At 29.1% G+C, this 288,358-nt stretch overlaps 2 protein-coding genes across 2 annotated transcripts; one reads left to right on the plus strand and one right to left on the minus strand.

Moving 5' to 3' along the window:
- Positions 1-57,415: 57,415 nt before the first annotated feature.
- On the minus strand, positions 57,416-182,653 carry side-IV (sidestep IV). The gene is made up of 17 exons (XM_065503064.1): positions 182,638-182,653; positions 175,011-175,143; positions 173,220-173,428; positions 143,547-143,657; positions 140,039-140,242; positions 135,537-135,688; positions 132,011-132,155; positions 113,935-114,065; positions 106,073-106,232; positions 89,694-89,863; positions 80,230-80,353; positions 79,911-80,071; positions 74,202-74,349; positions 68,132-68,255; positions 64,574-64,911; positions 62,245-62,510; positions 57,416-57,704 (listed from the first exon to the last, which is right to left on the minus strand). Exons 1-17 carry the CDS (start codon positions 182,651-182,653, stop codon positions 57,462-57,464), a joined length of 2,835 nt encoding a protein of 944 aa, XP_065359136.1. The 3' UTR covers positions 57,416-57,461.
- On the plus strand, positions 156,685-162,241 carry LOC135963984 (uncharacterized). Its single transcript, XM_065516018.1, has 9 exons — positions 156,685-156,847; positions 156,913-157,390; positions 157,454-157,555; positions 158,427-158,940; positions 158,997-160,563; positions 161,324-161,399; positions 161,458-161,696; positions 161,756-162,033; positions 162,098-162,241. Exons 1-9 carry the CDS (start codon positions 156,703-156,705, stop codon positions 162,227-162,229), a joined length of 3,531 nt encoding a protein of 1,176 aa, XP_065372090.1. The 5' UTR covers positions 156,685-156,702; the 3' UTR covers positions 162,230-162,241.
- Positions 182,654-288,358: the final 105,705 nt, after the last annotated feature.

The raw sequence follows: 288,358 nt of genomic DNA on the forward strand, positions 1-288,358 counted from the left end.
CCATTTCTCGCACGTTGAAACCCATTGCAAACATTCAGCATAAGCTTTGGTGAGTAAACGGTGTGCTCCAGCGGCACTTTTTTTCAAATCAAAGAAGTAAAGCTAAACTTCCCGCATAAAGCACTATACTGTTCAATAACTAAGTGAGAATAAAAGACAGATATGAGCAAAATTTGCAAAAAAAAAAGTCAAAAATTGTAAGTCTTGAGTTAAAAAATATTTATTTTGATAGATATCCCACTCGCATCCCACTAAGCGACCAAAAGGGTCTTCAAGGATAATATCTAAGCTTTTGTTTGACCTAAAAAAAAAGATTAAAAAAGGGTCCATTTTGAAAAAAAAAAGTCAACAAAGTTTTTGATTTTGCAAAAAAAGTCAAAAATTTGATGTTTTGAGTTACAAAATATTTATTTTGATAGATATCCCACTCGCATCCCACTAAGCGACCAAGTAGGTGTTCAAGGAAAATATCTAAACTTTATTTTAAGAAAAAAAAAAAAAAAAAAAAAAAAGGACGTATTTTAAAAAAAAGTCAAAAAAGTTTTTGATTTCGGAAAAAAAATATTAAAAATTTTTTATTTTTTTTTTTAAATATTTTTTTTCGAAAGATCGAAGAAATAGCTATCTATACTATTTGGGACACATTTTGCTAAGAACAATAGGTAATAAGTTACATGGATAAGAAAAAACCCCTGTTTGACCAAATTGTCAAAATTTTACCCCCTATAACTCAGAGAGTTCTCGACCGATGTTGTTGAAAAATTGTGTCTGAGTTACTATCCAATAGAGCTAACCTTGGTGCAAATTTCATCCCGATCGGAAGACATCGATTTCAAAAGTTGGTTCACTTGACATGAAATGCCCCATATTAGTTTAAGTTAATTGGATATGTATAATTAATTATAATTTTGCGACGCAATGCCCATGGAATGCGTTGTAATTGTTTCGAACGATTCTCTTTTGTGATTAAGATAATGGGTAGCAAAGAGAACATCATTCCAGTTGGGCATTTTTATTATTACTTTTGTGGTATTTTATCAAATTTAATATTTAATATTAACCTTAGAACTACTGGTTATTTATTTATTACATTGCAAAATAAATGCTGAGGAAATATATATGAAATAAATAGCTCAACTCTGATTGTTCTTTGAAATACTGCAACTATGGTGTAGTACTAAATTAGAATAATATAACAAATAATATTGTAAAGGTATACTTTGATTGTAAACATTAAAGAACAATTAAAAATAACACAGAGAATGTTCTTGATTATTAACTACTCGTATCCATGCTGCTGGATAGCAGCATTAAAATAACAACTGTTTATTTATACATACATATGTTGGTCACTGCGAGGCAAATTGCATTGTTGCAAGAATAATGTTTATACTAAAGTGATTCTACTATTTGATGTGCTGCATATAAAAATGTACACAGAAAAAACTATTTCTTAAACCGTTTCAATTCAAATATATGTATATCACATATTGAACTGGTTTCAATTATTTTATAATTGAATCAAGTATTCATGTGCTCAAAAACAAAATTTTTTGATATTTTCTATTGAATTTTGAGTTTTGAATTTGATAATTTTGACAATTGAATACACAATTTTCGTTATTGGTTGAATTTTAAATACAAAAATTATTTAATAGATAATTTTCGTAATTGAAAACACATTTTTGTTATTTTTTGTGTTTTCAATTACGAAAATTATCTATTCAATAATTTTTGTATTTGAAGTTCAACCAATAAGGAAAATTGTATATTCAATTGTCAAAATTATCAAATTCAAAACTCAAAATTCAATAGAAAATATCAGAAAATTTTGTTTTTGAGCACATGAATACTTGATTTAATTATGAAATAATTGAAACCAGTTCAATATGGGATAAATGTTTCAATTGAAATATAATTTTTTCTGTATATGTCATATTTTATTATATCACTCTACAATAACTACAGGGATATTTAAAAAACCGTTGACTTTCCAATATATGTTTACCTGACCATCCAACATCGAAATATTATGAAAAATTGTCAATTTTTCTGTTAGTAATAACTTAAATGAAAATTGTAGTCAAACTCAACAAGAGCTTGCAAAATTAGCAATTTCAAAAGGTTTTCAAGGAGCAGGATTCATCCAAAAGCAGGGAAATTGGGTGCCATACAAATTGAAGTTGAGAGACTTTGAAAGACGATTTTGTATATCCGAAATTTAGATTCAACGCTACAAAAGAAAATAATGTTTGCACCGAATCATTACTTGCGATGAAAAATGGATCCATTACGATAACACGAGGCGTAAGAGATCGTATGTGTTTCCCAGACAACCAGCCGAATCGCCACCAAAACCAAATATCTATGCTCTTTATTTGGTGGGACCAAAAATATCGTATCTATTATAAGCAACTGAAATCTAACCAGACCATCAGAGAGAACCTGAACCGAAAGCAACTCATTGAAGCGAACAGAATATATGGCCAGATATGAAACAGTCATCATGACAATGCTTGGCCACTTGTTGCGTTTAGAAATAAGTGGTTGGAAAGTTTTGTCTCACTCGCCTTATAGTCCAGAACTTTCGCCGTCCGACTAGTAGTTGTTTCGATCGATACAGAACTTCAGAATAGAGTATCCGAAATTGACTTGATTCCTTCTTGGTCTCAAAAGAGGACATATGGATTACGCGGCAAAAGAACTGCTCTTTTGCCGCGTAATCCATATGTTGCCAGAAAGATAGGAAGCTAAATATATTAAAAAATCACTAATTTTTAAGTCATATACTCAATACATAACAAATAATTAGCATAAATATTTTGCAAAAAGTTAAAATTCGAAAGCAGAAATTATGAAATTTTGTGGAAAATATGATAACATTGTTGATAGAGTGACCATAGTGACATTGTTGATAGAGTAGTTTTTGACCATGGATTTATAATGTTCAAAAACGGATTTATTGAGTAAACACAAGCATTCGTCAAATGTAACCAGATGGCATCACGAACAAATAGAGTTTTCTTTCGTTGCTTATATACCCTCATAAACATATTATACAGTAACTTATGTATGTGGTACTTGTTTACCCACTGACCATATATATGTTGATATTTGTGTAAAATAGTTGGTCAATTTCATTATATACTTGGCTATATTCTTTGTTTTTTTTTGTATTTATACTTTTAAGTTGGTGTAAATGGGATTCATTTCTCAAATGTTAAAAATAAAGTGCCACAACAACGTGAAATACTTTGGCAATTGTTGTTGACACTACCGCACAAAACTATTACGAAACTTATGTTGCACACGTTCAGACAGCAACAAAAAAAAAAAGAAATACTTAACCCCCAAACAAAAATACTGCTACCAAATTTATGTAATTTGTTTTGATGGTGGTCCTTTGTGTGAAAAAAAAAGAAGACCAACAACACAAAACTTTATTTGGTTTAAAAGTTTTAACTATTGTCTCCGCTGACCAACCCTAATACACAATACTTCTTGCTTTTTTGTTATTATGATGTTTGGGTTGAAGGTTAAAAAGCTTTTAGTTTATGTTAGACAAAGAATAATGAGCATTTGAACTCTGTAAGATTTTGTTTATTTTAATAGATGCTTGAGTGTTAAATGTTTAAATTTTAAGAAATTATAAATGGTTGTTTAAGCAGAAGGTCGCATATTGCAGATTTTAAGAAAATCAATTTGGTTTGTTACCGTATGTGCTGGAGAGCAAACGTAGCGTACACTCTCTCCCTTGTGGAAGACATGATTTGTATGCTGAGTTCCTGCTGTCAGGGTTGTCAGATTTTCTATAAATTGCTAAACGTACAATATAATATAATGATAAATATTTAAAATGTAAAAAAAAATAATAAAACAATAAATAGCTTGTAATAAGCAAGCGACAAAACATAATGGACATAACTAGTTAGGCATGAAAAAAAATAATAAAAGCAGCAGCTAGGGAAAATGTACAGATTGTGAGAGAGTTCAAGAATGATCCATACATATCAGCTTCTACAGTAATAAATTCTCTCAAGCTAGATTTAAGTAAAAAGACGGTGCAATGAAGAGCAGTTTCAGCAGGGCTCAAAAGATATAGAGCTTCGAAGGCACCATTTAAAAAATTGTTTTGCACAATTGAGTACCATTTTGTTTTCCGATGAATCTAAACTTAATTTCTTTGGTTTCTGACGTAGTGAGTAAAGTTCGACGACCTGTCAATAACAGACTAAATTCCAATTACTGTAGTGGACAAATTAAGAATTTTATGGTGTGGGGTTGCTTTTCTAGGAACTTTACGGTATTGTGATGGACAAACAAGTGTACGAAAAAATATTGCAGGAGAATATGCTGTTCCATTTCCATGATAAAATGCCCCACCAATTGATAATTTGGCATGACAATGACCCTAAATTAGGGTTTCCCGGATAATTTTATTTCCCGGGAAACGGGAATGAAAAATTTCATTTCCCGGGATTCCCGAAAATTTCTTTCAACTATAAAAATAAGTAAAAAAGAATATTATTTTACAAAAATGTTTCATTTACAATTCAATTCTACTAACATAAAACCAAAAAAAAATGTTGGATAAAATATTTGGAGATCATGATGTAGAGCTCTTGTCCTGGTAATAGAGCAATTAAGTGTCACAAAATTTTATAAATTGGGAATGTACCTTTATAATTCACTGTCGATCAATATTTCAATTGCATTTGTAATACAGTTTTTAGCTTCATTCTTTTAATTTTTCTGTTATACATATTTTTTTTATATTTTTTTTTTATAAAATATATTTTAAAATAAAACTTAATTCATTTCCAAAACAGTTTAAGGGCCATTATTACAACTTGCCGTTATAGTTATAGTTAACATTAAGGGTACCTTTTTCTATTGCTTAAAGTTACCTTTAACTATAACGGCAAGTTGTAATAATGGCCTTAAAAAGTGTAAATAAGTAAAAAAAAGTAGTTCTAATGTATTTTGTTTTTATATAAATAATGTTATATGTTCATCAAAAAACTTTTTTTTTAAATTGAGTTTTCAAAATGCATTCAGTAAGTCATTTGATGATTTCTTATTTTAGTGGCAAAGTTTCCAGACACCGAGAAAACTCTTTCGCTTTAAACAGGTGGTGGCTTTATCGTTAATAAAGCATTATAAAGACAAAAAAAAAAAAAATTTTCTACGATTGCTACTTGCTTCAAATAAAGCTAATTCCCGCTTAAAACGACTTTCAGCATTTGATTTTAAATGTTTAAGATTTTCTTTTTCAATATTGATAGAATAACACAGTACAACATTTTTCAGTTCATTGCTTTGGGACTCAATTCTGACAATTGCACGTGAAAGTAGCCCCAAAAATAAGAACTTCTACACGATTAGTTTTGTCAAGTTGGCTGCCGTAATAATTTAATGACCATACGAATTTTTTTTCCTCAAGGTGGATTTTTATCACTTTTTCTATATTTTAGCACGGTTATATCTCGTATAACGTACGGAATATCTCTTTTGTGGCTGAAGGAAAGTTGTAGATATTGAATAGTAGAAAAAAAGTACGGAACATGCCTACCCGAAAAAGATGCCTCCAGTGCCTCAAAATCGCAAAAATGCCCATTTTTTTAAAAAAAATTACCAATTTGTCACCTTTTTTGCTCAATAACTGGATTACAAATCCAATTATGGACCGATCACCATGAAATTAGGTCGCGTGATTTGTGTCTATATGAAAGTTATTTATCATGAATTTTGTATGTATACCATCATTTTTGACAGATTTATGCACTTTAAAGTGATTTCCGGAAGCGGGTCTTATATGGGAGCTATGAATAATTATGGACCGATCATAACAAAATTTTTTGACATGAATTTTGTATATACAAAACTTATTTGGAGCGAAATTTGTGTAGATACATATATAAACAAGTAAGAAAGTATGGTCGGTCAAGCCCGACCATATAATACCCAACACCAAGTAAATGAGTAAAAATATTTTTCTTTTAAAATATCAATAATTTATATTTTCTAGTGATTTTCGGAAGTGGGCCTTATATGGGAGCTATGACCAATTATGGACCGATCACCATAAAATGAGGTCGTGTGATTTATGTCTATATTAAAGTTAACAATGTTGAATTTTGTGTGTATACCAACATTTTTAAGCGATTTATGCACGTTAAAGTGATTTTCGGAAGCGGGTCTATATGGGAGCTGTGACTAATTATGGACCGATCGTAACAAAATTTGGTGACATGAATTTTGTATATATAAAACTTATTTGGAGCGAAATTTGTGTAGATACATATATAAATTAAACATTTATGACCGATAAAGTCCAATTTCGAGAGGACATTTGTATGGGGGCTAGGTGAAATAATGGACCGATTTCAGCCAGTTTCAATAGGCTTGGTCCTTGGGCCGAAAAAGTAATATGTACCAAATTTGATCGAAATATCTTCAAAATTGCGACCTGTACTCTGCGCACAAGGTTTACATGGACAGCCAGCCAGCCAGCCAACCAGACGGACGGACGGACGGACATCGTTTAATCGACTCAGAAAGTGATTCTAAGTCGATCGGTATACTTTAAGGTGGGTGTTAGACTAATATTTTTGGGCGTTACAAACATCTGCACAAACGCATAATACCCTCCCCACTATGGTGGTGTAGGGTATAATTAAACATTTATGACCGATAAAGTCCAATTTCGGGAGGACATTTGTATGGAGGCTAGGTTAAATAATGAACCGATTTCAGCCAATTTCAACAGGCTTCTTCCTTGGGCCGAATAAATTATATGTACCATATTTTCTTATGATCGGTCAATTAGTCATAGCTCCCATATAAGACACGCTTCCGAAAATGACTTTAAAGTGCATAAATCTGTTAAAAATGACGGTATACATACAAAATTCATGATAAATAACTTTCATATAGAAACAAATTATACGACCTAATTTCATGGTGATCGGTCCATAATTGTATTTGTAATCCAGTTATTGAGCAAATTGGTAAAAAAAATGGGCATTTTTACGGCAGCCAACTTGACAAAACTAATGATGCAGAAGTTCTTATTTTTGGGGCTACTTTCACGTGCAATTGTCAGAATTGAGTCCCAAAATCATGTGTTGTACTGTGTAATCTAATTCGTTTTTAAAATTTTGCTCAATTTGTATTTCGGAAACAGCTTTAAACTGATGAGGGAACATTGCGGTCAAATAGACGTATGTATGAACATTGTCTTTTTGTTTTATAATTTAACTTATTATGTTGTGTAGTTATTAGGAAATTTACACAAGTCTGCTGTTATATTGTTTATTAACTCTACATTCTATTGCAAGAACTATTTTTTGAGAAATCGTAGAATTTTTAGAAATAGTGTTCAAAAAGAGTGTTCATCATAGCAAAATGTCTGCTTAATGCTTCTACTGTATCCGTAATGGAGTTTAAAACCTCCACTAATATTTGGAACAAGTCATTCATCAAACAGAGATGATATATTTAAATGTATTAAAGTATTTTTAATTAATTTTTAATTACCCGTTTTTCCGGGGAAAAATATTTCAATTTCCCGGAAATCCCAGGCAATAATTTTACGGTAATTCCCTGACCCCAAACCCTACCCTAAATATACATCCATACTGGTGAAATGGAAGAGGAAGGCGTTAATGTCACCACATTCTCTCGACCTTCACCCTATAGAAAATCAATGGGTTATGGTAAATCGGGAATCGGCACATCTAGCTCCAAACAAATGTCAAGCTATGCAACAAAATATTATTATGTATCCTTCTTTTACTTTTTGTTAAATTTTTTAATAATGTCATTTTTTATAATTTAATACTGAGGATGCATTTGTTGTTTCTAAAATTGTTTTCCTGAGTGCTTCAAAAAGAATGTAACTTTTTTAACGGGGATATATCATAAGAATTTATACATTTTAAATATTATATTGAGTGATATAGCTGAAATATGCTGGACATTGTATGGTAATGAAGTGGAATTGCCTAGAGCTAAAAAAATGTAATTAATGAACACTTCCTATCCAAATTTGCTATCAAAGGTAAAATTATAGAGATATTAGTGATTCATTTGGGGTACTTTAAAATAAAATTCTTAATAAATGCGAAATTAACCCTCTCTTTTGTTGTGTCTTATTTTTGACTTTCTGGTTGAATTTTCCGTTTTGGTGTATTCAGGGACTTATAGTAGAATTTCTCGGGTAATATTTTTGAGGAACATTTTAACCCCTTAGATCGCAGTTTTAATTGTGTTTTTTGCTTTTTTTTTAAAAGAAGGACAAAAAAGACCCTCGCCTTTTGGATTTATAGGGTTAAAATATTCTACAAAAATGTTCTCCGTAACATTTTGCTGAACACATTTTATACCTAAAATGGTTTCTTATGCCGATTAACAATAAGAATGTTCCAGAGTTGGTAAACTTTAAAAACACCCCCCCCCCCTCAAATGAAATTCAGATGTAAACTTTTAAAACGCCGATACACGTGTCTTTTTTTTGTCTCCTCTATCAAAATTTATTGTTCGGATCTTGTAATTTTGGAAAAAATTTGATTTTGTTGTATAGTGTAATTATTTTATGTGTTATTTCCCTCCAGGTCTAAGTGGTGGGGTTTTTCGTCTCAAGTGACACATATTTTGATGCCTATGTCTTCTGATCAGGATGCATGTTTAGTCCTATTAGATTGTAGTTTAGACACAATTTTCAATCAATACACAACAAGATCGAGGGGCGTCAAAGTTTGATATTTTGGCCAAACAGTGTTTTTTCTCATTAATGTAACTTATTACCTAATGTTGTTAGCAAAATTTGTCCCAAATAGTTTTGATAGCTATTTCTTCAACCTTTCGAAAAAAAATGTTTGAAATTTTTTTGCAAAATCAAGTTGATTTTTTTTGCTCCAAAAGAAAGATTGGGTTTTGTTCTTTAAGAGGTTTTTGTGAAATGTGAGTTGGATATCTTGATGACAATATTAATGGGACAGTCGGCACACAAATAGGCTTGGGCTCCCCTTTAAAGACCCCTGTTGCAGCTGCAAGAACAAGGAACAAGAGGAAACAATTTCAACGTTTTATCCAACCTGTGCAACTACATACCTGAGCAACTACATATATATGTATTTCGGTCTAGACATAATGACCTATTGAAATATTTGACCACATTAGCATACATTAAGATGTAAATGACTCAGAAAAGTTTTTTTCGTTGAAATTTATACCACAAATGTGAGTTTTTTTGCTGAATATTTTGCCATCAAAAGCACATTTTAGAATAAGAAAAATTACAATAAAAACATAAAATACTTTATCGAAACCGAACTTATTTCCATATTCCAAATTATTGAAGTTATTTAATTTGTTTATTTAATCATATGTAGATTTCTGTTTTGGATGAAAAACTTCGTCCAAATATTTGAAAAATCTTTAAATTCATACAACTGTGCAAATTATTTTGTCGTTAGTTTTTAAAATTAATAAAAGTTAAACCATCAAATAAACACCTTTTGCCGTTAATATTAAATAAACGACACTAAATCCTTCCTCCTTGTATTTACACATACATACTCTTAAATACATAAATACAAACATGCAAACATTTTATGAAACATATGTTTAATGCTAATTAGTAAAATTCATTTCATTTTAATTTTTGCATTGTGGTCACAAAGTCATAAAAACACCGTGAAAGTGGTGTACGTAGTAGGGTGGTGTAGATGAGTTGAGGGGAACAGTGGTAAACATATTTATAAAATTTATGTAATACCAATGTTAAATGCAGATGTTACTGGTACTTTTGTATGATCATGTGGATAGTGTTGTAGTATGTTGTTGTTGCTGTTTATGTTGGTTGGTCTTGTTTTGCTGTAATTATATACTTGTTTTTAGCTTTTTACGCTACTTTAAACACAAGAGTGGTTTATAGATAATACTGTCATCCCAGCCACGTACACATGCATACACACAACCACCCACACATAAACAAGTATTGTTTGTACTCGTATTTTTTTAGAATTTTTCTGGTTTTATAAAATATATAACACTGTTTAAATATAAGGCATAATACATATGGTTAAATCCTGGAAAATTTTTACAAGAATGAAACTGACTTACTAGTACCGATTTTGAATAAATCGTGTTTACGCTATTGCTTTAGGGACACTTTCAATATTAAGTTTCGAAAAGCCGTTGGATTAAAAAGTTATAACACAGCGGAACAGACATTATGATGCCCGAGATTTGAACTATGTTTAGCAAAAGTTTTCTTTTTTTTGGAGTTTTTCTTAAAAATTTTGGGTAATGCAGATTAAAATGTGCAAATTGAAAATGAAATTTTTGAAATTTATAATTAGTTTTCTCGAAAATCGCAAAATTTAAATCAAAGGTGCGGAAAACCTATAGGAGGTATTGTCATACTTTTTTCATATTTTTATTCCCTATTATATTCTCTATAAATCCCAGTGAGATGATAAAAAAATTCTTAGATTTGTTAAACAAAATTTTTAAAAATTTGAAAATGGAGTTTTGAAACTGCCGTTAAAAAAATGTTATTTTTTTGAACATACCTGTGAATAGGTTAACGGTATCCTACGACGACAAAAACAAGTAAATATAGATATATTTTAAGTAAAATTGAGCTTTTATTTTAATAATTCTCAAAATATGTTAATTTTGTTCCTATATTTCTTGTTCTAGTGGCCTGAGACACGTTAATGGCCTGGGAAATTTTTAATAACTTTAAAATTTTCCGACAAATTTCTGTTTTTTATGTCTCATTAGAACGACAATTACGTACACATTTCTATTCTTTTAAACTAAATTGCAAAAGTAATTTTTTAATGGCAAAATTTTTACAAAAACTCATAAAATTGCATTTTTTCCCCTTGTAAAATCATCTCAAAACTTCAGAGGGCTTGCACACGTCTTAACCCCAACTGATTTTCCTAACATTTTTTCAGGATTATTTTTTTTACCAATCTTCACCAAAGACTACTTTCGTTAATAAGGACCACCCTCTAGTCCTCATACAGTGTTCATTTTTATTTTTTAACACCGCGATCTTTGATATTTATACCCTACACCACCATAGTGGGGAGAGTATAATGCGTTTGTGCAGATGTTTGTGACACCCAAAAATATTAGTCTAACATCCACCTTAAATTATACCGATCGACTTAGAATCACTTTCTGAGTCGATTAAACGATGTCCGTCCGTCTGGTTGGTTGGCTGGCTGGCTGTCCATATAAACCTTGTGCGTAGAGAACAGGCCGCAATTTTGAAGATATTCCGATGAAATTTGGTACATATTAATTTCCGGCTCAAGGACCGAGCCTATTGAAACTGGCTGAAATCGGTCCATTTTTTCACCTAGCCCCCATAGAAATGTCCTCACGAAATTGGACTTAATCGGTCATAAATGTTTAATTTTATATGTATCTCCACAAATTGAGCTTCAAATAAGTTTTATATATGGGGCATTTCATGTCAAGTGAACCAACTTTTGAAATCGATGTCTTCCGATCGGGATGAAATTTGCACCAAGGTTAGCTCTATTGGATAGTAACTCAGACACAATTTTTCAACAACATCGGTAGAGAACTCTCTGAGTTAGAGGGGTCAAAATTAGACATATTGGCCAAGCAGGTGTTTTTTCTAATCCAAGTAACTTATTACCTATTGTTCTTAGCAAAATGTGTCCCAAATAGTATAGATAGCTATTTCTTCGATCTTTCGAAAAAAAATATTTAAAAAAAAAAATAAAAAAATTTTAATATTTTTTTTCCGAAATCAAAAACTTTTTTGACTTTTTTTTAAAATGCGTCCTTTTTTTTTTTTTTTTTTTTTCTTAAAATAAAGTTTAGATATTTTCCTTGAACACCTACTTGGTCGCTTAGTGGGATGCGAGTGGGATATCTATCAAAATAAATATTTTGTAACTCAAAACATAAAATTTTTGACTTTTTTTGCAAAATCAAAAACTTTGTTGACTTTTTTTTTTCAAAATGGACCCTTTTTTAATCTTTTTTTTTAGGTCAAACAAAAGCTTAGATATTATCCTTGAAGACCCTTTTGGTCGCTTAGTGGGATGCGAGTGGGATATCTATCAAAATAAATATTTTTTAACTCAAGACTTACAATTTTTGACTTTTTTTTTTGCAAATACGATTTTTTTTCCAAATGGGCCCTTTTTTTAAAATTTTTTTTGTAGTCAAAAGAAAGCTTAGGTCCATTCCTTTAAGATATTTTTAGTCCCTTAGTGGGATGCGAGTGGGATATCTATCAAAATAAATATTTTGTAACGCAAGACATACAATTTTTTAATTTTTTTTTGCAAAATCAAAATTTTTTTTCCAATATGGGCCCTTTTTTAATTTTTTTTTTTGCTCAAAAGAAAGCTTAGGTCCATTCCTTTAAGATATTTTTAGTCCCTTAGTGGGATGCGAGTGGGATATCTATCAAAATAAATATTTTGTAACAATTTTTTAATTTTTTTTTGCAAAATCGAATTTTTTTTCCAATATGGGACTTTTTTTAAAAAATTTTTTTTTGCTCAAAAGAAAGCTTAGGTCTTTTCCTTTAAGACCTATTTTTTCACTTAGGAAGATGTGAGTAGGATATCTATTAAAATAAAAATGTTGTAACTCAAGACATTCAATTATTGACTTTTTTTTTGCAAATTCGAATTTTTTTTCAAAATGGGCCCTTTTTTAAAAATTTTTTTTTAGTCAAAAGAAAGCTTAGGTCCATTCCTTTAAGATATTTTAGGTCCCTTAGTGGGATACGAGTGGGATATCTATCAAAATAAATATTTTGTAACTCAAGATATACAATTTTTGATTTTTTGGCAAAATCAAAATTTTTTTCCAATATGGGCCCATTTGGAAAAAAAATCGTATTTGCAAAAAAAAAAGTCAAAAATTGTAAGTCTTGAGTTAAAAAATATTTATTTTGATAGATATCCCACTCGCATCCCACTAAGCGACCAAAAGGGTCTTCAAGGATAATATCTAAGCTTTTGTTTGACCTAAAAAAAAAGATTAAAAAAGGGTCCATTTTGAAAAAAAAAAGTCAACAAAGTTTTTGATTTTGCAAAAAAAGTCAAAAATTGTATGTTTTGAGTTACAAAATATTTATTTTGATAGATATCCCACTCGCATCCCACTAAGCGACCAAGTAGGTGTTCAAGGAAAATATCTAAACTTTATTTTAAGAAAAAAAAAAAAAAAAAAAAAAAAGGACGCATTTTAAAAAAAAGTCAAAAAAGTTTTTGAATTCGGAAAAAAAATATTAAAAATTTTTTATTTTTTTTTTTTAATATTTTTTGTCGAAAGATCGAAGAAATAGCTATCTATACTATTTGGGACACATTTTGCTAAGAACAATAGGTAATAAGTTACATGGATAAGAAAAAACCCCTGTTTGACCAAATTGTCAAAATTTTACCCCCTATAACTCAGAGAGTTCTCGACCGATGTTGTTGAAAAATTGTGTCTGAGTTACTATCCAATAGAGCTAACCTTGGTGCAAATTTCATCCCGATCGGAAGACATCGATTTCAAAAGTTGGTTCACTTGACATGAAATGCCCCATATACAAAATTCATGTCACCAAATTTTGTTACGATCGGTCCATAATTAGTCATAGCTCCCATATAGAACCGCTTCCCAAAATCACTTTAACGTGCATAAATTAAAAATGTTGGTATACACACAAAATTCAACATAGTTGACTTTGATATAGACATAAATCACACGACCTAATTTCATGGTGATCGGTCCATAATTGGTCATAGCCCCCATATAAGGCCCACTTCCAAAAATCACTCAAAAATATAAATTATTGAAATATATTTCATAGATTTCCGATTGGGTTTCATTGATTTGAGGAACCATATTATGTGTGGTAAATTTTATTAAAATCTGAGATGTCATTGTAAAAAAATATTTTTTATAAATAAATTTTTAGGTAGGTATTATAGTCTTATTTCATAATACACATTTAAATCTAACTGCAGCTATGGAAATACTTCATTTAACGTTTTTAAATATCGTGAATATTGTATTTACGTGATATACAGCGTTTTAAGTAAAAAGATTTTTAAATTTATTTTATTTAAAAAAAAATATTTTTTACACACATATACATAGATTTATTTCTACATTATATATCCAGCAATTGGAAGCAAAATACAATTGGATAACACTCGCCACAAATATAACAAAACATATTGGCACTGCACTCTTACTACACTTTTTCATGTCATCACTAACCATAATGAAATAATATCATAAAAGAAATTATATTTATAAAAAAAAGGAAATTAAAGCAATTTTTTATTTTTGAGTACTTCGCTATCAATTACAGAAAACCAGACCCTTACACAACAGAAATATTGATAGTTTAAGTAGTTTTTTCTAACAATTTAAAAAAAATATTCGGAGATATTTAAAGCTCATGCTAATCTACAAAAGAAAAACTTTAGTTTAAGTATAATCATGTAGATGTTAAACATTCAAGTTACGAACATTTGTATATTTTTTTTAATAGGAAGAACGTATGAAAAATATTGTAAAACTTCGAGTTATTTGCAAAATAGTTTAGTAATTTTTTTTAGCGAATTTTCATATTTTTATATAAATTATTTTATTGATATGTTTTTATTGTACATCGCGATGCATCGTGCAAAAAATTTTAAACTATTTACTATAGTTCAAACTTATAAGGATGAAACTGAAAAAAATCCTTGTGATATCAACAATTTTTCCTGGAAATTAGATAAAAGAATTGAATTGAGAAAATATAATTTTTTGTGAAATACCAGTACAAAAATGCTTCTATAATTTTGATGTCCATTTATGTAATATTCAACCAATAAGAAAAAAAATATACAGAATAACCAAAAAAAATTAAAACCACGATAATTTATAAACAAGAGATTTATATTTATATATTTTTATTAATTTATTTATTTTTAAAAGAAGGCGTACTCTAATTGGAATTCTTTGAGTGGTAGCAAACATTTTTCAAAGTAAATTTATGTTTACGAAATAATGTTTATTAATTAATTTAACATTTTTCCCATTGACCATGGATGCGTATGATTAATATATAATTATGATTATATAATTAAATTATATAATTATACTTTTTTTCTCGAATTTGCAAATACCACGAAGAATAATTATAATTAGATAATTATATACTCGAATCACACATTTTGATGTATAACGGCATCGATTTGTTGTGGCATATTATAAAAATTTGTATGAAATATATTAATTTTTGTCGTCTGTATGTATATAGTTTCGACAAAAATTTCTTTGTTATAAAAAGAATTTGTTATAGATATAGCATAAAATGATGTCCACATCTATAATCTGGCAGTAACTATCTTCATATCTCTATCAGCAATTGAAAATTGTTATTTCAAAATATTTTTTAAACGATTTTTTTTTATGTACATATCAAAAATTCATTAATAATTTCGATTTATAAATTCTCCAGCATTTATTACGAGATGAAAATTAAAGTTGTATTTAATTTTAATGGCAAATCGCATGATCGATGCTATAAAGATTACCCTGCAATTTATTAAACTAGATAAGCCGAATTTGTTGACCATTAATAACTACTACTATTGAATTTACCTTGGGAATATCATTGCAAGTAGCCGATAGCCAAACTCTGTATAATATTTCACTATTAAATTCAATAGTACTAATTAGGGTATTCAATTAACCGTTAATCGGTTAACCGATTAATTTTTGTCGGTTAACTGTTCGAATAATTTAAAATTGACGATTTTCAAATAACGAATAAACCGATTAATTTGTGTCGATTAACCAATTAACCGAAATGTCTCCTTTTTGCACTTTATACAGAATTATTTTTTAAAATTTAATTTCTTAACTCGTGAATATTCTCTTTTAGCAATAGTTATTTGAAGTATAGTACGGAAACTGAAACTAAGGAATTTGGAAATGATATTTTTTCTAGAATATTCTATGATGAACTTTGTGATAATGAGTTGAAGGACGACATGGTAATAGACGAAACTAAAGACATTACTGAAACGAGTCTTTAATCAGTACTTAACGATAATATTAAAGTATTCAAAATCTAAAAAAATATGCTTAGAAAAAACTAAAAAAGATCGTGCCTTATTTTCGATTTTTCCAAATCTACAATCAGTGAGATAGTTTTTTCAAGTCAAGTTTAATTGAAGCATTTAAATTATATTCTTTTTTAAAAAGATTATTTCAGAAGATCTCCTTAAAATCTAAAAAAAGAACTCACATGTGTATATTTTTATTTATTGTTTTGTTGAATTATTATGTTTTGTTTGTTTTTTATGTTTTTGTTCTTTTTAGTAACAAAATGCTTATATAATTCAATTTAAAATTAAAATAGAAATTATTCGGTTAATCGAATAATTTAATATTAACCGATTAAATCTAAACCCCGATTAATTATTTGCTCGATTAACCGATTAATCCAGAAACCCTATTAATTGAATAACCTAGTACTAATACTTCTGCATTAGAGAAAAAAGTTATCACATACTCATAACCTCTCGTTTTGATTTGATTTTCCCTTCCAAAAAAGTAAGATTTGTCGAGGTCATAAAAGTAGGTATTTGTTTGAGAGATAATCTCATCGTTGGTATCAAATCTCTTTCCGCTGAGCCATTTCATCAGGGTTGGAAACAAAAAATAATCACTCAGAGCCAAATCCGGAAAATAGGGCGGTCTTATTTGGCGTTGATTCACCCCTAGAATCCCAATGTTTTGAGTGCTGTGGTCTCTGGTATATTGTGGTGGCTCAACGTTTTGTTCAGTCCACGGTTATAAAAAGATGCAACAGCTCATTCATATTGCGGTTACACGATTACATTTGTGATCAATTGGAAGCAAACGCGGTACCCATTTAGCGGAAAGCTTTCTCATACACATGTGATTATTCAGAATTGAAACCAATGAGCCATGTGATATGCCTATTGCTTCTACAATTCCTGGCACTTTGAAACTCTGATGGGCCAACACCATATCTTGATTTTTTGCAATTATTTCGGGTGTAGAGACCTCAACTGGGCCTCCAGAACGTTCGGCATTTTCCGTGCTTATACAGCCACAACGATATTCAGTAAACCGCTCTTTTACCATTTAAATTGATGGTTTGATTAATGTTTTTTTCTCAAAAAAGAACACTTAATGAGCATATGAAATTCACTTCATTTCCTCCTGTCAAACACAAACTAAATGACGCAGATTAACCTTTCAATTAAGGGACGGGAATTTCATAAAGTCATGGACTTACTGACCCGACCTCGTAGCTTTTAAACTATTTGAGATAATTTCATGTCAATTTTTTTCATAAAAATGAATTTAACATGGTAAAAAAAAGTAAAGATCTTTGTGTCAATGAAAGTACATCAATGTGCCATTAAAAAAATCTCTATATTTCTCATACCCAAATTATTCAACAATTCTGGGATTTTGCCATATATAATCCTGTGTGTGATTGTGGAAATGTAACCAAACTGAAACCATTACTATAACATACACACTCCTTCCTTTACCAATTTACAATATTTAAACACATACGCTACAATAGCCACATTTCTATATAAATAAAATTGTTGTTAATACTTAAATACTGACGCAATCCACAGTAACAAAACACTGTTGTCGTATATTTTGTTTCTTCGTACAACATGAAAAAAGAGTGAGATAAAATGTACATTTCTAGGTAGTAAACAAAATAAAGCATGTGTTAATATGCAAATGAGGATATTAAATGACGGTAGATATGTACAAATTTATATTTTTAATTATGATTAAGCACAGTGTCTTAAATTATACAAAAGTTGCCCAACATAAATACTGGCCGAAATGTATATATTTCACTACAGTCGATATTAATTTAATGGCCTTGAGAGAAATGGAACCAACACAAAAATGGTCTTATATGAAGGAATTTTTTCTAATTCTAACAATTTACATGAAACTGGCTGGTCAATTTCACATGTGAAATTACTCCTTTTAGACAATATGTACCGGCTACCGGAACTGTACTAAAATAACTTGTCATGTTTTGAATATGGTCACAAAATTGTATTCAAATTAATGGATACAATTTTTTATATGGGACTTTTTGAGAAAAAACTTAAAAAATAAGCCATATTTTACATGTTCCAATTTTGGATGCGTGTAACTTTTTATAGGGACAAGATAACTGTTGGCAAGTTTTTCTATTTTATTTAGAATTTAATAGCCATTATAGCTGATATTTTAGAAATAAATTCCTCTTTAGGACCGCCAAATCTAAAAAACTTAAAAAGATGGAGCAAAGTTAAAAAATAAATCAATAAACCTAAATATCTCCTCAACTCATAGAGATAACCTACACATGCAAGAGTAGATCTTCTTAAATGGATTTTTGGATTTTTGACGATTTTTTATTTATTTTTAAATTGACGCACTGGTAACTATTAGAGCTAGGAAGCTGAACACCTGCAAATGAACTAGAAAGTACTTCAGCTCCAACCATGTGAGATTTCGTAACAATATCTCCAATAGTTCTCGATATACCGAATTATTTCCAAAAAAAAAACGTTTCTAAACCACTGTGCAAAGTAGAACGAGATTGTGGCTACATAATGAGTTTTAGATCTAGTTGAGGAACGAATACACTTTTTTATGGAAAGTTTCAACATAAAGACGATTATTAAAACATACTTGTCAACATTATAACGTATTTACCAATATATGATCATAAAATTAATCTTTGAAGATCCAGAATGTTGTATGATTTTTTGAGAAAAACAAAATGGGTATCATATGGACGATGAGACATACATGTCTTAACGCATTAACCGCCAAAATAAATCCAGCAGCGATAATTAACAAAAAAGTAATTTTTTTTATTCATTGTATACATAATTAATATAAAAGTTTGAAAAAATTAAAAAAACAAATAAATGGGAGGAGTGGGATGGTTGTACTCAACTGAGTACAGCGGCGGGATACAGGTGGGAAATTTAAAAATATTTTTGTTTAATGCATAATAATTTTAAACATTTCTTGCATTGCCAGCGAACTCTTGCATGACATAAAACACATCTTAATAGCTTTTACAACTTTTTGGGTTAGTAAACTATACCCTAGGAACAATGAAGATGAAAGTCGAGCTTTATTTTCGTGTTTTGGCGTAAATAGTACCTTGTAATGAATCGTCGGAATAAAATTTGATCCATGCTATCGCTGCATAGAGTCAACATATAACCGCCAAGCGTATGTAATGGCCATATCTTTTACATAGGTAAACAATGTCCCCACCTTTCATACCACGAATTCTGTTGAGTGAAATGGATTGGTACAGTTCATCTATTCCCCCCACACGTTAGTTATAATACTGAAACACTTTTCGTAAGTTGACATACATTTTTTGTCTTGGTGTAGAAGGCCACCGTTTTACAGCTCCTAATAGCTCAATTGTGTCATAGTTTGTTGCCATTGTACAGACGCTATTGTCTTTCCAATTTACCAAAAGAATTTCATTTTGTTTGTCAAATCTATAGTCATATGAAGCCAACTCTTCTTTATTCATTTCATTCGCAAATCTTAATGGAAACTTTATTGTTCCGTTTTCTCAAATTGTGCCAATAGCACGAATTCTATTTTCCTTGAGATCGACCAAGATAAAAACGTTATCAAAAAATACCTCTCCTTTTTCTCAAGTAATTTTTTTTACTACTTTTGATCCTAAGGGATCAATAAAATTTGCCTCCGATTTTCTACAATATAAATCGTAAGTGTAGCAATATCCGTTTTTTGACATTGACTTTAACGCAATTTCCATGCCAATATCTTTATCATAAGACCACTATAAATCCTCTCAGGGTTATTTGTTATATCAAATCAATATCAGTGCACCCATATATTTATTTAAGTCTAGTCTAAACACCTAAATGTTGTCTGTCACATCTCTCGGTAAGTTGTCAGCTGTCATGTTCTCATCACCACCATCTGTTAATTGATTGCGAAATCGTAAAAAGAATCACTGTCACTATCATCCAATATTGCTTTTATATTTCTGTAAACATAACAGTGTTGGCAACTTTGTAAAAGTAAATGGCAGACAATTTATTTTTACATACATATTTTATAAATAGAAAGCAACACAGTAAAAACTAAAAAAAAAAACGGAAAATCTGTTCTGTTCTTATCTCGCCACACCAATTTTCTATAAGTTTAAGAGTCTATTTTTTGACAGCTGATACGTATAAAGTCAGATTTTTTGTATTATTTTAGCGGAAGCAGGTTCCTTTTAAGCTAAAAACGCAAAAAAATCACAAAAACTTTTAAAATTTCAAAAATATCGCCTAATATTTAGCTGTACTCAATTGAGTACAGCGGCGCCAAATGGGTTAAAAGAGGCAATAGCACACTACAAATAAAATTGGAACACACAATTTCTCAAAATGGAAGAATGAGAAAATACAAATACCACGTATATGGTCGGAATTGGCAACAGACCATAATCATATTGAAGATGTTAAAAAATAAATAAATCCACGAACTGTCCGCTAGTATCGTCCCATCGAAATATATTGGTATGTAATGAAAATGAAACTATGAAAGAAAGACAAAAATCATTATCAAAAAATTCAAAAATTATAATTAACTTTAATTGACACAGAAAAAACTATTTCTTAAACCGTTTCAATTCAAATATACATATATCACATTAGGGATATAACTATTGACAATTTTTGCAAATATGCAAATTGGCATAGCATAGTCGAGTAGAGCATTAAAAAATATAAAAAACCACGGTATTATTTTTTCGCGGTTGTTAAAAAATTTTACGCACCAAACGCAATAAAGTTTTTTATGAAATATTTTCAATTATTTTGAAATACAATATATTTTATTTTAATAATAACTGCGAACATACTTCAAAAGATAATTTTTAAATAAGGGAAGTATCCCTCACACTTGCAAAAAAATTATGAAATTATTTATATAATTTTTCAGAGAAAAAAAAAGTTTGGTTTATTTTAGAAATTGGTGTTGGTGCGTGATGTTTTTGATTCCAAATGACCTAAAAAAATGATTTTGATTACTTATACAACATTGGCCATCACGTGGTGGTATGCCAAAAATTTCGCCAAAATCAGTTATATGCCTAATATCACATATTGAACTGGTTTCAATTATTTTATAATTGAATCAGGTATTCATGTGCTCAAAAACAAAATTTTCTGATATTTTCTATTGAATTTTGAGTTTTGAATTTGATAATTTTGACAATTAAATACACAATTTTCGTTATTGGTGAATTTTAAATACAAAAATTATTGAAAAGATAATTTTCGTAATTGAAAACACATTTTTGTTATTTTTTGTATTTTCGTATTTAAAGTTCAACCAATAATTGTATATTCAATTGTCAAAATTATCAAATTCAAAACTCAAAATTCAATAGAACATATCAGAAAATTTTGTTTTTGAGCACATGAATACTTGCTTTAATTATGAAATAATTGAAACCAGTTCAATATGGGATAAATGTTTGAATTGAAATATAATTTTTTCTGTGTATGGAAAACACTCAGTTTTTAAAATTCTTTCGAATAGTTTTCATACAAATTTGTTCGAATCATTTTTCTTTCGACATCGTGAAACAGGCTTTTAATGTTTAGATTAGATTGAATCAAACTTCCATTTTATTGCCGATCGGTACCATAGTGCACTGCAGCACCTACATTTGTCTCTACTCGTGTGTGGCAAATTGTATTTATGACAATTTCATTACAATTTCCATCATATTCATATATTTAAATATGTACATGAATTCAACATATGGCTTTAGTTGTTGGTATTACAAATAATATTGAGGTATCTGATAATGAATTTGTATTAAATGAGTGCGGGAGTATTTTTTATGCACAAAATTGTGCATGGTATTTAATCAAGTACACAAATTTGTCTTGCAAAAATAACTTTTACTAATTAATTTAAATATTTCTGCAAGCCAACTTAAATGTACTTTATGTTTGGGACCTGGACTAAAAATTACTGAACCTATCAAAAAAATAATCAAATGGTATCTAGGATTTTCCAAAATTAAATTTGAAAACATAATTAATACAGATTGATAAAATGTGGGAACTAGAACTTGACAAAGGAATAGGAATATCTTTAGAATCATAGCACTATATTTCAGATGGTTGACATGTGGATCGATGATAAAAAAATGTATTTAATATTTTAATATGCACTTTTATCGAATCTCATTTCGATAATCAGTTATTAAAGTTTCTCATACTCAGAAAGTTCTATATATGGGTGAAATCAAAAAATAACTTTCTGAGTATGAGAGAATTTAATAATTAAAATTTTAATTAGGAGTTATTTCATTGAAAATGTGTGATAGAAATGGCCAGAACCGCTTTCTTTTAAATGTAAAAAATCGATTTCACATGCTGAAATATTATATTTATGTGGTCGATATTACTTTACTCAATGGAGTCATGGACGTTAAAAACATCAGATATGAATAAAATCAAATGTTTGGAAAATGTTTCATGGAGAGCGGCATTAAACAGAGAAGAACAGAGAAGAATTTGCAAATATTATACTTAACCCTCTAACCGGCAAATTTTATTTCGAGGTAAAGTGATATACCAGGTTATTGTTTGAAAAAAAAACAGAAATACGTTGGAATAAGAACAAACAAAAGACAAGTGCACGTTCTTGTTTATCACAATAAGTAAATTGTTTGTCTCTTTACACATATTTACCGTTATAACGGGAAAAATAACCAAATAAAGCAGCCGCCTAAAGGCAGCCTTGCCGGTTAGAGGGTTAAATCGTAACTCGCTTACATCCCGAATATGATGTCCCTTAGAATTAAATTTTTTGAAATGTTGAAACGGTACCCGCTGAAAACATACGTAATGACCTCAAATACCACCAAAAAAAATGTTTGCTTGTTCTAAGAAGGGCAACCCGTGCCGACTTTCGATTTAGTTTTGAGGTGCATTTACAAGGTGAAAAAAATTATTTTTCTCAGTTTTTTTTTTAAATTTTGCTATTAAGTAATTACTTTTGCAATTTAATTTAAAAGAATCAAAAGCTTTACGTAATTGTCGTTCTAATGAGATATAAATGACAAAAATTGGTTAAAAAATTTTAAAGTTATTATAAAATCACCAGGCCATTAACGTGTCTCAGGCCACTAGAACAAGAAATGTAGGAACAAAATTAACATATTTTGAGAAATATTAAAACACAAGTTTATTCTTACTTCAAATATATCCATATTTACTTGTATATGAGTTTTTATCTTTATAGGATACAGTAAACCTATTCGCAGGTATAACAAAAAAAAATATTTTTTTTAACTACAGTTTCATAACACCAATTTAAAATTTTTAAAAATTTTGTTAAACAAATTTCAGAATTTTTTGATCGTCACATGGGGATTTATTTGCAACATAATAGGGAATAAAAATATGAAAAAAGTATGTCAATACCTCCTATAGTTTTTCCGTACCTGCGATATAAAATTTGCGATTTTCGAGAAAAACTCATTTTTTGGGAATATTTTGGAAAATAAGCTCAATTTCCTTACTGTTATTAATTTTAAGTAAAATCTGTTCAGAGAATTATAGTCCAGATAATTTTAAATATAGTCTGAAAGTTTTCCTAAAATCGAAAAACGTTAACCCTTAAATCGTGAAGGTCAAAGGTCAAATTTTTCAATATTTGGAATTTCTAATGGAAAGATAGTGAAATATTATATATTTTTGTTCCGATTTGGATGCAACTTAAGAAAAATATAACATGAAGTCTAGTATTTATAATAATAGCACAAAAATGGAAATTAACCCTTAAGAGCAGAGAGGTGTACAAATTGCATCTGTGATTTATAATTAGTTTTCTTTGTTCATAGGGAATTGAATACAAAAATTTTTCACCTGAAAATTTGTATGTATATTTGTTAAATTTATAATAAATTCATATATTCTTTTAAAAATACACATTATCCCTATTCAAATACTATTCGTTATTTGTTGTCTGAATACTTTTTGCGTATTTGAATATTTGTCTATATGGTTTACCTGAGCATTAAGCCGGGATATATAAATGTATTTATTATTTTTGGCATAAATTTATATTTATACCATTTGTTTTGTGTGTTTATATTTCTATCATGCGGTTATAACTTATACAAATATGACACTTTATTCATGTACTTGTTTTGTACATGTTACTAACAAAACAAACAGCAAACCGAAAAATAAAAACAAAATACCGCCGCGACAACAAATTCATGGACGTGCAAGTGTTGGGCTGGCTTATGCTACTGTTGACGGATTAGTGTTATTTGTTTTGTAAACATAAATTTTATTTTACGGCACAAGTTGGTCTCTAAGCCGTTGACAATAATGCGTATGCACATAAATAAACAAATACACAAGTAAACATATAAAAACCTAGTTGAAAATAGGAAATATATGTACTTTTATATTAGGTATATAATTATGAGTAATAGGAAAGTTAAACAAATTTTGTTAAATTTTATTTAATGAATCTGGTACATTGGCAGGTGAAATTTAATGTGAATAATACTCGTATACTCCAAAAGTAAAGTATTTTGTGCGTTTAAGTGTATAATATGATGACGCTTATTTTTCTCTTCTACTATTTTCGATGCTCCGTTCTCTTTCATCTCAAAAAGGAAATGCTGAACATTTGATGCTGAAATTAAATTTTTAGTTTAAAATTTGGGTCAAGTAGCAATAATTTAAAAAATATTAAATTCAAAAAATATTAAATTCAAATATGAGATATGACTTAAAAATGCGTGTTTCATCGGTATCAACGTACGAGAGATGGCTTGTGCTGTTCAGAAATGGTGATTTTGACACGGAAGACAAAGTTCACATAGGCCAGCCAAAAACGATTGAAGACCAAGTATTGAAAATATTGCGCCATGAATATTGTTCTCAAATTCAACACGAGCTTGCAAAATCATTAGGAGCTACTGAATCAGCAAAACGTTTGCGAGCAGCAGGATTCTAACACAAAGGGACCTATACCTTTGGACCCACGTGAACTGCTCTTCCTTTCTTCACTTCGCGGCTGCCTGGAATCCTCAGATGTCTACTAACAGAAACATTTTAAACACAATTATTTCGAAATGGCAAACAAATTATACACTATTGTTTTATTAAGGGGACGATATACAGTAAATATTTTCTGACACGATAACTCAATTGGGGAATTCACACGGTCTACTAATTGGTAATATTGTCATAATATCCTAATATATTATGATGGTTAAATCAAATATTTGTTGTGTTTCAAACAAAAAGTTCTAAACTAATAAGACTATTTGAACTATGTTTATTGTTTCGTCAAAAAATAATATTTTTTTTGTTTAAAACACATCAACAACTATTATAACATATTAGGACATTATCACAATATGACTAATAGCAGACCGTGTGAATACCCCAATTATAATTTTATATCAAAGAAAATCATAAAATGTCATACATAATTCAAATCACAAATTTTAGATTTTCAATCTAAATTTTAAACAAAATATAAAAAAAAAACAAATAATTTGTTTCTATTCCTATAAACGCTAAAGAAGAATTCAAAGTGAACGATTTGAAATTGTAGAATTTCGAAGAAATTTAGTTTTGGTTCACAAATTTTTTAAAATTATTTCTTAAAAATAAATTTCGTAACCTATTTTTATACACAATATCAAAAAAGATGGGGGTATAATGATTTTGTCATTCTGTTTTTAACATGTCGATATATTGGTCGTAGAACCAAAACCTATATGGGGGATTTCATGTCAAGTGAACCAACTTTTGAAATCGATGTCTTCCGATCGGGATGAAATTTGCACCAAGGTTAGCTCTATTGGATAGTAACTCAGACACAATTTTTCAACAACATCGGTCGAGAACTCTCTGAGTTATAGGGGGTAAAATTTTGACAATTTGGTCAAACAGGGGTTTTTTCTTATCCATGTAACTTATTACCTATTGTTCTTAGCAAAATGTGTTCCAAATAGTATAGATAGCTATTTCTTCGATCTTTCGAAAAAAAATATTTAAAAAAAAAAATAAAAAATTTTTAATATTTTTTTTCCGAAATCAAAAACTTTTTTGACTTTTTTTTAAAATACGCTATTTTTTTTTATTTTTTTTTTTTTCTTAAAATAAAGTTTAGATATTTTCCTTGAACACCTACTTGGTCGCTTAGTGGGATGCGAGTGGGATATCTATCAAAATAAATATTTTGTAACTCAAAACATAAAATTTTTGACTTTTTTTGCAAAATCAAAAACTTTGTTGACTTTTTTTTTCAAAATGGACCCTTTTTTAATCTTTTTTTTTAGGTCAAACAAAAGCTTAGATATTATCCTTGAAGACCCTTTTGGTCGCTTAGTGGGATGCGAGTGGGATATCTATCAAAATAAATATTTTTTAACTCAAGACTTACAATTTTTGACTTTTTTTTTTGCAAATACGATTTTTTTTCCAAATGGGCCCTTTTTTTAAAATTTTTTTGTAGTCAAAAGAAAGCTTAGGTCCATTCCTTTAAGATATTTTTAGTCCCTTAGTGGGATGCGAGTAGGATATCTATCAAAATAAATATTTTGTAACGCAAGACATACAATTTTTTAATTTTTTTTTGCAAAATCAAAATTTTTTTCCAATATGGGCCCTTTTTTAATTTTTTTTTTTTTGCTCAAAAGAAAGCCTAGGTCCATTCCTTTAAGATATTTTTAGTCCCTTAGTGGGATGCGAGTGGGATATCTATCAAAATAAATATTTTGTAACGCAAGACATACAATTTTTTAATTTTTTTTTGCAAAATCGAAATTTTTTTCCAATATGGGACTTTTTTTTAAAAATTTTTTTTGCTCAAAAGAAAGCTTAGGTCTTTTCCTTTAAGACCGATTTTGTCACTTAGAAAGATGTGAGTAGGATATCTATTAAAATAAAAATGTTGTAACTCAAGACATTCAATTATTGACTTTTTTTTTGCAAATTCGAATTTTTTTTCAAAATGGGCCCTTTTTTAAAAATTTTTTTTTTAGTCAAAAGAAAGCTTAGGTCCATTCCTTTAAGATATTTTAGGTCCCTTAGTGGGATACGAGTGGGATATCTATCAAAATAAATATTTTGTAACTCAAGATATACAATTTTTGATTTTTTGGCAAAATCAAAAACTTTTTTGACTTTTTTTTAAAATGGGCCCTTTTTGTAATTTTTTTTTTTGCTATAAAGAAAGCTTAGGCCTATTCCTTTAAGATGGTTTTGATCGCTTAGTGGGATGCGAGTGGGATATATATCAAAATAAATGTTTTGTAACTCAAGACATACAATTTTTGTGTTAAAACATTTATTTTGATAGATATCCCACTCGCATCCCACTAAGGGACTAAAAATATCTTAAAGAAATGGACCTAGGCTTTCTTTTGAGCAAAAAAAAAAATTAAAAAAGGGCCCATATTGGAAAAAAATTTAGATTTTGCAAAAAAAAATTAAAAAATTGTATGTCTTGCGTTACAAAATATTTATTTTGATAGATATCCTACTCGCATCCCACTAAGGGACTAAAAATATCTCAAAGGAATGGACCTAAGCTTTCTTTTGACTACAAAAAAAATTTTAAAAAAAGGGCCCATTTGGAAAAAAAATCGTATTTGCAAAAAAAAAAGTCAAAAATTGTAAGTCTTGAGTTAAAAAATATTTATTTTGATAGATATCCCACTCGCATCCCACTAAGCGACCAAAAGGGTCTTCAAGGATAATATCTAAGCTTTTGTTTGACCTAAAAAAAAAGATTAAAAAAGGGTCCATTTTGAAAAAAAAAAGTCAACAAAGTTTTTGATTTTGCAAAAAAAGTCAAAAATTTTATGTTTTGAGTTACAAAATATTTATTTTGATAGATATCCCACTCGCATCCCACTAAGCGACCAAGTAGGTGTTCAAGGAAAATATCTAAACTTTATTTTAAGAAAAAAAAAAAAATAAAAAAAAATAGCGTATTTTAAAAAAAAGTCAAAAAAGTTTTTGATTTCGGAAAAAAAATATTAAAAATTTTTTATTTTTTTTTTTAAATATTTTTTTTCGAAAGATCGAAGAAATAGCTATCTATACTATTTGGGACACATTTTGCTAAGAACAATAGGTAATAAGTTACATGGATAAGAAAAAACCCCTGTTTGACCAAATTGTCAAAATTTTACCCCCTATAACTCAGAGAGTTCTCGACCGATGTTGTTGAAAAATTGTGTCTGAGTTACTATCCAATAGAGCTAACCTTGGTGCAAATTTCATCCCGATCGGAAGACATCGATTTCAAAAGTTGGTTCACTTGACATGAAATCCCCCATATGTATATTAGAGTGACAGCCGATTTTTTTTTTTTTAGATTTCAAAGAGTGCCGGGTGGAATATTGTGACACTAGGCCTAAATGTTAAGTGCTGAAAATTTGAGCCAAATCGGGCAACGATTTCTGGACGCGCATCGAGGTCAAAGTTCAGATATATGCAAAATTTTACTGTTAATATGGAATAAATATGTGAAACTCGTTAACTTTCTGCATTGTTTTCTAGAAATATGTAGATTTATTTATATTAATGAATATTACATTAAAAAAAAATTTTGGAAATTAACCCTGTATCTCGTTTGGTTCAAAATTACCCAAAAACTGTATTATCGCCAAAATTAGAGAAAAATGCAATATTTTCAGTTTTTGAAAAAATTTTGCTACTAAATAAATACTTTTGCAATTGAATGCAAAAAAATCGAAATATGTACGTAATTATCGTTAGAATGAGACATAAATGACAAAATTTGATTAAAACATTTTAAAGTTATTACAAATTCGCCAGACCATTAACGTGTTTCAGGCCACTTGAACAAAAAATTTAGGAAAAAAATTAAGATATTTCGAGAAAAATTAAAATAAAAGCCCATTTTTACTTAAAATATGTCCATATTTACTTGTATATGAGTTTTTGTCTTCGTAGGATACCGTTAACATATTCGCAGGTATGGCCAAAAAAAATATTTTTTTTTAACGGCAGTTTCAAAACTCCATTTTAAAATTTTTAAAAATTTTGTTAAACAAATTTCAGATTTTTGCGATCATCACATTGGGGTTTATTGAGATCAAAATAAGGAATAAAAATATGAAAAAATTATGTCAATACCTCTTACAGTTTTTCCGTACCTGCGATTTAAATTTTGCGATTTTCAAGAAAAACTAATTTTTTATCCATATTTAGGCGAATGAGCCCAATTTCCTTACTGTTATAAATTTTAAGTAAAACTTATTCATAATATTATAATCCTGGAAATTCTAAATATGGTCTGAAAGTTTTACTAAAATCGGAAAACGTTAACCTTTAAATCGTGAAGGTCAAAGGTCAAATTTTTCAATATTTTGAATTTCTAATGAAAAGATAGCGAAATGTTACATATTTTTGGGACGATTTTAATGCAACTTAAGGAAAATTTCCAAAATTTTTTTTTAATGTAATATTCATTAATATAAATAAATCAACATATTTCTAGAAAACAATGCAGAAAGTTAACGAGTTTCACCTATTTATTCCATATTAACAGTAAAATTTTGCATATATCTGAACTTTGACCTCGATGCGCGTCCAGAAATCGTTGCCCGATTTGGCTCAAATTTTCAGCACTTAACATTTAGGCCTAGTGTCACAATATTCCACCCGGCACTCTTCAAAATTTTAACAAAAAATTTTTTCCATACAACTGATTGTCACTCTAATGTATATATTCTGGGTCCTCATAAGTTTCTAAGACGATGGGGCCCAATCGAAAGCATGTAGCCCCCATACAAATGTCCCACCGGAATACTGTTTGAGCAGTCATAAATATGTTGAATATGCGGTAATCCTGATAAATTTTTGCACAAATTAGTACTCTAAAATTATACTGTAACATATGGCGAAAACCAGACAAAATTTATCCCTAGTCCCCATATGAAGTACCCCTCAGAAAATGACTTGAACATTCAAATTTGTCTTATAATAATTAATATCGTGATGAAATGGGACATAAAAAAGTTGTATATGAACCTTAATCTTTCCACCATTAATTCACCTACCCCCATATAACCGCAATATCAGAAAATATTTTATTGTCAATAAATAAAAAAAAATACCCTCTTATTGATATTGTTTTCAATACTAAGAACCATTTACAAACATTTTTCAGAATTTAATACTTTACAGCACGTAAAACTTCGTACATGTATAACAATTAATATTGCTATGCAATTACATATGGGCAAATCCTGCGTGACGAACGTCTCAATCGTACACGTTTTCATATTTAAATATGAAATAAGATACCTCCAACGTATACTATACGCTATAGTGAGATTTAAGTGCAATTCCAAATGGCATAAGATATTACCTTTTAATTGCCATTTCTTGAGAAATAATTGATCGCAAAGTTTTGTGACTCACGTTACAAAAAGTGGAAGTAACATTAAAAGTTGAAGTGCACACAAAATCTTATTCCTAAAAGAAAGATGAATGAAAGAGAATTCTAATATAACTTATTTGCATGAACAAACATTTGCCGTTTTTATAAAAATCCGAGAACATTTAGTGACGCACGTTACGTAACGCTCGTTACAAATTATCGAGATGCTTGAAAAGTATCTCCTTTTCCGTGAGAAGTAGCGAAAAATTCCATTCAAAGTGAAATTACTCAAAATTTATTTGTATTTTTTTTTTTAAATAAAAACACAAACTGCGAAGCGTTTAGCTTGTCTGCAGTTACATCCAGAGTCTTTGGCGGGAATCGAACCCGCAACCCTCAGATTAATAGTTCAGCACACTATCGACTGGTCTATCGGGGCAACCTGATTTGAATTGAATGGTAAAAAATATAGCTGTCAATCGAACCATCTTGTTAACATTTAAGTAATGATAAAAACACATTAAAAAATTATTTTTTTTTTTTATAAAATTAAGATATCTGCGCTAGTGTTGGATTTGGTAATCATTTTTGTATGAATGACCATAGAAATACATTTTGTTTATATATAAAATATAATACACATATCTAGTCTAATATTACAATTAAAAATTTCGAGTTTGATTCATTTAAATTTTTTTTGTTGGTAGACTGTTTCTGGGATTTGACCATATAATTTATAATACCTCCAAAAAACTTTTTTACTATACCATTTTGAGTTTAAATTGAGAAAATACATCTATGGATAAATGAAATAAAAAATCTAGTTATAATTTGATGTTTTTCAACATTTAATTTATTAATTTCTTTTGAAATACTTTGAACTAAAATAAAAGATTGCAAATAAAATGTGCAACCTCTAAGCATTATTCGATTTGGCTCAAAATTTCAGCATTTAATTATTAATTGACAAATTAGACCTTGGGACCAAAATGAGGGACCATAAGGAACCATATATACTTTTTATTCAAAATTATAGAGAAAAGCTAGTCCATATTACATTTTAAAACTATTTTACTTATGAGTGAATATGTGTTAGTAGCGTACATTTCCCAGCGGTTAAGCAAGTTGCCTTATATAAATATCTGATTTGATACATATGTGCTTTAGTAGTGCAGAGAGGAGTCAATTGGTTACTTTATACATTTCAGGTAATCTAGTGGGAAGCCAATTGTCACTTAAGTGTCTATAAGTAACCGAATGTGTAGTCACTTTAAACGTTTATTCTGTACATCAGTTTAGAAAGTAGTTATATGGTTTGTTTGCAAAAAATTAGTTGTATTTTTAACTAACTATTTAGGGTTAATTAGAATCCGTACATGTTAAAATAACTAGTAACGTAACTGACTCAATGTGAATCCAATGCGTTGACTACTTTGGACCAGCTTTTAGACAGTCTCCCTGTAATTCAAATGGGTCAATTAGACAAGCACATATAAAAATAACTATTCACGAAGCTAGTTGTGTAAATAGTTGTAACCCTAAATGACTAGTTCAGGACAGTCTGCTAGAACTGCTGGGATTCATATCAATTCAAACGTTTCCAAAATATTCCATATTATCAGGCCTGTCACAGAATTCCATTCCGATCGAAAGTGAAATTAATTCCGTATTTTGCTTCTTTTGAAAAAGTAAATCGAAAATTATTTTCGGAATGAAACAACTTTCAGTTTTCAAAGTGGAATTGATATTTGATTGTAATTGTTTGGTTTTCTAAAATTTTTAATAAATTTCTGTACCAAAACCTTCACATTTTCTTAATATGAAAAACGCTGTCAAATTAAAATACAGAATTATGAAATATTTTCGGAATTAATAAATTACACGGAATCTGAAGAACGTAAAACGAAATCGATCGGAATAAAAACTACGGAATGAAACCATTCCGAACAAAATGTGTGACAGACCTGTATGATTGTTACGATAGATATAAGTATGTTGCTCATACGCATTGTTTAAGCACTAAGGAATCAGCTATTTTCAAATTGAATCAAGTTTTATTTTCTTTATAAAGGTTGTCTCAAAATTAACGCATGATTTTAATTAAATAGTTTTTTCTATAGATTTTTAGAAAAAGTACACAGAATAGGGAAGAGCACATTCTCATCTTTGCTGCTAAATGCGGATTTTTTTTTGATAGAGCGTTAAATTCCTTCCATCCTTCCTGTTCGGATAATTTTGACTTTTGATTTCGCTCAGGAGAAATCTCATACGGTAGTTGATTTGTTTAACGCTCGGTAATGTTGGCAAATTAGCCATTTTCCGGCTAGATCTTGTGATTTTATTTTCATTTAGCAATTTATATATTAAACTTTTATATTAAATTTTTGCAATTAACTTTTTGTCAAAGAACAACAACGAAGGAAATAAATATGTGATTTATAAGAAAAATTCCCAATATTCGTTTGAAAAGTTAGACAAAACAACATTCCTGAGAATTTTAAAATAAAGTTTCTTACGTGTTTGCCTGCCTACACATGATTCAAAGGTGCAAAATGTTATTAGTTTCACGGAAAAATTATATGATTCTGTGTTCATAGGAAAGCCAGCTGGGAAGTAAACATATTCAAAGCAAAATTTTGTATTTTCTTTTTCACTTTTCATGTAGTGCCTAGAAATAACTAATTAAAAATTTGGAAGCATCTGAATAAAACTCCAGTATGTAGTTCTTGAAATTTAAAAAGTGATGGTTTATTTGGCAATTTTTTTTTGCTTCTTTTACAATTTTTTATTCTAAGAAATAAAATATTTATTTGTTTAGACTGGTTAATTCTAACTTCTAACAATAAAATTAAATTCCAATTTATTTTCTTGTAAAGGCTGTTATTATTATTAAGCGCTTCCTATATTTAACTTTAACTAAAAGAAAGTGTGTGTGACATATCATCGAAAATCCTGTATTCGTTTGAAAGGCCAATCTATAGACCTGCGACTTAAAAAAACCTACAAGAAAAATTGTAACGGGCTCAAATCGTATGACCTCGGTGTCCACTTCACATCACATCCACGTGAGATGACCATGACCTCAAATCGCTTGTGCATAATGTCCAATGATGCATGAGCTATGTGTAGCGCCGTCATATTGAAACCACATGTCATTGGTATCAATATCATCCATTTCAGACCAAAATAAATAATCATCGACCAATAGCACTCGCAGTTGATGGTGATGGCCTGGCCATCGTCGATCTCATAAACATAAGGAACGATAACACCATCATCGCAAAATCCTTACCAAACAGCTACTTTTTTATAATGCATTTGACTGTCCATGGTGATTTGGTAGAAATAACTGAATAAATGACAGCCAATTATACAGATTTAGCTTCAACATTATGGCGGCTATTAACTTCCAAAATTTCCTATTGGAAGGTCCTTTATTTACTTAACTTACAAAAAATTCATTAATTTGCTCAAGTATCAAAACATATTTTCTTATTAATTAGTGTTTATGGTAATAAGACAATAAAACTTAAAGCTTCTCATACAAAACCTTCTAGATTAAATTCTAACAAAAAGCATGTCCTTTAATTAAATTAATAGACTCTATTGCATATTTGCAATGAAAAATAACTGCATAACTACAATACAGACATTTAACCATAAATACAGTAGAATCTCAATGATATAATTATTATTCATATTATTACATTGAGAAACACAAAATAAAGCTAGAAACATAACATTCACAGTGCTAAACAATCAGCACTCTTCTGTTAGCAAAAAGAAAGAACTAAACAAATATACCAGCATGTTGGAAGAAAATTTTGCAGCAATAAGAACAACTGTACACTTAATCTGTGTTAAATTTTGTTTAAAAAAATACTTATAGAAACTCTGAAAAACAAACTTAAATTTTTTTTTTACCAAATGCTCAATTGAATTCATGTTCAATTTATTTTACAACTTTTTTCTTTCAGATGTTGCATTTAGAAATTGAATTTGATATTTTGGTGTTTAAAGTTTATAAAATTAATTTAATTTAAATTCTAAAACATGTTGTGAGGAATGCGGTGGTTGCAAAGTCTTACCAAGTCTAGTTTTATTTGTTTTAAATATAAAATATTTATGTAGCTTATTGATATTTTAATAAACACTTATATAGAAACTTTCGATCCAAATCCCAAAGTGAAAAAAATGTTTGTGAATTATTAATGACAATCCCACAATTCGCTAAAAACTTTTGAAAAATAACAATTATTTTGCTTTTATAATATTTCCTGAAATATTACCTTTCAGAAAAATGTAAATACATTATTTATGTTCTTCGTATTTTCTGTATGATTGAAAATTAATGTAAGTACTTTTTTTTGGTAAATTTGAATGCACATAACTTCTGACTCAGTAGAGGTTTTTAAACAATTATTTCTTACGATTATTAATAAAGGTACGTAAAAAAACTAAAATTTTAATTTTAAAATCCGTGTATTTCGTAAACTAAATGAGATAAGAGATAGATTCCATATATATAAAAACCATTCAAATCGAATCGAATCGTGAACAATTTGGCATCATGTTTAATTTTTGATATACCCGAGGTGCCCCATTTTGGAGCATTTTGGCTCGGCCCAAATTCAAAACTTACACTTATCAACACATCCTCTATAGCCATGGGAAATTTTATTAAAATCGGTCTATTTCTAGTTTTCGGTCTGTTTGTTCGAACACTGAAAATCAGTCAACTCTGAAGGCCTATATCATCTGAACCAAAAATCTGATTTAATAATAGTATCAGATTGGAATTCGTTGAAATTTCTGAAACTCTTTAATTGACGCATCCTCTATACAAATATCTGGAAAAATATTATATAGATAAATTTGTTAACTAAAACTCAATGTAAACGAAAATACAACAGAAATAATTTTGCTTGCCAAATTGAAGCTTATCGACAACAAACATAAAATGGATTAAGTTCTTTTCGCCAAAAAAAAAACATTATATATAATTATATTAATATGCTTAATAATACTCCATTATACCAAAAAAAAATAATTACACCTACTAATTAAATGTATAATTTTTAATTATTGCATTGTTCTGTAGAAGCAATTACGTAGGTTGTTTTATGAAGCTAGGAAATTTTTACGAAAAATAAAATATTTCTTGGTAATCAGCTAAGAATCGGAGTCCTTGTATATTCTTTTTATAATTAGCGATATGTGATTAATGAGTCGAATAATAATTATTTTTGTAATTAAAAATGATCCCAATACTTTTATGTTGATCCTACTTATATTCAGTATTATAATTTTTAATGCATTGATTGCAAAAATTGTACCAAACTATAATCTTCCGTTGTACAATTTGTTTCAATATATACTACCTATACTTATACATAAGAAGGACTTACTGCAAAAACATGATATGCCATACTGATGCTAAATAATATATATTTAATACAAAAATAATATATAAAACAAATATTTATATAATTTTAGTATATTTAAAATTTAAAAAAAATGTTTGTATTTAAGTATGTGGTTTATAAGGATAATGCACTAAGCGCATTATAATATTTTGGATAATTACGTTTTTTATTTTACTTAATATATACTTATTATAAATAAGATTGGGTTTTTAATGTTTCTTGTTTATCAAAATCTTGATTTAAAACAACAGTAAGCAATTGATAAGGATTTTTTTATGGATTTTTGGCCGGAATTGACCACCCATGCAGCATAGGCTCAGAAGTTTTTATATGCTGCTAACCGCCATTAAAACGATGGGTGTAATGGGTTGTTACATATTTTTCCAAAAACCGTATATTAGTTTGTGCCGAATCTTGTATACCCAGCATCTGTAATCAGTTTTGGACTTCTATGAGGACACGAATCAGTTCTGGTCCAAACTGTACAGAATTTGATAGCGTGATTAATTTCTTAAAACTTTAAATGATTTATGTCGAAATTTATGTTACAGCCTCATTTTATAAAACGCAACGCCAAACGTTCAACAAATTTTATATAAAAACAATTCAAGTTTAAAACCTTTTTCTCAGTATTCGTCATACAAATCGCTTATGTTTCTGAACGCTTCGTTTTATAAAATGAGGTTCTTAATATCTGTATATATAAATTATTTATGGACAATAAAATATTTTTCTGATTTAGGGTAGGTCAATTATGGATCGATCATCACAAAAGAAAAGTTAGTAGATAGATTTAAGTATGGCATGGTGCGCTTTTAGCTAAACTTATTGCTTTTGGTGTCGGTAATAACTTCTCTCTATTTATATCAAGATTTCGCAGAGATCGCACTATACGAGTTGTTATAGATGGAATCTCATCAAACAAGTTCAAGATTAATTCAGGAGTATTGCAAGGCTCCGTCCTTTCTCCTATTGCATTTCTTATCTTTATAAACGACCTTCTACGTCAAACTTCCAACCATATCTACTCAACATTTGCCATTCATATGCATTCAATTATTGACCACGCAAGACTCAATGTTGTATGTTAACACACAAATGCACAACAAATCATGTTGCTCCATCTGTTTCTATGGGTGGTGTAAATATTAAGGAATCAGAAGCTCTTGATGTTCCAGGAATGAGTATTCATTGCCTAACTGCATTGGTAGGATTTTTAAAAGTTATTAAAACTTATTTACAAAATTTATGCAAAAATTGCGAAAAATTGTAATGTAGGGCATCTTTATGAGCCAATTCATTGCACACAAAAATGAAGCTTTGACATTCTTCTTTTAAAGTGTTTCTTCAAAAGTAAAGAAAATCTTGGTTTTGACAAAGTTATGAAGAAAAAAAGGCCGACAAACCGATTTTTGGCAAAAACTCGACTTGAGCGACCTCTAAACCAAATCCGAAAATTCCCTATAAATATTCAAATTATGTTTAAAAAAAAATAAAATTTTGGGGCACACTAATGTACATAAGCATCAAATTTAAAATTTGTTTTTATCACGTATTTCTAATAATTAAAATTTATTGTATGATAGTTTTCTAAAAATGCAATCATAATTTCATTATTTTTAAATTTTTTATTTACATTATTTAATGATTGTTTACAAATGATTACAAATATAAAAAAAAAAAAAACGTTTTAAATTAGACGCATTGTTTTGCATATTAACATATTAGGAATTAATATAAATTAAAAAAATGTATTGGAATTTTTTAATTTTAAAATAATATGCAATATGATAGAATAGACCAAATAAAGGTATTTGTTTTTTTCCTTCAATAGTGTATCATTTAGAGAACCATATGGGCAATTCCATGTCATCGTACGTGACATTTTTAAGCCTATAGAGTGGAATAGATTTTGCAAAAATAATAGAAATCTGAAAAATAATTTGGTCTTTATGTTTTATTCAGATTTAAAAAAAAAAAAGTTCTTTCGAAATAGTGTTGTCCAAAATATCGAGCGAAATAAGGGTATATCGTACGTGCCATAAAACGGAAGCCATTTTGAGGTACATGTATAAATATTCGAAAATTAGCGAATAGTGAGAAGAGTTAGTTTTCTTTTAATTTCTTACACTAAACCTTTACAATCCTTCATATTTAAATGAAAAATCTTTGGTTGATTGTACGTGACATACCGTACGTGACAGATTTTTATCTTATAGTAGAACAATATATGAGGAGCCGCAGAACAAAAGTTACTTTTTTGAATATATAAAAATTTTGGGAAATTGATTTGTTCTAGAAAATTTCAATCCAAATATTATAAAAATACCAAAAAATCAATTTGTAAAAAAATTCGAAAAAGTACCTTTTGTTCTGCGGTTCGTCATCTATTCTGTAAATATATGTATGTATGTATACAAAATCTTGATTGATTAATTCATTATAAAATAACTAAAACTAAACCGCTAATAATTAAATTGGTCTGATAACAGTTTATTGTATAAATTATTTATATTTCATCGCTTTGTTTTCTTTGCCAATTAAATTCTATATATAGATATTAGGGCGGGTCGATTGAAAAATCGCCCCAGTGACAAGGAAAATCGTACTCTAGGGATCAAAAGAAAAAACTTTGCCCAAGGAACCATAACTCTGAAATTAATTCTGATGTTCCTTATTTTGACCCAAAAGTCAAATTTTGAAAAATCCCACTATGACCCATTTAAAGTGCCCACTAATTAAGCCACCATGTAATGTTCACCCCTGGGGAGTCACCATACAAAAATTTCAAAAAATCACCATTTTTGTATAAATTTAGTTTATAGATAAATAATATTAATCATGCGTCTATGAGAATCAGAATAGCTTTATTATTAAGATTTAGTTTAAACTTTAACCCATTAACGCCGAATGGGTAGAAAAATACCCAAAAATAGAGCAATTTTATAAAAATTCTAGAAAAATCTACGACAGAGATATCAAAAATCTTTTTTCTGAAATAGATATAGTAAGAATCAAGCTACTTAAAATATTTTTTTCGGTAATATTAGGTCATGCGTTGGAGGGGAACAAGAGGGCCAAAGTTGAGCAATTTTACAAAATCACAAAATTCGAAAATAAATTGCTCTAGAAAACGGAGGGAGTGGAAGTCCCCAATGTCCTCCCTAGTCCAGTAGTCTTGAATGTCATCTATCAGTAAAAAAAATAACTAAGTGATAACCCCCTTTCCTAAGCTACAAGTACGATTTTGTGGATTGGGTATAAAAATACTCACTTCGGCATCGGAAGGTTGACACAACCTAACTAAATTTTTTTCGACGATGAAATAATGATGCCAAACTTGTTATTTTATACTGATGTGTGTGTGTAGGGGTTTTTAGACCCCACAGTTCGAGGTAGCCCGAAACTAGCAATGTCATCTACTTTCGGGTTACCACAGAATTAGTTAGGTGACATAGGCTTGCCCAAGGAGGAAGTCAATTGACTCTTTGGAGACAGCATCTGCATTTTGTCGATTGCAAATGGACAATTTATTCGATTTATTATGACAGGTTAAATAATTGATTTCTGAAGTACAATACATAAAAACAAGTTTCAAATGTCCCCATCTCTAGATTACTTAGGACCAGTAAAGTGACGCATGCCTCCGCCATGCAATACCTGCGAATGTTTAAGTAACAACTTTATTAGAACGAGTAAATTATTGACGAATGAACCAATACATACAAGTTAGAGTCAACCAGGCGTTTGATGTGATGTAGATAAACCTATATATTTTCTATAGAATGTTTCCTAGATTTTCTCTTCATTAACAAAAGTATGTATATTTTTATATTATGGAGACCAATATTTCCATTATTTTCAACGTCAAGATACAACTTTATATATTATAAATATACTCCATGTCTGACCTACCAGTCTTTTCAGTTATTTGAATTTCATTAGACATTATATATAATATTTTCTGAAAGTATCAATCTTATCTGATGGGCAATATCTGTGGTTGCTTGCACCATTATTTTCCTCATCCATTTATAATTGTTAGCAACAACTGTTAAAACTTTAAGATGTTGAAGAATTTTCGATAAATTTTAAAATTTTGTCAATTTTTAACGACTTATTATTGAATGGTGAAGACACAAGATTTTTTATCAAGCCAGACTAGATCAATTGCTGGTAAATGGTTAACATTATACAACTAGTAAGATATGTTGTTTCAACTTTTCACCATCTATATGATAGCAAGGCAAGCGCAGATCCTGGCCAACCATTTGGGGGGAAAAAATTCAAATTTGTTCTACTTTTTATTTTTTTTCCTTTTTTATATGAAAAATTTTTGGTTTAGGGGAGGGGGGAATTCCTATTTCCCCCTCTGGATCCTCGCCTGTAGCTAGGTGTTGATAAGTCTACAACGTAATCATCAAAACATCGAAAAAAATATGTTAAGGGTTTCCTTTTTCTAAGTAGCTAATTAAAAAAATACTTACATTTTAGAACCCATATATGCCGTAGGTAGAAAAATACTACCTGCAGGCCTTAGGTACTGTCTGTATAAAATTTCATCAAAATCGGAAAACGGATTCGGGGGTCAGGCATTAATGGCTTAAACCAACATAACTTTTGCTCGCAATGAGCGAAATGATTAACACGAGTAGTAGGGGAGGATTCAACAAACACAAAATGGCATTCATGTTATAACAAACAAATTTGGACAAATATGCTTAGAAAAATTCTAAAAATTTGACTTTGGGTCAAAATAAGGAACTCATTTTAGAGGTATAATTCTTTTGGGAAAGTTTCTTATTTTGATCCCTAGAATACGATTTTTCTTGACACTTGAACGATTTGTTTACATCCCTACAAATCGTATCTTCTAAACGCTTGGCCAAATTAATTTCATTTATATGGAAGTATTGCAGGCAAGGGGGAGGATTCAACAAACACAAAATGGCATTCATGTTATAACAAACAAATTTGGACAAATATGCTTAGAAAAATTCTAAAAATTTGACTTTGGGTCAAAATAAGGAACTCATTTTAGAGGTATAATTCTTTTGGCAAAGTTTCTTATTTTGATCCCTAGAATACGATTTTTCTTGACACTTGAACGATTTGTTTACATCCCTACAAATCGTATCTTCTAAACGCTTGGCCAAATTAATTTCATTTTCATTCAGCTAATAAAGTAATGCAAAATGGGTACTGCTACTTCAGTAGAATGAGCGGTAGACGCTGCTAAACTACACTACCTCGGAAGAAATTCTATATTTTCAATTTTAAGAAATTATTTTAATATATTTTTCAAAAAATTTAAATTTTATAAGTAATTTTATTTATAGCACGTAACTATTTAAATCTATAGATTTTGGACATTTACCCTATAGCTGGCATAGGTCGAAATATTCATATAAAATTAAACTTTTTTTAGTTTTATTAATAAGTTTATTTTTAAAAACGAATAACAATTACACTGTGCAACAACCAAAATCGGAATGGAGAAAATCGGGAAATATTTGGACCCGCTGTCATCAAAAAACTGGAGTCTGATGAATCACTAGGAAGTAATGGATCCAACAAAAGTTGCATAACATCTTTCGATAACGGTTCCACTTTTTCATAGCTTGCAGATGAAGTTCTGGACAATGTGGATATAACACAGCGTTAAAACAAATATATTAATATTGACATAAAACGCTTTGCAAATGTTATATTTTTAATCTAAATAAAGCACTACCATATTTAAAAGGACTCATAATTTTATGTCAAATTTGGTATATGGGCATTTGTTTTTAGCAACTTGTAAGTAGTTAGAATTACATAAATTTAATTTTTATATAATGTAATTACCAATAGCACTTCTTATATACAATCTTGAGAAATAAGGAACAAATTTAGTACGAGATTTTACATCGTCCCAACGATAATAATTTCTTAAAAAAATTATATAAATTCACCTCGCACTTTTTCGCAGCTGAATTTTTCACCATATGTAGTCTATAATATAGCCTTGATATTGGTAAAAAAATTAGGACTGCATCTCACAGCATTAGTAACTGGCAACCTTCCGAAAATTCAGAAAGTAAAAAAAAAAAATTCTATTAGAATATGGCTATTGGTTATCACAAACAGCGGAACATATATTTTTACTTTTCTGATTTATCAAGCCTCATATTCCATCTACATAAAAAAAAGTAAAAATACAACTTAAAGATAGCATTCGCCAATCCTGCTTAATAACAACTTTGAAAACAATTCTTCATAAAAAAAATTTCTGAAAAATTTTTTACATTTAACCCTGCTGTTAGGTTTGGACCATTTTGGTCAAATTTTTTTTTATTTTTTATATAAATTTGCAATGGCTTATCGTATCAACTTAAAACGTCTGCTCAGGTATTATTTTTCTATTTTAATGATTTTAGTTAGTTTTTAGCTATATAGGATAACATCGAACAGAAAAAAATTAAAATTTACAAATCTTAGGTTATGGACCATTTTGGTCCATGCAATATATTTTATTCTTTATATGAGTAAAAGTAAAAAAAACAATTAAGCCATAATTGTTATTTTCGCAGCAAGATGAAAAAATTGTTTTTCGATTCGATATGCATACAAATATGTTGGATATAATGCATTTGGCATCACATTTGAACTTACATCAATTGCAAATTCCCCATTTTCTAGTAGCTGAAATGTTTATATCAACTCTTGTAGATGGTACACTATTTGATGGCGATAGTTGTTGAGTCAATAGCTCTGCTGCAAATGGATTTTTAGGTTTGACTGTCCATTTCAAAACGTATTCTTCTGATAGGCACATATCTAACTGGCGTAAAAACCCGGATGTATCATCTATCAGGTATGTTCTGTAATCCACGTGATTTCAAATCACATACCGTTTTAAAATCACACATGTGATTTGTGCCTGTTCTGTAAATCACACTGTTATTATATTTTTCGGTGTGATTTTAAATTTTCGAAAGCACAAGAAAACAGCTGATTCGTTTATTTTAAATGTTTTGTTTTGCTAATAATTTTGTAGAAATATTAAAGTGAAAATAAAAAAATGCCTGGAGCTTCTGTTATATCTTTAATGGAATTAAAAAGAATGGAACTACATTTTATAAAAATTTTGCAAAAACTATGGCGCAAGCTCAACCACTATGTCAAAAAGAAAACAAAACAGTAAAGCTGCCACAGTACACAATTGCTTTTGGTTACCACTTGCTTCAACTTTGTTGCATTTTTTTTTCCAATTTGCGCAAAAAACTTAACGCATATTGATAACTTATAATATAATCTAACAAATATTATAAATTTTATGACGAATTCTATAATTAATTTAAAGATATTGAACATATTTTAGACAAACATTAAAAAATTTTAGTCCGGCAAGCTTCCATGTATTTTCGAAAATCATAAACAGCTGACAACTGAAAACAAACCTGAAACCACAAAAGCAAATAAACTTATTACAGCAGAAAAGGTGTCTCTAGATTTTTATTAAATTGTAGGTGTTTTTTTAATAAAACAAGTAATTCTATAAGAAAATTAATAAAGGACATATTGTTTAATTTATTTAAATAATTTATTTTAATATTTTCCATTCAATAGCCGCAGAAATAACCAAGTGATTTGAAAACATTAGTGACTTTGTTGAACATTTTAAAATCACAAAATTATGTGCTCAGAACACCATTTATGTGATTTCAAACCACTTTTATAAAATGTGATTTGCAGAACATACCTGTATATTTGAAAATACATCATTTTACCATATATTTAATTTTCTTTTAGTGTTGTAGTAGCTAATCGTTTGATCAGCAGTATCAACGCCTCCTAAGATAGATAAAGGAAATTTTGTACAGTTATAATAAGAAACGATTGCAGGTATCTTGTTATGATTATTGATGGAGCTCATCAATATAGTTCCTTTAGTTTTATGGCCGATATATATAGAAAACAAGTTCTGCGATTTCACTGAAAGCAAATGCGGATGTATATAAAGGAACTTTTTTGGACATAAACAATTTCGGTGGAAGTTTTGTTTTCCCGAATTGTTCCCATATATGTCCGTCTCCTTTGCAATATTTGTTTCCCTTACTCAAAAGATGAAGTTATCACCTGTTATCAGGATGTTATAAAACATTGAAAGAAGAGTTTCCCAATTGTCCCATAACTCAAACTTGTCACTACTTTTTTGTTGTCTTCTGTTGACAACATCATCCAAGCTGAGAGCACTTGTATCAATTAAAAATTATCCTAGCTCTTAATAGACCAGAAAATATGCCAAAACTTGCATCAAACTAATCTTCGTTTTTGCCACTGCAATATAAAATTATTATGATAACCTGATTACGTATACACAAGACCAAAATCCCAGCAAGAATTAGAACACCAATAAATCTTTCCATTTGCTTTCAAATTTAAGTCTACCACATTTATTCGTATTATCCATTATTATTTTCACACCACAAAGCGTTAAACCTGGTGGTAATGATGTAATATTCTCCGCTGAAGCTCCAATGTGACGTGGTAAAGGAATCCATTGCATTTTGGTTTTCGCAATGTATAATGCATCTACACCATAATCTGCTTCTTTTTCTTCACCATTGTTAATTTCACATTCTATGACTTTCTTTCAATATTTTCATCTAATATGGACGAAAATTAAATATCTGAATCAATTTCATTTAGAATTTCGGCAATAGCACTGATAATATTTCGTCGATTTTCCATTTTTTTTAAATTTTTTTCTATAAAAATTTATATATTCAGTTTTATAAATATTTAAAATGTCTGGTCAAAGAGTTTTATGTAAAATTTTTTATGAAAAATACAAAGAGGACCAAAATGGTCCCTTACCTAAGATTCGTAAGTTTTTTTTAACCTAACAGCAGGGTTAAATAGTTGCCAATACCAAACCACTGAAGCTATTAATAAATATTAAGTATTTTTAAGTACAGCAACAACTATAGATTGAAACTACATAACAATAAATCAAATATGCCAAAGTTTTATTTTTTTTATTTTGCGCCACTAAATTGTTGATTTCTCCCACAGTGCGTCCTAATAGATATGTATGTATTGTAAGTATTCATACATTAGAAATTATATTAAATAAAATGAAAATAACTACCATTTTTATATGCGAAGAATTAAATTATAGGCATCTGAAATAAAGCTAGTTTTAGAAGCTGGCGAAATGTATAATGTTTGTCATGTTCCTTTTTGGTGTCTGTATACACATGTGCTTGACACTAAATATTTAGCTAGATGGACAAATTTTTAATACTTTTCAACTTATGTATCACTAAAGCTCAAAAGAACTGGCAAATATGCACACAAATTTGTAGAAAATAACAACATTTTATTGTAATACAAAATTTGGTTATCAAGTAAAATCTAGTGATTTTACAGTTTTCAAAATGAAATTATCTTTATTTGTTACATCAAATGGAAAAACATAATGTTGTAACAAAAAATATTTTTTCTTTCAACAGACAGACAAACCAAAGGGTAGTGCTAGATCGTTTTCCAGTTTCATAAGGATATATAAGTTATGGAGTTCACAAACCAATATTCTATGTGTGGTGGGGTGTTAAAAATTCAATATTTATTTATAAAATTATTCAACCGAACAACACGTGACATGAAAATTCATGTACCCATTCATTATATCAAGAACAGTAAAGTACAATCAACTAACAACAAACAAAAATTCATTGTAAGGCTGTACAATCAAACTTATTCAAAGAGTCTGAAATATTTATATAAATGTCAAGAGGAGTGCGTAGAAACCACACATTTTGTGGGCAGACAAAACCGCTTCAAAAATTTACTCATTAATATTGAAAACTGTAGAGCCATTTTAGTTTTTTTTTTGGCATGTTTAAGGGTGCTGCATTCCAAAAGTATTTAAGTAACCCTACAATAAGTATAGTAATACGAACTTGCATTAGTTTTTTTTATAATTTTTAAAAATTATTTATTTTTGCAAGAATAGAAAAAGTTGTTTTATTTTATGTGTAACATAAATCTACAATCTATGATTATATTGTACTCAAAATTATAAATATATTTTATTTTGTTTTCTGTTCATTGAAATGTATACCCAAATAAAATTAATTTTATTACTTTCCATGACTTCATTAGGGGTTACACATAGTCGCCGTTAATCGCTTTTAATTTCTATAATTATTTTATTTTAAACTGTCAACTTGAACATATTTTTAGGTGTATTTTAGTAATTACTGTATATTTTGCTGACAGTTTTCTGTGATCACTATAATTAAATTGTTCTGATAACAGTTTATTGTATTTTAACAAATTGTTGATATTTCAATTTGTTCGTTGCTTTATTTACATTACAGTATGCATATGTCTATTAAATTCTATATATTTATATGTATATTTTGTAAGTATTTGCACATTAGAACTGCCCTTAAAATTAAGAATAAAAACTACCAGTTTTACACAATTTAATGTTTTTTGAACGACTACGACTTATCTTTATATGTACCACATAATGTATTCTCATTATTTTTAGATACCAAAGAATAAAGTTATACACATCTGAAATAAAGCTTGATTTTAGGAGCTGGTGTAATGTATACACATGTTTGTCATGTTTTTTTTTTTTGGTGTCTGCATGCACATGTCCTTGCCACAGCAATTGACACTAAATATTTAACTGCAACAATAAGCAAAAATATGAAAAACAAACAAAGTATATATTTGTTTATATAATAAAATCCTTTTATGTTAAATTAAAAATGTTTAACCAAATAAACGGCAGCATTTATGTATGTGTATTTCATTTCAGTAAGTTCCCAACAGTTAAGCAAGTAGTCAATGTATCCCTTATTATTATGTATATCTGATCACTTGGCTGACTCCAATAATGACAGGTATGTGCTCTTTGTAGTGCGGAGAGATGGCAATTGGTTACTTTATACATCCCATGTAATCTCGCGTGAAGACAATTGCCACTTTAGTGCCCCTAAGTAATCTAGAGTGTAGTCACTTTAAACGTTTTGTGAGTACCTATTTCGTACAAACTGGTTTTTTATACAATTCCCATAGAGTTTATTTTTATTATTACTTAAGTATACTGATATAGCGTGAAGTCAATAGTCACTTTAGTGTCTCTTAACCTATAGTGAAGCCACTTTAAACGTTTGTTTTGTTTTTATTACTTCAGAAAGTAGGTATCAAAGTATACAAGTAGCCCGACTCTCTATTCAACATCCTTGTGAAAGAATTAAACACATAAAAAAAATTTTGGAATTTTAACTATGATTTTCCGACTAAATATAGACCGAACCTCTTTATTACACTTCTACGCAATATTTGGAAACATTTTTGAATACTTTGCAGGACACTTTTATTTCCCAATCACGTTAATTTTGCTCAAATGAAAAAATTTATTTTTTATTAATTTTTGACACTGAATTTTATTTGTGGTAGAATTTAATTTATAGAACAGATTTTAAATATTTGGCATTGAAAATAGAAGAAAATTTAAATAAATTAGTTTCAGATGAAAATTAAAATGGCACCAACACATATACATTTTTGTTACTAACACATATTTAGACTGCTGTACTTTTTTATTAACACATGTTTAGAGTTAAGTACTGTTTCAAAGAGTCGTACTACTTGGTAAACTTTGATAGTTATTTTACCCACCAGAAGCAATCTATTGGAGAGTTGTTGTAGGATTGTACATGTTAAAATAACTAGTTATATAGCTGATCACGTAACCTGTTAGGTAGATAGTAAGGTAACTGACGCTATGTTACCGGTAAGTAATGCGTTGACTATTTTGGAAAAATTATGTTAAAATAATTATTCAGGGTAAAATCACTTGTTCGGGACTGCCTCCAGGAACTGCTGAGTTGTTTAAATGAAAACGTGTATAAATGCAAATACATGTGTATTAGAATGCCAGCCGAATGTATGAACAAATGGTTTTGTTTCATTTTAAGGAGAGCTGCTCAGAATATTGCAGTACTAGCTCAATTGCTAAAGGGGCGTGGTCAAAAGTGACTCATATAAATTCATTAAAACCGTTCCGAAAAATAACTTTTTTTATTGCAATTTTTCATTCCTACGCAATATTTTATTTCAGAGGTCCAGGTAGTCTACAATGTCAGGTAATCAAAGCAAATATTTTATTTATTTTATTATTTCATGATTATAATATAATAATTTTTTTTTTTATTAAGTTATGTGATTTAATGTAACCACATAACTCCTGTTATTTATATTATTTAACTAATTTACTTATTGTTTAAAGACAGATTGTAAATAAAGAATGAATTTATAAAAAAAATTATTTCATGATGATTGTGAAATAAATAAGCAATTTATTAGTGGCCTTTGACCGGTCTTGTCACATGTTTTAAATCATTACATACACAAATTTAAGCCACTATTATTGTCATTATTTTATTATATAAATGAATATCCTTAGAAGTTGTAATGTGAGTAATAAGTAATTACTGTAAAATCCTTAAATTTCAATTTATATTAAATCGAAATTTTATTTATTTAAGATCGGTAATCTATTCGAATTTTCGTGAAAATATATGTCAAAACCCATATAAAAATACTATCAATGAAATTGCTGTGAAATTTTAAAAAGTTGAGTGTCATTTTAACCCCATTTTTGTGCTGCTATTATAAATATTCGACTCAGTGTTATATTTTTCTTAATCTTCATCAAAAGCGGTCCGAAAATATATAACATTTAGCTATTGTTCCATTAGAAATTTCAAATATTGAAAAATTTTACTTTGACCTTCAGATTTAAGGTTTAACGTTATCCAATTTTAGTAAAACTTTCAGAGTATATTTAGAATTATCTGGTTTTATTTAGGTTTTACTTAAAATTCACTGAAAATTTATCTCATTCGCCAAAATATGGCCAAATAATTAGTTTTTTCGAAAATTGCTAAATCGCAGATACGGAAAAACTATAGGAGGTTTTTTCATAATTTTTACACATTATTATTCCCTATTATAAATTCCAATGTGACGATCAAAAAATTCAGAAAATTTGTTTTGCGTCAAAAAAATAAATATTTTGAAATTAAAACAAAAAAGTTTTGAACAGATTTACTGGAATTTTTTTTTAAGTAGAAATTTATAACCGGTTATGGCCAATAAGGCTAGGTTGTTGAAAATAAATAAATAAAATTTTGGTCGTAAAGTGCAAATTTTCGTTCCACATAATCATGTTTATTGACTGCGCAACATGAATAATCATTTTATAACTGAATGTAACAAAAATGCACTTACCACGCCTAATATACATATATCGCAATCTAAAAGTTAAAAAATCAGTTTTACACTTAAAATCACTTTTGCACAATTCTTGTAAACAGTACCAAAATCATAAATTTTCAAAGACAATAAAAAATAAATGCTGTAAACGAACTTGTAATCTAAACACATTAATAAGAGACACGTATACAAACTAATTAAAATTAAATATTTTTGTGTTGGGACCCCGGTGTCCCCGTTAAAAAAATTAAATTTGTTAGTTCATATACTACGAAGCCAAAAACTCACATACATGTAAATATTTTAAGTAAAAATTAGCTTTTATTTTAACATACACATTTCTATTCTTTCAAATTAAATTGCAGGAGTAATTTGTTAACGGCAAAATTTATACAAAAACTGAAAAAATTGCATCTCAAAACTTCAGAGGGCTTTCTGCACGTCTTAACCTTAATCGATTTACCTAAAATTTGTTCAATATGATTTTTTTAGCAAAATTCGACAGGCCACCCTAATGTACATTCAATGTAAGTAAATATTTGAATTTAGGCACAATCTGTATTTTTACGCTAAATATAATAGGAGAAAAGTTACCTACTATAAATGTAGTAAATTTACAAGAACATTTATTAGAGTGTAGTATAAGAGACAGATATAAATTTAAAGGAGTACAAAATAAACATAATCATAATTCAGTAAAAACTTTTTGTATGCATTCCTTTGTAATAATACTTGTTTACATTAATTACAGAAATTGCAGAAATGTCTATTGACACAAAAGTTAACGATAAATTAAGCCGGAGTTTTCATATAGAAATATTGTTTTGTTGGAGTCCATATATTATTGAAATACTTATAGTTTTTTTCGATCACTTAGTTTTAGTAAAATAGCGGTATTCTTAAAGTAACAACTTCAAAACATCATAAATATGTTCCTTTGAAACTTATTTTAAATTGGTATTTTAAATTGGTTTTCACTAAAATAAGAAACAAATATTTTGCTGCTTGAAGAAAAGGAAAATTTCTTGAAAAAATAGTTTTTTGATCTTAAACAAAACCAAAAGTCTCTTCTGTTTGAAATGTAAATCGTTTAAACAAAAGAACAATATGAACAACTTTGACTGATAGTCGATCGCAAAAACTTAGCTACGAACATCAACATACTTGCTAGAATACTAGATGCCCCGGAAAATATCAAAAGTTGGTGGTCATTTGTCAAAAGCCGATAAGACACCGGTTAACTATATTTGATTGGGCTCAGAGTTATAGATTTGAACTATTATATCAAGTGTACCCAGTAATATCAGATACTCACCGAAACTCCCAAAAAAAAAAATAACATCCAAAAAATTCATCTATTTTTGTCAAGTACTTACCAATTATAAATGAAAACACATTTATATTTATAAAAATTAACATTTTAAATCAAATGAAAATTTATAAAATTGTTTTAACAACATTAAAAATAAAATATTGATTGAAAATAATTTTAAAATACAATGGTAGCGTACCTGTGATATTTTCAAGTTTTTGACATTAAGTATTGATTAAGTTAATGTCAAAGACTTGAGGCCAAATAATTTTGCTGCTGCTTAAATTTAAAAACATTATCAATATTTACCACTACACCACCCACTGCGTTAAAAGTTAAATTTTTTGAATTATTAAAAATTAAATAATTTATGACCATACTAAATTTTTTGCACATACTTGCACCGAAGCAAATATTTTTCTTTTTTCTAGAATCATCATGCTGTAAATTGCTGTAAATTGCTGAAATTGAAAGCAAGATTTCTAATGATATATCCGATGATATTAAAAAACAAATCGCGAAAAACTAAGAAATTTTAAAATTTTGGGTGAGTTGTGCTGAGAGGGGGTTTATCTGAAATGTAGCAATAGGGGTGTCTACGCACTGTTTTATGTTGCTCCCTTGGAAATAATTTTTGCTTCAATTTTGGCTTTTGGACATATAGTGCATCGTAGTAAAAGTGTTCTTTATTCGGATGAGCCGAATCTTATATACCATCACCAAAGATAAATATTGTAAACAAGTTTTGGTAAAAACTTTTTTGACGTTTTATATGTTATTGACAGGGCATTTTATCAAGAATAATATGCTTTTTTTAAACAGAAGTACATAACAATTAACGGATATATATTAATTGTGTTCCTTTTTTTTTTGGAAACGGGATAGATTGTAGAAGGAAGCTGGTGAAAGGAGGAGAAAAGCTTGAGTCAGAAATTTCAGTAATGCTTTTGCATATTTTATAAGTTTTTAAAAAAAAAAATTGTTTTTTCTGAACCGTGCAGAAATGCCCGTATTTCGGATATCGACTATAACTTCTTTTGACAGTATTGGTTGTAGATCCTACAACATATAAATATATATTGGATCCTTATGACACTTAAAGACTTCTGAATTATTTTTTATAAAATTTGTTACAAAATAGAATATTTTGGCGTTTTATGTAAAAATAAAGATAGCTTTACTTTGGAAGTATTATTGTATTCGATAAAATTAATTTAAAGTTCAAGTTTTGATTTTTGAAAAGGTCTATGAACTTGTTCCTGATATATATTTAATTTTTTACCCCCATTTGCATAAACAATTTTTAAATTTATCAAAGGTTTATAAATCAAAATTTCCATACAAAATTTGATTTATAAACCTTTGATAAATTTAAAAATTGTTTATGCATATGGCTGTTAATGTTTTAGGCTAAAATTGCGGCGAAAACTACGCTCCCAATTAGCTTCTAGCATGAAATGTATTTGACTCTTATTGTTTTTTTGCTATTGTCAAATTGTTTATTGCAACCGAATGTATATTTTCTATTCACTTTTTTAGTTTTGTATACATATATTTACAGAATATATATTGTTTTATTATAAGACAAAAATCTGTCACGTACGATATTAAATTTTATTTATTATAAAATCATCCATATATTGTTTTAATTTACATATGACGGATTGTAAAGGAAAAATATTTCGTTTAGTGTAAGAAATTAAAAGAAAACATAACGCCTCTCATGATTCGAATATATTCGCATATTTCTACATGTACCTCAAAGTGAGTTCCGTTTTATGTCACGTACGATATACCCTTTTTCGCACAATATTTTGGACAAGAATATTTCGAAATAACTTTTTATTATTTAAAAATATAGTACCCTCTGAATGGAACATAAAGACCAAATTATTTTTCAGATACTCTTATTTTTGCAAAATCTATTCCACTCTATAGGCGTACAAATGTCACGTACGATGATATGGAATTGCCCATATGTATAAAAATCGAGCCATATATGAGGAACATAATTTGTTTTTTAAATTAATAAATACGATCCAATGAGACCGTTTTACGTAAGGATTGCTAAGAATAAAGTGTTCTGGTTGGGAATTTTTTTTGAGGCCACCTTAATTTTTACATGTTTATGTTAACCTGATTTAAAATAAAACACAATATTTTTATTATTTTCATTTCATTCACTTTAAATAATTTATTTTCATTTTTTTTTACTTAATTTATATATTTTTTTCTTTCTTTAGAATTAAGCTAACTTATAAACTATCTCATTAAATATATATATATATTTATATTTAATTAGCTTAAAATTAATTTCACTAAACATTTTTTTCCATTTTTTGTTTATTTTTAGGCAAATTAATAAATACATAATATAAAATCAATATCGAAATAAAAGTTTTGTACATAAAGTAACAAATATGTGTATATAGATTATAAATTTATATAAATAAAAAATAAAAGATGACAATATTAATTACACAAAATTGTTTGTTTGTATTTTTTATTTTTTTTTGTTAATAATTTAATTATTATGTTATAGATTTTTCAAAAAGATTCGTTTATTTGCTCTCGTTTTTTGTGTGTTTAATTTTTTTGTAGTTATTTTTATAATTTGGTTTTTTTTAAATATTGTTAGGTTTTCTTTTTGTATTTCAATTATTGTATAAAATTCATTAGTGGCTGTTTTTAGTTAAATTGGTTTTATTTTTTCTTTCATGTTTTTGTTAATTTTATAGTACTTGTTAATAATATTGATTACAAACTTAACGATTAAATATACATAAAAATCTATTAATATATTTAAATATGTTTATTTTATATGTAAATTTATTTATTTATAATTACTTACAAATGTACAAACACCATTTTTTTTTTTAAATAAAATTATATTTGCTTAAATTTACTTTATCTACAAACATTTACAGTGTTATTTAATTTTTTGTTTGTTGGTTTTATTAATATCGTTTTGTTTTTAATATTAATTTTTATTAACTAATTATTATTAAATTTTTTTTAAGCTATTTGTAGCTGTTAAATACTCTATTGTTGCTCACAGTTTGAATTATTTAATTTAAATTTATTAATTTATAATTAATTTATTAGTCTACATGTAAGTATTGTACATTAAACTTATTTTTATATATAAAACCATTTTTTATTTTTTAAAGTATTTTACACATACCTATATAGTTATTAATATATTTTATGTTAAATTTTTTATTTACAAATAATCCTATACAATAAAGAAGAAATAAATTATTAAAAATTTTAGCATAAATAAATAAAATATTGTAAATTCTTGAAAGATAAAAAGGTTTACGAGTTGATACGTTAATATTTCGTTTAAATAAAAAGAGAAAATAATACTGTTTAAAAGTATTTAATTTATACTTGTCATATACCTTTATTTCATATCATTTTATATTCACCTTGAATATTTAGTTTCGTTTAAATATATTTAGGCAAATAATTCAGGGAAATTTATTCGTTATGTATTTAGAGAATTGAAAACAGTAAATACTGTTTAAAATTGAAACTAATCGCTCATACTTTATTATACATAATTCTGATTTATTTATTTAATATTCCAAACGTTTCAGAAAATATACAAATATTGTTACTTGAAAGTGGTCAAAATGTATAGAAAAAAAACAAGTAAGAAAGTATAGTCGAGCAAATCAATTTTCTTTTAAAATTTCAATAATTTTTTTCATGAGTAATTTTCGGAAGTGGACCTTATATGGGAGATATGACCAATTATGGGCCGATCGCCATGATATTAGGTCGCATGATTTATTTTTATATGAAAATTGCATTTTTAAAAGATTTATGGAAAGAGCTTTTTTCGGAAGTTGGCCTGATATAGCAGCTATGGTCAATTGTCAATGGATCGATTCAAATTGAAATTAATGATATTCAACCGCCTTAAGATATGCTAAACTTCTTAATAATTGACTTATTAATGCATTAAATATGATATGGCATTTGCATTAACTGTGTTTAAATCTGTGTAAATATTTAGGTGTAACATAATAAACTGTTATTTTAATAATTATTGCCTATACTTATATAAAAAAAAATCAACAAATTGGCAGTTTTTTAATCTATGTATGTATATAAAAAACCAAGATATGTTTTGATATGTTTGTATAACTGTGTAATTATAAATGTGATTCCTGCAACATTTTTCTAGGTGTATAATAATAAGGTTCCTGTTTAAAATAAAATAATTAAAATAAAAATCATTTTATTATTTATAAAGAAATAATAATAACATAACTATTTTGCTTCATTTGAATATTATAGCAATAATAAAAGCCATGCAAATATAAAGAAAATCTGTTAAATTGAAAAAAATGGAAAAATTGCAAAAATATGATTTTAATTAAATGTAAATAAAACAAACAAGCAGGTAGAAAAAATATTTATAGAAAATTAAATTGAAAAAATAATAACATATAAAAAAAAACAATAAAAATGTCACATCAAAAATAAAGTGATTAAAATATATTGTTCATAATGAATATTGATAAAAATAAATTGAGCATAAATTAAATGATAAGTATACGTATGTGTATGATATAAACTATACATTTGTTAAAAATATGCACTAATATTTTATGAACATGGTTGAAATTATATAGTTTCTTGGAAAAATTTTAATTGTAAGGCTTTTAAAAAGGTGACATTTTAGTTTAAATGCATGAAATGTGTTTCTTTTATGTATATTTGTATGGTTTTATTTATTGAAATACAAAAATAAACTAAAAATTTATCTTCATTTATAAGCCATTGAAATGTTTGCAATTACCAGTAACACCTTAAAGTATGCTATGATATTTGGAGTTATTTTAATGTGTAGGTTAGTGTTGCCAGTAGCTACGAAAAAAGAGGCTAATCCGAACTTAAACGAAATGTTTAGGAAGAGTTAAGACTTCAACTTCAAAACTTGGATATTTGGAAATCGTTTAATATAATCTGCGAATTAATTATTATACCCTACACCATTAGTGGCAAGGGTATATATAAGTTTGTCATTCCACAAAGTATATATATGTATGCATTCTAGATCGTTATAGATAACGGAGTCGATATAGCCATGTCCGTCTGTGATTCATACATCAATATCTCCGAAATTCTTCCGGCTCGGTTGCTATTTAAAATCGGCCCACAAATGGCAGAGATATAAGGAAAAAACCAGGACAACCTCGATTTTTGACCTATATCAGGATTAATATAGACAATATGGATATCTATTGATAGATATTTCAAAGACCGACGGGTATTAGACCATGGTAAGTTGGACCAAATCGTAAGTCAAAATCGGAAAAAAATATTTTTTAACTCGAATTTTTTTTCACTAAATAATAAAAAAAAAAAATTAAAAAACAAAAAAATTTTAAAAGAAGAATGTTTTTGCTCTTTTACTTAGTGTAGGGTATTATATGGTCGGGCTTGACCGACCATACTTTCTTACTTGTTTATATATAGATGATATAAAAACTATTATTAAATAGCGTAGCCGTGGCGGTCAGCTATTGTTTTATAAAAACAGGCTGTAAATTCAAAATTTATATTAAATTTTGACCTAGGACTATAACCGATGTATGTAAGTTATATGGGCTCTTGGGGAATATAGACTCCGTACTTTATGTCTGGATATTACAAACGGAATGAAAAACTTATATATACCATTGCCAATAATGATGAATGGTATAAATAAATCAAAACATTTACATCTTTTTGTAAGCTTTTGAAAATACAAATATTTTTGTCATATAACAGCAAACTTTCGGCAAAAGAATTTTCAATTTTGATAGACCATAAATAAGTATGTTTTAAAATAAAATAGCTAGTTTTAATATTTATTTTGTTTTAATTTTTATGTCGATTAGAGCTATGTTTTCGTAGCTAATAGCAATCATGTTGTTACACGCAGAGAAAAAATATAATTGGCATGGTTACTGTAACCATTTAAATAGTGTTACAAGATTTTTAACAATATTATAGTCACAGTAACCATTTACATGATTGTGGTAACCATAATATGGTCAATTTACGATTCACATGATTTTATCAACCATATATATGGTTACAGTAAACAAATAAATGTTTGTGGCAACCATATTTATGATGAATAATTTTATCATAATATGTTGTTCTCAGATTATGATAAGCCTTAAGCCAAGAGCACCATAATATGATAAGTCCTTCATCATATGAATGGTTTTCACAAACATATATTTGCTTACTGTAACCATATATATGGTTGATACAATCATGTGAATCGTAAATTAACCATATTATGGTTACCACAATAATGTAAATGGTTACTGTGACTATAATATAGTTAAAAAACTTGTAACAATATTGAAATGGTTACAGTAACCATGCCCAACTATATTTTTTCTCTGCGTGTAGGGAATTATGTTTTTAAAAAATCATAAATAAAATTTACCTTTTTATAGCATTTCAATATGCTCCTAAAAATTTTGCAAATATAGAAAACTCAACTATGTACAAAAAAACCTAAATTTAAATAAGTGAAAAAACTAAAACTTGTTGCTTTTTTAATAATTCTTTAAACCAATTATTTCTTAATAACAAAACATATATTTTTTTTTCATGTATTATATTTAACAGTCGTATTGGCATTAAAGTAGTAGTACAACAAATACAACAATATTTGTTGATGTTTAAAGAATAAAAATTAAATTACATGTTAATATTACTATACAATTCATTCACTATTATACAAAATATATTTACCTACATATATACTATAGTTACAGTAATTTACATAATACATACAATTAAGTTGTTTGTTATTGTTTTTTTTTTAATTTTTTTTATATGTTAAATGACAACAGCAACAAACATTCATTATTAACAACAGTGAGAGAGGGATTTTATATACAACTTTCCTGTATGCGATTTGATGTTGTCACCACTTCCGGTCGAAATCTATATTCGCTTATGGACGATGTTACCGATGGATTGTTGGGACTTAATAGGCTAACTTCCATGGGTTGTGTGGTGGGATGATATGATGATAATGACGATGATGTCGTAGGCGTACTACTATAAGGCAAACCCACACCCAATGGTGGACTACACGTGGTAATGCCTTTTTTATTTAAGGTGGCATAACTCTGCAGCACAAGCAAGAAATTTAGGAAAAATTGTAGAAAGAAAAATAGAAATTTAAGCATAATGTGATGAAAGGGATTTTATAGTTTATAATGGCATTGACCAACATGATTAATGTGAAAAAACTGCAGTTTTATTGTATATACAAGCTAGGAAATATAAGAATATATATAAAATTTATTTTCTGCCAACTTTTGTTTCAACATATTATTACGTTTTTTTTGTTGTTATTATTATCCTTTTGTAGTATTTACTATTTAAATGTTTTATGTTTTTGTTTACTTGTATATGTATGTTTGTGTGTGTGTATGAGTATGTATTAAGGCTATTTTAATCAGTAGTGTTTGTGTACAACTATTTTTGTTTTAAAACATTATAACGAGTTTTTTGTTCTTTTGTTTCTCCTGCTCCTTTCTGGCTATTGTTGATTTGTATATGGGCAAAAACACAATTTCATTAAAATTTAATAATATTTTTGATTCCATGGTTATCGTGAAATAGCTCCCAAACTAAATAACTCCGCAGTTAAAAATTAAATAATTCCCACCAATTTTACCATAAAATTTGGGAGTTATATCATTATGAAATAATTCCCAATGGATTGGGATTTATTTAACATTTTTTATTGAGATTTATTTCACACAAATCCTCGATCAATAATTTTTGTTTTGTTTCCTCTCTGATGTTTAAAAACATCTCGAAACAGCTACGATCAGTAAAGACTTCTTGCATTGTCGGCCTTCGGCATTGTTCAAAGATTTTCTAATCTGGAGTGTATCAAAATCCGGCTCCGACCAGTAAATATTTACTTTACTACAGATATACATATTTTGAAGTGGTTCTTAAAACATTTTCGCACATCCAACGCAAGTTATCTATACAAACCGATGCCGGTTTGCAATGCAAGAAATTCTTACTGATACGGTTGTTATACACCCTAGAGGGGAAAACTTTTTGTAATAAATTGCTTCAGAATTGGGAATTATTTCATTATTGTTGGGAGATATTTGATAAATATTTTTATTATTATAAAACTGGCAATATGTTATGAGTAATTGCATTTTACTCATTCGAAATAATTTCACTCTTTAAGGTTAGCATTAGTTCATTTTTGTCGGGAGTTATTTGACTGTACCACAAAAAAGTATTTTAATAGTTCTTAAACTCTAGTTCTTCAGTAAGTTTCTACAAGTCTTCCACAGTGTTTAATACCTGCCTTGAAACATTTTTCTTTTTAATATTTCCATGGGCACCTCAGTCCATACTCAGCCTCTTGAAAAACTGTATTTATTTTGAATTTTTCGCTAATTGTTAGTGATGGCACATCAATAGCAAATATCGAGAATTTTTAATTAAACCATCAGTTTTTAATCATGATTATTGCAATCGAATTCGTTTAGGGGCTCACAATTAAAATGTTTTTAAGGAAAAAAATGTCTTTCATTTCAACCTTTTTTAATATTTTTTAAATTTAGGAAACATTGAATTCTGAAATTCTGTTGACCCCAAATTATTTACTATTTAGTCCAAATTATAATCCCTTAAGAAATAATTAGTTCGCTTCCATATATTTTAAAATAATAGTGTTTTTGCCCATATATACTATAGAAATATGTACGTACATAACAAGGACATAAAAAAGAGAGTAGCGAAAGGCAGGCAGTTTAGTAATAGAACAAAACTTCATACCAATGTGTATTGTTTTTTGTTTTGCTTTTTTAATTCCCTGCAGCTATTATATGGCAAATGAAATATGACCATGCATTTTACAACAAATGTATCTGGTTTCTTTTCATGTTTGTCTTGTTTAAGAGTATGTTTACTTAAAACAAAGAAAACTACTAATTTTTTAGAAAAACATTAATAAATACCATTTAAAACAGACAGATTTATTTCAGTTTTTATATTTTTTCCCTAAACCACACGTTTTTAATTCTAAAGCAACTAGTGGGCTGAAAGCATTTATTTATTGTTGAACAATGTGGTATAATTGTAATAAAATATACAAAAGAATTCTATGAATTCAATGTTATTATTGTAATATTTTTATTTAATGTGAAAACTATTTATCCATACAGTTTGCGTGGACATCAAATATTTCCTAATATTTTTCAAGCTAAATATACATTAGACGGCTCACCAAGAAAAATTACTCGGTCATTAACTAAAAAGAAGACACAATATTTGGTGGGAAATATGAGTGATCACAGATTATTGTCGTTTTTCTTCTATGAACAGTTTTATCGGGCAGCAAGAAGAGTATTTGTGGGAAATTTCAGGCAGATTTCTCCTTTCGTTTAGCCCCTATTGTGTTTTCAACAGACAGACGAACGACCGCACTAATCAATAATTATTGAGGACAAATATAAAGGCCCTTTCAAAATTCAAAAAAAATAATAACGAATAATATCTCATCATTTCGGTAAATTTGTAACGTTATTTTAATATCATATAGTTTAAGAATAATGAGCGTAAGATTCTAACGAAACGATATACCTATCTTTTAATTTATTTAAAGTTTGATATTTAACCCAGTTGTTTGAATTGACGTCAATTTATGTTATAAATAAGATTCTAAAGCGCATCACAATTTATTTGTCCGCTATATCCCTCATCTCATCTTTAAAAACACTAATCATCGTGTGTTGTTTTTGACACGTAGGTATTTTACACAAGCAACAACATTATTTTTAGTCAAAATCAATTTTCATCAATAACATATTTATTTTTATATTTTTTTGTATGTTGGTCATAAAATTTATTTATCTTTAGCATATTTTACACAAGCCCTTCGGTTATGAGTAATATGCTTACATAATTCGTCTTTTTGTCAGAAAAAGCACATTTGACGACAAATAATTATGTTTCTAGTTCAAAATACTTATAAATTATATACTATGTGTGGAAAAGCACGCATTAGGTTACGCAACGTAATTTTTAAATATCACGTTGTCACGAAATTTCTGAACATCGCTTAACAATTTTTAAAAATATATATAAAAGTTTAATCGTGTGTGGTTTCCCACATAGGGGTGGCATTAGTGTTATATTCATATTGCCACCTGACTTATCTAATTTTTTGAACATATCTGCTGACTCGATTGCTAATTCTGGTGTCGAGGGAAAGGAAAGGGTGTTCGTAATCTCTGCAACCTGCTCTAAAAGCTTTAACATCACAACTGGAAACTTTATAATGGGCAACTCCACCATTAAATCAAAAAAAGATCGCAAATAGTCAAGAATATTTCCGGCTGGCATAAGCGTTAGCCACAACCTTAAATTAGCGATGATATTTGAGAGGTAAGAAAACTAGAACAACCTGGAAGAAATATTGGTTTCTATTTACAGGGATAAGTAAAGGCAACCTACAACGTATTGAAATTATGAAAATAATTGAGATTATGAAGAAGAAAACAGCATGAAAATTAGTAGCTGCACGAAATTTGTGCATTTTAGAAAGTTGGTTCTCACTTATCGAATGCATTAAGGATGATGACGGATTCTAGGTCTAATACTGCAAAAACTTATTTTTTAAATTTTATTTGGGTAACTTTGGACCTATTGCAAACTATGTTATCCGTTATAAAGGTGACCTTTTATAAGATGATCTAGCTAAACAAATATGTTCAAAACTGTCCACAAGACTTAGAGTTGAGAAGGTGAACATATACCAAAATTTAGGCTAAACATTAATCTAAATAAATTTCCCCTACACGCAGTCAAAAAATATAATTGGGCATGGTTACTGTAACCATTTATATAGTGTTACCAGTTTTTTTAACTATATTATAGTCACAGTAACCATTTACATGATTGTGGTAACCATAATATGGTTAACTTACGATTCACATGATTGTCTCAACCATATATATGGTTACAGTAAACATATATATGTTTGTGGCAACCATATTTATGATGAATAATTTTATCATAATATGTTGTTCTCAGATTATGATAAGCCTTAAGCCGAGAGCACCATAATATGATAAGTCCTTCATCATATAAATGGTTGTCACAAACATATATGTTTACTGTAACCATATACATATATGGTTGAGACAATCATGTGAATCGTAAGTTAACCATATTATGGTTACCACAATCATGTAAATGGTTACTGTGACTATAATATAGTTAAAAAACTTGTAACAATATTGAAATGGTTACAGTAACCATGCCCAACTATATTTTTTCTCTGCGTGTATAATATTCCTGATATTTTTATTTATTTATATTTATATATATTGAAGTAGTTTCAACTAATTTAAAGTCATTAAACCGAAATAGTAATTTCACTAGTCATTGATAACTGCCTCAAAAACTATATATTTAAATTCACTCTGCTAACCAAATATTTAGGCTATTTTTATTTGTGTTTGTCTTTGTTTAAATTTTTCATCTATAGCAGCAGTTTTATATATATATTTATAAGTAGCACAGCATGTATATACAATTCAACTATTTGCACTTTTATTTTTATATACATAGTATCTATATATACTTATATAGCTTTTTGCAATTTTATTATTGTTATTTACTTACAATTTGTTTACTTGGCCTAAATGTGTAATGCAGCACCTCATTGCCAACACCAAGGCTACCATTATTACTTTTTAATGAACCTAAACTAGATACACCATCCGCACTACTTAAAGCTGAGCCATTTGTTATGCCAATAACACTCCCACTACCCATTGTTATGCTGCCGTCTGTAACAGCATCCGTTGTGCAATAGTCACGTTGCAGCAGTCGCGCTGATGGACTGCGGAATATAGGTGAAGCCAGCATTGACTTCAATGGACGTTTCTCTGTAATTAAATTATGTAAAAAGATACGAAAGTATATTAATTAAAAAATAAATTCTATATTATTTAGTTTATAGTATAGTGTGTTGCTATTATACATTTGTTTTTAAGCAGCTTTTCAATAAGCAAGACTGCTAAGTAGATAAAAGTTTATTATTGTTAATATTTTGCTCCTATAAAGGAGAGCTTTATATCAATTTAAGAAATTTAATTTAATTGACAACAAATTTAAGAATGCTTAGGCTGGAAATATTGGGCTAATTTTTTTTTATTTTTTAGTTATTAGAATTACTTTCCTAGTCGGCTCACTGATGTCCATCCGTCTGTCTGTCTATGTAAACCTTTTAATCAAACTTCGCAATTTTGAAGATAATACAACGAAATTTGACAAATGACTTTCTATAGGACCATGAACGAACTGCTTTAGAAATGTCCTTCCAACACCGATAAATATTTATCAGCTTTTAGTTAGTTCTTAATTTTAGTTGTAAACAATATGCTGAATTCACAAAACCCCTTGTATCGAGTGTATTATTGTAATCAATACAATAGTGTAAGCTTAGTGTTGGAAATTTTCATACAAAAATTAAATACACTTATACACTTTTATTTGATATGTTTTTAAAAAGTTGTATTGGTTTACAGCTATAAATTTGTTTACACATGTGAAAAAATTTGAGAGTCGGACTACATGTTATTCATACTACTCATTCAAAAACTTTCATACACAAACAAAAAGTGTATTTAATACAAGATACACGATACAAAATGTTGTGAATTAATACAAGTTTTTGTTTGCTTCCATAAAAAGTATCCATCTAATGTTGAATCTAATTTAACTAAAGAACTATGTTGTAAAATTTTTATTTTTAGCTTAATGATCAAATGTGTCTATTCCAATTTATATGAAAATTGAGATTTAAATACAATAGAATAGAAAAAGTAAAACTACGCTTTGATTGGTTATTGGTCAGTTAATTAAATTTTTCTGAAGAATTATATTTTTTCAAGAAGAACAATATTTGCTCATCATGGGGATATATTTAATTTTTAATGGGAACAGCAATGGCAAAACTGCCCTCATGCGTTGTTTTCCACACATACGGTATTTTATATTACTAACAATATTTTTTTTTTGTAGCCATCATGATTTGTTATCAATAACATATTTATTCTAATGTTTTGTTATCTGTTGCATAGAATTAGTTTATCTTACACAAACATATCGGTTAGGAGTACGCTTTTTGGCAGAAGCAGAACATTTCACGTGTGGAAAACCACACACTAGGATAAGCAACGTCACATTTTAAATTTGTAGTTATCAAATTTATATTTGAATCAATTAATATGTTTTCTGTTGTCAAGAAAATTCATGAACATCGCTTAAAAAATGTTTTTAAAGATATATAACAAATATTTATTTTGAGATGAAAATTAAGCAAACCTAAGTTATTAAATATAATAATAGTGCCAAACTTGGATTAATTATTAATTGTATGCTAAGTCCCAAAAAGGAACTATAAGTCGCCAATTCATTTCTAAAGAACTGTGTTTATAAATCATGTTAGTAAATCAAGTTAGTAAAAAAACTGCAATAACTACTTTAATTTAAAAAATATTTTAAGTTGAGGATATAGCGATTATATTTTTGTACTAAAAAGGTACTAATTTTCTTTACTATTTGGCATTAAATACAATAAATACAGTTAACTGTAACCATAACTAAAAAATATTGGCCAAAATTATCAATAAAATTCATAAAATAACTGAATTAAAGTTACATTAAACACAGAAAAAATTGTTTTTGGCTCAAAACTACTTGTGAACAAGCTGGCTGGCAATGAATGGTGTCAACAATGTTCACAAATATTTGCCAAATTTCCAGCAGCAACAATTACTCTAAGCAAAAAATGTGACAACAGTTATTATTTAATATTAAACGTTAAATAGAAATAACATTTAAATAATAATAAACAAAATGCCCTTAGCTCAAAAAATACCTTTGGCAATTATTAGCATTGATAATAAATTCAAAAACAAAATACAAAATAGATTATATAACTTACCATATTGATTTGGTATAACATCAGGATCAGTGTCATCGCCTTCGGGCGGATCACCCATTATTTGTGGCGACTGACGGTGATGACTTTGTGTTGTTGACCTTAATGTTGATGTATCCATAACACCAATACCAATACTGCCACCCGTTGGCGATGTACCGCCACCACCACCAATTTGTAATTTACCATCGCCATTTGCCTGCAAGAGACTGTGGTGGGCCTGATGATTATTTTGTTCATAGTGATTATGATGATGATTGGGCTGTAATGGATCCAACTGACAATCGGCGGGTATAGAAAGTTGAGTGTGTTTTGTTGGTTTTAAATTGTTGTCATTTGCTCTGTAGAGAAAAATTTTTAATATTAAAAATATCTGTAAATATGTATGTATGTAAGAATAGCAAATAACACAGCAACATAAATAGAATTGTTGTTGTGTATCTAATGGACTTTAGATATTATGCCAAAACAATATTCAAATTATATAGATTTTTATTTATTCTTATACTTATAGATAAGTAGGTAGCAAAAAGAAAATGTGACATCTTAAAAAGTTAAAAAAAAACAACTGAAAAAAGATATTCTATTCCAACAGCTGCCTCAACTTAAATACAACATGACGCCTACTCATCAAAATGTATAACATTAAATAAATTAACCCAAAATGAAAAAAAAAAAAAACAATAATAAATAAGTATGAAAAAATATTGGGTGTTTGGTCTGTTTGGTATAATGTTACACCATCATTACTTCAACAGACCCAATTTGACCCCAACCATTCTTCCAATGGCTGGCCATGTGATTGCTAAGCGTTGACAGGCCATGTCAAAAATATAACCTTAAAACATTAATATTAAGCAAATTATCCTTTTTTTGCTTTCATTTCATTTTGTTGTTATTATTGTTTTTGCTGCTTATTCTTTGCTAGCCATTGTAGCGTTAACTATAGACTATTAGTTTACGCTTTGGACCCGAAGCTATTTATGTTACGACTGTTTGGTCAAATGTTGTTATATTTTCTTTTTGAACAAAATATTCCTACGAATTATTAAAGGTTTCCTTTTGTTTTAATTTTATTTCCGTTCTGTTTTATGAAATTCGCAGTCAAGTATTCGATTACTTTTAATTAAATAAAATTGACCCCTAAAAACTTCAAATGTTTTGTTTTATATTTTCAACATGTAATTTATTTTAATATCAGGACTGTACAACATTTAAAATAATGAATGGGGTTTGATAAAGCAGGAAATACTAATAATAATAAAATGAACGAAAAGTGAATAACTAATATAGTTTATTTACATTTAATTATTAGATACTATCCCGTCAAAGGAAAATATTATTGCGTATGAAAAAAAGGTGATGAAAATCAAATTGTAAAAATATTCTGTCTTATGTTTTAGAATGGGTGCTGAATATCAAAATATTTTGGGTCAAGAGCCATAAAATTCGGTTCTTATACATCCTTTAGGTATAGAGCAATTACGTCCAAGCACGCATACATCAATATTTGGGTTTGTATTAAACAGCTTTGTAAGCTCTAATACTGATAGTTGTTTGTTTGCAAAAAAAAAAACAGCAAGCATTGTCCAGCTGTTCTAGGAGACAATATCGAACTAGTGATTTTACCCATCATTTAGGGTGGGAACTAGTTACTTAAATAGCTACGTGACTAGTTGACAGGTTTCACACTTTCTGATAACAATGAGACTGTCTGATAGCTGGTCCAAAGTAGTCATCGCATTGGATTCACATACTGCTTACTTGATCAGCCCAAAAACTAGTTATTTTAACATGTGCGGGTGCTAATTGAGCACATATTGACATATCACAGATAGCCCAACAAACCATTGCTTGTAAACAAACCTTCTTCCGACAACTCTCCAATAGATTGCTTCTGGTAGCTAAAATTACTACTCTTTAAAGTGCAGTACAAAATACTAACTATAGGTTACTAAGAGACACTAAAGTGACTATTAACTTCACGCTATGTTACATGAGATATCTGTATATTTATGAGAATTATATCAACACAATTTGTATAAAACCAGTTTGTACGAATTACACAGAAATCGTTAAAAGTGACTACACTCTAGATTACTTAGAGAACTTAAGTGACAATTGTCTTCACGCTAGATTAGCTGGGCTGTATAAAGTAACCAATTGTCTTCTCTCTGCACTACACAGAACACATACGTGTTAAATGATCCAAAATATATATTGGAGTCAGCCAAGTGATAAGTCATTACTACTGACAATTACTGTTGTCTTATTGCACTCTTGTCGGTGTGAAAGCACAAATGTTCTTTTGTAAAAGCTCGCACATTGTGCATATGAGCTGGACATAACAAGTTAAGAGAATGGTATGTTTATATCTTATGTTACAGACTTTTAAGAATACAAAATATTAGAAATTTGTTTCTAGCGTTCATCGCCCAAGGACGAAGAGTAACTTTTTGAAATTAAATTGTAATTTTCTCTGTATATAGAATTCCTAGGCTCTTGAATCTTTCTGAGAACTCTTAACTTTTATTTATATATTTTTTATAATGGACATTTTTGTGTCTCGACTTGGGAGGGTGTGGTAAATCATTTTACATTTTACACCCTTAACAGGGTGACAGGGCACCTGGGTACGACATACAAATTATATAGAAATTATTACTTACAATACAATATTGAGTAGTCTTTCTACTTGCTGAATATATTTGACTGTGTATATAAATGGGAATACCCATTTATCGAATTGACTTTAGGCCAAACTAAAACATTGTTCTTGCATTTAATAATATGGAGCATTCATATATATTGCGCAATAATATGAAACGCCATTTTTTCTGTGTATGGGTACCCGGTCACCCTGTTAAAGGTATTTTTTTGTTACACACATAAGGATTAAACTGCTCGATTATTTCAATAGTGCATAATTAGTCTTATCGCCCAATAAAAACTGCTCTCTCGTTGTGAAACACTTTATTACTCAAATGGAGGTAAATTCAAATCCGGTGTAATTTTTGAGACGCTCTAATTTTATGCCAATCTAGTTAAATAAATACTTTTAAAAATGCGAAATTTTATTTTTACACCTATTACTGCTTCAAAGGAATAATTTACAGTTTTCATAAATAAAATATCAGCTCATAAAAATGCAATAATAAATATGCGGTATTTTAGGAAACAATTTTGTAAATCTAGAAATCTCTTATCTACTGAGAATTATAAATATAAACTAAAAATTATGTCATCTCTCTCCTACTGATTCTAAAAAATTTCCCCTTTCTGCAACTGCTGTTTAAAATTGTTCTCCAACTCATACTTGAATATACATACATATTTCAGTTTAAACCCATACATAATTTCCATAACAACCAGTAATTTGAGAAGTTTTCTTTGTGATTGTTTTTATTATTTTTAACCACTTTAAAACCAAATTATGACCAAATGCTTTTGGTCACAGCCAAAGGCATTTAGACACAACTATATAAATAAAAGCTATAACTATGTGGTAAAATTTATAATGTTATATATTTAAAATATATATGTATGTATATGAAAACTTACCGATTTGAAAATCTTCTATAAATAGCTGCCAATATAATACAAGATATGGCAAATAATAAAGCACAAAATAATGTTAGACCAGCTAAAAATGGCGATAAAGGAACGGTTAGACCATTGGAAGCACCTGAAAGTAAAGATAGTTAAAAAAATAAAATTTTAGATTTATTATTTATAACAAGTATACAGTATATTTTAATTTAGTAGTATTGGACGGAAATCAAATCTGCAGCCTTTACATGGGGAGACAAATAGTCAACTAATTGATGAAATTCTAGAATAACAATTAAGTTATATATTTATTACTTAAATATCCTCATTTTATTTGTTAGTATTTAATGGCCATGACTTCCACAATCTCTCGCACATTCAATATCCGATCGGCTAACCCCAAATCATGATTTTTTTCAATTGTTTCGAGTGTAGAGACCACAAATGGGAGTCCGAAAGGTTCGGCATCTTCCATGCTTGTACGGCCACAACGACATTCAGTAAATCACCTTTTTACCATTGAAATTTATGGTGCAGAATTCCCATAGTATTTATCAAGCTTAGCCTTTATTTCAGTGATGTTTTTTTTCCGCAAAAAATAATGCATAATGAGCAGACGAAATTCACTTTTTTCCAATTTCTCCTCAAGTCACAAGGTGACGCAGCCTTTTAAAATTCTTGACAGGAGTAAACTGGCAGATGACTGTTGAGCAGTGCTGCCCTTTCAGTTAAGTGCCGGCAAATTCAAAAATTAGCGGACTTATTGACCCACCCTCGTCACATTTCAACTAATTAGTTAAAATTAATGCATTATAAACCTCATATAATTCCACTAAAGCGGTTTTTTCAATTTTTCGAAATTAATTATATTTTGTATTTTATGGATTTTTCAAAATCTACATATACAAGACATAATATTTTACCAGGAATTTTGAAAAACAGAAAAAAATGGTTCTTAAATTTCAACTTAGAACCCTTCACCAAATTATACTTTAAAATAAATTTTTTTTTTCAAAATTCTTTTTCTAAAATTTTTTTTTTCTAAATTATTTATTTTTTTAAAAAGTTTATTCCAATTTTTTTTTAAAATTTATAACAAAAAATTTCTTGGTGAAAAAAAAAATTCGGGTTAAAAAATATTATTCCCGATTTTCACCCATTGTAGGTCCAACTTACTATAGTCTTATATACATCGTTGAAATGGACTTTGAAATATCTATCATATCATATATCCATATTGTCTCTACTAATGACTTGGTAATCCATAAAGATAAAAAATATGCCAAAAATCATGGTTATCCCGGTTTTTTCTTTATATCTCAGCCATTTGTGGGCCGATTTCGTCGATTTTAAATAGCAACCGAGCCGGAAGAATTCCCGATATATTGATGTATAAATCATGTATGTAAGTTATTTGGAGGCTACGGAAAGTTGATTTCAACATATAGACGAACAGACGGACATGGCTATATATATACTTTGTGGGTGAAGGGTATAAAAACACTTCTTTATCCTTTGTTCCAGCTCACCTAATAACAACGCCAAGACAAACATTTTGAGAAATTCTCTTTTCGGATGGATAGAAAAATACCCCAATGTTTTAGAAAAGTTCTAACCAGGGCAAATAGAGCGTTATCGCAAACACGTTTTTGTGAATAATTAAAGGAAGAATAGCACTACTAAATCTATGGTGCTATTGCTTATCGTATAGGGTCATGGATTGTTGGGAAATCAGCGGGTCAAAAGTCGATAAATTTACAAATCCAAAAACATATATCGCTCTGGAAAATTAGGGGAATTGAATTCCAGAAAAACCTTTTGGGCCCTTATAGTTTTAGATGTCTTCTGTTTCAAAAGATATGGTTTTATGGCGTGGGTATTTAGATACCCACTTCCCTATGAAGGGGTTCTAAAACATATGAATATGAATTTTATTTTTTCCAGTAAAAATTTTAGAGTTTTTTTTAGAAAATCGTAGGAAATTCGATTTTATTATATTTATATTGAGACATTTTAGTTGGTAACATTGACAAATTATTTTTTCGCCATATACACCACCCTAATATGGTACCGTGAAATAGCTCCCAAATGAAATAACTCCCAGTGAAATAACTCCCAATGAAATAATTCCCTTCAAAAATGAAATAATTCCCAAACTTGAAATATGAAATAATTACCAAAGGGTAAAATGAAATTACTCCCAATAATCGGCGGTTTCATAATTTTAAAAATATTACTCCCAAAAAAGCGAAATAACTCCCAATGAAATAAATTCCAATAGAAATGAAATAATTCCCAATGTGAAGCTATTTATTTATTCTTCGCCTACCAAACATTTTTTGCATTGCGGGCCTATAGCGTAACACAAAGTTTTACTCCTCTGGGATGTGTCAAAAACTGGCTTCACTCAGAAAATTTGTTTTGCATTGTTTTGCAAAAGTTTTGTACATTGCCGGCCTTCGGCCGTGCGCTAAGTTTTTCTCCTCCGGGGTGTATAAAAATCTGGCTTCGCTCAAAAAAGATTTCTTTCATTGCAGAAAGGTTTTATAATATTTCAGAAAACCGATTCTCATTTCGCACCAGATTAAGTAATCGTTGCAACCTGACAAAGGCCGCCGATGTATAAATAATCTTTTCTGAGCGAAGCCTGTTTTTGAAACACCCCAGAGGAGAAAACCTTTGCGCCCGGCAAAAAACTTTTCTGAGTGAAGCCAGTTTTTTTATATTTATGGGTTCTGATATTGCAAAGTAGAACCCAACAAAAATTAAATAACTCCCAATACAGTGAAATAACTCCTAATTCCCAAAATAAAATGAAATAAAATCCAACAAAAATTGTATTGGGAGTTGTTTCATTGGGAGTTATTGCACTATGAAATAACTCCCAACAAAAAATTATGAAATAACTCCCTATGCGTTAGGAGTTGTTTCATAATGAAATAAGTCCCAAGTTGTATGGAAAATTTGTTGGGTGTTATTTCATTTTTTCGTGGGGAGTTATTTCATTTGGGAGGTATTTCACGGTACCCCCTAATATATCTATTTCATTTCTGCACTTTCTGAAGAAAAAACTAAATTCAAACACAATTTTAATTTAAGTATACTGACAACATTGTATACAGCAGTATAAGCGAAATAGTAGCTTCCTAGAGATGGCTAGGTGCTAAAATAATAAAGAAGCACCTTTACTTATAAACAACAGCTATGAAGCTGTAAAATAGGGTATAGAACTACATCCCTGACATTGCTTGTTTTTCGTATTTGAACTAAAACCAACCCACAAGGAACACAAATATGTCGTAAGATTTCATACATATGTATATAATGCAGTCATCCATAGAATACAAAAAGCAGTTTAGAAACGTACAAATGAATTTTTACCAAAGTATGTATTGTATTGCATACCATAAGGGATAGGAATAGAACTATGGAAACGGAAACAACGAATTAAAATACAAAAACGAAACTATTCCTACCAGAACAACTGCACAGCATAGAAAAAAAAATAATAAACAAAAGTCAATTGCATGTGCCTTGGAAAACAAAGGACACACACTGCTGCAAAATATTTTTAAGAAAAAGTGAAATTTTTTTCAGTTTCTCAAACAAACTAAAAACAATAGCACAACAGCAGCTCTGCTGGAAAATAAATAGTGGAAATAAATGAAAAAATTTTGAAAAAAAAGGAATAAATGCAACTTAGCTTAGAAAAATCTGTTGAAGTAGAAAGTTCTACGTAGCACACACAGTATGCCACCGAACAATAAAACGAACTAGAGATGAGTCTAACAGAGAGAAAAAAAAAGAAAAATTTTAACACAACAGCAGAAAGAACAGCATAAATATTTGTTTAACTTTATTGTTAACGAAAAAATGTTACTAGTTTTTTGTATTTTTCTTGTTTTTTTTTTCTATACAATTTTAGACAAGTGAAAAAATAGTAAATAGCAGCTCATATACTATGTAGTATACAAAAAGGAAGCAAAGTGCTAGAAGATATTTAACTTTACTTTTATTTCAATGGCAAAAGGTAAAAATTGTGTATTTTTTGGTTTTGGGAAAAAAGAAGACTGAAACTACTTAACTTTATGACTTAGAAGTTATTTAATGACATTCTTTAAAAACGTTTTAAAGTTAATTCGAAGAGTTTTTAGAGTTCCAGGTTTAATTTGATTTTGTTTCCCCTCAAAAAAGTGTTGGTGAAAAAGAGTGCGTAGGCCGTGTGGGTACTTTGCTCGATATTATATCATGTTCTATTCATAATGCCATATTAAGAGCAGTGTTAGCAGTAGAGCTTGGTTGATGGCCCTGTCGGTGGTGTTTTGTTTGAAAAGAACACCAGAATAAATGGTTAATTTTTAGCACAAGTAAATAGGATTGTTGCGCTTAGCATCTCAGAAGCTCATATTTTTGCTGCTATTGAGGTATGTTTTCGAATTTGGGAAAGAATGCGCTTCACAGTCATATCGAGCCACATGCCTAATGATGCAGGTTAAATAAAGGCCAAAAGCTTATCGCAGTTCAATTATACTTTGTTCAATTATTCACTCCTCATTACCCTAAGGGGAAGGAAACTAACACAAAACATGTCATGTTCTAATATTATATATAAAAAGCACCTGGTCTTTTAACATGATAATATCCTAGGAGGGGATATATATGTCAAAAAGTTGATGCAAATTTCCTGCAGGATAATTTCATAATAAAGACATATCAATGAGCCAAAGCCCTATGATATATATAATGAGCCAAAGCAGGAGAATTAATATGGAGATTTTAGGATGTATTAAAACTATGTTATTTTTAGACCAGCAATTTATTTTAAAATCCGTAAATAAACAGCCAAAACCATCCTCGGAAAATATATATTTTTAAATAAAAAGTTTTAAAATCGTTTGCATATATTCCAAAATTTGTATAAGATTTGCACAAATTGTAGACAGGTTTTTACACAACTTTTTTATGGCGCTACAATTTCCAGCTACATAAAAGCTACTGCAGCTGTTTTAGATGTCAGCTTATATTCAACTGTGCAAATTAAAAAAAAACTAACTACAGCCATCAAAATACAATATACATATGCAAATATAAAAACAGAAAATATGAAAAAAAAAACAGAAAATTTTTCACATGAAAAAAATATTGCATTTTAATTTTAGAACACACTCACATCAAGAGAAAAAAATATGTAAATATGAATATAGTATGTATATGTATATGATGAGATAAATATATTTTGATCTCATACAAATAAGTTCATAAGTGGAAGTTGTTTGGTTCCAGCGGAAGCTGTAAAAAAACAAACACATAGACACACATTTTTATATAACAACCATATGTATGAATGCAAAAACTGCAACACACAGCCACAGTAGAACAACAAGAAAAAAACTGTTTAAAGTCAATATCCTGTTTTGCATAATGCAATTTTTATTGATAGTTTCATTTTAGTCACATCCGCCCTAAGGTACAATATTTTATAGTTTTTATGTGTGTCTGGGTATAGGGGAGAACAAAAAAAAAATCATATTCACACAAAACAATTGTGTTTCAGTTTACGGTCTTATTAAGGGAGTGAGTAAATTGTTTTTTGTTTTAATTTATTTACAGAATATTGGTATGTTGCAACATGCTGTGGCAAATTCTTTGAGAGTTAAAATTTATATACGGGGAAATGTTTTTTAAATTGAGTTTAGTATTTAGCAATTTATATAAATTTTACCTCGTTTGCATAGAGAAGGTTGATTATGAGGTTTAAAAATATTTTTAATACAGTTTTGTTTTATTGGTATTAATGAGTTTTTAAATTTACAAATAGTCATGAAACAAATTTGTTTTATAAACGTTTAGAAAATTTACATATAATGGAAGCTTTCATTCAGAAATAATTGTTTATTAAACCTATGCATGTTAATAAGATTAAAATAATGGTAAAATTGACAAACCTCTCCAATATTGTCAGTTGTTTAAAAATACCAATGAATTCTACTGGGGTTAACCTTGCGTATGATGAATATTTATGACTTACGATTTTCATAATAAGTATACGCCTCATATGTTTCTTATAAATTTCAGTACTCACCTGTAAATTTAGCAACACCTTTAAAATTAATGTCATCAATAATAATGGGCTCTGAGCGTCCTTTAGCATTAACGGCAAATATGATCATACGATATGTGGCACTAGGATCCAAGTTATCAATAAAAAACGTCACTGGACTATTTGTATGCTGAAAGTAAAATAAAAAAACAAAAAATTATTAAGTTATTTTGTATACTACATATAAATAGAATATCATTCATTAATTCCCATATTAAACACAATATTACCCTAGAACATATAGATATGTATATGGCTTATATTTAGTTTCAAATTTTAAATTTTGTAGTTTTTTTACAATTTCTTAAGCAAGGTATGTGTATTATAGTGGTCCTTAATAAAACAATAGTGTATAATTTTTTTGCTATTTCGAAAAAATTGAGTTTAAAATTTTTGTGTTAGTAGACATATAGAACAAAAATAATATTTCAATTGATCTTTTGATCCACTTTGTGGAAGTAGAATTTCACCAAATTTTTAAAAAGTATGTTTTTGTGAATTTTTTGTTTGACAGTTTAGAAAGAAAAATGACTGTTGTTCTTGTGTTATTGTAGTTGTTGAAGTTACGCTGCCACCTGCTTAATACATCTTGGTCTAATGGCATTAAAAGTATAAAGTGTTACATAACAAATGTTGCTGGTTTATTTATACATAATCTATAAGTTGTTTCGAACAACATGTCATGATTTTTAAAGTTTCGTACCAAATATGACATGATATAGCAGTTTATTTATTTCATGGTTGTCAATATTATACATTTTGGGCATTTCAAAGTTATATGTAATTTCACTATTAAATATATTGCAGTTTTGCCTTCAAATCATGAAGTGCATTTTTATATATTTTAAGACGAGCTTTAGGTGCTATTTTTCTATAGCAAACGAGTGCTTTGAGAGGACGTTTTACATGTATTTTGTTTTTGTTACAATAACAGAACACATGTTAAATTTCCACTCAAAAAACAGCACATTATTTTGTATGAATGACAATATTTTATGACATAATTTCTACAAATTACGCTCAAAAGAGTAACATTAAACCATAGAGAAGCATAGAGCGGAAACTAGAAAAAAACTCAAACAAAAAAATTACTCAAAATTATCACACATACGAATGTAGTTTTTGTTTTCACATAGTTTTTTCTACTAATACATTCTCACCACTTAGGTTTCTGACAACTGAGTTAGATCTTTGACAGTTTCCGCTCTATATATATTCTCTATGCATTTCTCATTTTCCATGGAATATGATTTTACCACCTAAAAGTATACTTCATTTTTGCTTACATTTATTCGGCGAAAATTTCACTAAATTTTCTACATGATAAATCACACTATAACTCATTAAATTAGTTTTCAAATATGTGACTAAGGATTAATAAAGACATAATTATTATCATATATTTAAACAAATTCAAATCAAATCAAATAAGTTCCTGTAATTTGTTGACAATTACAGTTGTCAGTGACAACTTCGCACACCCCAAAAATGAAATGATATCACAAATAAATACTTATTTTGATTACAAAACTTATTTTTTACAAGGGATACAAAAATTTGAGAAACATAACAAATGGGACATATTTCTAAAAAAACAGTTCAAGGACGTACTTAATTCATGGTTATTGATTGTTGGTCTACTAAATAGATTTTGTTAATCTTCAATATAAAATTTCTTAAATTAATAACTATCGTGTGGGATAACGTCAATTTATTTCGGTTTCATATCTGCAGGACTAATACCGGGGGTTATTTCGAAATATAGACGAAGAGATACCGGAATAACTTTTGTGTTTAAGATGGATAGTATTTATAATTCGGCATACAATAATATAGAATTGTGTATGGTTTTATAATTGCAATCATGCTACATAATTACTATTTTAAAATTTCATATTAAAATGCTGTTTCAAGGAAACATTTCAAGAGTACTACTAGTTTTAAAACTCCCACGGTTGTTCGACTCTAGCTCTCATAGTTGAAAATTGCTGATAAAATTTCATATTTTAGAAAACAAACTTTGTTTGTTGGTGCAAACAAAAATTGCTGGCAAAAAAAAATCAAATTACCTATAAAATAAAGCACTACATAAATACAGCAAAAATATACACTAGCATTAAACAGCACAGAAAAAAACGAAGAATAAGTAAATATTTCTATGCCAGTTTCTTGAATTTTCATTTTGCTTAGAAAATTAAAAGTTTGTAGAAAGTTTTTTAATTTCGCCAATTGATATTTTGCTGCCAAACCATACAAACATACATTCGAGAGATAAGTTTTGGTTTTCATTCTAAGGATATATCTGACATACGTACATATATGTTATATAACGAATAAATGAAAGAAAATAAAACCAGTACCCACACACATGAATGAAATGGAAAACAAAATAATAATGAACAAATTCAAAAGAAAGTTTTGCATGTGTAAAAGTCGAAAACAAGTACAGTGTCGGTAAAAACTCATTTGGAAAATAATAACTTTTATACTATTCCTAGAGTTTCAACCCTGATTTAACGAAACTATGAATATATTTTAACTTAAAAAGTAAGAAAATTAATAAAACAATAAATGCGACAAAACTGGTTATGTTTAGAAAAGAAAATAAACAAGTAAGAGAGCTATATTCGCCTGTATTGAACATTATATACCCTTCACCAAATTATACTTTAACATACAAATTTTAATATTTTTGGTAAAAAAAAAATCGGGTTAAAAAATATTTTTCTCGATTTTGACCCAGTATAGGACCGAATTACTATGGCGTTATATAAGTTGTTGCAAAGTTCTTTGAAATATCTATAATTAGATATACATACTGTCTATATTAATGACATAGTAATCCACGTACAGATCAAAAATATGTCAAAAATTTAGGTTGTCGTGGTTTTATCCTTATATCTCAGCCATATGTGGGCCAATTTTCTCTATTTTAAAAAGTAACCAAACCGGGAATATAGCTGATATATTAATAATGTATGTGAGTTATTTGAGGGCTACGGAAAATTTATTTCAACATACATACTTTGCAAATGAAAAAATCCGAATTGGTGTGGCCAGCATATTTATGGGTAATAGCTAATAAAAAGGTAAATCGCGAATTGGCACATCAATATTCAAAAAAACTGTATCAAGCTATAAATTAGGCATGGCCATCTAGTCCAATGACAACAAAACATAATATAATTAGTTGTGCGGCAGTTGTGGATAATTGCGGTTATGCAACAAAATATAGGAATGTGTTATGAATGGTCTTTTATTAAGCTTCCTTCCTTCATATTACAATAAAACAAATAGTTTGAGAGATATCATTGACATTTTTTATTCGCACAGTGGCGCTCGCAGAACAAGTGAGGTTGCAAAAATCCAAATTTCATGCGCCCCTAAAAAATATTGAATAAACCTCTTACAGTAAATTGTCCAACGATTACAAAAATGCTACTCTTATTACAATCTGATTTTTGATTCAAAATATACAGCCCTTCAAAGTTGACTGATTTTCAGTTTTCAAAAAACAGAAAATTTTTAGGTAATTTAGTTCGCTTTCAGATACAATATATCGAAAACTATGTATCTGATCGTCATTATTTTTGATTCTTTTGATAGATATATATATTAAGAAAAAAATAAACAAAAATTGTACTGTTTGATTTGTTTTTGTCCAGGTACATCGATATTTACCAACTATCCATTTTTTCAATATTTCTCAACTTTGAAGGAAAATAAAAAAAACTATCAATTTCTATATTTGGCATATTTTCAAAATAAGTTCTTTGATTACTCCTTTACCTAATGCAAAAATTCCCAGCTGCCTGTCCTGGTCTCATTTTTAGCTAGAGCTAAAATTTTGAATAAAGACATGGTTCCAAACGATATTTACCAACTATAAATTTTTTCAATATTTCTCAACTTTGATGGAAAATAAAAAAACTATCAATTTCTATATTTGTCATATTTTCAAAATAAGTTCTTTGATTATTACTTTATCTAATGCAAAAATTTCCAGCTGCCCGTTCTTGTCCCATTTTTTGCTAGAGGTAAAATTTTGAAAAAACACATGCTTTCAAAAATTATATATGACCGTGAAAAACCATCCAAAAATTTATTTTTTCAAAAAAAAATTTTTTTTATCTTTTCTGGAATAATTTAAAATCACAAAAGCCATTAAAAAGAAACATAACAAATTAAAAAATTTTAAAAAATATTTTATTTTACTTCCCATAAAATTGATTTTTCCACAAATTTCAACTTTGCTAACCCATAAGTATGCACCTGAAAGTCGTCGAACCGTTTTCAAAAACTCTTTTCATAGGCTGATCAATTGTCTATTTTATGCATTATATATTTTTTGATTATCTCATTTGGTTCAAAAGTTATGATTTTTGCAACGAAAAAACTCAAATGGCACCACTGTGATTCGTTTGATAGATTCTGGCTCATAAATCAGGCTGAATTGGACCGATGGTATGGATTAGGTTGGCTTTTAGGGCTGCTGTTGTTTACGGTTTATTCGCATAGATCTGCGACTTAAGAAAATTCCACAATAAAAAGAATAACATGGTGAAAACGCACGATGTCGGTTAAAACCACTTGTCCTTGTTGTTCATATTATCCAATTCAGCCCAAAAGAAATTCGTACCCATCGACCTATAGCGCTCGCTGTTGATGGTGATGGCCTGCTCAAGAATTATGGACCGCTGACACCATCAGCCCCAAATTCACGACAAACAATGACTTTTTTTGGGATGGGCGATCTTGGATCTCATGTGGATAGGTATCATCCTAAATTTAGCATGGGAGTCACCATAAAATGGGCGAAACGCGCGGATCATTGCCCGTATAGAACACCCATTTTCATAGAAGAATTTTATCATTGCACGTGTTGTTGAAAGCTATATCCTCCTTCAGCTGTCATATATTCTGTTGCATGATTTTTTGCATTTTTTTTACTTTTTGTTAATTTTTTTTAATAATATCATTAAAAATACTGAAATTAAATTTCTTTGTTAATAACACTGAGAATGTATTTTTATTTCCAAATGTTGTAAGCAGAATTTTGTCCAATATGTTTAGACCATTACTGTACGTACATATGTGCATACAAACGTTAGAATAATAACTTTAACAAAACTTAAACTAAACTACAAGCATCATTTTTACTTTAATGTAATTAACTAACAAAAATTACTTATACATATGGGGGATTTCATGTCAAGTCAACCAACTTTTCAAATCGATGTCTTCTGATCGGGATGGAATTTAAACCAAGTTTACCCCTATTGGATAGTAATTCAGATCGTTCAAGAATTCTCAGAGTTATAGGTGGTCAAAATTTGACATTGTGGCCAAACATGTGGTTTTTCTCATCCAAAATCTGTCGCAAATAGTTTCTTGACCGATCTTGTTGACAAATTGTGTCTGAGTTACTATCTAATAGGGATAATCTTGGAGCAAATTTCATCCCAATCGGAAGACATTGATTTTAAAAGTTGGTTCACTTGACATGAAATCGCCCATATGTATGTAGGTACTCGTATTTTCGACATTTCCAACAACTTTTGTTTTTAAAATTTTCCATTTTCAGATATTTTCGCAAGGATAGACTTTGTTTGTGTATGTTCCAGCTTTATGTATTAAGGTGGTTGACAAATTTATCAGTGTGTGGTAACTGTGTGTGTGTAATAAACTTACCTGCAAAGTTATATTCCGTGCTAAACGCAAATTGTTTAATTCAACTAATTCCAACATGAAACTCTGTGGTAGACCACCATCGAAACCTTCAATGCAATCAACTTGTAGGGAATCTGCAGATTGGTTTGTTATTGAACAATTCTGTAGTGGAAATGGACGTCCTAAAAGTAATTGATAAGTTTTGGTTTTTATTAATTAATTAATTAAACAAAATTGAAGTTTTTCTTGTTACATTTGTAAGATGATTTGTGAAAAGGATAAGTTTGAAAAATATTTTGTGTGTGTATAATAACTATTATAAGATAAAAGAGTTACATACCTGCTGCTACTACTTGAAAGACACAGGGTGATTTTTGCATACCAATTGAATTGCGGGCCCAACAAGAAATTGTACCATAATCCAAGTCTGTAGTGGGGGTATAGTTTAAACGTGACATGCCAGTCTGCAAAAAATTAAATATAATTAGTTAAGAAATATCATAAATAAGGAGATTTGTTTGGTCTTAATTTACACAAAAATATAAAAAATTCTTTTAAAATATTATAAAGAAAAAAACCTTTGAAATCTTCTACATCACTCACGTACATTGTTTTCTAAAATTTTCTCTATTCCAATTAATGTTAACATTAAATTATTTTCCAATCAAAACTTTTCACAACTCACACACAATAACGAAAAAAAATTTAATAAGTTCTTGTGAACAATTTTTAAAAATGTAATAAAACAAAAAAAAAATACCAAAAAAAGGAAAATTCGAATATTATGCAATCATAAAAATCTGTCTAATTTTTATTCATTGATTTTGTGTTTTTTTTTTTTCTTTTTATTATTTCTGTGGTTTACCACCAAACAACAATACATAAAAATTATGCAAAAAAGCACAAATTTCATGAAACAAACAATCAAACAAAATATAAAATCATCAAAACTTTTGCCATTAACACAAATTTTAAAGCATTTATTTTAATGGCAACTAAAAGCATACTTTACTCTCAAACAAAAAACAAAACAACAAATACCGTAAAAACAAATAGAACTAAGTTTAAACTAAAAAAAAAAACAGAAAATATTTACAAATAAATAGCTACATACACTACACATTTCCCCAGTGATATTCCCGATATACGAAACCAAAAAGCAAAAACAACAAAACTGAAAATGGAAAATTTCTGTTCAAAAAAAAAACCTTCAATATGATGTTGTTGTAGCCATATTAGAATGGCTTAATACAACAAATTGTTATAATGTTTATGCAAAAAAAAAAAAAAAAAAAAAAAACATAAATATGGTATACATTTTGTTGTATAAATTTTCCCTAAAGTATAATTGAGGGATGGATTAGAAATAATGAAAAAAATTACTCGCAATCTATTAAATTTGAAAACCAATATTTACAACAAAAAAATATATACAAATATAGAGAAAAGTACTGAAAAACTGTTTGCCAAAGTGTGTTTAGTTTAGTGACATAAATATGCAAATTGGGAATAAGTTTTGTTCTAAATAAACCAACAAAAATGAGTTTTTGCTTTTGATGGGGTTGATCTACATTTGACTATTTATAATCATAATCACTATATTTTGCTATTTGCTTTAGTTGTAATTGGAGTTATATCAAGAAATGGATGAACCATAAATTGATGAAAATATAAAATGTTAAAATAACAATTTATTTATACCCTTCATTGTGTCTGAAGGTTGTTTCTACAATATTAATTTGCAACCTTATAAATTAATAATGGAAAAGTGGATCCTTATATATAAGGAAGTTGATTTAAGGATGTCTGTCTAAAGAGTGTACCAAAAAAAAGGTGAAATAAAAACAAGTAATGATCAAAAAAATTTTCTTTTAAATTTTTCAATAATTTATTTTCGTGAATGATTTTCAGAAGAAGGCCTTATATGTAAGCTATGACTAATTACGGACCGCTCGTCAAAAATTTAGGTCGTGTGATTTATTATACCCTACACCACCATAGTGGGGAGGGTATTATGCGTTTGTGCAGATGTTTGTAACGCCCAAAAATATTAGTCTAACACCCACCTTAAAGTATACCGATCGACTTAGAATCACTTTCTGAGTCGATTAAACGATGTCCGTCCGTCCGTCCGTCCGTCTGGTTGGCTGGCTGGCTGGCTGGCTGGCTGGCTGGCTGGCTGGCTGGCTGTCCATGTAAACCTTGTGCGCAGAGTACAGGTCGCAATTTTGAAGATATTTCGATCAAATTTGGTGTATATTACTTTTTCGGCCCAAGGACCAAGCCTATTGAAACTGGCTGAAATCGGTCCATTATTTCACCTAGCCCCCATACAAATGTCCCCTCGAAATTAGACTTTATCGGTCATAAACGTTTAATTTATCTATGTATCTACACAAATTTCGTTCCAAATAAGTTTTATATATACAAAATTCATGTCACCAAATTTTGTTACGATCGGTCCATAATTAGTCATAGCTCCCATATAGACCCGCTTCCGAAAATCACTTTAACGTGCATAAATCGCTTAAAAATGTTGGTATACACACAAAATTCAACATAGTTAACTTTAATATAGACATAAATCACACGACCTAATTTTATGGTGATCGGTCCATAATTGGTCATAGCTCCCATATAAGGCCCACTTCCGAAAATCACTCAAAAATGTAAATTATTGATATTTTAAAAGAAAAATATTTTTACTCATTTACTTGGTGTAGGGTATTATATGGTCGGGCTTGACCGACCATACTTTCTTACTTGTTTCTATACTAGAATTATTTCTGTTGAAGTTTATGTGTATTTATGCTCGTTAAAGTGATTTTCAGAAGCGGGACTAATATGGGAGTTATGACTAATTATTGACCGATCGTCAAAAAATTAGGTAATATGAATTTCGTATATATAAAAATTAATTGGAGCAAAACTTGTGTAGATAATTATATAAATTAAACAGTTATGACCGAAAAAGTCCAATTTTGGAAGACCGATGTTAGCTAGTTTGAATAGACTTGATCCTTGGACCGAAAAAATGTAATGTACCAAATTTTATAGAAATATATTCAGAACTTTACTTTGCGTACAAGATTTACATGGATAGCCAGACGGACGGACATCGTTTAATCGACGCAGAAAGTGATTCTAAGTCGATCGGTACACTTTGGGTGGGTGTTAGACTAATATTTTTGGGGGTTACAAACGAATTATACCCTCCCCACTATGGTCGTATAAATTTATTCAAATATTGTACAAATTCATTAAATTTTAAAATATTGGCATATTACTCCGTATTTATAAATTTCGCCACTTTTTCCGGAAATGTCCGTGCGTTCGTTCGTCTGGCTGGTTGGCTGGTTGGCTGGCTGTCCATGTAAACCTTGTGCGCAGAGTACAGGTCGCAATTTTGAAGATATTTCGATAAAATTTGGTACATATTATTTTTTCGGCCAAAGAATGAAGCCTATTGAAACTGGCTGAAATCGGTCCTAGCCCCCATACAAATGTCCTCTCGAAATTGGACTTTATCGGTCATAATTGTTTAATTTATATATGTATCTGCACAAATTTCGCTCCAAATAAGTTTTATATATGGGGCATTTCATGTCAAGTGAACCAACTTTTGAAATCGATGTCTTCCGATCGGGATGAAATTTGCACCAAGGTTAGCTCTATTGGATAGTAACTCAGACACAATTTTTCAACAACATCGGTCGAGAACTCTCTGAGTTATAGGGGGTAAAATTTAGACAATTTGGTCAAACAGGGGTTTTTTCTTATCCATGTAACTTATTACCTATTGTTCTTAGCAAAATGTGTCCCAAATAGTATAGATAGCTATTTCTTCGATCTTTCGAAAAAAAATATTTAAAAAAAAAAATAAAAAATTTTTAATATTTTTTTTCCGAAATCAAAAACTTTTTTGACTTCCACTCTAGGGACTAAAAATATCTTAAAGGAATGGACCTAGGCTTTCTTTTGAGCAAAAAAAAAATTAAAAAAGGGCCCATATTGGAAAAAAATTTTGATTTTGCAAAAAAAAATTAAAAAATTGTATGTCTTGCGTTACAAAATATTTATTTTGATAGATATCCCACTCGCATCCCACTAAGGGACTAAAAATATCTTAAAGGAATGGACCTAAGCTTTCTTTTGACTACAAAAAAAATTTTAAAAAAAGGGCCCATTTGGAAAAAAAATCGTATTTGCAAAAAAAAAAAGTCAAAAATTGTAAGTCTTGAGTTAAAAAATATTTATTTTGATAGATATCCCACTCGCATCCCACTAAGCGACCAAAAGGGTCTTCAAGGATAATATCTAAGCTTTTGTTTGACCTAAAAAAAAGATTAAAAAAGGGTCCATTTTGAAAAAAAAAGTCAACAAAGTTTTTGATTTTGCAAAAAAAGTCAAAAATTTTATGTTTTGAGTTACAAAATATTTATTTTGATAGATATCCCACTCGCATCCCACTAAGCGACCAAGTAGGTGTTCAAGGAAAATATCTAAACTTTATTTTAAGAAAAAAAAAAAAGGCGTATTTTAAAAAAAAGTCAAAAAAGTTTTTGATTTCGGAAAAAAAATATTAAAAATTTTTTATTTTTTTTTTTTAAATATTTTTTTTCGAAAGATCGAAGAAATAGCTATCTATACTATTTGGGACACATTTTGCTAAGAACAATAGGTAATAAGTTACATGGATAAGAAAAAACCCCTGTTTGACCAAATTGTCAAAATTTTACCCCCTATAACTCAGAGAGTTCTCGACCGATGTTGTTGAAAAATTGTGTCTGAGTTACTATCCAATAGAGCTAACCTTGGTGCAAATTTCATCCCGATCGGAAGACATCGATTTCAAAAGTTGGTTCACTTGACATGAAATCCCCCATATACATATTTTTAACAAATGTTCATTTGTTTTTAAAGTCATGAATAAATGAACAACTAACTTTTTTTGTTTAGTTGGTAACAAAAGAAAAGTTTTGTTTGCAACAGCGTGCTGCAAAATGAACAACGAAGAAAATCAGAGTGAACATTTCATGATTAAATTGGTATTCTATACTAATTAAATTTTTTCAATTATTACTTGAGCATCTGATGACTTAAAGGTTACAAAGAAACAGTAAAAACAGTAGAGAAAGGGCCAGCAACAAACAAGTAGAAAAAATATATTTACAAAATTCAAAAAAAATTATTGTTTTGTTTCTCTTTTTTCTTTGAAGAAATTGCAAAAAAATATATAATGAATTCATAGAGAATGGTTGGTTGTTAACATAATAAAAAACTCAGTATATCCGTTTCCGGTTTCAGTATTTTTTTCTTTTTTGTATTCTTTTTGTATATTTGGATAATTTTTGTCTTATTTTCCGTTATTTCTATAGTTCGTTTTTGAAACAAACTTGTATCTAGAACAAAACAATAAAGAAAACAAAAATACCAGCAAGGAAATCTAAAAAAAAAAAATTGCAGAAAATAGCACGCGATGTATTCATTAACAAGTGAAAAAGTTTGTTTGTAATGTGTTTGTGTTACAACTCCGGTCAAAATATTGTTGTTTCTTCTGGTAGAGTTGAATATCGTGTTAGAGAAAACAGCAAGAGAGAAGAAATCATAAAAAGCCACCTCATAAAATATAATATTTTAAACATGCAGGAAATGTAAAGCAACCAATCTGAAATTATTAACATAAAGCGTAAACAACAAGTAAACTTAACAAAATTACAAAACAATATATTAATGTAATTAAGAATTTTTCATACAATCTGAGCTTTTAATTTCAGCTAAAGAAAAATGTTTGAGGAAGGACTTAGAGGGTGTCAAATTTCCACCAGAGGTTCACTGTTGACCAGAAATGTTTGATGTTGAAAATGAGCAAAATCAAAACATCCAAAATAATATTTTAGAACAAAGGTTGTATAATGTTTGCATATAGAGTTTGTTTTATAGAGTTATACTTATAAAATAAGATTCAAATGATGTTTAATTATTAAAAAAATAAAATAACGAATTGGCTAGAATGAGCAATTTTTACATCCTTCACCAAAAAAATATGGGGAGTGGGAGTATATTTATTTTGTCACTCCGTTTGTAACACATCGAAATAATATACATATCGCCAGGCCATCTTCACTTTTGCAAGATGGTTCATATTTGCGAATGGCATCTAATTCCCATCTACAGCTAGAGAAATCCCCAAATTATTATGCAGTTGAATTAGAATTTAGACACTACCCTGTTGACTTAGATTTCAACTCTGTGTAGATAGATAAAATACGTTAAAAAACAAAAGTAAGGTGTTCATACTAAGTCCATATTTTAGAGTAGCCAATGGAAGTGAAAGGATGTTCATATTTTCGCGAGTGCCCTGTATATGCAAAATTTTAATATTAATATGAAACAAGTAAGAAAATATGGTCGGTCAAGCCCGACCATATAATACTCTACACCAAGTAAATGAGCAAAAGCATTTTTCTTTTAAAATATCAATAATTTATATTCGTGAGTGATTGAAGTGGGCCTTATATGGGAGCTATGACCAATTATGGACTGATTACCATAAAATTAGGTCGTGTGATTTACGTATATATGAAAGTTATTTAAAGTGAATTTTGTGTGTATACCAACATTTTTAAGAAATTTATGTACATTAAAGTGATTTTTGGAAGCGGGTCTATATGTGAGCTATGACGAATTATGGACCGATGGTAACGAAATTTGGTGATATGAATTTCGTATATATGAAACTTATTGGGAGCGAAATTTGTGGAGATACATATGGGGCATTTCATGTCAAGTGAACCAACTTTTGAAATCGATGTCTTCCGATCGGGATGAAATTTGCACCAAGGTTTGGATAGTAACTCAGACACAATTTTTCAACAACATCGGTCGAGAACTCTCTGAGTTATAGGGGGTAAAATTTTGACAATTTGGTCAAACAGGGGTTTTTTCTTATCCATGTAACTTATTACCTATTGTTCTTAGCAAAATGTGTCCCAAATAGTATAGATAGCTATTTCTTCGATCTTTCGAAAAAAAATATTTAAAAAAAAAAATAAAAAATTTTTAATATTTTTTTTCCGAAATCAAAAACTTTTTTGACTTTTTTTAAAATTTTTTCTCTTTTTTTTTTTTTTTTTTTTTTTCTTAAAATAAAGTTTAGATATTTTCCTTGAACACCTACTTGGTCGCTTAGTGGGATGCGAGTGGGATATCTATCAAAATAAATATTTTGTAACTCAAAACATAAAATTTTTGACTTTTTTTGCAAAATCAAAAACTTTGTTGACTTTTTTTTTCAAAATGGACCCTTTTTTAATCTTTTTTTTTAGGTCAAACAAAAGCTTAGATATTATCCTTGAAGACCCTTTTGGTCGCTTAGTGGGATGCGAGTGGGATATCTATCAAAATAAATATTTTGTAACTCAAGATATACAATTTTTGATTTTTTCGCAAAATCAAAAACTTTTTTGACTTTTTTTTAAAATGGGCCCTTTTTGTAATTTTTTTTTTTGCTATAAAGAAAGCTTAGGCCTATTCCTTTAAGATGGTTTTGATCGCTTAGTGGGATGCGAGTGGGATATATATCAAAATAAATGTTTTGTAACTCAAGACATACAATTTTTGTGTTAAAACATTTATTTTGATAGATATCCCACTCGCATCCCACTAAGGGACTAAAAATATCTTAAAGGAATGGACCTAGGCTTTCTTTTGAGCAAAAAAAAAAATTAAAATAGGGCCCATATTGGAAAAAAATTTTGATTTTGCAAAAAAAAATTAAAAAATTGTATGTCTTGCGTTACAAAATATTTATTTTGATAGATATCCCACTCGCATCCCACTAAGGGACTAAAAATATCTTAAAGGAATGGACCTAAGCTTTCTTTTGACTACAAAAAAAATTTTAAAAAAAGGGCCCATTTGGAAAAAAAATCGTATTTGCAAAAAAAAAAGTCAAAAATTGTAAGTCTTGAGTTAAAAAATATTTATTTTGATAGATATCCCACTCGCATCCCACTAAGCGACCAAAAGGGTCTTCAAGGATAATATCTAAGCTTTTGTTTGACCTAAAAAAAAAGATTAAAAAAGGGTCCATTTTGAAAAAAAAAGTTAACAAAGTTTTTGATTTTGCAAAAAAAGTCAAAAATTTTATGTTTTGAGTTACAAAATATTTATTTTGATAGATATCCCACTCGCATCCCACTAAGCGACCAAGTAGGTGTTCAAGGAAAATATCTAAACTTTATTTTAAGAAAAAAAAAAAAAAAAAAAAAAAAGGACGCATTTTAAAAAAAAGTCAAAAAAGTTTTTGATTTCGGAAAAAAATATTAAAAATTTTTTATTTTTTTTTTAAATATTTTTTTTCGAAAGATCGAAGAAATAGCTATCTATACTATTTGGGACACATTTTGCTAAGAACAATAGGTAATAAGTTACATGGATAAGAAAAAACCCCTGTTTGACCAAATTGTCAAAATTTTACCCCCTATAACTCAGAGAGTTCTCGACCGATGTTGTTGAAAAATTGTGTCTGAGTTACTATCCAATAGAGGAAGACATCGATTTCAAAAGTTGGTTCACTTGACATGAAATGCCCCATATATAAATTAAAAATTCATGACCGATAAAGTCCAATTTCGGGAGGAAATTTGTATGGGGGCTAGGTGAAATAATGGACCGATTCCAGCCAGTTTAAATGGGCTGGGTCCTTGGGTCGAAAAAATTATATGTACCAAACTGTACTCTGCGCACAAGGTTTACACGGACAGCCAGACGCACGGACATCGTTTAATCGACTCAGAAAGTGATTCTAAGCCGATCGGTATACTTTAAAGTGGGCGTCAGACCAATATTATTGGGCGTTACAAATATCTGCACAAACGCATTATACCCTCCCACTATGGTGGTGTAGGGTATAATAAATTTGTGAAACTCCTTAACATATAATAAATTTGTGAAACTCCTTAACATTCTGCATTATTGCACAGAAATATGTAGATTTATTTATATTAAAGAAAATTACAGTCAAAAACAATATTTCGGAGATTTGGGTCAAATTGACGCACAAACTTTTTAGTTTTTGTAAAAAAATTGTCGTTGTAATGAGATATAAATGACAAAAATTAACGTGTCTCAGGCCACTTGAACAAGAAATTTATGGAAAATATTAACATATTTTGAAAAATATCAAAATAAAAGGTTATTTTCACTTAAAATATATCCGTATTTGCTTGTGTATGAGTCTCTGTCTTCGCAGGTATGACCAACAAAATTATATTTTTTAACGGCAGTTTCAAATCTCCATTTTCAAATTATTAAAACATTTTGTTAAACAAATTTCAGAATTTGTTGATCATCACTTTGGGATTTATTGAGATTATAATAGGAAATAAAAATATGAAAAAATTATGTCAATACCATCTACAGATTTTCCGTACCTGCGATTTCAATTTTGCGATTTTCGAGAAAAAAATGTATATTTGTCTCAGCATTATTTACGCTTATTTTAGGTCTGTTGTAAAAAAGTTTACAAAAGAAATCCTAATCATACAACTGTAAAACTGCAATTAATTTATGTATATTTCTTTCAGAGTGAAATTAAATGCCAACCGTGTCTCTAATTTAAATTAAAACTATTTTCAAATCCTTAGCTACAGCATACAAACATATTATGCATCATAGAGAAAGAACATTCTTTAAATCAACATTCAAAAATAGCAATGGAAAAACGAAATTAACAAATATCAAGTAGAACGGGAGCAATGTATGGATTTTAGCTATTGGGTTTTTAGTAGTTTTACTTACTTCACTTGAATGCAAACGTGCTGGTAATTCAGTTTGTTCGCCAGATGAGTTAAATGTCCAATGAAATGAATCCGCAGGCGGTGATGCGTCCACTTCACATTTTAACGCTAAAGTTTCATGCTTCAAGGCTCCCAGCAGTTCATCGTGATCTGTTGAACAAATGGGTGCATCTGTAAAAAAAAAGAACGAAAACAAAAATAACAATTATAAAAAAATATACTAGGAAATGTATACAAACATACATCTGTGTATGGTAAAAGAGTGAAAAACAAATGGAATGAAATAAAGTGTTTTATAAACAACTTCCATATAAACTAAAATACACCATTTCCCTAAGAACTAACACAAAAACGCCGTTAAATAACATGTTTATGCTTGAATATAAATTCCAAATAAATGGAATATTGTTTGATTTTCTTACACAATTTTATAAATCTATACTAAACCTAACAGACTAACCACAAAAGCCCTAAAGTGGATTTTAACCCTCTAATGCTTAAATATGCCTCAAGGCACTCATCGCTAAAAAGCCAATAAATTCATAAGCTTTTCAAAATATTTCTTATGGTACGAAAATACAAAATTTCTAAAGTCTACTTTAACAAAAATTAACTTTATAGTTTCTTTTTTAGTTAGGCTGTAAAATATTGTATAATACAATTTATTTGAATTTCAAAATGTTTTTAGGCAATGGTTTTGTTTTAAAAAATTATACTGCCAGTATTATAATGTTAAACAATTTATTTGTTATGTAAGTACAAAAGAAGAAATAATTTGTGGTTTTCTATATAAATATAAATTTTTGTCCTGCACTTTCATTTATTCATCCAGTTGTAAGAGGAATAACAAAAGTTTTTAATTTTCAAGTGTAATTATCCAGAAAGATGATACAGATTAAGTTTGGTTTTGTAAACTTACACTTAAACTACAATTAAATTAAGAAATCTAAAAAAAGATTTTTTTGTTGATTTGAAAAAAACTGAAATAACTTCCCATGACTTGGTTTTGAATTCTTTGTTGCAAGTAAATCTTGTTTAAGTATGGAATTGTTGGTCTGGAAATATGTTCTGTAAAAAAGTTATTAAATTAATTAAAACTTTGTTTTTAATAACTACGAGGAATGCTTGGAGAGCAACTAGTTAAAAAAATATTTTTTGACGTTAAAAAATGGTTTATTAAAGTGGTGTAAGCTGTTGATGATCGCATCAGAGTAATATTCTTTTAGTAAAGATGGCACTACAGCTAATTTATTTTTCTCTTTATTTATATCGAAGTCTTTCTCTTTATTTAGTAGCTAATTCTTTATAATTTCCTTTTTTCTTATTCTAGCCTATTTATTTGTTTAAGAACCTCTTTTTATTTGCTTTAAGCATACTGCCATTATTTTCAGCATAAAGGATTTTTTTCACGTTTCACCTATTTAAATAACTCCGCAGGATATTATTGCAAATTTTACTGAGAAAGCATAACACAATACCTATAATAAATAACACTTAAATAATAAATTTTAATTTGTTTAAATTAAATTCATTTTCGTTCATATAATTTTGCTGAAAAAAGGAGTATTTTTTATTAATGTTAACTGAGGTGTAATAAAACAAAATACTACAGGTAAAACATTTAAGTGTTTTTTTTTTGTACAGGCAATGCGAATGAAAATGGTCAGTACAATTAACGCTGGTCTCAAACCTGTGTAGAAAACACAATCTGTTCAAAAATATATTCAGAAATATTGTTTGATTACGAGATATTTTACAAATGACGTTGTTTACCTTGATGTGTGATTTTCCACACATATGGAATTTCTATGTGTTTTACACTAGGAAAATAATTTTAGTGTTCAAATAAGCTGTTTCTGTCAAAAAATTGCGTATTATGTAAGCGCACTCATAACCATAATGGTTGTATAATATGAAGTTAAAAATAAATTAATTTGATGTCTTATTTGTGATAAATCATAATTTTGGCTACAAAAAGGATGCTGCTAGTGTAAAACACGTTGATATATAGTATGTGTGGAAAACAACACACGAGGTTAAACTATGTAAGTTTCAGGCTGATTCTCCACAGCACTATAGGACTTTGTAAAATGTTTAATATTTAAACATATAAGTAATTTAGTGGGTACGTATTAGTCATTGCAATTTGTGCTACTAAGAAATAGTATTTCATTATCAGGTATTTCCTTAAAATTGCCAAAGCACTGAAATTTTAGAAAAGTCCATTCGATAGCACTATGCTAGTTGAAGCGGGGCACATGTGGGTTAAACTAATTCGGCTACGCTGAATTCAGTGGTGCCAACCATTTCTTTAGGTTAGCTCGTATTTTCGAGATATACCGTTATTTCGAAAATGGAGGAGGTTGCACAATATATATTCGCGTAACTCAAAAACGGTTTAGTTTATTGAATAAACTAAAAAAACCGAAATTCCGCATTAGAATTACCTTTAATTAAGTCTTAAAGTTTTTTTAATCTGAGCAGTTGTTTTAGAAATATAAATTTTTAGGCAAATTTCGAATTTTTTGTTTTAAAAACGGCATAAAAAATTGGAAAATGCAGCCAAAAAAATGCATATTTCTAAAATAATTGCGAAGATTAAAAACATATTAAGCCATACTTAAATGTAATTTTATTGCACTATTTCGGTTTTTTCAGTATATTCAATAAACTAAACCGTTTATGAGTTACGTAAATATATGTTATGCAACCTCCTCTATTTTCGAAATAACGGTATATCTCGAAAATACGAGCTAACCTAAAAAAACGGCTAGTACCACTGAATTCAGCGTACCCGAATTAGTTTAAGCCGCTGGGTGCTCTTCTTGACACAAAAAAGTGTCAATTTCATGAACAGTGTAGTCCATGATATATTAACATAACTTGTGCTACAAATTTACTAACAAACCAATAATATCTCTCAAATTAAAGTGAATACAGAATCATCATAATGAAATATTTTTTTATTCAACAGACTAAATAACCAGTAACAGTAACCAAAAACAATATAACAACCACTAGACCTTATAAATCAAGATAATTAAAAAATATAACTTTTTATTTGTTAAATACTAACCACCCAGCTACCCAGCAGCCAAACAAAATAAATTATGGAAAATGTTTCGTTAAAACAAATACGTTATTTTTTTTGTTACAGTTTAACAAAAAATATGTATGTGCTTTAAAACTTTTTTTTTAAATGATTGTTTTATTTTTTGTTTATTTATAAAGGAAAAAGTTATGACTGTTTTTATGGCACGTGTAGACTAGGCTAGAGTTTAATATAATGTTTGATGGTGCACACACATCAATGGTAGACCATAAATTAGCCAAATTATACATTAAGACTGAGAGAGTGAGTAAGAAAAATAAAAAAAAAGGGATTTAAAAACAGTTAAGTATGTTGTGATCTAAAAGGGAATAGGCAATTTGAAAAAGTCAGTTTTTATGCTAGCATTATTTATTATTTAATTCCTAGAAATAATTTACGATTACCTGTTATACAAATTTTAAACACAAAACCCAAGAAAGATCAATGACCTCACGATATATAGAATAAAACATGTATTACCATACTTCAAAACTAATATAAACTCATCCTAGTTTTATATTTCTTTAGAAGAATAGATTTATATGTGCATTAGGGTGGCCCTTAAAAAACGAAGTAAAAGTTTCAATGTATATTTAGAATTATCTGGACTATAATATTCTGAATAAGTTTTTCTTAAAATTTATAAGAGTATGGAAATAGAGCCCATTCGCCTAAAAATTCCCAAATAATTGGTTTTTCTCGAAAATTTCAAAATTTAAATAGCAGGTACGGAAAAACTATAAGAGATATTTTCATAATTTTTTCACATTTTTATTCCCTATTATATTCTTAATAAACCCCAATGAGATGATCACAAAATTCTGAAATTTGTTTAACAAAATTTTTAAAAATTTGAAAATGGAGTTTAGAAACTGCACTTAAAAAAATTTTATTTTTTTGTTCATACCTAAGAATAGGTTAACGGTATTCTACGAAGACAAAAACTCATATACAAGTAAATATGGGCATATTTTAAGTAAAAATGAGCTTTTATTTTAATATTTATCGAAATATGTTAATTTTGTTCCTACCTTTCTTGTTCTAGTTGCCTGAGACACGTTAATGGCCTGGCGATTTTTTTTAATAACTTTAACATTTTTTGACCAATTTCTGTTTTTTATGTCTCATTAGAACGACAATTTCGTACACATTTCGATGCAAAAGTAATTTTTTAATGGCAAAATTTTTACAAAAACTGAAAAAAAATGTATTTTTTCCCCTTGTAAATGCTTCTCAAAACTTCAGAGGGCCTGCGGCACGTCTTAAACCCAACCGATTTACCTAAAATTTTTTCAGGATGATTTTTTTACTAATGTTCACCAAACTGGTGAGAATGGCCAAAATCCAACACTCGTTTATTAAGGGCCACCCTAATGTGCATAAACCAAAAAAAATATAATTATAACTTTTTGCAATGTTAAAAAGCTTTTTTTACAATATTATGGTTACTGTCATTAATTATCTTATTGCGGCAACCATAATATGTTAAAGTTACGATTCACATGATTGTAGAAATGACTTATATGATTGCTGTAAATAAATATATGTTTATGGCAATCATGTTCATGATGATGCGTTTTATCATATATATGGATGCCACAAGCAAATACTTAATTGCCATAATTATATATATGATTGCTACAATCATGTTTATCGTAACTTTGATATGTTATGGTTGCCGCAATTATATAATTAATGACAGTAACCATAATATTGTAAAAAAAATGTTAAGCATTTTTAAATGGTTACGGTAAACAACTATATTTTTTCTCTGCCGGTATTTTTCAACTATAAGTATGTAGGTATGTATGTATGCATATATTCTAATTACATTTAGCATATTTCTCTCATTAATCATACACGATATTTGTATTATTACTTTTACTTGAACAACAAATAAAAGAAAGAAACAAAGAAATGCTCTCAAGACAATAGCAAATCCCAAACATTTATCCTTTTATGGGATTATCAGCACACTGTATGTATTCTATATTTTTTAATAGGAATTTAGCAATGGGAGACTTATTTTTTATTTCTCTTATTGTATCCATGTGTCTTTTGTTTTATGATGAGTTTTTATACATATTTCTTTTCATTCCTAGTTTTTTGCGCTTTTAAACAAATTCCTTCTTATGAATGTTAGAATACTGAAAAGAAAAATAAATAAAAAATATCTTGTGCTTAAAATAAAAATCCATTTAATACAAAAATACTTTTGTACACATTCATCCACACTTTAAGATTTAAGATGCAGATGAAAACGGCCAAAGAACCTTTAAGTATGGCACAATGAAAAGCCAAAAAAATAAAACCGAGAATAGTATAAAAGGCACTGAAAAGGACAGCTAGAAAAGACAACAAGGTTTTTTTTTGCTACTTTTATGTCATTTAAATGTAATCTGCATTTTTGCATATACTGTATAGATTTTCTTTTAAAAAATCCCTAAACAAAAAATAAGAGATTTGTGTCGTTTTTGATGTTGTTTTGGTTTTTCTGTGTTTTATTATACGAGTATTTTCTATTGTTTTATAATGCAGCTATGCGACCGCCAAGAGTGCTGTTTCATTTTTCCTTGTTCATTTTTGTCTTTTATTTCGGTTTGGTTTTTTTCTATTCTAATAAACATATTGTTTTAAGTGTCTCATCTGTTAAGCTGTGTTGCCTTTTGCATTTATTTATGTTTTTCGAATAGTAAATTTAGATTTAAACTGAACAAGTGTATTAAGTCGACTTAAACAGAGCCGCTATATTTGTGTTTAGGAAAATGGATCAAAGAAAAAAGTTGGCTACCAAAAGCGTTTTTTCAACAAAAAAATAATTTCAAACAAAATATAGCTCTCTTACTTGTTTTTTTATGTTTTTTAACTTACAATCTACATTTAAAAAAACTCAACCAATTGTAGTAGGGAAAGCAAGAATATATGTGTATTGTCCAAACTTTGATATTTTTACAAGTGAAACTTGAACATCTGTAATTCTCATTCGCTCTATAGTTTTATTTGTATAAAAGCCTTTGGAAAAAGGTTTCCTGATGATATGGCCTATGCAATTAGTGAAATGCAAATAACACTAGCTTCCGCCAACAATAAATTTCAGTGAATTTATACAAATAATATTTAAAACTGGGAAGCAAAGAATAACAAGAAGGGAAGCCTCTCAATTTTTCTACAACAACAACTTCTCTCTCATCTCACATACAAGTAGTATGTGAATTCAACACACTTGAGAGAGAGATTTAACTTCAAAACTTTTTCTTGAAAATTGCAATAAAATTGCAATTCTAGACGCTCTTTCACAAACACATAATATTCTTTTAGTGTTTTCCCACACATTTAAACCATTAATGTAACCGAAACATGTATATTTTGCACAAACGGAAAATATTTTTTTTAAATTTTTTTGACTTTTAATTTTTGGGGGTTGAAAATAAAACTGAAAAAAAAAACTTTTTTGTAAAATTTGGTATTGAAAATTAAAAATAAATTAATTTTATGCAGAAATTATGGAATAAAAAGCAGAAAAATCAATTTATAAAATCTTTCCAGGTCAAATATGCATTAAATAATTTGAGAGTTGTTTGAATTTTTAAATTTAATTGTAATAAAATATTGCTATAATTTTTAACCCATTTTCGGCTGGTGGTCGAATTTTCGACCAGCAACTTTGTAAGTGAATATCTAAGAAGCTGACCATATTTTTTTAAATGTGTTTTAACAGAAATAAAGTTTTATATTTTTTTAATATCTTTGATATATTTATTTTTTGTCTTTAAGTAAAACCAGAATTTTTTCTTGATGAAGCAAAAAATGCAATTTTTAGTCACGTTTCTAAAATGTTAAAAAAATTAAAAAAATAAAAAAAGTAATTTATTTTTATTACTTTTCCGTGAAGACAAAATACCAAATTATAAGAGAAGAAAGAAATAAAATTCAAAATGATAAAACTCTTATTTTTGAGAGTCCGTAATTTTTGGTGGTCGGAAATTCGACCAATGGCCGAAACCCATCATATAGCGTCATGCATACTAATTTAATTATTTTATTTTCTTATTATATTAAAATGCTTCAAAATCATAACATATGTTTTATTTTTACCCTTGGGTAATTTTTGTGTGATAAATACATATCATTTTGTTTTGTGAAACCTAAATCTCCTTTTGATATTTATGCACTATATTTGTATAATTCCATTATTGCGTTAATGGTTGCTTTTGCAAATGTCTATGCGCGTGAAAATAATGCTACTGCTAACCTTACACCAACAGAATTGCGTAGGTTCATTGGAATTTTATATTTGTCTGGTTATCATACTTTACCAAATATCGATCATTATTGGTCTTCTCAATCCGACATGGCATTATCAATATTGAAACAGGTATTTGCATCTTGCCGATAACACTAATTTGGATATATCAGATCGTTTTGTTGCACTCATGTAAGATGTTTATAAAATAAAAGCCAATTCGATTCCGCTTTAAGTCGTGGTGCTTATGTCCAGAAAAGGGCTACTTATTTTATAGTATTTACGGTGGTTCAGCCACATCTTATAGTAAGAGCATATGTCCTGGCGCCCAAAAAGTTTTAAATTTGCTTGCTAACGTACCTGATCCGGAGTTTCATACTGTTTCCTTTGACAATCTTTTATTCTACTTATCAGCTTATGTGTCTTTTTGTGCGAAAATGTTATGCAACTGGAACTATACGTGAAAACAGAATGGAAAATTTTACGTTGCAAAATCTAAAGAAAGGTAGCGAGGAGAAGTTGTTCCTTTAGTTGATAGTCAACAGTAATGTTGTAACAATAACTCCACAGTTGAACCACATGTCAATGCAAAAAGATATTGTCGCAAGCAAAAGAAAACCATAACAATTCCATAGCCGAAAGTGATAAAAGAATATAAAAACTTCAAAACAACAAACCATTATCTCAAATTGATTTTCATTCATAAGTAAACTATTGACATACGAAAATGAGTCTGAAAATGAGAACTTGGAATATCCCACAAACTTTCCTCGAATCAATGAGAAAGTACACGTCGTATCAAAGAGCGCGTAGAATAAACATAGTTGGTGTAAGTTATGCAAGAAGCACGCTTTATTTACATGTAAGAAGTTTAATATTTATCTACACATCAATTGTTTTGATGAATACCATACATTTTTTTAAATGTCGCATATTCAGAAATGATAATTATTTTAAATAAAACCGCATTACTTTAATATTTTCCTTCAAACAAAAGATTTTCTTTTATTAATTGCAAATATTTATATTTCTCAAATTATATCGTTTTCGGCCAATGGTCGATTTTTCGACCAAGCCATACTATGACAACCCTGGGGCAAAAAATTTGAATTTTTTTTTCTTAATTGGAGCTTTTAAACCATGCCTTTAAAAGGAATTTAATAAGCTCCGTCGGATTCTGGTAGTGGCCGATAATGGGTTAAAGTCGCTTTTTTACAACTCTGTGTGTTTGAGGTGTGTGGTGAAAGTGGTTTGAAAACCAATACATATAAACAAAATGTTACCAATACATTTAAAGAGTTTTTGACAACCGACTTAGGTTTTTTTTGGCAGCGTTTCACTTTTTGTTATTATTCTTTGCTGAGAAGTAAGCACTTTTTTTAATAGCCACCAGAAACTGAAAACAATCTGGTACCTACCTCTGAAAATAAGAAACAAAAATCACAATAAAATATTTCCCAGTCTTTGCTAAATTAGATCGAAATTTTTTTTTAATATTAATATTTATTAAACATTGACGTATTATTACAAATATTTATATACTTTTGGGAAGTATATTTATTACCACTGGAAGGAGACTTGTATAGACAGAGAAATGCTCAGGCTGAAAAAGTAAAGGCTACCAAATATGATGTATTTATCTTAGGATTTTTATGCAAGTTCAGAAAAATGTTTCCTGATGTCTATGCTTTAAATTTTAGTGATAATTAACCTTTTACTGTATATGCGGTCAAAAAGTGGACATTATTTAAAAAGTTCGGTTAAGAGTAAGCTTACATGATTCCTAGTGCAAAATATATGGAAATAACAATGTGTGGAAAACCACACACCAGGATAAGCAACGTCACTTTTAAATATTTAAATTAATTAATGTGTTTCCTATGCTAAATCGATGCGGAAGGAGAACTCAAGAAATTGAGGGCTAATGAATATATCGAATTCCTTTAAAAAAAATTAAAAAAATTCAAGAAAAGTTAATTTACTCTCACATATCACAAATATTTCCCGTAACTGCTTCATTTACACAAACTGCGTAAATGCTTCATTTAGCACAAACTAGTTTGAAGTTGTTTACTCTTACAAGTGTTGTGTAAGAGTAAACAAAATAATAAAATAAAATTAAACTAAACTCCTAGTGGGATCAGTAAAAAGTAAATGATTTTTTTTTAAATAAACAAAATAATTCAAAAATATACATCTATTTCGTCATATATTTATGTATCTTGTGTTGACTTGTATTCAAAATTTAAAAAAAATAAAATAATTTAGTGCATTACAATTTGCATATATTTTAAACTGCTAATGAACAAAACACTGACAAGAGAAATGGAAACTCTTAAATAGCTTGTGGAATCAATACTAAGAACAACTTAAATAAATAATGCCAAATATGATTAAACAGAACAGAACAGAACAGAAAGAAAGTAGTTTCGTACTTAATAGGAAAACTAAAACTGTTTTATTTTTAAAGAAATTCCTAGAAAGATCTGTTAGTATTGGCCACTGCTTGTTTTTAACAAAACTTAAGTCATTGAAGAAAGGAAGTAAGAAACTATTCATTACATTCTATGTAAAAGACAGTATATTTTTTCCTATTTGCTTTACGCTTAACCAAGTTATTTCTTTAATTTTATCGTTTTTTCAACAAGTAGGTTTTTAAGATGAAAAAAATTGTATTTCTGAAGGATCTCAATGTCTTTGGCTCTGCTGTGTGTATATGTTTCTTTGTGCCTTTTAAGCGTTTTACTTGCCATTATATTATTTAGTAAGACTCGCAGACTATAAATGAGGTTAAATCAATTGTAGGTACAAGTATTTATATAACAAAAAACTTGGGTATTTTTTTTTATTTCTTTTTACAAAATAAAATTGCAAAGAAAGGATTATGAAAATTAAAAAATTAATACTTTTTAAAACTTGGAGAATTGTGTGATAATAATTTAATTGTAGACAGCTTTTGTTTTGTTAAAGTTGTAAAAATAAATATATATTTTATTTCTTTTCATAGAATAAGATTAGCTGAACTTGTTTTAAATAAATTGTTTTCAGAATTTGCATGTTTTTAGAATCTGCTTAAAATAAATCAGTTATTATAAATTTTTACTTTAAACAGAAAGATTTTTCAACGAAATTAATTACTGGATATAACTTGTATTTTTAAGGTGAAAAGCGTCTACCAAGAAGTTAATTTAATTTTATCCTTTAACTAAGGAGGTTTTGGTAAAGTTTACATTCGCATTAGAATTTTTTATTTAATCTCTTATGTTGCACTTGGCAAATTTAATAATTTTGTCATTACGTTTGTAACACATTAAAATATTTACCCCCTTATTCATAATCAATGTAATAAATTTAAATATTGATTAGGAATAAGGCCTTTAGTATGCATATATATTTTGGATCCTCATATGTTTCCGTGATATCTACACGCAGAGAAAAAATATAATTGGGCATGTTTACTGTAACCATTTATATAGTGTTACAAGTTTTTTAACTATATTATAGTCACAGTAACCATTTACATGATTGTGGTAACCATAATATGGTTAACTTACGATTCACATGATTGTCTCAACCATATATATGGTTACCGTAAACATATATATGTTTGTGGCAACCATATTTATGATGAATAATTTTATCATAATATGTTGTTCTCAGATTATGATAAGCCTTAAGCCGAGAGCACCATAATATGATAAGTCCTTCATCATATAAATGGTTGTCACAAAAATATATGTATATATGTCCACTGTAACCATATATATGGTTGAGACAATCATGTGAATCGTAAGTTAACCATATTATGGTTACCACAATCATGTAAATGATTACTGTGACTATAATATAGTTAAAAAACTTGTAACAATATTGAAATGGTTACAGTAACCATGCCCAACTATATTTTTTCTCTGCGTGTAGCTATGGTAGTCCGTTTTTCCAGCCTGTTTGTCTGTTGAAAACACGTTAGGGCCCAAACGAAAAGAGCCAGCTGGCTACAAATAGTATCTGTTGATAAGTTTTGTTTGGTATTACAAATAGGCAATATCGGTCCATGATTTCACCTAGCCCCATTCAAATGTCCACCCAGAATACAGTTTGATCAGTTATAAATTAACCTGTAAAGTATTGTGAAAATGGGGCAATATTTGTCCCTAGTCCCCATACAAAGTCCCAGAAAATTACTTGAATATTCATAATTGTTTTATAAGAATTAATATCGTGATGAAATTGGACAAAAACAAGAATAGGTGTATAATTGATCCTGCACCCCATTTAACCCCTATATCAGACAAATATTTTATTGTCACATATTGATGGTGGATATACAAGATTCTGCATAGCCGAATATAACGCTCTTATTTGTTCTAATTCCGATGTGTTTTGGCTGTAGCAGGTTTGGCGAGAGCAGGAAAATGGCAATGGTGACGTAAAAATTACCAGTCGACCTCGTCTATAAATATTTTATCACCACGTCAGACATTAGAACAAAAATTCAATGGAGACAAATAACCAATCGTTCCACTTAATGTTTGGTTGTTCTGCTTTAGAGAATTAGTAAAATCGGAGAACATAAATAATTGTATAAACCGAAGTGGGAGACAATCTCGAAAATGGCAGCCTACCTTGTCTTCTGTGCTAGTGACACTACTCAAATACACATAATAAGACCCCAAATAAGCACTTATTCACTATTCATTAACACAGACAAAAGAGTGAATTCTATGGAAAATAAATACGCTTTCATCTCTTAAACCCACATTTATATCTTAACTCATGTTCTTAACATTTACCATAATCAGCAAATTTTTATGAAATTGTACTTCGTTGCTTAAAACATTGTGCAACTTAATTTTTTCTTGTATTTTACAAACTTTACTAATTGAAATCCTTACGAACGAAATCTATAATTAGTAAAAGAAAAACGTAAAGTATAACAAATAATTGTAAGTTCGATATTCGTTACACAGTTTCAATACTTTTATTTTATTTTTCATGTTATTTCTTTTATTTTTTTTTGTATTTGCTAGTGTCTTGTATACAATTGCAAGGATAATTGTTATAATCAGCAAAAAAAAAAGTGCAGAAAATTTTGTAACAAAGAGAAAATTAATTACAACATTTCAGTTAAGGAACACATGTGCCAACGTAAGCTTTAAAATACAATTAAAACATAAAAATGTATGTTTTTTTTCATTTTGAAAATACAGCAAACATTTTTGTACTTTCTATATTGAAATATAAAACTTTTTCCTAGTACAAAAAAAAACATTTTTATTCTTAAGTTTTCTGCAGATTCACCATTGAAATCATTTTTATTTATTATCAACTACTTGTTATATTATGTGATCTCTGATTAGTTTACCTTGTTTAGCTGTTAAATAAATTGTTTCGTTTATGGTCACTTTAAGTGCAAAATCTAATCATACAAAACGAAATGTTACCATTGAGACTTTACTTTTCTTTATAGAAAAAATAACTCATACGTCAGCATACCCTTCCTTATTCGTAAACTGAAATATATGTCTTTTGTTCTTAAAAACTCAACAATACTCGTATTTAGCTGTAGCTGGATATTATTTTTCTCATAGTGATGTAAGATAACTTTTGCTTCTATTATTGCTTGTTGCATTAAATGTACAACTCACTTGAGACTTTAAACTCAAGATAGAAGCATGATATTTGAGGTTTATGATGATTAAATAACAAAATTACAGGAAAATTTTACAGGAACTATTACCTTATCATTAAATAATGTAACAATTTTATTTATTCTATCATGACTTAAATCATTTTGGTGTTTTGATGTTTGAAAACTGAGCTTATTTAGATTTTAGCATATAAATGATTAAATAAAATTTATTAGTCTACTCAAGATGTAAATATTGTAACTATAGAGTAGATTTGATATGACTTCGTTATCACTACTCTTCAAAAAATTTCTCGAGATTACCAGATTACCAAATTTTCCCCTCAAAATATAAAAAAGTTTTGATATACATAAGCCGAAAGCAACATAATATGGTAAGTATTTTATCATAAAAATGGTTGTCATAAACATATACTTGTTTAATGTAACCATATATATGATTGGTACAATCATTTGAATCGCAAATTAACGATACTATGGTTACCACAATCATGTAAATAGTTACTGTGACTATAATATTGTTAAAAAAAACTTGTAACAATATTGAAATGGTTACAGTAAACATGCACAACTATATTTTTTCTCTGGGTGTATATAGATAAGATTTAATGGGCAATATTGAAGCAATTGGGGGTTTGTTGTTGTAGGAAAATGTTTCTACACTAAAGTTCCACAATTTATGCTCGTATTTAAAATTACGATAAGATAGAGCAACAATATTGAAAGTTGTTTAGGAAAAAATCAGAGATTACTTTACAACATGCCCCATAACATTGTTTCTACAGAGCCGATTTTGGTGATTTTCAAAATCAAACTGCCTGGAACAATTATCATAATTATGGAATACATTATGTTTAAAAAAATTGAGTTACAACAGTAGGTTGCAAAAAAAAAAAAATTCAAATAAATATTAATTTTTTTTTAAACCAAACGAACAATTAAACAAGTACGAGTGTTATATTCGGATGTGTCCAATCTTATTTACGTTTCAGTAAAGCTTACTTTAATTTTTGAATTAAGAACTTTCCAATGAAATTCCTTTTCTCTACCATAAAGTCATCAATAAAAACTCTCAAGCCTGGAAAGTAACTTGGTATTTTAAAAATTATTTTCACAATTATGTCTATCTAAACACTGCACAGTGGGGCAGAATCGAAATTTTTTGGAAATAAATCTGGCATTTCTAAACGACTGGTCCGATCGGGATGTAGCCAAGGAGTATTCGAGTTTAAGTTATTAAAATGGGCCCTACAAATAATCCAGGGGCGGCGCTATGGGGGCTCAAAGTAGGCTACCGTCGAGTAGGGTACCTTCGATTTCAAAGAATTTTATATTTTTGGAAAGCACTCGGCTAGATCTTGAAAAAACGTGCTTGCGTGTGCTATTTATCTCTTATAATTTCCTAGTTATAGGCATTTCAAAATTTAAATTTTAAAATTTTGCCATACCTTGGTCCGCTTTTTTAAAAATATAGGGCGCACTTTTGGACCGAATGGACTCCAACAACATAAAAAAGATTTCAGAGCAATATCAATCCAAACACGAATCCAAAAATAACAGATTTTCAATTTAAAAATTCAAAAAATAGTATATTTTTGCTGTTTTTTGGAGAAAAAGGTGACATAACTCTTTTTTTTATTAAAAACCAACTTCCTTTAAGGACATATAACAATTTTATGTTTTTCTATAAAGCTTCTTTACGGAGAACATTTTGGTAGAAATAACATGTCCAATTTTTCAAACATGTCGGCCCTACGCCCTTTGGAAATTGACCTATTTTTTATCAAAATTTCAACTTTGGGCCACATGTTCTAAAATCCCAAAGCTGGGATCAGAAAACCGAAAGCAGTTTTGGAAACCCTGATGTGTTCCCTATTAATCCCTAAAGTATTTTCCCAGCCCCGAATTAAATGTGGACCCTATAGAAAAAATTGTAAAAAATACCATTTTTGGGATTTTTGCTCCAATTTTTAGGAATTGCGGGATTCGCTTTGACCTTTTGACAAGTTTTTTACACCTTCTTATTTAGAATGAGAAACTTAAAAAACGCTGAAAATTTCATTGAGTTTCGTTAATAAATAAAGATTTTATTACATATCCATTGAGCTTCTAAAACTAAAATTTATATCAAAATTTTAATAGGATTGTAAATATTAGGAAGAATTTGATCCATATTTTTTCCGGGCTATATTTTTTTGTTTAGACAAGTTAATTTTTGGTCTTACAAAAAAAATTTCAAGTCAATATCTCAACTAGATTCAAAAATATGCCACTTTAAAACATTGTCCTTTAAAAAGTGCCTTTGAGGCGTTATTGAGGCAAGTTATTTTTATATCATTCACCATTAGTAGCAAGGGTATATATAAGTTTTTCATTCCGTTTGTAATTCGGCCTTCAAATGGCTGAGATATAAGGAAAAAACGGGGACAACCTCGATTTTTGGCCTATTTTTGATCTATATCTGGATTACTAAGTCATTAATATAGACAATATGGATATCTAATGATAGATATTTCAAAGTGCATTTGAAGTAAGTTGGACCTATAATGGGTCAAAATCGGAAGAAATATTTTTTAACCCGAAGATTTTTTTTCATCAAAAATTTTTTTTTGTCCAAATTATTTTTCCAAAAAAAAACTTTAAAACAAATTTTGGAAAAAGTTTTTTTAAAAAATTTTGGAAAAACAAAAAAAATCAATTTCGTTTACCTAATAGAATTAATTTTAAAGTATAATTTGGTGAAGGGTATATAAGCATATAGCTCTCTTACTTGTTTTTAACTCCAAATTACATATTCAGTTCTTGCCGAACATCGAACAAGCAATGATTCTAATATTTTTAACCATTTCGCTACAATTTGTTATTCTAAGCAGTATTAAATTTTTAAAAATTTTAACCATAAATGGCTTCTTTGGGTTATATCCAAAAACAAATTTTCAGTGCTATCAAGAGAGAAATGCCTAACATTTGATTTTTTTATGATAAAATAAACTTTATTCCACATACTTGATGGATGTTGGCTCATACCTATGGATGGATGATACTGCAAATTATAAACATTTGCAAAAAAACCTGGAAGACCATTGTTGCTACTTTCGTTTTAAAATTATATCAGGTTCCTGTGTCATATATTGGGAAACATTTCTAGCTTTAGAAAAAATTAATAAAAGCAACACGTTTTTGGCTAAATCTACAATTCATTCATTATTTCAAATTAACAAATACCTATAGCTTTAAAATTCTCATACCTACAATAATTTCACAAAATCACTTTCGTAATTTTCTGTTTTGTTTTTTTTCGCATGTTTTACACAACAACAATCACTTTACCTTAAAGCTACTAAGAAGAAAATATGAAATAAAAAAGAAATAACAGTGTAATAAATCTGTACTTACAACGTATACGTAATGTCACCGGATTGCTGGTGCCTTTGCCTTCAGAATTTACAGCCAGACAAGTGTAATCACCGGCTGATGCACGTGAAACACTTTGTAGGACAAGTGATTGATCCGAGAGTATGATACCAGCTGATATATTGTGATGTAATTCTTTGCCCTAAAAAGAGGAATAAAAAAACACAAGTAAAAATAAAATGGTTAGCAAAATATGATGACATATTACAAATGATAATTATACGAAGAAAACATCATTGTAAAATTTCAAATATAAATGATTTTAACACTTTTTTTACGAAATAAATCCCCCTGAATTTGCTAGAGCAATAAGTGTAATCTAATGCAATGAAATGAAATTGAAAATGTTTACAACAGGATATAGATGAAAAGACAAAACAGAAAAACAAAAGGGATCAAGCCAAATAAAATGAAACAAAATATGACATGAAAAATAAGTGAAATGAAAAGAAATTGTATCGCACAGAGTGATACTGATTGCTGTATGTACTATATGTTGACGAATATGATGATGATGACCTTGTTGACGCTAGAAGACTACAATGTGTCAACGTCAAGTAATTGTTTTTTTTATTTTCCTTCCCTTCACTGAATACTTACAATAACACAACAATAACAAAAAATCTGAATCCTATATTTTTTTTTTTAAATTTATGGATAAAATTGCTAGTATTGAAACAATGTGTGTATAAGTGTAAAGAAGAAAAAGGTGTAAACTGAAATCTAGTTATGTCTTATACATACAAGTTTATTGTATATATACACAAATTAGAAAAATAGATGTTGAAAAAATAAAAATAATAATTTTCCAGCATAATAGCAACAATGTCTATTTGTCCCTGTCAGGATTTTCAACTCAACAGGAAAAAACAAGAAAAAAAAGGCAAACAAAGTCTTTTGGAATTTTTTCCTAATGGCTACATGTTATATGCTTAATACATTTATTTACACTCTCCCACACCGATTCAATACCTCTTCTACACATGATGAAAAGTTTATCTTTTAAAAAGAGCCACTACCAGTCTTTGACATTCCCAGCAGTTAAGCATGTAGACAATGTATCCCTTATAGTCAGTAATTGTCACTCATGTGTGACCACTTGGCTGACACATGTTAATATATTTTGGGTCATTTGACACGTATGAGTTCTTTGTAGTGCAGATAGAAGTCAATTGGTTACTTTATACATCCCATGTAATCTATCGTGAAGATAATTGTCACTTTAGTGTCTCTAAGCAATCTAAAGTGTAGTCACTTCAGACGTTTATTTTGTACTGCACTTTTTTGTGAGTAATTCGATTAAAATAGTTTCATAAAAATTTTGTTCATACAGTTCTCATACCGTTTATATTCATTTTGTTTAAGTATACTGACATCCCATGTAACCTACCGTGAAGTCAATTGTCACTTTAGTGTCTCTAAGTAGCCTGGAGTGTAGTCACTTTAAACGTTTATTTTGTAATGCAATTTAAAAATTTGTTATTTTCCCAACCAGAAGTAATCTGTTGGAGAGTTGTTGGATGAAATCGGTTATTGGACTGCCTATGTGATGTGTTTTTAACTGACTATCTTTTGACTATCTATCAATTGATGTCGCTGATCAAGTATCCAGTGAGGTAGCAAGTACAGAAACTGATTCTATCCCAGTATGCAAAATGATTCGAAGTTATGTCGAAAATGAATCATTTTTTCGTAAAATTTTATCGATATCGACTTCGATATAATGTCGAGAATGTGCGTGTTTTCCTAAGTAGAGTGCAGAGCGATAAAGAGTCGAAAATTATTTATTATTCTGATTCTAATTTTTATCGATATACTATACCTTTTTCGGTATTAAAAATGTTCTAAATTGATTCGATTTCGATTAAATATATGAACAATTTCGTATACTTTATACCATCGAGCAATTTCTTCTTGAAATAATGCATATTCAATACCTTTATTATTATCCAATAATGTTGCGTTAGATGTGTTTTCATTTTCTAATGAAATAAACTCTGCACATATTTCTGATGTTTGCTGATTATGAGATTCGAATTGTCAAAAACAACATCAATAATTGGCTGCGCTTTTCTTTTAAGACGTGTTTGATCCATTTTTCGTGTTAAACTATATTTTTATGAATATGTTATTGATAGGATAAGAAATAAAATTTTATTTTCTCACAAATTGACAAAAGAATAATATGTATGTATATGAATTTGTCAATTTGTGCAAAAATAAAATTTGACATTAAAAAAAAAACTCGAACATTATTCGCCATTTCTATAAAATATTTAAATACGATATTCTAAAAAATGTAGATTGGATAGAGCATCATAATAGATTCATATTTTCGATTTTAATTCGAAATAAGTTCGATAAAAAGAACTGACTCGAAATGTTGCATACTGGGATGTAACCGGTATGTAAAATCTCTAGTTCAGGACAGTCTCCTAGATCTGCAGGGTTACACTGTGTGTGTGTATATGTTTATGTATACACATACACATGTATATAAATACAACGCAAATTATACTAAAGACATTGGAGTTAAATAACGGATTACCACATCACACTGAAAAACATGCTGACAGTTAAACAGACGGACGTCTACATTTCCAAGAACAAACAGACCCATAGACAAGATAGAAAATTGCATTTATTTCTTCTGTTACTCATCTTTGGCTGGCAATACCTAACATGCTAGTTGAATGGTTAGACGGAAGCTTAGAAAAGCACGAAATGGATGAAAACGGAATAAAATAAACATATAAGTTTTTCTTTATTGAAAAAAAAAAAAATTTTAAACCCTTCAGAAGCAGGGGATAATAAAAGTGACAAGATAATATATTTTTAATAGATTTTTAATAATCTCCTTGATAAGAGGGTATTGTTTGTTGGCAATAAATTTGAGCATTTCTTAAGACGATAGAATATGTAATGTTTGTATTTATATTATAGAAATTGCAATAACAATATCTAGTAGATCGTATATATATATCGTTTGAGGTAGATTTGATATAGCCATCAGCAATTTTCGCTCATATCCGAAATAAGATAGCAAAGTCTTGTAGAGCATGAAAATATATATAGGGATATACATAAGTAATATTTAATGTAATTTTCTTACCAATATTTAAAAATATCGCAAATATCGATCGACAGTTAAAGTGCTTTTCGGAATATTTATGAGAGCTTAACTATTTTCAGATAGGGACATCGTATGGGGGCTAGGAGAATAATTCTAACCACATTAAATAGGCTTCCTCCTTGTACACAAAAAAAATTATATTTCAATTCAAACATTTATCCCATATTGAACTGGTTTCAATTATTTCATAATAAAATCAAGTATTCATTTGCTCAAAAACAATATTTTTTGGTATTTTGTATTGAATTTTGAGTTTTTAATTTGATTATTTTGACAACTGAATATACAATTTTCGTTATTGGTTGAATTTCAAATACAAAAATTATTGAATAGATAATTTTCGTAATTGAAACACAAAAAATAACAAAAATGTGTTTTCAATTACGAAAATTATCTATTCAATAATTTTTGTATTTGAAATTCAACCAATAACGAAAATTGTTCAGTTGTCAAAATAATCAAATTTAAAACTCAAAATTCAATAGAAAATACCAAGAAATGTTGTTTTTGAGCAAATGAATACTTGATTTAATTATGAAATAATTGAAACCAGTTCAATATGTGACAAATATTTGAATTAAAACGGCTTAAAAAATAGATTTTTCTGTGTAGCAATAAAAATGCTTTTACCAAATCTTATACTTATCTTTGGAATTGCCACCAGTAGTTTGATTACATGGTTTATATGGGCGGAAAGAAGGACGGACAGCGCTTAATCGATTCAAAAAATAATCCTGAGCAGATCGGTATACTTTAAGGTGTCGACACAAACTCAATATACCCTCCCCACTATGGTGGAGTAGGGTATAAATATGGGGGTATATTGACTTTTGTCGAGCCGTTTGTAACATATCGAAGTGTTGGTCGTAAAATCAAAAATTGTATACATTCTGTGTACTTATACGACTCTCAGACGATCTAGCTATATCCGTCTGTCTGTCGGTCTGTTGAAATAAAAATATGGCCCAAACAAAAGGAGATAGCTAGCTTCCATTTTCCACAAATACTCTCTACAGATAAGGTTTGTTCGGTATTGAAAATTGACAATATCAGTTTATGATTTCACCTAGCCCTCATACCAATGTCCCTCCGAATACTGACAAGTCATAAATTGATTATGATTCAATCATGTTAAAATGTTGCACAAATTAGTTCTAAGTACTCTAAAATTTTACTGTAAAGTATGGCGACAATCGGGCAGCATTTGTCCCTAGTCCCTATACAAGGCTTCCCTCAAAAAATGACATGAACTTTCTTAATTGTTTTATAATAATTGATATCGTGAACACGAATGTAATTATGTGTTCAAGTCATAACTGTCAAGCGGGGCACCTTGTGGGTTAAACTAATTCGGGTACGCTGAATAAAGTGGTGCCAACCGTTTTTTTAGGTTAGCTCGTATTTTCGAGATATACCGTTATTTCGAAAATGGAGGAGGTTGCACAACATATATTCGCGTAACTCAAAAACGGTTTATTTTATTGAATAAACTAATAAACCGATATTCCACAATAGAATTACCTTTAAGTAAGGCTTGACATGTTATTAATCTTCGCAGTCATTTTATAAATATAAATTTTTTTAGAAAAATTTCGAAATTGGAAAAATAATATACGCTCTTAATTTTTAAATTCATATGAATATAACTTTGGAGTCAGTCAAGATTTGTAAACAATTCTTTTTTAGTTTGACATATACATTTGTAGTTACTCCAATAAAAGAATTTGGAAAATATTTGGACCCTCTGTTATAAAAAAACTGGAGTATGGTGGGTAAAAATATTAATAATTTTTTTTGTAGTACTTTTCTATATGTATAAGCTTTTTGAAATCGGAACACAAACGAAGAACTAGGATCGTTTTAAAAACTGATCATACCCACAGTGTAATTTTTTAGGAAAATTTCGTTATTTAAAACGGTATAAAAAATTGGAAAATGCAGCCAAAAACAAATCATATTTCTAAAACGATTGCGAAGATTAAAAACATGTTGAGAATTAATTAAAGGTAATTTTATTTCGGTTTGTTCAATAAATTAAACCGTTTTTGAGTTACTCGAATATATGTTGTGCAACCTCCTCCATTTTCGAAATAACGGTATATCTCGAAAATACGAACCTAAAAAAAGCGGTTGGCACCACTGAATTCAGCGTACCCGAATAAGTTTAAGCCGTTGGGTGCCCCTCTTGACAGAAAAAAGTGCCAATTTCATGCACCGTGATATTTTTCAAACAAAAACATATTGCTTGAATTTATGTTTCCTTTTTACTGGAGAATGCTATTGATATAAAGTGTAATATAACTGTAATTCAATTGCTTGACTATAATTCAAGGCTTGAATTACACTTGCTTTCAACTTGAATTCCAGTAAAAATGCTTATTGGGAAGCTTTTTACCAATTCTCCAATTTTCGAAAAACTGAGTATGAAATTGGATAATATTTAGCACAAGCCTTTTTTTCGTGTACATTCCTAGTTTGTGAGTGCAACAATATTCGATTTTTTTTTGGAAAAATTCATGATTTTTTTGTCTCAGATGTTGTTTCATAACTTTTTTGGTACGGAACTTTAGTTGAAGTTTTCAACCCCAAACTATTTAGAAGAATAACAAACAGACAGACATTTTTTATTTCTATTTCGGTCTTTGGACGTGAGAATGCTTGCTTCACACAGGATCCCGAATATATGCATCTTAGGTAAATTAATATTTCGAAACTGAAATTATACTTATTTTTTGATGCTGGGATTATAAATAGAATAATATGCATCAAATTCATTTTGCTCCACAACTTATTTATTGGTTCTTTTCAAGGCTGTGAAAATATTCCTTAGATTTTATTAAAATAAAAATATTTCTTTACTTAATATTTCCACATATTTTTAGATAAACTAAAACAATATACAAAATAATGGGTTAATATTTATTTGTCACACACGTATAGAGTTACATAATCGATGAAGTCAAAACTAAATAGAAATGAATGAAATCTAAAAATCGTATTATAAAGTAACTTAAACAAGAACAGCAAGTAAACATAGTTATTCAACAATAGTATAGTAACAATTTTATATATAAATAGGCCACACGTTTTTTTGTGGTACACTTTTAAGTCTGTTATTGTCCACCAATATTGATGAAACATATATGATTTAAAAGGTTATTTTCTCTAGATGTGCACAATATAAAAAAATATTTAAAAAATCTTTCCACAAAAGTGGTAAAAAGCGTTTTAAAAGTGGTCGAATTTCAGCCACCAGGCGATCCTAGTAAGTATAAGTGTTCCAAATAATTAAACAACATCCTCATTTATTGTGCCACGTACACGCAGAGAAAAAATATAATTGGGCATAGTTACTGTAACCATTTCAATATTGTTACAAGTTTTTTAACAATATTATAGTCACAGTAACCATTTACATGATTGTGGTAACCATAATATGATTGATTTACGATTCACATGATTGTGTCAACCATATATATGGTTACAGTAAACATATATATGTTTGTGACAACCATTCATATGATGAAGGAATTATCATATTATGGTGCTCTCGGCTTAAGGCTTATCATAATCTGAGACCAACATATTATGATAAAATTATTCATCATAAATATGGTTGCCACAAACATATATTTGTTTACTGTAACCATATATATGGTTGATACAATCATGTGAATCGTAAATTAACCATATTATGGTTACCACAATCATGTAAATGGTTAATGTGACTATAATATTGTTAAAAATCTTGTAACACTATTTAAATGGTTACAGTAACCATGCCCAATTATATTTTTTTTCTGCGTGTAGACACTTACATCAAACAAGAAATAAAAAATAGAAAATGTTTTAATACATTTAAAAGTCTTAGTTGACCTTTTGTATCAGCAAGAGTGTATATATAATTCGTTTCTACTCCCTGTCTTTGTGTTTGTTTCCTGTAAGTGTTAAGTGCAACTAAAGTAAGATAAACTGTCAAATAGTGTTTTGTTCTTTCACTTTTTTTTCCATTCTTTCCTGTCGTTTATTGTTATGTATGCTTCGTTTTTTCACATTGTTCATTAACGTATTTTCTCGTTCCTTGAAAACATCGATGCATTGGTAACCCTGCTTTAACATCAATCTTTTAAGGATTCCTTACTTTAGCTTTTATGTCGTAAAGTAATTTGTAAATGGCTGTGTATTTTTTTCTCTACTACTTTTTGCTACACAAAATAGAGCAACTGAAAGTAAAAAAAATAAGAAACACTAGAAAATTTCTTAATTGCACACGTGCAATTTGGTTAAATGAAAAAAAATAACAACAAAAATATCGGAGGAGTAACAACAAAAAAAAAAAACTTGCAAGGAATTACTAAAACTTGTTATATGTGTTTGTATGAATATCCTCCCTTGTGTACAATAAGGAAAATTGTTTTCCCCCCACATGGTTGGTAACTTAAACTTATTACAAATTAATTAAGTTTACAACAAGCTAAACAAGTACAAAAACTCTAGCAGAAAGAAAAAAAAAACAAACAAGAAAATTATATAAATAAACTTCTGACTAAAAAAATTAAAATTATTTAATGATCCTTAAGATGTTAAAATGTTTTCTCTGTTTTCTTTACTTTGGTGTTCTTTTTTTTAATTATTTGTTAACCTAGTGTATTTTTTCAGCTTCAGATTGTGGTAGTGTCGTCAATGTGTTTCTTAAACTTTGTATACTTACATTATGAAACCATGACATTTTGTAGGGTTTTGGATTCGATTGTATAACACACTCAAAGTAGACATCATCACCCTCTTTAATATCATCGGGATTAAGGGATGAACCCATTTTTAAATGGGCTGTAGGTTGATCTAAAAATAAAATTAAAACAAGTTAAGAGACAATTTATTAGACTTTATATTAGAACACATTTTTTTTTTGATAATTTAGACAATAATTTACAGTAAGGGTATTCATTTAAAAACAAGTAAGAAAGTATGGTCGGTCAAGCCCGACCATATAATACTCTACACTAAGTAAAAGAGCAAAAACATTTTTCTGTTAAAATTTCAATAATTTATATTTTTGAGTGATTTTCGGAAGTGGGCCTTATATGGGGGCTATGACCAATTATGGACCGATCACCATGAAATTAGGTCGTGTGATTTGTGTCTATATGAAAGTTTACTATGTTGAATTTTGTGAGTATACCAACATTTTTAAGCGATTTATGCACGTTAAATTGATTTTCGGAAGCGGGTCTATATGGGAGCTATGACTAATTATGGACCGATCGTAACAAAATTTGGTGACATGAATTTTGTATATATAAAACTTATTTGGAGCTCAATTTGTGGAGATACATTTATAAATTAAAGATTTATGACCGATAAAGTCCAATTTCGGAAGGACATTTGTATGGGGGCTAGGTGAAATAATGGACCGATTTCAGCCAGTTTCAATAGGCTTGGTCCTTGTGCAGAAAATATAATATGTACTCTGCGCACAAAGTTTACATGGACAGCCAGCCAGCCAGCCGACCAGACGGACGGACGGACGGACATCGTTTAATTGACTCAGAAAGTGATTCTAAGTCGATCGGTATACTTTAAGGTGGGTGTTAGACTAACAACATCTGCACAAACGCATTATACCCTCCCCACTATGGTGGTGCAGGGTATAAAAATGGAAAACTACACTCTGATTTTTTTAAACTTTTACACAAGCAAAAAAAATCCACAAAAAATTAAATTTTTTTGTTGATGAATACCCTTAGTAAAATAGGATTTTGAAGATGTATTTTTATTGTAGACTTCAAATAACATTAAATTGTATACAAGTAGTGTTAATAAACATTTTACATTTGTTCTAAACCACCGCATAACAAAAATCTAAAACATTTTTAACACATGTTTTCAAAGAACTTTCAATTTTCAAAGGAAGTGGAATTTGAATTTCTCAATTTTTTAATTTACTCTTCCTCTTTTGATATAGATGTCAAATGAAAGAGGACTATCCTGTTCCTACTATCTCGTAGTTTTCCCTTTCCCGGGAAATATTTGAAAAAACTATGGTCAATCACGGGAATATCCGGGAATTTTTAATAAATTATTGGGTGTCTGACTTAAAAATGCGAGATTTACAATAGATGGCGTATCTTTTGTACTCGATTTTTGTTTTTAATAACTTATATGTCATTTTAAAGGATACATATCTTGTACTTAGCTATTGTACATAATAGTGTAAACAACAAAGTTTTTTTTTAGCTGGGGAAATGTTGAATTTTGTGCCAACAAAGCGTCATACACGGGAAGTTTTGATTCACTTCTTTAATTTGAAAAAAAGTGCCCCTGAAGCACAACGTTTGTTCACCAAAGTTTATGGTGAATGTATTTCATCGGTTTCAAAGTGCAAAAGATGGTGTGTGCTGATCAGAAATGGTGAACGGATGACAAAGATTGCTCAAGCCAGCCAAAAATGTTTGAAAACCAAGAATTGGAGGCATTACTCCATGAAGATAGTTGTAAAACTCAACAAGAGCTTGCAAAATAATTGGCAGCAATTTCAAAACGTTTGCGAGCAGCAGGATTCATTCAAAAACAGGGATATTGGGAACCATACGAATTGAAGCCGAGATACCATGAAAACCGATTTTGCATGTCCGAAATGCTGCTTGAACGATATAAAAGAAAATATTTTTGCACGGAAGCATAACCTGCGATCAAACATGGATTCTTTACGATAACCCGAAGTGTAAGAGATCGTATGTGAAGCCCGAACGACCAGCCGAATCGTCACCAAAGTCAAATATCTATGGCGCTAAGGGAGCAAAAAGTGTTCTATCTATTATGAGCTGCCGAAATCTGACTACACCATTACATGAAACGTGTACCGAACTCAGCTGTTTCGTTTGAAGGAGCAGTAGCCGAAAAATTACCAGAATATGCAAGACGCCCTCTGGGATACGATTCACTTTGGAACAGAGTAGCCTAAATTAGCTTGATTCAGTCCTGGCTCGGAATCCATATGTCGCCAGAAAGATGGGAATAGAGTTTATAACCCGGTTAACCGACAAAACCGGGTTTTCAGCGAAATGTCGGTTTTTTGCGAAACGGTTAATTTAAAATGTTGATTTTCAGTTAACCGGTTTATCCGTTTTACATCACTCGGATAACCGGTTTTTAAAATTTGGGACTAAAATCCATAAATCTCATGTTTTGGTTATTATTATTTTTTATATTCATTGTATACACATTATATCAAACATTTGGTTTGATTGGAAACCTAAGCTGCTGATATACAATATAAAGCTCTTTCGATAAACATTTTTAGAATTACAATGATTCTAAATAGTAGGACGAAGTGTTTACTTAAAAACTTTTCAGAATCAATTACACATAATTAAACTAGCAAAAATTTATATTAAATTCCGCATAATTCTAGAAGTTTAGGATAAATCTTACTAATGATGCATTAAAAACTTATTGAGGATTTTACCAAACGTTACATTGAATTTGGTTTAAATTTGACTTCATTAGTGTATTTATTTTGTTCTTAAAATGTTATTTTAAAATGTTATTTAAATTAAATTAAAAAATTTTAAATTTTTTCTGACGAAATTTAATGAATAAAACAAGTATTATATATTTAGTAACATACATATTTATACTCATTTTCATTTGACTGAGATAATAATTTTGAAATTTTTACAGAAAAAAAATTAGTTATTAACCATTCCTGACTACTAAAAACTACAAATTTTAAACCTTTGTATATTTTATTGGATATTTTATGTTTTCTACATATAAAAATGTTAAAATAAATATTTAAAATAATTAATTTCAATGTCGGTTAACCGGTTAAACCGGTTTTTTTCGAAGTAAGTTTACCGAAAAACCGGTTCTTTAGAAAATGCCAATTTTATTCTAAAGCCACCTTTGCTTAAGTTCCCTCATTTCATTGTATATATTTCAATTCTATTAGTACTTGATTTTATTTTTATTTACATATTTCATTTTATTTCCTTTCAGTCAATTAAGCCATTTTCTACACTTGTATTCCTACACTGATTGCCATAAATACTTGCTTGTTTTATTTGTTTTGTAACCATTAATTTTATGACTATAAGCAAGACCACAACAGATGAATACTTTAAAAAATAAAACGAAACTGCATGATTGTTGTCTATCATGTGAATTGTATTTCATTTTAAATGTTTTATAACCCCATATAACGAAATTCTTAAGTAGTTTCATATAAAAACGTAATACACAGATACTTACAGCAGTTACTCTATGGACACAATTGTACAATGTATGGTATGAACTTGGATACATACATAGACTTATAAATGTATCTACAGTTGTTTTTTGTTGTGTAGATTCATTTAAATGTTGTCAAAAAGTTTTATGCATTGAACATGTGGCCCATTACACTACAGCTCTGGTCTGCGTTTTATGATATTTTTATATAAGTGGGGGAGTTATTTTTGCCTATGTTTAAAAATTGTATTCTGAATGTCCATCATTTCAGTTTTTAGGGCCTGTTTTGTTTTTCTGTTTGGTTTGATATACATATTTGGGTTTTTCACACAATTACATTTTATATTCGGGTTTTTATGGTTTAACTTTATTTCTTCTTACATTCTTTGTTCGTTCGAGTTGCTTGCACTAGTTTAAGGCTAGATTTAAAAAATACAGAGAAGAATGAAATCGTATTGTTTGATTGCTACGTATTAACGATGGGCTCTGTCAGTTAAAGGGGTTGTTTGTGAAAAAAATTTGAATATATTTAATGTAAAGAAACACAATAAGTAAACGCAGCTTTTAAATCAACAACTTTTTCTGGGCTCTATGTGTACCAAAAGAAATACACAAAAATAAAAGCGAATCCTCTCTTTTTCAGAAGGTATCACTGCTTTAAGAGGAATTTCAATTCCAAAAATTAAAAAATAGGTTGAACCTATAAAATGTTTTGGATTAAAATATATAAAAAACTCTGTTTGGAATTACCCCTTTAATTTGTAATGCATGAATTTATCACTGATATTTTTTAGTAATAGAAAATATAAAATTAATCAAATCGTGTGAACCTGATAAATTGTGGGTATATAAGATTTGACACTGTGTCGGTCAAGCCCGACCATATATTACTCTACACTAAGTAAAAGAGCAAAAACGGTATTCTTTTAAAATTTCAATAATTTATATGGGGGCTATGATTAATTATGGACCGATCACCATGAAATTAGGTCGTGTGATTTGTGTCTATATGAAAGTTTACTATGTTGAATTTTGTGAGTATACCAACATTTTTAAGCGATTTATGCACGTTAAAGTGATTTTCGGAAGCGGGTCTATATGGGTGCTATGACTAATTATGGACCTATCGTAACAAAATTTGGTGACATGAATTTTGTACATATAAAACTTATTTGGAGCGCAATTTGGACAGCCAACCAGCCAGCCAGCCGACCAGACGGACGGACGGACATCGTTGAATCGACTCAGAAAGTGATTCTAAGTCGATCGGAATACCTTAAGGTGGGTGTTAGACTAATATTTTTGGGCGTTACAAACATCTGCACAAACGTTTATATTACCCTCCCCATTATGGTGGTTTTAGGGAATAAATATATTTTTTCCTACAATTTGTTTTTATACCTCCGAAACTACTGATCCGATTGAAATGCAAAATGTCTATGAAAATTTATACATAATATGGGGAAAATGTTTTAAAAATTCAATCGTTCAAAAGAAGAACATTAATTACACAATTTTATGTATATCAAACAAAAAACTAAAATTTTGTGAAAATGAGCGAATTCACTTAATTGTGAATAATTTCGAAAAGAATCAATCAATTTATAGAATCGATATCTCATTTTGTTGCTATTATATGTGGCTTGGAGATAATGTAACAAATCTGAATAATTTCAGACCTTTTCGACTTTTCATGAGTTTTTTTCAAAAAAAAATTGTTATTTTCATGTAAAAAATATATTTTTTGCTTAAATTTGTTATTATAACTTCGAAACTGCTGAGCCGATTAAAACACAATAAATAAACTGATTAAAGGATATATAAATTTAAAATTTTGTTAAGTTTAGTTTAATAATATCAGGCTTACCCTTTTTGAGTAATCATTAATTATGTTGAGAAACGTCTAAAAAAAATCATAATTTTACATAAAAAAATTTAAAAAAAACCTCTCCGTAGAATTTAAAATTTGGTCGATATTTGTACTACTGGAACCACAATACATAAAAACTGTGTGGTGGTTTAAAAAGCCTCTAAAATATTATCTGCCCAATTATGAATAAAAATTGGAGCTTTTCCATTTTCCCATTTATTCTATTCAAATTCAGTGTTAAAAACAAGAAAAGAGAAAAAACTCCCGGTGAATTTTTATTCATAATTGGGCTGTAAGCATAAGCGTAGCTAGACTATTATTCTGGGATGGGCAAGTGCCCTTCCCAAATAGTAAAAATAAACAATTTTTTTTATAAAAAAAAATATTTTTTTATTAAAATAAAACTAAAATATCACAAAAATTCAGTTTGCTAACATAACTACTTCATTGTCAATATTTAAAACTGCTAATTTAGTTTATAAAATATTTTTATAATTTTTTTTTATATTTAAATGGAGTTTTTTTAATTTTCCTCTTGATCTGAACTGTTATTTGTTCATTATTATATTAAAAATTATGCTATCTATTACTGTATTATATATATTAAACTTCCAATAATCAACTGAAGGAATAGAATCCGGCAAATCCAGATTTTAGCTTTTACCTAATGTTGATTCTATAAAAAAATCTTCAAGATCACTTTTAATTACAGCGTAATTTTTAATTACTGACAATTTTCATATCTACAACTCCATCTAGTTGTGCAAAGGCTGTTTATTTTATACTGTTTAATTTGAATATTATTGAATATTATCAATATTATTTTCTGGTTTCGAAAAGTGAATGCATAAATCCTATATGCTAAGAATGTTTGCACTGATGATACATATGTGTGAATACGAATCCACAATAACTAAGTTTAGCCTGTCGGATAAACAATGAACCAAAATGGCTTGCGGATTTGACTCCTTTATTTTAGCTTGTAAAACGTTTTTAAAACCAAACATTACATGTGCTCCGTTGTACGATTGGCATTGGAATATTTTTTAACTTTTTGGGTTCCAAAAACCCCATGATTAATGTTCTAGGGCACTGGAATCTCTTAACGGAACAATCTACAAATCCAAAAAATCTTTCTGCGACTTTCCAAATTTTTATTTGGGGTGGGCAGATGCGAGTCTGGTGTGGTTTTGCCCACTATCAATATTTTAAAATTCGCTAGAATTTCTGGGATAAACATTTCAAACAAATTTTGATAATTATTCGGTGTTGTGAGCATTCAAATTTTGTAAAAACTCTCGCCCATTTTCCGAATACATGTAAGTCAATGTATTTTGTAGTTGTATCACACATATAAGTTTTTTTAGGTTTGTTTGACAAACGGAGTATTTTGTCTCTATGTATATTTCTCTATAGCTGAACCTCTCAAACAATTTAGGGTACCATATGGTCTGTTATGTGCTTACTATTTTATTAGTTTGTTTCGAATTAAACTTCATAAGAAATAAAAAAAGCTATGTATGTAAAAAATTTACAACGCCAAAAAAAAAATATAACCAACTTTAGTCAATGTTTGGCAATTTAACTGGTCATATCCTTTTATAACATGTTATAAACAAAAACTTCAATATACGAATACAAGAAAGACTATATTTGTGCACAAACAAAAAGAATTGATCCTTAATACTGCTATGAAAGAATGAAAAAAAATCCAAAATCATAAAAAAACAAAGAAAAAATGGGTATTTGTTCATTTCCTTTCTTTTTTATTTTACAACCCCATCAAACCAGTAATTAAGTTTTCTGTTTTTCATTTTCGTTTTATTTTTAGTTTTTTTTTTATTTTCATACTTTTTTTTGGGGGAATGTCCTTGTAAATTGTATGATGATGGGGAATGCACACATACTACATATACACTTCATAAAGTAAGTCAAATTATAACAAAACATTACTTTAAATATCCTATATATTTACAAGTAAGTATATAGTACTTGTATATAAAATCCCACTAGTTAATCCTTAAAACACAACTTTAACCAACTAAATCCATGGAGATTTACATATTGTGGTAAAATGGTGAATAATTCTTTTTTTATATTTTTCTTATTTATTTTCTCTTTGTTTTTCATTACTGCCTCACTTTTATTTGGTGAGTAACAAAAATAAAATCAGCGTATTTTAATGGTTGCTCAGAAAAAGAAACAAAATACCTATGTATATACATATATATTTTGTATATAGTTTAGTATACCTCTACTAGTGGAAGTGCTTCGTAATTGGGCCAATGTTTACTTTATGGACTCTGGGTATTGTTACAGTAATATTAACTAACTAACAGTAAACTTTTGCAATTCAGTTAAGTTTGTTTACCAGGAGTAGTCCCTTAAATCTATGAAATCGTTCTGCAGCAACTAAGCAGCTTTTTATATAAAACCTTCATTACAAAAGACAAAACTCTTTTGAAGCTCTGCTCGTTACATCAGTTCAATGAAACAATGTTTGATTGTTTGCGTTTTTGTGAGTGTGCATTAGGGTGGACCTTAATTTTTTCTTTCATATATATGATTGCCACAATCATGTGAATGGTAACTATAACAATATTACAAAACTAACAATTGAAAAAATTATTAAATAATTATGGTAAACATTCACAGCTAAATTAATAAATCGTAAATAAGCAATCCAAAGAAACATTCTGAAATTAAGTACTTATTAGAAAATAGACGACGACAAGAATTTTTAGGAAATACTTTTGACGAGTTTGTGACCAAAAAGCTAATTTCCTTAAGGTACAACTGTTAAAATTTGGGTTTTTAATTCTCATTTAGAATCGAAATTTTTTTTTTTTAATATTGTTTTTTTTTTAAATTATTTTTGTTATCAAAAGTGGGTCATCGATTTCAGAAAATGTTTACAAAAACTACCCTACACCACCATAGTGGGGAGGGTATTATGCGTTTGTGCAGATGTTTGTAACGCCCAAAAATATTGGTCTATCACCCACCTTAAAGTATACCGATCGACTTAGAATCACTTTCTGAGTCGATTAAACGATGCCCGTCCGTCCGTCTGGTCGGCTGGCTGGCTGGCTGTCCATGTAAACCTTGTGCGCAGAGTACAGGTCGCAATTTTGAAGATATTTCGATGAAATTTGGTACATATTATTTCTTCGGCTCAAGGACCAAGACTATTGAAACTGGCAGAAATCGGTCCATTATTTCAACCTAGCCCCCATACAAATGTCCTCCCGAAATTGGACTTTATCGATCATAAATGTTTAATTTATATATGTATCTCCACAAATTCCGCTCCAAATAAGTTTTATATACACAAAATTCATGTCACCAAATTTTGTTACGATCGGTCCATAATTAGTCATAGATCCCATATAGACCCGCTTCCGAAAATCACTTTAACGTGCACAAATCGCTTAAAAATTTTGGTATACTCACAAAATTCAACATAGTAAACTTTCATGTAGACATAAATCACACGACCTAATTTCATGGTGATCGGTCTATAATTGGTCATAGCTCCCATATAAGGCCCACTTCCCAAAAATCACTCAAAAATATAAATTATTGAAATTTTAAAAAAAAAATGTTTTTGCTCTTTTACTTAGTGTAGGGTATTATATGGTCGGGCTTGACCGACCATACTTTCTTACTTGTTTTTTTTTTGGAAAATACGAAACAAATCTTCAGCATTTGATGTTTGGATGACAAACAGCAGATTTTAGGAGTTGGAAACATCGAAAATCGCAAAAGTACAAAATAAGGGCCAGCCTAGTGTGCATATCTCAGTGTTAGGTTTTGAAGGTGTGTTCAAGTTTTAATACGTTAAAATGTAAATGATTCTCAGGTGAGTAACAATGTTGCATGTACTCGTAATATTTGTGTCATTGTGTTTACAAACTTTTTCGCTTAGTTTTTGTTTTGTTTTGTTTTCGCCAGCATGTTTGTTTGATGACTTTAACAATGTTGTTTAGTTTGTTTGTTTGGTTTGGATCGTAAAAAAAAATTCCCGCAAAATCCTAACGAACGCAGATGATGTGAAAAAAGGGTTGACACTAAAATTGTAGCAACATGTTTGATTTTTAAGCATCAATAAATTTTGATGAAACGTTGAATTATTTAAAAGTTTTAGAATATAAAAAAAAGAACATGGTGAATAAAATTTAAAATGGAATTAGAGTAATTGTTAGTGTAGCTGGTTGAAGTAAATTTAAAACAAGTAAGAGTTTTATATTCGGCTATTCCGAATTTTATGTACCCACTATCAATATGTGACAATAAAATATATTTCTGTAAAAGGGGTTATATAAGGGTTAGAATCAATTATGGATAGATATTCACAAAAGTTTGTTGAAAAATTTATCACGAGTGACGCATATTCAATATAATTATGACGGCTCAAACAGTATTCCGGGGGGCTAGGTGTGATCACGAGCCGATATTGTCCATTTTCAATACCAAACAAACCTTATCAACAGAGAGTTTATGTGAAAGATAGACAGACAGGCGGACGGACATACTAGCTAGATCGTCTTAGAATTTAATTAGGACCCATAATATATGAAGAGCCACAGAACTCCTCATCTTATCAAAAATTGTTTTTTTTTGGTATTTTTATAATATTTGGGTTGAAATCTTCTAGAAACAATCAAGTCAGCTAAATTTTTTAATTTTTTTTACTAAGTAAATGGGTTCTAAAAAAACTGGTCCATAACAAAACGTACAATACTAGTATAAAACGAAAAAAAAATATTTAATTTCAATGTGTACTTTGTTTATATATTAGATCAGGATTAAAAACATTCATTTAAAATCGTTAAGAAAACATACTTTTTAATTTTATTTTTAACAAAACGTACATTTTCTTTATTTTTTACCAAAATCAAACATCCTTAACATTTGGTGAATTATGGCAGTTAGATGTATCTATTGATAAGTAAGAAACTTGTTACCATTTCCAGGTTCATGCAGTTTTTTAAGGGGGCGAAATAAATAAAACTCATTTTCCCAAAAATTTGAAATTTGCGAAAAAGTACCTTTTGTTCTGTGGCACCTCATATATACTTTTGTGGGTTCGCTATGAATTTTACGATTTGTTACAAACGGAATGAAAAATCAATATACCACCCCTCTGTTTTGAGGGTGGGTATACAAATATTTCAATGTGTCATGCATTTTGTTAAAAATATAAACAAATCTTGCACTTTCGCATTTAGTAAATGCTAGACTATGATGTCGGCTAGATTTCTCATACGTTTTGCATAAGCTGTTTAACTTTATATTTAACCGGTTAAGTAAAAATTTCAATTTCAAGAATATATTTTACCAGCATTGAATGCAGTATATTTTTAAAAAGTATAATTGTTACTTCATTTTTGTACTTTATTATTTTAATTCTAAAACTATTTTCAATGGCTTGCCAACACATAATAAATTTCAACAACAAATATTCAAAACACCTTCTAATTATAAAATAATGGTCACAAAAATATTAATTTATTTTATTTCCTACCCCCTCTAATAATGTCTCATCGCCTAAAAACAAACCAATTTCAAACACGCCGCAACACTTAACCCCATAAGTGTGGTGTATTTGAAAATATTCTGGAAAAAAAAACAACAACAAAAATTTACATTTAATTAAAATAAATGTTATATTGTTTAGAAAACCAAATAACCAAAAGCTATAAAAGCCTTCCACTCACAAACATACATTGAAGTTGATTGAACTTCACCCCTTGAAAATGAAAATTTGCCATTTGTCACTTGTGGATGTTAGTGGGTGATATTTAGGGGGAGGAGTGAGTACATGGACAGCTTGTAAATAGTAACCAGTACATAAATATTGCAGTATTATTAGCCCACAGAAACCAATCTAAAAAAAAGTCACTACAAAATACACATACAAAATGTTTCCAAAATAATTTAAAACAGCAGGAAGGAAAGCTAGATTTTATAAAAGTAAATGGCGTTAAATGATACACAGCCACAATGTAAAATTTTATTTTTTTTTACTACTAATATGTATGTACATTGGGTAAGCGGCACACATGCAACTTGTTGTTACCCAATAGATATATTTTTAGGAAATTTTTCTGATCCCTTCACCACATTTTCAGAAAAAAAGTATAACATTTTTATTTTATTACACTCCAAGAAGAAAGAATTATATGTTCCCTATCCTTTTACAACGGCATTCGTTACATTCGAGAAATTCGTTATAGAAGTTAATAAATGAGTCCAAGAAACGAGAATCAAATCGCAATAATGTCGACTTGCTACACGCAGAGAAAAAATATAATTGGGCATGGTTACTGTAACCATTTAAATAGTGTTACACGATTTTTAACAATATTATAGTCACAGTAACCATTTACATGATTGTGGTAACCATAATATGGTTAATTTACGATTCACATGATTGTATCAACCATATATATGGTTACAGTAAACAAATATATGTTTGTGGTAACCATATTCATGATGAATAATTTTATCATAATAGCACCATAATATGATAAGTCCTTCATCATATGAATGGTTGTCACAAACGTATATTTGTTTACTGTAACCATATACATATATGGTTGATACAATCATGTGAATCGTAAATTAACCATATTATGGTTACCACAATCATGTAAATGTTTACTGTGACTATAATATAGTTAAAAAACTTGTAACAATATTGAAATGGTTACAGTAAGCATGCCCAATTATATTTTTTCTCTGCGTGTAATGAAAATAAAAAAAAAATTAATGATACTTCAATTATTGGCTTGCTCTCTTGCAACATTAGATGGGCTAAATGCAAAATCTATGAGATAAATAAATGATAGATTAGTTCTTTTGGATCATGGTCGATATAATATGTCCAATTATACTGCAGATGACTTTACAGTCAATGGAACCTACTCAAATATTGAAATGTTATTCCAAACTCTCAAAAGTGATATCCATATCAAAAGCAAAATATTACAGACTGACTCTACTTGTTTGCTTTATGATCACGGCGATGAAGATGGCAACATCTTGTTGGAAGCACATATCACCCATTTCAAGTGGATAATTTTCGTCGATGAAAAATTTGGTGAAGTCACACCGCTAGCTTAAAATACTTATGTATTGGAATTTCTTGAAGAATATGAATTTGTTGCTTTAACAAAGCGATTAAGATACAGACCACAAACATATATGTTCCTGCATATAAAATTATTAAGAAGTCTTATTCAACTTTATCTGACAATGGTCACTTTTTATGAATGCAAGGCAGTCTATTGTAGAATTTAAGTTGGTTGCTTGTTTGAAAAGGCAATAGATAAAAATAATTATCAGCAAAACACAATTTCGCTCAATAGCGAATATTTGAGGACAATTTAATATAACTAGGTGCATACCTTTAGGCCCTATTGTGCCTTCAACTGAGAGATACATGGACATAAATAGATCGTTTTAGAGTTTTGTAAGGGTTCATGTGGGTCAACGACACACAGTGGCTCATTTTCGTTTTTCATCGGCCAAAACACTGTAACTTTTGAACCGATAGAGATATTTTAAAAATTTTTGGTGGACAGATAACTTCTTGAATTTTTCTCCAGTTTTAATTTCATTAAAATCGGTTCAGTAGTTATTGCGCAATTTAAGGTTAAAGTTGAACTTTTAACTTTTTATAGCATTTAGTACGAAAATGCAAATTTTCTGTTTTTTGAATCAGCTATACTTATTAAAAAAGTTATCAGCAGAAGTAAAACAAGTTATTTCTATTGAATTTTGTGTTTATACCAACAGTTTTAAGAGATTTATGCTCGTTGAAGTGATTTTCGGAAGCGGGTCTTATCTGCGAGCTATGACTAATAATGGACCGATCATCATAAAATTAGGTGACATTAATTCAGTTTATATACAACTTATTTGGAGCAAAATTTGTGTAGATACATATATAAATTAACCATTTACGGCCGATAAAGTATAACTTCGGGAGAACATTTGTATGGGTGCTAGGTGAAATAGTGGACCGATTTCAGTATTTTTCAATAGACTTCGTCCTCGGGCCGAAAAAAAATGTATGTACCAAATTTTATCGCAATATCTTCAAAATTGCGACTTGTACTTTGCGCCAGTCATATGAACAAATAAAATAAAAATAAAAAAATAAAAAAACAAAAATTTGGGAGTAATTTCATTCAAATGAAAAAAGTGTTCAACAAACAGTTCAACAAGTATATATAGGCTTAAAGAGGACACTTTGGACTTTATTCTGGTTGTAAAATTTGTTTAACCCCTTTTGACTCTAAGCACTTTTACTCCACTGAAATTCAAATTTGGCTAAAATATAGTACCTGAGAAAAAAATTAATAACACATCAGGTATAAACGGTACAATGACAAATCATATCAGCTCTTAAAGACTATTATCCTATCAACATAACAAAAGAAAAATCATCCAATTATCTATAACAGTTTGCGAGTAATGATAATTTACTTCTGATCAAATTTACAAAAATCTCATTTTTATAAAATGACATAAAATATTTGACTTTAACAGCATGCCACGCACACAATTGACAATATTTTTATCTAATTTTTTGGCTACCTTAGTTTCAATGTGTTTACTATTGAATGGCATTAAAATTTTTGAAATCGGAGTTAACAAAAAGTTGGACTTTTTTCCGATGAAATTGAGATATGAGCCACCGTGCGACAAATATTTAATTTTTTTACAGAATGTAAAATTCAATATACCCCCATCTATTTTGAGCTGGGTAAAAGAAACTCGCACAAGCCATTTCAATTTGGTTATCGACAAACTACTTCAAAGAGTTGCTTATTTTCCCAAAAACACGTTTAAATACTATTGTTTGAATATAAATAGTTATGTCTGAAAATCTCTATTTCTCTAATATTTAATTAAAATAATTAAAAATCTACGAAAAATAGATTATTCAGAATAACTTCAAATTTAGATGATGTTTTTGAGATCTATAAAACTAATAGGAGATGCTTTCAGCTTACTGGGTTATTTTTAAAATGTGAGTACAAAATGTGTGTGTACCACTTTAAAACAATAGTAAATAGGCATACACAAATATGTAGGTGGCATTAAAATAAATTGTCAGCACAGGACCAAAACTACGGCTGCATTTGTTAAGTACGAAACGAACCAGCTTTAAACATGTAACTCGAACTACAACCATTTAATATTGAGGACAGTTAACAGGAACATTTCAACACCAAAATTAACAAGTAGTTGTTGCTACTTTTTTGTTGTTGTTGTTTTGTTGAATTCCAACAATATTGTACCTCCACACACTTAGGTACATGAAGTACACATATAGCTACATAATATTCACATTCTAATGTATTTAATGGAAATTTAAATTGTTGTTTTATTATAAAAATAGAATAAAACATGGAATAAACGCATACATACAGCATACTACAGCTATATGTACTGTCTTTAGAACAATAGTATAAAACTAATATCTATAAAAAAGAAGAAAAGAACATTTATTGAATGAGCCTTTATAAATAGAGTTTGTAGGCATCGAAGCACAACTCAGAGGTGGCCAAACATGGGTTAAAATACCCAACAATATACTAGATGTTGCGGGTTCCGAGTTCGATTCCCGTCAAAGACTCTGGGTGTTTCTATAGACAGGCCAAAAGTATATGTAGGTTGTGTTTGTTAAATCAAACAAACAAATAAAAGAACATCTAGCTTACGGTCATCATTAGTGATTCCCTTACGGACATTCTCTTACAAAGTCATACCATCTAATTCTCTTAAAACTTATAGCACTTTCATCCTACCGAAAATTATATGCATGTTTCATGTACACGCGGAGCAACATATTATAATAAGATTTGTGATTGTAGTCCAAACATATTATGATTATTATTAGTATCATATTGTGATCTAGTTGTAAGCAAGCATATTATGATCCAAAGCCATCAAAAAATGTCAAAAAGTAGTCATATAATGTCCCACTGAAATCATATTAAACAGATTTTATTTGCATTTTAAACATATTTATTCCCCTCCCCCAAAAACTGAAAATTTTTCATATAAAAAAGGAGAAAAATGTAGAACAAATTTTAAATTCTCCCCCAAATGGTTGACCTGGATCCGCGCAAATTGAGGAGGAATGGAAAAATAATGATAAGAAATATAACATAAACGTACACAAACAAACGACAGAAAAGTTTTAACACTACACAGCAGTTCAGAGTAAATTGTCAATTTGTAATCGACAAACTGTTGTTACTGCCTCCAAAGACTCAATTCACTGCCTCCTAGGACATGCCTATGTTAAAATAACTAGTTACCTAATTATTGCTGTGGCTAGTGGAAGGTGAGATTGCTTGCCTCCTAGGACAAACCTATGTTAAAATAACTAGTCACCTAATTATTGCTTTGGCTAGTGGTAGGTGAGATTGCTTGTTAAGGACTGCAACGTCGAACTGAGGAGTTTAACAACCCCATAACATAACTACCATTTTATTCAACATAAGATAATTGTGGTATTCACCATCATTAAAAAAGAACTGGTTTGGCATCAATATTTCATGGTCGAAAAAATTTCAGTTAGGTTGTGTCAACCTTTCACCATCTAAATATTTTATATAATCATGTATTCTTAGATGTTTTTTGTTATGATTTTCTAAAAAAAACAAATTTTTCTTGAAAAATTAAAGTCATATTTCATATGTTTTAGAACCCACATATGCCGAACTGGGTATTTTTATACCCAATCCACAAAATCGTACTTGTAGCTTAGGAAAGTGGGCCGAATCACTTGGTTATTTTTTTCCTGATAGAGGACATCCAAGACTACTAGACGCAAGGAGGGCATTGGGGACTTCCACTTCCCTCGTTTTCTAGAGCCACTTATTTTCGAATTTTATGATTTTGTAAAATTGCTCAACTTTGGCCCACTAGTTCCTCATTAAGGAATGACCTAATATTAAGGAAAAACTTATTTTAGGTAGTTCGATTCTTACTTTAAATTTATCCAAAAGAAGATTTTTAATATCGCTCTCCTAGATTTTTCTAGAATTTTTCTCAAATTGCTCTATTTTTGCGTATTTTGCTACCTATTCGGCGTTAATGGGTTAACTGTATTTACAAAACAATTTACTGAATATTTACTAAACAGGAGACTATATCTTTCAAATACATTAAATTGGAACTTCTAAATTAAGCCATGTAATTTAGCTAACCATTTCAAACATCAACAGGAAATAACACTTTCCTTTCAACTTTTAACAAAACTATAATTGTAATCCCTTGTGATTAAACATTCCTTAATCTTGGTTGGACTTCTCCGAACCAAATGTTCCCATTTTTTTTATTTTTTTTTTATATAAACAACAATAACAACGAAAGCATTTACATTCATGTTCTAAAACAATGGTCTTCTCAATGAAATACACGTACATATGAACATGCAAAACCAAACAAAGAAGACCAGCAGAAGAGTATAGAAAAAAACTGGCTGTGTAATTTATTTTTATTAGAAACTTGGCCAATTTCATTTCTAATCACAGCTCTTTTTATTTGTGTTTGAGTGTGTTCACTAGGGTGGCATTTGTTTTGGACTATTTAGAATTTTGTTGCTGCCAATTTCTAATATTGTTCTCCGTCATCTTAACAGCAAATGCTGGAAATTTAGGCAAAATCGTTTAACGTGTAGAGGTTGCAGAATTTATTTAAAGTTTAAATTATTTCCGTCAAAGTAGTAATATTTTATCAACATACATTTTTGTCTGGGACAATTTTGACCATAGATATAACAGGGTTAACTGTGTACTAGAAATTTAAAATAGTAATTTTTTATTGCTCTCTCCTTCCGTTCTATGCGTTTATTCTATGCCCCCAGCGTTATCCGATTTTGTTCAGTTTTTTCAAAATTTGGATGTTAGAAGACCGAGAATAAATTGAGACCTTGGAAGCAACGCAAATTCAAAAAAAAAAGTGAAAAATAAGGACCACTCTAGTGCATACAGACATACATAAATGAAACTCCAGTTAAGTCAGCACAACAGGACAACAAAAGCAAATAACAACAAACAAAAAATACAGAAACTACAAAAACAATATCATTAAAGGCATTTACAAAAGCTTTGCAATTGAATTAAATTGAATATGGGCCCAGGCCATTGTCAAGTAAATAACAACTACAAACATTTAACCTCAAATAGCGTGAGTGCTTCATATTTTTTTTTTTTTTTTGCAATTTTTATTTTTTGTTTTTGCTTTTCCATCTACCACATACAACAGCAAACAGCCAGCCAGCTCACTGTTCCACCATCCATTACCACAATTTTGTGTCTTTTACTTGTTAGTTTAGTTTACATACTGTGATGTACATCCAAAGACCATTAACTCTCTAGAGCCTTACAAACCAAACCAAATAAAAATCTATGTTTATACACAAAAAAAAAGACCAGAGCCCTTCCTAAAGTGTAAATTTATTTATGTTAATTTATATTCTTCTACAACGTTTAACCGACTTATGTGGTCTACTCTGCAATATAAATTAAGTAAAATGTCTTTTCTATATAATTTCCAGTTCCTTTTTTTTGTTTCTTCAGGTTTCTTTTTTTTCATATTATTTTTATTTGTTTTTATTGGTCTCTGTTATAATTTATTTTTTTGTGTTTTTACTTACAGTGTACAACCAGACGCCATTTATCCTCGATAGCACTGCCCTCAATAAATTGATTTTCCGCTCGACATGTTAAATATTTACCATCATCTTCACGAGTAGGCGTGAATGTTAATATACTCAAAGATTGATTGTCGGGTTCATTAAACTGTAAGTAGATAAAGATAAAATGTTGAAAAAAAATTGCGGTAAAAAGACAAAACTGTTTAAAGTAAAAAAATTACGAAATTAAGTCAAACAAATTTTCATGATGCAGTATAATTAAGCTTTACAAAAATAACTATCGAAAGGCCACAAAGTGTTTAAAAAGGGAAGGCATAAACTATTTTAATGCAGATTTGTAAAAGAATAATTTCATTTGAATAGTGTGCCGAAATTTGCGCACGATTTTAAATTTGTGAAAGCGTTGCCAAAAAAATTAGCTTGTTAGCTGAAAGTATCCAAAATTAAATTTTGATACATTATTTTATAACACTACTTTAAAGATTACCATTTTCAAATAAATCAAACATAATGCTTTTAATATTTTTAATGATTTGTTTTAGATAAAAATCGAAAACAGGCTATTTGGCAAATTAAGTAATATATGTAAAAAAAAAGATCTTTTAAAAAAGTACTTAAAATACTACTATTTTTCAAATTATGTAAAAATCTGTATATAAAGTAAAATAACGTTTTTTTTTGCAGTGATTCTGAGATATTTTCAGTGATTTTGAGATATTTTTAAAAAATTGTAAAATCATGTAATTTTGAAATTTGGGAAATCCTAGCATCATAATTCATATTTTATGTTTACTTTATAGTGCTTTCAACCAATATCTACTTTTTTATTTTTACATGAACAAATTTGAAAACGTGAACATCTTTGATAAAAATTATTCTGTGTTTTCGAGAGGTCACTGTATCAAAAAATAAAATTGTTTAAACATTTTAAAAAACTACTATTTTTCAAGTAAATTAAATTCAGAACTTTGGTAATTATTCGAACTTTTTTTATATATATAATTTGAAAGTAAATTTTTAATTAGGCTTAAGTTCATTTTTATTATAATTTATTTGAATTATTACAAATAAATTATAATAAAAATGAACTTAAGCCTAATTAAAAATTTACTTTCAAATTAAATTCAGAACTTTCACAAATTTTAAAAAAATTTCTTTTACTAAACATCATAAATATGAGAAAAGTTTTTAAACTACTTTTTCAAATTTTTAGCTTATATTTTGAAACATTTGTACAATATAAATTTATTCAAAGTATTGTCCATTGATAGCTATGATATTTTCTTATATTTCTGGCAACATATGGATTCCGAGCTAAAAGAAGTGCTCATCTTTTGAGGCAAAGAAAGAATGCAATGTCGGATACTCTGTTCTTAAGTGAAGCGTATCTTTTGAACGAGGTTTTTGTTTTTAATAACTTATATGTCATATCTGTCATTTATCCTCACTTAGTTATTTAACATTATAGTGTAAACAACAAAGGTTGTTTTGCTTCCAAAATGTCGAATTTTGTAACAACAGGGACGTTTAGCTTTACTTCTTTAATTTGAAAAAAAGAGAGTACTATATATTTCAATCAGGTTTCTTTGAACGGATGAAGCACATCGATTCCTAACCAAATCTTATGATGAATATGATCCATCGCGATAATATATGTTACCGATTGCCTATAAAAAATTGGCAAATTCGTGGTTGTGACAAAGACAATAGAATGTCTTTATTAGTTGAAATTCCTAGGCCTGGGTCAGAAAATACTAATAACGGTAACACAGCAAGAAGATTTTTTCAAGAGACAAATTTAGCTGCTATTTTGACTGGAGTCAATGTTAGAATTAATAAGAATTAATAGTGTAATTTTACGAACTATGTCGTGTGGGTATAAAGTTAATACAAATGCATTTCAAATGTATTGTATGCAAACAGCAGAAATATATGTTGCGCTATATCCATGGTTTTATATGCCGTCTTCCGTGCACAAAATTTTAATTCATGGTGTCGATATTATAAAACACGTATCTCTCCAATAGGAATGATGTCTGAAGAAGCGCAGGAATCGAGAAATAAAGCTCTAAGGAATTTTAGAGAACAACATACACTAAAAAATTCAAGAAAAAACACAATGGAAGATTTGATGCATTCACTTCTCTTTTCTTCTGATCCTCTTATTTCCTCGATCTCTAAACGCCCTTTTTTATATTCCCGAAACCAAATAGTAGTAGATAATGACGTCCAAAACTTACTTTTAGAACAAAATATACAAGAAGACGCTGTTTGTTCTTATAATTCTGATTCTGATTAGAAACATGCATTTTTGCCTTAAAACTATGAATCAATTGTGTAAAGTTTTTTTATCTAAATTATTAAAATAAATAAAATGTGTTCAAAATTTACTTTTTTATACTTTTTCAAGTGAAACAAAAATTAATTATAATGTTTCATCGAAAAACAATTGATTTGAAAAAAAAAATTGATTTGGGATCAAATCCCGCATTTTTAAGTCATACACAATTTTTACCATTTCCTTGGACTGAATATCGTAAAAATTATTTATTTTTAAAAATTTTAACCATTTCCTAAATATGTTCTTTAACTTTCATTATAATTTTTTCTTAAACATCTAATTAATCATATATAAAAACAACTAAGAGAGCTATATTAGGTTGTGCCGAACCCTTCACCAAATTATGCTTTAAAATACAAATTTTAAATATTTTAGATAAACTAATTTTTTTTTCGAAATTATTTTTTATTTTTTTTCGATTTTTTTTTTTTTAATTTATTAGTGAAAAAAAATTTACGACCATACTATTTTTTTGGTGAAAAAAATTCGAATTAAAAAATATTTTTCCCGATTTTGAAACATTGTAGGGCCAACTTACTAGCCTTATACACATCGTTGCAATGGATTCTGAAATATCTATCATTAGATATCCATATTGTATTTATTAATGACTTAGTAATCCAGTTATAGATAAAGAATACACCAAACATCAAGGTAATCCCGATTATATCTAATATCTCAGCCAAGCCGGAAATATTACCGATATATTAATGTATCAGTCATGTTTGTAAGTTATTTGTGGCCTACATGGGTTTTCACGAATAGGGCAGATATAATTATAAATGAAATGCACACAAAAATATACAAAATTCCAAAACTTTATTAAATTCCTTTAAAAATCTGACTTTATAAAAACAATCCGGCAAAGAAATGTAGACGGAAATGTTACAAATATTTCATTTAAACCATGTCATACTTGGCATAGTTAGCTGTGACGGTATTGGTAGTAATATTATTTATATGTATGTAGTATGACAGTATGTGTGTCTGGTATTCATGTGTCACTTGTATTTAGTATTTTGTAAATGTGGGTCATATCGATTTTATAGAATTTTTGTTAGTGTTCATATATGTGTATGAAAAAAAAAAAAAACTTTTTTCCTAGGACTTTTTTTCGTTCATTTATTTTTGTATACACGTATGGCCTTTTTAATGTCATGTTTATAAAATGTGACGTTGACTTACATTTTTTGTTAGTTTTTTCAGTTGTTTATTACCCTTCCACCAGGATATAACGGCTTGTGGTTTTGAACCAGATGATTTGCATTCAATATCATAAGTGCGATCAGCTGATACAAATCTATCCTTGGTCATTATATGAACGGCTATTGGTTTTACTGGAACAGAAAAAAAAATAAGGAAAATTTGGTTTTAATTATGTTTATTTAAGAGTTTTTCTTTAAGGGGTAATTTTGTTTAAATAGTAACAGGTCTTTTGTTAACAAAATTGTTACACTTATCTTAGTAATGGTTAGGCAATTAGGCAATTTGTACTGGGAAAATTGACATAGCAAAATGTTAAAGTATTTAATGAAAAATATATAATTTTTGCTTTAAAGCTCTCTATTGTTTTAGTTTGAGTCTTCCAAATTAAATTTACTACATTTTGTATGTATTTTTGCAGATAAAAATATGTAACTGATTCTGATGAACATGAAAACTTACTTACTTTATAGTAGTAAATTTACATGCATTTTTTAGAGTGTGTGCTTAAATTATTTCAAAAGCTATTTTATTTGTCTAGCCTACTTAAAGCTTTAGATAATAAAAAAAATCGAAAATAAAATAGTTTAGTAATTTCAAAATAAATTTTAATACTAGTTCCACATTGCACTGACAATACTTAAATTTATCTAAACACGAACATATTTTATATTGTTGACACTTAAACTTTAACACCAACACGCAGTGCAACCAACAGCCACTGATAGTCATTAATAATAGATCTCATTAAACACATTCACCTACACAGTTACATGTTGCAAAACTCATTCGAAAGAAGCTTAAATATCACGCTATTTAAGGAGAATCGAATTATTGATAAAGGGTGGCAAAAAATATATAAAGGTCAATGGACACCTGAAGCGTATAAAATACCATTTAAAATAAAATATGTATACTGAAAACCATAATATGATATGCAACAGTAAGCTGCAATTTATGCAAGTACCATACATATACCACATACATAAATACCTTAATAGGATAACACTTTTCTTTCCCAGAATTTTATAAATTGGCAAACAGTGTATGAAACGAATAAAATTCGCAGAATGATAAAAATTTTATTAAAACAACATGAAATGTGGCAGAATGTTTTTTCAGTAAAAATTGATTAAAGCGTAATATTTATTTGAATACAAATAGATAGTTTTTTAGGTAAAAAACATGGGAATAAACAAATGTATTTATTTATTTTTTAGGCCAAATATGAGTGTTACAGAGTTTTTGTCTGTATAAGTGTATACATAAAGAGTGAGTCAGATAAAACTTACACACACTATTCCAGCCAAAAACTTATCGTTAGTCCAACAAATTATTATTTTTTTTAATTAACTTATCGTTTAAAAAAATGTCAGATAATAGTTTTTCTAAATCATTTTTTTTCAATTGTTATTTCGCTCAAAATGGGCAGCGAGAAAAGAATTAAAACTTTTCAAAAAAATTAACTTTCAACAAAATAGCAAAAGATCTGAAAGTTTATCTTTACACTGCCTCAAAAGCTATTAAACATTATAAGGAAAACTTGATCGTTGAAAGAAATCCTGGATCAGGAAGAAACATAGGACTAACAGATATTGGTAAGGCAAAAGAATTCGAACATTTTTTTAGAAGAGCACCGGACACTTCAATCACAAAAGCTCTAATTCTTTTGTGGTAAAGAACTTAGAAGCAAAAGAAAGAAAAATTTAGGTCAATTTTTATAAAAAAAATTTCATAGATGATGAATCTGATGACTTTTCACAACTTCCGGGTCAAGATTTGTATGTGGCTGAAGAACGAGGTAATGTTCAAGAATAATATCGGACAAATAAACTAACAAAATTCCATAAAAATTTTCTTGTATGGCATGTCATTTGCAGTTGTGGCAAAAGAAGGCAATCATTTGTGACATCAGGCAAGATAAACACAGCAATATATTACGGAGTGTTTACAAAAACGGCTTTTACTTTTCTTAAAATAGCGCATATTTCTGGCTCGATTTGGCATCATGGAAAAAAGGCCCTTAAGTGGTATTAAAACAATAATGAACATTTTGTACAACGGGAGACAAATCCACCCAACTGACCAGAACTTCGGCATGTGGAAGCATATTAGGCTTCAAAAAGAATTAGAGAACACTGGAAAGGTATCCCAGGACATGTCCGATTTGAAGCATAAGTAAACCAACTCGTCTAAAAAGATAACGGAAGCAACTATAAAATCTTTAATGGGAGAATTTCCGGAAAATGTGGATACATTTTTAAACACCGAGTAATAACCAATTTTTTAAAGTTTATTTTGGCGCCAAAGGGTATAACCAGGTATGTTCAGACCTATATGGGATTTGTGTGCAAATACATAGTCAGATCTCCTAAAAGTATGTTTAAATTTGTTTGTTTGGCATTCAAGGCACAAATACCAGACATGTGAATGCTGTAAACAAACCGGCTTTTTGCAATGCAATGAAACCACAATTATGCACATGCATTATTAATGTGTGAATCCCCCTACATAATAAATAAAAATTATTCATAGGTCTGCACTGACCTGGTTATGACTTTTGAACTAAAATATTTGAAAATCTGGATTAAGCCGAACCAGGATCCACAATCGATTCGATTTTTTGCTCATTTTGTCCGGAGAATGTTGCTCCAGGAAGTCATGAAAGGATTTTTCACTAACACGAAAAACAATAAAGTTATACACACTTTTATATGCAAAAGGTCTGCACAGACCTGGTTATACCTCCAAGGGTAAATTAATTTGTACATTATTTGAATAAATTTGCGTATTTTTGAGAATTTTTATATTGAACGGTTTAAGTTTTATTTAACTTAATACAAGCATAAGTTTTTTCTGGCTCACTCTTTATATAAGTATAACAAGATTCTGTGTTCGCAAAAAGGTTTTGAAAGAATTAATTCATTCAAAAATTAATCCTACATCCATTATAATATGATATATGTAAATAACCTTCATTTATAGTGTAACCTAAGTATTAATAAATGTCGTTTGTGAGTCCTTAGTACCACTGAGCGATCTTTGTATTCTTTTTAATATCATATCGAGAAATAAAAAAGTATTAGTATCGGGAACAGAATGGGCCGAAATTTATATTACTGAAGTAGTGAAAGCACTTTTGAACAAGAAAGAAACTGATTTTTTATTTTTACTTCAATTTCCCCTATTAATATTTTTTGTCTCTTTTGAATTAACAAAAATATTATGTAGAGAATTATACGTATACAGTTTACATGCCGAAAGCGTCATCAACCCATTTGTCTTTAAATCCGAAACCGATGCCAACATTACTGTGAATGGCGGAAGTTACAGACAAATTATTCTTGTTTTTATTATTCCCTATATCATTACAAAGCATCACTTTGTTGAGCCAAACGCTTGGTTACCGAATTATATCAAGAAATTGACCTATGAATTGGCCATGTCGTTCGTGTGATTTGACACCTTTAGACTAGTTTTTAAGGGGGCACTCCAATACCATGATCTATGCTCTATAATATATCTATGATGAATAATTTTATCATAATATGTTGTTCTCAGATTATGATAAGCCTTAAGCCGAGAGCAACATAATAGGATAAGTCCTTCATCATATGAATGGTTGTCACAAACATATATTTGTTCATGTAAATGGTTACTGTGACCATAATATAGTTAAAAAACTTGTAACAATATTGAAATGGTTACAGTAACCATGCCCAACTATATTTTTTCTCTGCGTGCATATTCATAAACAAATTTTAAATTTAAACAATGTTTTAAAGCAAAAATTCCATACAAAATTTGATTTTAAAACGTTATTTAAATTTAAAATTTGTTTATGAATATGGCTCTTATTATTTATAAAATGTAATTCTTGGAATATGGAAAACCATTTCTGTAGAATAAGGTCATTTCCATATATTAGTGAGTGAACTAGTTAAAAAACCAGACAGTTTAAGAGCAAACTATTCAAAAAACGTTTTCTTCATTTCTTGTTTTATTATTTATTATCATCAGTATTAAATTTTGCTCATATATTAGCTAAAGTATTACTTTGCAAAATTAAAAAAAATATTTTTTTGTTGCTCTCTTTCAACTGAATAGTGATATAATATATTTTCTCATTTGCCAAATTTAATGTTTATTTTGTTTCTAAACGTTTCCAATAAAACAATTTACTTTTTCAAAGAACTGCCACACAATATACCTGATTTAACTAACCAGTACGGCAACAAAATATCTGTCAATTCCAATTTTTACTAACGTCCATTACTATAGCAATAGATTTTACTTATGGTCAAATAAAAAAAAAGGAATTTGAGTTAAACTAATAGAGGCATTTGGGCATCTATACCCAAATGTGAATATACATAGTCATAAAACGATAGATACATATACATATGTATTTACAATATCTACTACAAATAACGAGAAGAGCTTGTTACATCATAAAACATAAAATACCACAAATCGATACTTACAATTGACATCCAGTATGACCACTTTGCTGTTTGGTGGAGTTAAATTCGTATTGCTTGCCATACAAACTAATCTGGCATTCAAATGTTGTCGTCCAATATTTGGATATGACAAGTGGTTAACAGTCTTACCGTCCGGCCGATGTTCAAATGATTCATCAATCACCGTATTATCCAAATACCATGTAACATTGGGACGTGGACGTCCTGTAAAAGAACATAGACAAGAAATACAAAAAAAAACAAAGAGAAAGAGAAAATAAAAACACAGATGAATATGTATGTATATATTTATAGATGTACAAGTTTGATGTATTTAGAGTTTTGAACAAAAAAGCTAAAAAATAAAAACGATACACAATTTGTTTGTGTATACACTAAATTAAGATAACAAGAGCTGAGAAACATTTCCAAAAAAATAAACTAAAATAAAAAATGAACTAAAGCAATAAACAATAGAAATCATTCCAAAAATATATGTATGTCTGTATTTAGTTTATAAGCAAAAACAAAAAAAACAAGAACTCAGAAAAGATTGTTCATTTCGTAAACACTGAAATAAACATCATTTACTATTTTTTTACAGAACAAAAAAAATCGAAAAGAAACAAATAATAGAGCAAAGCCAGGACATGAAAACTGACAACTATTTGTTTTCAGTTCATCTAGGTTAGTTAAGTTCAACAGTTTGTGTAGCTTCTTGATTTTGGCAGCAACATTATTTATGTTTCTTTTTAAATCATGTAACACAAAAGAACAAAAAGTAAATAAAATTGTTTAGTTCATACTATTGTATGCTAAAATGTCCTTTACGGCTCTTCAGAAAAAAAAAATGTTTCAAAAAAATTTGGTCAGTAAAATATGAAGGAGTTTAAAGTTGTCTGCCATAGTACTTGAAGATACAGCTTAAAGTTTGTTTTGCGTTGAGATTTTTTAGTGACAGCAATACGTTTCTTAAAGGCATATTAAAATTACTTAAAATAAAGATGAAATTGTGTAGTAATTTCTAAAGTAAATTTTGATTTAGACATTTTTATTGTAAACTAAAGTATTGAGTTACTTTTTAAGTAAAATTGTTGTTGAAAATTTATTTAACTAATATTCTGCATTCTTTATACAAGTTGCAATAAATAATGGAATTCTGTTTTACTGATTTTGTATCACACGATTGGTCTTTAAAATTACCACATATTTATACTAATGTAGGTCCTCTATCCGTGCCTTGAAAGGGAAATTTCGCTCCCAAAATCGAAAACTATTAATATAAAACCTTAAATACAACACTGTTAGTTTAAGATTGTCAACAAGATAGTTTACAATTCATCAACATTTAAAATAAATTATGTTTTCTTTATCACTAAGCTAGGATCTTAAATTAACAAGTGGTTGGTCAAGCACGATAATACCCTAGACTAAGTAAATGAGGGAAAACATTTTTCCTTTAAAATTTCAATAACTTACACTGTGTGTAATTTTTTGAGTCATGGAAATATAACCATATAGGGACACCACTAAGGACATGCACTTCCCAGGAATGATTCTTAACACCATTTAGGTATGTCAATATAAGTTAGTAAGAAAAAACTAAAGGAATGTGTTTTGGGCCATAAACTATTAAATTATTATAAACTAAAGCATACTTTTAGGCGCCTTTAAAAAATTATTTAAATTTATTTAGAATTTTTTAAAGTTTTTTGCCATTTTGATCTGGAAGATGAAGTTTTTTTGATTTTATATGTTCACAATTTTTGTTCTTTATGACAAGGGCTACAACCTTGCTTCAGAGAGTAAATCAAAATTCTGAACTCTTTGCAAGATATCACTCTGATAAAATGATCACTTTTTCACAAAAATGACACCGAGGCCGAACATTTTTGGGAGGCCATAAAAACTGGAAGACACGGGTCTTTTTTTGGGGTCTTTTATCACGTAATGGTGTCTGTATATGTTTATTTTTTTCGTGTTGCGCTGTGATTTTCGGAAGTGGGCCTTATATGAGAGCTATGATTAATTATGGACAGATCACCATGAACTTAGGTCGTGTGATTTATGTATATGAAAGTTACTTATGTTGAATTTAATGTATATACCAAAATTTTTAGGAAACTTATGCACGTTAAATTGTTTTTCGTAAGCCAGTCTTATAAGGCAGCTATGACTAATTATGGACCGATCATAACAAAATTTGTTAACATGAATTCTGTATATATAAAACTTATTCTGACCAAAATTTGTGTAGATACCTATATAAATTAAACTTTTATGACCGACAAAGTCCAATTTCGGGAGGACATATGTATGGGAGCTAGGTGCAATAATGGACCGATTGCAGCCAGTTTCAATACTCTTTGTCCTTGGGCTGAAAAAAATATGCGTATCAAATTTTATTGAAATATCTTCAAAATTTCGACCTGTACTTTGCGCATAAGTTTTACATGGACAACCAGCCAGCCAGACAGACAGGCGGACATCGCGATGCATCAGATTGATTCTGAGTCGATTCTTGGTCGATTCTTAAGGTGGATGTTAGACGCTACAAATACTGCACAAACACAATATACCCTCACCACTATGGTGGTGTAGGGTATAAAAGTGAGCTTATCTCTAACTCGCTAAATGCTCTTAAAAACTGAATCTGAATCGATTCGTTTGAATTATGCACCATACTCTTGGTCATTATAAATTCCAGTTTCCCACATATGATAGTTTAGGATACACTAAAATAATATCTTCATAGTTTAAAGTAATATTATTCCTTTATCTTTATTATAATCTAAAGTACATACAATTTAAAAACTTCTATTTTTTTAAAAATCAGCCCTGCACGTCGCCAAAAAATAAAATTTGTTATGTTTCAATTAAAAGTCTGCCATCAAAATTGAATTTTCATAGAAAAAAATGTTTATGAAAAAACATAATAAAATTGTCTAAACGTATTACTTTGTTTTTATGCCGAGTATTATTGAACAATTTTTTTTTAGTTTTATTGGCACAATTTTAATTAAATTTTAGTTTGTGTTTTTGTTTTTTGTCTAACTGGGCAAAAAATCTATGTGTATTTTGTTTATCACATAGATAAACAAAATAAAATAGATTTAAACAAACTGTATGGATATTTTGTAGATAGTTAAACTATATATGTTATAATATTTGTATGTGCATAGGAATTGGATCGAATAAGTTACATATAAACAACTATGCATAACTATAAAAATAAACCAATATTGTGGTCATATTTCTGGTAAATTAAAACTTACAATTAAAATTGCATTTAAATATGGCATTCAATTTATAAGCCACAAAATAACATTTAAATTTAAATAAATTGTTAATTAAAATAAGGCACATAACCAACAACGAAAAAAAAAAACAAAAAAACAAACAAAATTATACAATATAAATAAATTTGTATATTTAACAATTTTTTAAAAAAAATAAAATTAAAAAAAAATAATAAAATCATATGTAAATAGAAATTAGTTAGTTTCTAATTCCATCAATATCAACTTACCACCTGAAACCTCACATATTAAAACGATGTCAGTTGCCTCATTAAATGATTCCACATTACTCGTTTTTTCATGACGATTTGGCTTATAAATTATAGGTCTTTCGGGTGGCACTAAAAATAAAAAAACAAATACAAATAAATTAATTTATATTTAAAACCTATTTAACTTCAAAAAAAAAATATCAGTTAATTAAAAGTGTTAACATCAATATATTTAGCTAAATGACATAATTTTTGTTTTTTTTTTATATGTCTACTTTAACAAAAAATTTTGCGTGCACAAATCATTTGCCAGTTACTTATTTCAATTCCCTTGTTTGGGGAAATGAAAGTAATTTAAATACTTGGCAAAATGTTCAGGTTTTACAATTCGTTGCTTTCTTTGTATAACCCCCCTACCCAATCAACCTAAGATTATTTGATTTACATGCGTGTTTTGTAGAAATTAAAATATCATATTACGTTGGTTTTTTATGCATTTAGTTTTTTTTTTATATATTATTTTCTTGTTTTCTTAACAGCCACCACCATCTAAATCGTTATGAGCAGTTGAGATTGGAAAGCATGTTCTTAATTGTATTCATCAAGTTTAATTAGTTTCTATAGATTGATGTTTAAATGTAGTATATGAGCTTTAAGTTCATGCTGAAAAAAAAACTAATTCATTAACATTAACGAGAATATAATTGAGAAATTAATTTTTTTTATTATACCTACTAGACTAGTTAGTTAAGAATTGTAAGGGTGTAGAAGTTTTTGTATTACAACTTTTTAAATTTGTTATTTAATTAAAAGCTCCGAACAGAGGAGATAGCGGAAATGCTGATATTTTATATTTCAATGCATTTTTTAAGGGTTCACAATGAAGCTATGGCCATTAATTAACTTACATTCCTGATATTTTTGTTTGTGAATTTTATTATTGAAAGGTCGATACTTAATAATACTTAGGTGCAGTTTGTGCACTAATAAGATACCTTTATCTTTAAATTATGTAGTTTGATAACTATGTCCAGATGAACAGCAATACAACCAGGCGCTTTTTGTATAAAATAAAGCATTCGATATCGAGTAAAATTTATTGTAATGTTTTAACTTGAAATGATGGCATTTGATTTCGAGCAAGAAATTTATTATAACTTCGATATCGAAACTATCTTTCGGTTATTCGGTCCAATGTAGAACCAGTTTTTGGTATTATAAATATCAGCACAAACGCTTACAAAATTATGCTACTCTAGAAATGTCAAAGATTGAACTATTTAACTTTACGACTACGGGTGGTATGAGTAATATTTTTAATGATATTAAACAATAAACGCATTTTTATTGATTCAAACACCCAGTGCAAAAATAGTGTATGGTTTGACTCTATTCGGCGTCAATAGTGTATCAACCCCGTATATGCGCAAATCGTACATGAAATCGTTGTTAATTTGACAATGATGAAATGACACCATAACGTCGCAGATTTGACACCATACGCAATTGATTTCTCAACATTTCGTTTTCAATTTGACACTTTCGTTTGTCGATTTGATACCGGCCGTTGGCGATTTGTCAACGCTCAGTTTTTGGATTTGGAGTTGTGTAATTCCTTCACTTGTATGTATTCTTTTATATTCTAAATAACAAAACAAATCTCAGTTAGAGATTTACAACATTTTGTTGCTGATTCATACCAGTTGGTGTCAATATGACACCAATCGTTGTCGATTTTGCAACCTCGTTTTTCATTCAGCATAGTGTTTGTAATTCTCAAAAGTTATGTTATTGTTTTATGTCTTCCAGTCGACCAATAATCACCTGAGATGCTTTACCGATGTTTGTGCATCGGTGTGTTCATGAAAACTATTTGTAAATATCTCGGTTGACAAATGACATAATCGCTTTTAAACCTAAACAAATATGATTAGGACAACAAAATTCTGAAATACTTTTACTATTTTATTTTTGGTCTCGCAGTAACCACTTCATGCTGAAAACAAGTGTAATTCCAGCCTTGAGTCCAGTGTTAAGCTATTGAATTATAGTTGTATTACACTTTATATCAATAGCATTCTCCAGTAGAAAGGAAACATTCAAGTAAGATTTACATAATTTTCAAGTTTAAATTATAATTACATTTACATTCAAGTCAAATTACATGAAAATGTTCAAGTATCTTTTTTTAAATTTCAAGAGAAGACTAGTTTTGTAAGTCTCCTGAAGTGTGGATATATACATTATGTACAAGTATTTGTTATTCATGAAAACTATGGAACTTGAGGATTAGGATTTTAAATGTTTTGGATACACTTTCGGAATATGCTAAATGATAAAAGTTCATTTTTTGTTTTAATAAATCCCACAAAATTTTAATATTCCAAAATTTTTTAATTTATTTTATTGTGAGGAATTGGACTGAGCTTTTTGTAGTGATTTTTGTTGCAGTAAAACTTTAATTAATCCACAATTCGAACGGATTAAGATATCACTGTAGCTATTTATATGATAGCGGTAACCATAAAATGGTAAAGTTACGGTTTACATGATTGTAGTAAAGAGGTATATGTTTCTGACAACCATTTTTACGATGAAGTATTTACCATATTATTATATAATGATTCATCATAAACATGATTGCTATAAACATATATTTATTTACTACAATCATATATATGATTGCGACAATCATGTGAATCTTAAATTTACCATATTGTGGTTACCACAAACATATAAACAATTACTTTGACTTGAAAATATTATGGGTGTGTGTATAAATTGAAAAATCTTTTAATTTACTTATTGATAACAGTTGCCATTGTCTTTATTTATATAGCAAAATACTTAAAATGGATAGAAGAGTTCGCTCTGCCTTTAGTTACAGTTCGATTTATTTTTAACTTTTTTAAATTTACCTTAAATAAGCTTATGTTTTCAGTCAGAAACATCTACAAATAAATGTTTTTTTGTGTATAAGAGGGAAATTATGGGATTTTAACCCTTAAGTGCATGATTTTTACTTTTATTTTTCTATAAAGTATCAAATATTTAGTTGATTTTTATTTATTATATTTCCTTTAGCTTTAGTTTGATTTAGAATTTCTTTAGCTAAAACTTTTCGTACTCCATTTGATTTTTCTGAATTAGTATCAAGCTTATATTCATCTAAAATTAAGTGGAACTGGAATGTAGACAATTGGCAACAATATGCATTAAAGGGTTAAAAATAAAACGTTTCAAAATGGTTCTACAATAAAAATAAACATATCGTTAGCTTAGTGTGCAAATTTGCTAAGACCATTTTCACAAATTTTACAGGAGGTACAAAAAACTCTTTAACATCGTTTGCATTAAATATTTTTTGAATTCTGTTAATGAAGATTTATTACTTTAATAATATATATTTAATAAAAATCATATTAATTTTTAGACAACCTTCTCTTTATAAATACCTTATGTAGAATTAAGAAATTGTCGCTAATGTAAATAGTTTTTTATTGCTACACATATGACAACACTTAGAGCGTACTGTGAAGTACTGTTTAAAACTTTAATAACAGTTTTATATGCACGTATGCAAAAAAACACATAACTACTTTGTGTAAATATGTGTCACCTTAATAAAGGATTTTAAGCTGGCAATCTCAACCAAAACTAAAAATATACAAACCTACATACATTTTTATAACATTCAGCAAACACTGGAGCCTTAAATGAATGTTTGGTAGCTATGAATGTTCGAGTGCATTGGTTTTTTTTTTTTGCCTGTACTTTGGCCAGTAGTTTTTTACGAGTCTTATTTTAATCTTCTCACATTAAAACCTTTTTTTAAACTGAAACAGGAATATTTGTATGTGCATTCGTATGTTTAAGTGTGTATAAGAGGAGTACGTTACCCATACTTGGCGGAATGCTACAGGCTAATACGACTTTGTGTTGCTATTGTTTTACTGTGTTTCTTGCTGTTACCGTTGTAGCAGTAGGTTGATGTCGACAACATCAACGGCAACAACTACAACAAAACGTTGCGGACTATGACGTTGATGTAGTTTTTATTGTTAACCGTAAACCGCATTTATATTTCCGTTCACGTATCCGCTACATGTGCACAACTCACACACATGCATATACAGCCCCACATGCACACAATTTTTCATACATATCCATATGTATATTCTCATTTTTACACATACAATATAAATCCTTCTGCATATGTAGGTATGTACTAGTTATATATGAATGTTAGGTTGGTCCTGTTTTTATGCAGGATAACGATATGGTTTCGATGTTCCACCTAAAATTAAAGTTTAGCTTTTTGTGGATACCTTTTATAAAATTTTTGTCATGGCGTCATGTATTTAGTGAGCTAAAAAAATGCCTTATCCTTGAGGCATATTTTGGCTTACACTTGATTTTTCATGTTTTTATCTCGGAAAGTAATTAAAAGTTTGTTTTCCTGACTTCGACACAATTGTAGCTATAGACTAAGATAAACAAGTGCAAAACAAACTATTCCGAAAAAACTGCATCTAGGGACTCAAAATCGCCAAAATGTCGAAAACTTAAAAAATTCATAAGTATAATACTGTAAATGCTGCTTTTTACAACGAAAATTTTGAGAAATTTATGAACAGTTTTTAAAAATGCAAAAAACATGAATTAATTAAAATCTCTGTGCTATTTGAAAAAACTGTCAAGCGGGGCACCCGGTGGATTAAACTAAATTGGGTACGCTGAATTCAGTGGTACCAACCGTTTCTTTAGGTTAGCTCGCATTTTCGAGATATACCAGAATTTCCAAAATTCGCGTAACTCAAAAAGGGTTAGCTTATTAGAAATATAATTTTTTTTAGGAAAATTTCGAATTTTTTGTTTTTTAAAACGTCATAAAAAATTGGAAAATGCAGCCAAATAAAATTATATTTCTAAAACAATTGCGAAAATTAAAAACGTGTAAAGGTAGTTTTATTTCGGATTTTCAGTTTATTCAATAAACTAAACCGTTTTTGAGTTACGCGAATATATGTTATGCAACCTCCTCCATATTCGAAATAATGGTATATCTCGAAAATACCAGCTAACCAAAAAAAGAGTTGGCACCACTGAAGTCAGCGTACCCGAATTAGTTTAAGCCGCTGGGTTCCCCTCTTGACAGCAAAAAAAAGTGTCAATTTCATGAACAGTATTCGAGATTAAGTTATTCAAATGGGCCCTACCAATATTCCAGGAGTTGCGCTATGTGGGCTCAAAATAAGGTACCTGCGTGTGCGTGTAAATTTTTAAACACGTGCAATTTTTTTGTTTACCATTTCAAAGATTTTTATATTTTGCTTGCGTTATTTATCTCTTACAATTTTTGGACCAAATGGACTGAAATTTTTATTTGTTGGACAACTAAATTACCATTAATATACAAACGATTTCGGAGCAAAAATAAACGATTTTCAATATAAAAATTCAAAATTAGTAGATTTTTGCTGTTGTTTGGCCGAAACACATTTTTATTAAAAAAAACTTTCTTTAAGAACATAAACAATTACATTTTTTTCTGTAAGTTATCTTTTCGGAGAAGATTTAGATATAAATAACATGTCCTAATATGTGGCCCCTACGAGCTTCAGAATTTGACCTATTCTTTATCAAAATTTCAAATTTGACCCAAAACTGGGATCAGAAAACGGAAAGCAGATTTGGAAAATATCTCCAAAGTATTTTCTCAGCCCGAAGAAAATGTGGACCCTATGGGCAAAATTGTAAAAATATATAATTTTTGGGAATTGCGGGATTCCCTTTGAACCTTGACAATATTTTTAAACTTTGTTATTTAAAATGATTTAATAAATAAAAAATTTATTACATGTTACATATTTATTTAGTTTCTAAAACTAAAATTTGAATTTTAATAGGATTGCAAATATTAGAAACAATTTATTCCGAACTATTTTTGTTTGTTTAGATAAGTTAATTTTTGGTCTTATAAATTTCTAGTCAATATCTCAATTGGATTCAAAAATATGTCATTCATTCAGTCCTTCAAAAATATTACACTTTTTCATATAAAATATTTTTTCTTTTAGAGAAATATTAAAAATTTTGAGAAACGGTGTTTAATCTTAGAATGAATTAAACTTGTAGATTAACAAACCCAACAAATTTTTTTTAGCGACCACCTTAATGTGTATTTGTATGTTGCATATAGTATTTATTTATATGTATATGATACATTTTTGTATGTTGTTTCTTGTTTTTGCTACTTTTGTTTAACAATTTTATTTTTGTTTTTTATTTCTGCTTCGCATTGTTGCTGTTGTTGTTAGGTTTGTGCAACATTGCAATATGGCGTCGCCTATTAGTCTAGTAGCAATGTTGTTCTGACAAATTGCAGTATTCTGAGCATTTTATTAATGCTTTGTGTATGTGCTGTATATTTGATATTGTTGCAGTTTCTTTTTTTCCCCATTGTCGTTGTTACTGTTGTTGCAAAATGTAATGCAGTGCAGAAAAAAGGAAGAAGAAACCTGCTGCAGAGTATAGTATAAAATTGAGAGGAGTGAAGCATGAAAACAAAAATAATACTTAGTACTATATTTTGTTACAATGGTCATATAGCATACAAATGTAATTTCATACGTACACAAATACATTGTATGATGGCATCGCGAAAGTAGTCAGTAGGAAAATATAAAAAGATCTTCAATTGAATACTAGGATAATTAAAAATGTATAATCGAATCGTTTTTAGTAGTCTTCTCTTATTTATCACATTTACATTCTTTCAAAATTCATTCTTAAAAATATTACAATGTTTTCAGAGTTTAAACAAACTGCTTTTTAAATAGCACTATCAAAACTAAATATATAATAATATTTACAAGATTCAAAATCATAGAGAAATATATAGAGAGCCGAAACTCTGCTGCCAAAGACCTAACTCAGTTGTCAAAAACCTAAGTGGTGAGAATGTATTAGTAAAAAAAACTATGCGAAACCATAAATAACAATCGTTATTTAGTTTCTAGTTTCCGCTCTATGAGTATTACTCTCTATGGTCAAAATGATCAACATTTCCAATAAGGCGCTAATTTTCATTTCAGCAGCATCAGCTAATGTTCGTGCTGCTATTCATAGATCGGAAACTCTTCTGTCAAAGGCCTAAGTATTGAGAATGTGTTATTAAAAAAAACTATGTGAGAACAAACCCGCCAGTATTTTTTTGTTTGAGTTTTTTGTTTGTTTATTTTCATAAATGGTCACAGTTTTTATTTAGTTTCCAATTATTTCAGTCAAGCAGTCTGTTTAGCAATTTTTTTATTATTCAAAATAGTTGCCATCTTTCGCGCTCCTTTTCCTATTGGGTCAATTTGTACATTTATTTTGTTTATTTGTAATAATTAAAAAGGCAACATTTAACTCGTATCCTTAGTAATTTAAAAAGGGATTTTTTGAGTTTATATAAATATTATTGTGTGTTTATATAAATATTATTGTGTGTTATATAAAATAAATTATATACTAACATTTTTAAAACAGTTTATAAAGTTATATTTATGACTTAAAAATTGTTTCATTGCACTAAGCTAGAAAAACAGCAAAAGGGGTTTATAAAATATATACTTAATTGTTAAACTTGTTGGATTTGCCAAACATTTTTCATGAAATTTGCAGAATAATAGCGATAAAATTTTCAGAAGTCTATTATTTGTTCGAAGTATTTAAATAAACCTAAAATAAATCAATTGATTATATTAAAATACGTATATGTGCACTTATTATTAGCTATTAAATATTAAATTGTATCATTTTCCATCTTACACGGGTGTCCTCATCGACTATCGATAGTGTGCTGGGCTAGCAATCTGAGGGTTTCGGGTTCGATTCTCGCCAAAATCTCTGGGTGTATCTGCAGGCATGCCAAGAGGCATCGCAGTTTTTGTTTGTTAAAAACAGAACCAAAAATTAAATGCAAACCGACCCCTTTGCTTTTTTCTTCACTTTATTAACTTTCTATAACATTAGTTCGAAAAAAGCCAATTCTCCATAATGCCCACTATTCTATACACAAAAAAAAAGAAAATTTGATTTAAATATTTCTTAAATCCTTACAAAGTACCAGTGTGCATGTTAAAAAAAAATGTCATATCGATTTTTGTGTTTTTTCTTTCGTTAGTATTTTCAGGCTTAAAAGTATTTTGTCTGGAACCTTTTGGCAGCGCGTGTCCACAAAAAATTATTGTAATTACAGTCTCACATATATACACACACACACACAGATACAAACAATATTCTGGAGTAAAAAAACTTTTAAATAACGTCGTTTTCATTTCGTTAACCCATTGTTAAGAAAATATATTTTTATATTTTATTTTGCAGTTTTTTTCTTGAAACCTTAGAACTTTTTTAGAAGTATTGCTTTTTGTTGGCAACGTAAAGAGTTCAAGGAAATGAAAATAATGAGTAGCAGCTATTTAAAAAAGAAACTTTGAAATAAGATTTTTGATACAAAAAACGTGTAAGTAAAGTATGTCTTTGTGAAAGTAGACTTTAGCAATATTTACATCATGTGAGTTTTTAATTAGGAAAGTACCAACAAATTCAATTTTATTTAGAATATGTTATTAACAGATATATTCCGTAAAGAAAATATAGTTCTACAATTCAGGTGAGAACTCTGGTAGAAATGTATTAATAAAAATTCTATCTAATTTTTCCAAAATCTAGATATTATTTAAATTTTGTAAAATATTTTAACAACATTTTATTAAAGGCGATTTTTTTTATTATTCAAGTCTGAATTTTAAACCATCAAGATTAAAAGCAAATTTTTATTTTATTTTTAATTCAAAGAACCCACTACATATAGATATTTTCCCAGAAATAAAGTTAAAAATACACTACTTTCCACTGCCATTTTCACCAGTAACAATCTCGGAGTTTTTTTTTTTTTTTTTTGTAAAATTATTTCTAATTACAATACATTCCCCCTTGCTTTCTCCCAGTAACAAAAAAAAAAAAAAGAGCATAAGAAAACGTATTTGCATATTAATTTTTTATTTTTGCGAATCGACGATTTAGTACACTACGACTGTGGAATACACTTTTGTGTCAAGAAGAATACAACTGTACAGAATGCCCAACAGAACTGACTTTGTTACCACCAGAATTGATAAATAAATCCCCCAAAAAATGCGCTGTTTTTTCATATAAAAGTTTGGTACTTTAGGAACTTCAAAATTTAGCATAATGTGTATAATATGTAAGACCTTATATTATCGAAAATTAAAAGTTACAATTTCAAATCATTTTATTTGTTAACATTTTTCTGTACACAAGCGGTACCCGTGTATGTGAGAGAGTATTTTTAAAAGTCGACCTACTTGTTCAGCTTTGCCCTTAACCATTATCCGCTGTTGCTAAAATATTCAGTATTTCGTTTTTAGATGGTAAAAATAACGGATAATCGAGTACCAAATTTACAATGACCAAAATTACTGTTTAGAATATTGAATAATAAATGACAACTGGATAGTTAACTGAGACCCAAAACCATAGAGCAATACAAATAGATCTGAAACTTTCCTGTCAAGCACCTAACTCAGTTGTCAAAAACCTAAGTGGTGAGAATGTATTAGTAAAAAAAACTACGTGAAAACAAACACAACACTCGTATCTGAGATTATCTTGAGTAATTTCTTTTTAGTTTCCGCTCTATATTTCTCTATGGCAAAAACCTAAGTATGTTATCAAAAATCAACTTCATGAGAATGTACTGTCATATATTTTGTTATTGTATCACCTACATACTTTGTATGGGAGGTACCACGCCCATTGTACCTATATATGTCAATTGTGAATCTAAACCATCCAGGGACCCACTCAAACACACACACAAAATTCATCGAAATCGGCCCGGCCGTTAAGGAGGAGTTTAGTTACTAACACACGTACAGAAGAATTATATATATAAAGATAAATCAATTCAGCCTACTGTCACCTGGGACCCAATATAGAGTACTCAATATTCAATTCAGTGCTGCCTTTTGAACCAACCAACCAAAAAAAACCCATTGCCATGACATGCAATGTAAAGTGTTTGGAAAACTACTTTATGACTGACTTTTTTTGTTTATTCTTTATTTTATTTTGTCATATTATTTATATTTGTATATTTATTATACAATTTTGCAATGACTTGTTTGTGTCTGTTGTTAAAAAATTGCTGTCTGAGTTTGTAGGTTATAAGCACAACTATATAAAACTGTATACAATTGTATGCATTTATATATACAGAAATATTTAATTGTTGCAATAAATATAACTGTGTGTTGTGAGCAGTGTTGCCAGTTTAGCCTTTTTGAGGCTAAATTTAGCCTTTTTATTTACTCTTTAGCCTCGAAATTTTGGTTTTAGCTTCGTGGCTTTTTTCTAGCCTTTTCTTAATTTCAAAATAGCCTTTTTTGAAATTATAAAAGGCTCAAAATTTCGAGATTAAAGAGTAAATAAAAAGGCTAAATTTATATTTGTGAACCATTTTCATTTTAATTCATTACTGATTTTCATTTAGCTTTTCAACATACTCAAGAATTGTGCAGTATTAAAAGAACAAATAACAGTTGCCAATATCAAGTGGTTCAAAATGAAATAGAGTATTTTATATCTGAAAGCTTAAATGTCTAGCAAATTCTCTTTCAAGACAAAATTGTTATTACACATTATATTCATCATTATATAATGGACAAGAGCCCCACAAACTCTTGAAGGCTTGTGATACTCGATGGCGATCAATAGCCGTTAAACGTCTTGTGGATCTATGCTTCGAGTTAAAACCCATTTTGTTTTAATTTCGTCAAACCAGCAATTCTAAAAAGCCAAACTTTTAAGTAATTAATAAACTGATTATAATTTGGCGTACCATCTTTTTTTAAAACCAGTATTGCACAAAGTACAAAAAATAAATAAATCATTTGCTGTTTTCTGATTTAAAATTCAAGGAATTTGATCCATTATCGTCGCCAATTGAAAATTGTTTAATGTTTTTGACACATTTTTCATACTAGTTTGATGAATGAGAGATAAAATAAAGAACGTTTTAATTAGTGAAGATTATGACAAAAATAATACGACAAATTAAACTAATTGAGCAATTACGACAAAGATTACCATATGAAAACTCTACGCAAAATCAATTTTTTTCCCGTTGATAATAAAGTAGTAAAACCAAAAAAAAATATATTATGTCATATTGATAGTGAAAAATTAAAGTGATAATAAAATTACGAAGCTTAAGTCTCAGGGGCAGAATATATTAAACTACAAATGGACAAATATAGAACCAACAATGTCTATTTTCTGACATGGTTAATCTAGTATTTAACTTTTTAGTACTTCCTTTAAGTAAAGCAGATGAATTTTATGAACATATTTTCTAATTTTTTATTTAAAAATAAATATAAACCAAAATTCTTAATTTATAAAATTTTAGCTTTTTTTCTAAAGCGGTTTAGCTTTTTCTGGCCTTTTTTTGAAGCCAATATAGCTTCTTTTTTCGCCAGCTCCTGGCAACACTGGTTGTGAGTTTAAAAATGAATTTTGTTTTTATTTGAAATCTTGTAGATGATCTTAATTAAGGGCAAATAAAAAAGAGTTGGTCAACTGGTTTGTGTTTCGAAGAATTTTAAACCAATGCTGCTTGTTAATTTGAGGCAATTTATATGAAGTAAAAGTCACAGATTTAAAAAACAAAATCCATTTCCGGAAATTTAAATAACTGCAAGAGTTACCTACCTAGTTTTAAACTATGCTAAATACATAGAGAATTATAGATAGAGTCAAGAATAAAACAAATCTTATGTTTGATACAGCAATAAAATACATTGACTAACATGTACATTAGGGTGGCCCCAAAATTAAAGTTGCGGATGTTCCCGATTAAAATGAAAATTTGATTCATTATAATACTACGTTTTGAAATTTTTTCGTCCTGGGGTCAATATTTGGCGAGGTGGCTCAAAGGATATAAAGGTCCTTTTTTGAGGTTTTTTTACATTTTTTCCATATTTCTTCCAAAGGAAGTATATGCAAATTTGGTATCATATGAAAGGTCTTTGAGAGACGCATTCAATTGGTTATTAGAAATTTAAAAAAAAAAATTTAATTTAAAAATTTTAAAAAATTTCGACAAAATTTTAGTTTTTTTTTAATTTTTTCATATAATTTATTCAAATATCTTGATCCATAGGGTAACATAGAGACAAGACGTAATTGTCAAAAACCTAAGTCTGTTGTCCAAAACCTATCTCAGTCAACAACAAAATACATGCTAGTCAATGTATTTTGTTTTTGTATCAGACATATGATTTGTTGTTTTTTTGTTTGACAAATCGGAGTGTCTCGTCGCCATGTATAATTCTTTATGTCTTGATCATAAACAAAAACATCGATACCTTATTTTTTCTCCATACAAACGGGGCCATATGATTTGTTATTTTTTTGTTTGACATCAATTATTAGGGCACAGGTTCAATTATTAGGGCACTGCTACATGTTCAATATATATAGACTGCGATCCAGTATCGCGATATTTATTGAACGTGTAGCATGTATTATTGATGGATCGCGTTCCAAATCGCAGAATAACCTAATTTTGCGTGATCCATTACTATGAATCGCGATCCAAATATCACAATATATATTGAACGTGTAGCAGTGCCCTTAGAAAGTATGTTCTCAATTATAATTTATGTCAAACAAAAGAAAATGAAAAATATCAAAATAGAATGTCTAAAAAAATTAAATTCCTGTTTTGTTGAAAAAAATTATTTTGAAAAGTTTGTGTGAAAAAAAATTAATTTTACGAAATAAAAATATAAAAAATTTAAGTTTAACGCGTACAAATCAAATGTGAACATAAAATAAAAACATCCATAGTTTGACGTTGTAGGGGTAAATATTGACAACTCTCCCTAATAATTGTACCTGGTTGATTTTAGCCATGTGTTACTAAATACATTTTAGTTTTCACTTTCGTACGAATTTGACTTCTATGACATAACTGTATGATTAGCCCATAAATGACATCAATTGACTGCCTTAAAAAAACAATACTACAAAAAATACACTTTTACTTTTCTTTAAAACTCTGTCAACTACATATGTACATAAATAATTTTACAACATGCCACTGAAAAAGGAAAAGACAAAAACTAAACCTCCAGCAGAAAAGGAATATACACTGTTAAGTCTAGAAGAAATGAAAATCAAGGAGCACAAATACACCAACCGATTAATGGAGTTAAGAAAATGTCTCAATTTCGTTGACGGTTAGTTAACAAAAAATATTTTCAAAGAAAATATAATTCTAGATTAATTTTTTTCCCAAAACTAGATGCCCTCCTTAAAATCTCCACCTTCAATGAAGAACAATTACTTCAAGATAAATGGCTAGATTTTGTTACATGCAACCCTCTACCTAAACCCTATTTACCAACCGATATACGACTATTCTATAGCAAATTGAAATATTGGGAAAATGTGAGCAAAGAAAATGCCATAAATTGGCTATTATCGGTGAATGAAAGAAGTCTGCTAACGCAAGATATATATCGGCATGATTTGACACGTAGCAAACTAAATGTGGATTTAAAGGAAAATATTGCACAAGAATATAATAGTTATATTAAGGATTCTTTAAAAATTTTATATAGAATAGAATATTTTCTAGATAATGATGTAGAAGTGGCTAAATGTCCCCTAAATATTCTGCATGATATAGTGGCACGTAAATTGGCTGTACAGGAGGAGATAATGAATTTTATGGATCGTTATACTTATCGCATAATAAGTTCGGAAAAAGCTCAAATGAAGTAAGTGGAAATATTTCCGTGTCTTGAAAGTAGTCTAAAATAATTTCAATATTATTTAATAAGATCTATAGATGCCATTTCTGCTGAATATTACTATAATGCTGACAGCTTTCGAATTCACATTTGGTGTTTAAAAAACGTTGCATTAAGAATTCAACATTTAAGGTATTTTCTGAATTTAATAACATGTATATTATTCTCATATCAAACCAAAAGCCCTAACTCAATTGTCAAAAACTGAAGTGCTGATAATGTATTAGTAATAAGAACATTTTTGAGTGGATTTCTAGTTTTTGATCTATGTGTATTTACATATAATGGTTAGAATTATAGATAAATACGGATAGATCAGAAACTCTCCTGTCAAAGACCTAACTCATTCGTCAAAAACATAAGTGGTGAGAATGTATTCGCAAAAAACTATGTGAAAACAAATACAACACTCGAACGGGTTATTATTTTTAGTAATTTTTTTGATTGAAATTTTTTCTAGTTTCCGTTAGATCATAGAGAAACATAGAGCGGAAAATAAAAAAAATAATAAAAATCTCAACCAAAAAAATTACTCAAAACAATCACACATACGAGTGTTGTTTTTGCTTTCACATAGTTTTTGCTACTAATACATTCTCACCACTTTGGATAGGAGAGTTTCCGTTCTATGTCTATTCTCTATGGTTAGAATCATGGAGAAACATAGAGCGGAAACTAGAAAAAACTCAAATGAAAAATTACATACAACTGTTATTTTTGTTTTCACATAGTGTTTTTACTAATGCATTCTCACCACTTAGGTTTTTGACAACTGAGTTAGGTCTTTGGCAGGAGATTTTCCGATCTATGTATATTTATCTATGGTTTTAATATTTAACCTTTAACACATGTGCAAAATAAATATTTCTCAAATTGAGAATAGACTTCGATTTTTGTTGAGAAGTCTAAGGAAAATATTTGTTATCAACATTTGCTCAATTTCTTATCAAACTTTAATTATATAAATATTATAGACATTTTTGAATATTTAATACATTTCCAGTGAACCTCGCCTACTGGCAAATTTCCACTCAATCAAACTTCTCCTACATATACCCTCCAAGATGTTGCGAGAAAATCTTGTCATTCGAGCACTTCACATGGACTTTGATCATCTGAGTGAGAGTGCTAAAAGTTTCAATCAAACCATTACAGTTTCTACAGAAAATCTTAATGCTGGTATCGTGGATCTGCATGAGTGTCTGGCCAAAGAATGGATCATGCAGTTGGAGATTCAAGACAGAAAACGCAATGAAATGATACAAGCACGTATGGAATATGAAGAAAAATTAAGACAATATGAAGAGCAAATGGAAAAGAAAAAAGGTCGTAATAAAGATGAAAATGCAACTAAAATTAAAAACAAAATTGCAAAACCCACAAAGGAACCACCCTTTGTGGCAAATGATATGTTTCCCGATACCTATGAAGAGTTTTTGGAGGAGGAACAAAAACAGTATGAACATTTTATTCAAACAGTGTATAAGCCAGAATTGCTAGATTTATCTACAGATGAGGTAATATGTTTTAAATATATTATAAATAATCTTAAATTTTAGAATTTTATTTACAGATTAATCTTAAGAAATATTTAATATTAGGCGGTATCTATCAATTGTATTATGTGGAAAAGCCTATACACTTTGATTTGAATACTTTCAATATGACTTGGCATCATAATGAGGGGCAAATAGTTGTGGATAAAAATGTTAGCATACCCACCTCACGTGAGCCTAACCAATTGTTAAAGGACATTACTAAACATTCTCAAGTGGAAACAGCTAAACCCTTAACTAAGCGTATGACTATTTTTGAAGCGGAGAATTTGAACACAGCAACTGATATGGAATCTCCTTGGTTTATTGTGACCATACAATTGCCAGAATATCTTTGTTATTGGGATGAGCCTATAGCATGCCATTTTGAAACCATAGTTGAGCAAAAACAGAATAAGGTGGAACAGTTACAAGAACCCACTGAAATAGCGAAATCAAAAAAGAACTTACAAAAAGTTAAAACCGAACAACAGCCATTAATAGAGTCAAAAGCTCCACCAATTTTAGTAAATCCGAGTACAGATAATACATTAGAATCATTTGTTCAAACAGATTTTAGCCTCCGGGATACTGCCACGGCAAGTTTTATATTGAAAACAAAACGTTTAACTGCCAGTCAACGAATATCAAATGCAAGTTTCTTTAAAGGTTCTTTGGCGAATTCACTTTTACAAAAGAATAGTAATGAGGAAATAATCCGGTCCAGTACCGGTACTTTACACATAAATGACTTTCCCTTAACATCATACAACTTAACACTACCTCAAATTAGACATATGGAAAGACATATAGTACCACGTATTATTTCATCTTATAAATTTCCCAAAGAAGTTCGCCAAGAGGAAATGGAAGTCTACAATAAGAAGCCCAAAGGTAAAGGTGGTAAAATAATACGTAAGAAGATCGACGATTTTCAGCATAAATTATCGAATAGACAATTTACTTTTACTAATATGCAAAATAAACCCGAGAGAATATTTGCCACATATGCCAAAGTAGAACCCCTGAGCATTGTTTCACATTTAAGGGAAACAAATCTGAATAATGACCAAGAAGAACCAGAAACCTTTGCCCAACTACTACAGATTGTAAGTAACATTAAGAAAAAATACCGTTTGCGTATGCGTCAGATATGGGATTTAAAACCATTTGAGTCTGAAATCGTAACCCATAATAAGCGCATAAAGCTAATGCAAAGAAAAAAGGAACTTTTAGCTGTGACCTCATCTATAAAAGGCTCTAGTATAAATACATCACGTAGTACAATGACCTCACGCCGAAACACTAAGCCTTCAGCTGATAAGTCTATGAAAGATGATAGAAAATCTAAACAGTTATTAATGGAAAAACAATCACTAAAGCCAGAAAAGTTGGTGGAGACTGAAGATTCCAAAACGAACTATTCAGCTGAAGAGAATTTGTTGCTCAAAGAAGACAGTTCAGAGATCACTTTAGATATAAAAGAAAAGCAAGAAGACAATGAATCTGCATCATGTACTTATTCACATTGGACTACAAAATATATATTGAAATCGGATTATGATAGAGAAAATCATAAGATAATTTTACACACTAGTCGTTTGGGTAAGTGAAAATATTTTATATGGAAGAAGTCAAGAGAAATGTGTTTAGGAATGTTACTTAGGAATGGCTACCTTTGTAATTAAAAACTCATTTTTTGATTTCTCAATTTCTTAGCCTTTACTCGAACCATAGAGAAAACACATAGAGCGGAAACTCTCCTGTCAAACACCCAACTCAGTTGTCAAAAACCTAAATGGTGAGAATGTATTAGTAAAAAAAACTATGTGAAAACTAAAACAACACTCGTATGTGTAACTTTTTTTGAGTAATTTTTTTGTTTGAGTTTTTTTTTCGAGTTTCCGCTCTATGTTCTCTATGACTCGAACATTCATATAGCTGAGCAATTAGAAAATCAATTAGCCTTAAGATATACTATATAAATAAGTATTATACAGACATTAGAATACTTTTCTTTGGGCTAGTTCCGTACCTGTCACAAATAATCTTAAAGGTGTAAATTTACAACTACCTAGGCCAGGTTAAAGTGGCAGGTCCTTCATATAAAGTTATTTGATAGCTTCTTTCCTTCTAGGGATATATTGAATGAAATAGAATGGAATAATTCAAAGCTTTTAAAATGTTCAATGCAAAAATAAAAGTTTTCATTACATTCTTTGTTCAATTGATTTCTCTCAGTGCACTTCATTCTCACAATCACAAAATTTTAGTTGGATGTCTTTGACTTATGTCTACTCAAACCTCAGTACTTTTAGTATAATTTTATCCTGTGAATTTGAAAAAAAATGTTGTTTAATTACAGGTAATTTCGGTTTTGCTTTCAAACGCTATGAACACTTCCCTTTTAAATACTGGAGCATGGAACCCAGTGAAACTGAGTGAGATCAATTCTACAACAAAAGCTAAGAAAATATTTATAATGCAATTCCTTTACAGTCCTGAAAATGAGGTCATCTTCACACTAGACACTCAATATGTAAGATGTGTCTTAAACATCACTGCCAATGGTATACGAGGACACGTCACCGAACCCTCCAAAACATACATTCGTAACCCTAAAATGTATTTGGTCATTGAAAAGCCGCTCAACGATTACAAGGAATTTAAAAAACTCTTTAAGGCAAAACATTTGAATATTTTTGCTGAACATGATGCCAGTTTTTATATAGAAAATGGTGTGTAAAAATCAGTATTTATTTTAAATATTTTTTAAACATATGGACTATTTTTCTAGGTTACTTTTCCGAGAAACATTTAGCAAATGAAATGCATACGTATTGTTGTATGGCTGTTCACAGCACACAAATGAGATTCAATTTCTCACAATGGAATCGTTTAGCTAAACGACGTGATATTATATTACATTTTCAGCAATACAAAGATTTAGCGGAAAATCTCGTTGAAGTGCGTCTTATGCCAGGTGAGGCATATTTCGTGGAAATACAAGAGTTATGTTCGGAGGATTTAAATGTTATAAAATTAGATTATAATTTAACCTGGAGAAATATTGAAGTATGTTAAAGTGAAGTGTTATAAACAATGTGATCAAACTGAAACGTATTAAATATTACTTTAGTCTTATAGCGATTTACATCATTTGATTGTTGCCATGTATCCAGCTGCCACTGACTTGCGTTGTAAGAATCCGAAATTGATATGTTGTATCAAGGATTTGTTGAGTGAAATAAGACCTTTAAGTTTTTCATAGAAGAATTTTATAAATCCCTTGTATTTGTATGTAATATAATATATTACTAAATGAAGTAATAGTGGAAACTTTGTATAAAAGCTATATTTTTATATGCTGATTTATAAGGTTTTACAATAAACTTTAATGCATTTGTAAAAGGATTTAAATTTTGTTAAGTTAATTTGAAAGACACATAGCCATACATACATAGTGAGTTATTGGTAATTTAGCTAATCAGTCATGTGATGAAAAACGATCGTTTTCAAAACTGAAATCAATTTCAAAAACAATTTAGGTGTGATGAATTTCGATTGATTTCATATTCAATTTTTGGTTCATTCCGTATAAGTTTTATAGCAAAAAACAACAAAATAAGCAACTCTCCATTTGTTTATCTTAATTAATGTGAAAATTTAATTTCGATAAATTCCTTTTGAAGCAAATTGGAATTTGAAACTAATATGATAAAACGATTCAAACAAACACATCACAACTTTTGTCGTTTTGAAATAATTTTTGCATCTAAATCTTTTTTGTATCTGAATGTAAAAGTTAAAATTTTTTTCTAAACTAAAGAAGCTTAAATATTTTCCCATAACTAAATCATACTTATTCAACTTAAATCTATATACATACATAGTAGTAAACATTTCTAACATTGAACTTTTTTCTATTTTTAAACCAGACTTTAAAGACCTTTTCAAATATTTTAATTTATTTTTTATTTTTTGCATTTCACAAACACAATACTGTCTGCGCAAAATGGTCTAATAATTGCGAAATAACTATTGTAAATACATTTTTCTCAAATCCATTTATTTTAACCTAATGGCACTTCAGATTTATTTTTAAAATGTAGGCTCTTTTATTAACGAAAAGAAAAAAAATATAAAAATAGCTTAAAATACTTTTATACAAATGTGTGTGAAAATATATCCTTCATAGACATATAAATCCATACATATAATCGATTTTCCATGTGGATGTTCATGTACATATGTATTTGTAGTAGTATTTTCATGTTTTGTTCACGTATTTGTGTTAAATTTTTCATATTCCAATAACATCCATTGCAACTACAAATGGAATATTGTACTTGAATAAAAATAAATAAACAAATAAACAGAAATTTTTTCCCATTCAAGGTTTCACATTTGTATAGATGTAAAGTTGTTCTTAATTTTTTTTTTACTTCAATGCAATTTATTGAAAAATGAAACAACAACATGAAATATTGTAGAAATAAGGTCAGGTTTTTATAAGCTTGAAGTGACCAGAATTGGGATTATTTAAAAATGAGTTACTTTAATTGTCAATGCCATTGAAGACAAGTAAGTACTTACCGCAACTGCTTATAAGTAAGTCTTTACATAAATATCATTGCAACTAACGGTCTTACTTGTAAAGCCGTTTTCAGTAAAAACGGACTAGAAAATAAACAGTTATATAACAGATTCTAAATAAGTAATTATACGACAACTACTATGTAATGCAGAGGGTATTTAACAAAGAACTAGTTCCTTAATTATTTTATTATTCAAGTTGAATTAGCGCCTATGATTTGGCCTTACTGAGAAGCAATAAATAAGCGAAAAACATTGAAAGAAAATAAATGAGAAACTTACTGCTATCCATTACAGTGAAACAGATTGTAAGTGAAATATTTTAAAAATTTAAAATCTGTAATATCAAGCCATCACGAATATCTTAAAACATAAAACAACAAAATACATTGACTAACATGTATTTTGTTGTTGCAAGAGTTAGGTTATTGACAAAACCCAGAGGTTTTTTTTAAAAAAAATTCCACACTTATTGGCAAAACCGTTTGCAAATACTTGTAACAAATCTGCAAATATTTTCCTCTTAGTTCCGTTGTTGTTTTTTTGTGGGGGGTTTTACATTTATTAATAATATCATTTTGTTCGAGGTCCTCATCTGAGATAAAATTAATTTCATTTCATGAGGATTTTAATTGAGTTTTGTCAGATAACGTTGACGTTGAGGCACAAAAAATTTACAATTTCCCCTAAACTCGATTTGGAAAATTCAAGAATTTAAGAAATCCCAAAAATCCCAGTATTTTAATAAACGGGATTCCCCGTTTGGCATCTTTACTCGAATGTGATATGTTCTTATGGAAACTCTAACTACAAAATAACAGCTACAGTCTACAGAGCAGTTATAGTGATAAAATGTAACGTAACTGTAAAATTTTAACCTGTTAAAAATATTAAAAAATTTTTTGAAGAAAAAACTACATGTGTAATTTTCACCAGACACACAGAGTTCTATAAAAATGTTAAAATTTTAATTTATTTAAATTTTGCTCTATTTTCAATACCAAAAATTTAAACTTCTATAAATTAAATTCTACCACAAATAAAATTGTTTGTAAAAAATTAATTAAAAATATTTTTTTTCATTTGAGCAAAATTAGCGTGTTTCGGAAATAAAAGTGTCCTGCAAAGTATTTAAAAAATCTCCAAATATTGAGAATTTTTGCCCTAAAGTTTAACTTTACATAAAAAATAAGTGTTTTTTGAATGGACCTGGTCCCCTCGGTAACAAATCTTTTTAATTTTTTTTTCATTTAAATTATTTTGTGAAAACTTAGCTTTCAGAAAGTGTAAATTCCCTATACATCCTCTTAGAAATTTTTTGCGATAACTTAAAAAGGAAAAAAGTTCTTTTTTCCCAAAAAAATAACGAAAAATCGGCTTTTCAAAATTTTTTAAATTCAAACTTTGGACTTAGTCATTATTTTTAAACAGTTCTTTTCTTATTTGACACATACGTATGTTGTTAGTCCAATGAAGGAAAACTGGAGAAAATCGGAGAATATTTGGATACGCTGTTATCACAAAACTGGAGTAGGTTGGGTAAAAATGTTGAAAATTTAAGCTATAAAAGACAATTGATAGCTACGACTAGGTCTTTTGTAGCACTCAATGAAAAGATTTTATGTGTGTAATTTTTTTGTAATCGGAACACAAACGAAGAAATAGGATAATTTTAAAAATGTAATATACCCGAGGTGTCCTACTTTGAGGACCCTTTGTCGCGGCCCTGGTGGGCCCATGAGGTCCACGTTCAGAACTTAAACTCGAGAACACTTCTTCTTAGCGCATGTGAAATTTCATTCAAACCAATCTAACCATTTACAATTTACAGATTTATTTTCATCTTTTTTTCTATACCACTATGTGTCGCTTACTATAAAATTCGTTTACTGTAAAATGTAAACATTGACTTACGATAAAATCTTACCCCCTATAATTTTGAAGTTATTAACAAATTTGATATTCTGAGAACGCTAAAACATCAGTCGGTCCATAAAATTTTAATTTTTGCAATAAAAAAAAATTTATAAAATGTCGCTTACGATAATTTGACGCTAAGGGCTCGATATGTTAAGTCAACTTTACGGTTACATTCCATCAACGATCGACTAACCCAGCCATTAAGCCCTGTTTACGTTATACCGCCAGAAGTGTGATCTGTAAAATATTGTGTAAACATAGAGATGAGACGTAATAGTCAAAAACCTAACACTTGTATCAGACATATGACTTTTTTCTGTTTTTGTTTGACAAAACGGAGTGTCTTGTCTCTAAACGTAACATATAATGAAATCATTTGATATTTCTTAATTATTTGAAATCTTTGGAAAAACAAGAGATTCGTATTAGACCAGGGTTGCATTTTTATGTAAAAAATGTAAAAAAAACTAACTGCTGTAAAATTCTTTTTTCATACGGATCGGGAAAAAGTCAAAAGTCTTTCATCACATTTTTTTTTTGATATTTCGCAAAATTGTACGAAATGTCTCACCTTCTAAAGGACCCTTCAATGGTTACAATAAATACGTGCACAGAAATTGCCAATCATATTCCGTTTATGTTACAGGTGTTTACCAAGAGATTTTATTGTTATTTAACATAACCATTATTTTATGTATTTTTTTGAAAAAGAGTTGATATAATAACCTAAGAATTGTAGTATTTTTCTACGATTTTTTAACGCTAATAAATATTAATTAACAGTAATAAAAGTCCATTCAATTTATAAAAATATAATTTTGTTAATTGCAATACTGTCAGAGGAAATGGTCACCTTAATCTCTTTGCCGCTACACACGCCTAAAGTTCAGTAATTACAAGTTGGAGAAATTGTGGGGTTTGAAATACATATATGGGGCATTTCGTGTCAAGTGAACCAACTTTTGAAATCGATGTCTCTCGATCGGGATGAACCAAGGTTAGTTCTATTGGATAGTAATTCAGACACAATTTTTCAACAAGATCGGTGGAGAACTCTCTGAGTTCGAGGGTTCAAAATTTGACATTTTGGCCAAGCAGGTGTTTTTTCTTATCCATGTAACTTATTACCTATTGTTCTTAGCAATATGTGTCCCAAATAGTTTAGATAGCTCTTTCTTCAATCTTTCGAAAAAAAATATTTAATAATTTTTTTCCGAAAACAAAAACTTTTTGACTTTTTTTTTTCAAAATGGGCCCTTTGTTTTTCTTAAAATAAAGCTTAGTTATTTTCCTAGAAGACCTATTTGGTCGCTTAGTGGTATGTGAGTTCGCTATCTATCAAAATAAATGTTTTGTAACTCAAAACATAGAATTTTGACTTTTTTTGCAAAATCAAAAACTTTGTTGACTTTTGTTTTTCAAAATGGACCCTTTTTTAATATTTTTTTTACTCAAACAAAAGCTTAGATATTTTCCTTGAAGACCCTTTTGGTCGCTTAGTGGGATATCTATTAAAACAAATATTTTGTAACTCAAGACATACAATTTTTGACTTTTTTTTTTGCAAAATCTAACTTTTTTTTCCAAATGGGCCTTTTTTAATTTTTTGTTTGCTCAAAAGAAAGTTTAGGTCCTTTCCTTTAAGATATTTTTGGTCGCTTAGTGATACAGTTCTCGAACGATCTTGTTGAAAAATTGTGTCTAAATTACTATCCAATAGAGCTAACCTTGGTGCAAATTTCATCCCGATCGGAAGACATCGATTTCCAAAGATGGTTCACTTGACATGAAATGCCCCATATATGAAATACAAACATACAAATCTACATACGATCCTATTAATATAAAGGAATTTATTACTTTAACTGTGATCGAAACAACACATACATTTACGTTTTATTCTTCTACATACAGAGGCACACACGTATTCCTCGGAATTGTCCATGGCCGCATCAGTATGGCGATGCTGGTGATAGTAGCTGTTTTACTCATTCTGCTGGTGTGGTGTGGTTGTTATGATGGTTGTGGTGTTGTTCCTTTTGGTTGAATTTGTAAAATATTTTTGCTGGATAACATTCGATATTGCAATATGGTACGCATCGCCAAGTTATATACGTATGTACTATATTACGTTGTTGGTGTGTATGTTGAAATTTTTCACCCGTTCATATTGCCAGCAAATGCTTAACAATATTGTATGGAATGTATGAGTGTAGTTGTTGCATATTAGGATGGTCCAGAAAGGAAAATAAACCGAATTTTATTGAAATTTATAAACTCCCATATGTATATTAACTACAAGGTTTTAATCTTTTCTGCTGTAAATCTAAAAATTAGTTTTCTAACCATTATATGAAATTTATTGTGTGATTATGTTTTAGTTTTTTTTTTGATCGTGGGCTCCAATTTGTCAAATACAATTTTGGCAATAAAATTTAAAATGTATTGAAATTAGCAACAGTTTGAGCTAGAACTTATGACTGGCTGAGCATCAGGAATATAAAATTTTTCAAAGATTTATGTTTTTCTCCAGTTTCATTCCCAGATATTTTTGACCTGTGTAAAAACAATTTTTTTATAAATGAAACCTCCAATACGAATGGGCGTTGAAATTTTTCAAAACAGTTATACTCTTTTGCGTAATTTTAAAATGTTTTTCCTCACTTTTACACAGCAACACATTTTGCTTTCAGATAACTATGTATGATGTAAAATGGAAGCTTTATTTTGCTTGATGTTAAAATATTTTAGGGGCTTATAATTTTGTAAACCAAAATATAACCTCAAAAAATATCCTTAAATATTTTTTTATAAAGGGTGTTTTTAAGAGGGTTAGCACCATAGAAAATTATACATAGAGACGATATTGTCTGGCATTGTCTAGCATGTATTTTGTTGTTGCAAGAGATAGGTTTTTGACAACAGACTTAGGTTTTTGACAATTCCGTCTCGTCTCTATGTTACCCTATGTGTAGCACTTTTATCTGTGACAGCTGATTTGACAGTTCTTGGTTGTTTTGAGCTTAGTTTGGTTTGGACATTTATTATGAATAGCACAGATATAATAAAGATTCGCTTCAGCTCATAGCTATTCCTTACTTACGATGACGTTAAATGTGTGATACGTATCTGCTCATCATCTGTGATGTATAGACGATATTTAGGACGTTACAGTCAACGACCAGCTCGTTTATGTTATTCGGCACCATTAGATTAATTTCTTTGGGGATATGTAAAGTATATGCAAAAAATCTATTGATCCCTTTTAAGCGAATCTTTTACGCTTTATTAGCGAAACATACCTGATTTACTTCACAGGGTGTGTGATAATTGGACCTCTATGTTAGTTGTGGTGGCAACATTCCCGAGATTATATTTCAACATTAATGCTAATCTAATGATCTAATTAATAAAGCCAATTGGATGGATTTCAAAAACGTTTTTCTCTGCTTTATTTCAATTTTAAGTTCTCCTTCTCTATTAAAAAACAAGTAAGAAACCCTACACCAATCTAATTATGGACCAATCGCCATAAAATTAGGTAGCATGATTTATGTATATATGAAACCTTTATATGTTGAATTTTATTTGAATACCAACATTTTTAAGAAATCTATACTCATTAAAATGATTTTCGGAAGTGATCATTATATGGGAGCTATGAATAATTATGCACCGATCGTTATAAAATTTATTAACATGACTTTTGTATATACATACATTATTTGTGTTGAATTTTATTGGAATACCAAAATTTTTAAGAGATTTCTGCTTGTTAAAGTGATTTTCGGAAGTAGGCCTATTGGTAGCTATGACTAATTGTGGACCGATGATCACACAATTTCGTGAGGCGAGTTCGGCTTATATAAAACTTATTTTTGTTTAATTTGGTTTGCATATCTATATAACTAAGTATTTATGAGAGCTTAATTTTGTCAGTCTTTTTCTTTCAGATAGGGCAATCCTAACCAAATTCAATAGGCTTCATCTTTGGGACAAGAGAAGAACTTATACCAAATTTTGTCGAATTATATTTGAGGTGGGTGTTGGGACAATATTTTTGCACGTTACAAACATTAACACTAACCCAATAGACCCTCCCAACTATGGTGGTGTAGGGTATAAAAACACCCTTTATTTCGATTTTAAAAAATCTGTCTTTATCTTTCAGATAGGGCAATCCTAACCAAATTCAACAGGCTTTATTTTTGGGACAATAGAAGAGCTTATACCACATTTTTTCGAATTTTCTTTGAAATTGCGACTTGTAGTTTAATCATAATCAACTCAGAAAGTGATCCTGAGCAGATTTGTATACTTTAAGGTGGGTGTTGGTACAATATTTTTGCTCGTTACAAACATTAGCACTAACCCAATATACCCTCCCAACTATGGTGGTGAGGGTATAAAAACACCCTTTATTTCGAATTTAAAAAAAGCAAATCGGCGAAATATTATTTTTAGGAAAATATATCTTGCCCGTTTTGTGGGAAATATGGAGGAAGGCAGTTTTAGCATGCCTAACACACATAAGAAGCACATTTTTTTAAAAAAAATTTGTAGAAAAATTCTCAAAATTTTTGGATTTTCCTCATATGTATGTAGTTTATTTTATACTTTTTGAGGCCACTTTTAAGGACTATTTTGTGAAAATTGTTGAAAATATTCAGACAAATCGTACATGATAATATTTTTGAGTTCATCCTACTGCTCATGTATTTGAATATCTATGTCTGCATGTGCGTTGATAGGATGTCGTTGCAATAAAACTTTTGAATTGCTTTGCCAATTCAACGCTTTTTTTTACACTCATTCAGACAGATAAACTACTATCTACAGACAAATACTCGCAGTGACATAAATACAAATCTACATACACATGGGTTCGATTGCCTTTTAACTTATTGTTCAATTTTTATGTCGTTTTCCTGCTGTTGCTGCAACATGTATAAGTATTATAGACACATACACCGAAGTTGTATAACTGTATACATTTCTTTTGGTTGCATGAATTTCTTACTATTTAAGCCAATAGTCATGGGTTGCTGCTGTATCTGTATCTAGGACAAAACGATTTTACTTTTTTGTTTGGTACAACTGAAACCTGAAAAGTACTAAAGTACGTCTGTAAAATGTAACTTTCAGTTATATTTTCATATGGTAAAGTACTAAAGTACATTCGTAAAAAGTACCAATATAGTAGTATTTTCAGTTATATTTTCATTTGGTAGATTAGCTCGGTCGATCTGGTACAATTTGTAATTTGCATTACACATCACTGATCTAAAAGCACTGTTGTGGCAGTATTGGTTTATTTCTTCATATTCAATAGGGAATTTTATGATTATGTAGAAGACAATTGTTATGAATTTTCCGATATTTCCTATATATGCAGACAGTATATAATTTACATATCGCTCACTTGCTGCAACAACGTCATAATTCAAAAAAAGTCGTTTCGAGAAAAACGGCTTTGAATGTTTTATGACATTTCACAATTTCTTAAATAAATTTTCAACAAATCATACGATTTCCGAAATAAAACCTGATTATTTCGGAAATAAATTTCTAATTTGTATTTAACCCAAATTTTTACTTGTCAAATATACGAGAAAACATGAATTTTTATTTTGACGTTTTCAACAAAAATCACTCTCATACTAAAAATTATTGACTTTTTTAAAACTGAGAAAACTATATGAAAGAGTAATGAACGGCGCATATTTTGTATTACTCAGTTCAAAACACCCGGATTTTGAGTTATGACGTTGTTGCAGCAAATGAGCGATATGTATATTTTTAATAACAATATTAATAATATTTACAATTGCAGGGGCTGGGTTTGGTGTGGATATTATTGGCAAATTTAACACACACATAACCAGTAGTGATTAACAAATTTTACTTTATCACATAAATACACAAAACAGTAAGCAGCAACTTAATATTTTTCCCAGGGACCGAAAATAATAATTATTCTTGAAATTTCTAAGGAAAAAAGCCATCACAGGATAATATCGGAGAGTCAAGTCAAGCATACCATTTTGATTGTTTTCAAATATAATTTCATAAAATAACATGCTTTTTAAATTCTTGATTTTTATTTTTTTTGTCAGAAATAATTGTTATTTTCTGATTTTTATTTTTTTTGTCAGAAATAATTGTTATTTTTGATTTTTATTTTTTTTTTGTCAGGAATATTTGTCGGACTTTGAGTTTTATTTTTTTTGTCAGGAATATTTGTCAAACTTTGAGTTTTATTTTTTTTGTCAGAAATAATTTTTATTTTTTCATTTTTATTTTTTTTGTCAGATATATTTGTCAGACTTTGATTTTTATACCCTTCACTGTGAGTGGCATGGGTATAAGTTTGTCATTCCGTTTGTAATTTCTACATTTTTCATTTGCGACCCCACAAAGTATATATATTCTGGATCGTTATAGATAGCGAAGTCGATATCGCCATGTCCGTCTGTCCGTCTATTCGTCTGTATGTTGAAATCAACTTTCCGTAGCCCCCAAATAACTTACAAACATGATTGATACATCAATATATCGGGAATTCTTCCGGCTCGGTTGCCATTTAAAATCGGCCCACAAATGGCTGAGATAACGGGACAACCTCGATTTTTGGCCTATTTTTGATCTATATCTGGATAACTAAGTCATTAATATAGGCATTATGGATATCTAATGATAGATATTTCAAAGTCCATTGCAACGATGTATGTATATAAGGCTTTGACCTACAATGGGTCAAAATCGGGAAAAATATTTTTTAACCCGAATTTTTTTTTTTAAAAAAATTTTTTTGTTCATAAATTTTTTTTTACCAACAAATTTGTTTTGTCATAAATTTTTTTTTACCAAAAAAATTTGTTTGTCAAAATTTTTTTTGTTTCCAAAAAAATTTTTTGGTCATAATGACTTAGTTATCCAGATATAGATCAAAAATAGGCCTAAAATCGAGGTTGTCCCGTTATCTCAGCCATTTGTGGGCCGATTTTCTCGATTTTAAATGGCAACCGAGCCGGAAGAATTCCCGATATATTGACGTATCAATCATGTTTGTAAGTTATTTGGGGGCTACGGAAAGTTGATTTCAACATACAGTTGATTTCAATAGACGGACATGGCGATATCGACTTCGCTATCTATAACGAAATTATAAACATATATCTATGTAGAAATTATAAACGGAATGACAAACTTATATATACCCTTGCCACTCGTGGTGAAGGGTATAAAAATAAAAATCAAAGTCTGACAAATATATCTGACAAAAAAAAATAAAAATCAAAAAATAACAATTATTTCTGACAAAAAAAATAAAAATCAAAGTCTGACAAAAAAAATAAAACTCAAAGTTTGACAAATATTCCTGACAAAAATAAATAAAACTCAAAGTCTGACAAATATTCCTGACAAAAAAAATAAAAATCAAAAATAACAATTATTTCTGACAAAAAAAATAAAAATCAGAAAATAACAATTATGTTGTGATTTTTATTATAAATGTCATAATTGTTACGGTCCCTGATTTTTCCCATAAGAAAATTAATTTTCATTATTCTGGTATTGTTTTAACCCAATATTCCTTAAATGTTGCACAAACTGGCACACATTTGCATATTGTCATCTGGCATTCATTATGTGTCTTATGGTGAAATTAGCTTTGTTTCAATCCCACACAAGGACACATATTTTTTCACATTTCGCAAGTATTCTGGTTTAATTAAACTTACCAATTACTGTTAAATTGATTTTGAGATTTCTTGTGGGTGAATTACGAAAATCAACTCGACATCTGTAGACACCTTCATCTTCTAAGCGCACATTGTCAATTTTCAATTGTGCTGGATGTGATGTACTACTGAAGTAGGCTCGTGGTCCAAATGCTGTTGGTGATGACCATAATCTCGCCTGACCGAATTGTCTCCCTCGTACATCGAAACTGGAGAGAAATAATAAGAAATATAAAGTTAAAGATTTGTTTGAGAATATCATTTTAAACAAATATTAAACAGTGCTCGAGTTTAGTGTAAAGATATATTTTAAACAATTAATTTCGTTAGCAATAATTTATTTTAAATAATTGTAAGAAAACTAATCATTTGCCTGTGCCGAACCTTGTGTACCCTTGAAGACCAAGAACTGGATGCTTTACTACCCTCCTCTATCAAAATTTATTGGTCGGACCTTTTTGTGTTGTACAGTGTTATTTATTGACAATAAATAAATTTTCTGATATAGGGGTTATATGGAGGTGGGGTCAATTATGGACCGATCCTCACAAATTTAATATAAACCGATTAGCCGGTTTTTTTTTGAAGACAAAACCGATTTTTTCAAAAACACCCTGTTTCGGTTAAACCGGAAACCGGTTTTCCAAATTTTACGGTTTTTTGGACACTCTAGTGTGGGGATTAGGGACAAATGTTGCCCGATTTTCGCTATATACAATACCAAAATTTACATAACTATGTCTTATATACTGCTACAACACGTGGATGCCTGAGTTATCTGGGCGATTTCAAAAAGCTTTTTCAACATACAGACGATTCGAAATTTTCAGGAGATGGTTTGTAAAGAAAAAAAATTAAATTAAAAAATTACGGCTAACACCGGCTTTTTTGAGTGCAGTCAACTGTAATAAAAAAGTCCCTAAAGTATGCAATACAAATTTAGATATTTTATTTGCAAATAAATAAGAACAGGCTGGTGTGAGTGGGTTGGAGAAACTTGACGAACTAACATTAGTAAATGCTACCGGGCGAAGCCGGGGCGGTCAACTAGTATTAAATAAATTACAAGCGGAATGACAAACTACCCCAAACTGTTTTGTATATTTAATACCGGTCAAAAAATGAACCTAATTAATCAAATTTATTTTAAATTCATAAAATAATTTTCATAAATAACTTTCATCTAAGACTAAAAGGCTTTTTGTTAAGTATTATGGTATTTGTATAAGTTTAAAAATCCTTAATTATGCTTAATAATCTTTTTAACAATAAATTCGTAAAAACTAACCACTTACAATTCTTGGGAACGTACTACAAAGTACATATATTTATTTATATTTATATTTATTCCTAAACTACTTAATAAATTATATAGTTTTTAATGTTGCTTGTGAAAATACTACCTTATTAATTAAATAATAAAATAAAAATCTGAAATAAACCCTAAAAAACTTAAGCAAGTTAAATATGAGGATAAGCAACACTTTGTCCCTTTATACATAAAACATGAATTTCAACATAAATTAAATCACTTAAAATATATAAGGAAGTGTCGGTTCTTTTTATTTTCCATTTCTCTCTCTCTCTTTCTCTCTTTACCCTGACTTGGGGTTTTGAAACATTTTTTTTTTATAAACTCATTACTTTTAAAATCCAGAATCCTTTTGTACATAATAATGAAAAAATTACTAATAAAGTAGTATGTTAAGTTGAAATGAAACAAATAATAAAATTGTTAGAGCAAAAAACTAAACTAAAACCGGAAACTATGGGGATAATGATGTTACTTACTTATAAATGGGTTCACCATCACCCTCACGAAACCACAAAACCATATAAACAGCATCGTCACGTTCCATTGGTGTTATATCACACGGCAGCATTGCCTGGCGTCCCAATACACCCTGAACTGAGGTAAGAGGCACTAAAAGAGATAAGGTTGCAAAAAAGAGAATAATATATTATAATATTTACCAAAAAAACAAAACAACAAAAGTAAAACTAGAAATGAAAAACTAACAAAATGTGAAAATAGAAGAAATTGTAATAAATATACGAGTAAAATGCAAATTGAAAGTTGTTTGTACTTGAGCGTTTGTGGGTGGAAGCAAATATTGAACTTATTTTATTTTCATGTAAATAAATTGTAGAAAAAATGTCTTATTCGTTTTTCTGTGTAAAACGAAGCATTTTGAATAAGCTAATGAAGTTTGCTGTTTGGGAAGTGATCAAGTTACAGAATTTCAATATCAGTTTTAAAATTCATTAAAAACCACTTCTGCAAGAAACAAATTACGACAATTCAATTGTCATATTAAATAACGAATTCGTCAATACAATTAATTTTTTAATTGAAAAGGCACCAACAACCGATTTCTTAACTATAGAAAATTTTTATGTCACTTAACATCCAACATTATTTTTTAACAACTAGTTTTTCATATTGAATAAATAATTGGTTAACAATCAACTATTTCTATTTAACAATGAGTTTATCCTATTAATAAATGAAATTGTCAAATAATGCAATTAAGATTCTATTTTAATAATAATTTTATTGAAAGTAACAAAAATATTTATTTTTGTCTAATATTCCAAAAAATATAACAATTTACAAAAATTGTTATAAATTTTAGTCAAATCTTAACAATTTTTTTGAACGATTGTTGCTCAGAAATTGTGGCAAATTTCTGGAAATAATATTTCTTTAAATTAAACACACAATATTGACAAAATGGTTTTGTCAATAAAAAAAAACATATGTTTCACTAAAAATTAGGTTTTCATTAATAAAATCCGATATTTTTACCGAAATTGGCCTGAATTTCTAAGGCTGTATACTTCGATGGAAAGGTTGATATTAGAGTTTTTCACGGATATTTTCAATCCCGACATCCCGGGAAATTGTGTGAGAATCCAAAACAAATGCAGAAGATTCATACAAAAAAAAGGTTTAACCCAAAAGGACCAATAACATTTTCATTATTCCAAAAACTCGTGAATGTTCAGGGCTGTCACAGAATGCTATTCCGATCGAATGTGGAATTATTTTAGTATTTAGCTTTTTTGGAATATAACTACTTTCGGTTAAATTGAATTTTGTTTAATATTATCAAGCATAGACAACAACTAGATAGGTAACTGAGAGTCAAAAACCTAAGTCTGTTGTCAAAAACCTAATTCATGAGAATGTATTGCATGTATTTTGTTATTGTATCACCCGCATGTGTGAAAAGAGCGTAATTTTTCCATATACATATATTACTCTCTCCTTCCGTTCTATGTGTTTATTCTATGTTATAAAGTTTTAATTAAAATTTTGACTTAATTTTTGATTAAATAAGTTAAACATTGTCAATTCAAAATCTAAAAAAAATATTTATTTTTTGCGACTTATTTTTGACAAATGGTGACCGGTTTGTATATTAGAAATCGAGTCAGTTTATTTCTTTATATTAAATTTTTATTGGATTTTTTTATTTGTATCCAATGACATTTTAAAACCAAAGATATATTTTAGCTTTTTAACGAAGTCTACATTCTTGAAATTGAATAATTTGTTCTATGCGGGAATTCCCGGGATCCCGTGAAATTTCAAAATTAATCCCGATTTCCCGGGAAATGAAAAAGTGCGGGAAAAGAATATTCTAGTCGATATCCATGACCTAGTAATCGTGATATACTTAGGTAAAACATATGGTGGACTCGATATAGCGGATATATATCCATTCCGTTTTATTTAACGATCCAGAATAAATATTCAGGGAAATTACTAACGGAATGACAGACTTATATTTATAAAACCTTACCCACTCTTGGTGAAGGGTATAAGAATTAAATGTTAATCAGAACCGAGTATACATCAAAAAATCAAAAAAAATTAAAGAAGAAAATGATTTAAAATGTTTAACAAACTTTTTCGGGGTATGGTGAGCCCCCAAATTTAAATTCACTTATATACGTAAGCAAGTTCCAGTAATATGGCAATAGAAAATAAACAAAAGAAAATGTCAAAATGGTTGTGGTTTGGCAAGAGGCACAAATCTATATCACACTTGTTACCTATTGAAAATTGTATTGTTTTTCTCTCTAACAACAACCGTTAAAAGTTTTTGTAGAATGTCAAAATTACAATACGGTTCGATATTACATTTTTGTGAACTATCACTTGTTTCATATCTGTAGTAATCTGTGAGTTTGTTTATCAGATGTACTAGTATTTCATAGTTGAAACAAAAAGTCGACCTTTCGGCTTTTATAAAATTGTGAATAGAGTTTTCGACTATTTATCCTATTTTAATAAAAAAAAATACATAAAATAGTTGTCAGAATAAATTAAATAGAAAGAACTAATTTATTTTTAATTTTACAATACAAATAAATAACTAATTCGACTTTTTTTAGTTAATTTTTTTTTAGTTGGTCGACTTTTTGAGATATTTTAATCGAGAGTTCGACTTTTTTCTTACCAAAATGTAGATTTCAAATTTTTTCAGCCAAAAATCTATTGTTTGATTTATTGAACCTTAGGCTATTACTTCGAGACAATATTTTGAAAGCTAAGTTACAGATTATTAACTAATGGAGATTTTTCTGGACTCCTTTCTACATATTAATTAATAATATAATAAAATTGTACAAATTCCAAATCTATGAATTACTAGAACTTTTCAACCACACCACCTATAACAATTCTTCATTACAAAGTACTTCTGGGGAAAAAAACCATGCAAAATTTGTTATATTTTTTCCCCCAACTCCTATATACCTTCTCTTTATTTTCTTTCTCATCAAGTAGCATATTGAACACTCCAAATTATTGGCATTTCTGGCATACATGTATCACAAATATCTATATTATTGTATTTGCTCAACTTCATCGTTTATAACAATGGCAACCAGTCAGCAACTGTAACTGTCGAAAGAATTGTAAGAAATCTTCAATAAGTTTAGCATGATAGCAGAAAAATAATACAAAGTATATCAGCATAATAAGTAATACACTTTTACTATACAATACACTTATATATCCATATATTACAAACACAGATATACACACATACCCATGCGAAGTATAAATAGCCAATAAACATTATTTGGCAATGTAAATGATTTCAGAATTCTCTGAATTAATTCAGAAAATAAACCGACTTGTCAAAATTTTCTTCTGGAACTTGACAGAATAACATGTAATGTTTGTTACCAAATTTTCTGATTATTTTGTGGAATATAGTAAGAAATTATGTCTTGACGAATTTTCATAGACAAAGAGTTACATTTCACATACAAATTTCGCTACAATTTCGTACCGACATCCGATACGATCTCGGCAACTTGTTCGAGACTATCGATATCGATGACTATCGATACGAATTCTGACCGAATTCGACAAAAAAATATTTAGTGGGTAGACACTCATACTGCTAAAACTCAATTCACATACTCGTACATCTTGAATGAGAGTAGAGATGAAATGCTAATGATAATTTTACATCGCATTAAGCAATCGAGGTTGGTATGGCTGGCTGATGATGATGGTAAGTAGTACAAAGGAATAAGGCATGAGTAGAGAAGTGGTACTAAACTAACGTAAGCATTACAATAGTAAATTTTAGCAGAGTGGCCAAAGTAACTTGTTAAATTCCAAAAATTTTACAAAATCTGAATCTTTTTATTTGAAAGTAAATTTTTAATTTAGCTTAAGTTCATTTATTTTAATTACTCCGTAATAACTCAAAGAATACCACTATAGCAAATGCATTCCAATTTGCCAATTAATCTAAAATTAATTTGCAGTAGCATTATTTGTATTATTACAGAGAGTAATTAAAATAAATGAACCTGAGTCAAATTTAAAATTTTACAATATCTGAAAAATGGGTTTAAATTAAAGAGTAAATTTAAATTAATATTTTTTGTAAATTTTTATTTCAATTTTAAGCCTTCATAATTATTTTCCCAGTTAAGGTAAATTTGTCTTTATTTGGCAACCTTTTTATTGCCAGGAAAAAGTGTAATTTGTTATTGTGTGTGTTTTTTGTTTGTTTGTTCTTGTTTCCTTCATTTTGCAGTTATTGTTGTTACTTTGTTTATTTTTCACATCATTGAATGAATAATCAATATTTTTCTGTTTTTTACTTTGTATTAACATTTACGTTTCACTGCATTTAAATTGTATGAAATTTAAATAAATACATCGTTTAGTTTGTTACTAAATGAAAAATGTGTTTTAAGATGACTTAAACAATTTGAGAATTTTCAAGGTAAAATGCTAGGAAAACTTAATGTGGAACAATAAGTTTTCCAGTGATGACAACAATTTATGACCAAAGCACGTGAATGCTGAATATAGGATTCAAGTGTGAACTTGATGAAAGATTAAAAAATTTCGGATGCTCTGTTATGAAGTGAAGCGTATACCCGAGAGAGCGTTCTGCATCGATCAAAAGAAATAGCAGTCGGACGGGAGAAGGTCTGGACTATAATGCGGGTGAGGCAAAACTTTCCAATTACTTCTTTCCAAATAGTTTTTAACATGTATTGCATATTCTGGACGTTTTTCGGCCAATGAACGCATCAAATGAATCAGTTGCATTCAGTACAGGTTCCCTGTGATGGTCTGGTCAGAATTCAGCAGCTCATAATAGATATGGCCCACCAAATACCGAGCATTACCTTAGCGCCATTGATATTTGACTTTGTTTTCGATTCGTCTAGTTAGTCGGATAGATCAAAATCTTCTTTCAAGGTTTTTTTTTATACCCTTCACTATGAGTGGCAAGGGTATATATAAGTTTGTCATTCCGTTTGTAATTTCTACATTTTTCATTTGCTACCCCACAAAGTATATATATTCTGAATCATTATAGATAGCGGAGTCGATATAGCCATGTCCATCTGTGTGTTGAAATCAACTTTCTGAAGCCCCCAAATAACTTACATACACGAATGATACATCAATATCTCCGAAATTCTTCCGGCTCGGTTGCTATTAAAAATCGAGAAAATCGGTCCACAAATGGCTGAACAAACCAGGACAACCTCGATTTTTGAACTATTTTTGACCCATATCTGGATTACTAAATCATTAATATAGACAATATTGATATCTAATGATAGATATTTCAAAGACCTGTCCAACGACGTATATAAGACCATAGTAAGTTGGACCTACAATGGGTCAAAATCGGAAAAAAAAATTTTAAAGAAATTTTAAAACTAAAAAAAAAAAAAATGTTAAATTTCATTCAAATCGGCGTAAGGGTTTAGAAGTTACAGATTTATTTCCATCTTTTTTTATTCTCATACCACTGTGCGATGTTCATGAATTTTTTAACAATTCCTGACGCATCAATTTAGCACGGGATTTACATTAATTGATTAAAATATATATTTTTTTAAATATATATGTATTTAAAAAGTGACGTTGCTTACCCTGGTGTGTAGTTTTCCACACATATGTAATTTCTATGTATTAATATAGAACCAGGATTTCAGTCATCAAATGGGATTTTTATTCTAAAAAATTTGTACTATTCGTATGTAAGCGTACTTATAGCCGAAATGTTTTTATAAAATTTAATGTAATAAATAACAGAATATAAAAATAAATATGTTATTGATGGTAAATCATAATATTGATTGCAAAAAATGTGTGGAAAACAACACACTATGGTAAACAAAGTAATTTTGTTGAGGGTGAAATGAAATCTCTATAATAGAAAAGTTATATACATATTTGAACAAAATTAAATACGTCTTTAAAGTGAAATCAGCAAAGTGAATCTAGCGGGTTTTTCAAAAAGCACTGACTGACAAAAATGGTTTAAATCTAGAGCGAAAAGTACTGCAATTGTAATTATATATGGTTTCTATCAGATATTTGCTAACACTTATGAGCAAGAATGAAATTTACTCGACTTTATCAAGCAGCTTGCAAAGTTATGCTGTTGTATAGAGTCTCTCTTTAATAATAGTGTGTAGCATGCACCTGCACATTTTCTGTTGACCGACATTAATTCCTTCCCTGCTGATTTGTTTGTGTTTTTTTTCATATTTTTACTCATCATCAGCATTGTTATTATATTGCAAATGAATATTGGCAGGATTTCATATTGGCTGTAATTTTGCAAAGAACTAACAAATGAAATGTAAAACAACACAACGTACAATAAAACAATAGCAAAAACAATCAGTTCATTATTTTTCAAACCAATACTCCATCCAGTATTGTTTGCAAAGAACAATCAATGGATTATGAAAAGTAACAAGCAAATGAAAAATAAAAAGTTGGCAGTAAAAAAAGGATGCAATCACAATATAAGCAACATAGTACGGCATTAAATGGTGTCAGCATAAAGAGTTAAAGATAAGGCTGTCATCTATAAAATAAAAATAATGGGTCAGGGGAATTGAAATGTGAAAAAAATTGTGTAATTGGCATAGTTTCTTAAATTTCGAAATAATAATTAATTAATTAAAATTACGCTTAAATACTTCAACAATTTTGCAAATGTTGTATGTTGATTTGGAATTAACTTAAAATTTAATTTATAGTGTGTCAGCTTTATCAAACATTTACTTTTAATAAATTATTTAATGCTTTATGGATTTAAAATAACATTCTTGAAAATTCGCATAAATTTTCTTAAGTTTTCTTAAGGCAATATTTCAAAACATAAAAAAATATACTAGAAAATTTATAAAAAGAGTGTTGTTGTTCTCCAAATTGTACTTAAACTTCATCATAAGTTAATAGATATTATGCACATGTGGTCAAAAGAACCATTAGAGGCAGATGGTGCAAATGTTCACACACAAAAAAATAACGAAAAAATACAGCATCATAAGGAAAAACTGCATGAAACTGAAATAACATCAAACCCAAAAAAAAATACTTCAAAAAAATCCATCTAGTGTAATTTATATCAAAATCACCTAACGGCAGCTGTAAGAATGCAGTCAAGTTTTTCAGCTCCTTCTGGAGGCAGCAAAAAATAGAAAAAAATATTAAATCGTACAGTTAAACTAGCACAGACATCTATCTCTCCAGAGCCCTTTATATTTCCTGGCTTACAGCACAGTTTGTAATGAGAAGCACATTTCTAAGGTTTTAAAATACTTAATGCCCATAAGTACGAATACAACCAGCACAAAAGATGAACGTCATCATCATTATCATCATCATCTACAACAGCATGGAAGATGCTTGTATTGCATGCTAAACATTTGAGACTTAATATGGTGCAAGTATCCCAAAAATTTATAACTAGCATAGACACTAAACTATAAAGTATACACATTTTACATGCCATCGCTAGACAATAGAAATAGAATGAAAACTGCAAATTATGAAGTATACACAATTTATGTACCAACAGATAATTGCCTGACATTCATGCTCAAAATACTCACTCACTCTCCTTGCCAAACATGTTGTGTTATGCTCATCTTACGTACAAAACAAAATATTTCAAAAAGTGGTCATAAACTTAAATCTCTGTTCTTTTGTTGAGCACATAACAGAGACATAGCAAATCAAATTAAGAACATACACATCTTGAGATGCCTTAAAGTGTTTTCCGTCAGTTGTGGAGTAAAGAAAAAATCCTTCACTTTAAACAAAATAAATCCACAATTTAAAAGTATGCTAAGTAATAGTTTTAAGCCACGCCTTTTATGATTTTCAAATTCAAATTAAATAAAATTAAAATTGTGGTGCTACAGTCGATTGATGTCGAATTACTATGCGAATTATTCGCCTGTAGTGCAATTACCTTTAAATTTCCAAAGAAGAATTTTGACAGTTTAACTTTACATATGAAAGTGAATATGTTTTAAGAAAATATACTACTGGAACATATTTTAATGGGCTGTTCCCATTATTCCCACTCTGACACTGTTGCAAATATGAATAAACGACTTTCTTTTTTTGTTACATATACAATATACCGGTATATCGGGAACTTTTGGAGATATTGTTAAGAAATTTCACATCGTTGGAGCTGTGGAGCTTTGATTTACAGTTGTTCTACTCCCTAGTTCTAATGAGGGCCAGTAAGCTGATATTTAAAATATAAATAGTCCTTGATAAGATCTAAATACTAACATACGTATTCCTTCTTTTAGGTGAAGAGTATACTCTGGTAGAGATCACATAAAACTCAATAATTACTGGTGGAGTACCATTTGAAACTCAAATCGTAAATTGGTGGAGTACCATTTATTATTTAAAACTCTTATTTCGATGAGCCACGCACTGGATTCCATTACCCTTAGGAAGCTGAATAACCCAAAAACACCTCAGCTGTAACCATGTGAAATTTCACAACAATGTATCTAATAGTTCCCAAGATACCGAATTATTTCCAAAAAAAAAAAACATTTCTAAACCACTACGGACTGCCAGAAAATTAGTCCAAGGTACAATTTAAAAAGCCTGGTGAAATTTGAATTCGTTAATCAAGCAATATTACAAGATAACGATTATTGTATCGCCTTTATATCTAGTTGAGCAAGGAATTTCATCCGAGGTAAAAGTGTGGTTGCGACGAGTTGATAGGAGGAATAAATCACTTATTAGATACTCTATGATCCTCTCTGAAAATCAGAAGCCCAATATCAATGAACTGTAGAACCCTATCCAGGTGTATCAATAATCGATCATATTTAAATACTACATCAAATCCTAGAAAAGTTACTTAAAAAATACTTCGGCTCATATAACATTTTTATTGATTGTAATCTGCCTATGATAGTCCGGTGAAATATAAATTGTTTAGAGTTATCCTTAGTAAATATAGGAAATTATATCATCGAACTCTATGATTCCTTACACGGTTTTTATACTAGCCAAAAATGTTATGTGTCAGTTAATAGAATGGACACACTGAAAACCAAAGCCACAAAGATATAATTATTAATGGAAGGACGGTACGTGATATAACACAAAAATGAAGAAGGATTCGACTAATGTGGGACTGGTGTTAAAAACGAATGTGGTTACAGTATACAAGTATATCGAGCCCTTAGCGCCAAATTATCGTAAGCGACATTTTTAAAATTTTTGTTTTATTGCAGAAATTAAAATTTTATGGACCGACTGATGTTTTGGCGTTCTCAGAATATCAAAATTGTTAATAACATCAAAATTATAGGGGGTAAGATTTTATCGTAAGTCAATATTTATATTTTACAGTAAACAAATTTTATCGTAAGCGACACACAGTGGTATAGAAAAAAAAGAGGGAAATAAATCTGTAACTTCTAAATGGTTAGATTGGTTTGAATGAAATTTCACATGCGCAACGAAGAAGTGTTGTCGAGTTTAAGTTTTGAACGTGGACCTCATGGGCCCACCAGGGGTGCGACCAAGGGCCCTCAAAGTAGGACATGTTACATTTTTAAAACGATATTATTTCTTGGTTTGAGTTCCGATTTCAAAAACATAACACATATATAATCTTCTCATCGATCACTACAAAAAACCTCATCGTAGCTATCAATTATCTATTATAGCTTAGGAGATATTCGCATTTGAAAATTAAATTTTCAACATTTTTACCCACCCTACTCCAGTTTTTTGATAACAGCGTATCCAAATATTTCCCGATTTTCTCCAGTTTTCCTTTATTGGATTAACAACACATGTATGTGTCAAATGGAAAAAGAACTGTTTAAAAATAATGACTAAGTCCAAAGTTATATGCATTTGAATTTAAAAAAATTTTAAAAAGCGATTTTTCGCTATTTTTTTTGGGAAAAAAGAACTTTTTTTCTTTTTAAGTTATCGCAAAAAATTTCTAAGAGGATGTATACGGAATTTCTACTATCTGAAAGCTAAGTTTTGATAAAATATTGTAAAGGAAAACCAATTTCAAAATTATTGTTACCGAGTGGACCAGGTCCTTTCAAAAAACACCTATTTTTTATTTAAAATAAAATTTTAGGGCAAAAATTCTCAAATCACGTATCCGATATCAAAATATAGTAACCGATTATAGGTGGCTCAATATGTTTCTAATTATTTTGTAAAGGGTCCCGATAACCCTGACCCTGGTATGTATATTATAGCCAAAAAACTAAAAATTACTATTTTTTAATTTTTCAACATTTCTTTCGGAATTGCGGGATTGCTGATAATAAATTTCAAAATTCGTTTTTATTTTTCCATTTTCAATTGAAAAAACTACATACCTGTGGAATTTCATTAAAAACGATTTATAAATAAAAATTTAATTTCAATTCGAATAATTTTTATCTTTGCAAAAATCCAATAAAAAACATTTTTTGTCATATTTTTTTATAAAGTATTCCATGAATTTTTAATTGTCAAAAGATATAAATATTTTTGAAAAATAGACAAATAGTTTGAACGAAATTATATTATATCGCATCATAAATTTCAAAATAATCAAAAAAAAACTTCTCCTGTAAAATTTGTGTTTTGTCGCTTACGATAATTTGGCGCTAAGGGCTCGATATATTTGTGACAACCATTTATATGATGAAGGACTTAACATATTATGTTGCTCTCGGCTTATGAATATCATAATCTGAGAACAATATATTATGATAAAATTATTCATCATAAATATGGTTGTCACAAACATATGCTTGTTTACTGTAACCATATATACGGTTGATACTATCATGGTTTTTATGGTTTATAGGACTATGACTAGCTTTATTCTCTGATACCATATACTCATTTAAGCTGAATATTTAATACTCGCAGAAACAGCAACCAGTTCATCGGCTGATTCAGTAAATCTGATAAACTAAAAGGTGTTCATATTTTTTTAAACTGATTTCTAATGATCAATTGAGATTAGAGATGCCAAATGGGGTTTTCTTTAATCCCGAAGCCCGGGATTTGTTAATTTTAAATCCCGGGATTTTTCCAAATCTCGTTTTTCATAAACAAACAGGTGAAATTGTTATTTTTATGTGCCTTTTTAATGTATTTTACCATTCTACATGCTCGAATATCGCAAAGTGATGTTCAGCAAAGTTGTTAAGCTCAACGCCTGCGAAAACATAGTTAATAAAGGAAAGCAGTATTTTCGGTTTTTCTTGAGCTGGGCTCCGGAAAATCAATTCTTCACCTTTTTTTTGTAAGTTATCTAAAAAAACTCAATATAAATCTTCAAACGAAATTGATTTTGTCTCAGATGAAAATATTTATAAATGTAAAAACTCAAATAATTATATCGAAACCAATTTATAATGTAGATTTGCACTTGCAAAAGAAATAGACCATTTTATATATTTCTGAAGGAACAATAGGAAAATACTTGCAGATATGTTATATGTATTTGCAAACGGTTTTGCGGTTTTTTTTACTACGGTACTGTTTTTTACCAGTATGTACATTAGGGTGGGTCGATTTTTTCACGAAAATCGTATAGCAAAAACGTATTCTACGGAAATTCTAAGAAATTTTTCCCACGAAACCATAGATCCAAAATCAAATCCTATCTAGCACATTTCGTCTTTTATCCAATGATATTTCTGAATATATTTTTTTTAATAGTTTTTTTTTATTGGATAAAAGACGAAATGCCCAAGATAGGATTTTATTTTAGACTTATGATTTCTTGAGGAAACTTTCTTAAAATTTTCTGTAGATTGCGTTTCAGCTATACGATTTTTTTTACGTTCTGATCGTCCATACAAATCGACCCAGCCTAATGTACTCATGCAAGTATTTTATTGCAATCAAATGTAATTTATTTATGAATTATATTTAATTTGTTTGCTTCTTAGTGTGTAATACAAATTAATTGCTAAATAAAAAAAATTACTTTCAATTGTAAAGACATAATTATGCACGTTGTCTTTCTTATAATTTTGGGGATTTAAATTTCCCGGAACCCCGAGTCGGGATTTCGAGATTCTCTACCAAATCCCGAACCACGGGATTTTCAAAAATCAGTCCCGATTAGTATCTCTAATTGAGATATGAACTCAAAAAGATTTCTGTCAAGAAAATATATATACTATTAGAGTACAATATATATACTATTAGAGTAATTGTTTAATAAATTTCAAGATTTATCAAATAACTGAGTAATATTTTCAGTAAAGTTTACAAAAGCAACTAACTAGACTAACGGGCAAAATGATGTTGATTGCGGTGAGAGGTTTGAAATAACGCATGTTTAACCAGTACTAATTTTTACAAATAATAAAATTTCAGCCAATTAGGAATTCAAATTTATCCTACAATCCAGTTTATCAAACTTCAATAGTTATTCTGTATTGATCGTTGGTACACGCAGAGAAAAAATATAATTGGGCATGGTTACTGTAACCATTTCAATATTGTTACAAGATTTTTAACAATATTATAGTCACAGTAACCATTTACATGATTGTGGTAACCATAATATGGTTAACTTACGATTCACATGATTGTATCAACCATATATATGGTTACAGTGAACAAATACATATATGTTTGTGACAACCATTCATATGATGAAGGACTTATCATATTATGGTGCTCTCGGCTTAAGGCTTATCATAATCTGAGAACAACATATTATGATAAAATTATTCATCATAAATATGGTTGCCACAAACATATATTTATTTACTGTAACCATATATATATGGTTGATACAATCATGTGAATCGTAAATTAACCATATTATGGTTACCACAATCATGTAAATGGTTACTGTGACTATAATATTGTTAAAAATCTTGTAACACTATATAAATAGTTACAGTAACCATGCCCAATTATATTTTTTCTCTGCGTGTACATGCAATTTTTGCTAATGTTGGATATTAAACATCATGGCAACAAACTAAAAGTTGTTTGTTGCACAGTGTAGTGCGTACGTAGTTAAATTACAATGTGCATATAAGTTTTACTCTAACAAAGTTTCTTAAACAACAACCACTCAACTGTTTTTATCCTTAAGTTAAAAAACTGTTGTTGTTATTGTTCATTTATATTGTTTTTACTGCATGTTCTGTTCTTTTGCTTCCAGACACACTCTTTTGTTTTTTAACACACTTACAACACATCACATCAGTTCACAAGATCTATTTTGTTGTTTTTCATTTATATTTCATTTTGTTCTGGTTCCTTTATAAAATTGTTTCCCTTTTAGGCATTAAGACTGAAATTTACTTTAGTTAGTAACGCTTTTAATCTTAAAGTGAGATATTAGGTGGCAAACATGGTTGCTAAGATACCATAATTGCTGTTGATTATAAATGAAGATACTTAATGTTCTATATGTTGTAGTACGAGTAGTACTTACTTACTAACTTACTTACGAACATATGTATGTATGTTTGAACATACATATGTACATTAGGATGGCCCACAAAAAAAAATTCTGTGTATGTTTCTAAATAAATTAATTGTTTAATTCATTCTATGATATCGTTTCTCAACATTTTTGTTCTGGGTTCAGTATTTAGTGAGCTGGATCAAAGGATTTAGGGTTTTTATGATTTTGTTCATATTTCTCATTAAGGAAACATATAAAATATTGTTATAATGTGATAGGTCTTTGAAAGGGGCATACAATGCAGTATCTGACAATTTCGCGTATGCTCAAAGTTATTTGAAATTTTGTAATATTTGCAAACATTTGAAGTTTTTAATTTTTGGCATATACATAATTATTAAAAATAATATGATTAATTTTACCAAAACTGGCTTTTTCTTTTCTAAATTCAATGTAATTTGAATTTTTGAAAACCTATTTTCTTCTAGATCTGCTCATAGCAATCAGTCCAAGACACACAGTTTTTAACTAAAATATCTATAAATTCGGGATTTTTTCAATTATTTAGCTTTTATTTTGAAACACTTGTACAATATAAATTTATTCAAGGCCTTTGTTTTCTATGATACTTTCAAATCATTCTGGCAACATATGGATCTTTTGAGACTAAGAACGAATCAAGCAAATTTCAGATACTCTGTTACAAAGTGAAGCGTATCCCAGAGAGAGCGTTCTACATCGATCGCAACAAATAGTATTCAGTCGGGGCAAGGTCTATAGTCCACACGCAGAGAAAAAATATAATTGAGCATGGTTACTGTAACCACTTAAATAGTGTTACAAGTTTTTTAACAATATTATAGTCACAGTAACTATTTACATGATTGTGGTAACCATAATATGGTTAATATATGATTCACATGATTGTATCAACCATATATATGGTTACAGTAAACAAATATATGTTTGTAGCAACCATATTTATGATGAATAATTTTATCATAATATGTTGTTCTTAGATTATGATAAGCCTTAAGCCGAGAGCAACATAATATGATAAGTCCTTCATCATATGGTTGTCACAAACATATATTTGTTTACTATCTCCTACTCTTCGGGTTATCGTAATGGATCAGTTGTTCATCGCAAGTAATGACACGGTGCATAATTTATTTTCTTTTATAGCGTACAAACATCATTTTCTTTCAAGGTCTCGCGGCTTCAATTCGTATGGTACCCAATTTCCCCACTTTTTGAAATTACTGCTTGAGTAGCTGCCAATGATTATGAAAGCTCTTGCTGAGTTTGACAACAGTCTTTATGGAGTAATGCCTCCAATTCTTGATCTACATAATTTTATGGCTGTCCTGGGCGTTCTTAGTCTTCCGTGTTAAAATCAATACTTCTGGCTTGTTTCTCTAGGACGTTGAAACGGATGGAACATATTCACCATAAGCTTTGGTAAACAATCGGTGTGCTTTAGCGACATTTTTGTTAAATTAAAGAAGTAATGAAAAACTTCCCTTGTTTGTATATATCAATGGAAAGTTTATGAATTGGAAATACCCTTATTTGGATATCCATACTGTGATTAGCTTGAACATATAGCTAACATCAGAGTGGGGAGAAATTAGGTTTCGAACAATTCAAATAAAATTCGAGCTATACAGAATTTCGAAAAACGAAAAAAAAACCGTTTCGCTAAATTTATATGAGCTTAATAAAGTCTTAATTTAAACAATTACTGTAAATTATTTTATGTCGAAATTTTAAAAAACTTTCTTGACAAAAATTGTAAAAATTGGAATAATTTTGAACTTACATGAAAATTTCAAATACATTTCACCAAAACTGAACCCAGTACAAAAATTTTGAAAAATGGTCTTTTCAAAGAAATAAAACATTGATTTTAATTGGGAACATCGACACTTTATTATTTCTCCTTCTTACAAAAGGGGCCACCCTACTGTCCATGCATACATACATACATACAAATGTATATAGTACACTTCATAATTGTACATACTGTGTGAAGTATTTATGTATACACACTTCATATATAGATATTTTATGTACTTTACTATACATGCTATACAATATAGTCAAGTTCTTTTTTTTTTGGTATACACTCTTTTCTCTACACACTCAATTTTACGCCCTAAAATGTCTGTATTATATAGTTTGCCGTTAGTTGTAATGTTTGTGTCTGTCTGCCTCTTTGTGACGTTGCGTGTGGCAGATGGTTTTTTTTTGGAACTATTTGCCTAAATATATGATTGTGTGCGGTTCATTTACACCAGCATCATAAATATTGTGTTGTGTTTTTTTTAGTTTTTACAGAGTGTGTAATATGTAAATTGTTTATTTTATGATAAATAATAAAAATTGTACATATTTAATTATATAGATACCTTTACAGTGCAAAGACACATTTTGATAACAGAAATTAAAACCAAATAATTTTTTATAAATCTAAAATCACATCCATGGAAAAAGACAGTTTGTAAGTAATGAAATAATATTATGATCACTGTAATTATTTATGTTATTGCGGAAACTAAAATATGATAATGTTACTATTCATATGATTGCAGCTATCATATATACGATTGTTGTAAATAAATGTTTGTTTGTCCATAATGAATCATTACATTACAATATGTTGCCACAAACATATATATACTTAATTAATAGAATGATTCTGCATTAGTGACCGAATTTTTACAGTTTTGGCTACAAAATTTTAAAAGGGATAACAAAACAACCGAATCATTCGCTTGGCAACAAAGTCGGTTGCAACTACGAATCTGTTTTCTCTCTGTATGAATGCTGCAATCATGTGTATCGTAACACTAATATATTACAGGTGTCGCAATCATATAAATAATTAAAGTGACCATAATATTATTAAGAAAATGTTTATGATGTTTATCTGAGTACATATACATTGTTTTTTATTCAAATCATTAAAAACAACTAGTTCATTTCTTTTAGTTCTGTCGTTCATTACAAATCAGAATTATGTCATTCTAAATTTTACTCTCACTATATCCAATATCTATCTAACCACTCTACTAAATCGCTACATCGATATTAATAATGCTGTAAACATAACCCACGCATTCACACTTTCGAATTTAATTAATGAACATCAGAATTATAATTTATGTTACTTGAATTTATAATTTTTTTACAAACTAATCGCCTTTTGTTGGGAAAATGACAACCTTTTTTTTAATATCTTGGTGTTTGTCTTGAACCCAAAGCTTTTTACACTAGACTGGTTTAGATAATTAAAGAAAATGTATGAATAATGAAAACATTTGTATACGAATAACCAAATACAAAATTAAAGATGAATAACAACAAAAAAAGAGCAAAAAGAAACTATTAAAAGGGAAACCAATTAAAGAAAGAGAATGAAAAATATGAACAAAAATTTAATGAATAATGTGTTGTTGTTGGTTTTAATTCACAATAAACAAAGATATTAAAAGGGCTGCTGGTGGTATGAGTAATATTTTAAATCTAATTCACAATAGACATATTAAATGGGTGGTATGAGTGATATTTGGGAATTTTTTATGTCAACAAGAATAGATCTGTTATAAATAGTATTTTGCAAGTCTTTCTTCAAACATAGTACATACAATAGGGGAAATCACTGTTCGTTGCAAACTAGTAATGCAAGGTGTTATATTTTGCAATAACACAACAAGTAAGAAAGTATGATCGGTCAAGCCCGATCATATAATACCCTACACTAAGTAAAATAGCAAAAACATTTTTCTTTTAAAATTTCAATAATTTATATTTTTGAGTGATTTTCGGAAGTGGGCCTTATATGGGGGCTATGACCAATTATGGACCCATCGCCATGAAATTAGGTCGTGTGATTTATGTCTATATTAAAGTTAACTGTGTTGAATTTTGCGATTTATGCACGTTAAAGTGATTTTCGGAAGCGGGTCTATATGGGAGCTATGACTAATTATGGACCGATCGTAACAGAATTTGGTGACATGAATTTTGTGTATATAAAACTTATGGGGGCTAGGTGAAATAATGGACCGATTTCAGCCAGTTTCAATAGGGTTCGTCCTTGAGCCGAAGAAATAATATGTACCAAATTTCATCGAAATATCTTCAAAATTGCGACCTGTACTCTGCGCACAAGGTTTACATGGACAGCCAGCCGACCAGACGGGCGGACGGGCATCGTTTAATCGACTCAGAAAGTGATTCTAAGTCGATCGGTATACTTTAAGGTGGATGTTAGACTAATACTTTTGGGCGTTACAAACATCTGCACAAACGCATTATACACTCCCCACTATGGTGCAACACATCCAAGATTTGCAGGGCAGTTGGCAACGAAGAGTGATTTCTGCTAATATTATTGTTATGAATTATTATATAACAACACAAAGATGTTTTTAGAAAATATTTAAATTAGTTTTAGAATTCTACGGTAAAATTAAAAAAAGTGACTTGGCACAACAATATACCCTTTTTCTTTGTGGTAAAGGGGTAATAAAAATTTAAACGAGCCAACAAATCTAAATAAATTCGAAATAATCTATAAGACAAAGACAAACATGGATAAAATAGCATGAACAATATCAAACAAATCATTCCTACAAATCTATAAAAGCAATAGAAATATAAAACCTCATACAAACAGAAAATTGACTAATAACTTTCCACTTTAGACATTCGAATATTTAAAAAAAAAATCAAAATAAATTACATTTCTCACACATAATATAGAGCATTGGTCAACTAGGCTTTTTTATATTCCAAAATAAATCGAAAGCTATAAATGTTAAATAAAGCAGCAGCTATCTTCTTTAAATCTTTAAAAGTAAAGACAAAAAAACATGAAAGTGATATAATGTTAATTATCCGACAATATTTTAGACCAAAAAAAAAAAAAAAAAATCATCTATTTTACACAAACACCCTTCTCTTTTATTAACAAAATTAAGGCCATCAGTCATTGTAGCACGAAGGCCACCACCATAATACAAAATAGAGCATGACCAATATCTAGCAAAAAAATATATAAAAGATAAGACAAACATTGTACGAGTTGGACAGCAAACGACAATGACATTAGTTGGGCAAAAAAACATGAAAGGAGAAAACGGACTTTTCCATTGCCAAAACAAGATGAGTTAAAAATTACAATACACGGAGAAAACTTATAACTTTTCCCAGTAAAATCTTGTTAATAAATATATACATATTCTGATTGTCAGAAACTAAATGGAATTTTGAAAAACAGAAAAAACTGTATGGTTGAATTAATGTAACATATTAATTAAAAAACAAATTAAAACTTTTGTTAAAAATTAAAAAAAAATCGAATTTTTTTTTGATTGACACGAGAATTCAGTTAAAACATTTCAAATACCTTTTACATGATGCCAATATTTCATATGTTTCCTCAGCGAGAAATATGGAAAAAATCATTAAAACCTTAAAAAAGAACATTCTTATACTTTGATTCAGTTCACCAAATATTGACGCCAGGACAAACATTTTGAGAAATGGTCTCCTTAAACAAACGAAATTTTCATTTTATTTAGGAACATCGACTCCTTCTTTTTGTTCCATATAAACGGAGACACCCAGTCCAGTCTGCACTACATAGAATTAAATGCAGGTTGTAACGTGCCATTCAGATTCTCATTTTAACTCCTTTCGACTACAGGTTTGTCTGATTATGGCCATTGCAATCCACACACACGAACATTCAAACAACAAAAAATCAAAAGCTTAAGACTGGAAATTAATTTTGATGAAGAAATTGAAAATTTGTTCGAGGTTGTCTTACATTTGGGTTCATAACATTTTTTTTACTAAAATGAATTGTATGATTTTAATAAGAAACTACTTAGGATAATGATAAACATTTCTGTGTTAATTTCACCAACTTTGACCGTGTATTTTGGGTGTGAAAGTGTTTTACACACACATAGCTAAATCAAGAATTTCGTTTAGAATATTTTCATACAAATTAAGGGCCTCGTTTTGTAAGCAATTTGTATGAAGAATACTGGGAAAAAGTTTTAAACTTGAATTTTTTCCATACAAAATATTTTTAAACATTTGTCTTTGCTTTTTATAAAATGAGGCCCTAACTATACTATTTGTGATAACATTTTAAATTCTCTTAGTGTATTCGATTGCCAATACATATACATTGTTTTATAATGAGCATAAAGGACTAAAGGTTACTGTAACTTATTGTTTCTCTGGTTGTCTGTATACTCTTTCGTTTTACTTCTTCTTCATTAGCTTAAGTTCAGTGGCAGCAAAATGCCAAAACACAGAGACAAAAGTACAACAAACACTAGCAAAAAAAAAACTAGATAAAAACAATGATATAGAAAATAAATGATAAAGATTGAAAAAAATTTCACCATCAAGCAAATATCTATTTCTCGACTTATAAGCAACTTTTCCTTTAGGAATAGACTACAAAAACCAACGTGATTAATTACAGCTAATCAACAAACGCACCAATAACAATGAGAATGACAATAACAAAAAAAAAACTACAACAAGTTTTACTACATCGAAAACAATAACAACAAGTTCTAGAACTACGTCTATAAGTTAGATAAACAAAGATGAATTTTACATCGACAGCAAAATAAATTGATTTCGCCCTGAATCTGTTTGTGCTTATTTCTTAGTTTTTTTGTTGTTGTTCATAAACTAAATTAACCCTATAAATGTAAGACTTTAAAAAAGTTTCAGAAATTATCTATTCATATTAAAGTATTTTGCAATAAATTGTATGTAAATGGAGAAAATCTGATAATTAAGCAGTGTTCATTTTTTAAGGCCTAGAACGAATCAAGCCAATATCGGAAACTCTGTTCCAAAGTGAAGCGTATCCCAGAGAGATCGTTCTGCATTGATCGAAACAAATAGTTGTCGGACGGTGAATGGCCTGCACTATAAAGTGGGTGAGGCAGGTGTTGCAACATGTGATAGAGCGTTTTCATGATGGAATATTACGGTTTCATGTCTGGCCGCATATTTTTCGAACAATGATCGCTTCAACCGAATCAGCTGCCTTCGGTTCAGGTTCCCTGTGATGGTCTGTCTAGATTTCAACAGATCTTAATAGATAGGACCCTTTTGGTTCCACCAAAGAAAGAGCATTACCTTAGCGCCATGGATATTTGGCTTTATTGTCGATTCGTCTGGTTGGCCGGGCTTCAAATACGAACTCTTACGCTTCGTAATGGATCCATTTTTCATCACAAGTAATGATGCGGTGCAAACATGATATTCTTTAATAGCTTTCAAGCATCGGACAGGCAAATTCGGACAGGCAAAATCGTCTTTCAAGATCTCTCAGCTTCAATTCGTATGGTACCCAATTTCCTGCATTTAGATGAATCCTGCTGCTGGCAAACATTTTGAAATTGCTGCTTTAGTAGCTACTAATGATTTTGGTCTTCAAACTTGGCGATCTTTGTATTCCGTGTTTAAATCACCACTTCTGAACCGAACGCACCATATGTCGCACGTTGAAACTGATGGAACACATTCACCATAAGCTTTGGTGTGCTTCAGCGGTACTTTTTACCAAATTAAAGAAGTAAAGAAAAATTTTGGTCTTCAAACTTGGCGATCTTTGTATTCCGTGTTTAAATCACCACATCTGAACTGAACGCACCATCTGTCGCACGTTGAAACTGATCGAACACATTCACCATAAGCTTTGGTGAGCAATCGGTGTGATTCAGCGGTTTTTTTTTACCAAATTAAAGAAGTAATGAAAAATTTCCAGCATACTAATGAAGCTTTGTTAGCAAAGAACTCGATATTTTCGAAGCAAAAAAAAACTTTCAATATTGCACTAGGCCTTAAACAATATGTACTATGGGAAGCCCTTCCCTTTCGTTCATCGCCATGGCTCTCTCCTTGAGAGTGCACTACGGGAAGCCTTTCCCCGTCATCACCGTGCTTCTCTCCGTGACAGTATATATGGGAAGCCTTTACCCGTCACCACCGTGCCTCTCTCTCTGTAAGAGTTTATTACGGGCCGCTCTACTCCCCGTCAGCAGGTGGCTAACGTCTTGATAAATTATTGTGTTAGTGTTTAAGAAAATAAATTTCGACCTAATTTAAGACCTTCACAAAAATTTATAAAAATGCCTTGTAGTAAATTTCATATACCTCGAATAAAACGAAAAATAAAAGAAGTCGTTACAACGAAATCGTGTAAAAAATGTATAGTGTAAATCGCTATATTATATTTTATCAGAAATTTTATTATCTACGAAAAAACGTTTATTATAATTTTATTATTTATATTGCCTTTTATATTTTACACAAATGTCACCCTGACAACAGTTAAATATGATTTTTTTAACTTTAAAGGGTTAAACGCTCTGCCATTCATGCATTCATTGAAACATCCAACCATTCATACCGCCAGCTCTATTATATCGATGTTGAATATAGATACGTGAACAAAGATGTCTCGTTACTTTTTATTGTAAGAGTTCTTTAGCTACTTTTAACAAGAAATACATATTTCAGACAAAATAAAACTAAAAAGACTTTTGCCAAGCAGAAATAAATAAAATAGGGAAAATAAAAGTAAAGAAATGAAAATCCTATAAAACATAATAAGCATTTGAAATAAATTTTCTTCTTCTAGTGGAATTACTCTTACTTACACTATTTTTCTTTACGCATTTTTCTTTGTGCGTTTAGTTGAAGACATACCATTTCAATACCCCATCCGTATCCGTTTAAGTAACTGTTCTCTCTATTATAGATTGAGTGAAAGAAATGTTGTACGTATTTGAATGTTTTACGAGTATTGAAAAGGGGTTTTTGCACAAGTTCTTTTATATTTTATTTAATTTTGTTGTTTTCCACAGCCTTTGGGTTATTTGCACAATAAATGGCTTTTATACTTTTAAAAGTTTTGGTTTTACTCTTTATCTTAGTGTTGTTTGTGTGTGTTAAACTTCTTTTACAAGTTTGGCTATGAATAATGATTACTTTCTTTTAAATTGACTTTATTTAGTTGCTTTGAGTCATCAAAATTTAAGGCAATTGTTAAGTTAAATAATGGCCTAACTGTTACTACCATCGATTAAGATTATTTAAATAGATGATTATAAATATTCAGCTGCTGTTCAGGTGATTAGTAAAGACAAATAAATGCTTAAATGTAAAATACTGGAGGCCTTATATTTACTTTCTTTATTTAAGCCATTATGTGCTCAGGTGCCAAGCAATTTCAATTAAAAAATTAGCAAAAGAAATTATAAACTTTTTTCTAAGAGTATCTTTGGTAATAATTTTATTGCCGACAAATAAAATTTTTAACTGAAATTATCAATATGTGTTTCTTTCAATATGATGTTGTTTATCGAAAAAATAACTTAAATATTAAGTACTGGAGTCGAATTACCGCATTTTTAATATATTGCCTCCTTTTCACTTCTCATTTTTCTTAGCAAGAGATTTTTTTGGAGAAACTTGAAGTGCCAACAATATTGCCTCCTGTTCACTACTCAAGAAATTCCGATATTAATTATATTCATTTATTTTTTTTTTATAAAATCCTTATCAAATGTTGCACTTTATATAGTTTTATTTAGTTTGTATCGTAGTTTTTTTTTCAAATTATTAATTCAATTTCAATCGTAGATCTGCAAAGTCTGAAAGTCTTTATGTAGGCTTATCGTAGGTATATAGGTGGTCTTGGTTTGGCCTCAATCGTAGGTCCTTACGTAGTTTTGCTTTAGCCTCAATCGTAGTTAACTATGTAGTCTTATAGTTGATCTTTATATAGTATTGGTTCAGCTTCAATTGCAGGCCATTGTAGTATTGGGTAGTCTCGGTCATAGGTCTTTGTGAATTCTTGTCGTATGTCAACCGTGTCCCGCTATGTAGACTTGATTTAGCATTGTAAGCAACTGAATAAGGGATAATAACACTATGCACGAAATTGACACTTTTTTTCTGTCAAGAGGGGCACCCAGCGGCTTAAACTAATTCGGGTACGCTGAATTCAGTGGTGCTAACCATTTTTTTTAGGTTAGCTCGTATTTTCGAGATATACCGTTATTTCGAAAATGGAGGAGGTTGCACAACATATATTCGCATAACTCAAAAACAGTTTAGTTTATTAATAAACTGAAAAAAACGAAATTACCTTCAAGTAAAGCTTAACATGTTTATAATCTTCGCAGTCGTTTTAGAAATATAAGTTTTTTTTGCAAAAATTTCGAAAGAAAAATTTTAGAAAAATTTCGAAATATTTAGCTTTTAAAACGGCATTAAAAATTTAAAAATGCTTATATGATCTTAATTTTTATTACACATTTAGAAAACGAAGTTCCAAATAAAATAAGCTCTAAATAATTAAATTCTGTCCAGGGAAATAAATCTAAAAATTTCGAAATTTTTCTAAAAAAAAAATTTATATTTCTAAAATGACATATCACTTGTAAACAAACCTTCCTCCGAAAACACTCCATTAGATTGGTTCTAGTGGCTAAAATAACTACTTTCTAAAGTGCGATGCAAAATAAGAGTTTAAAATTACTTCACTATAGGTTACTAAAAGACACTAAAGTGACTATTGTCTTCACGCTATGTTACATGGGATATCAGTATGCTTAAGCAAGAATAAATTGTATGAGAATTATATCAACACAATTTGAATAAAACCAGTATGTACGCATTACACACAACACTATTGAAGTGACTACACTCAAGATTACTTAGAGACACTTAAGTGGCAATTTTCTTCACGATAGATTACCTGGTATGTATAAAGTAACCAATTGTAATATAAAGTAAAAAAATATAAATTGGAGTCAGCCAAGTAATAGGACATTTTTTTTTTACTTTTTCTGAAATTTGGATGCCCAAATAATTTTTTTGATATGTCGTAGTGGACATTTTTTTATCTCATGCCAAAAGCTATCGAAAAATCGATGGCACAATATCGTAAAATATTTGTCTATACAAATTGGCCTACCATAATATACAGCCTATCATCCTGAAGGAATATGATGAATATAAATACAATTGCTGGTGCCTTTTGTACAACAACCAAAAATAAAACTCTCATAAAATCGGATTTTTATTCAAAATTGTTTATAATAATTTAATAACACAAACCAAACGAAAATTATTTATGTTTATTAAAGATTTTTCTATGAATAACCTACAATAACATGCTATTGTTTATTTGATGTTAGAAAGATGTGGCTAACATCTAACGCGTGTCTAGGTGCTTTTATAATTGAGAAAACATTATCAAAAACATTTATAGTACATATGGTATGTTTGGTATCCACATAAAATTGTGAATTTTATATATATTGTGTGAGAATACTAACCGGTTTACGTGGACTGTACAAACTACATAAACAAACTTCCAAATGTAAATTGTAGTTAAAACAAGGCATTAAAATCACTACCTTACTTCTATCCAAATGCCACACAGTTTACTTGGCAACTGTGGCTGGGGCTGCTGAACAAACCAAACAAAACTATGAAAATGCATAAATGCTATTAACATAGAAATTACATTGAACGAGATGGCCGATATACATACTTACATACATACATATACTACATATCTACATATACCATATGTATGTATCTCTGAGTTTAAGCAGAAAGAAAAATCCAATCAGGTAAAGTGTAAAGTCTATTAGATTTGAATGCAATGAAACGCATAACAAGTTAATAACTGGAAAATGGTTATTAAACACACAAGCAAATGAAAAATTTTAAATTTAATATGACTTTAATGTTACTTAAAACCACATTAACTAATCAAAAAATTATTACGAAAAATTTAATTTTCTTCAGACTTGTTTAAAAGCTTACTTACATAAAAGATTTCTGACATTAAATATGTAGAACATACATACATTTTTAATATAACAAGATTCCTACCACCCATCGGAATTGTACTTTTCATCAACATATCAAAATCCTGACCTAGAAATCAAAGTCGGATGGTATAAATTTGCATTTCAGTTGTACCTATAAATACATATCGCTCATTTGCTGAACGTCATAACTAAAAATCCGGGTGTTTTGAACTGAGTAATACAAAATATGCGCCGTTCTTAAGTCTTTCATATAGTCTTATCAGTTTTAAAAAAATTCAATTATTTTTTGTATGTAAAAATCATGTTTTCTCGTATATTTGACAAGTAAAAATTTGAGTTAAATAGAGATAAGAAAGATATTGATATCTACTATTTAAATAAGGTTTTATTTCTGAAATCGCATGATTTGTTGATAACACTCTGCTACAAAATGACACTTTTAGTCAGAACTTGAAAAGCGACCTAATAGGAGTTGTAGGCCTAGGTGAGGACATACTAAAACCGTTTTCAAAGATTTTGAAACACCCTAAAAATTTTGAGATATTTTAAAAAAAGTGTTTTAGGATAGGTCGTAGTACTTTAGTTCCTCTAACTCATACATTTTTAAACCGATTTCAAAATTTTAAACAATTATGGATAGACAAGGTATAATGCGTTTGTGCAGATGTGTGTAACGCCCAAAATTAACACCCACCTTAAAGTATACCGATCGACTTAGAATCACTTTCTGATTCGACTAAACGATGTTCGTCCGTCTGTCCATATAAACCTTGTGCGCAAAGTACAGGTCGCAATTTTGAAGATATTTCGATCAAATTTAGTACATATAATTTTTTCGGCACAAGGACCAAGCCTATTGAAACTGGCTGAAAGCGGTTCATTATTTCACCAATTTCACCATGTCCTTCCGAAATTGGACTTTATCGGTCATAAATATTTAATTTATATATTTATCTCCACAAATTTCGCTCCAAATAAGTTTTGTATATTCGAAATTCGTGTCACCAAATTTTGTTAGGATCGGTCCATAATTAGTCATAGCTCCCATATAGACCCGCTTTCGAAAATCACTTTAACGTGCATAAATCTCTTAAAAATCTTGGTATACACACAAAATTCAACGTGGTTAACTTTAATATAGACATAAATCACAGGACCTAATTTCATGGTGATCGGTCCATATAAGGCCCACTTCCGAAAATCACTCAATAATATATATTATTGAAATTTTAAAAGAAAAATGTTTTTGCTCTTTTATTTAGTGTAGGGTATTATATGGTCGGACTTGATCGACCATACTTTCTTACTTGTTTTTTTTTTGTGCAGTTTTTTGTTTATTTTTTTTGGGGGAGAAAATACTAAAAATGGTGTTAATTAAAAGTTGAATAACTTTTACAATTTTAATCCGATTTGAATAATTAAAACCATGTTTAATTAAGAACTAAATTTCCTATATATGTTGGTATAAAGTTTTATAAACTTTCATATCAAAATATGCAATTAAAAGCGACTAAAATCAAAAAAGTTGATAAATTTTGTTTTTCTTTTAGATATTCTTAAGAAAAACAATACTTATAACTTACAAATGTATAAAAAACTGCACGTAATTTTAAAGCCTAATCAGGTTTCTTTCCAAACCCGTTAACTAATTTAAAGTCGGACAAAAACTGACTGAGTTACAGATCGATAAGTTGACGAACATCACTGAACACGGTTTTTTCAGAATAACTTCTGAATTTGGGGGTTTTTTTGAAATTTTTTGACACAATATGTAATGTACTCAGCAAGCCCTATAACCCACGCTAGGTCGTTTTCCAAGTTTTTTTCCATCGTAGCACCGTGTAATTTATTTAAGAAATAGTAAAATATCATAAAACATTTAAAGCCATTTTTCTTGAAACGACTTTTTTTGAATTATGACATTGTTGCAGCAAATGAGCGATATGTATACCATAGATATTTGTGTGCAGCATGATCAGCATTTTGGGACTCGGTCAAACCTGATTGATTTACGTTTGCAAAAATACTAAACATTTTACAAAACAAACCACCACCAAAAATATGGGCATCGAAATATTGGTCACAGACCCTCACAAGTATATATATTCAGTGTCCTTATAAAATTCCTTAGAGGGAAGGTCGTATGGGGATGAAATTTTGTCCAAATATTCCCTGTTGATCAGAAAGATTGAATATTGATCCGTTTGACTGGCTTACTGGCCATGTAAACTAATAGGTAACAATTTTTAAGATATTCGGAGAGCACTTGGTACATACTAGGGTATTCATTCGACTAATAATCGTTCGATTAATCTAATAATTTCTTACGAATAATTATTCGAACAATTTTTTGTAGAATAATCGAATAAAACGAATAAATGTTCATATATAATTAAATTTATTAAATTGCTTAAAATTTTTTATAATTCCAAATTTGAGTAAGTAATAATGACTCACAAAAATTGTATTGTTTCTGAAATTTGACAAATAACTAAAGACTAAAGACTTTCGATCACTGTAGATGAGTCTTCCGATAGCTCCTTCTATAAATATATAAATATTACTGCAAGATGTTACAGTTCTTAAAACAAATCTTTCAAGATTTTTACGGAATAAAATATTTATTATTTAGCTTGCGAAATATTAGAAGAATCGCAAGGTACCGTGAAATAGCTCCCAAATGAAATAACTCATAATGAAATAACTTCCAATGAAATAATTCCCATCAAAAATTAAATAATTCCCAAACTTGAAAAATGAAATAACTACCAAAGGGTAAAATGAAATTACTCCCAATAATCGGCGGTTTCATAATTTTAAAAATATTATTCCCCAAAAAGCGAAATATCTCCCAATGAAATAAATCCCAATAGAAATGAAAAAATTTCCAATCTGCAAAAGTGAAAAATTTCTTACACTAAACTAAATATTTTTCCTTTACAGTCCGCCATATTTAAATAAAAACAATATTTGGATAATTTTATAATAAATTAAATTTAATATCGTACGTGACACATTTTTCACTTATAGTAACACAATATATATTCTGTAAATATATGTCTACAAAACTAAAAAAAATAAATAGAAAATATATATTCGGTATCAATAAACAACTTGATAATAGCTAAAAAATAATATGATTTAAATTCCTTTCATACGACATACTAATTGGGTGCTTAGTTTTTGCCGCAATCTTAGCCTAAAACATACAAATTAAATTAAAAAAACTTAATATTAATACAGTTTAAACTATTATTTTTGCCTTTAAAATATTGTAATAAGCTCTATTTACTTTCACATAGTAACATTTTAGTGTTTTCTCCTATTCAAATCATCTTGAAAAAAAGTTTTAAGGGTTTTGTTTTTTTGGTTGTCATTCTCGTGGAATTGCCCATATATGTTTTATATATAGAAATTTCGCGCAACCTATAAAGCACACTTCCGAAAATCATTCAGGAAAAACATATTATTGAAATTTTAAAATGAAACAGTTGTTGCTCATATACTCATCGTCGGGAATTATATGGTTAGGCTTGACTTACTATATTTTCTTACTTATTTTGACCTGATGAAATAAACTCTGACATAAATTTTTCTAAACTGACAAAGACTTTTTAAAATTACAATTTTTTTTGTTTAAAGAAAAGTAAGAATTCTTATTTTCTTAACTGTACACATTTCACTTGCACACCATAGACCTACTAAGAGTATTTTCTTTTCACTGTTATTGTTGTTTAGAGTCACCAACCACCTCGTTAAAATAAATTGTTACTTAAATATTTGGAGGAATTTAAAAACACTAAAGCCATTTACATATTTTTCCACCAGTAACCCATATTAAAACTTTTCTGTAAAAACAAAGTATACCCATTTTCCCTCATACACTTTACACTCACGTTTTGTACAATATACTTTATATATATTATTTTTGGTGGAGTTTAAAAGTAAAATGCTAGTATACTTTTAAACTCATAAAAGGTCCATTTACATAAAATAACACTTTTTCTCGTACTGTGTATGTTTGTGGGTAAATACATATAAATGTGTTTGTTTGCGTGAAGTATGAAAAAAGTACCAGATAAATCTAAAGAAGGATTACGGCAATCCTTATTTTTTCATATTTTCTTTTGTTCAAAAGTACCAAGTTTTCAGTGTTTTTTTTTTTAAATAGAAATTTATTTGTATAAGTCTTTGCTGCACGTCTTTGTAGCAATATTGTATTTGCCAAAAAATTGTTGTACTTACAAGTGAGAATTTTTTTTGCTCTGAATGTGCATAAATATTGTTTATGTGTTTTTTATTTTGGTGCTAAAATATGAAAAATGAAGAAAAACAAGTAAGAAAGTATGGTCGGTCAAGCCCGACCATATAATACCCTACACTAAGTAAAAGAGCAAAACAAATTTTTCTTTTAAAATTTCAATAATTTATATTTTTGAGTGATTTTCGGAAGTGGGCCTTCTATGGGGGCTATGACCAATTATGGACCGATCACCATGAAATTAGGTCGTGTGATTTATGTCTATATTAAAGTTAACTATGTTGAATTTTGTGTGTTTACCAACAATTTTAAGCGATTTATGCACGTTAAAGTGATTTTCGGAAGCGGGTATATATGGGAGCTATGACTAATTATGGACCGATCGTAACAAAATTTGGTGACATGAATTTTGTGTATATAAAACTTATTTGGAGCGGAATTTGTGGAGATACATATATAAATTAAACATTTATGACCGATAAAGTCCAATTTCGGGAGGACCAATTTCAGGAGGCTAGGTGAAATAGTGGACCGATTTCAGCCAGTTTCAATAGGCTTGGTCCTTGAGCCGAAAAAATATTATGTATCAAATTTTATCGAAATATCTTTAAAATTGCGACCTGTACTCTGCGCACAAGGTTTACATGGACAGCCAGCCGACCAGATGGACGGACGGACGGACATCGCTTAATCGACTCAGAGAGTAATTCTAAGTCGATCGATATACTTTAAGGTGGGTGTTAGACTAATATTTTTGGGCGTTACAAACATCTGCACAAACGCATTATACCCTCCCTACTATGGTGGTGTAGGTTATAAAAACACAGTATTCATATTTATATTTTATAGTTTTGGTAACATTTATTTAAACCGATTTTCTTTTTTGTCTGAGCACGTAAAGAAGTGCTAGCAGTAACCCAGTTAGGAAAGTAACATTAGGTTTAAAAGAGATAAATAAAAATCTATTTTTAGGGAAATAAAATAATGTGAGCTAGAAAATATATTATCTATATAGAATGAAATAATATTATCTAAAAAACCGCAACGACTGCAGAAAATGCTAAATATTGAGATAAAATGTTTTTGTCTACCCACCACCAACAGACAAACACCATAAACTACTTATATCATTCTTTAAATTATTTGAAGCAATTTGTGTAATTTTTTTCTTTTAAATTTACAACAAACATTTAAAATATTCTTTGTTACCCAAATAAAATTGATTTCCTAAAACTAACTTGTACAATACTATTTCAAACATATTTGATTTAATTTTATATTTATTGCTTTTATTTTTTCTTTAACCATTTTTATGTTTTTTAGTTTTATTAAATAAACAATTTTGTACAAATATATTTTAATTTAATACTCCTCTCTATATTCTTGTTGTTAAATCAATAAATTTTTGAGAGCAAACAAATATAACATAAATAATTTTACTTGCAACCAATTGCTTAAAATACAATTATAAGCTTGTCTAAATAAATCCAAAAAATCTTGCCAATAATACAATTAAAATTCCCAAACAAAAAAAGAAGAGAAACATATCACCATATAATTGGTCTTTAGAGTCTATAAACAGACACATAGCAAAATAATAATAATAAAAAAAACATTTTAAATTAAATTACTTTTTTCTTAAATTGTATTTTCAACACTTTTTTTCGCCTGAGAGAAAAAGATAATTTAAAAAATATTTTTACTTGGTATTTAGAATTTTTAATAAATGTATAAAATTCATAGTTGTTTGATATATATTGAAAATGGATAACTATATTTGTATGCAATGAAATGTTGGTATTTTTATACCCTACACCACCATAGTGGGGAGGGTATAATGCGTTTGTGCAGATGTGTGTAACGCCCAAAATTATTGGTCTAACACCCACCTTAAAGTGCACCGATCGACTTAGAATCACTTTCTGAGTCTATTAAACGATGTCCGTCCGTCCGTCCGTCTGGCTGGCTGGTAAAATTTGGTATATATAATTTTTTCGGCCCAAGGACGAAGCCTATTGAAACTGGCTGAAATCGGGCGATTATTTCACCTAGCCCCAAACGTCCTCTCGAAATTGGACTTTATCGGTCATAAATTAATTTATATAAATTTCGCTCCAAATAAGTTTTATATATATAAAATTCATGTCACCAAATTTTGTTACGATCGGTCCATAATTAGTCATAGCTGCCATATAGACCCGCTTCCGAAAATCACTTTAACATGCTTAAATCACTTAAAAATGTTGGTATATACACAAAATTCAACACAAATAACTTTCATATAGAAATAAATCACACGACCTAATTTTATGGTGATCGGTCCATAATTGGTCATAGCTCCTATATGCCCACTTCCGAAAATCACTCACGAATATAAATTATTGAAATTTTAAAAGAAAAATATTTTTACTAATTTACTTGGTGTAGGGTATTATATGGTCGGGCTGGACCGACCATACTTTCTTACTTGTTTTCTATTTAAATTAATTAATTTGGTTTAAGTTTCTGTTTTCCGAAACCAATTTTGATAATTAACGATTTTTGAAAAGAGAACCATTGTAAAATTTTAAATATTTGTTTCAAAAATTTTATTTTAACTAACCATCTAATCTTTTTTTCCATTTAAGTCATTTGCCACTTTGATCTTGATAATATAAACTTGAATGCATTTGCTATTTTCCTCGTTCCAAATAAAATACCGTACAGTTAATTATAAATAGGGGGCGGACTTTTATGCATTTATTATTCTAAAATATACGCCTACGATATGCTTACAAAAATCCAAATATGTCCTAAAAATTAATAAAATATATATTTATATTTTTGTGTAGAAACATAAAATAATTAAATGCGGATAGCTTAATGCGCAAAAATTACACATCGCAGTTCCCAGCAATTAGCCATTCGCAGATTTGTATTAAAATATGGATGTATAAAATCTAATATCTTAGAGTCTTACATTTTAAAATCATCAAAAAATGTATCGTTCAACCAATCATGATTTTTATCGTGTAATACATGGCTGCGAAGTGCGTTAATAAACTCTCCTATAAAAGCTTTGATACTTATTTAAAAAATCTGTAAATTTTTTTTAAGCAAAATGTGGAATTTAGTCATCTATATTAACTAATACGCATCTGCTGGATGTTATTTCTGTAACAAATTTGCAAAAAAAACACTTCTTATTGGTGCAATATATTTTCAATTGTCGACCAAATTTATTTTTTTTATTAAAAATTTTTTTTTGCATATAAATATGCATTTTGAAGTAAAATATAACAAAATATGCAAAAATATTCCCTAACAAATCGATGCCATTTTACAGTAAAATGTGTGATTAGTATAGATAATTAGTCGACATTGTATTTGGACGTTCGAGAAAAAACATGCATTTGCATATAAATCCGCCCCCTAATTATAACTTTCGTCACCATAAGAAATAGTTACAATGAGAAAATTACATTAAAGTTAGAGATGCCAAACGGGGAATCCCGTTCCCGAAAATTCAGGAGTTTTCTGGGGCTCTGGAAAATCAATTCTTCACTTTTATTTGTAAGTTATCTAACAAAACTCAATTTAAATCCTCTTCAAACGAAATTAATTTTATCTCAGATGAGGAGCTCGAACAAAATGAAAATATTTCGATTTCTCTAAGGCTAAAAGATATCATTAATAAATGTAAAAAACCCAAATAAAAATAAAGAAACCAAGTTATAACGTAGATTTGAACTTGCAAATGAAATAGATCACTTTATTTCTGAAGGAACAAGAGGAAAATACTTGCAGATATGTTATAAGTATTTGCAAACGGGTTTGCCAATGTGAAAAATGCTTTTCGGCAGCATATGTCGGAAAGAAAATTCGTTCCAGAATGGCAGACGAAACCATAGATTCAATAGTATGCTTTTTAGTGTCTAATTGAAATTAATTGCTAAATAAAAAATTTACTTTCAATTGTAAAGACATAATTATGTACGTTTCTTTCTTATAATTTTCGAGAAAATTGTATTCCATCCAAATATGAATTTTATAGAAATTCATAGTTGGTGGTGTAGGATATAGAAGTGTATATCTTTTATTCGATACCCCAGAAATTGTCGACAAAATCAATGCAATGATATTGGGCGATCAATTAATGAAAATCGGCTGAGAAATATATAACATTTCGCTATCTTTCCATGAGAAATTACAAATATTGAAAAATTTGACCTTTGAACTTAACGATTTCCGATTTTAATTAAATTGTCAGACCTGAACTATAATATTCTAAACAGGTTTTACCTAAAATTCATAACAGTAGGAAAATTGGGCTCATTCGCCTAAATATGGCCAACAAATTTAAAATTTAATTTGCAGGCACGAAAAAACTATACTTTTACTTTACATTTGTATTCCCTATTATATTCGCAATAAATCCCAATGTAACATTAAAAAAATTCTGAAATTTGTTTATCACAATTTTTGAAACATTGAAAATGGGATTTTGAAACTGAAGTTAAAAAAATTATTTTTTTTTGTCATATCTGCGAATAGGTTAACGTTATTCTACGAAGAAAAAAAAATCATATACAAGTAAATATGGAAATATTTAAAGTAAGAGTAAGCTTTTTATTTCATATTACTCAAAATATCGCACTGGTTCCTCTAAAGAGCGTCAACACAAAATTTTTCAATTTTCACTTTTTGCAAGAAATCGATGTCATATCTACCCATTGCAAAAATCTGCTATCATTTTCTCTACTCTTTCGGCCAAAAATACAGTTGTATCCGTACAGTTGTTTCTTTGTAATGTATTGAAAAAAAAATTGTTTTTTGCTTCTACTGAACATTTTAAAATTTTTAGTTGACGCTCTAGAGTGAAAAGTGTTTTGCTTATATCTTGGCAATAATAGACCGCTTATTATTATTATTTATCTGTTATTATTTTTCGTATGAAATTTTAAAAAGAGAATTCATTATTTATAGAATTTATTTCTTATTGAATCATTCTAATTTCTTTAAATTTCTTATTCAAATCCATAACAAAATAGCTTCAAAAATTTATTAAATAATTAAATTTTTCTGCAATTAAAATCTAGTACAAAAAGGTTTAAGACAATTTTTTCAATTAATTTTGGAAATGATTTGATTTAACAAAAATTTAATCATTCAAAGTTTGAATAAATTCTGTTATTAATTAACTTTAAAATTAATTCAGTTTAAACAAAGGCTTTGGAATGAATCTAAAAAATTAAATATTAGGAAGGGATTTATGGAATGAAAGACTGACATTTTTTTAATTACGGATTAAGATTTTAGTGAATTAAGCTCAAATTTTATTAATTAATTCGAAGATCTGAAATTTAATAATTATAACACTAAGTTTTTATATTAAATTTGGCTATAATATTCCTAATTTACAGCATCATTATATATTTCGGGAATAGCCGGGTACCCGGGAATGTAGAAAAAATTTTCCCGATTCCCGGGAATCAAAAAAGGTCGAGAAATTAAAAACCCTAATTAAATTGCAAAAGTAATTTTATAATGGCAAAATTTTTACAAAAACTGAAAAAACTGCATTTTTTCCATCTCAAAACTTCAGAATTTAATTTTTTCAGGATGATTTTTTTTATCAATGTTCACCAAACTGGGGTGTAAGACTGGCCAAAATCCAACTTTCGTTTATTAAGGGCCACCGTAGTGTATAGTCTGTAAGAATCTAAAATTCTAAATGGACTAAACCATTGGTAGGCAAATAGAGGCATTTAATTTGTGTGCTTTTTTGGGTAAAAAATAAAATATCCACAACAACATTAAGCAACTGAATGAAATGTGTATATTTTTACGCTCTTTTGTTCACATTCGGGTTGTTTGACGAAAATCATCGTAACCTGAACAATATGAACGCCTACCATGGGACTAAACCTTTCGAGGTAAAAAGAGTTGAGACTATGTTAACGATTATTTCTCATAAATACATATTTTATTGAAAAATCCATTGAGATCTTAAATAGCCTTTATACTTGAAGTGGTGTAGAGATGTCATAATTGACATAATTCTAATTTCTAAAATTGACGATCTAATAATGAAAATATGAACTCATTGTTTTGATGGTCAACATATTCGAAATAAAAGAAATATAACATTGTAAGCCTCTTTATATGATAATATTAAATTGTTGCAAAATATAATAGGATTATTATATTATATTTTGATACAGATTTGTGTTTGTTATTTGACATGAAGGATACCCTTCTCGTCTATGATTTTATTTAAAATGTTGCTAAAGGCAATAAATACATTCTAGGAATATATCTGATAAACAAAAAGTCATTTTGGAAACAAAATCTTTTATAACAAATCATATCAGGGTTTAAACTAAAGTTGTTTAATATATAATTAATAATTTATATACAAAAATTTTATGACTTATTTTTATTAAAGCTAAATACAGCTAATTTAAATCTAAGCAAAACATAACGAATAAAAAAGTTTAAAAATTAAATATACAATAAAATAATAAGAAAAGCTGTTAACAAAATGTGTGCACAGATAGATGTCAGGCATAAATTTTGTCATTTATTTAATTTTGTTAAATAATAATGGTCATAAATTCCTAATGATTTTGTCATATTTCATTAAAAATTAACTTTGGTCATATCTCATTTTGGAAATTATCTTTCTGACTATGTGCAAGAGAGTGTATAACTATGTAAGTGTATGTTTTTCCATTTTCTTAAGGTGTAAAGAAAGCCTTATGACATTTTCAATATTTTCACAACATAAATTAGTTGATGTTGCTATAAATTATTGTTATAAATAACTAAAATTGTACGTACTACATAAATAGTAGTATGGTCGTAGTCATAACAGTAGAATATTTAGTGGTCGTGGTTTTGTTTTATACTCCCATTAAGAAGCAAACATGAATTTAAGAAGAAAAGCAAGAACGAAACAAAATAACAGAAGTAAAAATACTTGTATAATATTCGTGACTATACACATTTTGGGCTATTACTCATTATTTTTATCAACTTTACCATCATCATCAGCATAATCATCTGACGCTCGCAAAACACACCATGTACTATGCAACCATAAAAACTGGTCAATATTACCAACAGCAATAATGCCATAAAGTGTACCCTTCAAAATGGAAAGTATTATTAGTTTTAGAAGATGTTTTTAATTTTTTTTTCTAGTCTAAAGCAGTTGTCGCTACTCATAGCCCTTAGGGTTAGAATTCGATCGGTTATTGCGATGTACTTAACTCGAATGTGAGCAAAACTCGTTAAAAAATTCGTTTTATTTTCCATTACCGAGTTTATACATTTAATAATGTGACATATTCTATAATGTTCCGACCACTGCTTTAGAGCCTTCAAAATTCGTTGATATTCCACTTCAACTTGCTTAACATTTAATTTCCCTAGCTTAGTGGTTTGGCGATTTTTACATAACAATTTGCCATCATTCTAACAAAAAACCTCAAAACAGTGCAAAGCCATTAATAAACAACTTTTTTGTTCAATGCTTTAAATTTTGGTTGCTTTCAGCTTTCAATGAATGGTATAAAATTCATTGTATTTTTTTTTTTGCTGTTTCGCCTCTAACAAAAGTAGCAATTCTAAGCAATTTAATGTTTGCGGTATCATGTTTTGCTCCAATGGACGAATAGATGAGGTTCTCTGGTCGTTCTGTCCTAACAATTACCAAATGAGGGGTCAAACATTTTGTGTTAAACATTATTTTTTTTTTTTATTTTTGTGCTGTAAATTTTATTATGCTGATATTTCGTGTCGATATTTGTTGAAATTATTAATATCGTGTTATGCTAACGATACTGCCATAATTTACATTAAGTGACATTTAATTGGAGAATCATACAATTATTGGGAGAGGTCATGAAGAAGTTGTGTTTGCTGATGTGCAAAACAGGAAAACAAGAAAAGAAAATGATTAATATGATGGAAAATTTACATTAAACTTATAAGTGTAACAAATTTGTTGAAAGGTGCAAATTTTAATTTTTTTACTTGATTGAATCATTTTGGAGATTGAAACCATTTCTTTGCGCTTAAACAATTTTACAATTTTTATTGGCATATGTAATAAACGATTTTGTTGACAATCAAATTAAAGTCATTCAGCCCAATTATGAATAAAAATCCCATGGGAGTTTTTTTCCCATTTCTCATTCATCCTATTCAAATTCAATGGGAAAAAACTCCCGGGGAACAAACTTCCGCAGAATTTTTTATTTACAATTGGGCTGATTGTGTAGTACTTCACTCAGAATTACATCTCCATTTATATGTGTATTAATTTATTGTAACGTGCAGTTACAAAAATCAATGCATCAACATAACATAATTAATACTAAAGCAATATATATTAGTATATTGTTGTTAATAATTCCCAAACAGTTTATGTGAATTCTAATATAAGACATCTAAGAAAAACATGATCAATCGAAGTCTCGTTCTACTTATACTTTGCTCCCTGGTAACAAAGCATAATTAGACGAGGTCTGAATTCTTACATCCTACTAATACCGTAGTTAAAATCCGTAATAAACCGACCGAGAGCCGAAGCATTTATCTCGTCAATTGTACTCATTAGCAAGTATAGTCAATAAAATGTAGTTAGCCGACGAGAGCTGAAGAATTTATCTCCTCGGATTGCATCCATAGACAGTATTTACTGATTTTTACACCTGTCAGAATTTGTACGCGCTGCGTGATTTAGTTTGTGTTTGACAGCCATTGATAGCAGACTACCTCGTGACTTGAAAAAATTGTAAATTTCATCTGCTCATTAAGCACTAGTTTTTGTGGAAAAAAATCATCACTCAAATAAAGGCTAAGCCTAATAAGTACTATGGGTACAAAGTATACAGAGGTGTCACGAGACAGAAAATAATCTCATTTTTTGTTTATCTTTTTCTTTATGAACTGCCATTTTCATAGTTTTGTTTATATGTTTTTTTGTTTGTCTATCATATTCGCGTTGTATATAGCGTTTGTCCTTAACACAGAGATGCGCAGCCCATACCATACCATTGTGGAAAATCAAAGCACACGTATTCTAATGCTCTTACATTGTAGTAGTCGTTGTCCACTCAACGAGACAACTAGGAATAGACATGAGCACTGGTCTATGACTTTTTCTTTATTTTTTCAGTTTTTGTATTTGTGTGTTTGTAGGTGAATAAAATAAAGAATTGAATGTGTTGGTGAGAGTAAGTGTATTGGTGAGAGAATTTATTTTTGCGCATATCTGCTTTAACACATCTCTGATATTGTAGTACAAAATATTTGCTATAACTTTTTAAGAGAACTTCAAATTTGACACCTCTATATAGTTTGTGCTATGGAAATTCTGCTCCGCAGAAGCACGGAAGATACCGAACGTTCTGAACGCCCAATTGATAACTCTAGATCCGAAAAAATTGAAAAAAATCACAGTACGAGAGATTTGCTTCTCAAATGGCTCAGTGGTTTCAATTTGGAATTATCACTTTCATTCGGAAAGCTTTCCGTTTGCTCACAATCGGATGCACAAAAGGGTACACTCATGGGCTGTTTCTATGGCAAACCGACTATGGTAGATTTTACAACATTTTTATATAAAATTTAATTTTTGAACTTCGACAAAAGATAAACCAAAGCAAATTTAAAATGTTTGAGCAATTTCATATGACCATAAAGAACCTGTGTAAAAAGTTTTAACAAAATTGGAACGAGACAGTTCCAATGTCTTGCCGACTTTTAGGAACCGAGAAGCTCTTATGTTCAACATAAGATAACACTGTGTGTAATTTTTTAAGTCATGGAAATATAACCATATATGGACAGCACTACGTGATCACAAAACAAAAAAAACAGAAACAAAGTCATGCATTTTTTTATGGACCCCCAAAGATTTGGGGCCTCGGTGTCATTTTCTCAGGCTCATACCCTTGCAACCCGTTCTGAATTTCGATTTACACTCTGAGGAAAAGTTGTAGCTCTTGTCATAAAGAACATAAATTGTGAACATATAAAAACCAAAAAAAACTTAATCTTTCAAGATTAAAATCACAAAAAAAATTAAAAAGATTTTTACCTTTTTTCCCCGGTTCAGGTTCGTAGGTAGCAAACCGTTCAAAATTCAAGACAACAATCCACCACAAAAATGTACCTAAGATCTCAGTAAACAACTTTCTATAACATATGAACTTCCAGTATTGATAGATCATTTTTTATTCATAGGACATTGTCAACAATGAATGTGTACAAATCAATGCAAATGTCATTACAGTTATTGACATACATAAGTACATACAACTGTCAGTTTAAATAAGAATAACACAGTTTACATACATACCAATTTATAATAACAATACATTATTTTTTTCTTAAAAATGTCCATACATACCTGCAAAATGAAAAGAAAAAAAATAGTTAATTAGTTAATTATAATATGTAATTAGTGTATTTGAAAAAAAAATATTAAAATTAACACTACTTTCCATTTAAAACTTAAAAAGAAAGGTTGGCGAAATTCCATTTAATTCTATTGTTATACGAATAAGTAAAGAAAAAAAATTGTTTTTGTCAAACACATTATTTTAATTATGTATTTAAGAGTGCAAGAGTATGTATGTATTAATAAATAGTCATACATATTTAAAACATAATTGTATGAATGCAACGCAAACAATATAATTTAAAATCTAACAAAAGATACACAATACAATGTATGAATGTGTGTAGATGAAAAAGTATAAATTTGCTGTCCACACCTGTTTGACCTAAACAGTAACCTCCTACGCCTACAAAACAATTTACTGTATATGAGTCGTATTGTTGAAGCCTTTTTTCATCGTTATAGAGTTGTTTCAGTAAAACTCATCATATTAAATATGCCACTTACATAAATACCTACCAGACACACAAACCAAAGAAACAAACAAGCTATGCATAAACACATTAGAAATGAGCAATAAATATCTATGGGAAATGGCAGAGTTTTAAAGGGATGTAATTTTAAGTTAAATTAAATTTAAATTTTTTAATTAACTTTTTACAAATTCTTTCTTTTAATAGTAAATGAAGAAATTGTTTGCATCTTAAAAGTGAACATAAATTATTAATACCTTTAAACTGCTGGCAACAACATAACTCATACTTATTAGACAATTTAATAATAGGACCCATCCTTCATATTTTATTTTTCCTATAGTTTTCTGCATTGTATTGCTTTCTATCTCTAATACTAGCTGGCCTCTGGCCATTTGAACAAAACAATAGACTTTCAGAGTTATTTACATGCATACATACAATCTATTGTAAATGAGAAAAATTTGTAGTTTATTATAACTCTCATGAACATGTCACATTTATGCTTATGACCAAAAAGTATGTGGCATACAAACATGCAATGTGACACACTGCATGCATACATGTCGGTATAAAACAAAATTTGTTTTATTTTATAGATATTTATTTTTCTTGTTGCTACAAATGCTCATACATACTACACTAGGGTCGTCCTTATTTTGTAATTCTTCGATTTTCTTTCGATGCTCACAAGGTCTAAAATTTTTCTACGTCATCTAGAGAATTTGATGTATGAATCGTGTATGTTAGATATTTGGGGGCTTCGGAAAGTTGATTTCAACAGACAGACAGACGGACATGGCTTAATCGACTCCGCTATCTATAAGGACCCAGAATATATATACTTTATAGGGTCGGAAAATTATATTGCGGAAATTACAAACGGAATGACAAACTTATATATATCCTTCTCACGAAGGTGAAGGATATAAAAATAAATGAATATCGGAATTTCTTGAGTAGTGAAAAGGAGGCAGTGTTGTTAGTTCTTCAGGTTTCTCCAAGTCTCTTATTAAGAAAAATGAGGAGTGTAAAGAAGGCAGTATAGGAAAAACCTAAAATTTCCGAGTTACAAACCATCTCTTAAAAATTTCGAATCGAATAAAAAAAATCAGTCAAATCGCTCTTGTCGTTCTCACGTCAAACTATTACATACAGTGAGCTTCAAAAGTGAGTATACACCAAAAATTTTTTGATTTTTTTAAGATCACGAAAATCATTATTTATTTTTTCACAACCGAATCTATTATTCAGCCCATTATCCAACAAACCGAAACTTTTAAATTTTAATCTATAGATAAATTTTAGGATTTTTATTATCTTAAAAAAAATCAAATAATTTTTGGTGTATACTCACTTTTGAGGCTCACTGTACATACATGGACCATTTAATTTCTATATATGTACTTGTAAAAGTAGCCTTAATCTTGTGACATCCTTAGAATCCCTAATTTTTATAAATCAAAATTCAAAAATTAAGCACATAAATTTCGATTTATCCTTCTTCAAAGAACCGAAATCATACTCATTATCCTCTATCTGATAAAATTTATTTTGGGTAATACATAAGAATAAACAGCTTGGAAAAGAAATGTAAAGAAATTTTTTTAAATATATCCCTAAATTATAATTTGTTTGGTGGAGTCTTAGTTATATTATCGCCATATACAGTTAAGCGGTAACACCAAGTCTGAATTAGCTGTTGGCTAAAAACTGATGACACCTTTTTCTTAAGTTTCCACTGATATAGGGTTGTATCCGGGTTTATATGGTAAGTAGGGTCAGTTATGGAAGACCTTGGAAGCATCAAAAATAAGGGCCATCCTATTACACACTCATGTAATGTAAAAGAATAATGTATGAATTCATTTGAGGCTAAATAGTTATGAGAATGCATTTGAAAATTTATGACTTAATATATTTATGCATGTTGAACAGTAAAATCGAAATGCATAAAAATGTACAATATATTATCACTACACATAGCCAAGGGTAAGTAAATAGCATAAATTAGTTTTAAAAAATGGCTTATAATAAAGATTATTTCAATTAAAATTCAACTTTTTTTTAATTATGTCATATTTTTACTAAGTCGAAGTTGTGCTATTTAATTAACCTTGACTGTTATCCTTGACAGTTTGCTTATAATAAACTTCAGATGCTATACAAGGTATGAATGGGTAAGTAACAATGTATATATGTGTGTGTATGTATAAGTATGTGTTAGTTTTCATATTATACAATGAAATATCATAATCTTTTAAAAATCTCTAAGGGTTTAGAAATATAAAAAGGATCATATAACAACAAACACATATACATCCTGGTTATATGTGTAAAAATATTTCTGCAATTTTATAAATGTTTCTCTGAATATGTGCAAAAGAGTTATAACATCTATTTGTTAGCTACTCATATACATGCAACCATATAAAAAGTAGAATTTACAGCAAAAAAAAAACATGATTTTTGTTATGTCTTGTAGTAAAGTCATTTGTCATATCGATTGCAGTAGTAAGTTGTACTTGCTAGTTTGTAACACTAATGTTAAGCAAAAAAAAAAACGTAGAAAAATAAAAATAAACAACTGCAGTTTGAAAATTGCTTTACTGCAAATGTTGCAGTACATTTGTTGGAAGTTTTGAAAAAAAGGAAACATTGTAAAGTTGTAAATTTTTCAAGCAAACTTCCATTAAAAATAGCAAAAGTTTAAGAAGCGAAAGAAAAAGAAATTTAAATGTTTACAGTTGTTAAATTGTATTTAAGACTTAAAATATTTTTTACAAGAAGTTTTGATAAAACAATTAACGGAAGAATAGAAAAGTTCGTGTAAAATATGAATTTACCAAGAATATCCCAAACAGAAATTCAATATAATTAAAGTTCAAACAAAAATCGAAAAATTGTATGCGTGTCCTAGCACATCTGTGTAAGGCCTATTTCAAAATATAGAATGTAATAGAAAACACAGCTTTTATGCCGGGTTTCAGTACAATCGGTCACGCCCACCGCCCATGGAACCCATACATAGAAAAGCATTTTTTTGATATTTCGTTTGTTATTCGACATAAAATTTTCTTCCGAGAACTAATTTTGTTGTCAATCGAATCAAGGCACTCCCACCTTCATTTTACTTACTTAAATTTTTTAAAAATCAAATACTATTTTTCTTGCACATTTCATCTTTAAACATTTCTCTACAAAACTGCATCATTTAATTTTTGAAATTCAGTGATCAAAAAATAGGGTCCGATTTCAAAAATTTTAATGACATTCAATAGTAAACACATTGAAAATAAGGTAGCCAAAAAATTAGATAAAAATATTGTCAATTGTGTGCGTGGCATGCTGTTAAAATCAAATATTTTATGTCATTTTATAAAAAATTTGATTTTTGTAAATTTGATCAGAAGTAAATTATCATTAGTCGCAAACTATTATCGATAATTGGATGATTTTTTTTGTTATGTTGGTAGGATAATAGTCTTTAAGAACTGGCATGATTTGTCACTATACCGTTTATACCTGATGCATTATTAAATTTTTTCTGAGGTGCTATAATTTAGTCAAATTTGAATTTCAGTGGAATAAAAGTGCTTAGGGTCAAAAGGGGTTATACAAATTTTACTAACAGGAGAAAGGCAAAAGTATTCTCTTTAAGCCCATATATACTTGTTGACCTATTTTGACCTGTTTGTTGAACACTTTTTTCATTTGAATGTAATTACTCCCAAATTTTTTTCTATTTTTATTTTACCTGTTCCTATGACTGGCTCAAAGTACAAGTCGCAATTTTGACGATATTGCGATAAAATTTGGTACATACATTTTTTTCGGCCCGAGAACGAAGCCTATTGAAAATGACTGAAATCGATCCATTATTTCACCTAGAACCCATACAAATGTTCTCCTGAACATTTATCGGTCGTAATGGTTAATTTATATAGGTATCTATACAAATTATGCTCCAAATAAGTTTTATATAAACTGAATTAATGTCACCTAATTTCATGGCGATCGGTCCATAATTAGTCATAGCTCCCATATAAGACCCGCTTCCGAAAATCACTTTAACAAGCATAAATCTCTTAAAAATGTTGGTATAAACATAAAACTCAACACATATAACTTCCATATAGACATAAATCACACGACCTAATTTCATGGCGATAGGTCCATAATTAGTCACAGCTCCCATATATTGCCCTCTTCCGAAAATCATTCACGAAAATAAATTATAGTGTAGGGTATTACATGGTCGAACTTGGACGAACATACTTCCTTACTTGTTTTTATCTGCTTACAGCTTTTTTTATAAGTAAAGCTGATGCAAAAAATAAAAAAAATCTTGCGTTTTCATACTAAATGCTATAAAAAATTAAAAGTTCAAATTTAACCTTAAATTGTGCAACAACTGCTGAACCGATTTTAATTAAATTAAGAGAAAAATTCAAGAAGTTATCTGTTCATAAAAAAAAAATTGTCTAAAATATCTCTATCGGTTCAAAAGTTACAGAGTTTTGGCCGATGAAAAACGATAATGAGCCTTTGTGCGCCATGGCGGTGAATTCAAATTTTGCAATTTAATAAAGGTGAAAAGGAAAACTTTGTTTTTGTAGATAAATATTTTTTTATTGGGGATAAGACACGAAAACACCATTGCAACCAGTGGTCTTAGTTAGAGAGATTACAAACATATTGAAATAATATGTCGCGTGAATTGGTGCCAAGTGTAGGGAATTTTCCCTTTTAGTATGGATTTTTTGTCAAAAATTTCGCATGTAGGGAAAAAGGGAAAGATTTCTTACTTTTGTCGAATTGTAGGGATTTTTTGCAATGGCAATTTAAAACTATATATTTTCCAATTATAAAATTAAAAAAAATAAAATTTGTTTAAGCGTATTATTATAAATTCGTAAATCAGATATACTATGAAGTAAGTAATAATGTGGCATCTTTAATATCATTAACGCTTTCAAACTATATACCTAGTGATTCTCCTTTTTACGGTATTTGACATATCCTTAAATAACTAGCTGCGCTGATAATTTTAGAAAACTACTAGAGTGCATTTTCTTACATACGTACCCCATCTTCACAGGTCTCTTCGATTTTAATAAGTTTTTAAGAAATTAATAACATTATAAATTAAAACATAACTAATTTTAGAAAAAAATGTCCGATTCGTCTTCTGATAATGATAAAAAAAGCAAAGATATGCAACTCAAGTTGGTTGTGAGACGAGAAGCTAATGGGATGGCTGGAGCCGGTCAAAGATGACGACTTTAAATGCAGATGCAATGCCTGTGTGATAATACCCAAATGCACCAAAAACTCTTTCAAGAACATAAACCCGAACAATGGATTCTTTTTTTCACAAAGAAGTCCTGGAAAAAACAATGATGTGGCCAATTTCAAAATCCGCTTAAACCTTTTTTTTGTTGAACACAACTTAGCTGTTCAAAATTTAAAAAAGTAGTGTAGGGAAAACAAAAAGTGGGTGTAGGGAAAAAAAGGGATTTTTTCGTAAGCGTAGGGATTTCTTAAAAAATCTCCTGGCATCACTGGCCGCGTGCCATACTAAAGAATATAAAAATAGCGATTGCTAATTTTTCAGCTTATACGAAGATTTGTTTGAAATTACATGATACAATCCTGATTACAAACGTGACGGAAAAAATAAATCGCTTTCAAAAATTATGATCCAAACAAGTTTTAATTTTTGTAACGATTTGTATCCTACGTATATAGCAAATATATTGGAAACAAAAAAAAAATATTAAGATTTCTTTATTTTGTTCGCTTCTAAGTCATACGAATGTCGCGTTCTGGATAGTAGAATTGCTCATATACCAATCTAATAAAATATAATGTAATTTAATTAATATTATTTAAAACTAAGCCAAACAAAACCACTTAAGACCTCACTTTTTGTCACTCTAGTATTTTGTTTATTTTTGTTAGAAAATCGTTTAAATTGTGACCATTTTTCTGGTACATAAAAGTAATAGAAAAACTTAGACGTCATTGTTTTGTTATGGCTGTGTGTGTGAGTGTATTTTGTGAGTGTCTTCTACTAAATGACACTAACATAGATTATTTAATGGATAATAGAGCAATAACTTCAATTTAAAACTTCCGTGATTTTTACGCCCTCCTGTAGACTTTTTGGCATAAAATGCAATTTAAAACATTTAATGGAAGTGTTACTGCCAACATGCATTAACCCACAAAACAAACAGCAGCAACAACAACAACAATAAGTACAGCTAGAACCACAACAACAACAGCAACACAAACTTTATTTTCTTGTTATCAGTAACATAAACTACAGACATACAAACAACCAAACATTGTGGTACTAACTGCAACAATACTCTGTATAAAGATGTGTTTTTTTCATCTTTTTTTTTTTTTGAAAAAAGGACCAAAATATATGTAACAGTATTAAGTATAAGAAGTAAACCAAATAGAAAAGATATGCCAAGACTGGGGACATACAAAATACATATAAATCTTATTTTTTTATTTTATGTGTATAAAATACGACAGCATACCATATTTACTCTTTCTTATATATTTATTTTACTTCTAACTTTTGTCGAAAATTGTATTAAACATTTATAATGTGTCTTTAACGATTGCAATATTTTTTCAAACTTTTTTTCCTTCGTTCGTTCGCTCGTTTCATTGCTACATTTTTCAGTTGCTAGTGTCCGGAAGATATTTTTACAATGAAATAAAGAATTAAAGTCCTGGAGTACAGCAGCATGTAGAAAAAAAACACGAAAGATATATTTTATAGAGTATATCACCAGTATACTTAATAGACTTTTTAGATACGACTAAACAAGGTAAGAGTTCAATAAAACTGGTGAAATAAATTAAAGTTTAAAGATTGTAACAGATATTTTGGGTATTTGGTTATGAATTTTGAACGTATTTTCCATTGACTTAAAAAATGCTTTAAAATGTTTCATACACACAATTACAGTGACCATAATATTGTTAAAAGAACTTTGAAAAATTTTGAAATGATTATGGTAAACATGAGCAATTATATTTTTTCTCTGGGTGTATTTTTAAAACTAATTGTCCGATTTTTATACTAAAAACAACATTTTTATCAGAAAAAGAATAATTAGTATGATTAAAGAAGTCCTTTAAAGAAGGACTTCGCAATTCATGTCCTTAATTTTTGTATTTTTTTTTCATAAAAATTATCTTATACTGTTGGAAAAAACATATCCACTATTCGCAATGAGATACTAAAAATGTCATAAGATAAATATTACTTTTGCGCACCACATAGCAGATTTTCTAATAAAATTTTAATAAGGAATCTTTTGATGTGGAATGATACAGGTGGGACGCATATGAGGATTAGGGACAAATGTTGCCTGACTGCTCAAACAGTATTCCGGGAGGACATTGGTAAATGGTGAAATCATGCACCGATATTGCTGCTTGAATTTGGCCTCTATCGTGTCTTCAACATATAGATAGACGGACATAGCTAGATCGTCTTGGAATTTTATAAAGTCCCAGAGTTATATACTTAGATACTAGCTGTCCCGCAAATGTTGTTCTGCCATAGCTCACACAAAGTTTGAAAACTCCCACTATAATAGAACTCCACATATGCAATAATAAATTTTTACTTTGTATGGGAGGTGCTATGCCCATTGTTCCTATATAGGTCAATTGTAAATCTAAACCATCCACGGACCCATTCAAACACACACAACAAATTTCATCGAAATCGTCCCAGCCGTTAAGGAAGAGTTTAGTTACTAACACACATACAGAAGAATTATATATATAAAGATAAAAATAAATGGGTTTTACGAAAAAATATTGATACATTAACATTTTCTACAAGTTTAACTAATATCACACCTTATACTTAATAATATATATATACATTTTGGGTGATATTATAGCCAAACATGAAGAATAATATACAGCAGCAAAGGCTATAAAACCACTGATGGCATAACTGAAAATCTGTTAAAAAAAGTAAAGTATATTAAGTTGAGTTTTTATTTTTCTAAACGTAAGTTTATGGCCAAGCGATAAAACTTTCATTCATCGTGGTGCAAGCATCAAAAACAAAAAAAGTCCCTACTAAGAACAAAAAAAAAATATTGTATTTAATGATGAAACATAAAATATTAAATTTCTTTAAAATAGATTTATAAATTGCTGTAATACAACTCCCTTAAGAGGTCAGCACACACAAAAAAATGTATATTTCCCTAAGCGTAAAAAACAACTCTCATTCACTGCGGCTAAGGTTTGTTTTGGGTGTTTAAATATTAAATATAAATTGCTTAAATCACAGTTTGTGGTTTTGAATTTATGATTTATTTTTTTAATAACATCTCATTACTTATTGCCCCTCTGAAAACAAAACTTCAAAACTGAAAATAGAGTGTTGGGGTACTATGTTTTGTTTTTATTTTACAAGATTAATTATTTTTTTTTTAGCAAAAAAAAAAATTTATTTTGTGTTAAATTTAAAACACAAAATATATTTGATAGGAAGTAATTTAAAAGCTTTAAAAAATTATTTATTATTTGGCATTTAAATTTATTTAAATTAAGAACTGATTCAAGTGTATAATAGCGTTAAATTTGTGGCATTATAAAAAAATCTTAAACAATTTGTGTAAATTGTATCAAAATGATAGGTTTATAATAAATTTGTTTTGTCACTTGACAGAAAACTTAATTTTTTAACAAATATATGTATCGTCACCTAACATCATCTGGCTGCTGATAGTTTAGTGTTAGTAAAAATGGAACGTTAGGCGAGAGAACAATGTATTTTCGTTATTAAACAAGAATTCAAAAATAAAGAAAGTTTAGAGGACACAATTTCGATCAAAATCACGAAACACATTTTCACACTGATACACTGTGTTTTAAAATCAAAATCTAGGTGGACAAAATTATGAAAATCAGAATTTGGAAAAACTAAGTTTTTTTGGAAGCTGACAATCTGCTCTCCTCCAATACAAATGGGTTTTTCAATTGGACATTTCGTTTTCTCGACAGAAGCGCCAGAAGTTCAACCAATTTTGAATCATATTTTCGTTAATATTTTTTTAATATTTTACTGCTTTACTAAATTACATATATCTCAATGGTTTTACCATATAGAAATTCATACTTCAAAACATTGATATAGGCTTTTATTAAATGTATATCTTATATTTATGGACCTCTCCATTTTCCTGTTATAATCTTTTAAACTTGGTTCTCAAATATACTGATATTTTTTTTTCTAAGAATATTATATAGCTTGCAAAAAAAAAGACCGTCGAAGCCCATCCAATGACTATATACATCATTTAAAGAAACTTCTGGGGAATGTCTTTGTAAAAAAATTGTAGCCGTCAGCACCCGCCGAAATACTTTTTAATTTTTACGGAATGGAATTTTTAGAAATATTTCTTTATTTATTATTGATTTTTATATATCTAGACCCTACTGTAACTTGAAATATAGTAAATACAGATCTTTTTAAAAAATTAGTTTCAGAAAGTATTTTTTTTAATTTTTTATTAATGTTTTTTATATGTATATAGACCCTACTGTAACTTGAAAAAAAGTTTATATTGATCTTTTAAAGATTTTTTTTTTGGAATCGGAGATACCAATTCTATATAAAAAGATCGCCAAATAATTTTGTCCACCTAGATTTTGATTTGGAACCACAGTGTGATGGCTTTGTTAATACTGATGCTCGATATCGCGATCTGATAACAGAATATTCATGTTGGCGATATGTGGTTTCAACAAAGCGGTGCCATACAGCCTGTGAGGTAATTCAATTACTGCGTAAGATATTTCCCTCTCGTTTGGAAATTGGCTAACAAAATCGTGATTAATTTTTATGCCCAAAACTACCAGTACCTTCAAGTTGCAAATTCAACTCTGCATCAATGAAATTTGGTAACATTTTTTCAAAATGGTCACGGACAATTTCAACAAAAGAGTGCGTATGTGGCAGTATAGCCTGATGTTCACCTTATAATAATCGGAAGAAAATAAATGTGTTTTCCAAATACTTAAAACCTTGTGTAACTATTACAATAAACGTTGGTAAAGAATGTGAATGGTTTCTATAGAAACATATTTTTGAAGCCATCCAGCTCGTGAAATGAATGCATACCAATATAGAGAGAGCCCCAAAAGTGATTATTTGATTTTTTTAAGATAATGAAAATCCTAAAATCTATCCATCGATAACATGAATAATATATTTGGTTCTGAAAAAAAGATTAAGTCAGACTATAATGATTTTCATGATGTTAAAAAAATCACTGCGGGTTTTCTGTATTTCTTATCATATTCTACATTCCTGAAGAGGCGAGCAGTTGCATAGAATGTGTTCTATCAAATCCATGAAAATGTCTATCAGAAGTGCAGCCGATTTCTGTTATGTACCATAAGGGCCTTTGTGAAATCCATTGGAGTTTAGATATCCAGTAAGTGCTAATCGTAAACCTCATTCGAAATATGTAACATTCACCAGTGAATTGATTTTGATCACGAGCACTGTACTAGAAACTAGTTCATCGATTGTCTTAACAGTTCCCTGGAATATTACAAGCTCAAGGTAATCGGAATATTTGCGAATCACACTGCAGTGAAGATTGTGATTTCTTTAATTAAAATTACAGATTTTTTTCAGTCATCGACATGCATCAAGTGTTGTCTAGAATAGTCTGGCTGTCCATAGTCCAGAATTTTTTTTTTGAGTAGATCTTATAGTTCCAGCATTGACAGAATTAATTTACTTTGCATGAACGTCATATAATTTTTTATACCTAAACTACATTTTGGGCTTGTTTGTGTTCATTTGTGTGTATAAAACACGTTCCATCCAGTTCAATATACAAAATTCAATTAAACGAGATTCACACAGGATATTTAGAATTGTACTAAGAAGTTTGTTTATGAAAATCAGCAAAATCGGTTTGTAGAAAAAAAGTTATTAAACAAAATGTGCGATTACCCCAAAAAATTACAATTTGCAACAATAATGTGTTTTTTTTAGATATAGGATATTTAAACATCTACACAATCAAATACAATATCCCTCATTATTATTTTTAAAATTTTCTATTGTTTCTAATAAAAACCATAAAATCTTGCAAATCATTGTTAAAAACTTTAAAAATTTATTACATACCAACAATGGCAACAAGGGTCCAGCTGACCAGAGAAAAAATAAATTTAAGCTATTAATAACTCATAATATTGTGTTGTTTGTTTTTGAAGAAAAGCATACAATTTGCACAATAAAAAATAAAACCATTTGTAAAATAGAAACAAGTGAAAGGTCACCAGATGTTTTGCAAATAATTAAATTTAATGATATTTAGCTGTAAGCTCAAAATGACCTTTTTTTCAGTCGAAGAAAAATATAAAACCATCTCGATTAACTCTTACTTCTATGCTCTTGAAGCGGCAAACTCCTTAACATTGGAACCTTAATAGTCGCAACAACAACTTGTTGTTTAAAGCTTTTACTGATTTTCAATAGCCTCACAATCACACTCATACTATGAGATTTAAAAAAAATAGAAAACGAAAAACTTGTAAATTTAACCTAAAATACATTAGAAAAACATAAAAAAATGGTAAAGAAAGAAAAAGCCATTAGGCCGTAAAAGAAAAATCACATGCTCCTAAGGGTTGTCGAGTTTTTCTAGCGTAAAAAATAAACAAAACGCACAACACATTCTCTACAAAAAATAAAATAAGAAGAAAAAACAACCATTTGGTGCTGATTTTTAAACATTTTTGTACAAAATTCAACGCTTGATTGATGACATGTCTGTACAAGAGGGGGGCTAAAATAAAAAAATTTACTTTTTCATATTTTCTTGTTTTATTTTAAAACAGAAAAAACCCTTTTTCTTGTGCTGAATATTTGTTCTATAAATATTTACCTCTGCCACCAACATTCCCAAAGGGGGGGTGTTAAAGTAAAGTTGAGAGAAAAAAATTAATGGTAAATAGTTGGTTATTAAAACATGAAATTAAAGGTCAAAATAACAAACCTCCTCCTTAAAATATCATCACCATCATCATCAAAAATAAAATTAAATAAAATTATACAGACCCTCACTAATAAACAATAGTATTGTGATTTTCTTTCTGTTTATTTCTTTTAATTTGGGGACAGGAAATTCAATTAAGGGGTGTTATTATTTCTTTCCTTTTTTCGCTTTGAAGCTATTTTTTTCAGTTTTCTTATACATTTCGGCTGATTTCTTCGTTGGTTTTTGGTTTAATGGTCCGTTTTTTTTCTTGTTAACATTTTTTCTTTAGTTTTTTTTTATTTTATTATGAAGGGTATGAGCTAGTTGTATATGTTTTCTTAGCCTTTAATTTTCCAAAATGACAAATGACCAATTTCAAATTATAATTATGTATGTATTTGTTTGAAGCTAAATCTAAAAAAATGTATACAAGACCTTTATTAAAACAAGAAACAAAGGAAAAGATGTCATAACTTTTAATTTCATTTTATAAAGAAAAATTTTTTAACAACCTAAAATTATAAAAATGTTATTTATTAGTGGTTGAATTTGTTGTTACTGAAATTAAATTAAAAAAATTCTTGATTCTTCTGACTGTTGTTCTGCCATTGTTTTTTAAGTTTAAGGGGAAAACTTTTAAGGTTGTTAATATTTATAGCCCAACATTTAGGTAATTTGGCTCAAACAGGGTCTTATTGTTGGTTGTTTTATTTTCTTCATTGATTCGTTATAAATTTAAATATTTTTGTTAGGCAAAGCAAAATGCAAATTGTTAATTTATGTGCAAATTTTAGAGAATTTAAATAGAAAACTTTTAAATGTATAAAATTATATTTCATTAATATCACATCTTTTGTAAGATAAAAGTAATATGAATTTAAACAAGCAGAGTGCTACATTAGGCTGTTCAGAATCTTATATACTCTTTACTAAGGTATACTTTAAGAAAAAGATTAAATCAAAGTTTTGGTGATAAATATTTATTGATGAAAAAAATCTGGGTTAAAAAATATGTTTCCTGAAATTTACCCATTATCGGTTCGAATTTGTTAGGTGTGTTGGAAACTTCTTTGAAAAGCTGATATATTGATGTAGCAAATAGGTTTTTAAGTTATTTGGGGACTTTTGAAATTTAATTTCAACAGCTAAGACCGTTTAGCTATAACGATTCTGCTATCTACAATATAACGATCGAGAATATATGTGCTTTATGGGTTGCAAATGTAAAATGTGGAAATTGCCTTCGAACATGTATCTGGGTTTATTTTAGCCTTCATCTCTCACCCTCAAAAAACCTTACGTTTTTAACCCACGTGTGTTGATTTCCACACATGCCGTATATCTACGCATTTTGAGCCCAATATCTGAACTTGAAATTGTAAAAGATAACACAAAAAAGTAAATTAAAAAAAAAATTATTATTCGAAAGATCAATACATATCATTAAAATTTGAAAATTAAGTGAATTCTGGACGTCCAATTTAGGGCAGCATTTTCGATCATTACTGGCCGAAGGTAACGAATAACACGAACAATGTTGGGCTCCAAGGCGTCAATTGCTACTGGTTTATCAGCATAAACCCGTGGCTTAACGTAGCCTCACAGATAATAATCGAGAGGTTCAGTCCATTTCTTGAAATCAAGTTATCGCCAAATTTTGATTTTAATAAATCAATGGTTGCGGTGGCCGTCTGACGCGTAGTGTCATCTTGTTGAAACCACATTTTGCACGGATCAATCTCATGTATACTTTCAAAAAAAAAATCATGGTCATGGTGTGGTAACGATCTCCATTGACCGTGGTACGAGCTCCAGGTCAGATGATGCCACCAGCGTGTAAACCGTACCAAACGCTGTATTTTTCTGTATGTAATGGAGTTTGTAGGGTCTATTGTGGATTGGTCTGATTCCGAAATTGATTAGCTAACAAGTCAAAAAGTCAAAAATTTGCCACATCGCTGAACTCAATTTTGATATAAAATTTAAGGGTATGAGTCTATAATTTTCTCCAATCAATTACTGATTTGCAAAGTAAATTTTAGATAATTTGGTAGCGTTGTTCAAGTGTCAATGTATTTAAGATGATTTTCCAGATTATACTGATCATAAATGTCAAAAGTTTGGATAGTTAACCCTTTCTTAAGTTCTATTGGGCATAAACACCCTATCAGTTTAAGCCATATTTCGTTATCGAAAAATAAATTTTTTCCTCAATTAATGTGTTTTCTCTGCTAAATTGGTGCGAAAGAAGTGTCACGAAATTGTATATATTTTATCGCTTAACATTTTTTAAATGTATAAAAGAGATTATTGTAGTGTCGTTTCCCACACAAGGGTGAGAAGATTGTTATGATACCAATTCGAAAATATTTTGTGTACTAGGATTTACAGAAGGACTTCATCAAACTAGGACCATCAAAGGACACAATTCATATTTTTTTTAATTTCAGTCTTACACATCTAAAGTAGCGGACGTCTCATCAACAGAAATGTATTGAAATGTTCGCCTTTTTTATGCACAATCTCCAATTTATTTCCTCTTTAAATTCCACAGGTAGCGATGACATGTAAAACCATCTCAGAATTCTTTATTTTTTTTTCAATAAAATAAGATCACGTTTTGTGGTCAACATAACAAATAGATCTAGACCAAGATCTCAAATTTTCGAAATGGTATCATAAAATAGTCTAGACTACATTTTAGAGGAGTGACTGAATTAAATTGTTACTTTGCTTTATTTGGAATTTCTTATATTATATATAAAATCTTTTACACATGATTGAACATATGTAGAGTGTCCTTTTTGTTCCACTATACAAAATTAAATTCCATCTTTTTTAAGCCCTATTTTAGGTTTGTCTTTATGTATGCCATTTTTCCCACTTTTCCTCCAGAAATATTATGCTGAATTGTGTCATAATGACAATATTGCAAGCATTCAAAATTCTAAGAATTTATGCAAATGTTTAAGGATACAAGACTGATGTAATGAAATTTTATTTTATTCATAACATTTTCATTCTTCTTAGGTTTTTTTTAATTCTCTTTTTCGTTCTTTTTAGTCGCAGCAATAAGAAACAATAATAATAATGGTCATGCTTTCTGACAAAAAAAAAATAAAAAGTAAAAGTAAAAGGCAAAGGCAAAAAAATATGAAAAAAAAACACAAACGTAAGAAATGAAAACTTTAATAAGAAATAACAAAATAATGTCACTCTAAAAAGGAAATGAAAAATATACAAAGACAAAAAGCTGAGCAGTTAGAAATAAAAAAACAATAATGTAAGAAAAAGAAAATATGTCAAGCGACCTTAAAGTTAACCCATTTCGTGGTAGAATGTAAAATAACTTTTAAGTATTGCAAAACAAAGTTTTTAAACTTTTGTTGGGAAAGCCATTGAAGTTTAAGTTGTATTGAAACTGTCGCTTTAAAGTTTTTATTTGTTGGGTTAACATATTGTTAGCATAACAGCTTGTTGGCTTAACTTTTTAGTTTTTCAAAAATGGGTTAATAATAGATTCAAGTTAGAGGATATTATTGAAAATCTTAAGAGGGTATAGGTTGAGTTTATAGTGAAGGAATCTAAGAATTTTAATCTTCACCTAAAAAAACAAAATTTTCTTTCCACATCGAGGAGCTGGTAGTAAATTTATAATTTTGTAAATTATTTCACTGTTATTCGTTCACTTTGAAAAGGCTATTCTTATAAGCAGTAGATTAATAAAATAAACGGTCAATTGTAAGTGAAGAAAAAAAGCTCCAAAACATAGCTAAAATTGCTTCTCCATGCAAAACTCATGTCTGTTATAACGGAGAGGGTCTCCAAGAGGACATTTTTGTAAGGCCAGTTACCACTTGTTGTTATATTTTAAGCTGTGTACAACACACCAATATCAATAATCAAAACTACAGCATAGGTTGCCTAATTTCTCAGAATTTATCCATTCCCGAGAATTTAAATAAAATAGGAACTTTTAAATACCAAATTAAGCCAAAAAACAGTCAACATTTTTAAATATTCAATAGAAATTTAAGACTAAGTAAATCTGAGGCCATCAGCGTAAAAGTGATGTAACCCACAATTTATTCTAGTTGCTGTTCTGGTGTCACATACATCCCTTACATTACCATTATCTATACAAAAGTGGGGTAAGCTACCTTTTGGTATTCAAAATCATATGGAACTGAAAATGTCGTTTTTGCACAGAGCATAATGCAGTTTGGGGTTACACCACTTTTACGCTGATAGCCGCAAATATCCTATCAAGATTTATAATGCCTTTAACCTTTTCGGGACGAAGTTTGATTTTGAGAACCAAAATATATATGGTAAAAATGTTTGCATATTCTAAAAGATGAGGAAAAAATATTATGTTCTGCATACTGGTCTAATAAAATAAAAATTGAGAAATTCTGGAAATATTTGGACCCTCTGATATCAAAAAAATGGAGCAAAAAAAAAAATTTTGAAAATTAAATTTTCAAATACATTCGTTCATAATTGATAGATACGATAAGGTTTTTTATAGTGCTTGAGGAGGAGATTCTTTATTTGTAATTTTTTCGGAATACAAACAAGGGGACCCTAAAGTGACCTACTTTGGGATCCCCAAAAAACTTGAACTCGAAAAGACTTCCTCTTTGCGTATATCATATTTCATTCAAATTGGACTAAGCGTTTAGAAGTTACAGATTTATTTCCCTGTATTTTTGTCTATACTATTGTGCGGCCCACTTCTAAACTGCTCAAATTTCAACAATGTTGTGAAATTCATTTTCAAGATGCGTGAATACGCTGACATGTACCGTTATGTTTTTATTCAAATATTATAATGAGCTCTTAAACATGGTTTAGGTGTTATTTAGATAAGATAATTGTATTTGAAAATTTTTGCTGGGACGTATCATCCCAGTAGTCCCGAAAGAGTTAAGAGCTTAAAATTTAAATTTTTATTAAGTTGACTTTCGAAATGTTAATTTTCCTGTTTTAAATAAACCGTTTTCTGTTTCTGTCACACTGAGAAAAGAGATGTGGCTCTGATAATTTATTGCCAATCAAATAATGCAGTTACATCTGTATCAACTAATTTTCCGATGAGAAAATTCATGACGAGCGTTTAAAACTTAAAAACCCCCAACTTTAACTAAACCCAACTTGCAACCTGCTCAATGTAATAAACGTTATTATTTAAAACTAAGTAAAAATGATATCTTATATACTGCATTTGATATTATAACTCATACCAACAAATAAAATCATAGAGCAGTAAAAAAATAAATAAGAAAGTGGAAGGAAATTGCTTTCAGCAGGTTTTTTTCTCTACTATTTCTATGCTCAATATATAAAGCTTTCTTTAGATATCTCTTCACTTACTGTATTTCTACACTGACACACTTCATACCAGAATTGTACACAGCATGTAAAAAAAGAAGAAACAAAAAACCTAATAAATATGGAACCAACAAAAGAAAATTGAAAAAAAAAACAAATAAATGAACAACATCAGGACTAAAACAGCAACAATAGGCTTCCTTTCGTTCTTTGCCATTTTAACTCGATTCTTTTCTATTAGATAGGAAAACAATAAACATAAAAACTGTAACTACAAACAGCAAAAAAACTCAATAAAAACAGCAAACATTTGGTGAAAAACATTTATGTATAGAAAATATAAAAAATAGCTAGCACTAGAAGAAAACTCTAACAAGGAAATTAAATAAAACAAAAGTTGACAAATAAGGAAAAAGGGCACCAAAAAACAAAATGGGAAAAAAGTGTATTTGGTTTGATATTTTTGCGAGCTAAACAATATTTAAGTGATTGTATTAAATATGCTACAAATTGATTGAATTTCTTTTTTTTTAGTTTGTCAGTTTGGTTGTTTTGTCTTTTGCAAGTAGGTGTAACATGGGTTATACCAATGTTACAGAATACACTGATACCTTGTTAGACCGTTTAAGAGATTTCTATATTTGTCTTAATAGTAACCACTCAGAGAAAACAAAATCACATTGAGAAACTTTTTGACTATTTTTAAATTGTTTCTAATACTCATTTACTGCCGTTTATCGAGTCACCGATATATGGCAAACATTATTTAAACATTACCAAAATGTTTTGTGTATATTAGTTTAAGTAGGATTTACTATCACGACTACAAATATACCTGACTGCCAGCCTTAATACCAATATACATAAACATTAAATGAGTCCATTAGGACAATATCGCCATAGAAAAGGTTCTCAAATAAAGGTGACAACAAACAATAAAATTGAATGGAGCTATTAAGAGAAAATAAAAAGAAATCCTACAAATGTTTTCCCATTTCATTAGCAAATATTTATTTAAATTTTCCTAAATTTATTTAATTAAAAACATAACAACACTTAAGGGATTTGAGTCTCTGACTCGTATATTTAGAAGCAATTATTATATCCGCTGTAATTGTAAGAACACGTTAGTTAGCGATAAATTCTGTTAAGAATATAATGGAATTTATATAATTTAGCTTTAAAGACATCCGGTAAATTTCCGAGGAAAATTTTAAGGAAGCACTTTAGTTTTAGGAAAATAAATATAACTTGCAATATTTTATTTTTAATGTGTATTAAATTTTAGCTTAAATCGTTGGGCTTTGTGCAGTTTTAGCTTCAATTGTAGGTCTTTAAATGGTTAAAATTTGTCTTAACTCTCAAGTCTTTATGAAGTTCAATATTGGCTTCAATCGTAGGTCTTTATGTAGTTAAACTTAAGAGAGAGGGAGAGCGTTCTGGTTATATCGAATCAAATAGAATTCGGACGTGACAAGGTCTGAACTATAAAGCAGGTGAGGTAAAACTTCCCTAGCGCCAATGGTCGCTTCAAACGAATTAGTTGCGTTCGGTACAAGTACCCTGTGATGGTCTGGTCAGATTTCAGCAGCTTATAATAGATAGGAAAATGTTGCTCCCACCAAATACCGAACATTACCTTAGCGCCATGAATAATTGACTATAGCGTCGATATGGCTAGTTGGCCGGGTTGCACGTACGATCTCTTACGCTTCGTGTTATCGTAATGGATCCATTTTTCATCTCAAGTAACGATAAAGTGCAAAACTGATTTTCTTTTATAGCGTTCAATCATCGTTTCGTCATGCAAAAATGTATTTCAAGGTATCTCGGCTTCAATTCGTATGGTACTCAATTTCCAGATTAGTAGCTCCCAACAACAACAATGACAACAATCTTCATGGAGTAATGCTTCCAATTCGTAGTCTTCAAACTGTTTTGGCAGGTCTGGGCGATCTTTGTCTTCCATGTCAAAGTCACCACTTCTGGATCTCCAGCAACATGTTATTGAACTCTAGCAGCATGTTGCTAAGCTATGGCAACATGTTGATTAAATATAGCAACATGTTTCTGAACTCTAGCAACATGTTTACGAACACTAACAACATGTTTCTGAACTCTAGCAACATGTTGCAGGACTATATCAACGTGCTGCTGAACTCTAGCAACATGTTGCTGAACTCTATCAACATGTTGCTGGACTTTAGCAAGATGTTGCTGAACTCTAGCAACATGTTGATTAAATCTAGTAACATTTTTTTAGAAATCTATTCAACATGTTTTATAAAGAAGAGAGGGATACTTGAACAGCATATTCATGAACTGTAGCAATATGTATATTAACTCTAGCAAAGTGTTTCGAGGAATATGTTCCGTTACTCTGCTACAACATTTAGCATTTATTTATAAATAAGTCATGGATACTGCACCATAAGCTTTAGTGAGCAATCGGTGTGCTCTACCGTAAATTTTTTTCAAGTTAATGAAGTAAAGTTAAACTTCCCTCATATGACGCTTTGTTGGCGATTTTGACAAAATGGAGTTTTATTACTTTGTTCTTTTAAACCCGTCACTAATGAGATCAAAAATATATTGTTTGCTTCGGATAAGATAAATTATTTAGCAGACCAAAAAAATAAGTTTCCAAAAACGAAGTAACCTTTACCTCACCTTTCTCTGGAAAAATTCTTTATGTGATGTTCATGAAATTTTTTATACATTTACTGCCCTATCAGTATATTAAGAAAATATACTTTATGTCAAGAAAATTGCTTACCCCAGGGACAAGAGAACTGATACAGAACTGTGACTGTTTTTTGGAGGTAGCGACTGATTCCTCTCCTAACAATTTATATGAAGGGACTTGTAATTTGAACATGTGGTTGAAATAAGAATAAATTGGCACCATTTGGAACATCAAATTAGAACATGGACCAACAATGTAATAATCGGATTAATTTTGTATTTTTTGTAAATTTTTTTTTTACTTAAGATTATATATTATACATTCGATAATTCAATTGGTCAATTCACAAGGTCTCTTAGGCATTCGGCGCAGGTCTCTGCTGGTTGGTTACGATAATACAATAAACATAGCTAACAGAGTAGTATTATTTTAGGACATTTTCTGCTTGAGAAGCAATAAAAACCATTGTGAAATATTAGGACATTATGACAATATGACATGATATGAGACCTTGTGAATTGACCAAATATAAATATTTTAAAATACAATTCGAATATTTGTAGTATTATTCCTTATTCACTTCATTAGTTATTTCATAATTGAATGCAATAAAATTTATACCCCTATTATAACACATAATAGTTAAGTTTATATTCAATACTAACTGCTTAAACAAACCTTTTTCTTTTTACTGTAAGAAAAATATCCAAAATTATAATTTATTTGGATTTATTACATTCAAATGCATACACGATTATACATATGTGCTCGACTACCAAGCATCATAATGTTTGAATAAAGCATTTGCTTGTATTTTTTATACCCCTACAGCAGAAATCATTGCATTACTTTTAATGCTGGATTTTTTTTTAAAACATTTCCTTTTTCTAAAAAGAAATTATGCATTCAAGCATTAAACTACTTCATTTACACTTGAATTTCCTTACAAAGTGAAGTTTAACGACAGAAAAAAGAAAAAAAAAAGAATGAAAATCAAACATTCTTACAAAGATTCAGTTACAACTGCAGTAGTACTTAGTTGTATTAATATAAATGAACTATAAAGGCAAAAATAAAAAAAATAAATAAAAAGCATAAAATGTGTATAGAAAAACGATAAAATTGCAAAAACCCACACTATAAAATTTATAACATTCAACTTAATCAAAGCTTTTTTACATCTGCTATTAATGTCTAGTTTGTTACGATTGCTTTTATAATGTTTTACATACACAACATCCTTTAACTCCTTTCTCCTTTAACATATACACATACCCCATATTTTTTTCATGTGAATTTTGTGCATTTTCTGTAAAGTAGGTTTAGCGCAGGAGTGTTTGCATGTTACAGTATTATGATGAAATGCAAGAAGCTGGGATTTAATGGTATGCAACGTAAAACGTGATTTTATTACATTTCATATTTATTTTTTTGTATTTTGTAAATAAAAAGTAAAGTTGCAAAGAAACTTCTAATACTAAGAGCACTTAGTTTTTTTTTCTGCTATTATTCCCTTGAAGAAAAATAAATATTTCTTATACATACATACGTAGTTTTTTGTGTTGTGCTAGTAAAAGTTTCAATATTTTGTAATATCAAATGCCAACAAAACTTAAAGGTAAACAGCCAAAGCTAGATGAGATGTTTTTAAGTACCTTGTTAAAGGAGAAAAAAAAAAAAAACTTTCGTTGTGCAGCAAAAAATCTTTATTGGAAATTTTATTTCATAGTTTCCTGCATACATACATACGTTTCAATTGTCAACGTAATTTTATTTACTGCTGCAGATTATTCGAGATTTTTTTCAGATTTTACTGGGAAACTTAGAATTCATATTGTTCTCAACTAAATGTATGTTGTTTGATAAGAAACTCAATATGTAATAAATGGTAACAAACTTAAAAAGAAATGAAATACAGTTATTATGAAGAGTCATATTGTTGTTTCATGCCTAACGAAATACCATTTTTTTCCACCAGATAGACTATATATGATTGTTGTAATATAAAAGGAATTTCAGGATAATTAGGAATTCTTAGAGAACTAATTATTGTGTTATTTGGTTTCTTGCCTACTGACTATTTCATAGACAAAAAACATTTTTCTTATTCACTTGATTTGGTTAATCATATATTTGCTACTAAGTAGTAGAAAATATTAGTAGCAAATTTCACTTTCCTAAATTTAAGTTTTTAATTGCTATCACAAACAAAATATGTAGAAAGTCCGAAAGTTTGTTTTTTGCGATAAAATATTTATTTACAAATGGTTTTGAATAAAATTTTGCAGTTATGTAGAATTTTTAGTTCAAAATGCTATATTGGCAAAATATGTTTTAAGATTTTTGGAAATATTTACCATATCCAAAGATTCTCTTTTCCAAATAATATGGAACATATTGGGGCATTAAAAACAGGCTTTAATTTTTTATTTCCAGGGATATGAGATTAGAAAAAAATTTGTCTTAAATTTCAAATTTGGATAAAAAATGAAGTAAGAAAGTATGGTCGGTCAAGCCCGACAATATAATACCCTACACTAAGTAAAAGAGCAAAAACATTTTTCTTTTAAAATATCAATAATTTATATTCGTGAGTGATTTTCAGAAGTGGGCCTTATATGGGAGCTATGACCAATTATGGACCGATCACCATGAAATTAGGTCGTGTGATTTACGTCTATTTTAAAGTTAACTATGTTGAATTTTGTGTGTATACCAAAATTTTTAAGCGATTTATGCACGTTAAAGTAATTTTCGGAAGCGGGTCTATATGGGAGCTATGACTAATTATGGACCGATCGTAACAAAATTTGGTGACATGAATTTTGTATATATAAGACTTATTTGGAGCGGAATTTGTGGAGATACATATATAAATTAAACATTTATGACCGATAAAGTCCAATTTCGGAAGGACATTTGTATGGGGGCTAGGTGAAATAATGGACCGATTTCAGCCAGTTTCAATAGGCTTCGGCCATGGGTCGAAAAAATAATATGTACCAAATTTTATCGAAATATATTCAAAATTGCGACCTGTGCTCTGCGCACAAGGTTAAATCAGAAAGTGATTCTAAGTCGATCGGTATACTTTAGGTGTTAGACTAATATTTTTGGGCGTTAAAAACATCTGCACAAACGCATTATACCCTCCCCACTATGGTGTTGTAGGGTATAAATAGGTATAATTTTGAGGTAGTAACACCAATATTTCATGCTGTCTATCAAAGACAATAGTGGATCCAAGAAATACTTGGATCCTCCAAACTAAAGTATGTTTTTATAGAGGCGTAGAACTTTAAATAAAATAGAAATAAACCTTTTTAACATTCATTCAATATGGTTCAAAATATTCGCTTCCAAATGCTACATATCATCAGAGAATATAAGATAATGTCTTCAAATCACATGAACAAATCACAGTTTCAATTTCTTGAAGTTATTCGTTCGCCACATGTCACACACGTGCTGTGTTGACTATAACGTTGTGTTCATCGTTACAGCTTTTCTGGATGTAACGGTGTATCAGATTATTAACCAAAAAGTGAGCTTCCTCACTGAGCAAAATTGTCAAATAAAATTGTGAATTAATAGCCAGTTTCCTTTGACCCATTCACCAATTGTACGATACGATATATGATCGTGAGTCTTTAATTCATGTACGAGTTGAATCATTTAAGCACGGAAACCAAGATCCTTAAGCAATATTTTTCATAAAGTGGATGGACACATGAATCAACATCAATATTACGCTGCAGGTCGTTTTTTGGAAAGCGTACAGGTATTACCGAAACGATCCATAATTTCTCAAGTTAATCGGTTTGATGTGCGATTACTAGCACCATAAAATTCATGTAATGCCCGATGATTTGTCGAAATGAACCATGATTTACAAAATAAACTTGAACAGTTTGCAAACGTTGCTCTAGCATGCATCTATTCATGATAAATTTCCAAACCAAACTAACCTCAAAATAACCCAGGACTGTCAAATCAGCTGTCACAGAAAACAGTGCTGCCAATTTAAAGTTATTTTTACACAGAGAAAACTGCTTTGGTTGCGATAATCGAATAAGTAGGTCTAAACGACAGAATTTTTCTATTGTGGCTGAAAATTTTTTGTTGGGTTAACAAATATTCGGAAATTTCATTCGTAATTCTTCTTTTTCAACTGACTTTCTTTTGCTAGAACCGAAAAAAAAACTGTAAATATTATAGAATCATTCGAATGACTACAAATTTCGTCATCACAACGAATCTGTTTTTCAGTGTCTAACTTTAGTTTCAACTCGACATTGACATATGTATATGTTTTTTGAAGTCCCTAGAATATTTGGTTGAGTTGTGAGCATTATTATATAAAAATTCCAGATTTCTTATTAATCATTTGGTCCTTACTGATCTTTATAAACTTCATGGAAGTACGATTGCTGGTCTTATGTTCCAACGTTGATATTTTTATTTAAAGATAAATCTGCAATGCAAAAATTGGAGTTTTAAGCCAAATACCAATGTAACCTAATGGATACACCGGTCATTAGAAGGTTAACTTTAGATTTTTTTAACACCAATATTTTTTCATATTTACTAATATTTGGTATGTATTGATTGGCAGTTTTACAAACAAATACATAATTCCTAGAATTTTATAAATATTTTATATTTTATGTTTGAAGATAAACTCAAATGCATACATGAGCTTTTTTTTAAGCCAAGAATAACACACATATTATTATACCCTTCACCATGATTGGTAAAGGTATATATAAGTTTGTCATTCTGTTTGTAATTTCTATACATTTCATTTACGATCGCATAAAGTATATATATTCTGGATCGTTGTAGATGGCGGAGTACGTATATTGAAATCAACTTTCCAAAGTCACCAAATAACTTAAAAATGTATATGATTGATAACATCAATATATCAGCAATAAGTTGCTTAAGTTTCTATTTAAATTCGGAAAATTCGGCCCAGAAATGGCTGAGATATAAGTAAAACAAACACGACTACCTTGATTTTTGACCTATTTTTGATTTATATCTGGATTGCTAAGATTGCTGATAATATAGATATCTAATTATAGAAATTTAAAACGACATATAAAACGCCTAGTAATTGGAACCACAAATGGGTCAAAATCTTGATAAATATTTTTTAACTCAAGTTTTTTTTTTTTACTTTGGTAAAGGGTACATAAGATTCGGCACAGTCAAATATAGCTCTCTTACTTGTTTTTTTATATATATATTTTTTACACATCAAGACTTTGATGGATTCACTACTCACCAACGCAACAGCAAGCACAACAAGGAGAAGTAAAAAAATTAATTTCCTTTTTAACGAAAATTGCTTTTAGGTAAGAAAACATCAATCAATATAACAATACGATAAACTCTGTTCAGCACCAGGAATATTCTAAACAACCAAAAAATACAGTTGAGGCGTATAAAAATGAGTAACCGACTGAGAATGGTGTGGTTTGGAATGGTGTTCTTGGCCAAGAGCTTAATGTGAACACATCTTATTTTATTGCCTTCAAGGTAGTTAATTGATACCGCTTATAACTTGCTTTTGTTATTATTAAATTATAAAAAATATATAATAAATAAGACGATAAAAATCACATATAATATTAGGAAGGGGTTTTGTACATATTGCAGAGTTTTGAAACGAAATTTTTGGTGAAAAAAATACAAAAAAAAAGAAGCCAAACGGATGCTGGTTTTTAATACTCAACCAACAAAACATCAATTTTATAATTTATTATTCATATACAACAAGGTTTTATTATTATTATTTTTTAATTTTTGTTTTGTAGCTGTGGGTTAAATTTTGTAGACATTTTAATGGCCTTATTTATTAGAATAACAATTTTATATTAAATACATGGGATTTTTTTCGCCAAAAAAACAAGAAAAAAAAACAAAATTAAAGCAGTTTAAAATATTTATTTATTTTGTAGTTATATATTTAGAATACCTTTTAAAACCACATAATAGCTTCATTTTTAATTATAAATTTGTTTAACATTTTATATGATTCAATTTTGACATTTATAACAATTTTATCGATTAGTATTTTAATTAATTAGCTGTTTTAACATTCATGTATAAATATTATGTATATCAAATTGCCTATAATATTTTTATATAACACATTATATTGATTACACTTATGAATGAAGTTTGTTTAAACAAAATTTGCATTTTTAGGAAAATATCAACACAATTTCCAATTATGTTTTGAAAAGTATCAAATTTAAACAGGATTATGTTAAAATTAATCTATTTTGATTGAATTCTATTTATTTGTTAAAATCTCAACAATACAAATTGTTGACTTATGTATGTCATTAAAACAAGACATGTTTTTTTGTTAAAATTTTTAATTTATGTGATAGTTTCGTCAAACTCTTTCCGTTTGCCTAATGCTAGTTATTATAATGCAAATTAGGTTTTCATTCAAGTTTAAGATTTTTTAAATTATGCAAAAGTGTTTTAAAAATCGTTGGCTTAAAGAATGTGAAAAAGAGGAAAGAGAATTTTAGTTATTAAGTGTTTTTATGAAAAAATATAAAATTTTATTAGAATTGGGAATTTGAATAGGAAATACATGTATTTTATAATCATATTTTCAATATTCATTTGAGTTAAACATTTGAATCTTTTAACTGATACATATATTGGCGAATATTATATTAGGAAATCAAACATTTGGAAGTATCGTTGAAACTGAAGTTAGGTAGCTTGTGTTTCGTTTAGGTTTCGAAATCGGTAGAGCATTCCAAAAAACCAGTAAATGTGAAATTTTTGGTTACTACACAGAAAAAAGAAATTCATGAATTTTGTAATAAATATTATTAATCGAACTTGACTTTTTTTTCTCAAAATATTTTCATACAGAATAAGAACATGTTCATAACATAAATATTATAAAATTGTACATGACGGAAATTTCTGTTTTTTTATGTAAAATGTATGTTATTTTATAATAAATTAATTAAAATAATTATTTTAAAAATTTTTGCATAATAACCATATATTGGCCAATATTTTAAGATGAATTATAAATATCTGAAAATTAAAAAATATCATTAAGCATAATAAAACATCCACGAACATTAAAGCATTTCATCCGCTTAACAAAATTAAATGAATTTCGAGCATATTTTCTCATTTTGTAGCTGAAAATCATAAAAAAATTTTAAAGGAAAATTTCTAACATTCTTGAACAACATAAAAATATGTATGCATATGTAAATGAAATTGATTCTAGATTTTTTTTGAAAACATAAAATATGAAAAAAATCATAACTATTTAGAAATTATTTATAAATGTTATAATATTTATGTTGAAACTTTTTTCTGTGTAGTTTTCTCACCTTTTAAAGCTGTAATCTTTTAAATTTTAATCAAATTACAAATTAGCTTTTATACTTAAAAGTTCTTTCATCAATTTGATAGCAGTTTTTAACTCACATAATAATATATGAATGGCTTTATTGAAATTTGGAAAGTAAGTCTTTTTAAGCGTCAATTAGCTATATAATTCTTCAATACTTAGGCAGAAAGGGATAATTACGGGGAAAATCGGTAAAATTAGTAAGCTTAGTTCCTAAACATTGAATATTTGTTTCAAAAGGAACAAATTTTGTAAAAACGGGTAAAATAGGAATTTTTGTTTATCCATATTTATGTCTGTTTATTTGTTTGTTTGTTTGCACTTTATAGTAGGCTAAACCACTAGACCGATCCTTTTAAATTGTTTACTATATACTCATCTATATATGGAAGACACAATACTGCTTTTTATTACCTCCCACACAAAGTAAATTGTGATTATTGAATATCTGGTGAACTACAATTGTGACAGTCTTCAAACTTTATACGAATCAATTTCTTATCAGTGCGTGAATTGGGTATGGTACGTCCCATACAAAGTAAATAGTTATTTTCGATTATCTGGAAAATATTTTTGGGCTGACAATTTACGGTATTGGATTAGAGAGGGTGGCACCTCTCATATAATGCAAATTGTTTATTGGCACCTATCCAACAAAGAATATCTAAAAAACTTTAATTGTGAAAGTCTTCAGACTTCACATGATTCAATTTCCTAACAAAGCATGAAGTTAACCAAAAATTGGATGAATCGAAAAAGTGGCCTACCAAACATAGTAAATAGCTACGAACTGTAATTGCAACATTCTTCAAACCCTGAACGAATAGCACACTTATAATTTTACATAAATTGCCTGAAAAGTACCATGTAACTTTAAAAGTATTTAAACTTTATATGAATTAAATTCTTATCACTGCCCATTTTAGCGGCCTCCAAGTTTCAAATAATGAATTTCCATATCTGTTTAGATTCGAAAAATAAGGACACAAATATATAAAAGAAACAAATTACCTGGTCTTATTGGCATCGACGTCTTTTGTATAACATACATATTCAAGATTTGGATCAGGGAATACTATTAAATGCAATATAATTCAATCGTTTATTTCAAAAACCAAACAACAAAAAAATACAAAATTGAGCTACTGGGCGATTACTGTTTTGTAAAGGTACATCGTTTAATGCGTGTTTAGTGCAGAAAGAAGTCAAGTAATAGCGATTGACTGGCCCTACTAAGCCCAAATTTTCTTTTTTTAAATCTAAAAGAAATAAAAGATTTACAAGCTCTAAAACCCTAAACACCCTGGTGGGATATGAAAAGTTTTATGGGAATATTTTTTAATGGCCTACAACGAATGCAGAATACACTGTAAAACGAGTGAATGATGAAGAATAGTTATTTCAGATCAAATAAGTTTTTATGAATATGATGTTCAACACTTTAAAAAGTTCATTTGTCATTTTACTTTCCAAGTTCCTAATAAAATTTGAATATTTTGTACGAAATTTACAATAGTGATGATGGTTTGTTTTAGAAACCAGTCAAGTGCAAACTTTATTTTATTATTTAAATACACACCATTACAAAAGTATACATACGATCGACTTATTGGGCTTTTTTTAACATCTATATATTTAAAAATACAAGGCCTGACTCTTTCATTCACTCACTAATTTTAGGTTGCTATGAAGTTTTCTTTGATTTATTGATTTTTAATGATTGCTTGACTGTTTTTTGAAATAAACGATTCAATTATCAACAGCTTAAAGCATTTAACGAACACATAATTTCCATTGCAATGTATTTAAAGTACTGCAGTTTCAACTCATTACATATACATTAATACATATGGGCAATTCCATGTCATTTTACGTGACTTGTGTACGCATATAGACTGGAATAGATTTAGAAAAAATAAGAGTAACTGAAAAATAATGAGGTGCTTAGGAAAAAACACAATTTGGGTGTTTTTTTCAACTCATCTTGATAAAAGTGCCAAGGGTTTTTATTGTTTTAGTTGTGGTTAACATATTCATGGAATTACCCATATATGTACATGAAGTGTCAGCACATGATACCACAATACAAGATACCATTTAAAGGAAAATTTAACCACATAACTGATAGTCCCTAAACGAATATTGTAGCTCAAATAGTATTAAGCCTTTCGCGTTATTGTCACTAAATAAAGACAGACATGCAGAAATGGATACATACACAATTGCAAACTAATGTATGTGTATACATACGATGGCAGACTGAAGAGTTTTTATACCAATATAGCAAAAGTTGAAATGGTGGGACTATCAAGAAATAAGCTCTAGAATATACAGCTCAATACTGATTTCGTTGAAAACAATATAAATCACCACCAAACCATCTGAGTCATCTCAATAACGATTAATGTCAAGACTGTTTGCTATATTTCTTAAATTTTTATATGTTAAGCGATTATTAATTCGGATATAGGGTCATGACACAACTGAAAATTTACTCAAACTCTTTTTTATGCGTCTAGCAGGGGAAAAAAGCACAGTAATTAATACCAAAAATATACATCCTACTTATGTCAAGACTGTTTGCTATATTTCTTAAATTTGTATATGTTAAGCGATTATTAATTCGGATATAGGGTCATGACACAACTGAAAATTTACTCAAACTCTTTTTTATGCGTCTAGCAGGGGAAAAAGCACAGTAATTAATACCAAAAATATACATCCTAGCCACAACAGGCTTAAAGTAGATTTTTAACTCATAAACTCTACTATTATTTAGCATTTCGTACGATAAAACAAATTTTAATAGAATTTAAAATGTTTTTAATTTTTTTAAATTTCCTTTTTATTATTTACATTCACTCAAACATGACTGAAAAAATTAAATGTAAGTTTTTGTAAAAATTTTTCCATTAAGTAATTACTTTTGCAATTTAATGTAAAAGTAATGAAATATGTACGAAATTATCGTCCCAATGAGATATAAAAGACAAAAATTGGTTAAAAAAATTTAAAGTTATTATAAATTTCCCAGGCCATTAACGTGTCTCAGGTCACTAGAACAAGAATTGTATGAACAAAATTAACATATTTAGAGAAATATTAAAATAAAAGCTCATTTTTACTTAAAATATATCCATATTTACTTGTATATGAGTTTTTGTCTTCGCAGGTATGACCAAAGTAATTTTATTTTTTTCACGGCCGTTTCAAAAAACCATTTTCAAATTTTTAAAAATTTTGTTAAACAAATTTCAAATTTTTTGATCATCACAGTGAAATTTATTGAGAATATAGTAGGAAATAAAAATATGAATAAATTATGTCAATACCTCCTACTGTTTGTCCGTACCTGCGATTTAAATTTTGCAATTTTCGAGAAAAACTAATTTTTTGTTCATATTTTGGCGAATGATACCAATTTCCTTATTGTTATACATTTTAACTAAAATCTGTTCAGAATATTCTAGTACAGGTAATTTTAAATATAGTCTGAAAGTTTAAACAAAAATCGGATAACGTTAACCCTTAATCGTGAAGGTCAAAAGTCCCATATTTGGAATTTGTCATGGATGGCCGATTTTGATAAAATTTAAGAAAAATATAACATAAAGTCTAGTATTTATTATAGCAGCACAAAAATGGAAATTAACCCTTAATATCACTTGGGGTTGAAATTTTTTTTTTTTTATGAGCACTCTACACCATTTCCAATTGTATTTCAGAAGTTTCTAATTGTATTTCAGAAATTTCCAATTGAATTTCAGAAATTTCTAATTATAATTCAGAAAATTCCAATTCAATTTCAGAAATTTCCATTTATATTTCAGAAATTTCCATTTATATTTCAGAAATTTCCAATTATATTTCAGAAATTTCTAATTATATTTCAGAATTTTCTAATTATATTTCAGAATTTTCCATTTATATTTCAGAAATTTCTAATTGTATTTCAGAAATTTCTAATTGTATTTCAGAAATTTCCAATTGTATTTCAGAATTTTCCAATTGTATTTCAGAAAATTCCATTTGTATTTCAGAATTTTTATTTTATACTAAAATAGTTTCCAATTGTATTTCAGAAATTTCCAATTGTATTTCAGAAATATCCATTTGTATTTCAGAAAATTCTAATAGCAATACCAATGGATATTTCTGAAATACAAATAGAAAATTCTGAAATACAATTGGAAAATTCTGAAATACAATTAGAAACATTTTAAATATAAATTAAAAATTCTGAAATACAAATGGAAATTTCTGAAATACAATTGGAAAATTCTGAAATACAATTAGAAAATTCTGAAATACAATTAGAAAGTTCTGAAATATAATTGGAATATTCTGAAATATAATTAGAAAATTCTGAAATATAATTAGAAATTTCTGAAATATAATTGGAAATTTCTGAAATATAAATGGAAATTTCTGAAATTGAATTGGAATTTTCTGAAATATAATTAGAAATTTCTGAAATTCAATTGGAAATTTCTGAAATACAATTAGAAACTTCTGAAATACAATTGGAAATGGTGTAGTCTATATATGGTACCAAAAATAAGTACTTTGTCAATAGTACTGTCGTCAGTAGGATACTTCCAATGAAAATTTCTATAATAGATAACATTGTCACTATTTACATTTCCTGCAGCGATATTTTCAATTATTTCTTTTTTAAATATTCCTTATACTATTTTAAAATAAAGACTTTAAAAAAAATTATCATAAAATTACTTTTGTGGTTAGGCTGATAGCTTTCTGATCCATTTTTGGATAAATTTTAATTAATTTGAAAAAATTTGGGGAAAATAAGTTATTTTTTAAATCTTTTAACATAACATGTTCTCAGATCATTTAGAAGAAAAATACTTCCACAAAAAACTTTCGAGTGAAATGTATTTTATATTCCTTTAAAAGATCTTTTCAGCTTGCCCTCCCATAAATATAGGGACATTTAAGTACATACAAACATATAAAACGATTTAAAAGCTTGTTAAGCTGACTTTGACAAATGCGCCAAACATCCACAACACAAACAATTGGCAATACAATAACAAAACGTGCATACAACAAGCAACATGGTACTAAACTTAAAATCTACAATACAAAAGATTGACAAAACAACAAGAGCAAAAATGAAATGAAAAAAAAAACAAGTAAAACATTGATTTGAAGTGCAAACATGCATACTACAACACAAAATGGGGAGAAAACATAGCTGCAAAAACAATGAAGGTGGCGGTGACACAACGGCAACAACAGAAAATGGCAGCGAAAAACATGACATTAAAACGTGCATACAAAACTGCAATTCACACGCTAAAACTAAATCAACACAAAGCTGAATATTTTCAAACAAACACAACTTTCTGGGAAATAAAGCAGACAACATTTCCACACTCCTGGCAATACACACTTATGTACTGTCTGATATATGAGATACAACATGTCGCTACACTCAAGCGGTGTTTTGTATTTCAAAAATCATAATGTGTTTAGGGAGTAGAACAGGACTCAGGAAATGAAACACATACACTTTAAGTTCTTTTGCAATTTCTTAACTTGCTTTTCCTTCTTTCTATACATCTGGTGAGTAAGTAATGAAAATCAAATCTTATTGATTTTTGCTAATGCATGTAAGAGTACAGTCAAGCAAAGTGGTTTTGATTTAAAAACAATTCATGCAAATATTTTTGCTTCTAAATATATATCTACCACATATCTTTTTTTAATCTAGATAAGCCTCTTTACGAAGATTTTTTTTGCTGATAATTGCTTTATTGCAAAACAGTTTTTAAATGGAAGTGATTATTGTGTGCATAACAATATAAAAAAACTGATCAGCTTAACTAAGATTAGAACTACACGCAAAGAAGAAAGATGGTTCGACATGGTTACCACAACTATACTATGTTCTATGTAGCAATATATTGTTGACGGAAACATATAATTGTTGTTTTAATTCAATGTCAACAATATTTTAGTTACTGTAAACATTTATATTTTCATCGCAATTATAAATATTCGAACAACTAACTAATGATAAATAGGTTCTTACCATTTGTGAGTGTTGTTGTTCGTCTAAGCTATGCTATTTTTACAACTACACGCAGAACAAAAATATAGTTGTGCATGTTTACAGTAATCATTTAAAAATTTTTAAAATTTTTAACAATATTATTGTCACAGTAACTATTTACAAGATTGTGGTAAACATAATATGGTTAACTTAAGATTCACATGATTATATCAATCATATATATGGTTACAGTAAACATGTATATATTTGTGACAACCATTTGAATGATTAATGTTTTACCATATTATGTTGCTCTCGACTAATTGATATCATAATCTGAGAATAACATATTATGATATATAGATTCATCATAACAATGGTTGTCACAAACATATACTTGTTTACTGTAACCATATATATGATTGATATAATAATGTGAATCGTAAGTTAACCATACATTTTGAGTGTCTGCAATTCTCATTCGCTTTATAGTTTTATTAGTATAAACTTTCCTAGAGCGAATAACAATAAATTTCAGTGAATTTATCAATAATATTTTAATTGGGAATTTAGAAACTTAAAACTAACACCTATTAAAATAAAATTTAGTATTTTAATAGGTTTTAGTTTTAAATTTTATTTATATCATAATATGATTATTTCAGAACATATTAAGATTGATTTTTATCACAATATGATTATTTCAGAACATATTATGATATTTTATGATAATAATAATGATCATTATATGTTTGGACTACAATCATAAATCTTATTATAATATGTTGGATTATGTTTACTTCAACCTTGATTTTTCTCTGCGTGTATTTTAAAATATCCTTGCTTAAATTTATTATCCTTTTTCCTTCGGAAAAGGGTTTTTGGTGATCCACTTTGAAAGTTGTAGTGCGTAAAATCGGACAACTAATTACAAAGGTTGGCCTTAAAATTTTTTTCAAGTTTCGAAACTTTTACCAAATGTTTATTATATCAAGATCCCCTCATGGTCCCTCTCTGAAATTGTTATGTGTTGTTACCCATACAATAGTTAACAAATTTGCAATGGGTAAAGTCTAATGCCTTTTCGAACAAATCTGTTTTCTCCCTAGTACAATCATAACATTAATTGAGCTTATGTTAAATTTTAAATCTCATATTTATTTGCTTTAATAAGAATGGAATGACTTTAGAGCTTCAGCTGTGGTTTTCAGTTTTTCCATGTCAAAATTCAATTAATTTTCATTTAAAATATTTATGTGCATGAAGTTGTAATGCCATATTGTCTTTGCATTTCTACTTATTTATTTTTTTGGATGTCTAACATTTTAAAGTAAATGTCAGTGGAATTGATCGTGCTGGGTGTTCTTTGACGATATTTTTTTTTTCATTATATGTATGTATTTGGATGTGTGTGTGTAGGTATGGATGTGAATGGATATACATATGCGCATTGTGTACGTGTTGTGTCATGTGAGGTTATTAGCACATGCCTTAAAGTAGATGTACATAATATGTACTAAATATGTATTAGAGGGGGTCAAAATTGTTGCAACTAATAATTGTCCTCTATGTGTTGAAATTTATTAAAAAGGATTTAAATATTTGTTGCAACAAATATTTAATTGTATAAGCTGTTGTTATTGTTATAGTCTTTTCATGAACTTTTCCGTGAGTTGTAATGATTAAAATAAAGAGAAAATCAATTCATTTTCTCAATCGAGTGTATGGTAAGTTTAGTAATTTTGTGACAAGCTGTAATATTTTCAGTTGATTTGGGAGCAACTCAATCCGCTAAAACTCAATTGGTTTCTTCTTAATTTTAATTATCAAAACGATCCTTAGTGTCTTTCAGAGAAGTAGAAGCCAAATGATGAAATCATCAGTCGGCTATGTCACTTGGCCAGAATAACTAGCTTCTTCGTCATCTTCATTATGACAACCTCTACATTTATAAAGAATAGTCCGAGGCGTCTCGCATTACTATCGAACTTAAAACTTTCAGTGATTGTCGCTATAGTTAATCCTGAAAGTAGTGAAAATCAGGAATCTAATATTTGAGAGCGCCTCTGTATGACTAACACACTGCTACCCTAATGTTTATGCAAACATGTAAGTTTGGAGAAAACATGCAATCACAAATTGTTTTGTTACAAAGAAAATTACAGTTGCTAACAAAATATAAATGTATATTTGTATGTCTTTTTCACATATATAGTGCATATTCAGTTCTGATTTTAAATATAGGTACACTAGAAATTCGTTTATCTTTATTTATTCGTTATTCTTTATTTAATCAATTTTCAGAAAGATCGATAAATTACAAGGATAACTATTAGAGTGGGAGGATTAAAATGTTTAAAATATTTTCAAACAATTATTGAATATTCTGCCACAGTATAACTGTAAGTGTATTTACTCGTTTATGTCAGCACTAAATTGTTTTGGCTAGTTTTTATTAACTAAAGTTATCGTCAAACTTTTAAAAAATAAAGAATACATGCAGCCAGATCTAAAATATTGAATTATTTTTCAACACAATAGCAATTTTGGAATTTGGATAAAATCAGTCGCGAATTATGTCGCGAATTTATATTTTATGAAAAACTTTTCTCTTAGTTATGAACTTGACTGTTTGTAGGAATGTACGTGTATTAAGATGCACCCAAAAAGAGTTCCTAAACAAGTATTTTTAACAAGAACCTAGTGATTGAGACTAAAGCTGGAATAGGTAAAGCAAAAGACACTCATTTAACGTTCAGCGAGTTCTGAATATGAACGAACATGAGCAAAATGTTTTCGTTTCCATATTGTGTAGTGAATGATCGATCAGCAATTTTCTAATAAAATTCTAAATCATCCCAATAAGAACGAACATGGTAAATACATTTTTTCTTTCCATGAGAAACTGGACTGTAGTTTTAAGCTCATTTGGAAGCTCAGTAAACTCAAATGTTTACACTAAATTGACAACAAAATGACACCAGTGAATTTATCCATATAATATTTATAACTGGGAAAAAATCACGTTACTAAAATAATAATATTGATCAAAATATTCTTTTGATGATAAATTGCATCCATTACTGCAACTTCCCAGTCAAATTCGAACTTAACTCTTTACAAAAAAATAAAATACAGAAATGGAAAACAAGTTTCAAGTTTCACCGTGTTTGAAAAAAAAGGTTATTTGTAAGCGATCAAATTAGTTTTGTGAAACGAGTAGGTAGATGCGTCGTAGTTTTAGATTTTAGTCAATTACTAAGTCGCCAAAGTGGCTAAACATATTGTTTTGTAATTTGAAGGACATACAAATTCTATTGTGGAGGTCACTACAGGTCACCTGTTCTTAAAAAACACAGGAAAAATGTTATTATAAAGCAAAACAATAAAAATTAACCAGAAACGTCCATAAAACCGTATACTTTTGGAGCAACCCTAATTCATTTATATGAGAATCTACTTACTTTGCAAAATTTATTTTGTGCGAAACTACGGTTGTATGTATTCTTTTCTTGTCTCATGTTCTGTTTTAATGAAAACTTTAACTGAAATAAAATTTGGAAGAAAAAAAAAGAAAGAAAAATTACTACCACATGAGTGGTAACAAAAAGCGGTTTAGTATTACTGAGCTTTGCATACAAACAAAGCACATCTGCGTGTACATACAAACAAATGTTATATATCTATGTAAATTTTATATGCGTTGGAGTGTGGTAAACAATATGAAATACGGGAAAAAAGAAGAATATTATATCACACAAAATTCCTACAAAAATTCATAAAAACATTTACAGAAGAATTTATAAAAATAAATTTAAAAATTATTTGAAATAAAACCATTTCTTTAAATGTATGTCTATGCTAGTCGGTATTATGCACAGCTACATAATACTGGAGAACATGATTTTTAATATTCTCACGCATTTCGGGTCACATATACAACACACTTGCATTTACGAAATTCAGACAAAACATAACCACAGATTGTTATAAATATAACAATCATATGACTGCTGTGTCGCTACAAAAACTCCTGCCAAACTCATTTCCTATTACTGTTTGCTTGATTGTGTATTTGTGTGCGAGAGAATTCTTTCGCTGATATAACAGTTTTCAACACTCATACGCTGTGTTGTACGTTTGCTTTGGTGTATACATGGAGATGTGTAGTATACTTTTGGGTGTTGCAGAAAAATTTTACTTATTTTTGTCGCGTCTTATGATGTGTGTGATAATTGAAGTTTTTGTTTCGTTGTGTTTAATTCTACTTTGTACTTTTCAGTTCACTTTTGCGACTGTTGACATTACAGTTGGACGTTGGTGGTTTTGTACACATAAACGAGGCCAGGCTAAAAAATCTGAATTGAAAGTCTTCAAAAATTTGGACAATAGTTTAAAAAAAATTTAAACAATAGTTTAAAAGGTATTGTTGTCTACAGTAAAATTAATTTAAATATTTTTCGAACAATTTCCATAAAATTGGTAATAATACAAAGGATAAAATAGCTGGATTAAACTTTTCTACAGATACATTCCCTATAAGATGTCTTGAGATGTCATTTGAAGGCCTTCAGCGGTATTTATTTTTTTTATATTATCTTCAAATAAATATTTTTATAGTTAAAAATAAATTTTCATTATAAAAAAAAACGAAAAGATTGTATTTTCAAACATAGATTTTATGTTTGGTTTGAAAAGAACTAAAATCTAGTTTATGAGAACAAAATACCTTTCAAATCTGCACTCGTATGTAAAAGTAGCAACAAAAATCGTAGTCATACCGCAACTCCCACGGCACATTAGTTCCATTTCAGAGCATTTGCATTGGTACGACATTAATTTGCAGTCATTTTTACTATTGGCCAGAGTATGCAATTGACCATTTTCTGATGTAACGTTATTATGCCTCATAAGGGGGAAAAAAACATGTCACAAAGCTTTTGGCGATATGTCAGCAACAAAAATCATATATGAAACAAAAATGTTTGTACAAATTGTTTCTACAAATATGAAATTTATGCATATTTCCTTAATTTAAAAATGTCTGTTTTACTTTTACTAAGAAGTTTTTTTTTTACTTTGCTTAAACTTAAACAAATTTGTATTCTTAAAAAAACTTTCTCTGTATATGCATATAGTTATATAAAGTTTTTACCTATTTTTCTGATTTCTGTATGTAGGTTCTTAACAAATATAAAAAAAACAAACTTATTTACTTGACTTAAAGTTGTTACTGAAATACTTAAATAATAACAAAAAATATCAACAAAAACATATTCTTATATATAAAATTTACAAAAACCAAACTCAACTACAAGCAGATGCAGAAGGCGAAATCAAAACATCACTTCATTCAAAACTGTAGCAACTTTTTGTATCTTCACTGCTGCTGCATTGCTAGTTGTCGTGCTGCAATATTTTTTATCATTGAGCTTGTGTGTAAGTTTCATTATAACACTAGTGTTTGCGCCATACACTTATTACTAAAATATTCAAGATTTTTGTTTAAATTGAGATTGAAATACAAAGTTTTTTTTAAGTTAAGGCAACTAAATAAGAAAGTTAGAAGTAAGTAAAAGTTTATTTGTTACTGCCTCAAAACATCTTTCAGAATATTTAACGAATTTATAGTTTGTACTAAAAAATATGAACTTTTTTTAAGCTACAAAATATTGAAGAGATTTATTTTTTTAATGTAAATACAAAATATCATTAACCCATTAAAAACCAAGACCATTTAAAATGAAAAATTTTTAAATTCATTTGTTTATTTAAACTAAAATAGGTCAAAGAACATAGAAAATTAAAAAAAATTAAAAAAAAAATTTTAGGAAACGTGTTTTTGGGGCTGTACCTGAATGGGTACAATGGCGTAAAGTGTATGCTATTTTTATAATGTGTGAAAATTTTTAAAACATTACTTTTTCAACACAACGCAATATCGCATTGTTCAGACAACCATCTTATTCTGTTATGACATTCACCCCATCGTAGGGGATTTTTTATCCTTTAAGGAAATTGGTTTCCAGGAGTAGTTGCGACACCAGAAGCCAGGTTAATTTGTATATGGGTCTCACCTTGTTAGTATGATCTAAATTAGTGTTATCAGCCAAATTAACAAAACGTTTTATTTCATTGAATCTGTTCCGTGATATAATTTCGGAAATTTTGGAGTGCGAGTATGCTCGCAGAGCACCCAATACATATCTTCTTTTGGCATAGAGCGAAATCCACTGTAAAGCAAAATACTCAAGAATATATTCAAATCTTCTGCGTTGAAAGATAAATTGTGTTTATTAGCTTGCGATGCATAAATGCAAGTCTGCTAAATGGTTAAACTAATATCCTTTTCCCATTCAAGTATGAAATAATATTGAACTCATTGTCCAAAAAAATAGTTTGAGACATTTGAACATCGCATGGTCTTATTATCCAAATAGAATTTGTTTTGCTTGATCTTGATGGCATTATTTTCTCTCAGAACATCTCAAGTGAACATCTTCGTCGCTATCACTGTCACAAAATACTTATATTTCACATGGTACATGCGATCTCTAACAAAGTCGTCAGCAACACCTTCATCTTCACCCATATTATAATCCGGATCTGATGAAATAATAGCTATCAAAATTGTAGTGCTCATTTTTTTCCAAAAAATCTTGTTTTTAAAACATTTGCACTAAAAACTTCACGTTTTGATGGTCTGAAATTCTATTTTAGCGTAAGAAAAATCTTAAAAAAAATAATACATATCAAGCCATTGTACCCAATTGGGTACACCGATTTTCCTAATCACACAACTTTGTCCCAAAAAATTATTTTTCTTATACATTTTTATAAAATGTACACATAATCACTTTACTTCACAAAACTATAAAAAACTCTTGCTTTCGTAAAACTGTGTTTGCTCTCCGCAGCTCAATTGTTACTAACCTCGCTAATATTCCAAAAAATGATATAGCGTTATAAAAACAGGACAAAATATACCTTAAGGGTATTATTTTTTTAAAATTTTTATGTGTGATGTTTAAAAGCACAGTGTGATGAATGCAAAATCACAAAAAAAGTTGTCAAATTTATCTTGTTAAAAAATGTATGAGTATTTCAATATTGCCTTTTTTCTGTACTCAAGCAGGTACAATGGCTGGGAATGGGTTAACTAAATATTGGACCATAAAAATAATTACTGCTAAATAAATGGTCGTATCAATTGTGAAGAATGTTACAAAAATTAATACATGATTCTTGAGACTCCTAGGCAAGTAGATTAGCTATTGATTGTATAATTTCGAGACCAAAAATATCAGATGCCCTGTAAATATAGGCAATAATATCGGGCAAGCCCGACCTTAAGATGCCCTACACCGGGTATATGACTATAAAGAGTTTTCTTTTGATATGAAACTTATTTGTGTTGAATCTTATTTGAATACACATATTTTCGGTAGTGGCCCTTATATGTGAGCTATGACTAATTATGGACGAATCGTCACAAAAAAATATCATATAATTATCAAATATAATATGTAGTAATATTACACCGTACGATACTCAATATTAGACACCAACCGGATGATATACGTCTGAAACAATAAATTAAATGGAGAAAAACTGCGTTTTCAGATTTTCATTTCATGATCCTGTTTCCTTTTAAAAGGACCTAAAATTTTCAGAGGAGTACATTTTTAAAAAATTGTTTTAAAATACTTTTGATCATCCTACTATGTAAAATTTAGTGCCAAATGATCAAGAAGAGTTGTAGAACATTTCGTATTATTTTTATTTCATCCTGTAAGGATTAAAAGATGTCAAAAATGTTCTTTAAAATTTTTATCCTTGAATATCCTTTTTGATTTCTAATAATTTTTTTTTAAAAAAATAGTGAGTTAAAGATCTAAATATTGAATACCACATGTCAAAATTTCATCCTTCTACCTTAACTATTTAAGTGTTAAAAAATATTTTAAATTTGAATTATTTGATTTTTTATATTTTATTTTAATATTTCATTCGAAAAAAATATAAAAAAATCCGTTGTGAAAAGCAACGGAGAAGAATTTTTAATAAACAAGTAAAAAGGTATAGTCGGGCAAGCCCGACCTTATGATACCCTACACCGGGTATATGATTATAAAGAATTTTCATTTGATATGAAACTTATTTGTATGGAATCTTATATGAATACACACAAATTCGGTAGTGGGCCTTATATGTGAGCTATAACTACTTATGGACTAATCGTCACACAATTTGGTGGGATGAATTGCGAATATATGAAACATATTTGTGTTGAATTTTGTTTGTACACTGACATATTTCAGAGATTTATGTATATTAATGACATTTTCGAGAATGTTACTTATATGGGAGCTATGGAATATTGTTGACCGATCGTCGCGAAATTTGGTCATGAGAGTTCGTCTTACATAAAACTTAATTGTGCTGAATTTGGTTTGAACATGTTTATAATTAAGATATTTATGAGAGCTTAACTATTTTCAAATAGGCCAATTGTATGGGGGCTAGGATAAATAATGGGCTGATTTTTACCAAATTTAATAGCCTTTGTCCTTGGGGCAATATAAAATTTTGTGCCAAATTTTGTCGAATTATCTTTAAACCTGCGACCTGTAGTTTGATTACAAAGTTTACATGGATGGACGGACAGACGGACGGACATCGCTTAGTCGACTCAGAAAGTGATCCTGAGCAGATTGGTATACTTTAAGGTGGGTGTTGAGACAATATTTTTCCATGTTGGAAACAACAACCCTAATCCATTATACCTCCCCACTATGGTGGTGTAGTTTATAAACATGCTTTTTTCTCAATAAAACTTTTTTGTATACTAATAAAATTTTTTTTTATATTTTAATTTGACCTTTATATATATAAAGGATGAAATTTTGACATTTAGTATAGAATATTTGGGTTTTTAACGCACTATTTTTTTAAAAGAAATTTATTGGCAATCTTAAAGGATATTAAAGGATAAACATTTTAAAGGACATTTTTGACATCTATTGATCCTTACAGGATACAATAAAGATAATACAAAATATTTTACAACTCTTCTTGTTCTTTTGACATACAATTTGTCATTGTTGGAATAGCAGGAGTATTTTTAAATATTTTTTTGAAAAATGTAATTCTTTGAAACTTTGATGTCCTTAAAAAAGGACACAGGATCACGAAATGAAAAACTGAAAACACGGTTTTCTCCATTAAATTTATAGTTTCAGACGTATATCAGCCGTTTCGTGTCTAACGAATTGTTTCTCTATTTGTCGGACGGTGTTATAGTCATACTTTATGATCCAATGTAATCATAAAGCAGGCGCTGATCCAGGAGGGAAATTTACCTTCCCCCTAAAAACCGAAAAGTTTTAATATAAAACAGGAAAAGAAAAAAAATATGAAATACATTTTACTCTATTTTCCGACACCAAATGCTTGACCATGCCTGACCCATAGTATTCATATTCTGACCCAATAAAATCACATTATGATCCAATGTAATCATAGTTATGATAAAATGAAACCATATTATGATCCACAGTAATCATATTAGCATAAAAAGTTATTTTTGGGAGTACAAAATTGAATTTTAATAGGTTGTAGTTCAGACATACTACATTCCAAAGTAACATTATGCCAATGGACATTATGACATGCCACCGTGTTTAATCTTACAATGAGCCATATTTAAGAAAAGTCGTGGAAAATGGAAGATGGCGTTTTTTTGAGATATTTTCGGAAGAAATTTTCTTTCTTCCGAAATATATTGAAACTAGGGTACATAAGCATTATTATCAGAGCAATACTGTAAGAATTGGAAAGGCGGTTAAAAAGTAATATACAGTTGAAATTGAGCGTCTTTACACCATTCATATATAAAATGGGAATTTTAAATGTTTGGGCAACTTTAAATTTTACTATATATGACCATAAATAAATAACGTCTTGTCGAAAAATTTAGTTTCCTCCATATATAAACAATGTTATTGCATCATATTTTCACAATTGAAATATGATAGTCGTATTAAGCATTAAAAACACATTTAATTTAAAATAAACAATAATTAAATTCTCACACATTCCTTATAAATCAGCATTTAAATTTCGATACTAATAGGAGTATTCACACATATTGTAGTAACAAGAAATATTTCAACAATATTTATTGCAACTAGTTTTCTTATAACTGAAAATTATCGAATTTTCCTCTTTTTTATATGATTACCCCTAATGTTATTACAGTTGTATTTATAATATGACAAATATTATTTTGGAAATTTATAAAAGCAATTGACTATATTTGTATATGTAGTCATGTGTTAAATTTATGCCGCAGTAATTTGAAATTTGTGGTTTTATTTTTTGCCGAGTGGTATTAGTTTGTAGGTGTTAAAATTGTACATATTTATAATATATGTATATGAAAACATCTATACGAATATTAAATTATTCAAAATATTGATGATTGCATTTCACGATGGGATTTTAATAAAGTGTATGCAAGTTATGTATTTAATATAATTAGATTTACATATTTTATGCGTGGCTTTCCAATAGATGATATGTTGAAATATAAAATGAACTAATGTTAAAATAGCATTAAATTTTTAAATTAACATAGTTTTGACATTTAAGTTGGTGTTAAAAGAAGTTGTATTTTGTATGTTTGACATATCAAATTCTTTATTAATATGTTAGGTTTTTAAAAATTTACTTTAATTTAAGCAACTAAATAAAGAAAATTTGTTAATATTTACAAGTAATCAAACAAGTAGTAGTATTTATTGTTAAAACTACTGCTCTGATGTAGCAGTCGGTAAAATTCATATTAATTGGCAAAAATTATTAATAATGGATTTTGATACATTTAAACACGGCCTTTATTATTTTTATTTTCTGTTTATAATTGAGAGTTTAACACAATTTGATAACTACAGGAACACCAAACAAATGTTGTTGATTATTTTTTTACAATTTAGAAATGTTCTTGTTGCGTTGCACAGTGCGTTGAATGGTACCCAAAGTGGCGATTAATTCATAGAAGCCTTAGTTTTAAAATATTATATTTTTTTATTGATGAGTTATTATAAGCACATAAAAACACAGCATTTTAGAAAAAAAAAAGGTTAAAAAAATTTTTTAACCTTAAATTTGGAAAAAAGACCTTTTTCACAATTTATGCTGTAACTTTGGAATGGAAAGCGATAAATTATTGAATAAAATTGGAAATTAAAGCTATTAAAAAATTCAAAATATAAATTTATTGTATGTATTTATATTAGTATAAATTTAATTTAAAATCAATTTTTTTTTTACACAAAATTGTATAAATTTACAAATTTTTTCAAAAAAGTCATAAAAGAGAATATTATTATTTTTAGTACTGAATAATCATAAATCCATAAAAACACAGCACTTTAGAAAAAAAAAGTTTAAAAAAAATTTTTTTAACCCTTTAAATGCATTATTGTTTTTTGGAAAAAAAGACCTTAGCTCAATCATAAATACATAAAAACACAACTTTAAAAAAATGTAAGAAAAAAAAGTTTTAACCTATTTTGTATCAGAATATGTTTTTTAGCAAGAGGAGTTATTTCACTATAACTTAAATAAGTAAAAAACCTCAATACCCGCACGATTTTTTTTCTGTATATAGTAGCTGAAAGTTAATATTTTAAGAGCCTTTTATGGAATTTACCCGATCTCGCCCTAATTTTTTTTAAACTCAATCTTTATATCGAAAAAACCCCAATAATGGAGAACTTTAAAAAAAATCTTAAAAAATATTTTCCAAACATTTATCTAAACAAAAATTACTTATTTATGTTCTCAAATACCTGAAGTTGATGGTTCCATTTTAATATTTCTACTTTTAACAGATTTAACAAAAAATATAAGCTCTCGAAATATCACAATTTTCAATTTTAACCACAGCACGCAAAATTTGTAAAAATTATTTGACTTTGCTCGCTCACTGCCAATAAAGTAAGTTACTCACAACTGTAATTTTAGCAGTCTGTGATGTATTATTTAATGCACTTTAACCCAATACCAAACATGACTGAAACAGATAAAGTTCAGCTTTTGAATTAATCCCCCCCTTTGGTACATTTCAAACCTCTGTGCGTTGTCATAATATTTAGCAAAATGCAATATTTGTAACAATCCGTTAATTACCTTAGATTATGAGTGTCTGTGTATCCTATTAAATACAGTGAGCCTCAAAAGTGAGTATACACCAAAAAATATTTGATTTTTTTAAGATAATGAAAATTATAAAATTTATTCATCGATTAAAATTTTAATGTTTCGTTTGTTGGAAACGAAAGATTCGGTTGTGAAAAAAAGATTTAAGTCGGACTATAATGATTTCTATGATCCTAAAATAATCAAAAAAAATCGCGGGTGTTTACTCACTTTTGAGGCTGTGTGTACATAGATATAGATTTCGTATGCATTTGAAGTGAACAAAAATTAAGAAATCTTAAAAAATTGAACTTATTTTTCAATGTATCTACAAAAGTGCAAAAATAAGGGAATTGGAACATAATTTTTCAAAGCGATATTTCAGTCTTTCTATTGATATTTGTCATGTTGAAATATCATTATTAATATTTGTACTTTTACAACCTTTTGTATGATTTAGCACGCGACATTTAAGATGCAACATTTTTTCGTCACATTCGTTTAGTTCAAGTTATTTCAACAAAACTTAAATTTATTATTTATTTTAAGGAAATTTGAAGATAGTTATGGGAAAATGCATGGTGATAATAATAAAAAAACATATGAAAAAATCGTATGTTCGCGACCGGTACTTCAGCCAATTAAACGAAATCCAATAGAGATATTTTATTGTATAAATACTGGTTAGAGACCTACATTAATACACTTTATAAATAAATTAATCGCTTTTAAATATTCCGTTCCATTTTGCAAATTTTTACATTTCACTACTGTCAGCCAAACTTTACTTCTATTTTACGTACGTTCGTTACCACATGTTTATAATTATCATTATGAAAACGTAAAGTCGATGGAATCCATCTTTTGCACTAAACATAGAGCTACCAAAATCCTATCATATCGCAAAAAAAAATGTTAGGAAAAGTTTTTTTCTATATTCCTTGGACATCAAAAGCGTACGAACGTACGTTTGTGAAATGCCCATATACTTTTTAAATAGTAATAACTTAAAATTTAACTTTTAAACTCAACCTACTAGTAAATAAATGGATTTTCTGCTTTCTTTAATGCTTCTCCCAAAGTTTGCTTGTAGTTATAATAATCATTTATCTCTTATGCTTAATTTTTCTTTATATCATAAATTTATCTTATACAATATGTTTCTCTTTTTTTCTTTCAGCAGCTTGCTATTGTCAATTTCAGTAGCACATTACGGCATCATCTCAGCTACTTTATCGAATAAATCTTTATACTTGGATTGGAGTGGATTTCTTTTCCCAAGTACTGCATTGTTGCTATTTTCCTTCTTTCGGCAAAAGTTTATCCCATCCCACTTACTATGGCGAACGCGACACACTTTGATAATTAATCTAATATGTTAAATGTGGATATTGAAATCACTTTTTTGGTGAAAGTCACAACAGTTTTATTCGATTAAAGTTTTTAATCACTTGGTTTTTTATGCAATACATGTTCTTCGTCAAATGCACATTAATTCATTGTCGACTGGAGAGTGGATCGCACAACACATTATTGCCAAAATTCGATCTTTAGCCATACTGTCCGTATGTGAAATAATCTTCCGGATGAAGTCTTTCCTGTCACTCTCAATATAGGAACATTCTACCTCACTCTATCCTACCTCCCATTACTTATTTTCCTAATCTCAACCTAATGCACTCTGGGTCTGGTCCCAGAAACAAACAAACAAAAAAAAATATTTATCATAACATTAAGTTGTGTAATATCAAAATTTTGCAATAGGGTAGGTCATGTTTCCAATAAAAAAAGAACAATTATTTGCTTTTTAATCTTCATTAAAATGCTTTAATGTGAAATGGCAGCCGATAGAAATGAAATTAATACCATAGAAAAAAAGTTTATTAGAAAATGCCACTTATAACAGCAACTACTACTGCTGTAAGCAAAACATTTAAAATGCAGTTTTTAATGGCAGAAATAAAAAGTTCAAAATAATTTGCCATAAAATACGTAGATAAAGTCAGGCGCACACACACACTCCGTGCAACATGTATAAAAAACAAAATAAATTATAGAATGGCGAATGTAGCTGTAAACTGAAAATTTGGTTAGTGATGAAAAAAAATCTCTACACCCAGTTGTAAAATTTGTTAGCTTTAACTCTTCTTTAAAGCGATTTTTTTTCTCAATGTATCTATTACAGTCAGTGTAGTTAAAAAAATAGTTTATGACTTTTTTTTGTACATTTTGGGTTTTGGATTGTACATTTTTGTTTTTGTATTTCAACTCAATAACAAAATAGTGATGTAGTGTTTTATTGCCACCCATGAGGTTGCTTGTCTGCATGCAATACAACAAAATATTTAAAAAATCGCAAAACCAACATGATTTGCATGATTTAGCGGTTTAGAAGTGAAAACAAAATTGAGTTCATGTGTGGTCTGGTTAAAAAAAAAAAGACTAAACATCATATACAACTTGTAACAAGTGGTATTTCATTTAACATGACTTTAAAATATTGACTTTTTAATTTTTTCTTTTCTGCAGTTATTGTTTATATTTATTATGAGTAAGAGTATTTTTCTTTGTAATTTCAATTGAAATAAAAATATTAAAAAATGTTCATGTTTATTTCTGTTGTTTTGGTTTAAAACCAACGATAAACATAACAACTTTTCAAAATGTCTTATACCCGCAGCAATATTTTGTAAGAATTACTTTTTTTTGTTGTTGCTGTTATGTCTTGCGGAATATATACATACAAATGTTTGTAAATATATATTTTTTCATGGTTTTGTTTTCTTTTTGTAACATTTTTCCCAGCACTTCATTTTAAATGAAAATACAAGGAAAAAATTCCTGTAAATACAGACATTATTTTTATTTCTTCACTCTCTTGTTATTTTGTTGTTATTAATATTTGTGTGTTGATAAGACAAAAAAAAAAACAACAATAGCATGAACAAAAACTCAAAGCTTAACACATGTCCCCCCAAGGATATGTCAGTACTTTTTATTAATATTTTTTATTTTTTGTTTGTTATTTATACAACTTTTGTTTTTTTGCATATGAAATATTTGTATATTTACATTTATTTTATATAAAAAATGTTATTTCAGTCGACAAAAATAAATTACGAAAAAGCAGTAAATAAAAAATATTTTTAAAATTATTTCAAATTAAAGTTTTAGCTTTATTTTGTATACATTTGTTTGGGGTCATTGGAATTTACACACAAGGCCGCAATTTTTCAATTTTAATTTTGAAAACATTTAAAATATTTCATTCGGTAATTGTAAAACAAATTAATTATTTTAACTGGAATTATGTTAAAAATTTATTGAACAGTAAATCCAAATATGAAAATGAAGTCATGCAGCACTTATTAAGTGAATTATTTAACACTTCTGTTCGGAAAATATATTAAGAGACATTTCTGCAAAAAAAACGATTACATATTTTAATACAAGGGAAAATATGGAAGCACAACTACATATTAGATCGTCTCAGTCTCAGGAAAGGTAAGCAAAATTGAAAATAAAATTATAAGTTCGTATTTGAAAATCTGAATTTGTGGTGCTATGAATAAAAAACCATCGAACAAAATGGCAATGTTGCTTTTAGAAACATTTTGGAAATTTTATAAGCTTTCTAAAGAATGAATTAGGTTTAAATCCATTAGAGGCAAATTACTAAAGCAAGATTTATTAATTTTTTGGTATAAAGTTATTTTGCCTAAAATTACGAAAAAAATAATTTTAGAGACCACTTCCCGTTCATTAATATTTAAGTGTTATACACCAAAATTCTTAGTTTTAAGAGATGTTTATGAAGGAATTTCGAAAAAAATTAAAATTGAGACGGTTTACTGCATATTATTATTTTTAGATTCAATTTAAATTTTTGTTCTAAAAAATTGAAAAATATTTAAGTTAAATTAAATTAAAAATTATGATTTAAAAAAACATATTTAAACAAAATTTCCAAAACTTAAATGAATTATTTTCAGTTCTAATGAAGTACGGGTCAAGCCCGACCTATTAATACCCTATTAAAATTTCAATAATTTTTATTGGTGAGAGATTTTTGGAATTCTATTAAACTATGAGATCGACAACCAAAATAAATGTAACAAGGGAGAATTTTTGCCGAATCTTGTATATCCACCATCAATATGTAGTTTTGGACTTCAATCAGTTATGGTCTGAACTGTACAGAATTTGATTAATTTCTTAATTTAAGTTCATATTAAACTTGCTTGTGGCGGACAGACAGACGGACATAGCGAGATTGTCTTAGAATCTTATGAGGGCCAAAAATATATATACATACTAATGTGGGTCTACTAATGGTGGGTCTAAAAACTATTGTTGCAGTAACAAGAAGTATTTACATGATTTTTTTAAGAAAAAAAAAAATATTTTTATTGGAATATTTTAATTTGTAGGACTTCTATTAAATCTTTTAGGTTTAGTGGTCACTTTTCTAACCACCTTTTCTAGAGTCTTTGAACAAACTTTGCCTTCAAGTTGCTCGGGTTAGATTAATATACCAATTGGAGAATATTGTAAACCACAGTTTTTCAAAAGGGTTTTCTCGCAGACAATAAAAAAACAAGTAAGAAAGTATGATCGGTCAAGCCCGACCATATAATACCCTACACTAAGTAAAAGAGCAAAAACATTTTGCTTTTAAAATTTCAATAATTTATATTTTTGAGTGATTTTCGGAAGTGGGCCTTATATGGGGGCTATGACCAATTATGGACCGAACACCATGAAATTAGGTTGTGTGATTTATGTCTATATTAAAGTTAAATATGTTGAATTTTGTGTGTATACCAAAATTTTTAAGCGATATATGCACGGGTCTATATGGGAGCTATGACTAATTATGGACCGATCGTAACAAAATTTGGTGACATGAATTTTATGTATATAAGACTTATTTGGAGCGGAATTTGTGGAGATACATATATAAATTAAACATTTATGACCGATAAAGTCCAATTTCGGGAGGACATTTGTATGGGGCTAGGTGAAGTAATAGAGCGATTTCAGCCAGTTTCAATAGGCTTGGTCCTTGGACCGAAAAAATAATATGTACCAAATTTTATCGAAATATCTTCAAAATTGCGACCTGTACTCTGCGCACAAGGTTTACATGGACAGCCAGCCAGCCGACCAGACGGACGGACATTGTTTAATCGGCTCAGAAAGTGATTCTAAGTTGATCGGTATTCTTTAAGTATACTAATATTTTTGTGCGTTACAAACATCTGCAGAAACGCATTATACCCTCCCCACTACGGTGGTGTAGGGTATAAAAAGCTCATAGCATTGATTGTTCATCAAATTTAGTGTTACTTTGTTATTCGGTGTTTGTTTGGTTGTCTTGAGCTAACATTCGGATGCGCATATGTCTGCAGTCTTGAACCCGACAATGAGGAGAATTATGAGAAGTAAGTCGAACTGATGGTGTACGTTGACATATTTTTGGGGCTCCAGTCAAAGTTTTATGGTGATTTTAGATGATCACATACGTCTATAAAATTTAGCTAATAATTCTGTTAGTGACTTATCTACCCAAACTGCATGGTGGAACCAAAATGGGGAAAAAAATTGTCGATTGGAAAAGTCGGTTGTTTATACAGGAGGTGGAGGTATGCAAAATGGTATAAAAGAATTGGAGAATGTCTCACCTAAACAGCTATTTCGTTTGTTACGTTCAGAAAATTTACTCAAAATTATAACTTTTAAACAAATTGATACGCACGAAAATATTTATCATAATTATTTTTAATTTCAACTGCCATGGTGGTTAATAAACTAACCACCTTATTCCATAAAAACCTTTAGCTGTATATTCCTAATATTTTTCATAATATATTAATTAAAGTATAAATTAAATTATTTTGTTATAACTGTGGCTGAAACCAGCAGATAGATTTTTTCAATAAAAGCTTTAGATAAGTTTTAGCACACTTGTCACAAATTTAAATAAATACATAAAGAAAATTACCAATCTTTGCTAATGAATTGGTATATTTGTTAATTGAAGCATTGAATTGTCTATATATTCTAGGCAGTATGTAGATCCCAAATATATCAAATTTACATTGTTTACATTAAAAAATTTAAGTTTTAACACTGCTTCCCCTTTAAGCTGAATTTCCATATATAAAATCTATTAGTAACACAAATACCCATTCATTTAATTTGTAAACAAATTGATCATAAAATCCAAATACTTATAAAATAGCAATGAATGAAAGAGATAATGAAATAACTATTAAACTTACCAGGGCGATCCAATTCGTGTATTAGTTCATCCGGTTCTAAATAGGAGGCATAAACCAATATAGAAGAGACTGATGATGATGATGAAGATGCTGATTTAATAATGAGATTTCCGATATTTAAATTACGGCCACCATTTGTAAAGAAGATTAAACAAATGCCAAATAGCCACCATAGATAATAGGTAACAATGTTGTGAGAGGGCTTATGCCATATCCCGCTGGGTCGTTGATGTTGATAGTTGCTGATTTGTTTTTGCTGTTTCTGCTGCTGCTGCTGATGTTGTTCTTGTTGTTGTTTGCAATAATTCTGTTCTTGTTGACGATATTGATAACAATATTCATGATGTCGTTGTTGATGTTGGTTATGTAGGGAATTGTTGTGCTGTTGCTGCTGGTGCTGGTGGTGGTGATGGTGATGTTTGTGATGTAGATGATGTTGCTGATGATGATGCTGGTGATGTTGACGGTGGTGGCAATGATGATATTGACAATGTGTGGAAGATTTTGTACATTCTGTTGTACATGTTAAGTCTGTTGCTGTTTCTGTAGTGGCTGCTCTCGTAGTTATAGTCGTTGTTGCTGTTGTTGTTGTTATTGTTGTATAACCGGAGGAGGAAATGATAACCGCAGGAATCATTTTTAATTTGATTATTATTATTTGCTGCTATTGTTGTGTTTTTCCTTTTTTTTATTATTGTACTCGTATATTAATTCCCGTATACACATTTATATATTCAGTTACACTCAACAAAATAATTTTGTTATTTCTTTAAAAAAAATAAAAATATATATGTATAAGTATAAGTAAAAGTAAAAAACCCCACTTTTTGGTTAGTATAACCAAGTCAACATAAAAAATACTATGCTATTTATGAAATATTAGTTTATTTTCATAAAATATTTCGTATAGTATAATGTCATCGTTGTAGTTGGTTGTTAGTTTCCAATTTGCTTTCCAATTCTTCTTTGTTATACTCGTATGAGAACAGTTTGTTGTTCTGGGTTTACTGCTAACAATTCTCTAATGTATTTTAAAATTGTATATGTTTCTTTTTTCTAGGTTTGCATGGTTGAATTTATTTTCTGTTTCTCTGAATTTTAAATGGAATCCTCTTTTTCAACACATATTACTGTTGGTACACACATGAGAGCCTGTGTGAATATAAGGAGCTACTTTATTTGTAAATATGATGTTGTGTTTTCTGCAGAAGAAGAAAAAATAAAGGATTGGAGTATTTGTATCATGTGATGTGTATTTTTCTTTAGAGGTTTCAAATTCAACATTTACTCTAGTTTTTTGGTAAACACATATACAATTAAACGCTACTATTTGTATATCTGTATGTATGTATGTTGGTTTGTTGATATGTATTTCCGTCTGCTTCCGTTTATAGCTTACACACTTATACACATTTGTTGGTGTTTGTTCCACATTTATCTATTCATAACGTTATTCGTGTATTTTATTATATTTTCATTTCGTTTTATTTGGGATTTTTTTTGTTGCTTTTCTTTCAGCTCGGTTGGCTAACTAGCTGGCTAACTGGCTGTATGTCCACAACCACACATACCTACATAATTATATACATATGTATGCCAGTATTTGTAAGTTAAAAATATTTTTCAGTCTGTTGTTGTGTTTCCGTTTTTCCTCCTGCTCTTTTACTCACTCACTCACTCTCTTGCTGTCTATTGTTTGCCTTTGGTTATTTTAGCGCAAAATTTTTATTTATTGTAGTTATTTGTTTACTGTATATACAAACACATGCACATACATTTATTTGTCTATATGTATGTATGAATGTGTAGTTGTTTTGAAATTTTCGTAAAATTTTAGTTTGAATTTCCGTTGCGTTGTGTTCAGATATTTAGAGTTTTTGTGTTGTATGGTTTTGTTTTGTTTTGTTTTACTATTCTTTTGTTTTTATTCCATCATCCAATGCTCATCCAATTTACTAAAACAATTCAAAACTGCATCCTGTATTTGTCAATATTTCTTTTTTTTTTGTTTTGTTTTGATCGCTGTTGTTGTTTCTTGTTATTGTTGAATTTGGTGAAACTTCTGTAAAAAGAGAAAAACCAAATTATTATTTTAGTTTGTATATACTAAATATTTATAGTAAAAAACTATGTTTAATAGTTTATATAAATTGTTTATTTAATTTTTTGTTTCAAGATACATAAAATACATAAATATTTTTACTTGAATCTATTGATTATTAGAAAAGTTAAAAATACTTCTTGTGGTTAAGGAGCATATGCAATGTTGTAGTAATAAAATGTTTAACTAAATAATATTACTTTTTCCAAGTACAGTAGATGTTTTTATAGAGCTAAATTAAGTATTATACAGTGGGGCTGTTGTTCGCAAAATAATTGTCAATAAATATGCAAAATTGAACGTCAACAGAGGGTTAGCTCGATTTTCTACTATATAATAAATTTAAATACATAATAACTATCTATTAGGTCTATAAATCTGTCTAGAAATTCTTTACCTCTAACCTACTTACTTCTTTTTTATTATGCTAGTATATTTCTGATCATTTGCATGCACAATTAAAATAATTGAATCTGTAGCTCAAAATTTGAACAGTTTAATACTTCTTAACCTACCCCATTAGCCGACGAGATGGTAGCCGGAAATCAAGTTACATGCTACAATTAAACTAAATTAAAGACCTATGTTGATTATTCAAATTAACTTATCGTTGTTTGCTACAGAGAATTATTTTATTCCTGAGAGTTATGTAGATTTTCATGAGAGTTTCTCAGCAAAATTCAGAATTTTTAAAATCTGTTCAAATTTGCTAAAGTTTCAACAATTTTGCCCCTATCATACCTTCAATGATAACATTCTGAAAGCTCATCTCCTTCTCTATTGTTCCAAGTATCAAACAAATTAAGTCGGATTTTCGTTTTCTGCTTCAATCGAATCCCAAATGGCGTTCAAGTCCTAAAACAGAAAACAAAAACCAACAATTATATTCCGTTTTGTGTATTCTCTTTTTATACCCTGTAATTTCTACATTTTTCGTTTCCGATCCTATAAAGTATATATAATCTGGATCCTTATAGATAGCAGAGTCGATTAAGCCATGTCCGTCTGTCTGTTAAAATCAACTTTCCGAAGCTTCCAAATAACTTACATGCACGATTCATACATCAATATCTCCGGAATTCTTCCGGCTCGATCCACAAATGGCTGAGATATAAGGAAAAAACCAGGACAACCTCGATTTTTTACCTATATCTGGATTACTAAGCCATTAATATAGACAACATGGATATCTAATGATAGATATTTCAAAGACCTTTGCAATGACGTATATAAGACCATAGTAAGTTCGACCTACAATGAGTCAAAATCGGAAAAAATATTTTTTAACCCGAATTTTTTTTTCCCCAAAAGTTTTTTTTCGCTAAATAAAAAAAATTAAAAACCAAAAAAAAATTTTAAAATTAAAAAATTTAAAAACCAATTCGAAAATTTTTTTTCCATAAAATGAAAAAAAACAACTTTGGAAAAAAAATTTTGTTTACCTAAGAATATTTAAAATTTTGATTTTGAAGTATAATTTGGTGAAGGGTATATAAGATTTGGCACAGCCGACTATAGCTCTCTTACTTGTTTTAATTATTTTTAGTAGGTAAATTAAAAATTTATAAATAAAAAATAAACTTTTTACCATACACAGAAAAGATTTTCTACATAAATTTGTATTTATTGCCTTTCATTGATTTCAATTCATAATAAGTTTTAAAAACACATACATTGAATAAATTTCTCTTACTTTGAAACCAATCTAGAAGGTTTGAAGAAAATTATTTAAATTTTTATTTATACGCTTCTGTTTCATTGGAAAATATGAGTGTAATTGAAATTTTCTTTGAACAAAAATTCTTTTTTATGGTTTTCAGATGCAATGTAAAAATACAATTTGTTATGATGTATAAAAATGTGAAATCAGTATGTAATTATTAGGAAACCATTTAATTTAAATCTGTTGTGTCTTTCAGAAATAACTTAATAATGAAACAAAAATGATTTCATGTTAAATTTTATAATATGTACAATATGTACAAATTCATACTCATAAAAAATATACAGTTTATGTAAAAATTCATTCAAGATATGAATTTGTTCTGTAAACTATAGTTACAGCCATTAAGCATACATACATACATATCGCTAAAACTTTAGTTAGCGATATGTATGTAAACCATAAGTATTACGTTGTTTACCTTCATGTGTTGTTTTCCACACATATGGTTTGTCTATGTCTTTTATAATAGCATCAATTTTTTTATTGTATTTAAAATTATTTATCATCAATAACGTATTTATATTTTTTATATCTATGTCTTACACAAACATTTAGGTTATAAGAACTCTTACATAATAAACCTTTTTAGCCAAAACAGCACGTTTGTCGACAAAAAGTGAAGTTCCTATTGCAAAATATATAGAAGTTACATATGTGTGGAAAATCATACATTAGGATATCCAAAGTCACTTTTTAAATATCTCGACATCGAAATATATTTTTTAATATTTATGGGCACTGCTACACGTTCAATATATGTATATTTACCGCGATCCAGTATCGCGATATTTATTGAACGTGTAGCATGCAGTACTATTGATCACAGAATAGCCTAATATTCTGAAATCCTGACGAGATCCAAATATGACAAAATATATTGAACGTGTAGCAGTGTCCTATATATACTGTGACAGGCAAAGCCCAGAAATTTCATTAACATGGCCTATTTATTTTAAAAATTTACAAAGAGATTAATTATGTGTGGTTTCCCACACAAGGGTGAGATGAATATTAAATATTACGTCAATGTTCATGATAATTACAAGGGTTAAAAAAAACTTAAACCAAATTGAATTTCAATGCATAAAATGCACAAAATTGCGAATTTTAGAATATTTTCTTAAGAAAATACAGTAATAATAATATTATAATAGTTTTTGTTGTGTTTTAAACAAAAAATAATATTATTTTATGACAAAACAATAAACATAGTTCAAATAGTCTTATTAGTTTACAACTTTTTTGTTTGAAACACAACAAAAATTTGTTTAAACTATAATAATATATTAGGACATTATGACAATATGACCAAATAGTAAACCTTGTGAATACCCCAAATATGTAAATTAACTAATGTTTACTTAAGACATTAGCATAACATTACCACATCTGTAATTATAATTTAACATTAAAAAAGAAAACATTAAAACTAAATCCACTTTTTTGCTCTATAAAAACCAAATTATTTTAATATTTACTCATATTAAAATAATTATAAATAAAAAACAAACATTTTAAAGTCTCCATAAAATTAAAGGCCATAAATACTTGAGCTGAAAGTATACAAACATAAGTAAGTGAAATAAAAACATTTCTAATTTTAACGCCCTAGCAATTAAAAAAAAAATATCTCTTTGGTTAAATATACTAACTCATGCATCATATTAAAGTAAATGCTACAATAAAAAGGTTTGTTAAATACGCATGAACATTAAATATCTTTAAATGTGACAAACAATTAAATAAATTATCCCCTTATAATAAAAACAAGATTGAAACCAAAAAAACAAAACGAAAACAATAGCAGAGGTAAAAACAATATTTACAGTCAAAAACAATAGCAGAGGTAAAAACAATATTTACAGTCAATCTCATAAATGAAATTGTATATTTGCTACTCCTACTCCCAAAAAAACATATGTTGAACATAACATAATTGTTTGATAACAAATCTATACCCCAAGACATCCCAGCAGTTCAGCAAGTAATCAATGTATCCCTTAAAGTCATGAAATGTCACTAATGTCTTATCAGTTGGCTGACTCCAATATATATTTTGGCTCTTTTGACACGTATGTGCTCTTTGTAGTGTAGAGAGAAGACAATTGTTTACTTTATACATCCCGGGTAATCTATCGTAAAGGCAATTGTCACTTAAGTATCTCTAAGTAATTTAGAGTGTAGTCACTTTAAACTTTTTTGAGTAATTTGTAATCAAAAATGGTCAGTTGACCCTTTGCTTAGGACATGCACGTGTTAAAATAACAACTCACGTAGCTATTGAAGTAACTATTTCCCACCCTAAATGATTGGTAAAATCACTAGTTCGGGACTGTCTCATAGAAATGCTGGTATACTAAATACATACAAGGAAACTTACAAATATATAGCAAACATATAACATATAAGTCAACATCTACAAACATGCCAGTGTATGTAATATGTATAAACTCACATTATTTATTAACATATTCCTATGTGTAAATATGTGTTTCTGTTGTTTGTATGTAAACATGCATACTCATTAAGTAAACTACAATAAATGCTCTTAAATTTTTTATAATAAATTCTTATAAACTAAAACAAAACACACATCCACACAATTTGTTTATTTAAGTGTTTATTTTTTGGAAAATTACATATTAAAGTCAAGAAATCAGACTAAAATGGTATATGGGGAATTCCATGTCATCGTACGTGACATTTATACGCCAGATTTTGCAAATATTAGAGTACATATCTGAAAAATAATTTTGGTCTTTATATTCCATTCAGAGGGTCCTATATTTAAAAAAATAATACGAACATTCGAAAAATTGTTGTCCAAAGTATCGAGAGAAATAAGGATATATCGTACGTGACATAAACGGAAGTAATGAGAGGCTTTATGTTTTCTTTTAATTTCTTACACTAAACCAAATATTTTTCCTTTATAATCCATCAAATTTAAATAAAAACAATCTTTGGATGATTTTATAATAAATAAAATTTAATATCGTACGTGACAGATTTTTCTCTTATACTAAAACAATATATATTCTGTAAATATATGTATACAAAAACTAAAAAAATAAATACAAAATATATATTCGGTTTCAATAAACACATTGATAACTGCAAAAAAGCAATCATAGTCAAATTCATTTCATACTACAAGCTAATTGGGAGGCTTGTTTTCGCCGCAATTTTAGCCTAAAACATACTTAAACATTAACAAATTAAATATAATCAGTTTAAACTATTATTTTTACCCTTAAAATGTTGTAATAAGCTCTAAATGCCTTAACATGATAACATTTTAGTGTTTTCTTCTATTCAAATCATCTTGAAAAAACATTTTAAGGGTTTTTGTTTTTTCAGTCATTGTTGTCATTCTCGTGGAATTGCCCATATGTAAAGTAAAAATATGATACTAAAGCTTCAATGGGGCTGAGAACAAGAACATGTAACATGCAGAAAATAAAATAGTTTTTAATATATAAATTCTAAAAAGAATATTATATTAGTTAGCAAATAATATAAAATATATATGTATTTCGAAAATTTGTAAAAAACTAAAATTTCCACGATCTTGGAAATAACCTAAGTGCCATAAGATCGCTAAAGGTTTTTGTTCATGATGTGAAACATATTATTTTAGCTCGTCCAACTTCATGCAAAATATTGAAAAATATCCAGGTCCTCAAACTTTTAGAATATTTATTAAGAAATAAAATACAAAAAATAACATTAAAATTGGTACAATAAATTAATAATGAACACTATTCTTTTTTGTAAATATGTTCATTTGTCTCCCTCCCGACACGCCAGTCTCTTATCAAATGCTGGTCTCAAGAACCTTGATAATTTCGATCAAATGAGGTATAGTGGTAATAAATTTATCTATTCTAAACTTCTAGTACGATAGCAATTTTTATACCCTACACCACCATAGTGGGGAGGGTATAATGCGTTTGTGCAGATGTTTGTAACGACCAAACATATTAGTCTAACACCCACCTTAAAGTCGATTAAAGGATGTCCGTCCGTCTGTCGGGCTGGCTGGCTGTCCATGTAAACTTTGTGCGAAGAGTACAGGTCGCAAGATATTTCGATAAAATTTGGTACATATTATTTTTTCGGCCAAGGACAAAGCCTATTGAAACTGGATGAAATCGGACCATTATTTCACCTAGCCCCCATATAAATGTCCTTCCGAAATTGGACTTTATCCGTCCACAAATTCCGCTCCAAATAAGTTTTATATATACAAAATTCATGTCACCAAATTTTGTTACGATCGGTTCATAATTAGTCATAGCTCCTATATAGACCCGCTTCCGAAAATCACTTTAACATGCATAAATCGCTTAACTTTCATATAGAAATAAATCACACGACCTAATTTCATGGTGATCGGTCCATAATTGGTCATAGCTCCCATATAAGGCCCACTTCCGAAAAATCGCTCAAAAATATAAATTATTGAAATTTTAAAAGAAAAATGTTTTTGCACTTTTACTTAGTGTAGGGTATTATATGGTCGGGCTTGACCGACCATACTTTCTTACTTGTTTTGTATACGTTTATTACAATATTGTTCCTGCCTTTAATGTCTAGGCCTTATAATAAGTAATTAATTAATTAATGTTCTCTCAGTGGAGAATCATATTTGGCAAATTAGTCTCAAATTAGATGTTAGAGTTACTGTAAGTACGAGTGTTTCTAAATTCATCCCTGACCAAAGGTACATCTAAGTCTCTGAGGATGTTTTAATTTCTTATGTACCATGGAGCTCGCGTCATGGTTCTAAAAATTTTGGATCGTGTCCTCTGTATGATATCTATACTAGTATTGCTTGCTGTTCCTCGAAATTAAATTACGTATGTGCAAATTGGTTTTCAGACCGTCTTATACAGAACGACTTTTTGCAAAATGATGTATAAAGAAATCGTACAGGAGAACATATGTTCTTTTGAAACTAACTTTAAAATTTTTAAAAATCGGTTTCTCAACTTAAGCAAAATACTATGTTTGAAACTTAAACTACCATTCCACATCCATTTTCCAAACGATTTTCAAAAAATATTTTCTATTTGAAAGATAATACATATGTCATTTAAATAAAAGAAACAATTTTAAAATTTCAAAACAACGTATTAATTTTTTTGTATTTGTAGCTCTAAGAATATCGGTATTTCAATACATTTGCTAATAAAAAATGTACTAAACGAAGTGATTGGGAAAAACTATAAGTATTTCCAAACAAGAACACCTGCATAATTTTGGTTTCCCATATTGTTATTGTTACAGGTGCTGCCAGTCTTGGCATTTAGTTTATCTTTAAATTAAATTCAGTTTATAAACCGTACTGGTGTGACTATTCTGTATACTATGTATCTACATATGAGTTTATATCTATAGTTCTCTTAATATGCTTTTGTTTGCAGGAATTCACTAGATACATATATAAATATGTGCGTGAGCTAAGCTATATGTATAAATAGATACTGTTTATTATTGTAAAATTCTATATACGGAAGCTTAAACAACCAAAATAAATTTTGTAATTTAAATACCTCATAAGGCTGCACAGAACCACAAAGTATTTCATAATGACAAAATGTTTGTTATTTTCCTTAACCCGAAATATAATTATAGAAATAAATTGGTGGGTTTTAAAAACACATATTCTTTGTGTACTTTTTATAACAAAAATTTTAACTATATTCTATGGCTAATAATTTTAAAGGTTTAACATGATAGTCGTTTGCTGGCTCTCTCAGCATTCAGAAGTGTTTTCTGTAATCAAACAGCTGTTGCTTAATTTACTTTTTTTTGTTCATTATTCAAATTTTTTGAATTTAATTGAATATGTCTTCAAAACGCAAAATGTTCTGGGGTAACAATCCTAGATTCAAAAAATCAAAACCCAGCGGTAATAGATATCAGATATTTTCTGACCTCGAAGATGATGATATTTCCAGTGTGGATAACGATGCTAACAGAGAAGTGATTATAAAAATCCCTCCAATCACAGTGGACATTTGTCATAAGTTCACCACAATCATAAATATGTTAGGAGACTGCTGTAAATATAAAAGGATTTCAATTGGAACCAAACTAATTCCTAACTCGCAAACCGATTATGAGGAAATCTGTAAAAAGTTAAAAACTAATCAGTATAAATTTTTTACGCACCCTATTAAGGATAATAAAGAGTTCAAATTAATGTTGTTTGGTCTACCACAAATCAGCACTGCCACAATTAAAAACGAATTTAAAAATGCATTCAACATAGAACCTGTGAACATAAAGGAAATAACAACCTCAAGATCCAATCCAGATGATGCTCTGTACATGTTGGAATTTAACCGGGATCAAATTACAAAGCGAGAGGTAATGAAAATAAAATACGTTCTGGGAATAGTTGTACATTGGAGAAATCCAATTCGCCACAATAGAGGCCCTACACAGTGCAGTAAATGTGCTATGTATGGCCATGGTGCAGCAAACTGTTTTAGAACTGTAGCATGTCTTGGTTGTGGTGGATCACACGATTATTCTATCTGCCAGCTAAATAAAACACCGACAGATGGTCCCGTCATATACAAATGCTTTAATTGCATCAAAAACAACTTAAAGAATGTAAACCATCGTGCTGACGACCCCCACTGTCCATCTAGAAAGGAATACTTGGATATTCGAAGCAGAGCTACTAATAAGATGCGCCCTACTAGATTTAGAAACAACAGTAGTATGGACTGCTACACAACTGATGATGAACACTTTTTGCCTACAAACAACGATATGCCATCATTCTCCCAACAAAGAAAAGGTAAAAATAATAACAAAATTTCTTATGCCGAAATTGCCAGTTCTAGCAATAGAAAAACAGACAACAACGATAATCTGTCAAACCAACAAATTTTAGATATTTATTTCGAAGCAATAGATGCTTTAGAAAAATGTAAAACAAAGTACGATAAATTGAGAGTACTTGGAAACATGCTTAGACATGTTATCTAATACAACAATATGGAGACTCAATGTTATGCATTGGAATGCACAGGGCATAACAACACCTGTCGCTATCTCACAATTAGAACAAGTTTTAAGTCAAAAACAAATAGATGTAGTATTTATAAACGAAACATTTCTAAAACCGAAACACAAATTCAAACTAATAAATTTTAAAGTTTATCGAGAGGACAGACTGACACACGGCGGCGGAGTTCTGATAGCAATAAGAAATTCAATTCCTCACGAACATATTTCAAGATTTTCAACATCAAACTTGGAAAATATCTCCATTACAATAAATATAAACAATAGAACTGTTCGTTTTTCTTCGGTTTATTGTCCAAAATATACTAAGTAATACATTTGTTGACGATCTTAATATTATCACCCGAGGAACGACAGACTATTTTAAATTTGGTGACTTTAATGCGCACCATACCAGTTGGAATTGCCAACAAAATAATGCTGCCGGTAACAGCCTTTACAATCACCAACTTAATTCTCAATATTATATATATTCTTCAGACACTTTTACACGTTTTGGTCAAACTTCATCTCACACACAGTCATCAGTGGTTGACATTCTACTTAGTAATTCCAATCTACATATTTCACAAATTGTAACACATCCAGAATTGTTGAACTCAGACCACGTCCCAATAACATGTAAAATCTTTGGTTCCGTAATTAAAAAAACATCACTGGTCCCCTTGTATAACATGGCCAACTGGAAGGAAATTGCAAAATTTGTTGATAATGAGCTCAGAAATAGCAGCTTACAATCTGCAGTCTTATCGTACACAAATATCGAACAAACACTCTCCAAGACCACTCACATTGTTCAGGAAGCCTTCACAAAAATTCCAGTGGCCAACAGACAGCAATGGCAAAGAAAATTATCACAAAATAGTTTGTTTTTAATTGGCCAAAGAAATAGATACAGAAGAAAACTTCAGAGAACAACAAATCAATCAGAGAGAAACTTAATAATATGTATTCTAAAACAGCTGACTAATCTAATAAAACAAAACATTCACAATGATCGTAATAACAGCTGGCATCAATTCATACGAAGGTTACCACCTGGCAGCAAAAAATTCTGGAAGTTAACTAAAGCCATGAAAGGGAAAAAATCATCGTTAGGGAGTTTGTTCATAGATGGCGCTGAAATATGTAATAACAAAGAAAAAGCTAATGTTATTGCTGAAGTTTTTGAAAACTACCACAAAACTACCCACAATTTAGTCTCGCCAATTGATGATAAGGTTAAAAGGCATATTAAATGGCTTAAAAATCAAGAAATACCTAACACCACCCAACAGTTTTTAACAACGGTTGATGAAATACGATATTATGTAAGAACTTTAAAAAATTCAAAAGCCCCAGGATTAGATGGGATACACCCAATTATTTTAAAGAATATGTCTGATGACTTCTTCGCTCATTTAATGAAAATATTTAACTGGTGCTTGGAAAATGGATATTTTCCAAAACTCTTCAAAACAGCTAAAGTTATACCGATTTTAAAACCAGGCAAAAACAATAAATCGCCAAATAGTTATCGCCCAATCAGTATGCTAAACTGCCTTGACAAGGTTTTTGAAAAAATCATATTATGCAGACTTAATGAGTTCACGGAAGACAACAATGTTTTACAAAAAGAACAATTTGGTTTCCGGAGGGACCACTCTACAGTTCACCAAATCCGAAGAATTGTCAACATTATAGCTAAAAATAAAGTAGAGCGTAAAAGTACGGGAATTGTCTGTGTGGACATAGAGAAAGCCTTTGACTCTATATGGCATGATGGCCTTGTTTATAAACTAAATATGTTAGGCTATCCAATTTATCTCCAAAAGATTATTCAAAGCTTTTTTGAGCGAAAGACTCTTTGTGGTACATATTGGAAACGAACAATCAAGTGAACGTAATATTCTTGCTGGCGTACCTCAAGGATCTGTTTTGTCACCCACATTGTATTCTATATATATTTCAGACTTGAAAACTCAAAAGGATCAATCCGCAGCATTGTATGCAGATGATACGGCAATTATAATCAGAGGAAAACTTTCAAATGCTATAGTCAAAAGAATGAGAAACGCTCTCTTACATGTTCAAAACTACTTTATTAAATGGAAAATCAAAATTAACCAAACAAAAACACAGACTATAATATTTCCCTTCAACAAATCCCCTAAGAGAATACCTAGCATTCCTCTTACTATAGATGGTGTAGAAATTCCTATTTTAGAAACGATAAAGTATTTAGGCATTTTCCTTGACAAAAAATTAACATTTCGACATCATATTCTCCAGTCATGCGATAAAGCGATTAAATGTGGGAGGGCATTGTTTCCCCTGCTAAATCATAAATCAACATTGAACCACAAAAACAAAATATTGCTTTACAAAATGTGTATTCGTCCAATAATGACCTATGGGTGTCAAGTTTGGTCCGAAAAATGTGCTAAAACATATCTTAAGAAAATGCAAATAATTCAAAATAAAAATCTAAAAATTATATTTAACTTGCCCAGGCGGTTTTCAACTAATAGACTTCATACAAAATTTAAACAGGATATGTTTATAACAGTTATTAGTAAATTAACTAAAAAATTTGAAGATCGAAACAGATCTTCAAATTATGATATAATAAGAAACCTTTAACATTAACACCTTTTTTAACTTTAGAAATAAAGTTAAAGTAAGGTTTATTGTTGAGCGTTTCTTAAAGATTAAAGGTTTTCTCTATCTTTTTCCCTTACATTGTAAATAACATATAAACAAGTTGTGTATTTTTGTCATTAAATTAAGCTAATATTTGTTGCAATACTTTTAGGTAAAAACTCAAAAGATGTATTTAATAATATTTATATATTTTTAATGTAATGATGATAGTAAACTAAATAAATAAAAAAAAAAAAAAAAAAAGGTTTAACATGATAAATTTTTCAAATTTAAAATATGTGTACAACACAAATTTATTCAAAGTATTGGCCATTGTTAGCTATGACCTTTTCTCATATCTCTGTCAACTGCTCATCTTTTGAGACAAGAACGAATCAAGCCTATTTCGGATACCATGTTGCAAAGTTAAACGCATCCCAGAGAGAGTGTTCTGCATTGATCGAAAGAAATAGTAGTTGGACGAAGCAAGATCTGAATTATAAGGCGAGTGGGGAAAAGCTTCCACATTACTTCCATCTAAATAGTTTTTAACGGGTATTAGCTTTTGGCCTCACCAAATAGAGCACTACCTTAGCACCATGGATATTTGGCTTGGTTAACCGGGTTTCACATATGATATCTTACGCTACGTTGACAAATTATTTTCTTTTATAGCATTCAAGCACCATTTCGGACATACAAAATTGTATTTCAAGGTCTCTCGGCTTTAATTCGTATGGTATCCAATGCATACTGCTGCTCGCGTACATTTGGAAATTGCTGTTTGAATAGATCTCAATGATGTTGTTGGTATTGACAACAATCTTCATGTAGTAAAGCCTCCAATTCTTGGTCTTTAAAATTGTTTGACTGGCTTGGGAGATCTTTGCTTTCCGTGTCAAAATCAGCACTTCTGAACGGTAAAAATCATCGTTCGCACGTTGAACTGATGAAAAACATTCACCGTAAGCTTCGGTGAGCAATCCGTGCGCTTGAGCGGCACTTTTTTTCAAATTAAGGAAGTAAAGAAAAACTTCCCGCATATTACGCTTCGCTGGTTCAAAATTTGACATTTTCGAAGCAAAAAAACAAGTAAGAAAGTATGGTCCGTCAAGCCCGACCATATAATACCCTACACTAAGTAAAAGAGCAAAAACATGTTTCTTTTAAAATTTCAATTATTTTATATTTTTGAGTGATTTTTGGAAGTGGGCCTTATATGGGGGCTATGACCAATTATGGACCAATCAGCATGAAATTAGGTCGTATGATTTATGTCTATATGAAAGTTTACTATGTTGAATTGTTGTGAGTATACCAACATTTTTAAGCGATTTATGCACGTTAAAGTGATTTTCGGAAACGGGTCTATATGGGAGCTATGACTAATTATGGACCGACCGTAACAAAATTTAGTGACATGAATTTTATATATATAACACTTATTTGGAGCGCAATTTGTGGAGATACATTTATAAATTAAACATTTATGACCCATAAAGTCCAATTTCGGAAGGAAATTTGTATGGGGGCTAGGTGAAATAATGGACCGATTTCAGCCAGTTTCAATAGGCTTGGTCCTTTGGCTGAAAAAATAACATGTACTAAATTTGATCGAAATATCTTCAAAATAGCGACCTGTACTCTGCGCACAAGGTTTACATGGACAGCCAGCCAGCCAGCCAACCAGATTGACGGACATCGTTTAATCGACTCTGAAAGTAATTCTAAGTCGATCGGTATACTTTAAGGTGGGTGTTAGACTAATATTTTTTGGCGTTACAAACATCTGCACAAAAAACGCATAATACCCTCCCCACTATGGTGGTGTAGGGTATAAAAACTTGTTTACACAATAAATAAGTGAGAATAAATGACAGCTATATACCCTTCAAAATGACATGTAAAAACTGCGTTCAAAAGATACGCCACCTATTTTACATCCCAGATTTTTAAGTCGTACACCCAATAATTTTAAAAGGTTTAAGATGATAAATTTAATTTTATACATTTGAAAATAATTTAAAGAAAATTTTCCTATACATTCGTATACACTTTAGACCTGTTAACATATCAACATTTGAATAATATGAAAGCAGTAAAATTTGACTTAAGCTTTTTACCAGCATTACTATGGCGTACCTATTCTTGTTTACTTCTTCATTTTTAATCTCTAAGCTAATTATTTGCAAAAACTTTACTGGCATTATTAAAAGAAGCTTTACTACTTTAAAATGCTTGTTATTCATTAAAACTTTCTACTTAGACATATACTAGAATCAAACAAAAATCACGTTGTCTTAATTAAATTTTAAAATATTCTTTCATTTAATTTCCAAAACTTTTAATTAAATTAGGTCAAATCTAGGTTTATGTCAATTTATTATTGCTTGTGTTATCAATAAAGATAATTGTAATGATGAATAACTCCTTAAGGCCAATTTTCTCTGCCTAGTTACCTTTATGTAATCGTACTTATGTCCAAAATACAAAAAATATTGTACTTGTAAATGTAGGTATGCAGTATATTATTAACTCCTTATTATCAGGGCAACCAAAAATATGCTCTAAAAAAAAAGTTTCATGCGCATACAAAATGCGCTTAAAATGTAAAATATCCATTGTTCTTTCTGTCGATATCTCCATATGTATCTCTGATACAGTTCGTGTAAAGTCTAAATTTTATGCTCTGAACTTTATGTTCTAAAACAATATCGAATACTTTTTATAGAAGTTTCGTGTGTTTTTATATTTTCTATTTAATTCAAATACAAGTAACTTATGCATCCTAACAAATCAATGAAAAATATGTTTAAATTGTCTGAAACGGATAAATATGCTCTAAAAAAAGAATTTCATGTGCATACAAAATGCGCTTAAAATGTAAAATATCCATTGTTCTTTCTGTCGATATCTCCATATGTATCTCCGATGCAGTTCGTGTAAAGTCTAAATTTTATGCTCTGAACTTTATATTCTAAAACAATATCGAATACTTTTTATAGAAGTAACTTATGCATCCTAACAAATCAATGAAAAATATGTTTAAATTGTCTGAAACGGATAAATAACTAAGTTACATATATGTTTATAGGATTGCATATTTTTGGTTGCCCTGCTTATTATTATACTATTACCAGAGTATGTATATAATTAATATTTATCTGTGTAGGTATATAGAAATGACCCTATTATGTAATTACCATATAATATTATTAATTGTTCATTTACAAAGGATATTATTATGACAATATTTTCATAGTTGTTGTTATAAATTAGTTGTTGTAGTTATTGTTATTTTATTAATACGATTATTTAATGGGGTTGTACTAATAAATGTTACTACTATTTGCTAATAGAAAAAAAATATAACTATTATAACAAAATGCTATTAATTATTAATTTGCTGACAATTTGAAATTAAAACATTAAGCTTTTACATTTTTGTTTAATAATAATGTTACTGATTATATGAATTATGTAATATGATGGGTAAATAATTTTATTTAAACATATTATTACATACACTAACTGAAAAGTATTTGGTTTATTTGATACAGCTTAGCATAAATAAAATAATTTCAATGGATAATTTGATATTAATGAAAAATCTGCATTTTTTACTAAATTGTACAGTTTTTTCATAAATCATAAATTTAAAAAGCTTTTTATAAAAGGAAATTAAAATTTGATTATTTATCTCTTCAAATAAATTTCAAATATTTTCTAGAATTTGGTTTTTATCCCTCAAAATTGAATTTTAAAAATATCTAGTAAAAGTAATTTTTAATGACTATTCGATTAATCTACCATCCTGAACATTTTGATTGTTCATATTCAAAATTAGTTGATTAATTTGGATATTGTTTACTCAAAGCAAAAAATATTTGATTAGTTAGAAAAGTGAATAATTTAAAAGAGTTATTAAAATTTGGTAAAACGTTTGTTAATTTATTGTTTTTTTTTTCTTTTTTATGTTGGAAAAATCTAATTTTAAATTAATTAATTGATTAATCATGGTCTTTGTTAATGGATTAATTGATTAATCAGTATATTAATTAAGCAGAATGTTTGTTTTTTGAAAAGTATTAAAATCTGGTATATGGTTTCATAATTTATAATTACATGATTGTCACTATATATGTATACCACAACCTTAATATGATTTTGCTAACCATAATGTGGTTACACAATCATAATGTGGTTGAGGAGGAATCATAATATTGCAATCATCAGGAATCATAATAATATAATAGCATTGTCACTAAATTTTACAGGTTTGTATTTTTATAAACGTTTCTGTTAATAAATTTTTTTTTCCGATGAAAAAAGTTGAACATAACTAAAAGTTGTTACTAGTTAGTAACAACTGTTACTGGAAAAGCGTTCATTAACTCAAAAAACTTTCAAGTAGAGCAAAAATTAAGAGCGTATAAATTTTAGAGACTGTTCTCTCGTTGCAAACCATTACAAGTCCTATTTTGAACTCGTAATTGTTAGCAGCTTATATTTCATATGTTTTCTGTTATTATTTATTTATGTTTGTGGTGAAAAAATGTAAAAAAAAAATTTTAAAAATTTAAATTGAAGAACTGTGAGTATTTATACATTTTAAAAGGAATAAAATAAGAAAATTGTGTGTATAAAACAATTGTTACTGGAAAAGCGTTCATTTACTTTTTACTATTTTTGAGAATTTAAGAGAGTAATTTTGTAAATTTTGATTTTATTTTCTCGTTGCAAGTATTTACTGGGAACGTAAATGAACAGACCTATTATTTTCAAAATTATTAGCATTCAAACAACCATAATATGGTCATGGTTGGGCTCAACTGTAATATGATTTTTCTAAGCCATTATGTTTTTACACAACCATAATGTGTTTAAGGAGGAATTATAATATGGTTGGATATAATCATATTATGGTTGTACACTTATTATAATATGATCATTGAAACACAACATGATTACGATAGTATTAAATTATGATTAAGTTGGATCATATTATGATATATTAGATTGCTACACAACTATAATATTATGGTCATATACGAATTATATTATAAATTGACAGCTATCATAAAATATAACTCTGTTCGATTATGGTAACCACAACCATGTTTTGTTTTGTGCGTATCATTCTAGATCCACTTTAAGTTACTCCAGGGTACTGTCATCCGTAGAATGGCGTGGTTAACACAGATACTGTGACATTTTTGTCACTACAATTTGATATGTATTGTTACGTTTTAACATTTTCAAAACGCTGGTTTATTTCCTTTAAATAAACCGGATACTTTTGATTGCAAATAACAGCCGTTTAGTAGTTTGAAAATGGTAACAACTCTTTATTTATTCAAATGTACAACGACAACAGAATTAAATAGTCACTCAATGTTTTTTATACACGTTTGTAAATTCGCAGAAATACAGACACAATTTATAATGTACACGAATTTACATGAAAAACACAACACACTTTAAGGCACCCAGTTGATGTTTATTCGAAAAGCGTCTCTGATAAACTCACTCACGACTGCAACCCCTGCCACTATTTATAACACTGCCATCTGCACTCTAGATTGCTCTTTAATTGTCAAAGTTCGAATATTCTAGATCTTACTAATACATAAGCCATCTGTGGTGTACTTTCTACAATGTTCTTTAACTGAATATTCGAATTCAAACAGCATTGCCAACTTACGATCAATGGTCAACTGAAAGCTTTTATTTAATAATGCCCACAGATATGTTACAGTTTGCTATTACAGCACTGTTATTTGAAAGCATTATGCTACTTTTAAATCAGCCCTTAAAATCGTTATATTTGAATTCAAGTACAATTTCGTAAAAGTATATTTTGACACACCTCACGCAACAAATGACATTTTGAGGAATACATTTCTGGGTTGACTAATGTCAATGTTTTTACAATTATTTAATTTTCAGTTATGTAAAATAACTACTTTAAAATGAGTTTTCCTTAATACGAATCCGTGTATCATTTAGAAACAGAATATAATTTATATCCACTTAATTCACTGCATAGAGCACCATATATGTTGGAAGCGTCATTCGGCTTTATTTGTTCGAAATCGCCATAGTTACTCTGACTACTGCACTATTTACAAAATCGTTAGAGTAACTTCGGGTATTGTGGACTATGCGTCTAATGTGGACCAGTGTCTTTTTTCAGAAACTATTGAAGGTATGATAAAACTGATTTGTCGTACATTTTACAATTTGTTTGAAACGACAATTGCACATTTGCTTTCATGAGTTATGTTGACTTTTTATTCTTGTATTGAAATTAATGCGCCTGCTCAACATTTTTAAGAAGAAACAAAATTTGGTACAGTTACTTGGTAGAATTTAATGTTTGGTTGTTTTATATGGTTAAAGTGGACACGTTGTTTTGCATATATTTGGTAAGAATTTAAGCACATTTAGATTATTAGGTAAAAATAACTTTTTACCACTGTAACCCAAGTTCGTGTAATGTGGACCACTTAAATTACTTGATTATGTACTACTGGTCCATATTACCCGACAATAACTATGTACTTTGTAAGCAATCTATCTAAGCCAAGAACGCGACTTTTTAGTTTGTATTAATAAAAATATATTGAAATTAAATTTTTTAATCATTCATGATTAGCTGGTTCATGAATTTTATGTATTAAATACTAGTCCACATTACCCTCATATAGTGGTCCATATTACCCTCCAATTTTTTTAATGCTGATTTTTGGGTTCCTTAAAATATTTTCACATAAATTTTTTATCCTTTAACGGAATTAACTCTATCAATGAATTTTTATTAGGGTGTGCATGATAGTGTCAATTTGCCATCAGCAGACTTCGCTTATTGAAGTTACCAGCCCGAAATGAAATTTATCTGTAAAAAAATATCAAGGTATTTATTAGTTAGAGGTTTTTTTCGGAAATGGGCCCCCTGATTATTGTATTGATTTGTATGATCTTATTTTGTTATGTTTAATTTCATTTCATAATCAATTTATTGTTTATTAAGTTTTAAAAAATATTAAGGAATTGTACCTAATATGGGAGCTGTGAGCCGATCGTCTAAAGATATTACTAATACAAGTTTTGGTTTGAACAGAAACTTTGCAAACCATGTATTTTTGTTACTTCCATTTGCATACCCTTAAATGTACATTAAATAGCAAATACCTGAGTACACATTATTACAACTATTTATACCCTACACCACCATATTGGGTATAATGCGTTTGTTACCGATTGCTTCGGAATCACTTTCTGGTTCGATTAAACGATGTCCGTCCGTCTGGCTGGCTGTCCATGTAACACTTGTGTGCAAGGAACAAGTCGCCATTTTGAAGATATTTTGAT

Source organism: Calliphora vicina, chromosome 1, assembly GCF_958450345.1.
Source record: "Calliphora vicina chromosome 1, idCalVici1.1, whole genome shotgun sequence".
In the NCBI taxonomy this organism is placed as follows: Eukaryota; Metazoa; Arthropoda; class Insecta; order Diptera; family Calliphoridae; genus Calliphora; species Calliphora vicina.

Coding starts and splice junctions, on each gene's coding strand:
- LOC135963984 (XM_065516018.1), top strand. CDS start 156,703: ATGCCACTGAAAAAGGAAAAGACAAAAACTAAACCTCCAGCAGAAAAG. Junction 156,848..156,912: donor ATGTCTCAATTTCGTTGACG/GTTAGTTAACAA, acceptor TCCCAAAACTAG/ATGCCCTCCTTAAAATCTCC. Junction 160,564..161,323: donor TTTACACACTAGTCGTTTGG/GTAAGTGAAAAT, acceptor GTTTAATTACAG/GTAATTTCGGTTTTGCTTTC.
- side-IV (XM_065503064.1), bottom strand. Junction 106,233..113,934: donor AAATGTCATGGTTTCATAAT/GTAAGTATACAA, acceptor TCCTCTTTTTAG/GGCAAAGAATTACATCACAA. Junction 68,256..74,201: donor AGGTGTTGCTAAATTTACAG/GTGAGTACTGAA, acceptor CTTTACTTTCAG/GTGCTTCCAATGGTCTAACC.